Source organism: Malaclemys terrapin, chromosome 7, assembly GCF_027887155.1.
Source record: "Malaclemys terrapin pileata isolate rMalTer1 chromosome 7, rMalTer1.hap1, whole genome shotgun sequence".
In the NCBI taxonomy this organism is placed as follows: domain Eukaryota; kingdom Metazoa; phylum Chordata; order Testudines; family Emydidae; genus Malaclemys; species Malaclemys terrapin.
The window spans coordinates 114,092,834-114,370,444 of NC_071511.1; the positions used below are offsets into that span (position 1 = coordinate 114,092,834).

At 40.9% G+C, this 277,611-nt stretch overlaps 1 protein-coding gene across 3 annotated transcripts; it reads left to right on the forward strand.

The window, feature by feature from the left end:
• The first annotated feature begins 28,968 nt into the window (after window positions 1-28,968).
• Window positions 28,969-211,936, forward strand: GFRA1 (GDNF family receptor alpha 1). Of its 3 annotated transcripts, none has more exons than XM_054035432.1 (10): window positions 28,969-29,674; window positions 29,923-30,180; window positions 31,143-31,445; window positions 32,748-32,831; window positions 146,058-146,397; window positions 174,897-175,006; window positions 181,768-181,902; window positions 185,607-185,785; window positions 208,791-208,844; window positions 210,182-211,936. In XM_054035432.1, the coding sequence occupies exons 2-10, from the start codon at window positions 30,141-30,143 to the stop codon at window positions 210,341-210,343; spliced, it is 1,407 nt and encodes a 468-aa protein (XP_053891407.1). In that variant the 5' UTR covers window positions 28,969-29,674; window positions 29,923-30,140; the 3' UTR covers window positions 210,344-211,936. The 3 variants fall into 3 exon arrangements, with proteins under 3 accessions (XP_053891407.1, XP_053891408.1, XP_053891409.1); XM_054035433.1 differs by having other exon boundaries at window positions 28,969-29,399; XM_054035434.1 differs by lacking the exon at window positions 28,969-29,674 and having other exon boundaries at window positions 29,696-30,180; window positions 31,161-31,445.
• The last annotated feature ends 65,675 nt before the right edge of the window (window positions 211,937-277,611 follow it).

Sequence of the window (277,611 nt, forward strand, 5' to 3'; positions counted from 1 at the left end):
ACACAACAAGTATCAGATAGTAAAACAGATCTCTCATCAATGGTGATGGCCTATAAAAGGATGATTGACTAAAATAGATATATCACAGGGTTTCCGGCCCCAGCAAATGACATAGGTCCAGTTTCCCTGTGCCAGAACCAGTGTTCCCACTTTGGGCAATTAAGAGGGCAGGGCACCACTTGGGGCTATGAAGGGTCAGAGAGAGAGAGAGACCTGATGAAGCAGAACTGCCTGTGTGAGAATCAGGTGGGAGCTGCTGGAGACCAGGGGACTGGAGGACCTGGCACAGAGTTACTGGGGAGTTGGAGCAAACTGAGGCAGGTGCACTTGTTGTGCTGCAGCCTGCTGAAAGTGGGTGCTGCAGGGCAGTGGTTCTCAAACATATTTGATTGCGCCACCCTTCTTTGTGTCTAGTAGTTTACGCATCCCCTTCCCCCAGGCACCTGGCCAGCAGCCACCGCTCAGTTCGCAAGGCAGAGCAGAGAGCAGCAGCTGCTGGCTGGGCACCCAGCTCTGAAGGCAGCGCCGCCACCAGCAGCAGCCCAGATGAGAACCACAACCTGCATTGGCTCCCTGATTTTCTGCTGCAGCACAGGTTAAAGCATGGTCTAATCATATACCCCTCTTCATCCCCTATACTATGGGCTGCAAGGTGGGATGCGTAGGAGTCAGTGCTCCAGCTTTAAACCCATTGGAGGTTCCCCTTCTCTTGGATGATCCCCAGCAGGGACCTTGCGAGTAGGTTCTGCTTTCTTTGTGTTGTCTGAGCAGGGAAAAGGACTAGAACATGGCAGACAATCTGTCCCAAGGTTTTAACTGTTGCCCAGGGACCTATTTTAATATTATGTTTGGACTGCAGGGTGAAAAGCTTAGGCACAACTTGTATGCAGCATATCCTACATCTGCAGAAATACCTTACAAACATGAAATACTGGTGTTCTTCATTTAGCTTTGTCTTAGAAAAGTTAGAAGTACAATTTTAAAATCATTTTCTTCCAAACAAATCCATTGATTGAGCAGCCAGTTCAGTACCACTGTCAAATACAAATACAGGACTGATTCTGCTTGCATTCATGTCCGTGATTTCCCCCAACTCCCCTCACCCTCATTTTCTTGAATAGAAGCAGGATTGGGCCCATGGTAAATTCTGTGGAAATAAGTACAGTCATATCAGACTCCATCTTGTGGCTGTGAATGGTAATTTCAGGATGCTCTTTATGCCCAACACCCACATGTTTGTTTTTAATGTTTAAATTAGTGCTGCCAAATCAGCAAAATAATGTTTTGTCCAAATGATTGGTTAATTCAACTATTGCTACTGCGGTTGTTAAGAGTGAAAAATATTTATACTTCCCGTAACATTTTGTGATTTTACTTTGAAGTAATTGGACCAGATTATTGTGCAGATTTATATCCTGTGTAATCTCAGTGATTTATGTAAATGTCAGTGAAGAACTTGGCTCATTGTTTTTCCAGACTGAAAGTGTTCAGTATTTCAAAACTGAAGTAAATAAAATGACATCACTACCTAATAAATTGTTAGTTATTGCAGACAAACAAATCTACAGTAGATCTCTGAATTTAAGCAAGCAGATTAATATTAAATAATAGCACTAGGAAATGACTTTCTTACCCCCAGACAATGTTAGCTTCACTGGAGGATTAGTTATAGCCTTTTGCATTTTGTTAGGAATGTAAACAACTTTTCAACAGATGTCCCTTATAAAGGAAGCCAGCTATTAGCATTGTGATATCTGTTTGAGTCTCACATCCAAGATTTTGTGTAATTCCATCTGGAAAGTCTTCATTGGATCCCATCCCTAGGGATTATAAAGTGAAGATTTTAAAAAAATCTAAGCCTTCTATTGTCTTTTAGTCATAATCGTACAGCACCTGCTTTATTTGGTGATTGGTAATTGTGCTGTGTAAAAGGTCTTTACACTGTATGTCTGCAATGCTTTTGTAATTTAAAAGGTAGCTCGCCTGTCTTCTTTGCTAGACTTTTCCCTTAAAACTTTTTAAATCTAACCTTCCTAATAATTTGGATATTTGACAACTGAGGCCTTCCTTTTGAAACATTTATCAGAGGTCTAAAATTTTTTGGCATGACTATAGTAACATATTGTAATGAAGGAAAAATATGACTAATCTGTCATGTAGTAAAAAACTAGCAAAACAAAAACCACTTTGCTGCAACACTAAACCAGACTTGATTAGTTGTTAGTCTGGAAGACTACAGTTTGGTTTTAGTACAAAGCAGATAGGACTCAGTTGTTTGAGGAAGCTATCAGCTATCCATTTTCACAATGGAGAGAGGTAAACAGTGGGGTCCCATCCCCTAAGGAGCTGCACTGGGAGCTGTGCTGTTCAACATATTTATTAATGATCTGGAAAAGAGAGTGAACAGTGAAGTGGATGATACAAAGTTATTTAAGATAGTTAAATCCAGAAATGACTGCAAAGAGTTAGAGGGGGCTCTCCCAAAACTGGGTGGAAGGACGACAAAAGGGCAGATGAAATTCAACCCTCCCCCACCAAACCCTCCTATAATGATGGGTTCTAAATTAGCTGTTGCTGCTTAAGAAAGAGCTCTTGGAGTCGTCATGGAGAGTTCTCTGAAAACTTCAACTCAATGCACAGCAGCGGTCAAAAAGGCTAAACAATGTTAGGAACTATTAAGAAAGGGCCAGAAAATATAATGCCACTATATAAATCCATTGTGCACCCAGATCTTGAATATTGTGTCCAGTTCGGGTTGCTCTACCTCAAAAAAATATAGTGGAACTGGAAAAAGTTCATAGAAGGGCAACAAAGATGAGCAAGGGTATGGAACAATTACCATACAAGGACAGACTAAAAAGATGAGGACAATTCATCTTAGAAAAGACTCAGTTAAGGAAGATATGATACAGTTCTATATACAATCATTAATGTTATGGACAAAGTGAATGGAGAAGTGGTGTTTACCCTTTCCCACAATTCAAAAACCAGGGGTCACCCAATGAAATTTATAGTCAGCAGGTTTAATGCAAACAAGAGGAAGTATTTCTTGCACACAACACAATATTTAACATGTGGTACACACAGCCATGGGATGTTGTGAAGGCCAAAGTTATAACTGGTTTTGAAAAAGTACTAGATTAGATTCATGGAGGATAAGTCTATCAAGGGCTGTTAGCCAAGATGGTCAGGGATGTAATCTCATACTCGGGGCAGCGTAAACTGCTGACTGCCAGTAGCCAGGACAGGAAGACGGGGTGGATCTCTAAAGAATTGCCCTGTTTTGTACACTCCCCCTTAAGTTCTGGTACTATCTGCTGTCAGAGATAGGATATGGAGCTGGATGGACCATTGGTATGGCTGTTTTTATCCTCAGGGCTAGAGAAGAAGGCACCCAGAAAGCTGAAGTGTACCATTTTGAAACTTAAGTTCTTTGTAGTATATGGTAGTCATAAAGAGGTGGGTACACCATTTGTTTTGTGGTTTGTTTTTTATTAGCATAGATACTATTATTGTGGGGTCTGCCCCTGTAAGATATTGAGAGCTCTTAAATCCCATTTAAATCAATGGGAGTTAAGGATACTCGGCACTTTACAGGATTGGGCCCTTTGTTATGAGGTGTAATCTTGCATTAAAATAGACCTAAGGAAAATATTCATTTTGTTTAATGACTCAAATTGAGCAACTTCAAATATTTTACCATATCCTTTATAACCCCATTCCATTTCTTTGATCCCTCTTTACCTGTCTGTTGCATGTTACTCTGTTTTTATCCCCAGAAGCCTGCCTCCTTTTTCAGCACCTATTGGTTATATAAACCTGCCTTACTTTATATAAAATATAAATCCTGGTGGGTCTCAAAATATGTATTTAAAGTTAATTCATCAAGATAAAAATCATTTTATGCTTTCAGTATTTAAATTGACAGTAGCTTTTATAGAATATTACTAGATCAGTATCTGTCATTGTCTTCTCTAAGGCAGTGGGTCTTAAACTTGTTTGTTCGTGGACCAATTGAAAATTGCTGAGGGTCTTGGCGGACCACTTAATGATCTTTCCAAATGTTGTTTGTACTGTTAGCTAACTATTGTAAAGCGCTTTGGATAAAAGCACTATATAAAAAAACCTTAATAATAATTAATGTTTTTTGTTCTACAAATAAAAGCACACAACTCATATTTTAATATCAGTAATCTTACTTGCTAATGCGATGGATGTGCCCTCTCTCTCCCGCTGCGACAACCCCCGAGCTGGGGCTGGGAAGGAAGAGGTCTCTTCCCCCACCACAGCAGCCACAGAGCTGGGGCTGGGAAGGAGGGGGTCTCTCCCCGGCAGCCGCAGCCCTGGAGCTGGGGAAAGTCGCCTCTTTCTCTAGCTGCCACAGCTCTGCACATCCCAAATTCTCCCCACTCCCTCTTCTCACCCCACTGCCCCCTCCCACCTACTCCCTATTCCCCCCAAGGCCACCACCTCACCTTACATGTGCATCTTCTACAGGGTCCAGGCACCTAATTAGTGGAGCCATGTCTGCGTGGCTCCACTAATTAGGTGGGTGGCCCTTCATTCTCTCATGTGCGGCCACCTGAATGGAGCTTGTGGACCACAGGTGGTTCACAGACCACAGTTTGAGAACCTCTGCTCTAAGGTATTTCAGAAGATTTTCAAATGTTTTATCATAGTTCATAAAGCCAAACTTCTTTCTAATACTGCAAATGAACGAACAATATGATACATATTAGATGGTTAAAGAAAATAAATAAAACAACAAAATTTTCACAGTCATAACAGAAGTGGTATTCAGAACTAATTTAGTTATTTTTTAAACCCTTCCCATAATTTCCATTCAAGCGAAAGGAGTTATTTGGCATGATGAAAACAACTTGAATGCAAAAACCAAGAGTTTCCTATTTTTTTTTATAATAATATTTGTGTCCGTACTGAAGGCTTTCATCAAATTAATCTCATATCCTAGTATGCCATATTCCCCGGTAAAAACTTGCCAATTGATTTATAACTTCTTAAGTAACAAATTTAACTTCAATATTTACAGCATTCAATATATTTCTTTCTATAAGTGTAGAAAAGCACAAATACTGTAGAACTAAGATAATGTTTAATGGTCAACTAAAATAAAACAAGCACGTTTTTTAATGGCAATGGATGAGTCAACCTCTGAATTTAGTAATATGTCTTTCCTCTATGGAAGACCTAGTAGCTTAATACAAAGGATCTGAGTTATTTGTCTAGGAGCTGTTCTTTCCCCCCAGCTCCCTTAAAAAGAATCTGAATAGCTCTTAGAAAACTTATCTAGCCTTCCTGAGGAAGATGGTTAAGGCCTTAACCAATCTGTTAATTGCAAAAGCTAATCCGGGAAACAACAGGAGAATCCTGAAGTCTACATAAACAGTGCCCTTTCCCTTTTGATATGGCTCCTTTTCGGGTGCAGGAGACCTTACTCAGAGTAGATTTGAGAGTGGTCACTCATGCTATCAAAATCTCCCTGTCTATTGATGGAGATACTGTTTCTGTGATTCCATCTGTTTAAAAAAAGTGATTGCAATTAAAAGAGAGCCTGCAAGCTGTACCCAAACATATATCCCACCTATGCTTCTAAGGGATTACTCCTTTTTTTATGATGCAATTTTCAAAGGCTTGCATGGGCACAAATAACTTTTTGCATGCTCCATCTGGGGCTCAATGCGAAGGCAAAGCAATAAAAAAAATTCATTTTGAGCAAAATATCACAGCGAGAATAAACTGGAATTATAAAATGTTCTGGATACATAAACAATTACTTACTTTGTGTCCCAACTGCTGCTTTTCAGAAGCATCAGCATGTCCACTCTCTGTTTGTGTGAAGTGTGTGTAAATAATTTTTCTAGTTTATCTTTTTAAAGATTATTGAAAGAAAGTAACAAAGTGAATTTTAATGAATAGCAAAGCAAATATATTGCTTTCTTGTGAAATCATTACACCTCTCTCTATCTGAAAGTTAAATCACACAGTTTCATATTCTTTGTCTGTTTTTTTTATACCTCAACTTTATTATCTCTGTATTATAAAGTAGGTATACACATTATTTTCATAGAAGTTTTATGTCAATGATTTTTTAATCAGATCATCTAAATTCTTTTATTTTAGTCAGTCACGTTTCAGTGATAACTGTTTTTGCAACTAGTTGATGAAATGATTAATAAGACTGCACTTTAAATTTAAAGACAACTGTTGTGTTTTAAATGCCATTGGGTTTCCCAGAACTGTACAAATAAAAAACAAACAAAAAAACTCTGTCTCTTTCTAGAGAGACATCAGAACGAAAGGGCAAATCCTACATACGTGCACATGATTAACTTTACCTATGTGAGTAGTCTAATTAAAGACATGGCTTGATTATGCTGATTGTGCCAGGTTACGAAGAGTTTGGGTGGGACAATCTGTGCAGAATTATATCATTGCTCTTCAAGGTAATTCCAGCCTCAGTGCACAAGAAGCTTCCCCTTCCCCAGTAACTGACCGGAATGTTATATATTCTTCTCGGTATTTGTGCCTGTGATCAAATGCAATGTCTGGACTGTCCGTACTCCCCTGGATGAGAGTGTTTATGGCATCTCAGCACTTTTTGGGTAGGGAGGTTAATAAAGTGCATAACCTCCCCAGCTTCACTGTTGTCAATTCGCTGTAGAATTTATATTCTGGCAAAATCATTAGTTAGCAGTTTGACAGGTCCAATAGGAGTTACTTCTATATCTGAACTCGCACTGTCATGTGTTCTTTACTTAGTTTGAGATGGATGTAGGCATTGCCCAGAGATTCCCTGCTTATTTGTTGGCAGACCTAAAGTTTCAAAAGTACCTTCCAGGATATATTCACCAATGTTTTGATTTAAGTAAAATTTGAGACAGTAAAGAATATTATATGGGAAGCCTTAACAGCCTTCTATAATCATGCCACCGTGCGGTGCGGCTGCCAGACATGCTGCTCTGAGCGGCATGGTAAGGGGGCGGGAAGCAGGGGGTTGGATAAGGGGCAGGGGGTCCCGGGAGGGGGCGGTCAGGGGACAAGGAGCAGGGGGCGGTTGGATGGGGTGGAGGTTCTGTGGGGGGGCCGTCAGGGGATGGGGACCCGGGGGGTTGGATAGGCATGGGAGTCCTGGGGGGCCTGTCAGGGGTAGGAGTGTGGATAGGGTTTGGGCAGTCAGGGGACAGGGAGCAGTGGGGGGTTGGATAGGGGGTGGGGTCCCGGGGGAGCGGTTAGGGGCAGGAGGTCCTGGGAGGGGGCGGTCAGGGGACAAGGAGCAGGGGGGTTGGATGTGTGGAGGGTTCTGAGGGGGGCAGTCAGGGGGCGGGAAGTGGGAGGGGGCTGGGGCCAGGCTGTTTGGGGAGGCACAGCCTTCCCTACCCAGCCCTCCATACAGTTTCGCAACACCAATGTGGCCCTCGGGCCAAAAAGTTTGCCCACCCTTGGACTAGATGGAAAACATAGATTAATGGGAATGTACTTATTACCTCCAATTCTCCTGCATTTTGGACAATGTCTCCCTCATTTCTTAATCCAGAAAACATAGAAAGTTCTAACTATTTGAACTTCATTCCATTTAGTAAAACTTCCCGACAAAACCTATGTTAAAATGGAGTTAAGGTTGAGAGTATATATAAAACCAATGAATTTACCTGGAAATTCTCAAAGATTATTCAGTATAACATATACTCTATTTTCCTTCAAAATTACAGCACTTTAAGTCCTGATTAAATTTTCTGAGCACCTCTGCTTTACGTGCAAAACCTTTACAATGGCATCTTCCAACTGACCCATCATCACAATCTAAATTAGGTGATTCTCAAAGCCCATGACTGTTCCAGGTAGCATGACGATTCCTTCCCACAAAGCTCAAGTCTGTCGGCATCCATTTAGTCAAACAATGTCCATTTTGACTGCTCACTTACAGCATTTTGAAAACATCCTGGAAAATTCAAACACAGAAGCAGCCAGGGCCTATTATGCTGCCCGATATTGTCTCATTGTTTTCCTGTACTCCCCATCAGTCTGTATCCATCTGTTGTCACCCCTTGTCTTGTACTTAGATTGTGTTTGTGCCAAGGATTGTTCTGTTTTGTTTTGTTTGTACAGTGCCTAGCACAATTGGATCTTGATCCATGGCTGGGGCTCCTAGGTGATACAATAATATAAATAAAAAAGCAGCACCAGAATCTGTAGGTCAAAACTTTAACCACTGAAATCTGATATTTGGTGCTTGGAGTCATATCTCAGTCTTTAATCAATTAAACATCATCAGTCTTTCAGAGCATCTAAGCTAATGGTTTATAATTTAGAACTGATGGTAGAAAGTTTTGAAACATTGTCACCTATCAAGTAGCTCATCAAGCAAGAGCAGAACAGTAAAAACTCAAAAAACTTTAATTGATGGTTAAATACTTCAGCAGTAGATTGAGGGAGAGAAAGAAGGAAACCAGAGAGAAAAATCAAGAATAATGCTAAGTTGCTCAGAATGACATTTTCTAAGTCTACCAGTATTTTACTAACTGAAAAAAAAGTAATGTTCAGGTGGATTTGCTCAGCAGAAGGACAATTCATTCAGACAAAATGCAGCACAAGAGAGCTGCAACTGCTGAGGAATTCCAGTAACACATTTAATGATACCTGATCTTATTACCAAGTGACTCAGATTCTTCAGCTTTTATAAAATCCATTTTACAGCAGTTAAAAACAGATTGGGATTTGCCCAGCTCTTGGTTTTTTGACTCCTACCCAAAAAGAAAAGTGTAGAAAGTGATTCTAATTTACCTCAACTTAGCCAAGGAAGTTGTGATTCTCTCTGGTGACATATGTGGGTTAACGTGCTCTCTTGTAACAGAAAAATCTGCTGTGACATGGTCTAATTCTGTGCCTAGCACAGTGACACTCAGACCTCAATGGTTCAGGAGCCAAATTAGCGACCAACATTACCCAGAAGAGCCACAGTACTGTGAATTCAGTGTTTCATTTTCTATTTTTATATATATATGAATTATTCTCACAGCAAAATGACTGACCAGGTATTATTATTGTATCAACTACAATTGGTTAATAACATAGTAAACACATTCTGATTGGCTAATAATTAAATCACAGTGATTTAGTGTCATGTGCTGCAAAGAGTCGCAGGAGACACATTAAAGAGCCACATTTGCAAGCCTCAGGGCTTGTCTATACTTACGGCTAAATCGGCACTACTGAGATAGATGCAGTGGTATCGATTTAGCGGGTCTGGTGAAAACAAGCTAAGTCAATGGCAGAGCACTGTCCCGCCAACTTCTGTACTCCACCTCCCCGAGAAGCGTAAGGTAAGTCGGCAGGAGAGCATCTCCCATCGACAGTGTGGTGTAGATACCGCTGTAAGTCAACCTAAGTTACGTTCACTTCACCTACGTAACTTATGTAAGTGAGGTAGCGTAACTTAGGTCGACTTACTCAGACTGAGGGCTGATCTACATTAAAGCTGTATTACTGGCCTAGCACGTGATGACTATATGGACAACCAGCAGCTAATACTTTGTCACTGGCAGGTGTTAATTGTAGCAGTCTGTACTGTAGCAGTACCAACAAAGAAGAAGAGTGTTTGTGTATGGCGGGGGAGCGTACTCTACTCCAAATAGATAACACAAACTCCTAAAATCGCAGAAGAGGACCAGTACTTCTGTTAGTCTCAAAGGTGCCACAGGACCCTCTGTTGCTTTTTACAGATTCAGACTAACACGGCTACCCCTCTGATAGAAGAGGACCAGTAACTCACAGTTTCTAGTCTGTGATTTAAAGATTACTTTGTGGTGCTCCCCAAATTTGTGAGGCACTTCATCACTACCTGCCCTTAGCCTGAAGAAGCCTTTTCTGTGTTTGCTGTGGGTCAGCTCCCTGAAATCAACAGCTTCTGGTAGCACAAGTACTACCTGCCAGGCCTCTGCAGGTCTCAATATCTCTGTGTAGGTGGTGCTAGGCACACACCAATCCTCAAGTCCTTGGAGCATTATTTGTAGTATCTTTCCCCTTATCCCGTGGGTCCCAAAGGAAAGTACACATCAGCATGTAAGTTTCAGCTCAGGATCAGCACTTTGCTTAACATCATAGTATGTAAATATCTTAATAATAAACCTATTCTTGTTTTCACTATAAAAGAGTTAAGATTCAAGAAATAGTGAGTAAGAATATTGGAAACAAATGGTTACATATAAACATATAAAACAAAATCATAACACACTTTCTGGAGACTAACCTTAACTATCAGGTTAACCTCCTGCCGAAAGAAGTTTATCTCACCCAAAGTTCTCTGCAGAATTTTCAACCAAGGCTGGCTGAGACCCCATTTTCATGAATGCAAACATGCTGTCCTTTATTTTGTAGGTACAGGATAACAGGGTGTCTTCTTTGCCTTCTAGAAATACCTCCAAAGTTCATTATCTTTATTCATGGACAGGATAACCCCCGTGGCTTGTTTTTTCCTGTGTGCTCTTCCTGTTGACTTCATATCTCTTCAACTTTTACTTCATATGTAAATGGACATGAATTGTGTTAGCTTACAATGCTTAATTTACATCTCAATAGAGAGATACATGTTTCTTAACTCCTGTCTGGAGGAACCAGTCTGAGACATGTCACCTTTTGGTGACCTGTTTTCACTTTACATGCTTAAGAACATATTTTTTTTAGTATAGATACGACTCCTTACATAGTATCTGTATATTTCACAATGATATTGATGATGAGTGTGACAGCAGCTTTCATTTGAGACCTCAGATGACATTCTTTGGTGAACCAGAATCAGGAAATTCCTGTAACCCCACCACACTCTGTTGTCAATTGGCAATAAGAAGCTCTTGGGTCACATATATAAAAATATTATTTCTGATCCTAGGGCTCAAAACAAAAGTCTTTCTTTTTTATTTTTGGATGACTCACTGGGTAACTGAATATTGGCCATCTACTCTCCTCTTGTAGCTGTCACCCTGGCCATTAATGAAATCAAGATACACAGTCTCAACTTATTTCTATATTGCTTCTTCAATTCTCCAGCAGGTGGTCTTAGAAATGGGGCAGCTTATTTCCTCCCCACCTAGATAGCAGTACCAAGCATGTCAGTTTGAGGGCATGCCTTTTCTCACGCAATTTGGGAAGATGGAGTTCTAAGGTCATTCCTGAAGCATGCGTTACTGCATGATAATATATTACTGTTCAGCCTGTTTTCTCCTAAAATGTCTTGTCAGAGAAATTAAATACCAGATTAATAAATCAGGTCAGATCTACTCTGTATATGTTTCCTCCAGTCCTGTCTTGCCACATTCAGATCACTGGTTTTGCAGTGAAAAAATGCCCTAAATTATACATAGAAAATGAGAGATTCTCCAAACCTGCAAGTCCTCAATAAATCCTCAGGTCATATTTGTATTGGGCTAACTAATCAGCTACTGATACTAACAGTAATAGTGCTCTGTCAATATTTCTTTTTTCTTCATGATGTTGCCTCCACATAGTCCAACATGCCTAGCCATGGAAACTTTTAAAGCAATAATTGTCAATTATGTGGTGTACGTAACTTCCTAGAGCCCCACGTCCCATAGATGGATGTTGTGAAACCCCCGTCCTATGCAACTACTGAATTCCTTTGTTTGTCACCTGGAGTAGTAATGGAACAAACCTATCTCTTTCCCCCCATCATATTAGATTCACAAGTCTCACTGTAAGTTGCTTTTTAAAAGTTTCATTAAGTTTAGGCTGAAAAGTTTCTGATTTATTATTTTACTTTAATGATTTTTTAAAATTCGTTTGGGGAATTTAGAAGTTGACTCTCTTTCCCCATGATGTTCTTCAGTTCATATAGGCATGAAAAATTCCCTTTGTGCTTGGGAGGGAGGGAACTCAGCTTTATTATTTATTATGAACAATTATATTTCTGTAGTGCCAAGTTGGGGCACCATTGTGCTAAGCGCTATACAGGCATAGAAAATGACAGTCCCTCCTCCCAAAGAGTAAAGAGAGTATACAGTAGGTCAATAAAACAAACGAGTTCAGGGTGGGTAAGAGTGACAAAAATAGAGGGTAGGCAATTCATAGCCAGTAAAAAGCAGTAATTACAGCTTGCCACCTCCCTACCTGTTATCAAGTTGTAGTATACTATATGCATTATAGAAGAGATCAGTTTTGCAAAGGAACTTGAAGGAGGATAAGGTGGTAGCCTTACGGATTTTGACTAGGAGGTTTTCATGTGCATGGAATGGCAGCATGGGGGACAGTGCAGAGAAGTGGCCAAGTGGGCAATCAGGGCTGACATCGTTGGCAAATTGAAGGCCATCTGATGCTCAGAAAGCTGGTGATGCTAAATGGTAAGGCTTCAAAGGCAAAAGCAAGAAATTTGTGTTTGGTGCAGTGGTGGATACAGCCCGTGGAGGGATACAAAGAGGAATGTGACGTTGTCAGAGTGACAAGTCAGGAAGATGATCCTGACAGGAGGATTTAAGGGGGTAGAGATGAGGTTGCAATGTGTTTGGCATCAAGGCAGAGAGGAAGAGTAAAAAAATGTTAGGTAAGTGATTCAGAAGCTGAAGTCCCGTTGAAAGTAAGTGGGCTTCGGGTCCTAAGGCACTTGAGTACTTTTAAAAAAATTTTCCACAGAGATTATTCTAGTTAAGGTATAAGATGATGAGGGTCTGAAAAAGAGCTTTGGTTGTCTGGACAGACCGAAAAGGCTGAATTTTTGAAATATGGGGGTAGACATGGCCTAAGTGTATACTTCTAGAAAGGGCTGAGTTGATGATTATACCCAGATTATGGGCCTGTGTGATTGGGAGGATGATGGTGGTTGAGAAATTGAGAAGAGGGGAAGGCACAGCAGGGGAGATTAAAAGTTCAGTTCTGGATGTATTGAGCTCAAGTTGTCAGCTGGACATTCAGAAAGAGAGGTCCGAAAGATAGGCTAAGATGTGGAAATGGATGGAGGAAGGCAGGTCTTCACTAGAGAGAGATTTTCAAAATTGTCAGTACAAAAATGACATTTGAAGTCTTCGATAAGAGGACTTAGCGATACAGTGTAGAGAAAGAAGAGCAGAGGGCCAAAGACTGAACCTTTGGGGACATCCACTGAAAGAGAGAGAGGAAGAGGAGGACCCACCAAATGAAGGCAGTCATGTCTGCAAGGCCTTCTCACCAAGAGCCCCAAAGGCTCCAGAAGACTGTTTTATAATCACCTCCTGCAAAATGCTAGTGTAGCTCAAGAGTCTGGGAGATCTCCTAAAAAGGGTAACTTCAGGCATATGTAGTATGGCTGCCAAGACTCTTGGTTACAAAGTATGATGCGAAATCCCAGGATGAAGGGGGTTCATCCTCTTGTAAAGAATCCCTATAAAGAGCTGTCAAAGTGGATTCCACTTTGGAATATATTGTCTCCACAGTATCACAATGACCCTCCCTTCCTCTTCTCTACTTCTGATCCCAGCTGTAAGTAGATTTGGGAGGCAGGGAGGGGTAGGATATTTATGCCATTTGTTTGTGGACCACAAGGCTTGAGGGGATTTTATATGTACTGTAACTGCCAACTACTGCTTAAGAAGGTTCCAATGCTAATTATACAGCGGACCTTTGTTGAGACAGAACATGAGTTACTGTTGGTAAGTAATCCCTTTTTATACAAGTTAAGGAGTTGTTTTGTTTGAATCATATTCTTACATTTCCTTCCTTCTGAGGTATCATTGATGATCTGTGCTACTCAGAGCACTTAAAATCACAATTTAAAAAAAAAACATGTCTATTGTGACAAAGTTCCTCCTCTATCTTGGTGGGTCCTGTGCTTATTGGCGGATTTTCTTGTCTCAGAGATTCACCATGTGGGTTGGGGAACAGCCTAGAGACCTTCCCCTCTGGAAGAACCCACAGTCCAGGTCAGTTAGGAGGTTTGGGGGGAACCCTGGCCCATCCTCTACTCTAGGTTCCAGCCCAGGGCCCTGTGGACTGCAGCTGTCTATAGTGCCTCCTGTAACAGTTGCATGACAGCTACAACTCCCTGGGCTACTTCCCCATGGCCTCCTCCAAACACCTTCCTTATGGTGTCTGATAACACTTGTGCACCTCAATCCTCCAACAGCACATCCACTCAACTCCTTGCACCTTTTGTTCCTAGCTCCTCACACTCACACCACAAACTGAAGTGAGCTCCTTTTAAAACCCAGGTGCCCTGATTAGCCTGCCTTAATTGATTCTAGCAGCTTCTTCTTAATTGGCTCCAGGTGTTCTAATTAGCCTGCCTGCCTTAACTGGTTCTAGTAGGTTCCTGATTACTCTAGTGCAGCCCCTGCTCTGGTCATTCAGGGAACAGAAAACTACTCATCCAGTGACCAGTATATTTGCTCTCTACCAGACTCCTGTACCCCACTGGTCTGGGTCTGTCATACTATGTACTGGTAAATGTGAAGAACATATATTTAGTTTGGTTTTGTGAGCTCTAATAAAACTTGAATTTCTTGCTAGTGTTACAAAAGATTCCTTTTCTGTGTAACCAACCAGTTTACAGAATGCAAGATGATCTGTGGGCACAGATACAACAATGTTCCACTTATGTTTTTACTCAGATGTCCAACACGTATAGTGCTTCAGACTTTCCTTCCATTATGTAGGAAATATGAATGATAGATATGTATGCACATCTGCAAGAGAACAAGTTCTTGTACATGCCACTCAGCAGTTGATTTTACATTTGTATTTCACTTTTGTATCTGAAGTATGCTGAACTTTACTAACTATAAGCGAGATTCATTCTTGGTGTAACTCCAAAGACTGAAGTAACACTGGGGTGAGTTTTTGCCCTGTAGATAAAGATATATAATAGTTTTTTAAGCGATGAACTATAAAAAATGAGGCACAGAGTGCCAGTTTAGTGTTCAGGAGACTGATTTGTCTTTCAGAGTTTTGGCATGTTTTTCCATTTCACATTAATGTGCTTATTAGTTCTTTGCAGGAAATCAATTCAGTACCAAAAGCTCATTAGTCTGAATATACATTTCTTAATTAACGTGTGGTTAGTTCTCGTAACTCTAGTGAAACTTTTCAAACTTTGAATGTGTCTGGGCAGTAGGATAATAATTTTTTTTTTTTTATTTGAAAACATAAGGTGAAAAGTTAACACTTCCTCTGTCTCTTTCCCTAGGTGGCTCCGCTACCTAACTGCAGGCTTGTTTGCCATCAACTGGCCCCACAGAGCAATGCAATCAGCAACAGTTGCAGGGAATCTGCTGCCAGATGCCCCCTCGTACAGAAATGGGATCAAGACTCTGGTATGACTGGTGGGCTACTGCAAGGAGGGTGATTGTTGAGAATGGTTTAGGTCAGGTAGTTCCTGGCAGAGCACCCCTACAGTAGAACATCAGAGTTAGGTTGTTCGTCATAATTGTGAAATGTATGTAACGCTGAACAAAATGTCATGGTTGTTCTTTCAAAAGTTTACAACTGAACATTGACTTAATACAGCTTTGAAACTTTACTATGCAGAAGAAAAATACTGTCTTTTAACCATCTTAATTTAAATGAAACAAGCACAGAAACAGTTTCCTTACCTTGTCAAATCTTTTTTTAAAATTTTCCTTCATTTTTAGTAGTTTACGTTTAACACTATATAGTGCAATATTTGCTTTTTTTTTTGTCTCTGTTGCTGCCTGATGGCGTGTTTGCGGTTCCAAATGATATCTGTGATTGACCAGTCAGTTTGTAACTCTGGTGTTCGCAACTTTGAGGTTCTACTCTATTTGTATGGTGGAGGTGGAGAGGAGAAAGGATTGGAGGGAAGGCTCCTAAAAAGCATTCTGATTAGGAGGGAAAGTTGCTGAGCAGAGAAGTTTCTGAGTGGGGAGCAGAAGCTCAACAGGACCTAGGTAGGGAAATAAAACAGCAGGGCTGGAAGTACACCAGGCAGCCCATGAGGCAGTTGTTAGAAGGCTGGGAAGGAAAGGAACAGAACTATTGTTTTTCCAGTAAATTGTTTGTAGCTCGGCTCCCTCCTTCCCCTTCCTTCTGCCCCTTTGGATACATGGAACCTCCCAGTTGAATAGTTTCCCTTCACTAGTCTCACTGAGCTCCTGCTCCACTGCTCTTTGGTCCCTGGCCTTGCCAAAATCTGGATCCTCTTCCTGAAAGAGAAGGTGCTAGGCAGCAAATCCCCTCCATCTGCTGCTTATCACCTTACTCAGAACTGCCAGATCCCACTTCCTATCACACAGTACGAGTTCCTTGGGTGTCATAGCTTTGCAGCCAAGAAGTGGAGCCACCTAAGGGAGAGAAAAAAGGTAAAAATAAAATACTTTGCCTTTTTTTTTTTTTAAACTTTCAGGAATTAACTAAAAAACCTACAATGATTGTTCTACTGTCCAGGAAACTCCCCTGAGTTTGAAGAATTTCATTAGGAAATAAAGCCACACTTGACGATAGTACCTTACTTAAGAGCACTATAAAGAGAATTTTCATGTTTCTCTTGACCAATATGCAGTTCTGCTCTACTCCACTATACATCTATATTAAATTGCTATTTTTCTGATTCATGATCAGGGTGTATAGCTCAAATAAAGCATGAAAAAAAAACAATTTTTTCTATTGACTAATAATACTTATATAGGTATTATAGATGTGCAATATTATGATTAATACAGCTCAGCCTAATTTTGTAGCCATTCCACACACAACTCCTATTGATATCTGTGGATTTTGCCCGCATATAACCATTTGCAATAAGGAGCCCACTTATTTCTGTATTTTGTTTCCTCTCTTTCATGTTCTCTAGTCCTTAGATTTAAAATTGCTTTTCTTTGAGGTTGTATTTGTTTAAATTTCAATTAAGCTACAGAGTGTCATATTTTAGAAGAAGTAACTAGAAACCATTTATATTAGATGTGAACCTGTCATCTGACTTTCCTTTTTTCAAACTTTGTGGAATTCAGTGCTCTTGAAAGTTGCTGTGCTGAGACTCCTCTGTCCACAGAATAGGTACAAGACAGACAATGATCACACAAGTTTCTACATACTGCTCCTCAAATGTGCCACAACCTTCATTTAGCAGCACCAACTATGAGAGGGTTGTAGCAAGTCTCTGTGAGAAACCTATTCTGGGCCTCTGTGCTAAAACCACCAAGATTGTCAGTTGATGCCAGTGATGTTTTGCAGTGGGTACTACACTGAGATTACCAACACTTATATATGACATAAACAAACAGCCATCAAATGGAAAACCTTTTGGCTACCAAAAGCCTGAGCTAGATTCAGACTTGCAGCCTAGAGGTGAATGTCTGATTTTCTATTATTGACCTCTTTTGACATTCCATTGTCCTCTGCTCTAGGATTTACGTCTGACAGACACAAATTAAAATGGTTAGTTAGGACTAATTCCAAAGAAGTAGAAGATACTTGAGGGAGCCTTTTATCTGCCTGTGATTTGTTCAGATTTTGTTAGTAAACATTTGTCATCTGTGACATTCACATAACAGGTACATCCCAGGTGGAAGTTCCTTGTTCTGTCTAAAAGGCAGAGACTCTTCCTCTGTAGAAGAGTTATAACCCCCGCCCCCTACAGAGTATAAGGATTGAATAGTTAGTTTTATTTTGATTTTTAAAAACCCCTCTCAATAATTTAAAATGACCGTTAACCTTTCAAACAGTCACAGTTTCAACTTTTCACTAGTATAATCATGTCTGTATTGTAAATGGGCTATTATAGCTGTCTGAAAAAGTATTGTTTGATGTCTGTAAGCACAGTCAGTAATCAATAGCTTGAAATTTGTGCCATTTAAATCCTTTACGATTTGGCACATCATTTTTTATTTCATTCAATCTGCTTACTGTAGAATAAAAAGAGTTTTGAACCATTGCCACAAAGCACATTTATGTGTGAAACAATGTTCATTTATATAGTGGCAAGTATATCATGTTGACATTTATTTTCAGTATTAATTGTACTTATTGATTGTTTTGTACAAATTGTAAATTTATTCAAAATATCAGTCGATGACAATATTTTGATAGTGATGCGCAACTATAGAAAATTATCACAGTTGCACAAAAAGCATGGTCCTGTTAAATATTTTAAGAGAAATTATAAAATCTATAATTAATAAACTAAAATACCCTTTGCAGATGTTTTGACAAGGATAAATGGAATGGTAAATCATTGTAGCATTGCTGTCAGTGTCACTGTTGTTGAGGTTGAGAAGGCTATCGCACATAAATTCCTATCTTGTGGAACTATTGACTAGAAAGAAATAGGACGCTGCATTCTGGGTGATATATGCCCCCATAGGAAAAGTCTTTTGCATTGGAATCTTGCTTGCAGATCATATTCCACATGCACCTACACATTAAAGACAAAGTTTAGTCAACTTTCTTATGTCTGTGCACAGCTTCACTAGAATGTTGATGTTGTCTGTTGAAAATTCCACTCAACTTAATATATATAGTGCTAACAGAACGTTGGGAGAGCTTTAGTTTATCAACAGAAACTGTGCATGCACAAAATAATGATTTTTTTAAATCCCTTTTCACTCTCTGAACTTGAAAATGGCTGAACCATTTTTGGTCACACTTTTTAAAAAATGTCTTCAGACCGAGCACAAATATGACAAATTTCAGCCCCAAAAGTAAAAGTTTGAAAAAGTTTAAACATCTGGAAATGGAAAAAAATTGAATTAATATAGAAATCTAATAGAATTAGAATGAAAATACTTGGGGAATCTTGAGCTTATAGGCTTAACATTATAGGCTTAGTTACACATTCCACCAAAAAAGTACGGTATATGTGTTCACTTTCAGATATGGCTGTGATAGTGTACTCTAATAGACACATTTTCCACACTTTTCTTTCTTTTTTCCCCCTGCATCCTAGGTCTTCAAACACATTCCCACCACAATGGAACATTTTCCTCAATAGTGTCTTATCTCCTACTGATTCCTTCCTTTCAGTTAATAGCAACCAAAAGATGCTGGAACCTGCATCCTATTGGCATTTCAGAGAGCCTTGTATGTCATTTCATAGGATACCTAATATGAAGAATAAGTCTATCAGTGTTTCTTCCTTACAAACCATTTATTATTATTTTATTTTAATATTAAAGTAACACCTACAAGCTCCAACCAAGATCATGGCCTTCCTATGTTAGGCACTGTGCATGCACATAGTAAGAGAAATTAACAGCCTCAAAGGGCTTACAATTGAAATGAGCAAGACAGACAAATAATAGGAGAAAGAAAGCAGTAATATCTCCGATTTACAAAGGAGGAACCTAATCCATGGAGATTTAAATACAAGGAGTCCAGTAGAATAAAAGCAAACTCCTCCAATACTGTATTTTGAAAAGCTCCTTTTGGACAAGAGACGCTAAGACAGAGTTTTGTATAAGCCACTTTGGTTGTCTGTTTGGAGGCTCAAGCCTGACTGTTCCTGTCTGTTTTTTCTGTTTCTTAGACACTTTTTGAGGAAGAAAAAAACTACTTAAATGTGGTGTTTTGATACTTGATAATACCCCTTACTTTGCTTCAGTCAGTCTGACCAATCTTGCCCAAGATTACACAGATTACAAAATAACCATGTTCAGAAAAAGATATTGTTCAAATTGCTTTATATGTTAGCAGCTTTGTGGGCTCTCCTGCTTGCATTCCCTGCTAGACATCTATCAGGAGTTGACTTTTTTTTTTTTTTTTTTTTTTTAAGGTTTGCTCCAACTTGCTAAGAATGGTGACCAATCAGATAGTTAGCCAAGTCAAACTTGGAAAGGCCTGTACTTCAGAGTGGTGAGTACTTTGCTGCAGCTTTAAATTTAATATGAAAATCTATATTTTATCTTGATATTTGTTTTTCCTTTTGTCTCATCAGCCATAGTTTCTTGTGCTTTCTTCATGATCGCAGTTATTGTCTGAAATTCAGGAATGTTACAGCTTACTAGAGACCAGGGCTGGCTGCAGGCACCAGCATTCCAAGCAGGTGCTTGGGGCAGCAATCTGCTAGGGGTGGCAGTCCGTGTGTTTTTGCTGCCCCAAGCAGCGCGCCGAATTGCCGCCGTGGACGACGGGGGCAGTCCGCGTGCCGTTAGGGCGGCACGCACGTTTCGGCGGCGGCGGCAATTCGGCGGCAGCTTCTGTGTTCAGCTGCCCGTAGCGGCAATTCGGCGCGCTGCTGAGGGTGGCAAAAACAGTAGAGCCGGCCCTGCTAGAGACTTCCTGTTCTTTCTCACTTGGAGCTAGTAGATTCCTAACCTTTTAGTTTATGCAACTATAAACAATGCAGCCCAATTGGCCCTGTCTACACTACAGAACTTGCTGTGTTCTGAAACATGATCTTTAAAAAAATACATGTGGGGTTCCAGTTTGGAAGAGTCAGAAAATTAATTTTCAAGGCTTGGTAATGTGTTTGTGAACCTTGATTATTATTCTTATTTAACATTCATATTATAGTAGTGCCCAGAGGCCCCAGTCAGGATCAGGGCCCTGTTGTGTTAGGTGCTCTACAAACACCAAAAAATACACAGTCCCTACTCTGAAGAGCTTGTAGTCTGTTAGTAGAAGTATGTTAGCTGTATATTAAACAATTGTTCAGAATCAGAGGTGATGGGTCATGTGGTATAAATGTAGACTCAGACTCCCTTATTAGACTAGATTTAAAGCCATTACCCATGTGTAAAGAAATCTCAGTTGGTATAACTTACACAAACAGGAGTCAAAAGAAGGTGTAAATTTAAATAAAAGAGTGTGCCTATTTTATTTTATGCTTTCTTAAATGCTCCAATCAGTTGCTTCTTTCTGTGCTCCTTTATTTTGACTACTGGGTGTGTAAATTACAAACTCTCTTACATTCAGTTAGATTCACTGGGCGAAGTTTAGAGATTATATGCATGGGGATGTGTGGGTGTATATTGCATGGTGGTAATTTGGTATAAAACTACCTAAAGAAAAGAGGGAGTCTCAGGCTTGATCTACACTTAAAAGTTACACCACTACAGCTGTGGTGGTTAGACGTGCAATTTGATTTTTTTTTAAACCAAGTTAGTTATTCTAGCATAAGCCCTAATGTGGATGCAGTTATTTTTATATGGTTAATTCTATGCATCCACACTAGGAGAGTTTTGCTGGTTTAACTATACTGATATGGCTAAACCAGAAAAAACTTTGTAATGTAGAGAAGGCCTTAGCTGTGTAAAGTACATATTGGCGGGAAGGATGGAAAATGTAACGTACATCAATTTTGACTCATTCTAGACTTACACTCACCTCTAAATTTGGTCCACCATGTTTAAAATCCATTTCTGTAGTGTAGATGGGGCCAGTCAGATCTTGTGTCGTCAGAAGGAATGCAAGTCTTCCATAAGTAATGGCAGAGAAAACAAATTATTATATTAATGGCCAATAATTTAGGGGAGAAAACAGGGGACTGTTTTTTAGAGATGTTCCCAATGATTTAAGTTGGTGTACTGAAAATCAGATCCTGGTTCTCTCATTTCCATTGGTAACTAACTAAATCTAAAATGATTAATCAGAAATAGGGTGCAGAAATGTGATCTTGTTTGTATATGAGAAGGCTCTTTCTGCAGTATAAAATTAAGAAATAGAAACAAAATGTACATATTTTAATTAAAAGGTCACTGTCACATAATTTGGGCCCAGCGTTTAGGCTTTGTAAGATGAAAGTCTTTAAGAAAGCCTAATACTGCCATAAATATTTTCATGACTTTAAAAAAAAATTCAGTGAAAACTGTTTTTTTGTTGAGTTTCTTTGCCCGGAAGTGATTCCAGAGTTACCCAGGAAGCTGTACAAATTGATATTCTTCATGTGAATGAATTAACCATCCTGAAGCAAAGGCAGAAATGGTGTAAATTGGCAAAGTTCCATTGATTCCAAAACAGTAAAGGTACTAAGTCAAAGACCATCGAACATAAGAACGGCCAGACTGGCTCAGACCAAAGGTCCATCTAGTCCAGTCTCCTGTCTGCCGACAGTGGCCAATGCCAAGTGCTTCAGAGGGAATGAACAGAACAGATAATCCTCAAGTGAGCCACGCTGATTTGCACCAGCTGAGGACCTTGTCCATTATTGTTAGATATTCATTTCCATTTTAGCTCTTAACCTATTTTAACATTGTACCTTCTTAAAATGTACAAAAAAGTGGTTTTCATCCTTGCTAGCTTTGATATCCCATATTTGCTTTACGAATAACCCTTTATTCCTAACAGTAAAGTAGGCAGATTTTCATTTGTTTGCATCATGATAATTTTAAAATAGCTAGGTAGTCAGTAGGTACTTCAAGAGATTAAACTATCTGTGCACATTAGGAATAAAGTCTCAAATTTGCAGTTTAGGAGATATCCAACTATAACTCCTCAAATGTTCTCTGTATGTGAGATAAATATGTTGATTCCCTTGCCTGTAAGTTTCATTTACATATGAGTCAGTATTTAACATGTCATCATCTATATTGTTCCTCTTGTATGTTTAATTGCTTTACAGCAAGTTTTTGTTTGCTTACTATCACTGTTTGCATTATTCATTTTCATGTATTGTTTTATTGTAGGAGCATGAATTACTTCCAGTAGCCGCTAGGGGGCTCTATCAGTCCACCTTTTGAGATAATAAACAATAGTATGGTAGAGGTAGACTCAGTCTGTCTAAAACATACTTTTTAGCCTATATATTAATGTACTGTATATACTAGCTAAAAATAGTGCAGCTAAGACAGTATGTTTTTAAGATACATGCCTTTATAAATGGCTAGGATTTTTTCACATTTTTTAATTTCTCCGTCAAAGTAAATGCCAGTAGTTGTATATTTTCTTCTGGTTTTTACTACTCCATGTTTCTGAATTCTGTTTCAGTATATTTATCCCATATCCTGTTGAAATTCAAAACCAGCTAATGCATACTAATGGGGTCTATTCTGTCATGTATAAGATCACTGAAGAACACAGCAACTTTTGTAGTTAATTGGATAGATAATATTTAAAGCACAGCATTTCTGATGATTGTAGCTGGCAACTGTGAGCTTGGAAAAACTATTGGGTGAACAAGCTCACTTAAAAGAATAATTCTGTGAATTAATAAACAGTGCAGGCTCGATTAAAGCCTATGGAGGAAAAAAGCACTGAAATGGAGAATCCAGAAGCTTAATCTTCCCTTCTCATACACTCTGAAGGTTTGAGGAGTGTGGGGGGAAGGGTATGGCACTTAATGGTAATACTTTGAATCAGTCTTCCTATCTTTGTGCTCCTTTTGTTCTCTGACACTTGTTGAAAGCACTAAACCCACTTAAATGACAGATTCAGTAAAACTCCATCTTGTTTCCAGGCCACAAAAGCCCTTTCAAGGCTCCATAAACTCCTCGAAATTGATTTTTGGGGGGATTGTGCGGGTTTTTGTTGTTTGAAGGATGGACAGCATTGTTACTTAATCTGGACTTACAAAGGCTAAATGCCTTGGGCCAAATCTTTATGACTTATTCAAGCAACTACTTGTATTGACTTCATGGAATGAGGGTAAATTCAGGACAAGTAAAGCAAACTAAACTCCCTCCTCTTAATGATTTCTGCATCTTCTCTCTTCTTCTCTTTCATACTTTTGGAAGAAAAGAGCCCTTAAAAGTACTGTTTTCTGGATCCTTTCCCACTAGTCTCTTGTTCTCTCACACTCTGTGTCACTCATTAGTTCAGCCTCAGATTCACTCCACCTGTTCTTTCCCAAAAGAATTACATTTAAAAGTTCATGGCATTGTTCTTTTTCCCAACATACTTCCGCTCAGCAGCTCCAGCAGATCCACACTTAATAAAATTTATATTTCTCATGGCTCAATGGCTTTGACTTCAGGATTTTCATTCAAGTTCACTCCGTGAAATGAGTCTATGGCAGGGATGACAAACATATGGCCTGCAGGCTGGATGCAGCCCAGTCAATGTATTAATTCAGCCCTCATGTCAATTTACCATTCCATTGTCATCGTGGACCGCTGCCAGCAATAGCAATTGACACAGTGCTCCAGCACTATAGCTTTTGCACATGGAATCTGGCTGTAAAAGCAAAACTGACTAGTATTTTAGTCAGTTTAATTTTGCAGATGACCCCTTTTTACGTGTTTGGTGTAGAGTGACCATTCACTTACATACGGATGGGTATGCAGAAGGAAAGCCATTAGGATTCCGCATGGAACAAGTACAGAACGTGCCGTTATGTTTGTAACGCTGGCCCATGGATTCCATTTGAAAATGTCATTTGGCCCTCAGCACAAAATGAGTTTGATACCTCTCGCTTACTGAGTGCATCCAGTTTCATGCAATAAGGTGAGTCTAACCTGAAAACTAGAAAGCTAGTAAATTTTGAAGGGTCTCTTTGCCTAGACTCACTTTGAAAGAAAGTTTTCTGAAGCTTCCCTTTTACAGTTGGTTTAGTATGTCAAATAGTCCCCTTATCACTACATTTTATCTTAGTGATAGTTATTGTTGTTTCTTTATAGAAAAAGAAAAGAAAACTATCCTTTTGATGAAAATAGAAAATGTCTATGAAATATAGTTGCTTGGATTAATGTTTTTTAAATTGACATAGATTTGAAAGTTAGCAAACTGAATGAAAAGCTTCACTTTGTTAAAATGATATCAGCCATTACAGACATAGCTTTAAAAGAAACCCTTAATAAGTGAAGTACCAACAGCAATGCCAACCATCAGGGCTGCAATCAGGGTGGAGCGAGTGGGGCAGCTGCCCAGGGCACAAAGCTGTGGGGGTGGGAAAATGGGGCAGAAACAGAGGCGACACCCCCTGACTCACCTCAGCGGAGCACCCAGTCTGTTTGGGTTATGGGGGGCAGCCAAAAAATCTGGGGGGGAGATGTGACCTTGCACCATCCACCCCTCCCACACATGTCGCCTCTGGGTGAAAAAATGACTAAAAAACCCCCACAAATATGCTTGCTCACCCCAGGCACTAAAATGCCTAGTTACAGCTCTGGAAACAATCGACCATCCTTGAGGACCGAGAGGCAGTGGGGCCATCATCATGGAGGCTGAAGTCCACAGTGAGCTTGGTGTCTGCCTTGTTTCTAAGGGGACACCTATTCACATCTTAAAAAACAGCATTATAATTGGCAGTGTTTTAGTCTCCGCAGAGACAGAATAAATGTGGAGTCTGGCTAATTACTGAATTGACATATTGGACTGGATTCTGGTACACCAGTGTAAATTGGGAGTAAGCCTACTAAAGTCACCAGTATAACTGGGAGCAGAATGTAACCAGAGGATTGAATTTCCCCCTCATTTCTAGAGGCAGTCTCTCCAGAGCAATATTTTAGGCATGTTAGGAGAGCCTTGTGCTTTGACTGCCCATGCTATTCCTGTTCTGTAGATAATGGGACATCAGTTTCTAGTGTTTTCATTCTGGTACCTAAGCACTGGGGGGGAATAAGGTGACTTGAAAACATGATTTGTGGCAGCGTATATTTAAACAATACTAATAAGACACAACAGACACTTCATTTCAGTAGGGCTGCATACCGTGAGTGCCTTCTGAGGCATAAGTCCAATGTGCAAGTGACTTTAGGTATCCAAGAAATACAGTACTCTCCTACAAAGGTTCTATAATACCTGCACTGCCTGATAGCTAATAAGAAATGAAAATTAGTTTAAAACTAATGGGGGGCGGGGAGTGATACCCAGAGATTTACTAAGGACAAAATTAAATCAACAATGGTAAATGAGAACTCTAGGTGTAGCAAGAATTCAAAAAAGATTTAATCCTTTCTGTTACAGTGCAGAAATCCTTGTAATTTGCAACTAATTTTCTCATATCCACTGTTGTATCAAAGAGTCCATGTGAAGGGGAGTTAGATATTCAGAAAAAAATTATTTAGCACTGTGGCTTCTGGCTTGGCTTTGTTTTCAAAACATAGAGTTGGGCTGTTAAATCTGTTTGAAGTAATGGAATTTTAATCTTTTTCACCTTTCATGGGATGCTAGTTTTTCAGTGTTCACCAAAAAGATGTGAAAGAAAAGAACAGTACTTACAGAATATCTATAAAACTTTGAATGAACAAATTTCTAACTGGCTTTTGGGGGTTTCATAACCATGTCAATGACATCCTATATCTGACTTCTAACATTATTGTCAAATATAAATTCAATTTCAGCAAGACCCTCTAGAAAAGTATTCCCCGGAGGATCATTGCTCCTCTTATGTGGTTAAGTTACTCAGACCCATATCCACAAAGGCATTTAGGCACTTAACTAACATTGAAATCAATGGGAATTAGGTGTCTAAAGACCTTTGAAGATCTGGGCCTCAGCCTGTAGCTTCATGGTTTAGAACACCATCCAAGGTAAGCGGTCATTAGCTCAGAAGAGCCCTGTTACGTTATTTCTTATATATACACCATGTAATACTGTTACTATATTACTATTATGTAGTATATTTATCAAGTTATTACATTTTTGTGGTGGTTTTGCAAATAGTGAGCCTGATTTTCTTCTCACCTGCACTTATTTTACTCTGGTGTAAAATCTCTTTATTGAAGTTATTCTTGATTTATGCCAACATAAGTGATAGGTGAATCATGGCCACTATGTCGTAAGATATTTATACATATTATGTCATGTGATGATGTCAAATTTGGAAATGAAAAGAATAAACCTCATCATCCAGTCCAATTTGTACTGAAACATTTGCAAGGCCAACTTGCTCCACTGTTTTAATTATCAACTGTTTCAATTATCAACTGTTTCAAAAGCTAGAAACAATCATTTGCTGAATATGATACTGTAAATGTCATTGCTAAGTTAGTGCACTTTAAATATTTTAAGGACTCTGAGATTTAGTGATAAATTAAAATACGAAGGGCTGAGATTTAAAAAAATCATATGTTATGACCATTTGTTCAGTATCATATTATTAATATACCTTTGTAAATTATGCAGAAGTTCATAGATTTTTCCCCTCACCTTGGAATAATATACATTTCTCACCTCTGAAATGTTAATCCTTTGTGACATAACAATTAGTTGCATTGTGACATCACAAAGATTATGAATTCATCTATGGAATAAGCAGCAGGGATGGAAGAGATTCTAGGGACTCAAGATTCCCTTTTCATGCAGATTTGCCTGTTTAAAAAAGAGCGATGGAAGAAAAAAATGGTAAAATTTCCTATTTAAAAATAATTCTGCCTCTGTTATATTTTCTGTATTTCCCAACATATGCCAGTGATTCTGAGCTTAATGTCAAAAAGTATCCTACAAAATTGTTATAAAATGGTCAGCTTGACTCACTTTCTTATAAAAAGAATCAACAAAATTCACCTTAAAGAAAAGAATATTCTTTAGCCACATGGGAAACAAAGCTTGTTGTCAAAAATACGTAGAGAAGTATACTTGTTGTTGGTAGTGGTGTTTTTAATCTCAATTCCAAACAGTGTATAAAAGTGGAGAAATATAAACATTTGAATCAGGTTTTGCTCTATATAAAAACTTGAGAAAATCTGGAAGCTAGCGGTATTTTAGCTTAATTACATTTTTGTTGGGTTTCTGGGGAACTCCATGTAGTAGCAACTGTGGGGAAACCACTAAATAGCTCTCTGTTTGAACCATCTGTCATGAATATGTGACATATGTTTGCTTTGTTTATTCAGGAGCCAAGTGTAAATTGATACACTGAACTAGAATTCTGCTCAAATGGTGGTATATGTGGACCCATCTAATAAACCTGTGTACACACAAATATCTGTAGATCTATGAAGTTTGCTAGTAATTTGCAGTTCTTTGAAAGTGCTGCTGATTGTTTACATACTGTGCTATAACCAAACTAAGCACATTATATACAAGGGGAAGGTGGTGGGTGCAGGGGCGGCTCTATGTATTTTGCCGCCTCAAGCAGGGCAGTCAGGAAGCCTTCGGCGGCATGCCTGCGGGAGGTCCGCCAGTCCCGCGCCTTCAGCGTACCCACCGCCAAATTGCCGCTTGCCGCCCCAGGCACGTGCTTGATGGCGCTGGTGCCTGGAGCCGCCCCTGGGTGGGTGACTTTCCATTCTGTAAGTATCTGAGTTGTATCTGAATGTAGGAGGACCCCAATATAAAAGGGAACTAAGCATTCTGCTCCTCTAAGTAGCCTTTGTACTATAAAGAAGAAAAGTGCATTTTGATCACTTGATGATTGCCTGTTCTGTTCATTCCCTCCAAAACACCTGGCATCAGCCACTGTATAAAGATAGGATACTCGGCTAGATGGATCTTTGGTCTGAGCCAGCAGGGCCGTTCTTGTGTTACGTTTTTGTATGTGGTAATGAAATATTTAGTAGAGGGCCTTCTGGGCGTCGCTCTGGTTTAAAGCCCTATGCTTTAATCCCTTCATTTGCAGGTGGAGACTGCAAAAATAAGCCTGGGCTATATGAACAATCATGGCTTTCATATGGGAAGGTATGAGGTACCTACTCAAGCACGTCTTGCTTTCCTTTGGCAACCTATTTCTCATTCCCCCAGAGCCCAGGGCCCCCGAGGCTGACTGCAGGGGGGAGTTTTCCTCCTGAACAGTGGTGTGGAAAATAAGTTGCACGTTTTAACTTTTGAAGTGGCCAGGGTGGCAGCATATATTTGAGATCGCAGCAGATGCTTGTTTAAGTAGGTCTCCTTGCTGCATGAGTCCTTGTTGTTTGCTTCTTCCCGCAGCCTGTGGAAGAGAAGAGGGTGTGCGCCGCACTTGAAGGCGCTAACCCAAGTCCGGACTCCACGCTGGAGTCACGTCCAAAACTAATAAATTAGTTAGTCTCTAAGGTGCCACAAGTACTCCTGTTCTTCTTTTCACGTCCAAAAGTTTCTTTTTCAGACAGCGGGGGGGCTGATTCGTGAGTGTGCAGAAGGAGGAGGCACCTTTCCGCAACCACCCCTCCCCCCCTTGTGGGGGTGGGGGGAAGGAGTAGGAGGAAGAGGCAGCTTGGGGGTGGGGGAGGAGGTTTCTTCTCATCAAAGCGCAGTTAGGGTTCACCGAGGAACTCCCACCTTGCTGTCAGTAATTCATTACAAGTCAGGCGGAGGGGATCCGGAGCGGAAATTGTCCCGGCAGCTGCGTGTTCCGAACTCCTCCGGATTTACCGTCTCTCGGGCGATACAAAACCAACCCCTGGGGCACAGCGCCTGGCTGGCACCTTTCCGTGTGTCTCGGGAGGCGAGGAGCGCTGGTAGTGACAGACTTGCTGAGGTCAGGGCCGGAGCAGCTGTCCCCGGCTGCTTTGATCATCGGGGGGGCAACAACCCCCCCACCCAGCCAAACTTTCTGCAGAGTCCCCTCCTGGCCATGCACGGGTTTGCCTAACGCCTCTGATGGAGCCGCCTGGCAGCTGCACCTGCCCGGATATTATGACACCCAGCGCCGTGTGAGTGATCAATAACTCCGTCTACTGCCTGCGCCGCCTGATTCAATAGAGGGGGCCCGTTGTGAGCGCATCCTAAAGCCCAGATAACCAGCGCGTCAGCTCTCAAGGCTCCCCAGCCGGGTCCTCTCACACCGCTCCCTCCGCCAAGGGAGAGACAAACACTCACAGCTTGCGGATTTTGGGGGTGGAGGTATATTTCGGGGGGAGAGGCTCCCACTCAGGGTAGCCAGGAGCTGTGTAGACACCATGACTTGGAGGCGGCTGAGGCTCTCTGTGTAAGTGGAAAATCACTTATTTTGTGTTCAGTCCGGAGCAATCTTTGATGGAAGCCAGGCTGCGGGACTGGGGGGGGGGAAATCGCCTGGATTTTTTTTCTCCCCTCCCTGTTTCCGAGTCCCTCCCTGGGAAAAAAAGTGCTGCCCACCCAAGGAGGCAACCGAATCTCCTACTCTGCCTCTGTCTGTCTCACACGCACCGCGCGAGTGTCTCGCTCTCTCCTTGAAGTGACTGCTTGTGTTTTCAGGTTGCTCGGACCTGAAATCTAAGCGAATAATCTCAGCGTTCGCCCAGCTGCTGCAGCTGGTGATGTTATTGGTGAAGAGGAGGAGAGGGGGGTTTCTTTCAATTCGATGGATCTGAAATCAGAGTCTCTGGACCGCCGTTGTTTGGGAATATCTACATGCTGAGCCTCTTTGGGGTGGCGCATCAGCTCATCGGGGTGACCCATCTGAAGAGAACAAGATGTTTCTTGCTACCTTATACTTCGTTTTACCCTTAATGGGTAAGTTGCCGGCGTTTACATTGGCTCTCTTTACAGGGTTTCGTAAAGCAGAACGTTGAGTGTATGGGATCCGATGTCTGGTTTAAGGTGAACGGGGAAGTTGCCAGTAGTTTTGACGGATTTGAATGAGCACAGACCACATTTAAAGCTCTGTGAGATTTAGCTACTGCCTGGATAGCCCGTTGTTAAATTGGGCTCTAGTGAGTTAGAGGAAAACTTTTCAATAGTCGCTTTTCATCTTAATAACACTGTGGGTCGAGGTAGGGAGGGGGGTGTCATCCTGAGAAGAATGATTGATTGCATCGTTTACCTGAACGTGCCTTCCTGCTTGGTGGCGAATATTGTAACAATACATGGTGTGTGTGTAGTGAGGAAGGGAAGGATTTTATTGGCGTTGGGGAGTGGAGAAGGGTGGCTCATATCGTTCGCTATTTCCTTCTCCAGAAAAGCATCCTACGTGTCGAGAAATATGGGAACAAGGGGGAAAACATAACAAACAGCCTTTAAAAAATGACTTCAGTAAAAAGAGCTAGTATCAGTCGGCGAGGAGACTTCTCCGCTCTCGGGTTACGCATGAATGTAATTGAAATCACAGCAAAACCCTTATGGGAAGCCAGGGCGGATATTTAACCCCTCAGTGGAACATGGGAAGGGTTATTAATTAAATGAAGGCTGATGTGAGGAACAGTGACTATTTTACCATGCACATTAACCTCCGTCCTTTCTGTGGACTTCCCGTAAAGACATTTGAAGGCGAGCCTTCCCCTTGAAACCCCATTTATCTTCCCAACATCAGAACAAGCTCCTGGCTTTGCCACGGGCTGAGCCAGCTGGCGAGCGGCTGCCTTTGGAAAGGGGTCGTGCGATCCTGTTGTAAGGAGGTGGGTTCCTCTCCCCAGGTTGGGCTGGCTCGGAGCCCAGTGTCTCAAAAAGAGTTTTTTTGTTGGTTTGTTTCTCTCTAGATGTACTTTTGTCCGCAGAAGTGAGCGGGCTGCCTGGCGGGGACCGTCTGGACTGCGTGCGAGCCAGCGATCAGTGTCTCAAGGAGCAGAGCTGTAGTACTAAATACAGGACACTGAGGCAGTGTGTAGCCGGCAAAGAGAGCAACTTCAGCCGGGCGACAGGCCTGGAGGCGAAAGACGAGTGCAAAAGCGCCATGGAGGCGCTCAAGCAGAAATCTCTTTACAACTGCCGCTGCAAGAGGGGCATGAAGAAGGAGAAAAACTGCCTGCGCATTTACTGGAGCATGTACCAAAGCTTACAGGGTACGTTGCGAAACCCAGAAACAGTCCACTCCCCAAACGCAGGGTGGTTTCCCAGCCCCTCTCAGCCGCAGCTAGCCACCACCGCGCAGACTAAACGGAGGGGCTGACCTCATAATTCACATTGTGCTCTTCAGCTGCAAACTGAGGACCTTTCATCCGACTCAGGAACAGCTGCTGCTGCAGTCTCCCGTTGTTGGGCAATCCACAATAAGGGTTTCCGCCAGAGGACCCATGTTGACCTTTCTAAACCAAAGTCAAAAGATTAGGGCATTAGCAAGTGCCAAAGCTCAGGAACAATCAATTTGTGACCCTAACTGAGGAGTTTAAACACTTGTTAACTAGATCTCACTTCACAGGGACACGGTGGGGAACTAATTAATTAGCTCCTGGGTGTAAGATAAAAGTAGTGTTTATTTTTAAAAAGACCCGTTCTATTTACCAACAGGATACAGCTATGTGAAAGAGGATTTGGTACTTTCATAGCATGCAGAGGAGAGAGTTGCAAATGGCATGCCAGTGTTAAATGATAAGGTTGACTTTATACCCATTAAAGTCCTTGTCCCATTGAGTCTACTTGGAACAGAATCAGGTCCTTAGGTAATATTGCTATGTATCATCGGCCCGGATTTTGCATTGCTGAAGAACCCCAAATGCCTGCTGAATTCAGTGGAAATTTAGGCCCACAAAAAATACAGGATGAGGCCCTAGTTTGTCTCAAACATCCATTCTGAAGGTGCTTCCAGCATTCTATTGCTCCCTGGAAGCCATACAGTATGTATGCATTAGCCAATGAAAATGTCAGTTGGAATATTTTAATGGATTAATATGTCTCTTTGCTCCAACTTTCATAATAAAGTACAGTTGCTACATTATAAATCAGTTTCCTTCCCAACTGTTTTTTATTAAAAACACTTCTGCTCTTTCTCTTCCAATAATGAGTTGATGTGAGTAAGAAACTTCCTTTTCCCCTCCCCCCATCTCTTTTCCCTCTGGCACCTAAAGATAGGCAGTACTTGTGATGTCACAGACTGCCTCTTCTGATTTGTGACTTCATTCCATGCTGGAGGAGGGGAGGGAGTTAATGGCAAGAAATACTTCTCTCTTTCAAGTGTTTTCATCCTCTCCCTTGGGGAGAGAAATTCCCATGAACAATAAATGGGAAGCACCTTGTAATATTAGAGTCGTTTTCTTTTTAACCCAATCTAATTATTTTTAGAATAAAAATAATACCATCATGTGAAGTAACAAAATCTTACCCCAAAATAATGTGTAAAAGAAACCCAAATCTTTTGTTGTCTTTAGGAAATGACTTGCTTGAAGATTCCCCCTATGAACCAGTTAACAGCAGATTATCAGACATATTTAGGCTAGCACCAATCGTATCAGGTAAGCAGATTTAAAATTCTTTAACTGAAACGTGACTACAAGCTACTTCTGTCAAGTTTGGTCTACGTGAGATTTTTTAGTTTATGGAGTAATCCTCTTCTGTAACTACAGAGCAATGTGATTGCTTTCTGGATCTGGGCAAGTCAAGATATGGTTACGGTTCCAAAGTATTTGGAAAAATACTAAAATTGAAGAGGGTAATTCCCCGCACCCCCTTTGTTTTAGCTCTTGTTTTCAGAAATTGACTAATTTACCTGTAGGTGGCAATCTGATTCCCTTTGTTTGTAATTTACAATACAATGCCTTGTTGGAAATGTGGCTATGTAAGTTACCTCCCATTCACATTAAGGGAGATGATGAGAGTGGTCTTATTATTTTATACCTTTGTGTTTAAAGAAGATGTTTTAGGATTAAGAATGGTCTCTTTTGGTTGAATTAACTTAGTTTTTAAAGAGCCTTTCATAGTAGTTTTGCTTTGGAAAAAATCTGCTGTGTAGTTACCTCGAGCATTTTCTTGTACCATTCAGACTATATTGTTTGTGTTTTCAGACTTAAAATATTTTTGGTCCCAAACTAATATAATTTATTGGAACAGTGGATTTTAGACAGTGAGATGTGTTACAGAAAGAAGTCATTTTACTTGTTTCTAGTTTCCAAAATGTCCTGTCAGGATGTGGTCTGTATAAAATACCTCCAATTATGTGGCTTATTGAATGTAGTACAGTATCACATATAATTTATATACAGTATAAACAGTTAATCTTGCAGTTAACTGCATTGTTAAGGAAAACAGCTTTGTTAATCACACTTTGAAAGAGAAAAGGTCTAAGGAACCAGAGCAACAAGAAACTTGGGGTGATATTTTGAAAGACCCTAAGTCCCATTTTCAAAGGTGACTTGGGAAGAATAAAATTTTCAGCAGTGTTTAAGTAAGTTAGGAGCCCAAGTCTCAATGAAAGTGAGTGGATTTTAGGTTCTTAAGTGTCTAAGGGCCAGAATTTTAAAGATATTTAGGTGCCTTAAGATGCAGATACGTACCTACACACTTTTGAAAATCCCACTAGGTATCCAAATTCAGATTTAGGTACCTAAATATATTTAAAAGTCTAGTCCTGAGTTACTTTTGAAAATATGATTAGGTGTCTAAATCACTTAGATGCTTTTGAAAAAAATTGCTCTTGGTCTAGAAAGCTAATGGTAGGAGAGACAGTAGGGACAGGAGACAACAGATGCAAAGCCATTTCATTTTGGCATTCTGGCTGCAAGCCACCTAAACTCTGCTCTTAAAATTTATGGTTGATCTACTTAAGACCAAATTTTGATCTACCTTGAAATTCTTCTGATCTGAACGGAAATGTCTTTTGTTACAATTTTTCTTTTTTCGATACACCGTTTCTTTGCCAAGGTAGTTTTTAAAAATGTGTTAGATTCCTCAGCTGCTCTGCAACAACAAATTATATGCACTGTCCCAACAGCTGTAATGATTCCTACAGCCATCATGTATGATCGTGGTGCATAGGCTGAGTCTGAATCCTTGTGTACTTAAAATTCCCATTATCTCCAGTGGGAGTTTTTGGGTGTGTAAGGATTGCAAAATTAGATCCAGAGAAGTAAACAAAATTTGAGTTGCATTGTCTTCTATTTCATTACATATAGAGGAAAAATACCAATATTTAGTAAACGTTTAAGGAAAAATTAGTAGGAAATATTTGTGGTGTTAAGATTATGATTTCTATTGTATATTATACCTTTTTGAAGCCTTATATAACTTTTTTCATATGTCTGCATTTAACCATGGTAACAGAATTTATACAGGATTCTCAGATCTTGATTGTTTTCTTTTTTTTTCTGATTTGTATTAGCAGAGTTGCCTGTAAGCAAGGTTTTCATATCTCGTCTTCTGCCAAACCTGGTCAGTTTTTATGTGAAATATAATTAGGTTCATATTCACCTTCATCAGGTTTATGTGGCTATCAATTGAAGGCAGAAAAGTTTGGCCCTGTAGCTTTTATAACTTATTTTTGTGTGTTTCTACATGTGCTTGTTACTTAGTGTACAGTCCAGAACAAGCTTTTTAGTCACTTATCAGAAAAAAATTATTATGACTTTATACATTATTTCTATTTTACAAGACATGGACAATAAACAAAAGTTTGGTTGAAAATGAATGGTCAATACACTTTATCCAGCATGTGCATGGCTAAGAAATGGAAGTGAGGTTTTTTTTTTGTTTTTTTTAAGCACTTAACCTAATTGTCAGTATTAGTCTCATATTACATAACCCAGGAATGATTTTAATTTGTCCATTCTGTATTTTGTTTTCGGTAGGCAATTTCCATAGTGTTGTGTTCTCTAAACCACATGGTGTTGTCAAAGATTAAAATATTAAAGTAAAATGAAGAACTTCCTTTAGTAGGGTCTGTTACACTTGGTTTAGTTACTGTATGGTGACATTTTTCAGATTGAATATTATTCAATGTAAAAAACTAAAAAATCCCAATTATTTTTAGTAATCCATTTATTTGTTTATGGACCCAAAGGGTCTCTCATTGAGATGAAATCCACAACAACTAAATTTTGCATTTGTACCTCTAATAAACCTGCAAAGAAGGCCTGCATTCTTCAAAAATAAAAAGGGTAAAGTGGAGAAGTGGGCTCAGTGTTAGTTGCAGTTGAATTAAATTAACTTTTTTCCCCCACAAGTCCCTTCCTTAAAAGGGAGCCTATGACACACCATCCTCCTAACTCCAGGCCTGTGACTCTCCTCGCAATTTAAGGCCAGTACCATCTGACCTTTATAGAGCCAGACCTCAGATTTGTCAGCCATTGTTGTCACAATGTGAGCATGCAGCAGAACCTGAGCCTTGGTGTTGGGATCATGTAGGTTTGTTTTAGTAATCGTATCCAGTTCTGCAGCTTCTCTATTTCAATTGTGAAATGCATGCTAAGATTAGGGTGACCACCTGTCCCTAATTGGATGGGACAGTCCTGAAATGTACATTTCTAGTCCCAGTCATGGGTTGAATGACGCCGGGACAGCATTTGTCCTGGATTCCCTGCGTGCCTGCATGAGGCTCAGGGGCAGTGCCACCCTCTTCCTGGTGTGTGTGTTTGGGGGCGTAGGCACTCAGGTGGGCCTGGGCCCCCTGGCCATGAGGCCTCCACGCTAGGGCAGAAGCCTGGCAGTAGTAAGAGCCACCAAGAGAGCCCGGGCCGCTGCGGGGAGCCCTGGACTCTTCACCTGCCCTGGGCACTGCTCCCCGGGGAACGGGGGCATGGGTCGCGGCTGCTCTTGGGCATCCCAGCCTGCTGCCCAGGGCAGATGAAGGGTCCAGGGCTCTCTGCACAGTGGCCCGAGCCTGGGTGGCTCTGGCTTCCAGGGGGTGGGGCTATTGCGTGTGTCTCGGTTTTGCATTTTGAAAAGGTGGTCACCCTAGCTAAGACACAACTCTGTAAAGTATCCTAAGACCTGGGTGCCTTTTTCAGATAATAGCATGTAGTTCATTAAAATCCGTGGTTTTTGGCAAAACCATAACTGCTTTTGAGAGACAACACCTTTTGGGACATTTATCTCTATTACAACTATAGTGAATATACAAATCAATTGATTAGGTTTTTGGAGATTAGCTTTAAATCCATTAACCTCCATGCTTCGAGTGTGATCTTTCATTAGTATCTCAAATGTTTAACTTATTTAAAATTCAGCGATTTCATCATCAACACAGAACAATTTGGCCTTCAACATGCGATGACGAGTAACCCACCCCTTAAAATGGCATTTGACATTGTTCCTTACAACTGGAAATGTAAACTCAAAAGTAAACATTATAATTTTGTATTCATAAAAGCATAACTACGTATAGTTGAATAAATATTTACAAAAGAGATGATTTCTGAAATGCATCATTCACTTCAGCACAAAATAGAGCGCCATTGAAGCAGAACAAAACACCTAGGGCCATTTCTGTGAAGTGGTGTAAACAGAATACATAATGGCAAATAGAAGAATATTTAATTCTACTCCTTCAGATGACCTAATGTTATACACACAATATTAAACTCGACTCGTGAGTTGAATGGTTAATCAAAAACTCATTACTTTGTTAATATTTGTATATTCTTTCTCATTTATCCATTACTTTTGGAAACATATACTGATTTGCTGCATGAGGCACATTCTACAACAGTGGTTCTTAAACCATTCATGGTCCAGGGAGAATTTGCTGGTGGCTTGTGGAGAATTGGTTGGTCACATTCTTCTGGCTCCTTATTGTTTCCATTTGTTAAATCACATTCAAAGACCCCCTAAAAATAAATAAATACTTTCCTAATGTTGCTTTTTCATATAACTGATTGCTGTAGTTGCAACATGGATGTTACAGAAGTTACAACATGCATTAGAGCAGTGGTTCTCAAACTTCATTGCACCCGCGACCCCCTTCTGACAACAAAAATTACTACATGACCCCTGGAGGAGGCACTGAAGCCTGAGCCCACCCAAGTAGGGGGGCCAAAGCCCGAGCTCCACTGCCCTGGGTGGGCGAGCCGGTTAAAGTTGAAGCCCCAGAGCTTCACCTCTGGGTGGGGGGCCTGTAACCTGAGTCCAGCCATCCAGGACTGAAAATCTTGGGCTTCAGTTTTGGCCCAGGGACCCCAGCAAGTCTAACGCCATCCCTGGTGACCCCATTGAAATGGGGTTGCGACTCACTTTGGGTCCCAACCCACAGTTTGAGAACTGATTCATAGACACCTTCCCTCTAATGCAGTGATCTTTTATAAGACATGGGACCCATTGTGTAAAGGTTTGAGAACTTTCTGTTGTAAAAGATGTCTAGAAGTCTGTACTTTGACAAACATGGTGTTTTTTATAATTTATTATAGTATTTTTTACATAAACTTATAGATTTATAAAAGTGGAATTTAGGAGACAGCATATTATGCTCCAATAAGAATCCTTAAATTCTATATCATCAACATAACATGTAAAGTTTACATGTTTGATTTGCATAGTGAATAAGCTGTAAGTACAAATAAAGCAAATTATTTTCAGTAAGAGATGGTCATCTAATGTATTAAGAAGCATAGGGTTATAAAAATGGGAAGTACTGGAGTTATCGCATTAATTTATGCACATCAGTGAGATAGTTTAATAATCATCTCATGTACACTTGTAACTTGAGAATGTTTAAGTATTTTATAGTGGTAGGTTAGACTCTGGCTCTCCTTCCCCCTGATGGTAGCATAGGGAATCAAACACAGGAGGGACTGGGGTTTGAGCAGAGAAGAGAGAGTGGGTTGGGGGGCATTCTCCCTCCAATCCCATGAGCTTCAGAAGCCCCTTTCAAGATATAGTGTGTGGCTGGGATTCCCAGGTGAGTATGTCAGTGATGAGAGAGGAGAAAATACACTGCAATACACTTCCCTCCGGACCTGGTGGAATTCCATCAGGAAATCCACACACGAGTTAATGCTGCTATGAGCATTAACAGCAATAAAGAGACAAGGTGGGTGATGTAGTAAGAGACTTTCTCTGTTGGATCATATGAACTGGAACCATAAACTCCCTGAACATTAAATCTCACCAAATGAGGGTTAATCCATCCTCATCATCATATCCACTCATTATACTCCACACCCGAACGTAGCCACTTTATGAACTTCATACCCTCATATCTCATGTCTGTACTTTGACCCATCAACCTTTTACCCCCAATCGGGGATAGTGCAGATTATGTATTCCTCATGCCACCCAATCTTAAACCAAATTTTGCACCCTCGATAATCTGTACAGTATTCCCTGATAACCAGAAACTTCTATGCTTAAACTCTGTACCGTTCACTTTTTTTTTAACATCATCTTAATAACATTTCTTATTGAACCAACTTCCGATGGTGAGAGACACAAGCCTTCCAGCTACGCAGAGCTCTTCTTCCTGTCTGAGAAAGGTACTACAGCGGTGTTAACAGGCCACTTCCCCTTGAATGGTCCCTTAGAATTTGTGCTAACTGCTGTTTAGCTGTGACACCTTTAGTGCCTTTCCCTGACCTGAAGATGTCTCTCTCACCAACAGAAGTTGGTCCAGTAAAACATATTACTCATCCACCTTGTCTCTCTAATATCCTGGGACCAACATGGCTACACACTGCATACATTAACAGCAATAACAGACAGACCCATACTCTTCTCCCCATATATTTTTACCCTTCTCAGAGGTGCAGTAGAACACGTGGTTGAAAAGGGTCTGAAGCTATGTGGCTTCCTTAGAAGACCTGCTTCCATCAAAGGAAGAGCAGAGTGGATCTTCATATGAATTTCCTGGTGCATTAAACACAAAAGGAAACAAGTTTAAAGCTTCATAGGGTTTCTATATCTCGCCCTTTCTCCCTCTGTAAGATCAGGATTCCCAGCCTACAGATGGGAGAATTGAGAGGAAGTGCCATCAGGTGAACTCCATAGAAAGTCCAGCATTGCTTTTCCCAATTTTCAAAATCATGACTGATTTCTTCCTTCCCTCCCACCAACATTTTAATATGTTTGAGTCCATTCTCCCTGACCCCACATTTCATGGTAATTCTTGTAACAATGTAAGTTAAGTGTATCCATTGAAGGAAGAAAATGCATCTTACTTGTAATCATTATTGTTTTACACTCTTTCTCTACTAGGCAATCTTCTTTCCTTTTATATAAGCCCCACATTGCATCTTTCTTTCTTTTTTGTCAGAAAAGATGAGTTAGTTTCTGTACCCTAGCCAATGTGACGCTTTCTCCTTTTGGGTTGTGGTGTATGAATTAACGGCTTTTCCTAGTGACTTAATACTGTATGACATACCCAAATCCTACAGCCTAGGGCCTTTAATCCTGGGTCCATTTCTAAATGTGTATGTATGTGTACACACATCAAATATTATATACTTTCTCTTATTTAACATTACCTGGTCTTTTTGAGAAATCTCTATAAGAATATTTGAGATTCATTGTATTTTAAAAATAAGTATGTTTATGGTAAATTTTTATATGTTGGTATGGTAAATATTAATAATTAAGTTTATTGATTTCTCTTGACAGCTTAAAGTACACCTGTTGTCTTTTATACTGTTGCTTTTTTTAATTTTAAAAGATGAGACATTTCATATTAGTTACTTTCACCCAGTTTCAGATACAGTGGATCAGATCTTATTAGGTTAATAGGAGTCTTGCAATTTATTTCTCAGGGAACAGGCATAGTACATCATCATTTTTTAATTGATTATGTTTCCTACTGTAATTTTTTTGGCCTGACTCCTTTTTTGATGTGCATAGAGGTCTTTTGGGTTTTGAGCACCATAAAAATAAGAATGCATTATTAATTATGATTGTACTTGTATGATCACAATACATAATTGTATTTTTATGTGTGAGATGATTTTTGTATTAATCAGAGTAATAGTCCCTGAGCCAGTGTGATGTTGGTTACACTGGTATAAATCTGAACTAACTCTTGTCTCCAGTGAAGTTTTGTGGCTGTTTTCCCTGTCCAAGAAAAAAGCAGGAATCTATTTTAGTGGCATTTAACACAGGAAAAATAGTTTTTTTTAAAAAAAAGCTAATATGAAAATATACAATGTCATTTCTGTCTGCACATTTGCTTTGCAGAGACAAGGTTTGATTCCATTGAGATTGCAAGGTATCGAGGGTGCATAAATACTAGTTGCTGAATCTTTCTTCTCCTTTCTGTAATCAGATTGGACCATATATAAAAGAAAATCATGTTGGTGATTGTTGACACTCTGAAGCTCTTTGAGTTTCCTATTTTGTGTTTTCCCCATAGGATGAATCTGACTCTGACATGGGAATTAAGTACTCTTCTGAAGTGGCAGGCTGGCCAATATAGGGTCTACTCTTATTCCCATTGATCTCCGTAGAAGCAGAAGGGGCTGTCTTGCCCAGTTATTACTCATCCAGTGCTTATGGGGCAGGTAGATTCTTCTCCCTACCAAGAGTCCAGCCTAATGGTGGTGTATTCATGAACCTAATACACCACAGGAGGTAACACAAAGTCCATTAATAATGAGAGGGAACCTCTGGCAACATAGCAGAGAGTCTGTGCAGGTAGACGCAGCATCTTTATGTATGCTGAGGAGGAATGTTTTTTAGGGACTGTTTTTATGGGGCCTCTAAGGAGAACATTTTGGGAGGGCCAGTTGAGAGACAAACATAGCCAGAGGTTAAGCGTACAAGGTGGAAATCCTTGCAAAGTGCCACATCCTCTCTTTTCCATACCCAGGTATAGTAGCTGTTTGCTGGCTTCATAGAAGCAATGGGCCTTACAAAACTTCTTCGGTCCCCTTAATGCTTCACATAAATCTTCCAAGAAAAGCTTGTTTACTCAGCCTTTGTATGGTGGACAAGGCATCACTCTAACATGTTAGTCTATTCTCTTTTGCCCAAAAGATTATCAAATAGTTTCTAAATTGAAATGTCTATTTTATAATCATAAAGTGTCTCTTACTGGTATGTTTTAAATTATATTGGAAAATTCGTACTCTAAATTATTCTTGTCAGCCCAATTCCAACTGAGAATTCTTCATACACTTTTTACACCCTTTTTTTGGTTAAGGGCTGGATTGTCTGGTTTTGCTGAAAGAATGACAGGAGATATTAGATATGGGTTTAATCAGGCTGCAACTTTATTATTAGATGTCTGGGACTAACCCAGCAGATAAAATGTGTAGTGCAGGTGAAACCCCCACAATTAACCGGGGGGGGGGGGGTGAGTGCTTTTACTAGTTCTCCTCCTCCCCTCCCCACCCCATCCCACCCCCCACCCCCACCTTTCCGTTCATGTCCCTTCAGCAGATTCACTGCCGGGAAACTCCAATTCTAGCCAATGCTAGAATGCAATTTTGGGAGGCTTCCACCAGCTCCCCCTTCTCTTCATTGATGTGGGGGAGGGATAGCTCAGTGGTTTGTGCATTGGCCTGCTATACCCAGGGTTGTGAGTTCAATCCTTGAGGGGGCTATTTAGGGATCTGGGGCAAAAAATCTATCTAGGGATTGGTCCTGCTGTGAGCAGGGGTTTAGACTAGATGACCTCCTGAGGTCCTTTCCAACCCTAATATTCTATGTCCTCCAACAATTGCCTTGCTGGGACCTTACCAACCATCCCCCCTCATTGGGGTTAAGGTGGATTATAATGACAGGGGGTTGGCTCAAGCACCACTCCTTAATTCCTTTTCCAAGCCATTAATCCGTTCTTTTGTGCCTTAATTTATGGAGTACCTGCACTGAACATTCGCTATACACTTAAATAAAGAGTTGCGACATATGGCCTACCGCCCATTATGCTATGGATAAACAGAGCCCACCTGAACCTGCTGCGAGGAAGGTGGAAAAAAAAACCCAACTGCACCTGGCCAATATGGTGATAAGCACAGGTGCCAACTTTCCTTGACGCCCGTGGGTGCTCGCGCTCCCCCGCCTCTGCCCTGACTCCGCCCCCTCCCTGCCCCTATTGGACCACTCCCCAAATCCCCGCCCCAACCCTGCCTCTTCCCTGAGCCCCTGCCATGTTCCTCCTCCTCCCCTTCCCTCCCAGCACTTGCTGCGCGAAACAGTTGTTTCATGGCGCAAGTGCTGGGCGGGGGGAGGAAGCAAGACGCGGCGGTGCGCTCAGGGGAGGAGGCGGAGGCAGAGCAGAGGCAGAGGTGATATGGGGCAGGGGGATGGGTCGGGGAGTTGCCAGTGGGTGCAGAGCACCCACCAATTTTTCCCCATGGGTGCTCCAGCCCCGGAGCACCCATGGAGTTGGCGCCTATGGTGGTAAGGAAAAAATTCCTTCCCAGCCCCATTTAATGGGATGGCTAGCGTAATGCCCACAGCAGATATAGCTAAACACCCGGCATATTTCTGACCTAAATAGGGAGGGAGAGTGGGTGTTGCCCAACCTGTTCCAAGTGATGAGAGGAGGGGCCAGGCCCAGGCTGACCTTTTTAATCCCCTCATTCCTAGGTGGTGAGTCATCCACCATGCTGACTGCTTTTCCAGCAGTTTTATGTCTCATCTCCTGCCCCGAAGCCAGAAAGCATTGCCCTCTTCTCCTAGCTGGCCAGCCAGATGACCCTCCACCCCCCAAAGACCTTGCTTAAAGTGCACGGCGGTGATTCTCTCACTTTTATTCATGTTGAATAGTACCTTCCTCCACAAGTAGTCCCACTGATTTCAGTGGTATTATTTGGAGAGTGAGACAGAGGAAGGGACTAGAGGAGTGAGTGAGACAGTCATCCCAAGGTCTCTGCTCACAGAAGCAATTTTAGATTGGCACAGGGCTTCTAGCAGCAAAGACCTCAGCAAGAAGGATGGTGTGGCACAGGGTGTCTGCAAGCTGTGCTCTGTTGTGGGGTCAGGCAAGCAGCCACTGAAGCCCCAAAAGCAGGCAATGCTGGTGGTTGTGGACAGGACATGGCAAGTATGGCAAGGTCAGGAAGGGGAGAGGAGGAATGAGAGAATAAACCACATCTGACAGATTTTAGTCACAATGCTTAATTGACTACTGTAAAGCACTCAGATAATAAGGCGTGAGGGTGGTATAAAAATGAGGGTGCACTGATTAGGTGTATTCTTGTGGCAGCCTCCACCACAGGGCTACTGTGGTGCCCTGGCAGACTTTAAGCTTCGTCCCTTAATGGAACCACAAAGAGGGAATGGGCAATAGGAGCAGCATCTGCAATGCTGTCGCTCTGAGTGGCACAGTGAGGTGCAATTTACAGCAGGTGTTTTAGTTCTCTGTCTTTAATGTTAAAATCATTATAAAATTCATTTTAGAGCACTGTTTTTAAATGTGACTCTTAGGAATTACTTTGACAGTACTAGAAGTATCTGTCAGCTGTTGACAGTAAGTTAAAAATTCTGATGGTAAAGTGCTTGTGTTTTAATGAAGACAAATAAGAATTTTTATATTGTAAGATGGAACTTATTTGTCATAGGATAAGATAATGTATGTTGGGGATTCATCTCAGTTAAGTTTCAGGAAAGAATGTGGTTACAGTATTTCCTTTTAAAATTATGTTTTTGTTTATAAAATAAAGACATTTGCCAGTGTAAACTTGGTAATATATTTTTACATTGGTATGTTGCTAACTTTAAAAAACACTTATTTTGGCATATTCTATCATTTTCTGTGGATGAAACTCATGCAATAACTTAAATCATTGCTGCTGACATACAACAAAATTTGTTAATGAGCTATTTTCTCAATAGTTCTCTAGTTATGACATGTAGTGCATAAAGCAATTTTTACACCTTTCAAGCTATTGTCCTGTACAATGTGTAGTCGAACTACAAATGTAACGAGAGATGCATCACACAGTTTAATGGAACAGAGATAGCTCATCCTATATAGAAATTTGAAGAAATGATGGGTTGTAAAGAGAGGTGCAGATATCAAACAATTTGAATAGAGCCCATAAATAAAGATGAATTTCCACATTCACTAGCTATATGATTTTATCACTGTCTGGTGTCCGTAAAGTACATTTTTCCATTAAAGTCTTGTCATGCAGCTGATGAGGTTCAAAAGTATTCATGCTTCCACTCTCTTCTTTTTAAATTCTATATCATAGGGCCCAGTACTAAAACTCAGGATGGCAAAAACAGAACTTCTCATTTCTCCTCTCCTCTTCCATCCCAATAGATAATTCCACGATTTTGCCTTTTCGCCAGATTCAGAACTTTCATGTCTTTGTTGATGCCTCTTTCTCCCTTATTCCTCTCATTCAGGCTACCGCTAAATTTTGTAATACTATCCCTTCTTCTTTTACAAAATATCCAAAACCTATTCCTTCCTTTCCATCCCTGGTCCAGATCTCATGTCCATGTATTGGTAAACTCCTTTGACTTCATTAATATCCTTCTCTCAGGTCTTCCTGATGCTCATCTTGCTCCCCTTTGATATATCCAAAATGCCTCTGCCATAATTTTCTTTCTTGTGTATGACTCTGAACCGAGGCGATTCATGGAGGATCACGGCCCCCCCAGATATTTTTGGTTGCACTGCCCCCAACCCAGACAGGCTGGGTGACCTGCGGGGCTGGTGTTGCCGCTTACCCCACTGAATGTTCCTCCATGCCCCTTTGGGTTGCACTCCACAATTTGAAAACCTCTCTGTGGTGGTCACGTGCCCCCTCCCCTGAACCTTTAAATTGTGCTTCCTCCTTGCTATCAACGAGGTGTCGTCTCCAAACATCCCACCTCTATTTTCTGTGACCCTATGCTGGTTCCATGTTCACGCTCTATCCCTTTTTGTTTGTTTCTTTTCCCTTTCAAAGCTCTGCACAGCTCTGCCCTTTCTTTCTTATTACTGGTCCCACACAACTCTCCTGTTTGACTCTTTCCCTTCTTATATGCTGCCACTGCACCTGGCATATCCTTTCTTGTCCAATACACTGTGCCAGCCAACCCTTCCTTTCTTTCTTCATAGCTTTCCTCAACTCTACTGTTTTCAGAACCTTCAAGTGATTCTCTATGAGAAGTTTCAACTGCAATTAAAAAACAAAGCAAATGTGATGTGTACAGTTCTACCCAAGCAATCCCATAACTCATTCCTTCCTTCATCGCTATCTCTCTTGTACCTGTTGTATGCGTTCTTTTCCCATGTTTTGTATGTTGTTACTATTCTTTTTTTTTTTTTTTTTTAAAATCAAACACAAAAATATGCTAGAGATCTCAAAAAACAAGTGAGGACTCAGTAAAGTGAGACAAGTGAGGACACAGAGATCTTTCATCAACTTGGACATGAAAGTTGTCCCTTGATCAGTCAATATCTCCTTGGGTAGCCCAACCCAGGCAAAGATCTGTACTAACTCCTTAGCTATTGTCTTGGAAGCTGTGTTGCGTAGGGGGACAGTTTCCGGGTATCGGGTTGCATAGTCTAGTACAACAAGCACATGTTGGTGGCCCCTCGCTGTCTTCTCTAGGGGCCCAACCAGATCCATGGCTATGCATTCAAATGGTACCTCTATTATTGGAAGAGGTATCAAAGGGGACTGCAAGTGTGAGCGAGGGCTATGTAGCTGACACTCTGGACAAGAGGTGCAGTATCGCTGGACATCTTCGTGTACTCCTGGCCAAAAACACCTCCGCAGGATCCATGCCTGGGTTTTCTCTACATCTAGGTGTCCTCCAAATAGGTGACTGTGGGCGAGGCTCAATAGGGCTTTTTGATGTTTTCATGGCACCAGAAGTTGATGCATCTCTTGCTCCTGCGCATTTGCACTACACGGTACAGGAGATCTTTTTTCACTATAAAGTAAGGTCCTGGACCCCGGACCTCCCCATTCACGGGTATCCCATCTATCTCGGCCACCTCTTTCCTGATGTTATTCTATCTAGGGTCCTCCCCGCTTCCCAAGCCCTGCGGCAGCTCCCCGCCCTGAGGCGCGCCCCCCCCCACGGCAGCTCCCCACCTCCACCCTGAGGCACCCCCCCGCAGCAGCTCTCCACCCCCCCCGGCCCAGGGAGCCGTGCGGCAGCTCCCCACCCCAGCTCACCTCTGCTCTGCCCCCTCCCCGAGCACACCGTCGCTACTCCACTTCTCCCGCCTCCCAGGCTTGCGGCGCCAATCAGCTGTTTGGCGCCGCAAGCCTGGGAGGGAGAGAAGCAGAGCAGGGCGGTGTGCTCAGGGGAGGAGGTGGAGCAGAGGTGAGCTGGGGCGGGGAGATCCCCTGCGTGCTGCCCCCCCCCTACTTGCTGCAGGCGGCCCTCTCCGCACTCCCCTGCCCCAGCTCCCTCTGTCGAAATGCCGACAACAACTGGGGCGGTCGAAGATCTGGCTGCCGTGGTCGCCGCCAAAGAAAATGCTGCCCCCCCAAATGCTAGTGCCCTAGGCGACCGCCTAGGTCGCCTAATGAGTTGCACTGGCCCTGGTCCCCACTCCCCACATGTATAACATCTATAATTGTTTCTAATCATTCCCCTATCACAGAGGTTAGGGGGTTTAGTCCCAGGGTTCCCCCCACTCAGGCCAATCCCTTCCTTCTGGGGTCCTCGCTGGTTTTCAGCCCTCCCCCCCGCCCTTCCACCCAGGACTCCCCAGGGGTTTGGCTGCCCAACCTTCCAGGGTTGGGGTCGGGTGCTTGCTTCAAAAGGGGAATTGACCCGACTCGGCCATCGGGTCAATTCCCTGGCTGTCATGCGTCTTTCTACCAGCGTGATCATCTCATCATAGGTGGATGGATCATTCTGGCCTACCCATTTGTGGAGATGTGGTGGCAGTCCTCGTATGTAATGGTCCATGACCAGGGTCTCCAATATCTCCTCCGGGCTGTAACCACTTCCGTGCGAAGTGTACGAGGTCGAATAGCTGGGACCTCGGCAGTTTGTTCTCCTGGTACTTCCACTCATTGAACCTCTGGGCCCATACCGCTGCTGTCACCCCTGATCGTGCTAGGATCTCTGCCTTCAGCTGGGTATAGTCAGTGGCGTCCGTGGCAGGCAAGTCAAAGTAGGCCTTCTGGGCCTCTCCTCACAAAAATGGGGCGAGAATGCTGGCCCACTGCTCCTGGGGCCATGTCTCATGCGGAGCACTCCTTTCGAATGAGAGGAGATATGCCTCTATGTCATCTTCTGACATAATCTTTGACAGACAACCAGTGGCCCTCAAGGTTCGCCTCCCATCAGACCCTCAGGCCTGGGTGGTGAGGATCTTCAGCTGGTCCACTACCTCTCACAAGAGGGCATGATCTTGGGTCGTCTGGTCCATTAATAATTGATTGGTTTCTTGCTGTAGCCGCATAGATTCCTGTTGTGCCATTGCCTGAACCCAGATGGCCTCCTGCTGGGCTGCAGTGGCTTGTACCAGAGCTCTTACCACCTCCTCTATTGTGGTACAAAGCAAGCAAACAAACAAAACAACAAAATCCAAAACCCCAGTGCATTTTTTTAACCTCTTTCTTCCGCTACGCTGTGAATGATAATCCCACTGCTAACACCAGTTGTGACAAAGTTCTGTCCTTGTCTCCGTGCATCCCGTGTTTCCTGAAGGATTTTGCTAGCCTCAGAGGCTCACTGTGACCCTCCACGTAGCCCTTCTTTCTCTAGAGACAAGGGTCACAGTTTACTGCGTCGTTTTCATCATAAGCCAGCAATGGAGGTGAGGAGAAGCAACCCTCCCTTGCACAGTCTCTGTAGTCTCACAGTCTCAGTGATTAATCAGAGAGGGGAGGGGGGAGTCCAGGCCCACCCTCTACTCCAGACTCCAACCCAGGAACCCTAATAGTAGCAGCTATTGTAGCTGACTTTTTCAAAATAGGACACATACAATTCCCTGGGCCACTTACCCACAGCAGCCCCCACTCAATATCTCCACCATTACCTCAGGGCCTCCTTCCTTGCGCCTGATATGGATTTGTACTGCTTAGTTCCTCCAACAGCGCAGCTTCCTCCTATAGCTTCTGACCTGCATGCCTCACTGACTAACTGGAAGGCTTTTAACTAGTTCCAGCCAGCCCTTGATTGGCTTCAGGTGTCCCAATCAACCTAGCTATGTCCACTGCTTTCTAGAAGGATCTTAATTGGCCCCAGGGTGTCTTGATTAACCTAGAGCAACTGCCATTTGGTTACCATGGTACCAGGGCTTTGTTTAGCCTGGGGCTAACATACCTGTTTCTCACTACTTTACTATAGCCATCTGGCCTTGCCCCGTCACAGAGCATAAACTTTAAACTCAATATGACACCACAACAGAGAGTCATAAACAGACACATGGAGACAAGGGGGAAGAGGACAGAAAATGAAAAGGTACAAATAATCAAGCCATGTGGTTACTCAGGCCTAGGGCCATCCTGACAGCTATTTATTTTTGGTGTTGTTGGACTTCCTCCATCATTCCTTATACACAAAATAAAGAAGTGAATTTTTGGGACAGATGACAATGTTGCGTGGAAGGCAGCTACGTGAATGGATTTTGGGAGTCTGTTTGGTGTTCATATAGGCCTTGATTCTGCAAAGACTTATGCACCTGCTTGACTTTGTACACATGAATACTCCCATTTGAAGAATTAAACATGTACCTTGGTATTTGCAGGATTGGGGCATTATAATCTGCCTTCTTTGGTGCATGGCCTGTCTTATTCTGTGTCTGTAAACCACCTAGCCCTTTTGGGTTTAAAATGATTTAAAATGTATAGATAACAAAGTACAGTTTATAGTTAAGTGTTATGCTAGGGACTTGAGTGTCACAGGATTCCAATATATTTTAATGGATTACAGAGAGGGGGAAACAATTTAGTTATTTAGATTAGTGAGCATAAAGATTATGCATTTGGATTTAGAAAATAAAAAAAAAAAATCTAGAAGATGTAAAATTATTTATAAAACATAAATATTATAAGTAGCAAACTAGTATTTGCTAACCCCATTTCATTTAGTAGGGGGATCTTCTTTTCTAGATACATTGTTTTGGAAGAATATTTTTAGGAGAGAAGGATAACTTTGAGATTTTTACAATTTTTGATATTAAAGAAATTTTGAAAGCAATGTTATGAAAGATTTTACTTGCTGTTTTACTAGTAATCCCAATGTATTGTTTAAATATATAGGTTTCAGAGTAGCAGCCGTGTTAGTCTGTATCCGCAAAAAGAACAGGAGTATTTGTGGCACCTTAGAGACAAACAAATTTATTAGAGCATAAGCTTTCATGGACTACAGCCCACTTCTTCAGATGCATTTATGCTCTAATAAATTTGTTAGTCTCTAAGGTGCCACAAGTACTCCTGTTCTTTTTTTAAATATATAGAGATCACCAGTTAGACCATGCAAATAGATTAGGAATCTATTCTGCAAAGGAATAGCTTGCATTATCGTTTAAAAAGCAGATTAAAATGTCTGTTAATATTGTTTAGTGCAGTATAAGAACACAAGTCTTGGTTGTTAATAACAATGGAGATTACTTTATTGAGCAAATTAAAAGCAATTAAATCTTAACCACAAAAGCTTTTGTAGAATAAATACCTGATCAGAAATCCAATCCTGTGGGCCTTATTCACATTCCTATTGCGGGACTACTCACAGGCCTAAGTGCTGCAGGATCTGATCCTGACTACAACATCAAATTGTCATTATTATCGATGATCATTTATATGTACATTGGGATCCAAACAGACAAGTTCTTTCCCCCAAAAGGCTTATTATTTGCCCACACTAGCGAAAATAAGACATGACAGAAGAGCGCAAAGTGTCCCTATTATAAAAAATTCTATTATAAATTGATAAATCTACCTGTCAAATTCTTTAAAGGTCTGCATAGGTAAGGGCTGCATGTATTATTCCCTTATGAAAATTATGGGGGTTTATACATAAATTCATATAGATGTAAAAAATGTGTCACTTCTTTCACTCACAGTCACTTCACTTAATTTTAGTTTTCTAAAGAGTGAAATGGAGACTGGAAAACTTGCAATGTTCTGATGATGCTTAAGACCTGATGAAGTAAACTACTTCGATATTTTGAGAGGTCAAATTGTGTGTGTTTCTAAGCAAGCATTCCCCAAAGCTGATAATGAATGAGATGTCTCTTCCTGGTTTCCAAATTTCCCACCTTCACAGCAGAAAATTAAAGGGGACACTGCAAAGAAGCCCAGCATGTTAAAATGTACTTAATCGTCTCTATAATTTGATGTTAAAATTGTTGGAGGCTTGGGTCTTTTGTGCAATTTTAAAAAGCAGTCTAGTTTGACAGCATTGCAGTGCAATTAGTAGGTGAAGATCTATACACAATTATGCCTAGGCAGAAGGAAAAACAATGTTTTCAAAATGTTGGAAATGTGGACTGATTGCAGTTCTGATTTGGGGAGTCATTTAGCTTTTGTTCCTGTTTTTTAGTCCCTTTCGACTATAAACAAAATATAACTTTATTTCCAATCCACCATGACCGTAAGTCTTGGAACACTACAAGAACAATGGCTGTGAGCAGAAGCATAAATGGGAGGAAATGCCTTCTCTTCAGTTTTCTTAACTTATTCTTCTAGAATTAATGTTATCGTTTATTTAATTTGTTTTTTTGCATTTTTAAGGAAAAATGTGGTCAAGAAAAGTCTCTTTCCAACCCTGGAAACACTATTAAGCTATTTCTTTATAGAACAGGTATGGCAGAAACAGAGCTGAGTAAAACTACAGCATTGCCCTGCCATCATGTCTCACTACAGACCTCAAAGCACAACCCTTAGGAATGGAAGGGTAGTTCAGTCTCCATGTCTATATGGTCCTTGGCTGCTTTGTTGGGACTGACAATATGGGTACTAGTCATAATAGTGATTTCTGAAGCATGGACACCCACCCTCTAAGGCAGGGGTCGGCAACCTTTCAGAAGTGGTGTGCCGAGTCTTCATTTATTCACTCTAATTTAAGGTTTTGCGTGCCAGTAATACATTTTAACATTTTTAGAAGGCCTCCTTCTATAAGTCCATAATATATAACTAAACTATAGTTGTATGTAAAGTAAATAAGTTTTTTAAAATGTTTAGGAAGCTTCATTTAAAATTAAATTAAAATGCAGAGCCCCCTGGACTGGTGATCAGGACCCGGGCCGTGTGAGTGCCACTGAAAATCAGCTCGCATGCCGCCTTTGGCACACATGCCATAGGTTGCCTACCCCTGCTCTAAGCAATGATAACCACCGACTGATTCCATGTAGATTACTACACTTCTATATGATGATTATTTTTGGTTACTGCCTACTTTGACTCTATTTGAACCAGTGACTTAGAGATGAAAGGCTTCATATCTTTCATGATTCATTGTTCATTCTTTGAGCAATCCAGTGCCATGAACAATGCATAATTCTGATACATCTTTTTCATTTATTTACAAAATGTGTGTTATGTGGTCATTTATGTTACAGTGGTAACTGTTAGGGTGTGCGGGGGCGAAGCTGCATGTCACTAATTATGTTCCTCTATAACAAACCAGGAGATGTTTACAATTGTGAAATTGTCAATTTTTGGGTTTCTTTCCATTGTGCTGTGGCAGATTTATAGTATGTAGGTAACTTTCATTAATGATGATTGGGATTAAGCTTGTAAATTTCCTATGCTATCAACAGGAGAGTATTCCTTTTTCTTTTGTTTTAGATCTTAAACTTGATAGATTATGGTAATACTTCAAAGGAAAATGTCAGCATAAAAATCTTGTAAAAATCAATATGTGTCCAAAACCAACAGAACAAAAATTACTCCACTTTTCCTTGTTTCAGAATTAAATTTGTAGTGTTGCAGCTGTAAGTAGTTACAAGTCAGTTTTTTAAAATGAATTTGGGAGATTTAAGCACGTGTATTTAAGCACCTGGACAGAACAAAACAAAAGCCACATCTAAAAGGTAATCAATAAGTGACTATATCTAGGACAGTGACTTGAGGCAAAAGAAATTGATATGGTAAATGGCAATCTTTTCTCCAAAGCTGTACTCACTGGGATCTTCAGAAAACAATCGCACCTTCCTGTAATGCAAGCAGTATGGGGTGAAAACATTATCTGGCCTTGGTATAGTAAACTGAAGTGAATTAAAATGCTGAATTAAAACTGTTATTTACAAGATACAGAAATATTTTATTCCACAAATGTATAAAACAGGTCAAACAGCATTGTCCCCGTTAACAGCTATTTGTGCTAATTGAAAGGCTCAGGATTGCTTTATAAGAATCTGTACTGAAGCATGTAGACTGCTTTAAGTGACTAGTTTCAGTCTGTAACCAGAATAAGAAATATCTATAATGGGCTTAAAGTTCACCAAAAGGAGCTACTTTAAACATTTCCTATTCTGATAGCTGCCATGGGAAGAACTCTTTGTAAGGGATAGCTACAGTCTCTGCATAACGGGTTACACTTCTTTTGTGGCAAAGGGTGTCACTGATAGATGAAGGCGACAATTCATAATGTTCCTCCGAGTACATGCTGCATGTTGAGCAAGATCAGAGACTCACAGAGCATGTCTTACAGAAAGAAGGGTTGTTACTTATCCTTCCTGGTGACTTTCTACATTTTTAAAGGATTTTTCATATTTAAAATATGTTTTAACTCCAGAAATTTTTGGTATTTGAAATTTATTTTACAGATCATCCGTTCCCTAAATCTTCGCTAATTGCAATGGTCTAATTTTTCATTACAGCTTTGTTGTGTGAGATGCTATTAAAAATAGATAATTTCCATGTTTTAGTTCTAAAAATTACTATTTATATTCGGAATCCTTTATCACAAAATGTGAAAAAGAAACTCAGTTGTGTGTGGGTTTTTTTGTGTGTGTTTAAATGTGGTGACTTCTTAAATGTCTCTTACTAGTGTACAGTAAACGCATGTATTTAAACTGTTTGTTTTTAGAGAAGCAAAAGTATTTAAAATACACATCTCTCTGAATCTTCCTGCAGCTACTAAAACAAGGGTCTTGGCCAGCTGCCAAATAAGACCATGTAGTATATATTTAACTAGAGGAGGCAAGCTCTCTGAGGATTTTTTACCACTGTGGGACTCCTGCTGTTCACAGTACTTCTGAGTAGTTTGGAATATCTTTAATTTGTTTGTTTTAACTATTTGAGTTCCAGTTTTCATTAAGGGCTCTATGTGTGCTGGCATTGGATGCAGGTGCAGCCAGCTTCCTTGCATTGGGGGATACACAGCATTTTTATTTGACAGGAGAAGTACAGTACTTTTCCATTTCACATTTTTTATGCAGAAATTAGTATTGTTAGTATTTCTTCAAGGCAGTTTTTCTGTGCTTCTAAAATTAGCACAAAAAGTTGTACTGGTTTGTATAAATTATGACTTGAGGTCATTCTTTTGACAGCTTTGCCCTTAATTGTTTGAAGGTTTCAGTAAGAGATTGGCAGGGCTCTAACTTCCTTTCTTCCTAAGTAGTTCTGTGTTCTGCTCCAGTCAAGCAGATATGGTTACCTTCTGACACCTGTGCACACCAGGCCTGACTATATTCACGATTGGTTATCCTGGTGAAGGCTGTACTGCTGTGGCTAACAAAGGCTTTTGAATCCTTTATAGCTTCATAAACAGGGTCATGAATTTGGCCCATAATGTTTTCAGGAATGACTATGTAGACAAGTTACATGGGTGCATATGCAACTAGAACAACAGCTATTCTTTTCGTAGCTAGCTTGGTCGTATTTATATTTCAAAGTAGTTTTTTTAATAGTAAAGAGCCAAGTCATCCAATATATAATATAGTGCAGTAGCTGTAGTTTATACTGTATTATTTTTGGTCAACACATTTTTATGAAGACATTTGTACCCCTGTAAGGACAAATGTTCTCAAAACAATGTACTGTAACTGGTCCACAAACAAAATCACGTTCTGCTTCATGACATTGATTCTGCTGATTTTTCCCATCAAGTCACAGTGGAACCAGTTTCAAAGGTTAGTTGTTGCAGAGTTTAGAACTAGTTCTCTCTTCCTTCAGTTCCTTCATTTCCACAAACACCAGTGGATGTGGAACCCAATCTGCTTCCTGTGTTGAGCTTTGTGTTAAGATATTTAGGGTTATGTTTTAGCTTAAAGTATTTCTCTAATAGGAAGCTTGTAGTTAGCTTTTTCTATTTTTTGTTAGGACTTTGTCTATTTGGATTGGTCAGGATATAGCCCTTTTTATTCCGGGGCCTTTCTGAGGCTCCTGTGAAATCTGCAGTACTGGCTTTGAGAGACTCCCTCTCTCATGCATTTTACAGGGGCAGATCGCTCTGCAAAGTCAGAGAGGGTTTGGGTATTTTTTGTTTAGAGGAAGAAACTCCCACCCTGAAGCTGTCTATACGTATGGCTGTGTGGAGAGTACATACACTGCGTGCCTCCCTAGCTGGGGTATAAACAGAATTGTAGACAGTGAGGCACTGCTTAGGTGAGCACAGTAAAGACACAGCAGTATGTACCTTACATCGCTCCCTACATGCCCAAGCCATGGTGGCAAGGATGGTGTTCTGTAGGAGGTTGTTAACTTAAAACCGCCTTCATCAAACAAGGACGCTCCACCAGAGAAGTAGATCTTATCATGGAACAAGCTACCCAAAGACCTCAAGAGAATCTGCTTCAGTACGGGGGGTGAGAGTGGGGGGTGGAACCACCTCTGACTTCGTCACCTAACACCTCACACTAGAATCCATATGGAGTATTATTAAACAATTACAAATCATACTCAATGGGACTACATCCTGAAAGAAATCTTTCCTAAGCCCCTTCTGGCCTTCAAACACCCCCCACCCAACCTAACTTTGTTAAGGTCATCATCAAAAGCAAGCTCCCCATTGACTAGAAATACCAACTCAAAGCAGCTCCAGACCTTGCCATAATAACAGATGCAAAACCTGTAGACATATCTCCACTGCTACAATGATCAATACCCCCTGCACCACACCTTTCAATATCCATGGGTCCTACATATGCCTATCACAACATGCGGTATGCCTCATCCAGTGCACTAAATGCCCCAATAATAACTCTGTGAGTGGAAACCAGGCAATCACTATGCTCTCGAATGCTTCCTTGTCCTCAAAGGAAACCTGCACAACACCTTCAAAAGATGAGCCTGGGAGCTTAAATTTATAACGTTATTAAGACCATGCTTTTTAGTGTCTAGCAAAGATACTTGATTTATGGCTTATTACAGCAATTTGTAACCTACTAGCCCCTGTTTTTTTGTTCTGACTGAAGAGGTGTTAAAGGGCCACTTTACCATGAATAGTTTCTTTAGCTGTGACACTGAGGGCAAGTCTACGCTACAAAATTAAGTCTACTTAAGTTATGTTGACGTACAGCCACTGCAGTAATTAAATCAATTTTTCATGTCCACACTACCCTCCTTTTCTCAGCAGTGTGCGTCCTCACCAGGAGCAGTCTACTGATTTAGCTGACAGCTCCAGGCTGACAGCACCCCACAATGCCCCACACTGTCAGCTGCCATGGTCTGACAGTTGGAACAGTCAATGCAGTGTCAGCACTGACACTGCCTTGACCTAACTACATTGACCGAAGCGCTACGCCTATCACACCGGTGGAGTTATTACATTTGGCGGGAACAACATTGTAGTGTAGATGCTTTCAGAGTTATGTTGATGTAACTCTGTAATGTAGACCAGGCCTGAGTAAGTTTCTCAGACCTGAAGAAAAGCTCTGTGTAGCTCACAAGCTTGTCTCTTTCACCAACAGAAGTTTGTCCAACAAACGATATTACCTCACCCACCTTTTGTCTCTAATATCCTGGGACTGACACAGCTACAAGAGCACTGCAGAAAAGAAGGGAAGGCTCTTAGCTATCCTAAAACTCAGGGAACTGAATTAATATCTGGCCAAAGAAAAGTTCTTAATGGTCACCTTGGGAGTTGTTCTATTTTTCTTAGTGGATAATGACTAGGTACATGTTGTGGACCTTGCAGTTCCTGGGATACTTTCCAAACACTGGATGTATCTTTGATTTATCATCATTTACGTCCAGTTTTGTGTTTTTGTTTCTTGGAGTTACGTCAGTTTGGCCACCGAACTGAAAAATCCATTATTTGCCCAGACTATGCTTTATTCTAAACTGCCCATCAATGGAAAAATTACATATACCCTTGTCCCAAATGGTTACATCACTAACCTCAGTGTAGTTGCAGTAACCATTTTTCTAAGGAAAATATTAGTTCTTAAGGACACCTGAAACAGAGGAAAACAAATGATGACTTGCAAGTTTAAATCTGTAGCTTTGCCAAGCAGCCAGAAATAGTTGTGGGGGAGGAGAGGTGTGGGTTCAAGTATTTGTATTTATGTATCAAGTCTTGTTTTTAAAGTGTGTATATGTTTACAAGGCTTTTTTTTTTAAATGCTTGAGTGAAGTCCAGAAAATCTTTTGTGAGATCTGGTCTTTAACTGTATTTCAGTTCTTGGGTGGTGGAAACACTGCAAGAAAATCAAATGTGGTGCCACTCTGGCCTTATAAATTGCTCCTGGAAACAACAACAATCCTTTTATCTAGGGAATTGGAATTTACAGCACTACATCATGACAAAATCTTTGTTATGGACTAAAATGACATAGATGTGAGTTTGGGTTTTATACTTAGCTACAGAAAAGAATGTATAGAACTTATCTCCCATCCTTAAAGAGGGTCTCTTAGGTGCTCTGTAGGCATTCAACTCCCATTAAGTGAATGGAAAGACTCCAATTTACTTCCATAAGGGTTGTCAGGTCACACATGCATATATAATTCCTGTTAATTTCACTGGACCGGATTTTGAAGTCCTTATTCAGGCAATACTACTTGGATCAGAATTGAGCTTTGCCTGAGTAAGAAGTGCAAAAAATATAGTCCATTGGCAGTAGAGTATGTGTGTATGTATGCGTAAACAAATATAACCCTTAACTAAATAACTATCACTAATGTACAACTCATTACATTACCCCAAACTGTGCATAAAGATTCAAGTTACATGTTTAAAATATTTTTTCTTTGATACTTCTCATTTTTATCATTGTAAAACTTGTTTTTCATCATTTTTTTTTTAAATAATTGCTATAAAGCTTTGATAACTTTGAAGTATCTTTCAATAAGCTTTCTGGACCCTGCTTACGTCTAGAACATGCATGCTTTATAAATACCCAAACCACCAATATTTAAATGGCCATGTGTTATCTGGGAAAACTCATGCAGAGAATCAGCAGCTCTAACCATAGGAATCAATCAGAATAGTACTGCAAACGAGGGACCTCTTGTACCTCTACAAGAGCAGAACAGCATGAATTTTAATAACTGCTGAGTGTACTTCTAAGTTAATTACCATTTAGAGTCTAAATAAAATAATTCTCCAGAAAAAATTGGGGATGAAAGAAATTTTAGTGGCATATAAACATATAACTGGAATTATGATCAGCAGTTATATTTGAGTCATAAGTTGGGGGAAAGTGTATCTAAGTGATATGACAGAGTAATAAATGTTTACATGACTATGGCACTGTATAGACATTAAGCAAAAAGACATTGTTTTTCTCTAAGTGAAGTGATGGAAGCATCATTGCTTGAGAAATTTTAAAACTATGCTGGAAAACTTACCAAAAAGTATATTGCAGGAGCAATATTACACTGATGAATAACTGCACTGATTTGATCCCCATTCTGAGTCCAAGTTGATTCATTGGGGAACCAAAGAATACCTCAGAGCATGAGTTCAAGTCCTTTTCTGAATGAAGCTTTGAACTAAGGTGGAGTAATTCTCCTTATGAAGCAGAAAGGGAGATATCCAGAGTACTTTACACAGTATCCAGTGAATCATTTTTTCCCACTGATTGTTATTTTTGAAATCTTCAATCCCTCTAGTGACTCTAGTTGCATTTGGGTGAGTATCAATTGTCCAAATTTTCCAAGCACAAGTGGACCTTTTGTGGGAAAACTGGAACGTGCTTTAGTTTCCTTCATTGATTTTTTTTTTTAACTTTTTTTCCACGTTAATTGTGCCAATCAGTTGAGGTTTCTTATGCTATCTCCATGTGAGTCCAGGTTAAATTTTGAAACCTGAATAAAGCAGCACAATGCCAATTGTATTTTAATCAATAAGCCCATACACAACTCTTTCATAGGGCCTATGTAATCGTTGCTATAGAGTTGCACCAGCTTTGTAATACTCTCATGTATTTCAGTCTTCTCTTTAAGTACCAAAACATTCTTAAGCAATAAACATTGACTCGGTCTCATTGTGTTTAAAAACACAATCCTTCAAAAGTATCTTTTGTTGCTTTTTGGTTTCTTTTAGCCCTACTTTGAGAAAAAATTAACTTTTCCAAGACAGTTGACTTGATTGTTGTGTCGAGTACATTATATTCCATCTTGCCAAATAGTCATGAAATGTGACTGCCGTGGACAAATCAAATCTATTCAGAAGCATAATGTGTAAGAAGGTGACGTGGAAAATATATTGCTTTCAACAATAAAAAATGCCCTTAAAGATTTATAAAATGGCAGTGTTTAACTATTTACTTCCAACTGGCTTTTGACAAAAATGTCCATCTCTTTAAATTAGTGAGGCAGGAGTTTGCAATGTATTGTGTGATGCAACTTACCCCTAAAAAGGTCATGTTTTGACATGGGAAAAAGAAAGGGCAAAGCAAGGGTACACAATTCAGTTGTGTTCCCCTTACTATCCCTATCTTCTTATTTCCGATGTCAGAACCTCTCAATTTTTCTTTCTGTCTGAAATTTTATGATGGTGGTATTTATTATTATAATGTACAAGAGCCTCTCTGAAAGAGAATCATATATGTGTAGGACTGGAAGGGAGCTCAAGGTCTTTCAGTTCAGACCCCTGCTTTCAAGGCAGGACTAAGTATTATCTCTAGACAACCCCAACAGGCTTTTGTCTAACTTGCTCTTAAAAATCTCCAGTGATGGAGATTCTACACGCTCCTTAGGCAGTTTATTCCAGTGTTTAATTACCCTGACGGTTAGGAAGTTTTTTCTAATGTCCAATCTAAACCACTCTTGCTGCAGTTCAAGCCCATTGCTTCTTGTCCTATGTTCAGAGGTTAAAGAGAACAATTTCCTCTCTCTCCATGTAACAGTTTTCAAGTACATAAAGGTAACGCCTTTCCTCAGTCTTCTCTTCTTCAGACTAACAAGCCCAGTTTTTTCATAGGTTATGTTTTCTATATCTTTAAACATTTTTTGTTTCTCTTCTCTGGACTTTGTCCAATTGGTCCACATCTGAAATATGGCACCCAGAACTGGACACAATACTTCAGTTGAGGCCTAATCAACGTGGAGTAGAGCGGAAGAATTACTTCTCGTGTCTTGCTTACAACACTCCCACTAATACATCCAGAATGGTGTGTGGGTTTTTGTTTGGTTTGTTTGTTTTTTGTAACAGTGTTATACTGTTGACTCATATTTAGCTTGTGATCCACTATAACCCCCAGATCCCATTTCTGCAGTACTCCTTCCTAAGCAGTCATTTTGTATGTGTGCAACTGATTGTTCCCTCCTAAGTAGAGGACTTTGCATTCGTCCTTATTGAATTTCATCCTATTTACTTCAGACCATTTCTTCAAATGTCCAGATCATTTTGAATTTTAATCCTATCCCCCAAACTCCCATCTTGGTATCATCCACAATCTTTATAAGTGTACTCTCTATGCCATTATCTAAATCACCAATGGAGATCTTGAACAGAACCGGACCCAGAACTGATCCCTGCCGGAAGGGTTTTTTATAAATGTATTGTCATTAGATATTCTAGTTTCTAGGGTTTCAGAAGCATAATGTGCTTTAGAATATAAATACTAGGAAAGCAAGGAATAGAATATAAATCCACAATGGTAGGACCCCAGTGGAGGGGGAAGGTTTTGAATCTTTCTGCCTACCTGCTGCCATCAGAGGATGTGAATTGAGCCACCCGATACCTCTTTCTCTGAAGAAGAGCTGTGAAAAAGAAGGGAAGCAAGCTCTACAACTCCCATCAAAAGACACTGTTTGGAGACAACCACCTTCTTAGTACCAATAGCAAAAAAACTTCTGAGATCTGTGAGGCGGTCACCTCCTTGTCCCAGAAGAAATCCTGCTGCAGCAATGATAGACCTTCAAGGGTAGGGAGGGTGTAATGCACCTGTGTGGGCAGGTAGCGTTACAAGGGGAAGGAAAAATATGGGACCTGATTTAAGAAGTGGGGATACAAACTGTTTGGACAAGACTTGGATCCAAAACTGTACAGTTTGAGGGTTTGCTTTATCTCTAAAATATTATCTGTAGTATTCTCTGTCCCCTTCTTAATTCACATTTTATTTGCTATTTTGACATCTGTTGCATATTAAGCAGACATCTTCAAAGAGCCATCCACGGTGATGGCTAGATCTTTCCCCCAAGGGTTTAAAACTAATTCATATTCCATCAAAGTGCTACAAGTATTTTAAACTGTTCCTTCCAGTGTGCATGGTATTTGTCTACATGAATATTATTATTATTTGTACTACGATAGTGCCTAGAGGCACCAATCATGTTTGGCATCCAGTTGTGCTAGATGATGTACAGACATATAGTAACACATGGTCACTGCCCTGGAGGCACTGAATTTCATTGAACCTGGTGATGCTCAGTTATTTAGCTTGTTTAGGAATTTTAGAAATTCCTCATTGTCTGCCCTTGTATTGACTAATGTCAAGTTTGTCTCCTCATCAGATTTAACTCGTGTATCTCCAAATTGGAATCCATAATTATTATGGTGAGATTTTATGAGTACTGTGTGACTTTCTTGGGGTGCTTATCTCGGTGTAATTTCCCTAACACCTCCAGCCTGAGCTACCCCAAATGTTCTCCTCTCGGCAATGCTAGCCTCAGTTTGCTGCGAAGATTAATAATAGGTGTACCCTAGTTCCCCAACCCCTTTCGAGCATTCCCCTGTGATATCCAGCCCATCACTGGCTCCTCACAGAAATACCAGGTTTGCTATATATACTAGCTTGCTTGATTCAAGTGAGGATCCGCTATATAACATCGCAGCACTGAGAAGTATTTATTGTGAAAACAATCATAACCTTTGATAATAAACTTAAGATTTAAGAGACACTGAGCAAAGATAATAATGGAATCAGAAAGGTAACATATAAAACAAACTCATAAGTTTAATGTCTAGAAAGCATCATAACTTGGGCTAACTGTCTAAAGCAGTCTGTTCTCACCAAAGCCTTCTCTAGCTAGAAGCACTGTAGGGCAGGTTGGGAACCCATTTTCATGAATGTAATCACTGTCAATTACTTCCTCAGGTTCAGGATAAAGAGGTGTCCTTTTGTCTTCCCTTATCCTCAAAACTCATGGTTGGGCCCTCGAGTTAGGATGACTCCTCTATGGTTTATTCCTTTGTGTGCTGTCTGCATGTTGACTTGGTATGCAAATAGAGCTTCCATTGTGTCGGCTTACAATGCTTAATTTACATGTGGACTGGGTCAGACAGGTATCCTTTGTCCAGCAGAAACCTATTTGTCAACCCTATCTTGATTCAGACTTTAGGAACATATTTTAAATATACATATATAACTTTTTACATAATATCTGTATATACCTTTCACAACAATATTAATAATCAGCATGATTCTGTCTTTCATTTAAGATCTTACATGATATCATTTATGGATAAATATCATGAAAGTGGGATGCTAGGTGTAGTGAGTTTGTCCGGCCTGTTAGGAGTCGCTGTCACAGAACAGTGAACCACTTGCCATTGAGGGGATCTTAGGGTCATGTGCCATGGAGGAGCCCATGGGAGTGCAATGCTTAATTGGCCTTGCCTCGTGACTGCTGTGTATTCACATTTAATAATAACTTTTGAGGAACATTACAAATACTCCTAACACAATCAAATGTGACATGTATACAAATTAAAGCATATTGGTATATTTGGTATGTATATTTGGTACCCAATTCTCTTCACTTGATCACTTCGGTGACAAATGAAATGATTGCCATATATCGTTTGTAAATCTGTGGTAAAATGCTTTGGGATCATTCTGGATGAAATGTGCAATATAAGGGTAAGATCATTATCAGTAAAATGATCAATTTTATTGATAAAGCTACTTTTTGGAGGCTATTTAGGGCTCGTACATGTCAAAACAAATTTGCTGCAGAATCAATCCAGTCAGTACTGCAGGATCCTAGGAACTGTGTCTCGGTATTTAAACTTTAATTGCCTTTGACCCCCAGAGACTCTGACTAGACAGTACTTTTGTGCCAAGCCATCATTAATGGTGCTCATTGACATTCTTTTATATTTTTAAAATTGCACATTAAAATAAAAAACTAACCAGGAGCAAGATACTCTGTGCAGTGAGTATCAGTAGACATACGATTTGAATTCAGGCTTACTAGCTGTAAACATTAACTAGCATCTTTGATATACCTCATGGGCTTTCCATAGGAAATATATAGATGTGATTTAAATTAACCAGTTGACTCATAAATACAACTGATAGAACATTTCTCTTGAAGTTTGAAAAACAAAAAAAGAATTTGCAAAGTAAGCAGTTTCACCCTAGAGGTGATTTGAGACATAACCGCTATACTGGGAAAATATTTCCCTACAGACAATAGATTTTGAACATACTTTGGAATGTCCATTTCTTATTGTGTGTGGGGATAGGAGTGGGGGGGGGGTAAGGAGGAGGCTGCATATTGTGAAGATAAATGTTTTTATTAAATGCATTTTGTTGAGGGCTGTCACACTCCTGGATGTATGATCTAATGAAATGCTCAATGTAGTTTGTTACTCAATAAAATAAACTTAGTATAGTAGTGTGTTTGCTGGGAGATAGCTTAGTCACCAGACTTGCCTGTTGTTTGGACCACTGGTAGTCTGCAGAACACTCCCAGGTAGTCTGTGGCACTGCATCAATCTGTTACACTAGTATAACACCTGTCAGATTTCAAGCAATGACCGACCACCCTTTCTGCTGGTTGGTGTCCTTAGAGCTTGTTTCAGAACTAAACTAAAAAAAAGCACCGTATGCCTGTTTCTTTGATGTAATTTCAACGATTAAATTTGTGGGTGACACAAAAATGCATGGGCAGAGAGTGGTCTTGTAGCCAGGCCACGCTTCAATGACTTCAAGAGATTAGAATAGTGAAGCTGCAAGAAACAAAAGGAGATTAGATTCTAGTAAATGTAAAATTGTACATATCCAGGGCAAAGAAATAAACAGCACAGATATTAAAATGGGAGGACCTGACCAAAGAGACTGTCATCTTAATTCTATCCCAATATATCTTTTTGTGTAAGCAAACAATTCAAACTATTGCAACTATAATCGGGATTGTGATGTTGGAAGGGAAAGCTGAGAAATGTGGACCAATTCTCTCATGGGCACAATATGAAAAAAGTGTGTAAACCACTGCAGTAATATAGTTAGGTAGTTTACAATCCAACTTTCAATATGTCCTTAGAAGGGACTTCAGAGAAAGTAATCGATGTTGCTTTGCTAAACTAAGATAAGTCATCAATGGTTGTTAAGAAGGAGTGAATTTAATATATTTTTATATTCTGGAGCTTTTAATAATACAGCCTAAAGTATTTGTACTTGAATTTGTTATGCCCGAATTAAACTTATAATTGCTTTAAAAGCAATTCAATTTAAAAAGTTTTAAATGGATATAAAATGTAGTGTTAACATAGTACTTCAAATTCCAAATTGAGGTTTCATGTTCTACAGGGTATGAACAAAAAAAAGTACTATATCTAAATATATGTATTTTTAAAACATTTTAGTGGTTAATTGATTGTCTGTAAAGTTTCATCTGAACTATACCAATGAAACAATCATGCCTTTTTAAAAACTTACTGCTTAGAGCTGTATCATTTGTTTTATTTATGTCTATAATCTATTGACAATCAAAGATTTGAAACACCTAAAATTTAAAATGTGATTCGCATGTGTCTTGTTAGTTTGACTTTTTTCTGTTCTTTGTGATGTATTTTGTCAACATTCCTTTGAAGCGCAGAGAGGCTAGCATTTGCAGGCCTTCCGAAGGGCTGTATTTTAAAGATTTGAAAGCGGAAAGCATAGAGTCCTGGCAGACTGGCTCTGCATTTTTGTACTGTAATGAAAACAAGAAATGATTGGGAGTTGATGTTCAGAAAAACACAAATTGGGAGTGATGCTAACAAAATGTCTAGAAAATGATTCATGACAATATCAGATTGAGATGGTGAAAAAAATCTTCAATTGTACATACTACTAGGAGGCAGAATAAGTACAGAAGTAAAGAAAATGGCAAGTAGAGGCTTGTTCCTAATCATAAAAAGTGAAGGGAGACCAAAAGTAGAAGAAATGGCAAAGCTTTACACAGCATGTATCAAAACCAAGAGAATTCAGTGAAGCGAAAGTAGAAGAATACTGTCATAATTGGTTTCCATAAGACAGAAAAGAAAAAAAAGGAGACTTGAAGACCTAGGGAAGTTGCACTTTTCTGCCCAGAATTTTTAAGATTACCAAGAAGAACAGGCCTCTTAGAAAAAAAACTACTTTCGAAAACATGGAAAGTCACAAATACTGGGATTGTAACCAAGCAACCCAGTAAGCAGAAAGCTGACTGGTTTTATTTCGTTTAAAAAAAAATCAATCCTGGGTTCTGTCTTGTTTAATGTCATGCCTGGGGTTATGGTTTGCACTTCTGTAGCACCTTTTATCTTAAATACTTTCATATTCTATGAGTATTAATTAAGCCTTACCCAAATGTGGTAGGGAAGTACCTGACTTTGCCACTCACTTATTATATACACATGAAGAGGTCATACAGCCTCGTTCCCTCAGTTTCCCAAACGGTATCATGTGGATATAAGGGTTAACCCTTTGTAAAAGCTCTTTGAGATCCCCAGATGAAAAGCAAAGCCCACATGCTCAGGGTTTAGCTGATTGCCATATTTGGGGTCGGGAAGGAATTTTCCTCCAGGGCAGATTGGCAGAGGCCCTGGGGGTTTTTCGCCTTCCTCTGCAGCGTGGGGCACAGGTCACTTGCTGGAAGATTCTCTGCACCTTGAAGTCTTTAAACCATGATTTGAGGACAGTGGCTCAGACATAGGTTTGATACAGGAGTGGGTGGGTGAGATTCTGTGGCCTGCGTTGTGCAGGAGGTCAGACTAGATGATCATAATGGTCCCTTCTGACCTTAGTCTATGATTCTCTTTCTGCAGCAATGATGGTGCTGCAGGGGGGAGATTGAGCATGATGAATTTGTTTTTAAAAATGAAATAATCCCCTCCAATCCTACAGTCAAATATTCCAGTTCATATCTTGTTTAAACATGTATTTTATTTCCTTCCCCCCCCCCCCATAACAGGGAGGGCAAAGACCAACAAAAAAGCAAAGGAATGGAAAGGGAGGTGTAAAAAATAAAATGGAGGAAGAGGGGCTGGGAGGGAAAAGGAGAGTGATCTCTGTTTCCTTCCACTAGGAATTAAAGTCCGATCTTTTCAGATTTGTCTGAGGTTCCTCTTCTCCAAAATGTTACCTGCTGTTTAGCTGTCAGGTCAGTCAAGTTGCTGTGTCATGCTTCTGTCCCTGGAGGCAATCTGCTCTTCTCTCTAAGCAATATGAGTTGTTTGGCCACAAGTACGGCTGGAGAGAGAACCAAGCTTTTCAAGCTTTCTGGGAAGTAACTTTAAAGGAGGTAGCCTTAAAATTGTACTGCCTACTTCTACTTCCCAAAATATGTGAGCCAGTGTGGCTCCAGGAGAGCCACCCACATATTTAGTAGCAGTTTGTTTTTAAGGCTTGTGCACTGTAACCTATGTGGGGACCAGTATGACCAAACTGTAATTTTCTGCTGAATCAAGCTTAATTGTAGATAAATAGTAGAGTTTTTAATGCTTTGAAAGATACTTTCTCATTGGCTAGGGTTCAAGGATACACAGAAATCTTTATTCCTAGTCAGGCACAGGCAATCTAAATTGGGGGGGGGGGGGGGGGGGGGGGGGCTTTGGGCCAGGAAGTTGTTAATTGTTCACCCATTCTTAGTTTAAAAGATTTTTTTGTACAAGGAGGTATATTAAAATATTTCCATAAAATACTTTCCTCTAGATACCTCAGTGCTAAAAGAACAATAGACACTTAAAATTTCTTTCCATAAAGGCAGATCCACACTGGGGTTGAAGAATTTTGAAGCTTGATTTCTAAAAAAAATTTTCAAATCCTAAAATGTATTGGCCTCTCGGTGGAAACCTTCTGTGAGAAAGCAGTGTCTTTGTGTTGGGGTTCTCTGCAAAGATTGGGATGGGTGGACAGAATTCTCTTTCCAGGTTGCAAGTACTGATTGAACTGCCTGTGAAGCAGGTGTTAGTGCACCTCCGTTGGGGGGTGTGAAGTGTGGGGGGGGGAGGGGGGGGAGTTGGGTTACACTTGCACTTAATTTGCAGGTCATCTGCCCCTGCTTTGCTGACAAACCTTCTCCGGGCTTCTGCAGATGCACTGCAAGGCACAGCCAATGGTGTACAGGGGTACAGACCCTGCCTCTCTCATGACTTGTGTGTGAATATTGCCTTAGTTTTGCAGAGCAGCTACTTGTTCTGCTGCCTTTCAGACTATAGGGGGAAGTGAGGGCATCACAGAGTGGATTTGAGACTCTGGATCATAACCTCAAACTGCCAGTTCCTTTTCTTCTGTAATTGTGAGGTGAGGTTCAACAGCACTGCACCCTGGATGCTACATGTGTGAAATTATTCTTTCCTTTCTTTCCTTCATAGCCCTTTTTTCTCTTCTTTAAATTAGGTAACTTTCAATGACTCCCTTTTAATGGGACTAGCTTGTTGTAGGAAGCACAGAAATGAGTTTCTTTGTACAACGGGACTGCAGCTGCAGATGACCTTTTTTCTAGGTTATAGTCTATTGTATTTCAACAACTTTCCATTTAATTTGTCTTAGGTGTGTGCTGATAAAATTAACAGTACAGTATCTGTCTCTTTGGGATCAAGTATATTTTTTTAAACAGAAATTGGAAACGAGCTTCTTTGAGAGGATTAGTTTGAAAATGGTTGAACTTTCAAATGAAAAAAACATTATCAATTGCATGAATTTTTCAGAGTATGTAGATTCTGTGTGCCTCCCTGTAAACAAGTTTTATAGACTACACTAATTTTCTCACTAAGATTCCCAGATACTGCAAAATATTCCAATGTATGATATGCATTAGGCTTGGGCTCATATACTATTATTTTGGAATTCCCTTTTTGCTAATAAAGCCAGACACCAAAAGAGGTGTCTTTATTTATTTATTCTTACCTTGACTTGTAGCTTTAATATTCTAGCAATGCATGATATGACTAAACCCCGTGTTAGGTGGGCTATTTGAACGAACATCTTAAGGAACACAGTTTATTTTTTATAAAAAGCAACAAAGAGTCCTGTGGCACCTTATAGACTAACAGACATATTGGAACATAAGCTTTCGTGGGTGAATACCCACTTCATCAGATGAATGTAGTGGAAATTTCACTCTGGAAATTTCCTACCTGCCTCTGGAAATTTCTACTACATTCGTCTGACGAAGTGGGTATTCACCCACGAAAGCTTATGCTCCAATAGGTCTGTTAGTCTATAAGGTGCCACAGGACTCTTTGTTGCTTTTTACAGATCCAGATTAACACGGCTACCCCTCTGATACTTTATTTTTTATGATATGTTCATAGAGTTATTTTGTTCCCTTAATGATTTCTCTAATCAAAGCAATCATTTTTTAGCATTCTCCCCCCACCCCCACCCGTCTTTTTAAAAGTGAATTTATTTGTGGCACATGGTGCTTAATTTACTGAATTTGAGAATGTGTTTCTATCCATCCACAGATCAGTAGAAACATCCTCCCTGATCAAGACATAGCCTGTAAGAATGAGAAGGGGGTGCAGTTTCCATACTAATTCAGTCTTTGGCCTTTCTACTGGGACTATAAATAGGGTGGCAGGATTCTTCTGTGAGGAAGGGTTAGAATAACACACAGATGTAACAAATAATGGTAACTCACTTGGCAGGTGTGATGCAGTAGACTCCACTGTGAATAAAAGTGGGAATAGACCTATGGCAGAGAAAGCTAGGGGTTTGTCTTCACCAGGGGTCGGCAACGTTCGGCACGCGGCTCGCCACGGTAAGCACCCTACCGGGCCGGGCCAGTTTATTTACCTGCTGATGTGGCAGGTTTGGCCGATCGCGGCCCCCCACTCGTCGCGGTTCGCCGTCCCGGGCCAATGGGGGCGGCGGGAAGCCGCGGCCAGCACATCCCTCGGCCTGCACCGCTTCCCGCCGCCCTCATTGGCCCAGGACGGCAAAGCACGGCGAGTGGGGGCCGCGATCGGCCAAACCTGCCGCATCAGCAGGTAAATAAACTGGCCCGGCCTGCTAGGGTGTTTACCCTGGTGAGCCGCGTGCCAAACATTGCCGACCCCTGGTCTACACTTATCTGCGCTGCTGTAGCACTTCCATGTAGACACTACCTATGCCAAAAGGAGGGGTTCTCCTGTTGGTGTAGGTAATCCACCTCCCCAAGAGGCAGTAGTCCAACCATGCACCGGACCATTTAAATGTCTGGTATGTGAGATAGGTGGGCATATACTGTCCCTACCCAGTATTACTTTAACACTTAAAATCCATTCCAGGCCTTGACTACACAGTGCATTAGTCTGCACCAGAGAGGTGTAAATTCTAGTGCGCACTAGTGTGTTGCGCATTAACTGGACCAGGTGGACCTTACAGGCCACATTAAAAGTTTCCTAGTGCATGTTTATGTAGTCCCGTTTCAAACAGTACAATATTAATATGCACTAGGGAACTTTTAGTACATGCCAGCAGGGTCCAATCAGGCCAGTTACTGTGGGGGACACAATTGTACACTTGAGTTTACACCCCTCTGGTGTATGTAGACAAGCCCCCAGTGTCTTGTACAACTCCATGTCCTGAGAAATAAAGCCAGACCCTAGAAGAGGGGATATATTTTCACTTTGTGAGTGTAACTTGTTTGAAGCCGGGTGAAAGCTCTGCCGGGGGCCAACTAGTGGGTTGTGAAGGGAAGTGAGTATTTGCCCAGTAGGAACTGGAGTAAGAAGTGTGTTCACATAAACTATTGATATATAAAACCTCATAATCATAACTTTCAGTCATTACTCACCTGCCCTACACTTTAGCTGGTGATCTAGGGTGAAATCCTTACCCTATTCAAGTCAATGGGAGTTTTGCCATTAACTTCAATGGGATCAGAATTTCACCCCTAGAAATCAACAGTTCCGCATCTCAGAAAAGCGTGAGGGTATCCCTAGAGCATCCAATGGTCTGTGGAAATTTTGGCATTTGCAAAAGACAGAAGTTTGTTAGGTGGCTTTGTCAACAAGTGAGAACTAGTCTAAGGTCTGGTCTATACTACCCGCCTGAATCGGCAGGTAGAAATCGACCTCTCGGGGATCGATTTATCGCGTCCCATCGGGACGCGACAATCGATCCCCGAATCGGCGCTCTAACTCCACCAGCGGAGGTGGTAGTAAGCGCCGCCGACAAAAAGCGGCAGAAGTCGATTTTTCCACCGTCCTCACAACGGGGTAAGTCGGCTGCAATACGTCGAATTCAGCTACGCTATTCACGTAGCTGAATTTGTGTATCTTAAATCGACTCCCCGCTGTAGTGTAGATGTACCCTAAGGAAAAGTCAAATGTTTGCTTTAATGGGACTTGCTTGAACCCCATTAATAAGACAGTTTTATCCCTCTTGGGTTCACTGTTCACTGAGTTCTTTGAAGTCATATTATTCATTGTAGTAAACACTACACCAAACAGTAAATATTTGCAGGAAAGGCTTCTTGTTATATTAAAGGAGCTAGAATGGGAGGAAAAATGTGACTACATTGCTTATAAACTAGTAGCTGCATCCTTGGAGGGTATGTCTTCACTACCTGCCGGATTGGCGGGTAGTAATTGATCCCCGAACGCGCTCCCCGTTGACTCCAGAACTCCACCAAAGCGAGCGGCGGTAGCGGAGTTGACGGGGGAGCCGCAGCCGTCGATCCCACGCCGTGAGGACCCGAGGTAATTGATCTAAGATACTTCAACTTCAGCTACGCTATTCACATAGCTGAAGTTGCGTATCTTAGATCGATCCCCCCCCCCCCCCCGCGCTGTGTAGACCAGTCCTTAGAGTTTACTAGTGCCACGTGCTGATTTACTGACATCTTTAGTACTGTACTATATAGCTATATTATTATCCAGAAACTCAAGTACTATAACAATACTGTGTAGACTAATACAATGTGGTTATGGACTGAGATAGTAAACTATTACACATGGATTTCAAATGCAGTCTGATTGGGTAGTCCGTATCTTTTCACCATTATCTAATGAAACAAAGCAGTAGACAAATGAAGAGGAGCAGACACATTTAACCTATGTGGCTTGTACAGTATGCTAATTATTAATTTAAACACAGGACAGGGGTTGATGGCTGTGCAGAACAGATTAAATCATATTGGCGTAGGAGTCCAATTCTACTTAGAGATATGCAGATGGGACACCTAGTGGAGTGCATCTCTCTGTGGGCAGATTTTATCCATTATTGTTTTGATGAACATCACATTTGTTGATATTTTTATACATAACTAGCAAAATACTTAGCTCACTTATTGGGATAAGTATTAAAAGGGGGAACATTGAAAATGATATAGAAGACTGGAAATTTATCTGAAGTTTACCTGAACATTTTTGGCAAGAATATAGGAATAGGGATAGAGCTGGGGTAGGCAACCTATGGCATGCATGCCGAAGGTGACAAGCAAGCTGATTTTCAGTGGCATTCACACTGCCCAGGTCCTAGCCACTGGTCCGGGGGGCTCTGCATTTTAATTTAATTTTAAATGAAGCTTCTTAAACATTTTAAAAACCTTATTTACTTTACATACAACAATAGTTTAGTTATATATTATAGACTTCAAGAAAGAGACCTTCTAAAAATGTTAAAATGTATTACTGGCACACGAAACCTTAAATTAGAGTGAATAAAAGAAGACTCTGCACACCACTTCTGAAAGATTGCCGACCTCTGGGATAGAGTAAACTTGTCCTCCTGCCTCAAATCCCTGTTTCTAGAGTGAGAGAGTATGTTTTAATACTTCCTTGAAATATATCTATTGTATTTGACCTCACAGAAAGGCCGAGACGCATTATGGCTTCTAGTCTGAGATAGCCCAGTTTTCCCTACATAATTAGAGCTTTCCATTGTGGATCACTGGTTGTTCAATAAAATATAAAAACTCACTAGAACAGCCTTTCTTGAGAGATTGCCAATTTGTCTTGATTTTCATCTGTGCAAAAGCTTCTGATATTTCTCATATTTCCAGTCCTTGCCCCAGACAAACTGAGAAAGTACACGGGCATGCAATTTTTTTTTAATATTCTACAGTAGGCTTCATCGATGTATATTACACATACATTACAACCACCCACTGACATACCAGAAATGTACATACATAGTTCTTAAACATCATGTCCACATTTGGTACTAAATTCTACCTTGTTTGGCAACCTCAAAAGAGTCTCTAAGGATTGACATGCTTCTTGGCAACATCTGCAGAGAGACCATGTCTCTACAGGTCTAGGTTTCCTCTCATTGATATGACAGTATGTGGAAAACTTGCAATGCCACTAATACTTTCAAATTCATCATTCATTTTAAGGGATTGTAAACGCAAAGCCTTGACTAATATTCCAAAACCTGATCTTTGCACTGAGTTACTTTCTTGGTTTTTTTATTGGACCAGTTTTATTGTTAATGACCATTCTTTGGACAACATAATCCTAAATGATTTGCTTGATTGAGATTGATATAGCACTTTATTTAAGAACAAAGTGAAGCATATGGATTGGAGTTTATAAAGTGCCTACTTATAGTAGAGTACAAAGAAGACACTATTTTTAGTTTGTTCTTATGCAAGTTCCTCCTCTTTTTTGGCCTTAGTTGACAGCTCCTGTAGCAAACTTAAACTATATGGTATTTCTGCAGTGTGAGTGGTGATTGTGCTCAAAACCTCAAGTTTTGTGAAATAAATGGTTGATTTTATATATTTGTAGGAGATTATAATCAATGACAACATTTGGTATACACCTTGCTGGTGTGAAAGGGGAGGAAAAAACAAAAGGACCCTCTTCCACTTCTGCACTCGTGAATTTAGTCGGGTAGAATTCCCCTATTGCACAGAATAGTCCGCTGGAGGATATGCCTGGCTAAAAGGAAGGAAACCTACCTTGTTGAAATAGAGTTATGTTCAGCCCCCCGAATGTGTTGTATAGTGTATCTCCAGACTTACTTTTTGAAATCCTGCTCTACTCTGGCAGAATTCCTGTTACACTGAATGAACTGGTCAGTGGCACTGCTTACCTTCATACTAGTGTTCTACCAAATACAGGTGTAGCACAGAGCAAACAATAGTATTTCAGAATACATTTATATTGGATCATTCTGTAACCTGTAAAAAGAAACAAACCAAAATGGAGTTTTGCCTGAATAAACACTGCTGGATTTGATGCATAGCTCTCATAATGCTGTAATGATGATACTGCTGTATATTCAAACAATAAATTACATTAAAGGCTCAATTCTTCTCAGATTGAAGTCAATGGGAATTTTTCTATATACATCAATAGGAGAAGAATTGAGTCTTTGATTAAAAACAAATGGGCCGTATTCTCTGCTGTCTTACACTTTCTGTAGTCATTACACCTTTTTAAAGTGAGTATAAAACACTATCAAATCTGAACAGAATACACAAGTTGCAAGGCCATGGAGAATCAAGCCCAAATGTGTTAAATTCTGATTTCCAAGGGCATTATGGAAAAAGGGTACAGGAGAAATCTACACTCTCTGTAGTATTGACTTGAAGTAGAGGCATTCATGTTTCTCTTCCTATTGTTTTGTAAGCCTTTCTATGGAAAGAGAGATGCCAGGGCATGAAGAACTGGTTGGCCATACTACTGACCTGGATTTCAGAGTCTCATCCTGATCCTATGGAGCCATGATATCCATTTCTGACATTCTCATGAGATTATTCCATAGTGTTACCTAAGTTTGAGTCATGCAGGTGGTGTCACAAAGATTCGGGAAGCTTCTGCGTTAATTACACAAATCAGACAACGAATACATTTTTAATTAAAATATCCATCAATAATAATGCATTTTAAAATTGTTCATTCACTTGAAAACTTGTGCATCTTTCTTTTGAACAGAAGGAAATTTCAATGATTTTGTTGGCGTATAGTAGAGAAAGGAGATATTTATTGTCAGCTATCTATTAATTTTTCTGTTAGCACCCGTAATGCCATTGTTTCCTCCACAGACTTGCTTTGTAAGGCATACATTCCAACGTGCTATAAGTTACATTTAGCTGAAGTCAAACAAATGAGCAAAAGAGAAAAGTTGCTGAGATTGTTCCTTTAATGAAAGAGCTTTTGTGGTGATGTATTTCTTTAGGGAACCTTTCTAGTTGATGTAAGGCATCTAGATGGCTTTAGGTGTAATATATTCTATAAATCAGCAGTAACTACTACCAAGAATATAGATTATATTTTTATGTTAACGTGGTATAAATTCGTATTGTGAAACAATCTTTGTGTGCAAATCACATGACAGATTTATCATTTGAGATGATAAAGCACTTACATTTTATCTGATTTTTGCCAGCACTATCTGAGTACAAAGAATAGATTTAGGTTTATTACAGCTATTACTAATAGCTTGCCACACTTTGTGAGATTTGCTGTAGTATTGATAGGATTTGCCAGTTAGTAACAATGATATGCTGAATAAGTGTAATCATCTTAAAATCCCTGGCTATCAGAAACTTAATAATATATTTTAAAGACTGAATCAGCAAGCAGTCAATTGTCACACATTATTATATGATGACAGTTTTCTTATTGGGAGGCATCAGGATTATGAACTCTAAAGAAAGTTAAAATATGTTTATAAATTATTTACTCTGCTGTTATGTAACATTATGTTTACACAGACAGGTACTGTGTAATAATGCCTGAAACTGTCTGGTCACAGTCTCACTCTTCTGCTTCTGGGTATAAGGTAAAATTACTGGGCTAGGTCCACAGCTGATATCAATTCGTGTAGCTTAACTGAATTAATTGTATAGATTCAGTCTTTGCTTGCAATAGTAAAAATCAAACAAAGAATATCTGTATTTAGCACATACGGTATCAAGGCTACCATAACCAGTAGCTCCTGGTGGAATGCCAGCATATTGTAAAATGAAAATATTTGCAATATTTTATATTAATTCTCACCTAAAATCCAATCAGTTTAACGAATAAGGGCTTAATTCAGAATCTTTCTTAAAGAAGACAAAGGGAAAAAAATAGAAATGTGTTTTACCTCTGTGTGCCATATGGGCCACCCAAATTCCACCACTTCAAATACTGCTATTTGTATGTGCAGATAAGAGTCAGAGATGATTATCTTGGAACTCCTACTCCTTCTCTTGAAGTATCACTCTAATATACAGTTAGAATTTCAGTTTGTGTACTATTCCATTATTTCAAGTTGTATAGCATATACTGTTATGCTGCATAAATTGTACATGGCATTGTTTAGTTGCTAGACCACTTTAAGCTATGATTTTAACATCTGAAGTAAATCAACCAATTGTCAAACAGTTGGTTGCAATTAGTTTGCATACTTCATTCTCATAAGTTAAAATGTTCTAATATTGTCTTTTCTGATACTTTAGGAAAGTCATAATTTATTTCACAGTTATGACCTCCTAGCTATAAAACATATCCCTCTGATGTCATCATAGATGTGAAATATGACTTATTTGCTAGCTAGAGTGTGATTTTTGTTTTTTTGTTTGTTTGTTTTTTTGTATAGCCAATAAATATTGTTTTAGTTTTCTGGTAAAAAGCCTGAATCTTCATGTTTCTGTAAAACTGGCAAAAATTGAGTGAAAAAGAACCTCTGTGTGTGTGTGTATATATATATATATATATAATTTGTGTGTATAAGTTGTTATAGTCATATTTATTCATATGTACTGTGCAATTCTCCAGAGATATTCCTATCTCAATAAATTCCTCAAACTTGAATGCTCAGGGACTTCCATAGTTTCAAAGTTTGAACCTTAGGATGCTCATAGGAGCATCTTGTGTACTCTTGACTTGGTGACATGAGATGGCCTTCTGCAGTTCAAGGTCAGTGCCTTTCCAACATGTACAGAGGAGGACTTCCTGGGGACCATCAGTGTTTCGCAAATTGTCTGTGCCTATCAGCATCTACCTAATCTATGTATTTATGTGCCCTCCCCCCATCACCATAGTATCTGAGTATCTGTTCTAGTTTGTAGCAGAGTTCTTTGTCATCCAGCACCTCTTTCCATGGTATTTTTTTCTTTTACTGTCTTGATGAGTTTCTTGAAGAAATTTATTTGTGGTCAAAGCCCCACCATCACTAATGAAGTAGTGAAGTCCATCTAAAGGTTATGAAATAATGGTGTAGGGACTGAAGTCTTCCAGAGCACAGGGAGCTTGTGCAGCATCAATGCTGAAATGGAGCTGATATACCAACCCAAGCTCACAGTATGTGTGAACTTTACGGTGTAGTGATGGATCTTTATATTAAGTATTAGAATTATGTGGTGCTGTGAAAAGCACCCTAAATTCCCTTCAACAGTGGTGATCAGATTCGACCTCAATGAGCCAAGCTGTGCCACTGATGCCAACCTGTGCAAGTGGAGTGTGAAAAAGTCCACCAAAATACAACTGGAGACTGTAGAAAGTTGACCCATCATTTTGTGTTGTTTGCAATGCAGTAGGTTCTGCTGTTACAGACAGACAGACGTGGTAGGTTTTTTGTTATTTTTGTATGATTGCATCTCTCACTGATACAGTCTAAAATCTTTCATTGATCAGCCTAGCAGAGCTGCAGTTTGAAGGTCATCTGAAAACTCTCTTTGGGGGCTGAGATTTTTCGGTTCATTGGCTGCATCAAAGAATTGGGAAATAAAATAGTTTTGGGATGACCCAAAACAAAATTAAAATTTTTTTTTATACAACCAAAAAGTTGAAAATACTTGTTTGTAGTTAACTAAAAATTTCATTTGAATTGAAATGAAACATTTCATTTTTATTTTCAACCTAGTTCAACAGCAGTGTAACAATGTTGCAAAAAAAGTGAACATCATTCTGGGATGTATTAGCAGGAGTGTTGCAAGCAAGACACGAGGAGTAATACTTCCGCTCTACTCTGTGCTGATTAGGCCTCAGCTTGAGTATTGTGTCCAGTTCTGGGTGCCATATTTCAGGAAAGATGTGGACAAATTGGAGAAAGTCCAGAGAAGAGCAACAAAAATTATTTAAGGTCTAGAAAACATGACCTATGAGGGATGATTGGAAAAAAATGGGTTTGTTTAGTCTGGAAAAGAGAAGAATGAGAGGAAATATGATAAGTTTTCAAATACGCAAAAGGTTACAAGGAAGAGGGAGAAAAATTGTTGTTATTAACGTCTGATTATAGGACAAGAAGCAATGGGCTTAAATTGCAGCAAGGTTTAGGTTGGACATTAGGAAAAACTTCCTAACTGTCAGGGTGGTTAAGCGCTGGAATAAATTGCCCAGGGAAGTTGTGGAGCAGGTTAGACAGACACCTGTCAGGAATGGGCTAGATAATACTTAGTCCTGCCATGAGTGCAGGGGACTGGACTAGATCAGTGGTTCTCAAAGTCAGTCCGCTGCTTGTTCGGGGATTTCCCCTGGTGGGCCCTGTCGGTTTGTTTACCTGCCGCATCCGCAGGTTCAGCCGATTGCGGCTCCCACTGGCCGCGGTTCGCTGCTCCAGGCCAATGGGGGTTGCGGGAAGTGGCGTGAGCCGAGGGATGTGCTGGCTGCCCTTCCCCCAGCCCCCATTGGCCTGGAGCGGCGAACCGCGGCCAGTGGGAGCCACAATTGGCCAATCCTGCAGATGTGGCAGGTAAACAAACCGGCACGGCCCACCAGGGGCTTTCCTGAACATGCGGCGGACTGGCTTTGAGAACTACTGGGCTAGATGACCTCTCGAGGTCCCTTCCAGTCCTATGATTAACCTTTTATAAAATGGAAGTACATTTCAAAATGAAAAGCCATTTGGTTGTTTTGGAAATTCAGGTGGGTATTGTGTGTGTGTGTGTGTGTGTGTGTATGTTTTAAACAGCAGAACAGTTTGGTAAATTTGACATGAATTTGCAAACTGTTTTGTTTGACTGGAAGAAAAGTTCATCCAGCTCTACTGGACAGTGATAAAAATAACAGGTCTGAGCACCCACAACTTCAGCTACAAAATCTACAAAACCACTTTTTTTTTTTTTTTTAAGAGACAAGGCATCCACTGACCTTTTTAGCCACTGAGTCTGTTCTGGTGAGAGCTCTGTGTCTGTAGAGATCTGGTGACTAGATTTGTCCTTTAAAATGAATCGGAGAAGGGAATCAATTATAGAGGTAAGCTCTCAGTGCAACTAAAAAACCTTCAATTAGACAGTAGTGTCAAAAAGTTATGTGAAGGCCAGATAAACATACTATGATGTGCAAACTCATTTTTTTCATTAGTGACCTTTTCTACAGTAGCTCTCAAGCTGAAGGTAAATTGAAGATGACATTGTGCTCTCCCTGACTCAGAGCACTGTATGGAGTTCTCTTATCACTGAGAGAGACACTGTAGTAGCGGGACATGTCACTGTAATCACCTTCCTCTTCCTTTTCCCCAGCTCTGTAAAGAAGCACTTAGAAAGAACTGGCCCACATGATTGCCTAAAGCTATCTTATCCTGCCCAGCTTCAAATCTTAAGGGGCCACCATTTTCTTACATTATTGCCAGAAGAATAACTTTCTGAAAGTTGTACTCCCAAGCATTCTGCTGGTATCAGTATGAACAGAAAACATTAATCTCAGTGGTTCCCATTTACTGTTTCAGTGGACGGGCATGTATTCCAAATTACACACAGCATCACAAAAACCCCATTTGGCATTAACTGGAAACTTTGTTGGCAGTCTCTGCAGAGAAGCCAAAGACTGAATGGCCATAGAGAATGATCTATCCACTTGCCACCTGAGATTGTCCTTTCAGGAAAGACTGATGATGTCTTAATTCATAGTGGAATGGTGGACCGGAGATATTATTTTTTCTGAAGTGTATATGGAAGAAAAGAGAAGAGTTCTTAGTGATTCTTACTATCAACACATGGGAAGCTGAGGTCGAGGAATGTTTGTTTGGGTTGGTTTCCCACATACAATGAGTGAGAGGCAGTTTGCAGATAGTGTGGATGGTGAAGATGGTCTTTGAAACAGGGTCAGAATTTTGGTGGAAATTTACCTGTGAATGTTATAACTTTTTAGTTTATCTTTAAACTTTATTCTTAGAATTTTTGTGTCAAGTTGTGTTTTAATAACTACATAATTTTAACAAGTTTTCTTTGAGTAGGGTTACCATTCGTCCGGATTTACCCGGACATGTCCTCCTTTTGTGTGCTAAAAATAGCGTCCGGGGGGAATTTGTAAAGCACTCACAATGTCCGGGATTAGCAGAGCGAGCGGCTGGGAGGGCTGCAGGGAAGTCCCGGGCTGGACTCAGGAGCAGCTGTAGAGGAGCCGGATCCGCCCTGCATTCTGAGCCGGCAGCTCCCTTGCAGCCCAGTCCAGCAGCACTGTGCAGGGCCAGACCGGGTTTTGTTGTGCAGGGCCAGACCGGGTTTTGTTGTGCTGGGGAGCTCAGCCACGTGTCCGGCTCGGCTGCACAGAGCCCAACACTCTGTTCTGAGCAGCAGGGTAAGGGGGACCGGGGGCAGGAAGGTTCTGGAGGTGGCAGTCAAGAAACGGGGGGGGCTTTTTGGGGGGAGTGGAGAAAGTTTTGGGCAGTCAGGGTACAGGTAGGGGGTAGGGTCCTGGGGGGCAGTTGGGGGGGGGTCTTAGGAGGGGGCAGTTAGGGGACAAGGAACAGGGAGTCTTAGGTAGGGGGTGGGGTTCTGGAGGGCAGTTAGGAGCAGGGGTCCCAGGAGGGGGCAGTCAGGGGACAAGGAGCAGGGGGGGGTGTTTGGGAGTTCTGGGGGGGGCTGTCAGGTGGCAGGGGTGGGGAGATGGATCGGAGCAGTCAGGGGACAGGGAGCAGAGGGGTTTAGATGGGTTGGGAGTTCTGGGGAGGGGGTGGGGAGTGGTTGGATGGGGCGTGGGAGTCCCAGGGGTCTGTCTGGGGGTGGGGGTGTGGATAAGGGTTGGGGCAGTCAGGGGACAAGAGGCAGGGAGGCTTAGATAGGGAGTGGAGTCCTGGGGGGCAGTTAGGGGCAGGGGTCCCAGGAGGGGGCAGTCAGGGGACAAGGAGCAGGGGGGGAGTGTTTGGGAGTTCTGGGGGGGCCTGTCAGGTGGCAGGGGTGGGGAGATGGATCGGAGCAGTCAGGGGACAGGGAGCAGAGGGGTTTAGATGGGTTGGGAGTTCTGGGGAGGGAGTGGGGAGTGGTTGGATGGGGCGTGGGAGTCCCAGGGGTCTGTCTGGGGGTGGGGGTGTGGATAAGGGTTGGGGCAGTCAGGGGACAAGAGGCAGGGAGGCTTAGATAGGGAGTGGAGTCCTGGGGGGCAGTTAGGGGCAGGGGTCCCAGGAGGGGGCAGTCAGGGGACAAGGAACGGGGGGAGGGTTGGGGGTTCTGGGGGGGCGGGAAGTGGGAGGGGCAGGGGCGGGGCTAGGGCGGGGCTCCTCCCGTCCTCTTTTTTTCTTGCTGAAATATGGTAACCCTATCTTTGAGTAACTGATACATATTTAATGCCTTAATTTTGTCATAAGTTTTTATTTTGGACTTCTCTAAAAGTGCAAAACCTCTCCTTTTTTTTTTTTTTAACTTTTTATTTCCCCAATGTCTGTCAGATTTATATTAGACTCCATGGGGGGCGGGGGGGATCCCGAAGCAAGATGCCACCTATGAGAAATTTAAGACAAAGGATTCCTTTTAGTAATTTAGAAGGCCAAATTTATGACATGCAGTATGTCCCAGCACAGAAGAGTATGAGGACGTAAGCAGACTACTTGCATTACAGGTCACAGTGTAGGTGGGAAGAATAGCCATAGCAACTCAGGGCTACTACTTCCCCTTTCACACCGGGCCAGGAGTGGGCAAGCAAGGATGGAGCAGGGGCTGGAATCTTACTTCCACCCTCCTCCCAACATAGCAATGTTGCAACGTGACTGAAATTGAGCTCCTGTTGTGGGGAAAATAAATTGTGCTGGCCAGGTAAAGGCTGATGCAGTCGCCTCCTCCACTGGAGGAAGAGGAAACCAGAGACTAAATTGTGCCTTTCTGAGTCTGCTGTGTAGTCGCACTGCCTTTTTTACTTTAAAGTTCAGGCTAGCTCCACAATCTAGCCCTTAATGGTTAGGTGGAAGTGCTTGTGCACACTGATCATGTAATGATCCAACATTTCCATAGTACTTTTGTAAAACATGAAGGTGCAGATTCAGTGTTAATTTAAAAAATGATAGAAATTGGGCCCTCTATATTAAGGGTTTATGATCCAACATGTCCTGGTTAGTCCAGGTGGTCTTCTCATTCAAAACTCAGTGGAAACATATTCATGAGTCTTTTGTTAGTCTTTAAGTATGTGCTCTGTAGTTCTCTCCCATTAAATATTGCAGCTTTAAAAAAAAAAGATGAAATTAAACTTTTCATGAGATATTACTGGTTGTTAGGTTCTAGATGACAGAATCATCTAGAAATCCGTTTGTGCTATTTATGACAAATTATGAAGCCGCATTGATTGCTATTGGTGTGTGTGGGTTTATCACTTTTGGCTAGGGATAATCCTTCCATGTTTCCACAGTTTTATTTCCCTGACACATACACCCCTTCCCAGCTGCCATAGGCAGCTCAGTAATCACCCTCTAGCCAGTGTGTGGAATATGCTGTTTCTGCGGCTGCTGGTAATGCCTCTCAATCAGCCAACAGACAGGACACACGCAGAGATGTTTGGCGTCCACGTCCCAATTCTCTAGCTAGCAAGCTTGTACCACCTGGTACCCACTGACCCAGAGTTCCCTGCTCGTTCTGGAGCCCAGTGATCCAACAAAGACGCTCTCTGTGGGCCAGATTCATTGCTGATGTAACTCCACTGAAGTCAGTAGAGCTACAAAAAGAGAGAATTTGGCTCTGTGTTTTATACTTCATACTGCTAGCAAAGCAAAACACCCAGTAATATTTGGTATTGCTTTATTGAGATTTTAGTCACAGCTGTAGGCAGAGTTCTCAGCTTGCATGGAAATCTGAGATTTCATGGATTTTTTTGCTTTCAATCTGGCAGCTCCCAGATTACATGGATTTCTCTGCTCTGCCTCTTACTCTTCTCATTGCAGAGGAATCTAGTTTGGAGTGCATAAAAGCTCTGATTACACAGGGACTGCAAGATCTGGCTGGTGGAAGAAGGCGGTTTCTGTTCTCACAGGAGCTCCTCACCCCTCATGATGATTTTTTTTTTTATTGAAAGTTTGGTATTAGTTTACTTAGAAAATGTACATGTGAATTCCCCTTTTCATGATGCCAAAGCATCTGTTTTGACCATGCCAGAGATGTTTCTCCATTATTCCATTAAGTAGTAGGCAATCAGTGTGGCTTTCATATTTAACTGTGTTTATGTAAATACCCCCAGCGGCTTCTGTGATGCATGAATATAAACAATAATAATCTAGAAGTTCTGCAATTTAACATTCTTCCATCAGCTTTCCCTCTCAAAATCACCAGTGATATTTCTCAAATGTTTCATTCTGTGGACTACTGGCAGTCCATGGATCATAATTAGAAACTGATATACTCAGTACAGGTACCATTTTATGCTTATTTTGCAAGTGGTATCACATGTTGAACACTTTTACCCACTGTCCCATATTCTCTATTTAGGACCTTGAGAAATACATGACTGTATGACCATTTTGGGGCAATTTCCTATATTACAGAAAGGTGGTTGTAATAAATATCCTAAATTGCCAGTATGGTTGACTTGGGTGCATATATCATGACCAAAGTCTGTGTTCATCCAAAACTGTATTTGCATTAAGATAACTTAGCAATCAGCATATAATCAAAAAAAGACCAGATAAGCACCTAATATGCAGTAATCTGAATTACTGAATTCATATTTCCAAGTAGATATGTATGTAAGTATCTTTCTCTGTCAGGTTTCAGAGTAGCCTCTCAGAGTTGGTAAGACAACTCCCACCTGTTTATGCTCTCTGTATGTGTGTATATATATCTCCTCAATATATTTTCCATTCTATATGCATCCGAAGAAGTGGGCTGTAGTCCACGAAAGCTTATGCTCTAATAAATTTGTTAGTCTCTAAGGTGCCACAAGTACTCCTGTTCTTCTTTTTTCTCTGTCAGGTTTATAATACAGGTCAAAGTAAAACAGATAATGATGATTGCAAGACTTTTGCAGTACTTACAGATGTAACATTCTCTTTGAGGCAAATCCAGTTCTTCCTTCCCCTCGTGTGGAGGCACTGAAAGCCTGTAACACAACCTAACTGACATGGTTCTGTTGAAGAGGAAGGGGGAGGAGGGGCGGGTGCAGAATCCATTCCAGGGGAGTTGTCCAAAATACAATCCCGTGGCAAAGCCCATACCTATGTGGTCAATGGGAAGTGATGATGATGTCTTCATACAGTGGCGAACGACAGACTAGAATGATAGAAACAATTATTTCAAGGTCTCAAGAGAATGATTTTAGTTATGTTTGTGTCATACTTGATTTGGAAGGAGGATTTCTCAATTTTTCTAAAAATGTACAATTTTGTCTGGAATGTTGTAGCTACATGTCACTTGCTATGGATGGATTTGTCTGATTTCATGTCAAATCAGTGCTTATCCACAGAAATCTAATTTTGTTGGGGTTTTTTACACAGAAGGCTATATGCTGGTGAGTGTCAGCTGGCATCTCTGCCTCCACATCTGTATCTATTTCAGTCCTCTCAGAGGACAAGGACATAAATTTGATGTTTGTTTTTTCTTTTTTCTTTTCTGGATCTAGATGATGGTCATAGTGACAGGCTGACTGACAGGATATGAGAGGTCAGATTTAGGGCCAAAATTAGTTCTATAGATGAGTCAAACTTCATTGAATATATAGCTGTACAGGAAAGGGCTGAATTTGGGCCTTGGAAGTCTGGATGGATGACTTCTGAGTAGAGATGAAGGAAATTGGTTTGACTGAAAAAAGAACTGACTTGCAAAAAATATTAATGTGGGTTCAGTTCAAGTGCAAAAAAGTTGAAATAGCTTTTTGTCAGATTACTAATACAACAAAAAGTCTCTTCTTGTCATAAACCTGGCCCAACTAGAAGTAGAATGTTCCAGAAATCTCAGAAGACAGTTCTTTATGAAAAACTTCTCAAGCACCCAAAAGTGGAGTATCCTTGGATGACAGCCATCAGCTCTGTTCCGTACATTTGATATAGAAATAGACTTCATGTTCATCTCTAAAAGCATAGACCTTTATCAGTAGTGTTAAAGGAGAATCTTTCACTGTCAGTTATAGATATGCTTATAGCTTCTAATAAAACAGCCACTACACTCAAGAAAACCTCTAATTCTACTCTAGCAGGTCTGACTCTGATTCAGTATCAGGCAGTGACTTTTTGCTTTTCTCTGATTTGTCTCTTCCCTCTCCATGGAACATGGATGTGAGAGATTGGGAGCTGTAATTTGTTTTAACTTTAGGGACCAATACAAATCCCATTTAAATTACTAGGATTCCTGCCATTTATTTTAATCTGAATTGGATTGGGCCTTTATCAGTAGTGACTAGGAATAATCAAACTAATGTAAATTAATCCTGTACTGAAACCAAAAACAGCTTTTGCTGGCTCATGTACTGAAATCTCAGCACTGTTTATCCTTTGAATCCTTAAAGAAGAGACACACATGATGGGAGAGTCTGTAGACCTAGGAAAACAGCACAGCAGTGGTTTACACTTGGTTCTCTTTGGAAGAGAATATTTGCCGGAATAAGGGTTAGAATCTCTGGTGGTTGGTTTTTTTTTTAATGAAGCTTTAATTCCATAATAACTGATGGTATTTGCCTTGGAAGGCTTCCTACACATGCTTAAGAAGCAGGTAAATGGATTTTGAATCCCTGCAAAACATATGCCAAAACAAAAGCAGGGTATTCCTTAAAGGAGAAAAGTAGCCACACGATGCACCATATTGAAAAATGTATGTGTAAACTCAACCATCTCTGACCCCCAGGTGGAATCCCTTCAAACTAGTTTCACTTGGAGATCTAGAAGTTCTAAACCTAATTCTTAAATACAAAAGCAAAACATCTAGGCATTTTTTCCCAACCACTAATGATGTCAAAATGTAGTAATTTATTAGCTTTCATGAAAATGAGGGCTACTTATCTAATTCATAAATCATAATAGTTCTCTGGTGCAGTAGCAAAAACAAAATGACTTTAATGTAAATTAAATCATTACACAAACCAAAGTAATTGCAGAATATGTAGCAATTAATTTATTTATTAACCATATTTTTTTTAAAATCAATGAACTGCTGGACATTTACTCCTCAATTCTTGAAACAGTTCTCAGAAGTAGCTAAATGACTGCCATTATCTTGAATGGGAGCCACATGGCTAAAATCTATAGGGAGTGCTTTGAAAATTTGAGGGTTAGTCCTTTCTTCTGCTTGTTTCCTTCCAATTACTTTAAAATGTTTTCATGTATTTGGAGGACTTCAGAAGACAGACATTGTGTAGTTAAAACACTACAATTTAGCACTTGTATAAGTTACCATTTCCCACAGAGAAAAAGGTTATAGTTAAAAATGCATTGTTTATTTGATGTTGCAAGATTTAAGACTTCTGCTTGTTCACAGTGTAACCATTGAAAACTTTATTGCGTGTTGTCAAAAAGTCATTTTAATTTAATTTTTGAAACTTGAATCTAAATGTGAGAGTATGCTTCCTTTATCATTATACATACTTATTTGAACAGCATATGGTGAAAATATATAAGGCTTTCCAATGCAAAAGAATAGAACAGGAACACTAGGCTTTTATGGTGATTGTACCTATATGGGGGCTTTATAAGCTTACAATTTGAATCATTTATAGATGCACACTCAACACAGTTCTAACGTAACTAGCACTGTGTGGGTTTTTTGCTGACTAAATGATAGGCAAAGCAATTTTCAACAAATGTCTCCCAGTAGGCTGTCATCATAGAAGCCTTGTAATATTGCTTTTCAACCTTAGTACTGGCAGCTATCCAGAAATTATTACATTTATACCAAACTGCTTTGCACCAGGCACTTGCCCTTTTACTGACTGTATGGGAACAGAATGAACTTTTAAGGTTTACCTTTCTTCCCTCCAATTGTTTTTGTTGCAAGATTTTTTTTTAATCTGTTTTTGCTCCATGCTTGCTGGAACATAAAAATCGGTCAAACACTAACCAGATGCCTTTCTCATAACTTTTGGAATTATTTTAATTTGATTGTGTAGGGAGAAATTTTGAAAGGAACAAATGGGAGATAGATGCCTGCTTCCATTTGTTCCTTTGAAAATCTCCACTAGTTACAGTTAGTTTCAGAGTTTGAGTATTACACAAATAAACTGTACTTTGTAATATTTAAGTTGTATGTTTAATTTAAATATGTTTGATTTAAAAGCCATGTTTAAACTGTATTGGGTGGATTTCAAGTGATTGTGTGGTGACTTCTATAAAAACTCTTTTATGTTTGTTACTTAATAAATGCATTCAGTTAACATCTGTTACTATATCACTGAAGCTTTTAAAAAGTTAAGTAGAAATGACTCAAGGATGTAGGGTTTGGAGCCGTATTACATTTAAGCTATATTTCGTGGTTAGGGCCAACTCAGAAATAAATTTGGGTTCAGACTTGCTGTCACTAAAATATCACAAGCTTTTAGTGTCTCATTTAGAGCCCATTTAAAAGGGAAATGGAAAACCAGTTCATTACAAATTTAGATCCAACTTGGAACCCAAACCCCAAGAAATCAAAAGAATTTTGGAATTGAGGATCCCATTTTAGCCAATTTCTAAGTACAATTGTACTTTTTCTTTTTTTATTAAGTAGAAAAGCTTTTTTAAATCATATAATGAGACTATTTGACTAGATTCTGTAACCTTCCTTTTTTTCATCATCATACATTGTGCTCAGTATTTTGAAGATTGGGTTTATATATGTAGTGTGTAGTAACGGACATATTTAGAAATACATAGTACTTGATGTTCATTTTCTGTCCTCACGTAATGAAAGTGAAATTGTAAATTCTTTTGAAAACTTGCAGGAGTCAAAAATCTAAGCACTGTTCACAAATATCCACAAATTCTGCCCTATGCAAGGTATTTGAAGACAAGTAATGCTAGATATATCTTTTTTTACAGAAAGCCAGCTGCCTGGTCAGTGCCCCAGTGAATTAATTTTCTTTGTTTGTGCAAGTCTTCTTTGAAATTAACAGTAAATGGAAGAATTTGCCTTTCCATGGATTTTGAAGCTTTATTTATGTTGTGGTTTAAGTGGTAGTCCTCAGACATGAAAATAATGTTTTAGCTTAAGAATTAGTTTTTTCAAACTATTGCCATGTTGCTTCACCTACTCTCAGGCAGCCTGATTTCAAGCCTTCCCTTCTACCATCAATGAGTTTTGGGAGGCAATGTTGTCCAGTGGATAGGACACTGGACTGGGAATCAAGAAACCTGGATTGTGTTCCAAGCACTGCCACTAACCTGGTATGTGATTTAAATTACCTAGATTAAAAGTGCTACATATGAGTTGCTATTATTTTTAAAGAGCTATTGGAGCAGGAGAACTGGACCTTGGGTCCCCCACCTCCCAGGTGAGTGCCTTAAGCACCAAGCTATAGAATTATTCTCACTTTCTCATTCAGTCACCCACTCGCATGCATGCGTTCTCTCTCTCTCACTCCCCACTGACCCTTTCAGCTTTTATCTGAAGTGTAACAGCTTCAGCAGGGAGATTAAGGGATCCCCACACCACAGTATCCCATATCTCAGTGCTTAGACACTCTGCTGAGAAGTGGGAGACCCCCTATTCAAATCCTTTCCCCTCCTCCTCAGATAGAGGGGGGGAAATTGAACCTCGGTTTCCCACATCCCAGATGTGTGAGCTACTCACTGGGCTAAAAGTTATAAGGTGGGCACCACCTTCTCCTCAACTGTTTCGTTTTGAATAAAGCAGGTGGCAAGCAAAAGCTTGGGAACCTAACCTGTCTGACTCCAGGAGAGAGGTTCCTGGTTGTGGATCACAAGCAGAGCTAGGCGTCTCCTTACAGCCTGGAGTTAGGTGCCAAATTTTGTGAGAGGGATGGGGCTTAGGACACACTGCTGTCATTGGCATCTCCCATTGGCTAACTTAGGTGGGTCCCCACCTAGTATGCTGACTTTTGGGGCTCACATTCTTAGGTACCTGTCTCTTCCCATTTATGGTATAGGGAACCTAGGCACCCAACTCAAGCTTTGTGGATCCCAGTGTTGTTCCTGTGGGTTTTTTGGGCATCTAAAAGTTAGTCACCATGACACTGAGCATTGCAATGCCAAAGTCCCTTTGTGGATCGAGGCCTAAGAGATTTTATGGGCAGCCAAACTCTTCAAAGGTAACCTTATAACAGAGATTTATGACACAAAAGAAGGGAAGTATTTCTTAATGTAAATAAGAGAAAATTACGTTTCTAGAGTTAGAGTTTTTGGCTCCTATATATAACAAAATAGTAGTGTTGTTTGAAGAGTTTCACTAATTTCCCCCCTTTATATGAAACAGGCTAATCTTCATGTTCAGTTCCTATGCATTATTTCTATCCTCTGTAGGACATAGTTAGCCAAGTATGGCTGGGAAACAAGGCAAAGTTACAACAATAAGAGTTTCACATAGACTATTAACTTAAAACTTCCAAGAGGCTTTATTAGTTGCAGGGAGAAGGGTCAGGTCTCTTTGTGGATATATCTCATGCTGGCTTTTAGCCTAACAGCTTTAAGGGACATTAGCTTGGAACTGAGCAATATAAGCAGAAACACGTCTGTTGCTGCTGCTTGGTGGGAGCTCACAGGTGCTTGTAATAAATTGGTTATAAATTGTTTCATTAGTTTGCAAAAAGCAGATTTCTTAGAATACTGTACCTTCATTTGCCAGAAATACTTACTTTGTTTTAAACTCTATATATGAGTGAAAATGCTAATAGAAGTTTGCTTACAATTAATTAAGATAAGGATATATGGCACTTACAATCAATATTTTTCCATTTGCATGCTGAATACAAAAGATAATTGGAGAGGAAACAATATGCATTCAATGCATCTATTTTTTTTTTTAAAGTGGCACATTTCCCCAAAAAATAGATATCAGCCTTCAAGAATTATATAATATCATAGACTCATGAGTAAAACTAATCAGATATGCCACATGCCCTCATTTTGTAAGTGCAATAGCTCATTTGGCTGTTAGCAAAGCCTTGCTTACTGATGCATCAATAACTAGAAACTGTCACTGTCTATATATGAAATAACACTTTTTTCTTTCTTGCTATTTTGTTCCTTGGGGAAAAAAATCACATATCACATTTCATCTGTAGTGGAGTACAAACATATTTGGACACATCAAGATGGCTATAGACAATTTTTTAAACATCAGAAAGTAACTCCAGAAATGTTAAGGTTGTAATTATGAAAATGTCTTTTTACACAGTAGGCAAATATGAGGGGTGGTTCACCCTAAGGTAACTTTTTGCATTGCACAGAGTATTTTATACTGTGTAATCTGAAATGAATATACGTACGGTTACTACACAATTGAGAATATACATTTTAGAAGCACGAGAAAGGGATTATTTCATTCTAAACAATATATTTATGCATATTACCCTGTTAGAAGAGCCTCAGCAAGCTGTTCACCAGTGAATTTAGCAAACAAGTCTTTCCAAGCTCATAGCTTTCACCCATTAGTCTGGCAATGAGGAGCAAGTTGCAGTTGTGCCAGTGAATGGCTAAGCCTCCAGAAAGCACCAAACCACTCCCAGCACAGAAACAAACAGAGCAGAAAATGTTGTTATATCATCCTATTTTAATATCCTTTTCTTGGCAGATCATCATAGCACAACTGAAAGACTACCTTGTTACAAATAACCTTTTATGGGAAGTTTCAGATAAGAATGAGGCAGCAAGTCATGGAGCTCAGCTGCTGGATTGTGTCCCTAGCTGCAAATGAAGTAACTAGGATAAGTTAATTGTTATCAGCATCCACCTTCACAACAGAACCATATTACACATCATTCATCAAGATGGTTTAATTATTAGAGATCAAGCTGACATAGAGCGTGGCTGGCTTGTGCATCTTTCTACTCAAACCCCAATTAATACATTCATTTTTTGTGGGTCATTGGAAGGAATAACTTAATGCGATGAAGATTAATTTAACGTATTATTTACTTTAACAAAAATAAGGGGCAAATAAATTCAGTGATCATAAGAAAAGGCACTAGAGAGCCTCTGCTAGAAACTGAAGTTATCCACAGATGAGAGAGAGTTTGGACATTGGCAATATAAGCCTCCCTCCCAGTGTCCTGTTTATGCGTCACCTCTGTGACACAGAGGCCTACTGGTGCCAGCTGGCAAAGGGTTCGCTGTTCTGACAGCAGCTCATAACAGGCCCGACAATCTCACTAGCACCCTGCTTTCATGGTATTTAGCCATAAATGTTTTCATGTAAGGTCTTAAAAGCCAGGATCACAGTGACTGTTAATATTGTTGTGAAATATATCTACCTATATATCTAAAAAATCATATTTGTGTGATGAAAATATGTTCCTAAAGTCTGAATCAATCCAGGGTCGACAAACATGTTTCTGCCAAAGGATGTATATTTACCTGTCTGTCTCAGATCAAAAGTAAATAAAGCATTGTAAGCCAACACAATGGGAAGCCGCATTTACATATGAAGTCAACAGGGAGACAAGACACCAGAGGTTCAATCACACAGGATTGTCCTGTCTCTGGGGGCAAACAATCAACTTTGTGTAAACTATAAGGAGAGTGCAAAAACACACTGCTTCATCCTGCCCCTGAGACAGTAAATGGACAGTGCATTTACATTCATGTTGGGGAAGAGTCAACATGGTTTTTGTAAAGGGAAATCATGCCTCACCGATCTACTAGAAATCTTTGAAGGGGTCAACAAGCATGTGGGCAAGGGTGATCCAGTGGAAATAGTGTACTTAGATGTTCAGAAAGTCTTTGACAACATCCCTCTCCAAAGGCTCTTAAGCAAAGTAAGCTGTCATGGGATAAGAGGGAAGGTCCTCTCATGGATTGGTAACTGGTTAAAAGATAAGAAATGAAGGGTAGGAATAAATGATCAGTCTTCAGAATGCAGAGAGGTAAATAATGGTGTCCCCTAGTGGTCTGTACTGGGCCTAGTCCTATTCAACATATTCATAAATGATCTGGAAAAAGGGGTAAACAATGAGGTGGCAAAATTTTCAGATGATACAAAACTACTCAAGATAGTTAAGTCCCAGGCAGACTGCAAAGAGCTACAAAAAGATCTCTCAGAACTGGGTGACTGGGCAACAAAATGGCAGATGAAAATCAATGTTGATAAATGCAAAGTAATGCACATTGGAAAACATAACCCCAACTATACATATAAAATGATGTGGTCTAAATTAGCTGTTACCACTCAAGAAAGAGATCCTGAAGTCATTGTGGATAGTTCTCTGAAAACATCCACGCAGTGTGCAGCAGCAGTCAAAAAAGCTAACAATGTTGGGAATCATTAAGAAAGGGATAGATAATAAGACAGAAAATGTCATAGTGCCTCTCTATAAATCCACGGTACACCCACATCTTGAATATTGCATGATGATCTGGTCACCCCATCTCAAAAAAGATATATTGGAATCGGAAAAGATACAGAAATGGATAACAAAAATGATTAGGGGCATAGATCAGCTTCCATATGAGGTTAGGTTAATAAGACTGGGACTTCTCAGCTTGGAAAAGAGGTGAATAAAGGGCAATATTATAGAGGTCTATAAAAACTTGACTGGTGTGGAGAAAGTGAATAAGGAAGTGCCATTTACTCTTTCTCATAACACAAGAACTAGGGATCACCCAATGAAATTAATAGACTGCAGGTTTAAAACAAACAAAAGGAAGTATTTCTTCACGCAACACACAGTCAACCTGTGAAACTCTTTGCCAGAGGATGTTGTGAAGGCCAAGACTATAACAGGGTTCAAAAAAGAACTAGATAAGTTCATGGATGATAGGTCCATCTATGGCTATTAGCCAGGATGCGCAGGGATGCAAAACCATGCTCTGAAGTGTCCTTAACCTCTGTTTTCCAGAAGCTGGGAATGGGTGACACAGGATGGGTCACTTGATGATTACTTGTTCTGTTCATCCCCTCTGAAGCCCCTGGCATTGGCTACTGTTGGAAGACAGGATACTGGCCTAGATGGATGACCATTGGTCTGACCCAGTATGACCATTCTTATGTAAAACAGAGGATCTCAACCAGTCTTGGTTGAAATGCTTCAAAACAAGTCTTCCTCTCGCTGGAGGGAGGGAAATAACAAGGTAACCTACAGTCCTGGGAACCCTGAAAACCGTTACAACCATTTGTACAACTGAAATGGTAGCTTATTTTCCGCAGGTATCCATTCCTTGAATTTTCTGCGTAGACTGCCAACAGAGGTGCCATCTTATTATTATTTGTTTTAATGATTTTGTATATTACGACTGCATCTAGAGGCCCCAGGATTCCAGGCACTTTACAAAACACAGACTGTACCTTCTCCCAAGATTTTACAGTTGAAAAAGACAAGTCAGCCCAAGAGAGGAGTACTATCTGAATTTCACAGGTGAAGAACTGAAAGGTTAAGCAATTTGCCCAAGGTCACACATGGAATCCATGGCAGAGCCACGGTTTGAACTTGGGCCTCCTGAGTACTGGTGTTGTGCATTAACCATTAGACATAAGGCTTTTTAATTGTTCTGAGGCTGGAATTCCCAAGTAGATTCTTGCAGTTGCAATGCTTTTGTCTGTCACTTATGTCTTATGGGATGACTCTGTGGACAACTAGTACTGGGTAATATGTTCGCCCTTTCTGATGACATAAATGGCTGCAAAGTGAGACCTAAGATACTGTTATACTCTAGGTTAGGATTTTTAGATGGAGCTCATAGGTCCAAACACAATGGCATTTTCTTCTAAATTCACCATCTCATGCAGAGGCTAGTGAGTATGCAGTTTTCTAAAATTGGTGTAATTCAAAGGGGGATTTTAGTCCGTCAGTACACACTATGAACTATGTATTTTTGGAGCCATGAAATGATGTGAAGAATCTTATAAATCAGAGGCAAAAAGCTCTTCAAGAAGAGTTGAATCTGTAGAACTGAAGATAGGAGTGCAAGTCTAAAACTACAAATGTTAATACCTGTTGTTTTTGCAGTATTTTCAGAAAGTATAGGACCATTGTGAAAAGAAGTTCTAACAACACTGATGGTTCTTAGACTGGGCCTTAGTGCTGTTGTTTGCAGACTTTTCCCCAGGGATCTCTAGTCCTACAGCTCCCACTATGTATGAGCAAGAGTGAGTGGAAGTTCTGATTAAAGCGATGCTATCAACTTAAAAACCACACTTCTCTCTGAAAATGTGTTACTATTGTTACAAGTAACACCCAAGATAACTATAATTGAAAGAGATTAGAGGAAAAACAATTTCTCTTGGTTTTTCCGTTTGTTGACAGCATTTTTACATAGTGTTTTTCACTGTTTCCCCTATCGTCAGTTTCTCCTTTTGTTGTGTGGGTCTTTCACACAGCAGTGGGGAGAAGAACATTCCATAAAAATATTGGCATATGATTGTAAAATCACTGGCAGGGTGATTCAGGGCCAAGTGTAGCACCTGAATCTACTTTTCACTTATTTTGAAGTTGTCTCTGCCTCTTAAGTACCATTATATATGTAAAAGGCTCTTAACCAAAGTTCTGACAAAATGGAGAGATTTAATCCAACATTAATCCAACATCCAAAGCAGTGGACATATTATTCCTTGACTTTAGCAAAGCTTTTGATACAGTCTCCCACAGTATTCTTGCCGGCAAGTTAAAGAAGTATGGTGTGGATGAATGGACTATAAGGTGGATAGAAAGCTGGCTACATCACCGGGTTCAACAGGTAGTGATCAATGGATCCATGTCTAGTTGGCAGTTGGTAACAAGCGGAGAGCCCCAAGGGTCGGTCCTGGGGCCAGTTTTGTTCAATATCTTCATTAATGATCTGGAGGATGGCTTGGACTGCACCCTCAGCAAGTTTGCAGATGACACTAAACTGGGAGGAGCGGTAGATATGCTGGGTAGGGATAGGATACAGAGGGACTTAGACAAATTAGAGGATTGGGCCAAAAGAAACCTGATGAGGTTCAACAAGGACAAGTGCAGAGTCCGGCACTTAGGACAGAAGAATCCCATGAACTGCTACAGACTAGGGACCGAGTGGCTAGGCAGCAGTTCTGCAGAAAAGGACCTATGGGTTACAGTGCACGAGAAACTGGATATGAGTCAACAGTGTGCCCTTGTTGCCAAGAAGGCTAACGGCATTTTGGGCTGTATAAGTAGGAGCATTGCCAGGAGATCGAGGGCCGTGCCCCTCTATTCGGCATTGGTGAGGCCTCATCTGGAGTACTGTGTCCAGTTTTGGGCCCCACGCTACAAGAAGGATGTGGAAAAATTGGAAAGAGTCCAGCAGAGGGCAACAAAAATGATTAGGAGGCTGGAGCACATGACTTATGAGGAGAGGCTGAGGGAAGTGGGATTGGTTAGTCTGCAGAAGAGAAGAATGAGGGGGGATTTGATAGCTGCTTTCAACTACCTGAAAGGGGGTTCCAAAGAGAATGGATCTAGACTGTTCTCAGTGGCACTGGATGACAGAACAAGGAGTAACGGTCTCAAGTTGCAGTGGGGGAGGTTTAGGTTGGAGATTAGGAAAAACTTTTTCACGAGGAGGGTGGTGAAGCTCTAGAATCGGTTCCCTAGGGAGGTGGTGGAATCTCCTTCCTTAGAGGTTTTTAAGGTCAGGCTTGACAAAGCACTGGCTGGGATGATTTAGTTGGGGATTGGTCCCGCTTTGAGCAGGGGGTTGGACTAGATGACCTCCTGAGGTCCTTTCCAACCCTGAGATTCTATGATTCTTTTAAACCTGTCAGCATCCTTCAGACCTTTATCAATGACCTGCCCATGGGCTGTGGTTGAAGTAGACAGGATGGTGCCTGAGTGTTTCCATTCTTTTCTCCAAGAGAGATCCAGGAGGATGATCCTGGCTAATTGCTCGTTAATTCTCTCCCTGTCTCACTTTCACAGTGTTCCTCAAGGATATATTCAGTCAGTCTATTCAATGTGGACACAAAGCTGCTGGTGAGACAGTGAGACTTAGACTGTATCATCATTATGCAGATGACATAAAGCTCTACTCTTGAATCAAAAACAGATGGTGCAGTGTCTTTGCTTTCCTAGTGTCTAGCCAAGATCAGAACTAGAATGACAATTAGATGATTGAGGTTGATAGAGATGATGCAGGTTGTCTGGGGGAATGGCATAGTGTCCTTCCCATTGGCGGAGGACAAGAGGACAATTTAGGAATGCTTTTCAATACAAGAATGTATTCAGATTGTTAAGGATTGTTAAGTGACATCAGTTGCCAGAAGCACCTTTTTCATCTGTCTGATTAGGTGATTATGATCATTTCTCTCTGATATGGATTATTTATGCCTCTGATTTTATCATTGCAATGTAGCGTACATGGGGCTACTCTTAAAGGCTATTTAGAAACTACAGCTAGTATAGAATGTGACTGTTCACATTCCTTGGTGTTATTAGCTTCAGGGAGTATATTACACCAATTCTTCAAAGAGTGCACTGGCTCCCTATTCGCTCATGTGCCATTCAAGCTGCTGATACTGATTTATAAAGCCCTGCTTGGGAGACAACATGTCTCATCATATACTGCTATGGAAGTTTAGTTACCTGGGGCCCTTTTTGCTGACAGTCCCTAGATTCGAATATCTTGGGACTGAAAAAAATGCAGCTAGCTACAAACTACCATTGAAAGATTTGGTTTTAATATATAAAGTACCTGCTATCACTGGAAAGAGGATGGTTCTTCTACATGAAGTGCTGGAGTGAAACAGTAGTTCAAAGCAGAGATCGAAAAATCTTCCCTCACTTCTATGCTCCCCAGCCCCATTCAACCCCTTCACCTGCTCCAAATTCCTACTTGCCCCAGGCAAGCAGGCATGTGGGATTTTGAAACCCCAATTCAGAGAGCAGCTGCTTCTGATGTTACGGGGGGGGGGGGGGGGAGGCACTTGGGTGGATTCCGGCCTCCGGGGGTCATCCGGTTATCTCTAGTCTGCGCATTCTTCGGCCAATCGAGACTGAAGTTGTAATCCTTAGGCTGGTACTTCTCTGACCATTCATTCTTTATTTAAATTAATTTATCCTTTATCTAAATCAAGCATCCATTCACATACATCCTCTATTTTAACATCCATTTATCACTTATTACTTTACTATTTCTTAACTTCCAGTAACTCTCAGGATGTTGCAAATCTACTTAAACTTTAACATACATAGCAAACAGGTTAAAAGCTGTGTTCTGTTTGGAAGAACAATTACAGTTGTTTTTGAGAAGAGACTTTTGGTCTCAAGATGTGTTAACACAATTAGTAGTTTGGCCTTGCATGTTTCTTACAGAGAGGGAAAGCCACAGAAACAGAAAAACAAGAGGCCTAAACTGTGGGGAGTTCAATTGAATTCAACCTTATTCCTCGTGTCTCTTGGCCTCAGACTGGTTATACACATACACTTTATGGTTCTAATACAAAAATTCCCTGATATGGTCCAACACTGTTGATTGGAAAGGAACTGATATGAATGATGCCATGGACTTTTTTATATAACCTAATTCAGAATGTTTGGATGCATGAAAGGGTGTGGACATAAACTGCTTTGGACCCATCTTCCTGGATGGTTCCAGGACTCTTGGTGCCAAGACTTGCACTCCCATACATGGGGATCTTCACGGGCGATTTTTCTTCTCCTCCAGCTGGAGGCATAAATATGAGAGTGGGGGTAAAGAAGAGCTGCATCAGGGTTCTGTTGTTCACAGTCAGTAAACATTTGTGAGCGGTAAGAAAATACATCTTCTGCTATTTGCTATTCAACATGAAATGAAAATACCTCTGACACACAGGCAAGAAGATATTATTACAACAATGGTAATGTTGAAACAAATTTTATGAATTATTGATATATATTAGAACTTGACAAAGCTTTCCACTGATAGGGTTAAAAACAGAAATCCATGTAGCTATACCAGTCTATGCCACGTGAGGATCTGGCCCAGAGGGCTTCTCCCAGTGAAACCCATAAAGGCTGGCTAGAGCATCCAGAACTGGATGGCCATTCAGGGCAATGGACGGGTTGAGCACTGTGGTTGGATAGCTTTGCAGAGACAGTAGCTCACGTGGGCATTCATGATAGATAAACCTGTCTGACGACCCCATTGTATTACAGGGTAAAGGGGGTTAATGACTGGGCTCACCTGAACTAGTCCACGTTCACTATTGAGAATAATTAGTATTGTGTGATTCTAGTCCTTTGTGTCCCTATACTCTCAGCACAGTCATGCTGACAGGAGGATGGAGAAAAAAAATCAAGGTGCAAGAGTGCATACAGACTCCATGCTGTAGCAGCTACTAAAGGGTTAATGGGGAACCACACTGCCTTCTCAGCTGGGGGCTGATTGGTAGTACTGCAATAGCAGGGAAGATAAAAAGGCTGCAGGGCGGAAGAAAGAGGTGGCTGCCAGAGAGGCTCAGAAACCACTGAGTACGGGAGCCTTCATCAGTGGATGTGCAGGAAGCCACCCAGGAAGGTAGACCTCCGGAAGAAGAGGATCACAAAAGTAAGTCTGGGAAACAACCTACAGGAGAGTCAAGATAGGAAGCAGTAAGGGATTAGGAAAAACCGGTTCCAACTACTTCCCACAGGGTTCCTTGGACTGGAACCCACAGGAGTGGGTGGACTTGGGTTCCCCTACCAGCCCCAGCAGTTGGGTTAATAAAGCCTGAAGAACAAAGGACCCTGAACCCCAAGATGCTGGAGACTGTCGACCCTTTATTCAAGTTACCAGCCTCCTGACCTAACAGTCTCTCGCCTCTCGAGAGAGGGAAGAGACTGTTAACGATCCAGCCGGAAGGCTGGAGTCACAGGAACAAACTACCAGACATAGCATTGAACAGCGATTGGCTAAACAAAGAGGAAATTGAGGCAGATTTGCCCTAACACCCAAGTCAATCACATGGGGGTGTCAGCAGCTGAAAGCAGCCCTGGCACAAGGCCATATTGACACCAGGAAAAATGCATTTTTTATGATGATAGCTATCTCATGTGAGCTGTTGTAAATCCCTGATATAGATAAGGGATTAGGGGGGAGGGATAGCTCAGTGGTTTGAGCATTGGCCCCCTAAACCCAGGGTTGTGAGTTCAATCCTTGAGAGGGGCCATTTAGGGAACTGGGGTAAAAATCTGTGGGGATTGGTCCTGCTTTGAGCAGGGGGTTGGACTAGATGATCTCCTGAGGTCCCTTCTAACCCTGAGATTCTGTGATAAGGGAATTGGTAGTGAGGTAAAATTACCTCTTGCCTTGTCTACACTCAGATTCTGCTATGAGATGGCTTTTTTCAGTATTAAAAACTCTTTTCATGGATCAGAGAGGGAGTTGTTTTGCCTATAGGGCTGAACACAGTAGTGTCTTAGCTGGGATTATTGAAAGTGGAGTTTCAGATGTGTAGTTTTGCTGTTGTTGCCATTGCATATTTGGATATTTGTTGTTGCTATTGTAGATTTGTAGATTTTGTGAATAAAATAGGAAAAAAAATACTGAGTCCGTGTGACCAAATTTTCTTCCAGCAGGAACATGACCCACTGTCATGCCCCCAATGTCTAGTACTGTTTAGCAAAGGGGCAACAATATAATACTATAATCATTTTTCTCTGCTGTGAACCCTACAGAAACCAGTTTGAAACCTTGTTGAATTTGTCCCTTTATATTTCTTTGTTTCTAATGTTGACTGATGCAGTCTAATAACCTTACACTAGTGCATTATAATTCAACCCACAGAGGTTCATAAGAATCTATCACATGCTGTTAAAGTGGCTGAATAATGAAGGGTTGATGTTTAATAGTCATAATCACTTCATTGTGCTTTTCTTTTCATTCTATTTGTCTACTTGCATTAGTGTTTGAGCATTGATAAGGATGCAGATGTTTGGGTTATAATATTTGTAATGTCACAAGTTTTGGGGGATATATCTATGGAACTGTGGAATAACAAAATAAGAACATCTGTTTAAAGGGCAATATACATTACTAGTTTTTATTTATTTCCTTGGCTTTGTTGTACAAATAAGTTTTTTGTTTTGTTTTGTTTTTGTGTCCAGTGTACCTGAATGTATTTGGAAATGTCTTATTACAATATAGCAAATTGAGTGGTGTGAGTTTTCTTTTGGAAGTGCCATTGCTTTTCCTGAACGTTCACCTCCGCCCACTGCTTTAAAAGCTTTGGGCTAAGACATTATTGCCTGAACCGATCAGATGTTTGATCTAAAAGAACTACTGAATACCTACAGTGGGTTACGATAATGAATATGCATTCCTTCCTGTTCAATGAAAGGAATGCACTGAATACAGTGTTATAGCAACTAATGGTTCATGTGAGAGACAGATATTATACAGTATTAAAGTTTCATGTCATGGGCCTAATCGTGCAGTCCACATATGTTTCATGTGTCTTCATTTCTTTGGAAATGGCACCTACTCTGTAGCATCCTCCAGATGTGCCAGGTACAAGAGACAATCCTCAGATTGGATGCATACGTAGCCAAGAGCCTGTGTTGTTCAGACAGGCAGACTCATCTGCTGGTTAGATCATGGGATTATGCATCAGAAAACTTGGATTCAGGTTCTGGCTGTACCACTGACATTTTTTTTTTTAATTTACCTCTTTGTCTCAATTTCCCATCTGTACAATGAGGATAGTATTACTTGAGCATCTAACTGAATCACAGGGGTACTGCAAGTAGGGTGACCAGACAGCAAATGTGAAAAATCGGGACAGGGATAGGGGGTAATAGGAGCCTATATAAGAAAAAGACCCAAAAATCGGGACTGTGCCTATAAAATCAGGACATCTGGTCACCCTAACTGCAAGAATTAATGTTTATAAAGTGCATGGAACATATACATCACTATATAAATGCTTATTATTATTTTATTGTGTGTTATATTATGCATGGGGCTAAAATAGATTGATTGAAATCAGTTATTTAAATCACAAATTTTAATAATGTAAATCCACAAGCAGGAGACCTTGATTTAAATAATAGATTTTAATCTTGGTTTGCATTTGTACTTTTTAGTTATTTTCCTAAAGAAAGGTTGATTCTCGTAGATTGGTAACCATTAAAACATGTTGACTTGCAACTAAATATAGCCTGTACATGAAATTTGGTACTTCTTTTTGCTAACCAGGAAGATGCAATATATCTATACAAATTTATGTAAACAATTATATAGCTTAACATACACATTCATATTTTTAATTTTCACATTTTTTAAAGTTAGAAAATGGTGAATGATGCATTTCATAACTACTAGATGATTAATTTTTTGTTTGGATTAGTGTTAATCTCCATTCAATTAAATTAACAAAATTCAATTAAATATTCAATTAAAATAAACAAAAATAGCTTTTTAAAATTGTTTTTATTAGTTAAATAAAATTATCTTAAATGTGCAGGATATCGAAGAAATAAAAAGTAAGTTTTTTAAAACATGTTTTGCATTTAAAACTAACTGCTTTAACAAAGGTGGTAGTATCTGTACTTAGTGAGTTGAACTGATAGTTTCGGCCATCATATCCTTCAAGATTTTAGAACTAGTAGATTTCATCCTCTCACACTTCATTTCGATTAATAGATTGCAAGAGGAAAACATAGCCTGCTTTTTTTTTCAACTCCCAATTTGCTTCTCAACTTTGATTGAACTAGTTATTGAACTGAACTAATTAAATAAACTGAAAGGAATAAAATATTTTTCCTGCACCTGTAGAAGAGACTATTGCTGTCAAAAGTTGATTTAGCACTTCTTCACTTCCACCAGTTTAGTGGTTTCATTTAAAAAAAAAACTTTGGCTGAAAACATGCACAGCCTGAATATAGATCTTTATTTTATTTAAGTGATTTTAATAGATTATAGTAAGTTTAGACCTTAACATACTTTGTGATCATTTCAAGTTTAATTTTAAATGTTCTAATCTTATTTTAAATTAAATAAAAGAAAATTATATTTAATTTAAAATAAGATCAGATTTAAATTATGAAATGTTTTTAAATCATTGATTTTTATCCACCCTGTATGGAACTGTACATGTGACTAGTTCTGGTAGACTCTCTACTTAATGTACTTTGCAATTTACACATGCTATCACAGTGACGGATGTGTAGTAATGTTGCTTATTGAACTACTGGAAGGTGGCTCAGATACGTTGGTGATGAGTGAGGCATGAGAAGCTATATAGACTAGATTAGAATCTCTTGCAAATATGCTGGTCTTTACATTATAAGCAAAGAAAAGTTATATTGAGGTGTGTTATCTAAGGATTGATCTGAATCAGATCTGCCTATGAATCCCCAGGCCATTAGCACAGGAATATCTCGTCAATACAAATACAAAATAGCAGAAAGAAAAATCTCAAACACCTTCATGCAATCTACCCAATATAGAAGACACTTAAATTCTGATACAGCTTCCTAGAAAAAGGCAGTAAGGAACAGAAAATCAAACAGTCTCTGTCTAGCTCTTTAGTGTAATATGACATTCTAACATTTCTTTTCTCATAAAGCTCTCTCTGGAGGATGGGAGCATGCTTGGGGTTTTCTTTGCCATTCTTCCTGATCTATATTGAAGAACAATTTGGGAAGCTGACATGTAGTTTGTTTTTTTGTTAATAGGTCATTTGAAGTCTAAGGATAGTGTTTTATATTAAAGGTTGAAGAATGCAGCTGCTGATTTAATGGATGCTTCTTGGTAAAATTGGTATTGTACCTGTTTCGGCAGAGTCCCACATTTTACTTCTGGTATCCTAATCATACATTTTATTAAAGCAAATATCACAATGGGGAGAAGCAGATTGTCAGAATAATTATTTGCCGTTAAAATTGAGAGTTTCTAGATTATATTAGTGCTAAAATTTTCTGCATATTGAATTTCATTTGGCATTTGGGTCACCAGCATGAGGTATCAGGCAGGCAGAGATGTGCGATTGCATGGGGAGAAGGTCGAGGGTTCAGATCTGGTTGAGACTTGTCATCAGCATAGAAGTGGTGTTGGATGACGTGAGAGCAAGTGAGCTCACAGAGAGTGGAACTGGGGAGAAGAAGCTGGTGAAATTATGCACCAGCGGAGTGATGGAGATCAAGAAGAGAACAATGACCTAGTTGAATCCTAGGAAGGACAGCAGTGCCAGGAAGAATGAGTCATCACCTGTTGCAGATGCAGCAGAGTGATTAAATGGGATGAGTACAGAGAATTAGATGTTATATTTTTCCAGGAAAAGAGCAATGCTGATTTTACAAAGAATATTGTCAATTGAATGTAAGGATCAAAACCTTGATTGAAACTGATTTCAGGAGAGAGCTGGAGTTGAGGTAGTAGGAATAGCATGCTGAAGGAGTTTGGAGAAAAAAAGTGTGCTATAACTGAAAAGACAAGTTAGGACAAAGGAGTATTTTTTTTTAAGGTAGCAGACCTTACTCCTGATGCATTCAATTCCAATACCAGTTTCAGATTTGAGGAGAAGGTCCTTTAATTATTAGTGGAGCCAAACTGGAACACAGAACCATATCTGTTGTTGCAGTTCTCAGCTTCTTAGACATTGTCTCAGTTCCCGTTACAGATTTAGTAGTTTTGACCCTATGTCTAGAATCCTTCTTCAGCTTCAAACTATGTATACTTTATTGTCTTCAGATGAATAAAAAAGGGATATCAGCTGATGCTATCAACAAACAGATAAATAACATTTTAGATTAGCATATCAACACTCAGACATTACATAACAAATATAACTGTCATCCAATGTTGCAGTTTAAATAAAACAAACTCAAACTGTTCTATAATGCCATTTAGTGACATTGAGGGGGCATGATTTTCAAACATGACTAGGGACTTTAGGACTAAATTTCTAGGTGCCCAACTGGAAACACCCTAAATGGGTCTGATTTTTAGAAGGCAGGTGTTCAGCACTTTCTGAAAATCAGCCTCCTTTAGTGTGTGTCAAATGGAAAACCCTTTAAAATTGAAGCACATAAAATGAATAGTTGTTTTTGAAAACCTTGGTCAAGCTTCCAAAGTCATAAATGTAACTATTACAGCATTTCTCCATGATAAGTTGTTTGTGTATATGTTTGCTTGTGCTCAGAGTTATCCTGTTCATATACTATTTGCTCATATTGCTTCCCTCTGAATCATAGTGTTTTTCTAATACATCATGAACTGTCACCTATTCTTTGCAGGAATTACTTGATTAGAGTCCTTAGAGAGAAATATGCACATGTCACTTTAAATTGATTAGAGGAGGACATATCTAGAGTAAGCATTTAAATGTTCAGGTTTCTCTTATATCATAAAATACCCTGGAGGACTTTTGAACGTGTAAGATAAATCCATAATTCTCTCAAAGACATTAAATATTATTTTTAGCTTTAAACATTGGGAGAGAAATCATTTTAAAAGCTTATTAAAATGTTATATGAATATATTTTAAAATATAATTTATATGATCACTGAGGCATAACCTTTAAAAGGAATAATTCACAGCCGTGACTAGTCACTTTTGATAATCTATAGTGCTATGCAGTGTTGGTGTTCTACTGAGAGATTAACACTTCTGGCCCAAGGAATAAAACTGAAAAATCTAATTCATTTGTTTGCCTATTCACAGTGACAGATATTTTCTTAAATTAAAACCTATTAGTCTGAGTTCAGAATCTTAAAATGTAATTGGTTCTAGCTCATTTTAGTCTTATAAAACATTATGATATATAATGTATTGCAGCCTCAAAAGCAGACTATTGATTTTCAGCAACAGTTTTGCTATCACAGACAGAGAAGAATGTTTCTAACAAATATTAAGGAGAAGAATGGTTCGAAAAGGCTGTTTGGAAGATGCAGGAAATTAACTAGCTTTTGCCTGTTAGTAATTGGATATTATATTTTTTCTTGAGAGTATATGACGTTTAAGAGGTCCTTGGTTGCAAATTAAGGTTACACAGTTAAAATAAAACTAAGTAACAAATGTTAATGCTGCTTCAACAATACTAATTCAGACTTTTGCACATACTATCTCTTTTATGGTACATTTAACTACAAATGATAACGTGTTAAGATGTAATGTTTACCAGAAAAAGTAGGAATATGTCTGGAATATATGAAGTACAACATCATTAATCCTGCTGGAAGTTTAACTTTTGCATTTTCTCTCCATTTTCTGTTAAGTGCCCAACCCTAAAACTCTATTAATGTTTGTTATTGTTGTTTTGCATTTAGTTGCTATGTTGAGGGTGGTGGGTAATGTACTGAGTGTAGAAATATCTGAGTTACTTGTGCAGTATTTACGAGAAATACATAGGTGTCTCCATCCATACAGTTGGCAAGGGAGGCAACTAGAGAACCAGTTCCCATTAGGACACTGGAGGAAAGGATCGCTTTGGGAACTGCAGCAATAGGGAGAAGGCTCAAGGCATGCCAGAGAGAAAAGGAGTGGTCGGGGACCCATTTCTATATCATCTAGTTACAAATCTCTTGGACTGCGGAGGCTTCTGCCTAGGAAAAAAGCTGAACTGAAGAGAAGCTATGTCTTCACGGTGGTGTGACGGGGGAGGGGGAGGATAGGGAGTGTGTTTTTACAGTGAGATAAAACATGCCAGTTTGTATCTCAGTGTAAAATCCAGTGGAGAGGAGTGTCTGTAGTTTTTACTGTGATGTAGTTAGGCAAGGTTAAATCCATTTGAGGGGATATTGTGTTGGCCTCATCTAGGTACATCACATTAAAAACTGCCTGAGGTTTGTCTCTGCTAGGGATTTAACAGCAGAGTAGCTAACGTGTTAATTATCCTATTGTAACACACACACACACACACAGACACCCCAGATGCACACTGCTTTTTGTCAAGGAAGACATAGGCCGAATGTGTGAAAGAATAATCTCATATTTAAAAAGACATGGCTGGTGGGAGAAAGTAAGGGGCCCAGAAGGCACGGCTAGTGGATGAGAGGCTCAAGGTAATTAAAACAGTTGTCAGGCTGCTTCTTGTCTTGTCTTTAGAAAGTGTGCATCTCCCCACATTGCACATGCATGCACAGTGAGTCTCTCTGGACATAGGTGCCGACTTCCCCTCTTTCACATGGACACTTGACCCCCAGCCTCCTCTCCACTCCTTCCATGAGGCCCCACCCCTGTCCCGCCTCTTCCCACCCCTTCCCCGCCCCCATTCCAACTCCTTCCCCAAATCCCTGCCCCGGCCCCACCTCTTCCCTGCCTCCTCCCCTGAGCACACCACGTTCCTGCTCCTCCCCCTTTCCTTCCCAGAACATGCTAACGGTGCCAAACAGCTATTTGGTGGTGGCCAGGTGGGAAATGCTGGGAGCTAGGCAGAGGAGAAGAGATGCGGCACGCTCAGGAGGGAAGGAGCAGGGGGGCTAAAGGGGGAGGGGAGCTTGGCTGCCAGTAGATGCAGGGCACTCACTAATTTTTCCCCGTGGGTGCTCCAGCTCTGGACCACCCACGAAGTCGGCGCCTATGTCTCTGGACAGTAATTTTAGATATTTCAAGTGGGACATAGGACATAGGAATTCCCATTCCAGATGAGGGATCTGGGATCAGACCTATGGTCTAGTCCAATATCCTCTCTCTGACAATGTCCATTTCCTGAATAGGACCTATAATATTTAGTATGTTCATTTATGGCCTAAAGAAAAAAGTACAAAAATGATATTAATCAAGTTTTCCATTAACACCAAAATCAGAATGACAACCAATATAAAGGCTAAATGACTTGAAGAAATAAAAACAGGAGGTAACTTACAAAAGGTTAGGATTCAATTCTAATAATTGTAAAAAGAGGCAGTAAACCACATAGATATACACTGGAAGGCAGTTTTATAGGAAGCAACAAGTCAGAGATAGCGAGAGATCAGGGATCAATAGTAAAGATGAGTTTGCAGTGCAATACTGTTGCTTTGAAAAAACAGGCAGTACTCTTCTGGGAATTACATTCAGAAATATATCATGTAAAAACCAACAGTTCCAATCTCCCCTATGTGGAATTTCAACTTGCAGAATTTCCTTAGTTTTTATATGGTGGGGTACCCTTGTGTTTTGCCATCCCAAAGGTGAATTCTGAGACATGTAGGAGGTGAGGTGCATCCACGCTGATACTGCTGGCCTCCCCTCTGCCAAGCAGCCCCACCAGCTCTTGGACAAGCCATTCTTCTAGAGGCTCCCCTTAGAGCTGCCCTTTCACGGTGCAATGGGGGAAGCAGTGCCCCTTCTAAGTACTTGTTGGAAGAATTTCAGTGGGGCTGAGGAAAAGGGGAACATTCCACAAAGATGTAACTCCCCTTCCAGAGGTACAGACCCACCCTCATGCACACACTTTTGGAGGAAAGGATGGGCCCCTTAAATCCTAGTTTCAGAGTAGCAGCCATGTTAGTCTGTATCCGCAAAAAGAACAGGAGTACTTGTGGCACCTTAGAGACTAACAAATTTATTAGAGCATAAGCTTTCTTAGGCTACTGCTTGGGCTACTTCTTTGGATGCATATAGAGTGGAACATATATTGAGGAGATATATATATATATATACACACATACAGAGAGCATGAACAGGTGGGAGTTGTCTTACCAATTCTGAGAGGCCAATTAAGTAAGAGAAAAAAATTTTTTGAAGTGATAATCAAGCTAGCCCAGTACAGACAGTTTGATAAGAAGTGGAGATAGATTCAATGTTTGTAATGGCTCAGCCATTCCCAGTCCTTATTCAATCCTGAGTTGATTATATCTAGTTTGCATATCAATTCCAGCTCAGCAGTCTCTCGTTGGAGTCTGTTTTTGAAGTTTTTCTGTTGTAAGATAGCCACCCGCAGGTCTGTCATTGAATGGCCAGACAGGTTAAAGTGGGCCTGGTGGCTGAACTTTGTGACTTTGTCCTCACCCACAACTATTTCACATTTGGGGACAATATATACCTTCAAGTCAGCGGCACTGCTTATGCCACAAGTACTCCTGTTCTTAAATCCTAGTCTGCTGTAAACAGCCCTCTAAAAACCATCGTGTATCTGGAATATTTTTGAACAACTGTAATCCCAGCACTTAAAACATTAAATAACTAGAGAAAATAAGAGATGATACAAGAATTGGACAATAAAACAAAAAAATCTGTGGGTCAAATTTATCATTGGGATAAATGAATTGCAACTCGTTTCCGTCAGTGGAGCTGTACCTGTTTATGTCAGATGTGAATTTGGCCCTAAATGAGCCTGGTTAGGCAGCTCAGGAAAATACAAAATGTGGTGCATGATCACAACATATAAATGACTTCAAACATATAATGTGAATAATCCCATTTCCGTATTGACAGTGATTTGCCATTAAAAAGACAGTATATGCCAATAGTAGAACAGTTTGGTATCAGGTATACAACCATTCCTTCCTATTTTTGTATGAAGAAATGTCTTATCTGACATACATCTGAGAGGTAACTTTTAGCAGATGTTGACCCTTTTTATGGGGACCTCTATACACAAAAAGTAGTGGCCCAAAAGTGAAGTTTGAAAAAGTTGAGGCTGTGGGTCACTATACATTCCCTAACAGAGGAACTGAGTATCAGAATAATTTTGACTAAGGGAGGTGGTTAGGTCCTCGAAGAGCAAGCTTGGCTAAGATATTACTGGGACTGATGAACAGAGTAGTCCTGCAAAAGATGTTTCCAGTCTTTTAATCCTTCCTTTGTCAGATACTCGGAAACACTTCATATTAGAGCAGGCTCCCTGGATCATGCTAAACAGCAAGAAATCTATAAAAGTAGGTTTCCATAGTACACACTGCAAATAACAATGCATGACATTGGGTAAAATGCCAAGGGTGTACTTAAGGACTGGATTCTGCTAATATTAATAAATCATTCAAAATGTGGGGTTTTCTTGTCCCTTTTCATGTCCGCTAAAACCTTTTGATTTAATTATAGCAAAGTATTTAATAAAGGAACAAGTTTGTCTATACATAATTACTCTAGTAAGTAACAAAAAGGAAACCAAATATTTTAATCTGTTTTCTGAATCTGACATGGCATCCAAAGTCATTTTGAAATCAAGAAGCAAAGGAGACAAAAACAGATGTTATATATTTTGTGTTAAGAACAAAAGCCAAAACTTTTAAACTGGACCATAACGGTAATTAAAAATGCTATTGGATCTTATCATTATTCTGCCTTTCTTTTCCTCACTCCCCACCTCTCATAGATGTTATTTCTGAGTGAAGTCTCTGATCAAATGCTTTACGTGGAATCCTCTTCCTTTTATTAAAACAAAACAAAACAAAAAAAAAACTATATTATTTGTGAGTCTGGTCTAATGTGCTTACATCAGAAATAAATGTATAATTAACCCCTTTTCATGATAAATTACCATTAATTTTTTAGGATTAGTGGAAAGTAGCATAACATAGGGCAGATTTAGCATTCACGGTAACCATCACATGGGACCTTTAACACTCTTACAGGATTAGAGCTCAAACTAGCTACGGGAATAAAAGGAAACAAGAAGACTTTTTATCAATACATTAGAAGCAAGAGGAAGACCAAAGACAGGGTAGGCCCACTGCTTAGTGAAGAGGGAGAAACAGTAACAGGAAACTTGGAAATGGCAGAGATGCTTAATGACTTCTTTGTTTCGGTCTTCACCGAGAAGTCTGAAGGAATGCCTAACATAGTGAATGCTAATGGGAAGGGGGTAGGTTTAGCGGATAAAATAAAAAAAGAACAAGTTAAACATCACTTAGAAAAGTTAGATGCCTGCAAGTCACCCGGGCCTGATGAAATGCATCCTAGAATACTCAAGGAGCTAATAGAGGAGGTATCTGAGCCTCTAGCTATTATCTTTGGAAAGTCATGGGAGACGGGAGAGATTCCAGAAGACTGGAAAAGGGCAAATATAGTGCCCATCTATAAAAAGGGAAATAAAAACAACCCAGGTAACTACAGACCAGTTAGTTTAACTTCTGTGCCAGGGAAGATAATGGAGCAAGTAATTAAGGAAATCGTCTGCCAACACTTGGAAGGTGGTAAGGTGATAGGGAATAGCCAGCATGGATTTGTGAAGAACAAATCATGTCAAACCAATCTGATAGCTTTCTTTGATAGGATAACGAGCCTTGTGGATAAGGGTGAAGCGGTGGATGTGGTATACCTAGACTTTAGTAAGGCATTTGATACGGTCTCGCATGATATTCTTATCGATAAACTAGGCAAATACAAATTAGATGGGGCTACTATAAGGTGGGTGCATAACTGGCTGGATAATCGTACTCAGAGAGTTGTTATTAATGGTTCCCAATCCTGCTGGAAAGGCGTAACGAGCGGGGTACCGCAGGGGTCTGTTTTGGGACCGGCTCTGTTCAATATCTTCATCAACGACTTAGATATTGGCATAGAAAGTACGCTTATTAAGTTTGCGGATGATACCAAACTGGGAGGGATTGCATCTACTTTGGAGGACAGGGTCATAATTCAAAATGATCTGGACAAATTGGAGAAATGGTCTGAGTTAAACAGGATGAAGTTTAACAAAGACAAATGCAAAGTCCTCCACTTAGGAAGGAAAAATCAGTTTCACACATACAGAATGGGAAAAGACTGTCTAGGAAGGAGTACGGCAGAAAGGGATCTAGGGGTTATAGTGGACCACAAGCTAAATATGAGTCAACAGTGTGATGCTGTTGCAAAAAAAGCAAACATGATTCTGGGATGCATTAACAGGTGTGTTGTGAGCAAGACACGAGAAGTCATTCTTCCGCTCTACTCTGCTCTGGTTAGGCCTCAGCTGGAGTATTGTGTCCAGTTCTGGGCGCCGCATTTTAAAAAAGATGTGGAGAAACTGGAAAGGGTCCAAAGAAGAGCAACAAGAATGATTAAAGGTCTTGAGAACATGACCTATGAAGGAAGGCTGAAAGAATTGGGTTTGTTTAGTTTGGAAAAGAGAAGACTGAGAGGGGACATGATAGCAGTTTTCAGGTATATAAAAGGGTGTCATAAGGAGGAGGGAGAGAACTTGTTCACCTTAGCCTCTAAGGATAGAACCAGAAACAATGGGTTTAAACTGCAGCAAGGGAGGTCTAGGTTGGACATTAGGAAAAAGTTCCTAACTGTCAGGGTGGTTAAACACTGGAACAAATTGCCTAGGGAGGTTGTGGAATCTCCGTCTCTGGAGATATTTAAGAGTAGGTTAGATAAATGTCTATTAGGGATGGTCTAGGCAGTATTTGGTCCTGCCATGCGGGCAGGGGACTGGACTCGATGACCTCTCGAGGTCCCTTCCAGTCCTATAATCTATGAATCTATGAATCTATGAATTAGTGCAGGCAGTGATTCATCCTGTTACCATGCACACACAAATAGCGTATAGCATCGGACCATCAAAGAGGCTTTCCTAATGATCAGCTTTTACAAGTGAGCATGGAAAGATTAGAATATAAATATTAGTAAGATGGCTTTAGGGTTCTTGAGGGAACAAGATAAAATGCACTCTTCCCTCCAGCGAATAGTTGGATTTGAATGAAATTTTGCATATTGTTTGAGATACCATATTTAGGAAGATAATTAATTAAAAGACCTGGTGTCTGAGAAAGTGGGGTAGGGTCTGTTTTCCTCCCCCACCCCACCCCACCCTTTTGTGAAGACATTACATGTATTGCTCTAAAATCTTGATTTTCTTTCCAAACTGGGCATTCTTCCTTTATGTAAGAAAATGCCTGGGGCTCTGTTATGGGTTTTAAAAGAAATAGCCATTTGAGGGTGAGGAAAAGGAGTCAAACTTGAGAGGCAGTGGCTGACAGCCACTGTGCCTCTATGGTACTGGCAATTAGGTCAAATTTAGTTGGGTATTTTAAATGTAGATTTGGTCCCTACATTTAGACACTCGGGAACAAGGAAGAAGAATTCTTTTGGTTAAAGACTTCTGAATTAAAACTGAAAATAATAATACTTTTTTAAGATTATTTTAATAATCCTATTAACAATGGTAATTTCCCTCCTGGACTTTCTTTTGTGTTTCTGTAATTATTACTTGGCTTTTAAGTTATGATGAGAAAAGTCTTAATTTCTAATAAGGAATGAATTTATCACATTAATCTGTGTTTTGAGTTTGGGCTTTTTTGTTTTTGTTGTTTTTCATACCAGAACATGATTTCACGAGACCAAAATACACGAGAGAAGAGTCCAGAATTAGATTAATAGAAATTAAAAGGTAGAGATGGAATGAACCTTTTAGAGACACTGTGCTTTCTCCATCCCTTTCTAAGTACAGGATATAAATATTAGATGAATAAGTATTAGAAAGCAAGATTTTTCAATCAGTTCATCCCACTAACACTTACTGTAGCATTGGTAGTATAATCCATAACCTGTAATACTGTATTTCAACTCTGCTGTATTCAGTTAAGGCTGTTAGGTCCTGACCCATGTTGGGGGCAGCATAGAGCTGCATTTCCTGAGTATTAGTCCAATGAGGCATCACGCAAGGGGGGAAGTGTACCCACTGCTACACCCATTAAAATGCTGAATGTTCTTTTTTCCACAGCTGGTCAGTTCTGCTGGTTACTTCAGAGATTGTTTGAGTCAGGGGCATGGCTCTTCTCTGACTGAAAATCAGTATTGTCTGGAATATCAATGTATGTGTCTATGTGGGTTGTGCCATCTGTCTCCCCCCACACACTTTTTTCTTTCTATAAAGCCCAGTCTATGCACGGTATATACAGTGTAGTATTCAACTGTACTCAAAAATGCATATGTATGTGGGTTTGACCCATTCACGTGGTTAACCATGTACTTGAACACATCAATTGTGGTATTGTAACAAATCCTGAGTAAGAGGCTGCATGTAATTGCACTTCCCCAAGAGCAGACCAATGACAAGATTCTGACTCTGAGTCACTATCTGGTCTCTGGTATCCCCATGCTCCAAGAGAAGAGTGATCTCAGCCCTATACCTGGCCCAATTTACTTCCCCGCTCCATGTTGTTCTGCTGTACTGTCTGCCATATTATGGGGGCAGAGCCAAGGTTCTACCCACTTCTGTCCCCTAGCCTCTGTACCCCTACACAAAAACCTGCTGATTGTACATTCTCTGCTGTTGGTGGCACTTGACAATCTGTGAGCAATGGGTCAAAGACCACAATCTTGATCTTCACATGCCAGGATGAAGAACATCAATCTTAATGACACACATGGTTAATAAACATACTGCTATAGAAAGTAATTAAACAGTTCCAGTTGCTCAGTAGCTCTTAAAATCCTGCTAAAATATATGAATAAGCAATGTGACTCTGTACTTAAGTAAAAAGAAAATCAGCAACTTTAAAATTCAGTAAAAGAAACTTATAGGAAATGAGACATACAGGACTAGATCCTGATCTTAAAGTATCCAGAGTAACTTCGCTGATGTCAATGGAATCATTCTAGACTTCCTTCTTTGTGATGGAGATTAGAATGTGACCCACAGAGTTAGAATTTTTTGTTTTGTTTTGCATTATCCAGAATAAGTGTGTTTACTCAGGGCGGGGGGCGGGGGAGAGAGTCTGTAATGTATGCTGGATGTGAAAACTAGCCTGTTTCTGCATAATATATCAGAGAAATTGTTCAAGAATAATGTATCCATAGATAGTTTGCCATTATAATGTTTTCAAGGTCAGTTTCATCTTGCGTTCTCAGCTGTATAAGTGCCAGTTGCACCAGGGCATCTTTAACTTGTGCACTCAGTTTGGTTTATTTTCAATTTTTGAATTCATAAACAGATAAAATTTGCCAATTTGGAACAGATCCATCCCATTTTGCATATTACCCTTCTTCTTTTGGACTTCTACACTTCTATTATATTTCAAACAAGTATCTGATCATGGGGCAATAAGTCTGAATGGGAAATATGAATTGACTGCAAATTGGGACAAGCGGAGTTCCACTAAATGGAAACTAAATTATTCAGTGTCTGTGCTCTCTTTCAGTAAAACCATAGTACTATGACTCCTTAAATACAAACTCTCCAAATCCTGCATGTGGTAAAATCTAAAAGTATATAAATGTGAGTCCAGTATATTTTAAGCTATTCATTCAAGAGAATGCTAATGCTTTTTCTTCTATCAGATTACAAATTTTAGCACCAATTCTGCAAACCTTTCTTCACATACAGAACACGTGCATAAAGTTTAACACATGCATATGGTTTTGTAGGATCAAGGCCCTTGTTTTCACCCCTATTAGCGTTGGTGAAATGCCGGACGTATAATGTTGCTAAAGCTGTTTAGTGTCACGGGGCCATTGGTGTGCTCCTCTATGAAAATGCATTGTACTGCTAAATGCTTCTCTTTGAGTAGAAATTGTTCATCATTAATAATCTGTTTAATGGATTATTAGTGCCAGAGTAGACTGGCATCTGCACTTTGGACATGATGTACCTGATTGTGCTAGCAAACTATAACAACACGTGTCAACTACTGTAATTATCATATTGTCACTGTTTTCTACAGATGTAAAGATACATAATTCAAGCTGACAAGCCCAAAGATTTTATTGGAATGACCTATGATACACTAACATCTCATTAATATACAGCCAAATGCACAATATCAATTAACTATAAGATATAACCTCAGGGCTTCTTACCATTAGTAGCAGTTAAAAATTAATAATGCAAGAGAAGTTTTTATTATTTGATTTTCCCACAGTGTGAAAACTAAAAACTTCAAATTATGAAACCTTTTTTGTAAAAGTGTGTGTTTTAAAAATAATTCGTTCCTTTTGTGTTTTTGATTTTACATTATTGTAGAGAGTATGAGTGAATAGCATTTAAAATGAAGCCATTGTTTATTCACAAATCAAATAAGCTACCGACAGCTGCCCTAGTGGCTTCCTCATTCAGTTAAATTAATGCCTAGGCCTTGGGGGGAACAGTCTTCTGGGGAGAATGTGGGCATTTATTTTCGATTTCCATTCAATGTTGGGTCTTTTAATGTCAAATCCTATTTAATCTGCTCATGTTTTGTTGAACTGTGTGCAAATTTATTCTATGGACAGAATTCATACTATCAAAGTAACATACTTGAAAAATAAAGTCTTTGCATCTCTGTGGAGCTAGCAGAGCACAATTCTGTCTTTATTTTAATTTAAGATCATCTACATAACACAGAGAATAACTTCTGTTACATAATACTGTGTAATTTTTAACCAAGCCTGAATCTTTTGACCTTTGGACTCAGTCCAAGGCCCATCTATTTAATCAGGATTTTCCTGAGTCCTAAAAGTGCTCCAACAGAACAGTGTTAGATGCAGCACAAGAATCTAAAGGGATGGTGTCAATAGGGTTCATTTTTTTCCTTTTTGGGGTGCTAGGAAATGTTCAAATATCTTTTTTGATGCTGTTATATTTGTTATGATTTGAAAAAATAACTAGAAGCCTACTCGCATGTGGCAGAACATGTAAAATTGAAGATAGGGAGAAGAACACTACTATTGAAATCCATCTAGGAAGAAGCCCAGTGCACCTTTTAGCTGCTGGTGCTGTCCCTTGCTCATCTTGGGTCACTGTCTTTTGTAATAGCCTAGTAAATGATAACTTTGAAGCTCCATCCCTTCTCTCTCTAGCTGCTAGAAGGGAGAAGGATATTTTTCTCTTTTCTCCAAAGTATCTTATGAGCTTCAAGGGGAAGTGTCTCTGCTAACATTAATTCTACCATTCCTCCTAGAACTTTCTGGCTGCAATGAGGGGTTAAAGTCTCCTCTGCTACCTAGCATTAGCCTCCACTTTACCTCCTGACCGTTGCAAGGAGAGAGCACAGATCTTTGCTATTCTACTTCTCCCCTAACTCCATGTTCTGGTGAATTCCCACTGAATAACCCAGTCTTTGCCTGTGCTTGCTGCTAATAGTGTTCAAAAATAGCAGCCGCATGATTGACATGATTTTTTAGAAGTATGACTGCTGCCCCACTTGGTTCTCAATAGCAGCGATGAAAGGGACTGAAACATTGACAGTTTTATTGTTTTGCAAAACTATGAGCAGCAGATGAGGTACTGAAGTGTTTCTCTACAGACTCAGCAAGGCAATAAATATTCCATTGGTTTACTTTCAGCTCACATTTGAAAGGATAGCTTTGCAAACATAAGAGTTAGAAACCATGTCCACATTCTTTTCAATCCTGAATGCCTAAAGTTAGGCTTCTAAATTAATATGTAGGCACCTAAATCAAAGTGGCATGGTTTTTCAGAGCACTCACTGCTACTGTTGATTTCAGGAGGAGGTAGGATTGCTGAACATTTCCGAAAATTATACCACGTCTATTTAGGAGACTAACCTTAAACAGCCAAGTTTAAAATTTTACCCTTTATATATAATACGTGTGTGTGTGTTTGTGTGTGTGTTTCCCAATAAAAGCTTAAACTCTGTAGAAATCAAGGGCTCCCTGTCACCTTTACACTCATCGAGAAAGCAGTCAGCATCCCAGAATGGATTTGTTGGAGTGCTTATTAGTCTTGTTTGTTTTTTAAATATTGTAAATGTGCCCTTATATTGGTGACAGGTGCACCATGTAAGTAATAAATAAATATTGGCAATAAGAAAAGGCAGAGTTAATATTTTAAGATTTTTGTTCATATAAATTGCTAAATTTGAGCGTTTTATGAATCATATAGCACAGTTCTGATATTCTGCACGTGAACTCAGCATTTTGAAATTTTTTTAAGATTCTGCTTTGACTTTTAGGTTCTTATTTGCCCACATTGTATAAAGACTTTTTTTTTTACTAAATAATTAGAGTGAATTTCTATACCTAATGAAGTCAATGGGAGTTTTGCCATTCTGACTTCAATGGAGCCAGAAATTCACCCTTGTAGGGTATATTTTAGAAAAATGTCATTCTTTGTCTTTCAACACAGATGTTTGAATCTGCAAATCAATGACTGTAGTAAGGGTGACACAGTAACTTTTGTACCAGTTTCTGAGCTTATTCTGATCCTCATATGCTGCACACTGATGTAAATTAGGAATAACACCATTCAAGTCTTTAGAGTGATAGCAGTGGAAATCAAGTATAAGTAAACTCAGAATCAAGCCTTCTCTCTTTATCTGAGTTATTTACAATAAATCAAGCTTTTTTTTTTTAGATTAAAATGAACACTTTCTCTTCTAAATGTTTTTCCATGTTTCTGTTCATTTACTTTGAATTAACTATATATATCTACAAATAATGATTTCATTTCTATTCTCTGTTACACAAAATACACATTGAAATCCCTGGAATTGCATTTAAGTGAGAGCTTTATTTGTCCAAATATTATCCCAATTAATTGTGCATTATCTTCTACTTATTAATACTGCATACTTTTACACACACCGTTCACTGTCTCCCATATCTCTTCTCTGCACCTTATTTCAAGGGACATTACTCTTTTAGTCACAAAGTTACATATATGCTACATAAATTTGGTGTTGCTCTCTTCTGACTGTTGAAAATTATTACATCAAAATATAGAATCATGGAGCACAGATTGTAGAAAGAGTTAATTACACCAAAGGAACAAATCCCACCTCATCTTAAATTTCCTGCATGTATAATTATTTTGTGCCCTCCCCCCCCCCGGGGGGGCTCTTTATTACACATGGTGCCCCACATTTGGGCCTGGGCAGGCTGAGACATACGCTGCACTCCTTTGCCCACATTCTGGCCCTTTGGTCATGCTTGCTCTGAAGGAGACCACAATCTTCTATGGCTTTAGATGTTGATCCTTGAGATCTGTTTCCTTCAACAGTGCCAGCCAGTAATATTTACCATCTTACATTAAACAATAGTAGACTTTTTTGATTTTATTTTTTTTACAGAGCAGAGAGACAATAAAAAACACAAGCTGGTTACACTTCAGGGTCTTGCTGCATTTCCCATTAAAGTCAGTGGGAGTCTTTCCATTGACTTTAATGAAAGTTGGATCAGTCCCGAAATACATAAGAATGGACGTTGCAACAAGTTCTCTCAAATCATCCTCGACTTTCATTACATAGGAATGAAGTAGAATGGTCTGACATCATGGTAAATGCAAATGACTCAGTCTGCCTTAACGTGTCACAACTGCAGTATCTCTGGGAATGACATTTATCCAAAGAGAACATGTAATGGGCCCCTTTCCCAGTTTGGACTGGATTATGACAGTTGTATTGCAGTCCCGTATATGGATGATAAAAAACACCTTATCTCAGAGGAGCATTGGAGAGCACCTTTGCTGCTGCTGTGTGCACACAGGAGGTGTGTGGTCTGCTCTGTGGGCCAGTGAGTGAGAGCGCATAGGTCCACCCTCCCTTTCGCACTTTTGACGTTCTGCTTCCTAGTAGGAATGAGCAGTCCCCATGCCCTCTAGAATGTAGGAAGTGCCTCAGTGAGAGGTCCCTACACCACCATGTAAGGAATGGAGGAGGGAAGAGGCTTCTTGCATAGCCTCTGTGCCCATGCAGGGGCGCCTCACAATCTGGCCTTTTATCAACTTGCTGTAGGATAACTGATATTTAAACCCCAAAAGGAGAGTTGATTACAAAAGAAGTCAAAATTTACATTAGCTCTTGTTCCAAACACTCTTCTTCCAAACACACACATGTATAATTTCATGTTGCCTAATGTATTGATTTCCTTTAAAAAAATATCTCTTTGGTATCCATCTTCCCACTCATTATCCCTCTTATCCACCTGTTTAAACACAGTACCAGGGTCCTTAAGCTTGATGCGTAGAAAACAAATCCTTTGAACATTTTTTAATTAACCCCCTCAAAATAGACTGAACGGAATAAGCAAAATTTCTTGCATACATTTCCATTAACTGCTGTTTTGTATCCCCAAAGATCTAAGCAATGCTTGTCTAGGAGCAGACTCAATTAGCATTTTAATCTGTGTTTCACTCAGATAGTTTGGCCATCTATTTAAGAGCATAGTCTTTTGTCCTCAGATGAATAGAGAATTAAAAATCCAATATAATAATGCCAAGTAAAATTTAAATTGGACAGGTTAGGTAATGTGTGATAAGTATGGCTATCATGTAACTCTGCTCTTGATTGGATGAAAACTCAGACTCAAAGATGGCCACCCAGCTTTGCACAGCAATAAGTGGAAGTGCATTCTTGCCTCAAAGCTGGAGACAACGCAGTTATAGATGTATTGTGTGGCCTCAGAGGCAAAGGTGGAAGTTCAGAGTGCGATACCACACCTGAGGAAGATGGTAATGATTGTGTTCACTGAAGTAGTAGTTAAGGATGAAGGTAGGATTCCTGAATAGTGAGTTCCTATTTGGATCTCCTGTCTGAGGAATATAGAGTGAGAGAAGGACAAACCCTTAAATGGGCAGAATAGAAACACACAGGCTGTCTCCTTGGGGAAACAAGATTAGATTCAGTGTAGCTAATACAGCTTCATGTAGAAATAGATGAAGATAAGGAAAGTATTTTTTTATTTAGTTGTGTCTGTATATCTTCTTGAGAACATATGGATCAGACCAAAGGTCCATCTAGCCCAGTATCCTGTCTTCCAACAGTGGCCAATGTCAGGTGTCCCAGAGGAAATGAACAGAAAGGGGTAATCATCAAGTGAACCATTCCTTGTTGGCCATTCCCAGCTTCTGGCAAACAGCGGCTAGGGACACCATCCCTACCCATCCTGGATAAAAGCCATTGATGGACCTATCCTCCATGAATTTATCCAGTTCTTTTTTGAACCCTGTGATAGTCTTGGTCTTCACATCATCCTCTGGCAAGGAGTTCCACAGGTTGACTGTGACTTGTGTGAAAAAATATTTCCTGTATGTGGTGTGGCTCTGGCTATTAGCCACAATTAACAAAGGTCCATTATTATTTTTCTACAATTTCTCACGTCTTGTTCACAACTCAGCTGCAATTATTTGACAATCATCCCATGAGTCAAGTGGGGCCTTATTTATAACTGTACTCTCTCTGTCATTATCCAAATCATTTATGAAGATATTTAATAGAACTGGATGCAGGACAGATCCCTGCAAGATCCCATCACTATGTGCATCCAGCTTTACTGTGAACCACGGATAACTACTCTCTGAGTATGGTTTTCCAAGCAGTTGTGCACCTACCCTATGGTAGGTTAATCTAAGCTATATTTCCCTAGTTTGCTTATGAGAAGGTCATGTGAGACAGTATCAAAAGCCTTATTAGTGTCGAGATATATCACATCTGCTTCCCCTCTATCCACAAGACTTGTTACCTTGTCAAAGAAGGATATTAGGTTGGTTTGACATGATTTGTTCTTGATAAATCCATGTTGACTGTTCATATCACCTTATTATCTTCGAGGTGCTTACAAATTGATTCTTTGATTATTTACTCCATTATCTTCCTTGGTACAGAAGTTAAGTTGATGGGTCTATAATTCCCTGGGTTGTCCTTATTCCCCTTTTTATAGATAGGTACTATATTTTCCCTTTTCCAGTCCTCTGGGATCTCTTCCATCCTTCATGAGTTCTCAGAGATAATCACTGTATGTGTATACAAAGTATTTATCTAGTTTTATTATGTATCTACAGTAGACATAATTTTCAACGTTCATCTGAGACACCACAGATTTTTTTCCTATGTCCAGTAAGGGGAAATAACTATCATTCCTAGGAAATCATTGTGCAGTATCTGTTGATTAATTTTTCTTTTTTAATAGTGATCTGTATATTTCACCGCTGTGTTCTATATACAATTATTAATCTGATCCTTTTTTGCTTCAATCTGTTAATCTTTGGTCTCCCATTTTGTAATTTTAAAGAACAGTAATTAAGTAAAGATGAAAGAAGTATACTATATAATTCTACAGGTTAAAGGAAATAACCTAAATTCCCGAGTTTCATATTCAGACAAAATGACTTGTATAGTTGTAGTGGAATACCATTTTAACTATCCCTCTAAAAAGTGAATCCACTACCATTCTTTTATTGCAGTCAGCTGTTGAGTTGGCAAGTAAAATATGATAATACCTGCTGCTGCTTTAGGTATTGGCAAAATTCAGTCAATTAATTGTACATGCAGTTTTAAAAAAACTGATTACAATATGTTTTGATAGGTGTGTCCTATTAAATCTTACAATGAATAAAAATGTATAGTACACAATGTGACCTAACATAGCCCAAAGCAGTACAGCACATGCAGTATGCATGCAGTTATGCAGGTTGAGAAATAATGTCTATATTTGTTTGTACATTGTCTGCAGTTCTTTTTCATCTCTACTGTAATACTCATGTTTATAACAGTGATGATCCAAAATGCTTTACTAACACTGTTATAAACTGTAGTGATTTGGTCCAATCTAAGAGGCAGCTAAGTTTCGGGTGGGGTGTTTTGTGTGTGTGTGTGTGTGTGTGTGTGTGTGTGTGTGTGTGTGTTTTAAGGTAACAGATTTCAGTGTGTATGAGCACACATGAACAGAAAAGGCCCAGTCTTGAGCGCTTCACTGAGTCAAAAGCAACAGAGTTTTCTGTATCACCTTTAAGACTAACAGATGTATTGGTATTCACCCACGAAAGCTTATGCTCCAATACATCTGTTAGTCTTAAAGGTGCCACAGGACTCTCTGTTGCTTTTTGCAGATCCAGACTAACACGGCTACCCCTCTGATACTTGTCACTGAGGGTAGGTCTACACTACCCGGTAGTTCGGCGGCAAGCAAATCAAACTTCTGGGTTCAACTTATCGCGTCTTGTCTGGACGAGATAAGTCGAACCCGGAAGTGCTCACCGTCGACTGTGGTACTCCAGCTCAGCGAGAGGAGTACCGCGAAGTCGACGGGGGAGCCTGCCTGCTGCGTCTGGACCGAGGTAGGTTCGAACTAAGGTACTTCGAACTTCAGCTACGTTATTCACGTAGCTGAAGTTGTGTACCTTAATTTGAATTGGGGAGTTAGTGTAGACCTGCCCTGAGTCAAAACTCCCATTGACTTTGAATGACTCCATTGGAACTTGTCTCTGAATAAAGACCAGAGGATTGGGCACTGCATATTTTGCAAGACATTTGAAAGCAAAGGCTGTCTTTTATTGGTGAAGTACTTTTCACTCATCATATAATTTCAACCCCTGTCTTCTCCCATTGCTGCTGTTTTCCAGGAGCATGATCAGCCATCAACAACTACAATGGGGCATGATTAGCAATATAAGAAGCCTGTAAAAGAAATATTTTGAAGTGTTTTGAGTGACTCTTTGGCTGACTATAGGCAATTGTACTAACAGTTCTAGAACTGATACTGATTCTTTGTGTTTTGGCTGATGTTCGCTTTGGTTTTGTTCTTGTGACCATCTCCTCTGTCTGAGGCAACTGATTCTTGAGGCCATATACATCCAGCATGCAGGTTATCTATATTCTGGATTTTCTTTCCAAGATAAAATCCACAGCCACTATGTAAACAATTTTACATTGTGATTTCAGAGCACTTCAGTTTATTTCCTTTTTTTTTTTTTTTTTTTAAGCAAAACTCCTTAATGATATTTAAACCTGGGTGCCAGATGTGTAGGTTAAGTATACACATCCCTTGGGAAATTAGCAGTAGTTTCATTTATAGCATACACTGTATTAAATTGCTATTCTCATTCTCTGCATTCCCCTCCCCATCGTCTCTTATCCTCCTTTATGTACTCCTCATTATTAGTGACCACAATGTTTTGGTGTTCACACTCTAATGAAGTAACGTAAGGACAACATTATCAATTTACTTGATTTTGCAACTGAACAGTGTAAAGTCACTACAAATAACCTTATACAGCCACTTTATTATAGAGCTGCAACAGCCAATCTATAGTAAGGTTGAGTCTCTCATCCCAATGTATACCCAGTTTTGTGTAGATGCATGTGTGCTGTCACGCGCGCGCACACACACACACACACAAACACACACCCTTAACAACAATAAAATACTCATTAGCAGTCTTTTTAGCTTCAGGCGTATGTTTGGTATATGGTAGCAGATTTTTTTTTTTTTTACTTTCCACAATGCTGCCTGTCCCAGAAACCTCTCTTCTTCCTTATCTGAACTGTTATGCTATGTCTTGTCTTGCATTTGTTTTGTCTGCCTTCATTTTGGGAGGGTGGGGGCAAGGAACTTAGTTTACCCTGTGTTTGTAAAGGGCTGTGTAAACATATCGTGTGTTTGTGTGAATTTTATTCATAAAAATCAGTTGTTTGTTGTCCTAGAGTCCAAGGTTTTCTTTCTTTTCTTACCAGCCCAGAATTACGATGTTTGTATAACCTGGAAAAGTATTATCAGCCAAATTGTGTTAAACATGGTCAACTTGGAAAGAAGAATGCTTTGAGATTTTAAAACAAAACATAAACATACAAAACAAAATATTCAGTATATACTTAAGAAAATGAAGAAAATCATTCAACCCTGTAACATAATTTGAATTTACTCCTAATGACCTGTAATTTCCTTCTTCTGAAATGTGCCCCCATTACATTAATCAAATTGACATTGCCATGATATATTATCCTCATTAGAATGGTGATTCTTTTGTTGCAGTTAGTTAACAATTCAGTATCCACACAGTCTAACCAGTGACAACACTATACAGAAAATTATAATTCTGTTTTTTGTTTCAGGTGAGCCAGGAATGCCTTTGATAGAATCTGGCGTTAATATAATGCTATATTGCATTAATAGTTAAACAGAGCATATTTTTAATAAGATAATATATAATAGAGAATATATAATAGGACATATTTTAGATATATTGAATAGATCTAGATCAAACATTAATTTCTTTTATTGTCTAGAGTTTGTTTTCAGCTATAATGCTGGAAGCTGATTTGAATAAAGCATTTTCTCTCCCTTTTTTGCTTTTTCCTGTGGGCCAGATTCATAAACCAACGCTGGTCTTTAACAGCCATTAGATTTTACCAACTCAATAAAGCTTGATAGCTCTGGTCCAGTAAGTAATTCAAGTATGTATCCAGCATGATTATTGTGCCACGTGATGGCAGTACCATTTTACATTTAAGCAGCCAGGTTTTAAATATTTAACAGGGCATTAGAGGAACTATTGTTGAATCCAAAAAATTAACTTGTATATTGCTTTTGGCGCTCTAGATTTCTCCCAGTTGTTATCCCGTTTCTGTGACCAAGATCATGCTGTAGTAAATATGTTATAGGAAACTAACAAAAGTTAGGGGAAACCCATAGTATCAGACTTTGATTATGTATTTATCCAAGTTTATTTGTCTGTACATAAAATCCATATGGTGCTGAAATGCGGAATTCTGGTTCTTTTAATCATCTAGAGACTTACACATACATTTGGAGCATAGGAATATAAAAGTGTTATACTGGATCAGGCCAGCATTCCATCTAGTCCATTATCCCATTTCTGAGAGTGGCCAATACCAGATGCTTCAGATGACATTGCAGTCCTTTTTACCCCCATTAAACTTAATTGTGACAGAGTAGGTGTGTCCCCTGCCTGGTGTCTAGCACAATTAATCTGTCTTTGCCAAGGATGGGAAGCAAGAAAGGAATTGGTAATTAAAGGCTAAATCCTGACTCCTGCTGAAAGGCTCAGTACCTGAAGGTTCTTTCTGGCAGCTAGGGAGGATGGACTCCTCCCTCTGTTTAGATTCATGGATAACAGGAATTTGTGTGCAGAAAGTGGATACAGACATTCCCAATATAGCTCTATGTGATGGTTAAAAAGCTATCGAATTCCTGTTCTGTGCTGGAAGAGCCAATACGAAGAAGGAAGGAGGGCATTAAATGAGCTAGATTTTGATCTCCTTGACTAAAGCGGTAGAGTTACTCTGGATTTATACCAGGTAAATTGCAAGCAGACTTTAGTCTCCTGTATCTTCAGATTGCTGTGATAAGAGTTTTAATGTCTTCCCAAGAAGCTGATACAACTTTTAGACAACGGCAATAAACGTGAACCATTTTCTATTCTATGGCACTGGAGCACTTAATACGATTCCTCCTAAAGTTGTTTTGTTACCTCATTTTTCAGAGACATGAAGATTGTTCACACATGAATTCATCATGTTTATTAAAGTCGTGCACAGGGGCCACCAGAAATTCGGACTCCTTTGTGCTCAGCAATGTAGAAACATAGAATAAGAGACAGGCCCTTCCCCAATTATTTTATAGTCCAAATAGACAAGACGACAGGGTAGGGGAAAGGGATAGAACATACAGGCAGAGTGAACAATGTGAGGGACGCAAATATTACGTTAGTCTCACATTGTTTTGTTGTTTAAATCCTTACGTTAGTAGAGACTTGATTTTTCCTTGTAATGTCTACAGTAAACATGTTTAATCAAGGAAATATAAATGGCAAGAGAAGACAAGCATGCTTGATGCTGATAGAAAGCCTGTTTGGAGAAATTGTTCAGGAACAGTTCATCCATGTGAAAATATGATCCTTGTAAGACTGCCAAGGTCAGTGAGGCCTGTGGTGATCTGATGAGTAAGTGCTGGTTATGCCTGGAGGCACCTTTAGTTTCTGAACCCAATTCTTCAAAAAATTTAAAACATTTACACAGAAGAGAATGTTTGTCATTAGCCCATTGAGGCGATTTGCTTCTTGTTTTTTTCTGTTTTCTTGGTGCCCTTTTCAACATCTATATACCCCTTTGTGTACCTGTCAGATTTTCTAAATATGTGCAGATGTCAGAAGTGACGGTGTTGGTTTTCATTATATCACTCAGGAAACAACGCAACCATTCACACTGTCTTGTGGGAAGTAAACCGATGCGCACACAGGAATAGGTCCAACACTTTTGTTTTAATGGCAAAGCTTTAGCAGTTGGCTTCACACTCCATAACAGTTAATACACCACTGATGGATATCCCACCAGGTTACAGCTGTGTGGCTGCCTTAAGGGGACATACCATTCTCATGTCTCACTGAAATTATGTGATAGCTTAAGATACTCGTATACCTATGTAAAAACAGACCAGAATACTGAATGAGATGACTCTTGGGCTGTTATAAAGATCAATCTTTTCACTGCTGGTCCTCCGCCATGCCCTCTGAGTTGTCATCACCCATTAACATTATGTAAATCACTGAAACATTAGGAGCAAATAAAAGGTACCTGCTGTTCTGCCAAACATACCAGCTGCACTCAAACAGTTAATAAAGAATATATTTTGCACTGCAAGTTCTCATAAAATTTCAGTCTTATTTAGTACAAATGTGTCTTCATTCTGTAGTATACCTTGAAGTTTGAATTTGCACACAGTTTAACATGCCTTTCAGCATTCAAGTTTTCTTTGATCCCTTGCTTATTAAAAAATGCAAATCTAAATTGTATCTTATTAATGTATTTCTTTGTGGTAAAGCTGTGGGGGGTTAAAATCCCAGCTTCACTAATATATTTGGTGCAAAGTGCAATGAAAGCTAGACTTTCTGCGGGCCATATTTTCTAATCAACTGTTATGAAAGATTTTTATTGTTTCTATTTCTTGCTCTCATGGAATTCATGCAGATAAAGAGTAATGACATCTTTGTTATATATAAACTATTTTCAGCCATGGGTAGAGATCCTTTTTAATTTGCTGTAATTTCTGAAAAATGACAGTGAGGAATCTTAGAAGAAAATTCAGAAAACCTATTTCTAAATATGAGAGAGATTTTCTGGATGGTGGTTTTCCTGTCAGTGGTAATTTTTTTGTCATAAACAGAGAGGCTGTAATAATAAACAGTGGTCATTCATTTGTCCAGTTATATACAGTAGTTTTTAGATGCAGTTTGCTCCCTTTCACAACTGGCCAAAAATCCTCTTTAAAAATACTGATACATTTACAGCTATTAAAATGCTCCTGACATTTCCTTTTACACAACACTAGTCCTGTAACTCTATCTACCCCTGCCTTGGTAAAACCTTTCTCTGCATGTTTAATGTTTCCTTTTCTAGAATTGCATGTTCCTGAGTTGCATCTTATGAATCCATTTAAATTGTTAAAATTTTTTATAATGCTCTATACAATTTTTGGATAACAAATGCACTGTACTTGTGGCGTTATTAAACATGAGGTCAGTTAGAGTTTGTTGGGTTAAATACCAAGGTTCTTAATTATCATAATACATCTCAACTAGGGTACATTCTACAGTTCGTGTCAGTTTTTACAGAGAAATTCCAGCAGCTAATGAAAGCTAGAGCTTTTGAGAAATATTTTACATGTGAACCACAATCAGAAAAAGTCATCTTTTCGCTCTTTCACAAAGAGGCAAACATTCTCGTGGAACTAACAGTCTAGGGAACTACTTTTTAAACTAAGGTGTCTCATGATAGTACTTTCAGTGCTGTTGGCTTCAGTTCTAGGATATGCAAGCTCCTATCCTAACTCAGCTGTAGGTTACCATTTGCTGTGCTGCACAGAAGCAAGGATGCCATCACCTATTCTCTTTCCCCCTACCCCCTTCTCCTCTTGCTACCTCAGAATCCCCTGAGATTGCTTCATTTACAAGAAGCACATTGGTCTCAGTGGGAGGGTACCTCATGCAGATAATAGAGGGCCTTTGCTACAGGGTTGGGACAAATGATGGGATAGGTGTGTTAGGTTGGTGGTTAGTCATACACTACAATAAGGGTGGGCCTTGAGGTCTTCTGTGTGTAAGGACAGTTTCATCACAGTGTGGAGCTCTGAACTTCTGGAAATGTGGGAGGACTTTACAAGGCCCTATGGTTGCCTTAAGTGCCCTTGGTTAATTTTCATGGGAGAATGGCTGGTTGTGTGTTTGGTCAAACATAAAACAGAACCCAGTATATTCAGGGCCTGGTTTACCTGAATGCTCCAGCTGCTCTGCACCACTCCAGTGACACAAAGTAGCTGTAAATCTGGTTTAATTGACTAGTTAATCTGGGTTTAGGGTTGTGCCTCACCAAAGATGCACAAAGCAAGCAAAGCCTACAGTGAATCTGGCCCTTCAGGCCATGAGTATTAATTGCTCAATGGCCATGACATCACCAATAGGTTTCACATATTCTTGGAAACAAACAAGAAGACCCACTGCTAATTTTAAAGAACCTGCTCTGATGAAAGAGGTCATCAAAACATGTTCAGCAAAACTGTCAAATGGCAGCTTGTCGTGTCATCCTTTGGCACATAGCATATGGTTTGATATAACATGATGGGCACAATGAAACATCTAATATTAAAGATTTAAATTCATGACATTGTTGAATTTAAAATAAATTAAATTGTAGGTCTTTTTTCTGATGGGTTAAAAATGTTCTGTATAAAATGTTATATTCTAGTGCTGACATAGAGTGATTGACATAGGGCCTGTCTATTTAAAGGATTTATTACTGGTGTAATTACACAAATACAATTTACTGGATTAAGTCAGACCCATGTAGGCCTCACTGCATCAGTGCAGCTCATCTACATTAGGGGTTTGCGCAGGTTTAACTACATCAGTGTACATTTATGTAGTTAAATAGTTACAGTTAAAACCCATGTCTCTACTAATGTAAGGATTTACATTGGTGCAAACCTTCAAAAATGTTCGGCAAGTAGATGATGATTCTTTGCTAGCACTTTAATCTTTGCTAATGCTTTATTTAGATACATCTGTACCTACTCCCCCTCCAACGGGATTTTTTCAAGGCAGAGTTGTCTTGTAGTTTTAAAAGAATAGAGACACATGCCTGGGTTACTCTTAATCTCAACTGTTCCTTGGCTTAACTTTTTATAAAATGGACATAATATTTAGGCATCTTTATTAAAGCATTTTAAATCCTCAGATGCAAGACACTATAGTAATATAAAGCATCAAATTTATAGTAAAATGGAGATTTTAAGAAATAATTTTATTATAATTTTTTGAGTGTAATAGCCTCATTCTGTGAGTAGTAAACATGATCCTTAAAATTTGAACTCTAATGCCCCCATCCTGCAAACACGTATGCACATACTGAACTTAAAGCACCTGAGTAGTCCCATGGACTTCAAATGGACAAATAATGTGCATAAAAATGGGTATGTGCATAAGTCTTTGCAGGATCAGGTCTAATATGAGGTTTACCTTTCCTATATGCTGCTCTTTCCTAAGAGATCTGGTCTTTGAATATATTGTTCACACGGTTCAGAGAACTACAGTTTCAGATAAATAACTTTGAACTTTTCAGCTGCAGGCAAATTTTCACTTTCAATTACATATTTGTGTGATGGTTCATCATACACAAACACAGATAGATCACTGTATTATTTTCAAACATCTCCAAAAAAAAAAAAAAAAAAAACCTATCACCAAGAGTCCCAATCCTTCAACTAATCTGCATAGTGAGAACTCTGCACCTGCATGGACCCATATTGATGACTATGGTGCTCTGCATGTGTGCAGACGTCTGCTCTCATAGATCAATTTACAGGACCAGAGCCTAGTGTGTTCATTTTTTTAACAATTCAATTAGACTTGTAAAATTAGTATCCATTTCCAATATATGGGTCTGAACCAAAGCCCCCTCTTCTATTATGGAAAGCATGAAGTACCCCAGAATCTTGTCCTATATGAAAAAAATCATTTACATTTTATTTTGCTCAGCATTTGAACCAATTAAAGTCCCAAATTATGAAAGGTTATCCTGGGGTAAAGCCTTAAAAATATCAGTGTGTCAAAAATTCAGGCAAGTTGGGTCTTTACATAATCTCTTCAACAGCTCCACTGGGACATGAAGTCATGAATTGCATTCATTGTATGCAACTGAAAAATAGGACTGTTTTGCTTTAATCTTTACTATTTTTACAGTTGTTTCATCCTTCTTGTAAAGTAGTGAATGGGTGCACCCCATTTGGCTTAAAGTAACAGATCTATCTACAGTTAATTTGTGGATAAATATGGGTTTCTGCTATTGATGTTTCTTGATCCACACAAAGTGGTTATATTAATACTGAAACATTATTAATCAATAGTTAGGTCTTTAAAAATACATCAGTAAGACTAGCCAATAACCTTTAAGTATATATCAAAGGCCACAGAGCAATTTGACGTACTTGCGTGGTCCATTAGAGAGTACCAGACATTTTAATTAATTTTTTTTTTTTAGCAATAGTGAAACTTACAAAGCAAATTGAAATGCCTTATTTTGGCATCAAGAAATATACAAGTCTAGTTGTCTTACTAATAGAGGCCCTGATTCAGGAAAACATATAAACACTTTAATTCAGGAAAGCAGGATGAACTTAAGCCATAAAAAATATATCATCTGAATAGTTTAAAGAGAGAGGCCAGATTCTACTCTCAATTATGCAGGCAAACTGTAAAGATAGAATAACTCTCCTGAAATACATAGTGGTGATTTGGCTTCATACCACTCTCATTAAGTCCATTGGCTTCAGCAGAGTTACTCTGTATTCACACCACTGTAGCAAAGTTAAATCTGGCCTATAATATATAATTTACTTGTAAATTCTCACAAAATTATTCTGTATTCAAAAAGTAAGTGATGTAATTTTGGGGAGGGTACACTATGTTTTTCATATGTAACAAAATAGTTGAATCCATACTTTAAGTGCAAAACTCACCTTGACCTAATTGTGCAGTCCCTACTGATTCTTCAACAACACATGTATTGTTGTTTTTCTCTTCCCAAAAACGCTATATCGTTTTTGTTATTTAAGAAGTGTTTGTTGTGGAGCCCGATTCAATAAGGTAAGTTTTTCTTTTGTTACTCTTACATTCGGGGGCTCATGGTCCTTTTACAATGGAGTATTTCTGTTTAGGATAAATAGATGCTGTGTGAAACCGAGTATTTTTGTTTTAATTTACAGCCAGATGAGAAATCTTATATTTTGTACAAAAGGATAAATAGTGTATTTGAGACTGACATACCAGTCTTCATGTGAATGTCTATACTTGAGTGGGCTTTTTTCCCTCTGGCTTCTGTCCCTTGGACCTTATCCAACATAAGCAATCTACTGAAAATAGTGTGAGGTGTAACTCATTGTCATTCAATGTAAGTGAAATTTTTAGGTGAACATTAGTCACTGTTTCAGACATGTTAGCTTGAAGTGGAAGCAGTCAATTATAGACTTAGAGGTTTTATGGCTACATTATTACCATCATACTATTAGGTTTTCAGCAGTAGCATTCTGTTTGATCGATCTTTGCCAAGACATTGATGGATAACTTTGTTCTTCAGATGTCAAATATGTGGAGCTTCTATATTTTATGTATTTACTGACACACTAACCTACCGTGGAAACCTCTCCTCTCTATAGTATTTTGCTTTAATAGATTATCATGATTCATATTGTTTAAGGTCTCTTTTTTTGCTTTTAATGGCATTCTTAATCTCACTTTTTCCTCATGTTGTTGAAATGCAGGTGAAACCATACTATTTTATTGAATTTTCACTTAAAGAATGTGTGGAAAGCATCTTTGGTTTACCAAGACCTTGTAGAACAGTAGTTGGTGTTATTAATGGTGGAAATACACATACTGTGCCATGGTATAGAATGGATTTGGACAGTTGGATTTTTTTTTTTTTGGTATATTGGTAGGGTGCACTTTTTACACCTCTAGTACTAACACTAATTTTAAAATCCAAGGTTTAATTTGGGTCCCAAGTGCTTAAATTTGCAGCTGTTTTTTTTTTAACTAAATATATGAAGATTATATGTGTATTCAAGAATGAAGTTCTCAGTACTGAAGCCTAGCATTTAGAAAGGTACAGATAGAACAGACTTTAATTTCTTTTGCAAGGGGAATATGTGAATACTATGACGTAATATATTTGTAAAACATTATAATAGTGAACTTTTATTGTCATTAGACATTCTACTAGTAGGAAAACATACCTAAATTGCTAGTAATCTTATATTTAGCAACAGCATACCTCCAGCTGGGATCCCAGCTGGGACACAGTAGATATCAGCTCAGCTGAATTCTCATAAGCTGAGCATGGTCAATATTTTAACGGACTTCCAGAGAAAGCCTTGTTGTTTCAAGAAAGTATTTTTGGGTTTCACCAGTTTTTCAATAGTCCCTCTAAATCAGCACTGAACCCGAGTGCCCAGTATGATGGGCACTATGTTGGTGGTGGTATCACTCAGACGAGGCGTAATAATTGAAGTCCAGGCAACCTGTGATTATTAGAGCCTCAGTAGCACTTTTCACCTGAATGGGCGTGTAGGCTCACGGTCCTGAAAAAAATTCCAAATTGAATAATAATAATGTGGTAACTAAATTCTTCCTGTAGTTTAGATTGGCGAATTGTTCACTTCCCCTCCTAAAATCTCTTGGCCAGTGTTGCTAGTGCTGTGAAGTTGCAATTCTCCACTCCAAAAGTGGCTGCATTTCTGTGGTGTGTGAAATAGGATATATAAATTATTGTTATTTTACTTGTTGAGTTTCACTCATCACCAATTAAGCGGATATTTATTTTAATTTTGTGCCCGTAAACTAAACTAATTAACTTCAGTTTATTATTATATTAAAGTTGCCTAACATGTCCCATTATTTTTTTATGACTGTTTTTATGTATAAACCACTGACGGTCCTTTACTCTTGTTCCTTGAAGACAAGGACTCTGGTCAGGAGCAGGGCCGACGAGAGTGGGGGGAAGCCAGTACAAATTACCGGGGCCCGGTGGTCCGGAAGGGGACCCGGGGCCCAGGACCCAGCTTCCCCCCCTCAATGAGACTTAAGCACGTGCAGAATTGGGGCCAAAAGCCCTGATCCAAAGTCCACTGAAGTCAATGGGAGTAAAAGTATTGTCTGCAATAGACTTTAGATCAGGCCTTAAATAGACACATACAGCTGAGGCATGAGGGATGGGATACAACACCAAGTCAGCTACTGAGTATGAAATTAGCACGTTAGATTCCTGATTGTTTGTTTCTATCACCTATTTTGTTAACGGTTGTCTGAGGGAAGGGTGATGTTTTATAAATCTAGGAGAAGTATGTTTTAAGAAGGGACTTTGAGAGGTGGTAATTTAGGGTTACCATATTTCAACAATCAAAAAAGAGGATGGGAGGAGCCCCGCCCTAGCCCCGCCCCTGTCCTAGCCCCGCCCCCGTCCTGTCCTAGCCCCGCCCCTGCCCCTTCCACTCCCTCCCACTTCCTGCCCCCTCAGAACCCCCAACCCTCCCCCCCACTCCTTGTCCCCTGACTGCCCCCCAGGACTCCACCCCCTCCCTAAGCCCCCCTGCCTCTTGTCCCCTGACTGCCCCCTCCTGAGACCTTCCCCACATCCTAACTGGCCCCCTAGGACCCTGTCCCCTGACTGCCCCAACCCTTATCCACACCCCCACCCCCTGACAGCCGCCCCCAGAACTCCTGACCCATCTAAACCCCTCTGCTCCCTGTCCCCTGACTGCCCCCTCCTGGGACCCCTGCTCCTAACTGCCCTCCAGAACCCCATGCCCTACCTAAGCCTCCCTGTTCCTTATCCCCTAACTGCCCCTTCCTAAGACCCCCTCCCCAACTGCCCCCCAGGACCCTACCTCCTACCTGTACCCTGACTGCCCAAAACCTTATCCAACCCCCCCAGAAAGCCCCTCCCAACCCCCCCCCGCTCCTTGTCCCCTGACTGCCCCCTCCTGGGACCCCTGCTCCTAACTGCCCTCCAGAACCCCACCCCCTACCTAAGCCTCCCTGATCCTTATCCCCTAACTGCCCCCTCCTGGGACCCCTGCTCCTAACTGCCCTCCAGAACCCCACCCCCTACCTAAGCCTCCCTGTTCCTTATCCCCTAACTGCCCCTTCCTAAGACCCCCCCAACTGCCCCCCAGGACCCTACCCCCTACCTGTACCCTGACTGCCCAAAACCTTACACCCCCAACCCACAGACAGCCCCCCCCGAACTCCTGAGCCATCCAACCCTCCCCCTGCTCCCTGTCTCTTGACTACCCCCTCCAGAACCTCCCTGCCGCTTCTCTGACCCCCCCGGCCCCCTTACTGTGCTGCAGAGCAGCGCGCTCGGCAGCGGGGGAGGGGAGCAGGCTCGGAGCTCCAGATGAACGGCCTGCCATCTGTGAATGCAGGGAGGGGGAGGGAGGGAGAGGAGGGGAGTGGTGTCAAGTTTCAGGAGAGAGGAGGGGGGGAAGTGCAGGAAAGGCTCTGGCTCTGGCTGCCGGAGCCCGGGCTGCTCTGTAAGCCGTGCGCACGCTCTGCATGGCGGGGGGAGGAGGGGAAGTCCGGACATTGACAAATTCCCCCCGGACACTATTTTTAACTCGAAAAAGCCGGACATGTCCGGGGGAATCCGGACGAATGGTAACCCTAGGTTATTGCATACCAGATCGCGGTCAGGAAGGGCAGTCTTTGGGCATCGTGTGCTGCAGGGAAGAGGGCTGAGAGCTGGAGAAGGTTACAAAGGGAGCAGGTGGTCATGCATCTTTTGTGGAGCAAAGAGAGGAGCAAAAGGAGGCTAGAGCAGAGATACAGGCAAGCACATGGTTTAATTGATTTGAAACTAGCTTAGCAACTGCAGGTTAATGAAAAACAGGGAAAAATATACAGATGGGTAATGTGCACCATATATCCCTCCCTCCCCTTCAATTCTATTTTTATTCTATACTGTTCTGTCTTCAGCATGTGCACAATAGAGCAGTGGCCATTGTTATTTCAACACTAAGTCATAAGCACAATATCATTCAAGTAACTTACTATGTTCAAAAGTCTCTTCTTTCCCTGTCTTCCACTAAATACACCTGCATCAGTGCACCCTTTTTGCTTGACCACCAGCTTTTAAAGTCCCAATACAAAGTAACTAAAACTTACTCTAGCTCACTGAAGCTGATCAGTGAGAAATCTATGAATAGACAAAAGTAACCAATATCATTAACCTCAGTGGATAATTTACAATACATTACACTGCATTTATTTATATTCAACAGGATTGTATTGGACAAATTAGCAGTGAAAAGAACAACAGCTGGTGGTAGATTAATGGAATGCAAATCTGATTGTTCAGTAAATAGGACAGATAACTGCCACAATTTAGCAATAGGAAAAGGGGGATAATGCAGTGTCTCTATTGCTGCTATGGTATTTGCTGCTTTCCATGACTCTATTGCTCTCACTGCTGCCATGATTGCAATCTTAGCCCCACCTCTACTGCTGCTGTCATGATTACAGCATCTGCTCCTGTCTCTGCTGATGCTGCTAGAATTGTGATTTTAGTCTCTCTTCTTCCCTTTACTGATATTCCTTTTGTCATGACTACTGCTGCATGTTCCTCTACCTGACAAACTGAAGAAGAATTTTTGGGAAGGTAGGGCTTTCCTGTGGGTAGTGAGGGAAAGGGGATTTCTTCTTCCTCCGTGTTTAATATTTTTCATGTTTCTCTTTTTTTCATCACTTTGGCTGTTATTGTCAGGTTTGATTCTCACTCACTTCCTCAAGCCTCCTTCCTCTGATTTTTTTTTCTTCCAAAATGAATAATAGCACAAAGTAAGTATAATAGCGTTCCTTTTAAAGACTTTCCTACTTTGAGTATTTGCCCCAGTTAGAGATCTCAGCAGTGAGTAATGGCATAGGTGAACTGATGCAAACCCCTAACGTGGACATGCAAAGCTTCTATAAACCACTGTTGGACTGGTGGCGGTTTATCCCAATGTCAAGCTGGGGTAAACTTCCCTGGTGCAAATCGAGGCTTATTGAGTTTTGCCTGTCTGCGGTAGGATAACATGTACAGCTATGCCAGTGGCTGGCCATCAACAGGTGTAATCCCAAGCCCAATTCAAAACAAGAGAATAAACGAGAATGATCAAACAGAAATGCCATTTATAGTATTTTTCTTTTGAGTTTCCTCCATACCCTAACCAAGCCCTCTCCCTTCATCCTTTACTTTCTTCCCTTGTATCTAAATGATGAATCTAAATGCTGCCGATCTCTTGGGGCTTTATTCACACTAAAGATTCCCACACAGCTGAAGAGCCCAGGGAAGTTCTGTGATTTTGCCTGACTCCAGACCTGCGCAGGCTGCTTCCTGTTCCTCTCCCTTGGAAGCAACTGCATAACAGCCCTTCCCTTCTCTGGTGGAGATTGTGGGCCAGATCATGGCCCTTGGCTCCATCTCTTCTGTGCCACTTTGGTGGTGTAAGAGGAACTGAGAGCTGACCTAAGAGGTCAGTCAGGAACAATATGTGGTCTCTTTTCCAGGTGTTTGAGGCATTATGACTCAGGGCTTGGCTGGAGATGGCTGTGCTCTGGTCACGCCTGGCTGGGTGAGCAGGTGCCCAAGAGGCTCATTTTAGCTGGCAACCCTTTAGAGCAACTTAGAGCAACCCTTAGCCTGAATGTCAATTCAGTACCCCCATCACCACCACAAAGTTAAGTCCCTGATTTAGAAGAGTGCAAAGGAGACTTCAAACCATCTTTCCACCTCCATCCCAGGTCCTGCACTGAATGCAGTTTGATCAGTTCCAGGGATCTGGCCCTGTGATTCCACCCACCTCATTACCCTAGGGAAGTGCTGATTATACTCCGTGCCATACGGAAGTGCTAATAGGAGATTGGGTGGTTAATCCACAATTGATTGGCAGGCAGCTAGGGAGAAACTGAATGTCTAGCTCATATTTCTTACAGACTGTATCTCAGTCAACAGCTTTCTATGAGTCTAGACTTGCTCTCAGAGAGCTGAGACAGGCCACTCTCCCTTGAATGGTTCAGCAATTCCCTTGAATGGTCCCTTTGAACATAACTACTTATACTAAACAATCTGTTCCAATTTGTAGTTAGCTGTGATGCTCAGAGTACTTTCCCAGACCTGAGGAAGAGCTGTGTGTGGCTCAAAAGCTTGTATCTCTCACTAACAGAAGTTGGTCCAGTAAAAGATATTACCTCACCCACCTTGTGTCTCTAATATCCCGGGACCGACATGGCTCAAACTACACTGCATACATCTGGAACTGTCAGTCAGTAAGGGGCCCTCCTCTGATCACCTATCATGCTCATTTCCTCCTCACTTCAGCACAGTCATCAGATGGGGAGGGGGGAGGAGAAGTGCCTTCCCAATCATTGTGGTAGGTTCCTAGACCTCTACTGCTCACTTCTCTGCTCCCAAGCAGCACTTCTTCCCACATATCAGGTTCAATTTCTACCCACCCTGTTTCATTATCAGGCAACCGTTCCCTGAATCGGTCAGCTAGTGTGTAGTTGAGGTACTTGCATTCTAACACTTAATGTTGAGATATTAAAAAAATAGGACCCCTAAGTTAGGCTCGTAGGGAGGGATTTTCAAAAGCACCTAATTGAGTTAGGAGCCTAAGTTCCATTGGGAACTTTTCAAAAGCCCACCCTTGAACTTTAAAGGAACTTTTGAAGTAACTTGGGGACTTTGTACCCCTTCCATTTAATTTAATTATTTATAAATATTTTTATTAAGGCAAAGTTGCAATAAAATGCTAACATACTACATCATACATTACTTACTATTATTTATTCAGGATCAGGTTAATAGTCAAAGAACCTAGCTAAAGATTTGGGCTTGCTGGCTGGGGAGCCCTCCTCCCCGGAGAGTGCTAAAATGACCAAAATTCTAAGTAGCTATCCTCTTTTTGGCTCTTTTCTTGTGTACATACTTGGTGAGAAAGCTTTTCCATTACAAGGACAGGCATATTGTATTACAGTACAATTCCACAGGAGGAGAAGTCACATTTTTGATAAAGTGCAATACAAAGTCTTGCTGGTAACCATAAAAAAAAAAAGTTATCATTCTGTTTAAAATGTAGCTCCTTTACTGGAGCATGAAGTAAGCAGGTCGGGGGATCTCTAAGAAGCTGGCATTGGGACATAAGATGAATCTCTTTAATAATTTCTTGTCAAAATCATCTAATTCCTGAAATCAGTGGCAATTGCTGGATGCTCAGCATTTTTGAAAAGCAAGCCACCCACTTTGGTAACCAAATATGGACTTAGGAACTGTTTTTGAAAGTTTTAGCTTGTGTTCTCCATTTGTTGTATAAAATTGGAGGACTTCTAGCAGGACCGGCTCCAAGGTTTTTGCCGCCCCAAGCGGCGGGGAAAAAAAAAATAGCCGCGATCGCAATTGCAATCGGCGGCACTCCGGTGGCAGCTCCACCGCGCCGCTTTCTTCTTCGGCGGGAATTCGGTGGGAGGTGCTTCCCTCCGAGAGGGACCCGCTGCCAAACAGCCCGACATGCCACCCCTTCCCCTTGGCCACCCCAAGCACCTGCTTGCTGGGCTGGTGCCTGGAGCCGGCCCTGACTTCTAGACCTTGCCTGTTGCAGCAGGTAGAATTCATCCTTTGGACTTCAGCTTCTCCCTCCATTTTGATATGCACACTTTGCTTCCACTCTGTGAATATAGTTTTTTTCTTTTGCGTGAAAATTAATAAGTGTTTTTATTTATTGATATTTGCCCAACATTTGTAGGTATTCACTTTCCATGTGAAACTTTTCACACAGCTCTTGATACATGTTAACAGCTTTGTTGTATAATGAAAATGAAAACAAAGCAAAACTAAAAACAAATGTCAGTTTTGCCAACAAGCCATCCTTGGAATGTCATTGCGGCATTAAAAATATCTGTTTGGAAATTTCAAAATATTACAGCTCAGAGCTGGCCCTGTAGTTGCATATTAGAGCAAATATGGTTCTGAAACTGAACTGAATACAAAAAGTCAAAGAACAGTAGGATAGTATCTGGCATAGTCACATAAGACATAATTAGATTATTAGAATAGTCTGTCTTAAGATGTCTATTACTAAATTGAAATCCAATTATAGTTTTATGGCATTACTGAAAAATGTTTGGATATTTTGCTTGTCTTTGTGAAAGATCATTTCCTTTTAGTATCTGCTCTACTCATATCAGACTTATTTTTCCAAACAAATTTGACCTTAGTTATCTTGGAATCAGCCTTATGTTAAATAAAACATATTTTAATTTTTCATATCAACTACTAAGTATGTTTCTTAGCATTTGAAAGACCACATGAGAAAATAATTTACAAAATAATCCTTTAAATTATAAACATTTGTATATATAATATATTAATGCCATCTTAATAAAATAAAAACATTACTCTGTTTCACTGGTGTAAATCTGGTAAAACTCAGTTGAGCTCAGTGGATCAGTACTATGGATTTATGCCACTGTAAGTGAGAGAAGAATTTGATCCCCGATGTTCATATATAGTGAACATTAAGCTAGTGTGTCTAGAAAAATTGGGGGCCAAATTCTGCTCTCAGTTGAAGTCCATGGAGTTATTCCAGATTTACCCTGAGAGCAGGTCTAGCCCCTACTTTTCAGTAATTGGTACCACTACAGATATAAAGCGGTTGTTAGTGTGCAAAGAGAAGGGCTTAGGAATTTCCTGCATTCCTGCCGTGAGGATTCGAATGCTAAGTTTAAATAATGCATGAACCTAAGATTTGTATAATTGATCATTGTATGATTTATACAGAGTAATTAGAATTAGGTTGAGAGAGAATTTTCAAAAGCCAGTTTCCTGGTAGCCAAAGCCATTAAATAACAGTAAGCTGCCAAAACAAAAATTAGGTGGGAACGTAGCCACAAAGTTCAGAGTGTCTATCCTATATCTGATTTATAACAATCCTCATTGCATCAACATTTACAGTACCTTCTTATTTGTAACCATAAGGACTGCTTGACTAAATCTAAAGATTATTTTTCATGTGATTGTTTAAAACCTAATCAAACATAATTGAAAAACTGCAGAGATTTAATGTATAACAAAAGTAAAAGGTGCAGAAGGTTGAAAAGGTTAATTAAAAATATAATGATTGCATTTACTCAGAACTATTAATTACCTCACATTGATGGTCATGTGACTTGGAAACCATTGACTATAGATATAAATTTTCAGTGCTGTAACATGGTCTGTGTTTTTTTTAAAATGCATACCTGTAACAGGAAAGGATAGGAATGGTCCATATTTGATTTTGGAACCCGTTTTTATTAGGGTTTATTTTTTTAAAGTATTAGCAAAGATTTAGCCCCATATATAGAAGAGCCTATTCAAGTGTTTACAGCAAAAAAATTCCCACTGAAGCGAATGGAAGCTTTGATTGAAAAAGGATTGCAGGATTTGGCTCTTTGATATTTCTAGTCTTCCAGTTTTTCCCCAGAGGAGGTTTACTTACAGCTTAATGCTTAATGGGGTTGTAGGTATGGGAGAAAAAAGGGCAGTAGAAAATTCATCATTATGTAATATAATCTCTCTGAAACAGTGTATATGATCAACAAAGTGAATTCTCAAGTGTCAACAAGCACATTTACATGTAATTTTTACTACGTCACTGGAAAAAGCAAAAAGAAGCTCGAAGGATCAATTGCAAGGGTCACAACCTTGTATTATCTGATTTGCTGTAATATTCATGCATGCTTTATTAGAATGGAACATAAACTTGAAAACTAGGGAGATCAAAAAGGATTGCAATACTAGAGCAAAGAGCTGGAAGCTTTTTCCTGTTTTATTTTGCTGGGGCAGCACTTTAGAGGGAGCCCATTATAAGAGGGAGAACAGTAGTTATGTTAACATGGTAATTAATCAAGGCTGAGGAAAAGAGGAAACAAGTTGTGAATTCAATTCTGCAGTAATAAAAAGAAATGCTGAAAGTTACCCTGTAAATTGGCAAGGCTTGGGTTACCCGTCTCGCACTGTGTCTTGTGAACTTTGTGTGCAGTAAATCTCTTATCATGCAGATGATGTACGTTGTAATATTTTCACATTTTATTCTATATAGCTGCATGTACAATTTCAGTCTTAGTTCTGTCCACTTAGTATCAGACTAAATCAAAACATATAGTGAATGGAATAGCTGGGCAGCATATGCAATAACATAAGGTCATTCTGAATAGTTCAGGGGAAATTAATTAGAAGAGCTCAGCTGAAGCCTTGGTCAGAGCATTCCACACCACAAAACCAGCCTTTAATTCAGTACAGTGCATGAATTGTATATGGAATGACCGGAGATCTCTTCTCCAGAGGGATTTATTTTGTATAAGGTCCTTCTGATGCATAATTCATTCCAGATGCTAGTGTTGTGTTACACACTAGGAGGAACTTCACATCCTAAATCCCTCTAGGTTAGGGTTGAAATCATTGGTGCAATATGTGAGAAACCATGACTGGATCAGTTAACAGCTTCTGCAAGTTTCTTTGTTTAGCAGCTTCTGACTCTGGGCAGGTCTACACTACAGAATTACTTTGGTGTAACTACGTTGCTGAGGAGTGCGAAAAATCCACACCCCATGTGATGTAGTTATACTGACCTAAGTGCCAGTGTACACAGCTTTATGTTGGCAGGAGAGCTTCTCTCACTTACACAGGTACCGCCTTTCGTGGACGTGGCTTAACTATGCTGACGGGAGAGCTCTCTCCCATCAGCATAAAGCGTCTTCATTAAAGCGCTGCAGCTATACCGATGCAGCGTTTTAAGTGTAGAGTTGCCCTTTATCGTATCTCTTCCTCTCTGTATAAGGGGGAAGAGGTAAAACGGAATAATGGGCCAAATTCTTCTTTTAGTTAGACTGTTGTAAATCCAGACTGATTTCTAGTGAATCTAACGGATTTAACCAAGCTTTACTCTGGTCTGACTAAAGTCAAAATTTGGTGGAAAACCTGTATTCTTCAATAGTGCAAGGAGAATTATGTTTCCATAATGTTTCATTCTGTTCATAGCAGGGACTAAACGGTGATCGTGCTCTAATGCAAATATGAATAAAGGCTTTATGGGCTTGATCCCGAATCATTCCGGATAGTGGGAATATTTGCATTGACTTTAATGGGAGTACAATCAAGACCTAAATGAGCACAGGTAACTTTTAAGCATTCACTATGTTGGGATTCCTCCCTAGGCCTTTTCCACTTGGCATATCCAGTATACCTCATCCGGTTCTGGGAGAACACTTTATCCAGTTCTCTGTAATCCAAAAAATCAGTTTGCACTCGTCGCTGAGATTCTTTATTGACATACAGTCAAACTACACTTGAGTTCATCAGGTTCAAATGTAGGGGGTGGGTACAGGGTACCCGTCCAAAGTACAAAATCATTAATCAGCTTATATACACATTCTAAAACAAAATGCCACCTGCGCCTTTGACTGCACATCATGTCCTGCACTCTGTGATTGGCTCATTAGTTTTTGTAGCCAAGCCCCCTTCTAGATCATGAGCTGTTCATGTGTTGCATTACATTGTAGCCACAGATGCAAGCTATCACATATTGCTTACCATCCTGTATCCCTTTTTTCTACTAGCTATATCTTTTACATATTTACAGGGCTACAAAGCTATTGTAAATTCATGCCTTGTTCATTATTCAGGGCCACAGACATGAAACAGACTTAAAAACTATATTCAACTTCATTGTGCAGTAATAAGTCTCCAGACCCTGGTTCCCTCTGCTTCCTTATTCTCCAGATTGCAGGGTAAAACAAAGGGGGCATTATGTAGAGTATGGGCATATCTGGTGTTGCCAAGTCTTACAGTTTTAACATGAGTCTGGTGACATTTGGTGCTTTTCTTAAAGCACAGCTCCTAGAGACAAGTGAGCGTGTGAGAATCTCAGCCTTAATTTTTTTAAAGGTAAGTTTCTAGCCCTCAAGGTTGTAGAAAAAGCATGAAAATGTGACCTGTGTGTGTATTTAAAGGCTGAGAAAGAAGAAGACAAATAGAATCCCAAAATTATAATATCTCATGATTTTTAAAGCAAGTCTCATGATTTTTGGAGACTTGACCCATTACTTCTGTACACTTGGGATTGGCAGTACATTATGTCTGAATAGATGGTGGTTTATTTGCAACCTTTGCATGCCACTGACAAATGTACCCTCACACTTGCTTTTTTGCTCTTATTCCTTCTACAAAATATGAGTAAATTGGTGACTGCGGCAGGATCGGATTCTGCTCCTTTACTTATCCTGCTAGACAGTTTCATCCTTTGGCTTTTACATACAGCACTGTGCCACTCTTCTATGCAGGAACAAGCCCAGAGTAGTCACCAATAACATTTCACAATGTTCCCTTTCACCTAATTAACATTTACTGCAAAGATTGCAGTATTCCCTGTGCTAAGTACACTGAATAGCCTCATAATGCTTACTTGCAAAGAGCAATTGTAATTTTAATGGCAACCACTGTAAATTGCTGTTTATGTACTATAAGAAAATTAATATCTAAGTGTCCATTTTGTTTATTCTAAAATTAATTTTGACACTTAGGTTATCTGTTCTTTGCAAAACACATCTATCAAAGGCAGGGAAATGATCTCAAATGTCCTTTGAGTTTGGTGGCAAAAATTTTAACAGGGGCTCCCAGGCTCTACGGCGCGCTTCTGCCAGCACATCACTGAATTAATGGACTTTAGTCAACACCTTCCTGGACAACCACAAAGCTTCACTAGATGCAGACTGAAAACTAGATGCAAGAAGGATGAAAGACTGACAATATAGGAAAAGGGAAGGATTTTCTGGCCCGAGTCTGTGATACCTGTAATAATGATAAAGAAAGTAAGATGTAAACTATTTGTCTTTTGAACCTAAAATGTAACACATAGTTAATATCTGATAAGAGTTAGATTACTGCTTGTCTTCATAATTTGCATTTCACAAAACAGAGGCTAGCTGAAATTGTGGCCTTAAATGTTACTACCATGCAAATAAACTGCAAGAAATTTTACAGTAAGTACTGTGCTAACTGTTTGTAGTTGCCAAAGGAGTTAAGGATAATTACACGATACTTTCACAATGTAAAATAAAACATAGGTAGGCTCAGTTTGTAAATTTTAAATTAAATATACATGATTTAAAGGCTCAGGAAAATCTGGCATTCATGAGCATGTTTGATTTATATGTTCATATTCAATACAAACACTGATTCTGATTGCATACCACTTTTACGCTAATGTAAGTATTAATTTAAAAAAAGTTGACTACGTATAATATTGTGATAAATATACTGTAGCTGGGTTCACAAGTAGCAAAATAGAAAGGACAAAAGGCAAGTGGCAAAATTCAGGCTGTTGAAGCCTTAAAGTAAAAAAGTGAATCTCTGTGCTATATTGAGAGGTGACACACAGAGTAGTGTAAGTTACAGGTTGGACATAAAATGTATAATGCGTATGAGTGAGTGTAAATATCACAGTAGTTTTCTGAACAATTTATACCCAGTGCAACTTTCACTTGGCATAACTTTCACAACCGTTTTATTATCACTGTGTTTGGCTTATGTACTTTAAGAAAATCATTAAAAATATCACCTTTGATTTTGTCCCCCAAGGTGCTAATCTTTAAAGCACTTTTTAATTCCATAACAGCATTTATCATGTTTTGGACCCTTTACTAAAATAATATACATGATTGTAAACACAATAGAGCAGTATGTTCACATCTTTATCTTGCTTATTTTTAAATAATTCTTTAGACTGTAGTGAATTATGTTTGTGTTGGCATATATCAGTTCAGAACTCATCCACAGATTCATACCAATTGCTTATCCTAGGATATCCTTGTTTAAACAGTTCAGTATAACATTTGCCTTCCAGGCACAAATAAGCATGTAATTACTCTGTAATCACATTGTAATTAGTATGTACTATGCATATATTGCATAATTATATGCCCTACAGATTATGTGGTAATTATACTTGGATTTAGCATATAATTCTATATGCTGTATCACAGAGAAAAAATTTTGAGTTTGGAGTAAAGGTTATAATTATATGCTGATGTAGTACAACATTAACATTATTATAATGTTAAGATTATCCAAAAAACAAACGTTTGAAAGTGATGAAAATCGTTGTTATAGTTTGACATGCAACCTGAACTCCGTGGTGCTGGCTACTGTCTCCTCAATGGCAATACTGGCATATTTTGGTTTAGTATCTCTTCCAAGGATTCTGGAATAATTAAAATTATGTCCTTTTAATTAAAATATTATATATTCTATGGACCTGTCACAACTTGCTTCATCTGCATATGGAATTAGCTTTTCAAAAAACTGAGCTCTTGCTATTTATATACTTGTATGGCTTCATCCCCATAGTATCTGAGCACCTTAAAAACATTAGTTTGTCTTCACATATCTGTCAGATCGGGAGCTATGTTATCCCCATTTTACAGATGGGGGAAGTGAGAGAGAAAAAGATTTAGGTGACATGCCCAAGGTCTCACTGTAAGTCGGTCAGAAAGTTGGGAATCAGCTTCAGATCTCCTAAGACCCAGTCCAGTATCAAACAAAAAACCTCCCTTCCTCTCTAAACTAAGTATATGTGGTCTGGTGTAATATGACTTGAGTGATAAGGCCTGATTCTAATTTCACTTGCACTAGATCAACACTCTTGTGTTTCCAGTGAGTGTAAGTCAGATCAGAATCAGGCTAGTGATGCTGAAGGCCAATTTTCAGTCCAGTGGTATAAATCCAGAATAACTCCAATGAAATCACTGCAGTTCTGGATTTACACTACTATAAGGGAGATCTGAAGTTGGTCTGTATCGTGTATTATGTTTTGACCATACTATCTCTCATCTAGATCTAGTGTTTAAACTTCAGACATTGAATGAATGTAAGACCTGATTGGTCCCTCTGGTTTATAGTGGAATGTTGTATCTGTATAGGTTTTGCATTTTATGAGGAGGATAACACACAAACAATGATGATCTATTTACTACACAGGAAAGTGGGATGAAGAAAGGCTTGGAATGTGCAATGTAAAATTATTCTACTGTGACTAGAATATATACCTGGACTGAAAATAGATCTAGTGTTTGCTACTTTTGTGTTGGCTCAGGCTTCAGAGATGTAGGTATGGGAGATGGTAGTGTAATGTCTTGTTTATTTGTATCATACTGCCACTGAGTGACTGGCCCTATAAAGGCTGATGAGTCTCAGCCTCACTTGTGCCACAGTCAACGCTCGTCCCCCGGTGGGTGGAAATGAAGAGGGTCATGTGACCCAATCATGCATTTGGAGTACAAAAGGCTCTGAGAGAAGAGAGATTTCAGCAGCAGCCTGGAGAAGGCTGCTGTGGGCTTCAGGAGCAGGAAGGCTCCTCTTCCAAAGTAGAATGAAAGCAAATTCCACAATCCCAGAATTTGGCTAGTTCTACCTCGGAGTAGCTTGAAAGACTCCAAGCAGTAGGACGTGTGAGGGGCTTGATGAAGAAGGAAACGATCAATATATGAACTTTTGAGTATTTTATTCTGGAACTATGTATGGTAATAAACCAGTCCAAGCTATTGCCTACAAGAAAGCCTTTGTGAATTACTGAGGAGCCTTGACACTGAGGCAGAGATGCTGCAGGCCATCCCATGCTCTGGAGGCAGCGACCCTATTACAATTTAAGAACTTGTCACATTATTTTGCTGTTCATGCTTGCAATTGAAATGATGCATAATGGGGAGTTGTGACTGTGTTTCTTAAATCTACAGTGCTGGGTGGGTCCTGACTATTTATGGCAGTTAAAATTATTTGTCTACCCTTAACTCCAATTTTCTTCATTGTTGAATGGTTGGGTTTTTTAAAACTTTAATATTCAGATAAATTTTACTAAATTTGCATAATGTATAATTCCTTAGAACTTTCACAGTTACCTTATTGAAGTTTTCAGTCTGTGCATTTCCATAGCTTTGTATCCTTGTGTTAGCCTGTGTCTTTAACACTGACTGTAATCACCATAGACTTTGTAAGGTTCAGGGTGCACCTATGGTCCTTTTAAGATTATCTTGCTAGTTCTGTAGAGGTGAGCATGAAGCTTACAAGGTGTGTAGGATGGGCTTACAGAGCTCATAAGCGTTTGACTGCACATGCTAACCTTTCAAGTTCTGTGGACTATGTACCTTGTAAACTCTGTATTAGTAACCATGTAGTCTGTAAATTCTGCAGAATGAGCATATAAACTTTTTAAGGGTTGGGCAGTATGGTTGGTGGTGTGGTTATTGAATGGTAGTTATAGAGTTTTTGGAGAAATGACTAAAAAGTAACCTGAGTTTTAATGTGTTCTTTCACAGTGGACAGTTTTTTCCATGTTGCAACTCCATTGATTTTAATGGCGTTACACCAGGGATTAATTAGCCCAACATGATTTTACTGTATTTGTTTTACAAGGAAGATAAAGTGCAATGCTTCTGACTTTAGTCATCCTTCATTTTCCACCATTATAATTTTAACATATGCTCGTGCACTTTCTCTCTCATTAAATTATGAGCCAAAGAAACATAAGAGGTGGACACATTTTCTGGCAGCTAAGATTTCTTAGCTGACAAATATATGCTCAAAGTCTCATTAACTGTGAAATAGATACAAACATTGTAACACAATATAAACCCAATATATTTCTTATTTTTTACAGTGGAGCCAGCACTTTCAAAGGGGAACAACTGTTTGGATGCAGCAAAAGCCTGTAACCTAAATGATACCTGCAAGAGATTCAGATCTGCTTATATAACCCCCTGCACCAGCAGTACGTCTAATGAAATCTGCAACAAGCGGAAGTGTCATAAGGCTCTCCGGCTATTTTTTGACAAAGTTCCCCCAAAGCACAGCTACGGGATGCTCTTCTGCTCCTGTCGAGACATAGCGTGTACAGAAAGGAGACGGCAGACTATTGTTCCTGTGTGTTCCTATGAAGACAAGGAGAAACCAAACTGCTTGAATTTACAAGATTCCTGCAAGAAGAATTACATCTGCAGGTAAGATAGCACATGGCAGTGAAGTGATTAATGAGGTAGCAGGGAGAACCTTTGGAGCTGCTGAAATTGCCAAGACTCCAAATCAGAATTTCCTCCAGGGAACAGGACAGTCGGGGGCGGGGAGAGGGAACTTGACATCTTCAACTGAACAACAGAAGTCTGCATCTGGTTACAGTATCTGTTTTCTCAGAAACTGTAACTACTCACTACATGATGGAATGATCTTTTACCCCCCTAGGAAAGATATAAAAACAGAAATCTCTTTCCTACAAAATTTTGTTGGAAACCTTTCCTTTCCGTGTCTTCATGAAATGATGACTTAGAATATTTTTTCATAGCTGACAAGCTGCAAGAGATGATGGGAAATTTTAATAATATTTGAACACTCTAACATTGCTTATGAATAGTAGTGTAACTGTTAGTGCAGGGGTGGGCAAAGTTTTTGACCTGAGGGCCACATCTGCATGGGGGAATTGCATGCAGGGCCATGAATGGGGCAGGGGGTTGGGGTGTGGGAGGGAGTGCGGGGTATGGGAGGGGGTGCAATGTGCAGGAAGGGCTCAGGGCAAGGGGTTGGGGCACAGGGGGGGTGCAAGGTGCGGCGGGGGTTCAGGGCAGGGGCTTGGGGTCCTGGCTCCGGCCCGGCACTGCTTACCTGGAGTGGCTCCGGTGTGGGGGCTCAGAGCTCCCTGCCTGCCCTGGCCCTGTGTCGTGCCGCTCTCGGAAGCGGCCAGCACTACGTCCCTGTGGCCCCTGGGGAAAGGTGGGGGGCACAGGACTCCGCGCGCTGCCCTCACCTGCAGGTACTTCCCCCGAAGCTCCCATTGGCTGCAGTTTCACATTCCCGGCCAATGGGAGCTGCGGGGGACGGTCCCTGCAGGCGAGGGCAGCGCGCGGCGCCCACTGTGCCCCCCCTCTCCCAGGGGCTACAGGGACGTGGTGCCGGCCACTTCCAGGAGCGGCGCGGGGCCACAGGGGTGGCAATCCTGCGGGCCGCATCCAAAGCCCTGATAGGCCAGATCCGGTCCGTAGGCCGTAGTTTGCCCACCCCTGTGTTAGTGGATAACAGCCATAGCCAGGACCTTATTCACTTCCCTAGCATGTAGATTGCTCATAGGGTTTTTCTACACAGGGTGGGAATCCTTCCTCTCAGGGTGTGGATCTGTTCCTGCTGCAGTAGGCTTGGGACTGTTTTGTTCCCCCTCAGTATCCCCACAGATATCTGTGTTTGACTGATGTATTGGTAGTTGTTGATCCACTGGTCCCACTCCCAGCCCTCTTCCTCCTCTGTGTACCTGGGCAGTGGGTGTCCCCAGAGGACATCGCTTTGCAGGGCAGAAGGGGTCCTCATGCCTTGAGCAAGCTCCCTGCACTGGTTCTGCTGCACACAGGGCCTTCTGTGCCTCTAGGAAACCTCTTACTCCCAGTTACATTCTGTATGTTTATATCAGAAAGCCATTGTACTAATGCCGTATTTTAAAAGCTATACACTAGATTCTCATTAATTGCCAGTGGGTAGATCCCAATGTGTATTGCCCAAATGTTGTGAATTAGCAATGAAAACAAACATTTTAAGAAGTCCAGGATTCTGCAGTCAATTATTTGAGAATGTTTCATATGTATTTTAACTGCCCTGGAGTATATTTTGTAGAAATAACTAATATGAATATGAGGCCTCACTATAGTATTCTACTATTAAACCTTTGGGCTGGATCCTAAAGTGTGCCTGAGCTCTGCTCTGTGCACCTGAGAAGGTGAGTGGGCATAAATAGCCTTCTTCCCTCTCTGTCCTTGGGGAGGCACAGGGGCCAGATTGGAATAGCCTTTGGTCTGTTCTAAGTTGTGTCAATTGTAGTTGGAGTCATTGTGGATAGTTCTCTGAAAACATCCACTCAATGTGCAGCGGCAGTCAAAAAAGCTAACAGAATGTTGGGAATCATTAAGAAAGGGATAGATAATAAGACCGAAAAGATCATATTGCCTCTATATAAATCCATGGTACGCCCGCATCCTGAATACTGCTTGTAGATGTGGTCGCCCCATCTCAAAAAAAGACATATTGGATTTGGAAAAGGTTCAGAAAAGGGCAAGAAAAATTATCAGGGATATGGAACGGCTGCCATAAGAGGATTAATAAGATTGGAACTTTTCCACTTGGAAAAGAGATGACGAAGGGGGGATATGATAGACATGACTGGTTTGGAGAAAATAAATAAGGAAGTGCTATTTACTCCTTCTCATAACACAAGAACTAGGGGTCGCCAAATGAAATTAATAGGCAGTGGTTTAAAACAAACAAAAGGAAGTATTTTTTCACACAACACACAGTCAACCTCTGGAACTCCTTGCCAGAGGATGTTGTGAAGGCCAAGACTATAACAGGGTTCAAAAAAGAACTAGCTAAATTCATGAAGGATAGGTCCATCAATGGCTATTAGCCAGTATGGGCAGGGATGGTGTCCCTAGCCTCTGTTTGCCAGAAACTGGGAATGGGTGACAGGGGATAGATCACTTGATGATTACCTGTTCTGTTCATTCCCTCTGGGGCACCTGGCATTGGCCATTGTCGGAAGACAGGATACTGGGTTAGATGGACTTTTGGTCTGGCCAAGTATGGCTGTTCTTATGTTGTAATGCTCCCGACAGGGCCATTCCAGCAGCTCAGTGTCCCCAGAATGCAGCACACACTCTTCATCACGGGAGCAGGGAGTGAGTGGCATAGAGCTAGATACATTAGTTTTTCAACACCCAAGGATTCCTATGCAAGGAAAATCCCCAGCTGCCTGTTAAGGTAGCTTTTGGCCCCTCTACCATGCTACTGGAGCCGAGGTTCTGGACCCTACTGAAAAATGGGGCAAGGCCACTGATTCTGAGAATTATGATCTGTAGGGAGTAATGGACTAAGAAGTAGAGAGGGTTCTCTATTCTAGTTATAATCACTATTTGCATTCAGAAAGTGCATTTTCACCAGGTTCTCAAAATGTTTTTCCAACATTATTTACGCTGATTTTAACCCTGGGTAATAGGGTTATATTATACTCATTATACTGATGGATAAAATAAGGAACAGTTAAATGACTTGCCCCAGATTACATAGTAAATCACCACTGGAACCAGGAATAGAATCCAAGAGTCTTGGCTTTCAGTACTCACCACACAAACACATTGCTTCCTGCTAAGAATATGTACTTAGAATACAGTATGTGGAAGGGGAATGGAAGATTGTATGTGTGAGTGTGGGGCGGAGAATGTAAGTTTCACTGGCCTCTAACATATCCCATTAATGAGAGACTCAAATCCACAGACTTTTTCTAGAGCTCTTGTCACTGTTGAATGGACAGTATCATACTTGAGTAAGCATACAGTGAACCACTTTAAAAGTTCCACCATTTTTGATTGATTCTACAGTTTTCAGTGACATTCAGTACCCATTTAGAGGAAACTAAAACTAGAAATGTTAATGTCTTTCAAAATGGTCTGAGTCTTTATTGGCATCCACTTGTAATTTGCTCCACTGCCTGTATATGTTCTGTTTTACTTCTTAATTTTTAATTTTGCGTTTGCTATTTTGAGAAGCAGAACAATTATTTTTGTTAGGAGGAAATGTCCATCTTATAAATTGATTTGGGTTCGATGAGATTAATGTGGTGACTTAGTCTACCCGCCATATTGCCAGGCAGGATTGATTTTCTTATTATTATTATTTATTACTATTCATAAGCCATCCCTGATAAATGTGATTCAAAGCTTAATCTGATTCCTATCCCCAGGGACTTATTCCACAGCCTCTCTTGGCAGCTACTACCACTGCCCAAACTGTTCTCAGTTATAGGGCCAAGTGCTACCCACACTCAGTCCCTGAGCTGAATATCTCAGAAAGGGTCAGGGAAGAGTTCTCTCTCCAATCCCGTGGCTTGACGCTGTGCACTGCTACTATACCTTACAAGTTTCCGTGCATCCTGTATGTTTAGGCCTATGGATGCAAATAGTCCTAAAACAGCTGGCTTCCTGTCCTTTACTTCAATCCCAAGCCCCTTCCTCCTTGTGTATGGCTTCTCTAGAGTTCCATCCTGCCTACCATACCTCCCAGCAGAACAATGGTATTTCCACGGTATTTTCAGCCAAGGTTCCACTGCATTCAGTGTCTGTGGGGTGGATTTGTCCCATTAAGATTTTCTTAATACTTACACTAGGGTTACCATATTTCCACAATCAAAAAATAGGACACTGGGGAGGGGGGGAGCCCCGCTCTAGCCCTGCCCCCACCCCCCCACCCCCATCCACTCCCTCCCACTTCCCACCCACTGACTGCCCCCATCCAACCCCCCCACTCCTTGTCCCCTGACTGCCCCCTCCTGAAACCCCACCCCCACCCTAACTGCCCCCTTAGGACCCTACCCCTTACCTGTACCCTGACTGCCCAAAACCTTATCCACACCCCCACCCCCAGACAGACCCCCCCCCCGAACTCCTGACCCATCCACCCCTGCTCCCTGTCTCTTGACTGCCCCCTCCAGAACCTCCCTGGCCCCTTACCGTGCCGCTCGGAACAGAGTGCTGCGGAGCGGCGCGCTGGGCAGCAGGGGAGGGTGAGCAGGGGGAGGAGCTCCAGACTGCTGGAGGCCGGCGATCTGCAAATGCAGGGAAGGGGAAGGAGGGAGAGAGAGGAGGGGAGTGATTTCAAGATGCAGGGGAGAGGAGGGGGAAGCGGAGGAGGGGCTCTGGCTGCCAGAGCCATGCGAGTGGCAGGATCCGGCCAGCTGCCCTGTCAGCCGCGCATGCTGTGCATGGGATGGGGGAAGTCCGGACAGTTACAAATTCCCCCCGGACGCTATTTTTAACTCAAAAAAGCCGGACATGTCCGGGAGAATCCGGACGAATGGTAACCCTAACTTACACTAAATATGCCCTGCTGCAGCCTAAGTGCTGCCATTAATTCTTCTGTGTTTGTTGTCAGCTCTGGTCAAATGTCGTCTCAGCAGCTAAGTTGTTTAATAGCATTTTATTTCATCAGATTTCATTAATCTGATTTTATGCCTTTTCTATTACATCACTGCACAAACCAGCTTGGTAAAATTGCAATTACCATTGCCCAAAGCTACAACCAGCACTAGAATGAAAATTGATTTCTTAGCAGGTTTCCTATTGCATTCCTTTTCATACAAACTTCAGTTCAGAAAGTTTGGGCTCTCTTCTGGCTCAGGGACCCACTGTTTTGTGGGTGTGGGTATGCAGAGGTACAGCACTAGTGTGGAGTGCACTGGTGGCATTGTGGGAGCATACCAAAGTGCAGCAGCACTTCTATCTCCTTTCTGGAGGTACAACGTGTCTCCTCCCTTCCCAGTTGCAGATGATCAGCTGGTGAAGACAGTCATGCTTGACCCACCCTCCCAGGGGTTGTGGAGACTGATACTGACATTGCATCATTCCCTGACCATGTACTCATGGAGAGCAATACCCAATCTTATGGCTGCTCCATATGTAAGCGGTGGAGATGTGACTGGTTGCATCACAGAAACCCCCTTGAGAGCTGCCACCCGATGTGCCAAGGCTACCTCTGCTCCTGTTTTCCCTGCCAGCTTAGTTTTCCCTGCCAGTTTCCCCTCCAGCACCCTGTCTTGCTGAACCAGACACTTCTGTCTGCTCCAACGAAGACCCAGGGTCTGAATTACTTGCCCCAAAGATGCAGGGTTACCTGAAAACAGTTCACAGAAGTGTGCTTGTTTTTAGTACTCATATGCCCAACTCCCAATGGGATCTAAACCCAAATAAATCCGATTTACCCTGTATAAAGCTTATGCAGGGTAAACTCATAAATTGTTCGCCCTCTATAACACTGATAGAGAGAGATGCACATTTGTTTCCTCCCCCAGGTATTAATACATACTCTGAATTAATTAATAAGTAAAAAGTGATTTTATTAAATACAGAAAATAGGATTTAAGTGGTTCCAAGTAGTAACTGACAGAACAAAGTAAGTCACCAAGCAAAATAAAATAAAATACGCAAATCTATGTCTAATCAAACTGAATACAGATAATCTCACCCTTAGAGATGCTTCAGTAAGTTTTTTTTTCCTCGGACTGGACACCTTCCAGGCCTGGGCACAATTCTTCCTCTGGTACAGCTCTTGATCCAGCTTAGGTGGTAGCTAGGGGATTCTTCATGAAGACTCTTCTGCTCTCTCCTTTGTTCTGTTCCACCCCTTTATATATATATTTTGCATAAGGCAGGAACCCTTTGTCCCTCTGGGTTTACACACACACACACACACACACACACACACACACACACACACACACACACACACACACACACACACACACGAAAAGCACCAGGTTAAAGATGGATTTCAGTTCAGGTGACATCATTACCCACTTGCCAGCACACACATATACGGGAAGACTCACAGATAAAACACAGCCATCTGCAGACAATGGTCCTGGTTAATGGGAGTCATCAAGATTCCAAACCACCATTGATGGCCCACACTTTGCATAATTACAACAGGCCCTCAGAGTTATATTTTATATTTCTAGTTTTAGATACAAGAGTGGTACATTTATACAAATAGGATGATCACCCTCCGTAGATTATAAGCTTTGTAATGATACCTTACACGAGACCTTTTGCATGAAGCATATCCCAGTTACATTGCATTCACTTATCATATTTTTATAAAACCATATAGACTGCACAACGTCACAAAGTACTCTTCTATCCCTCCTCCTCTGGCCCCTCTATACAGAGCCAGCCATAACTGTCCCCTAGTCTACTGACATGGTAGTAGTAGGCTTTTTCACATACCTTCACTATTTTTTCCTCTCCAAGGAGACAGGGAAGAAAGGCAACAGCTCCCCAGTGCTATAATGTTGAGATCCAGAAATAACCTGTCCATTTACTGGTACCAGAGCCTAAATTAAAATAATTTAAACTTGTGGCCTTTAGGCACTTCTTTCTGACTCCAAGGTTTTTTTGTTTTATTTTATTTTGAAGATAAAAGGAAAAAATAAATGAAGTAATACTTACAAACACATATTTTAACTACGGATAAATCGTCATTTGCAAAGTGTTGGTTATTTGCATGTATATCAAACATATTTAAGCACTTTCAGTGTTATTCAGGACACTGGGGCATACTTTTCTCAAAGGCCTCCTAAAATGCTCTCATACTGTTTACATGGACACCATTTGTGAATACAAAAGTTTGGGCCTGCAAACACTGATGCACAAAATATCTAGTTACTATACACAAATATCTATTTACATGTTTAGTTTTGGACATCTTTGAAAATTTTACCCTAGCTATGCAGAACACTGATTCTGTTGTAAAAACAGGGTAAGCACAGGAAAACAACAGGGCCAAACTACAGATACTGTCAACCCATTACTGAGATGATAGATCAATTAACTTTATGTACATTTCTGAACAACAAAGAAGAAAATTATCAGCTAGACAACATAAACTTTTGAACCATGGAAAGTGGGCCAGAAATGTCAGTAAATGCAAATAAGTTCTGGTTTATGTACAGAGTCCTAATTTTCAGTAAATGGCCATGATGTCTTAAAAAAAAATTAATCAGGATGTTGAATAGTTTGTTTTTGTTATCACCTACCTCACTGCTACCTCTCCTTGCACTACAGCTCATGTACAAGTTTGAAACCCAGTCTTTCAGGCATGCATTAAAAATGCTAATGCTAAAAATGAGCGTTGCCAATTTCTTCTTATTCATGTTGATAAATCTTTTAAAGAGAGTCATCATGTTGTCTGAAGCTCTCTAAAACAGTGTGTGGTCCTGGCATAGTTAAAACATCAAAGGAACCCCATTTTATGATCGCTTGAGCCACAAATTGAAACTATTATGTCTTAGGACATCATTTTGCTTTAGATAAGAATGACCATACTGGGTCAGACCAAGGGTTCATCCAGCCCAGTATTCTGTCATCTGACAGTGGCCAATGCCAGGTGTCCAGAGGGAATGAATAGAACAGGTAACCAGCAAGTGATCCATCCCATGTTGCCCATTCCCTGCTTCTGGCAAACAGAGGCTAGGGACACCAACCCTGCCCATCCTGGCTAATAGCCTTTGATGGTAGGATTGCCAGGTGTCCGGTTTTCAACTGGAACACCCAGTTGAAAAGGGACCCTGGCGGCTCCGGTCAGCACTGCTGACCGGGCAGCTAAAAGTGCAGTCGACGGTGCTGCGGTCTAAAGCAGGCTAATCCCTACCTCTCCTGGCACTGCGCTGTGCCCCGACCTGCTGCGCCGCTGACCAGGAGCAGCCTGAGGTAAGCCTGCGCCCCAACCCCCTGCTCCAGCCCTGAGTCCCCCCAAACTCAGAGCCCCCTCCTGCATCCCAACTCCCTCATCCCTTGGCCCACCCCAGAGCCTGCATCCCCAGCTGGACCCTCACCCCCCGCCACCCCAAAACCCAGCCCAGAGCTCCCTCCCACACCCTGAAGCCCTCAGCGAGGGGCCTGTGACAGATTGGATCACAGAAACCTCATTGGGAGCTGCCACCCGATGTACCAAGACTACCTCTGCTCCTCTTTTCCCTGCCAGCTCAGGACTCCAGCACCCTGTCTTTGTTGGAGCAGATGGGATTGTCTGGCTCAGCAAGACAGGGTGCTGGAGTCCTGAGCTGGCAGGGAAAACAGGAGCAGGGGTAGTCTTGGTACATCGGGTGGCAGCTCCCAAGGGGGTTTCTGTGATCCAACCCGTCGCAGGGCCCTCATCCCCGGCCTCACCCCAGAGCCCGCACCCCCAGCCCAGAGTCCGTACCACCTCCTGCACCTCAACCCCCTGCCTCAACCCACAGCACCCTCTCGCACTCTGAATCCCTCGGCCCCACTGCCCCTCCTGCACCCCAGCCCCATCCCAGAGACCTCACCCACTCCCGCACCCCAGCCCCTTGCCCTAGCCCAATGAAAGTGAGTGAGGGTGGGGGAGAGCGAGCCACTGAGAGAGGGGGAATGTAGTGAACAGGGGCAGGGACTCGGGGAGGGGGTGGGGCGAGGGTGTTCAGTTTTGTGTGATTAGAAAGTTGGCAAGCCTAATTGATGGACCTATCCTCCATGAATTTATCTAGGTCTAGCTGAAGGACAATATGCCACATTTCTATTGCAGTTACAATCTACAGTATCTCAAGACATTGTTTTCTTTATATAATGAAACTGTCTCTGTTACTTGGGCCTTTTGAATAATATAGGTTTTGATTAGGTGCACCTTCCAAATCCTCCCAACTCATTAATAAGGTTCTAAGCAGAGTACAAGTGAATTGGACACATAATTTATTAAAAGAACAGAAAAGGAGCACAATATTAATCCATTCATACCGTCCAATAAAGATCAGAAGAGAATGGGGAATACAGTAGAACAAAATAAGTCAATTCTTGTTAAAATAAGAATGTAATTAAAGAATATAAGTTTCTTATCCTCTACAGCTACCATACTCAAAATGGTAGAAGAAAGCAGTTTGGTTGATTTTTAATTGGAAGCAGCCAAAAAATAATACTTGACTAGTTTCAGAATCTACATGCTTTTTTCCCCCCCTTTAGCTAAACTAAATGAATTATACATCATATTTAAAGATCAGGTTTTGCAGTATTGTAATTAGCACCTCAGTGATGATTAGGACCATTTGGTGTTATAAAAAATAAAATAGCCAAGTAATTTATGTGCCCATGCAGCATCTAATTTAAACAGTATTTTTTCCCAATATTCATTGCATATTGTGTACTGTTTTAGTGACTATAAACAAAATGTTCCATTGCATATCTATGGATTGGTCCCTTCACATACAGTATAGGAAAAACTTTTTCTCTCTGAACTCATCTGTGTGGAACAGCTTCAGAATATGCAATACAAAATATGCAGAGAATAGAAATATTTCGTAAATGTACAGTATATCTACACCATGTCCATGCACAGTAAATACCTTACAGCTTTCATATATTTGGTGCACCATATATTAATGGTGCGTGATGCTCAGCCGTCTCCTCCCCGTTGTAGATGAACACACCTGCACGCGTGTACCAATGTCTTCAGTTGCAGGTCACAGATTCTGTGGTGTACAAGCATAAGTCTTAACATTTTGGTTCCAACAACCCATTCATGCAAATTAAATTTTGCATGTGACAGCTCTGTGATCTGTACACACAAGTATACAAATTTTAACTGCAGATGTGCAAGTGTGTGTTTGTGTGCGCGTTCGCATGCATAAAACTGTGCACACAAAATGGAGTCTGGAATCACTAAAAATAAGATGTTATATTTCTTAGAAGTCTGAAAAAGTTAACACAAACTGTAATGATTATTTGTAAGTCTTTTCCAGACTTTAAAAGTATTATTTACCCAATAAAGGAACTACTACACCTATACCCCAGCTTCTACAAGACATGCAAAACTGCAAGTGCGTTTTGCATGAGCTTTTTGAAAATGTGGGCTTTAATATGTAAAGTTACATTTAGGGTCTGTTTCTCTATTACTTGGCATTCAGAACTCCCATTCCAGTAAGCTGAACAATCTCAGTGCGTATGAAAGGCAGGATCAGACATTTAGTGAACTAAGAAATTTCCCCTCATGAATATGGCCTGCATTGTCTTCTAGTGGCTTCTTAAGCACTGTGGAGATGTTGTGGGTAGAAGTTATTAGTGAATCTTTAGTTCCATCCCAAGGCTGCCCAGAGGGGGAGCAAGTGGGGCAATTTGCCCCGGGCCCCACAGGGGCCCCCACAAGAGTTTTCAGGGTCCTTCTTCCCCTCTGGGTCTTCGGCTGCAATTTGGCAGCGGGGGGGTCCTTCCATCCTGCCCCTTTTATTCTCCTGCTGCCAGGGTAATGGAGTCTAGCAGCGTGAGAGTTCTTAGGGTACAGCTTTAATGAGAATCAGGGATGTGTGCTCTGGTGGATTTTGACAGCTTCAGGGGAGGGAGAAAAGGGTGCTTATTCTTTCCTCATATTTTCTGGGCTTTTTCTTTCCTCTTCCCTTTGTAGATTTCCCCATAACTATTAAGCAGCCTCATATCTCACCGTAGCTATCTCTCTGCCACCTTATTCATTCTCTCATATTCAGTCCTCCCCCAGCTGCACGCCACTTCCTGTATTTTCTTTTCACCCTCCCCCAGAGCCCTGCCAAGTCCAGTCCACACTTATAGTGCAGGGGAGGAGAGCAGAAGCATGGATGCCAGCATCCCATTTGGGCTAGTATCCCATGCTGGTGTGGGTGCAGCTGGTTCACAAGGCTGACCAAATGCCCACAGTCTCAGACTCCATATGAATCTAACTCTGTGTGGGAGGGCTGGCTTACGAGGGTGCTCATTGGGAGTTTTCATGGAGGACAAGGTAGCAGCATCTACGATTCCAGGATTGTCACTGTGAAGTCTAGAAAGTCAGAGTCAGTGTGAAGCAATGGAAACAGCTCACTAACACGGCTAGAGAGGTCTTTTTGTTTCGAATATCACCAGGTTGAATCATCACTGGATTTTGTGGTCTGTTACCATCCGGTTTTGAAGTTCTCAGCCATTTTTGGCTTTTTTACACGCACTGCTTTACAAACTACACCCGGGTGACAGCAGAGGCATTCAGCTACTAGTTATTGTATTACAGACCCGGGGTGGTCTCTGCAATGCATATATATCAATTTTTCACTCACAGCTGGCAGGCAGCTGTTTCAGGTGGTTATTCTGCTTTGGGTTTTGCAAACCAGGACCCTACAGTAGATTTTGTAAAACTGTCTGGGACCAGCCCTGAAAAAAGGGACATTCCTGATTATCCTACAGAGTTACCCTACTTAATAAATAAAAAAACCCACATTGTTTTTGGGGGAGCAGAAGCTAGTATGTTTTGTGGGGGAAATAAAGTTGGTTACCAGAAATTTTTTTTGCTAGCCTGGCAAAAAGTGCTAATGCAGGTTCTGCAAAATAAGCAAAAACCCACTAAATTAATGTGAAGTTAAGACTGAGCTATTTAACAGTGCAAAAGTCAGGAAACAGTCGAGGTAAGGTTACCACCGTAATGTCAATTTTACCCCCTTGCATGTATTCATTATAGCAAGGTCTTTCATGAGCAGCCTAAAATAGGCTTAGCATTACTTTGTTTTTAGTAAACATAGTGTGTTTTACATTTCTTGCTTTTGAACATCATTCTTGCAAACCTCAAAACTAATCGACCAATTTTCAGTTGTTCTCTCATTTTTATATAATTCAACATAGACCTAAACAATCCTTTCTTAAAGCATGTCCAGAAATCCCTGTGGAATTTAACAACAAAACATCCAGCAAAACAAAACATCCTCCCTCCCTAAGTGCACAGAACTGTTTTTGAGGTGCTAAGATCTGGCTAACCATTCCTCATTTATGCTTTCTATGTTCTGCTCAAGAGGGTTTTGAAGATTAGAAGCCTGTTGGATGATTGACAGTCTAGTGTGATGGAGCCCTTCTAAGCAGCAAGCAAGAATACAGTAATTAGAGAAATAGCTTAGATCTATCTTGCCGGCAAAACGTTCATATAACTCCTTGCTTTGTAACCAGGAGATCCTCTCTCAGATTCATTTCATGCTTTAAGAAGCAGCAACTAGATAGTATCGTCTCATTGAGGTCCTTTGTCAAACAATTCTGAAAATTTCAGAGCAAAATACTGTTCAGCCAAGTAGAACTTTTCAGGGGTTCCTGAAACCCTCAGTAACCAAGGGATATTAGTGTAGGTCTCCTCTCCCTTTATTATAAAAAATAAAAGGTATATGTCTTAGCATGGCCAAAGAACTATTCGATTTCTGCCAACTTCTGTTTTGTAAGATATAGCTTTGGTGATGTCTCTGATACTGCTCAAGTCCTGCTATTACTTTTAGATTATTTTTCAGTATAAAAGCTAACAGTAGCATTCAGTATTCATTATTACCTGTCTACAATGTTCCCCACAAAATGGAGAGACTGAACTAAGTGGACAAACATACAGTGATCATCAAATGATTTGGGATACAAAAGATTATACTTGGTATCCCTAGTATGTCACTGTGTCTGAAAAGGTCACTTTTTTGTTTAAATCGGTGATGCAAGAATACTGCCTTTTTATTACTTCCACGTGGAGTAAAATAGGGATGTAGACTGTAGGTTAGAATCTTAATTAAAGAAAGTGGAGTTACAACAGTTTGAATTTGACCCATTTTATTTTGTTTCCTTATCACAGTAGGAACATTAAACTGCTTTTTAATGTTACATACTGCGACATCAGCTTATCCAAGCTTAGTCAGAAATACCAGACTACTGCCCTAAACCTGTAAAGCTTAACTTTAAGCAACACCAGCTATTACAACAAGGATGAATTTGATGCAACTCCAATGAAATCAGTGGAGTCGGAGGTGAAAGTAAGCCAGTACACCCCGGTATGCTGTACCGGCAAGAGCCGGTGTGCCATACCGAGGCGGCTCGGCTTCCCCAGGTGGCAATTTAAAGGGCCTGGGGCTCCCAGCAGCGGCTGGAGCCCCAGGCCCTTTAAATTGCTGCCAGAGCCACGCTGCTGAAGCCCTGGGGTAGCGGCAGCGGGGCTTCAGGGGTTATTTAAAGGGCCGGGGCTCCCGCTGCCTCTACCGCCCTGGGCCCTTTAAATAGCTGCCAGAGCCCCGCCACCGCTACCCCAGGGCTCTGGGGGCTATTTAATGGGCCTGGGTGGTAGAATCAGGGGAGTCCTGGGCCCTTTAAATAGCCCCCAGAGCCCTGCTGCTGGAGCCCTGGGGTAGCAGCGGCAGCCGGGGGCTCCGGCAGTGATTTAAAGGGCCCGGGGCGGTAGCAGCCGCCGAGCCCTGGGCCCTTTAAACTGCTGACGGAGCCCCTGGCTACCACTACTACTCCAGGGGAGAGGAGGAGGGCACTTACTGGGACAGGGCGGGCCGGATCTGGCTCTGACCCCCCCCCATCCCTGCCCCTTCCGTCCGAGGCCCTGCCCCTTCCGGGGGCCAGACCTGGCCCCAACCGAGCCCCGTACCAGTAAGTCCCTATTTCTACTTTCACCCCTGAATGGAGTTCTACCCAAGGTGAATTTGGCCATTATGTAGGCAAATCTGTAGGCAGTGTTAAGTAAAAGAATGTCAACTGATTCTACTATTACACTATATTGGACTTAGTAAAGGTTATTTATATCACTTTACATCAGACCACACTGAGAATATTTCTAATTGCAGCTCATATTTTAAAACAGCTCAATGACAACGTAAGCACTGAAACTAGTAGATGATTATCTCTTTCTCATCAGAGCACTTTGACATGCACTTGCATATTTGTGAATTTTAGATATTTTAACTTCGCTTTCATTAATTTTAAATATTGCCATCTTTGTGTTCCTGCTTCTGTTGAATAGAATCCAGATTTGAAGTAAGGTACTGATATCTACAGAGAATACAAGGCATAGTTAGACTTAAGCTAGTTATGTGTGATTCTTTGATTTTGTTCTAGCTCTGAAATAAGTGACGTGGAGAAAGTTTCATGGTGTATGTTCACTGTTCAGTATAGATTTACTGTATCATCTGACTGTGACCCTACCTAGGATTAATATATGATCTTACATTCATATATTCTTGGCCATAGTTGCCATTATGGATATTTTCAGCTGAGACAAAATATTAGCAAGTCTTGCATATCAACATTTTGATCTTGGTAAAAATGCTGTACTTTCAAATCTCTACTTTTAAGTATTTTCTCATAGTAATGGGTAGAAATAATACAAACACTAGCATAGTATGGATAGATGGCAAATGCCTTGAAACCTAGACTTTGTTGATGATATTGAGCAACACCCGTGCAAAGCTACAAAGATAGACACCGTTGCAAAAACAGCAGGACAAGTATGGCTCAAAATCAGTTATCCCAAAAATTCCTTGAAACCTGGACATTGAACAGTAACATCATACTCAAAGGCAAAAACATCAAAAAAGTAGAACAGTTCCTTTACCTGGGCAGCACCAAACTAGCCAATGGAGACCTCAAGAAAGATGTGACATCAAGGTTAGGAAAGGCATCCACAACATTCACTAAGCTCAACAATGTATGGAAATCAATAATCTAGAGAACCAAAACAAAATGGAGAATTTTCAACTCCAACATAATCTCAGTGCTAACATACATCTGAGAGAGCTGGAGATCTATTAAAATGTTAGAAAAATAAGTGCCTACAAAATAAATGCCTGTGTAAGTGTGACGGGTCCCCGGGGTGCAACACAGACCACTGAGCTCACCAAACCCATCAACCTGGGTTGCCTTTCACACTGTTGTGATGCTGATGTCAAGCTACAAGCCTCTGACAGGCACTGCACTCACACAGACATCCACAGCCAGGGACACACCCAACTGAGTTGTATGAATGATCCCACAGCCACTCGTTAACAATCAATGGGGAGACTCCAGCCAATTCCCCCCATCTCCTCAATCTTTCACCCCTGAACTGAACCGTCTTGCACTGGTCAGAAGCCTGACCAGTGTAAGTTCGTTACCTAGTTCGCCACTTCATCAAAGGAAAGTGGACATGCAGCAGCCTTTGTTAATCTAAGCTAAGATTTCCCGAGTACTTTAGACAAACTCACTGGCAAGCATAAAGCATTAAAATAAGCTTATTAACTACAGAAAGATAGATTTTAAGTAAATATAAGTGGTAGACATAAAGGTCAGAGAGAGTTATCTTAAGAAAATAAAAAGTAAACACTCATTGTAAATCTTAAACTTTTAGCCTAAGCCAGAGTTGAATCAAACCGCTTTTCTCAGCCTGACAGATGGTACAAGCATGTTACAGTTCTTCTATACACCGGGTGGGACTAGCTTCCAGCCTGGGACCAAACTTCCCTAATTCGAAGTTTTTGTCCTCCAGACATTCATCCAGGTGTTGAGTTGCGGAAAAAGAGAGACCAAATGACGTTACTTTCTCTCTTTTTATACCTCTTCCAACTGCTAGAAAGATTCTTTCTGTGGTGTGGGGGTCAATCAGTCCCTATTGGTCAAGCGGTCTCCATAGTGTATATGCCTTCTTCGAGAAGTCTCTGGGATAGTGGATTCGGTGTTGATTAGCCATTAACGACCATCTGGCTATTGATGGTTACTCTTTTGTTGTAACTGAAAGGCTGGTTGTAGGTGTTCCTAACTTCATAACATATTTCAGTAACACATACAGCAATACTTCATATACAGCAATAGTACGTGCAATCCAACAGGTTATTGTTGTTCAACAGATCATGACTTACAAAATGATACCTCACAAGACATACTTTGTACAAAACATATCATATCACAGTGGTGAGTATGGGGCTTTCAGGGTGCTCCTTTGAGGTACAGAGTGTCACAATAAGATTCTGGGCATTAGACAGAGATACTTCATTGCCAATGAAGCAATCAGAGAAATTGCCAACGAGCAACTTGTCTCCACTAGAATTAGAAGGAAGCATCGGGCATATATGGGGCATGTACTCTGGATGCCAACACACATACTCCTGCATGACACTGTCAAGTGGAAACCAACTGGTTTGAGGAAATGAGGGAGCCCAAGAGAAACCTTAAGAACCACCCTTGGCAGGAGGACAGAACAATCTATCTCAAGTCCAAAGCAGATGGAAGCAACAGCTAAATACAGAGAGGGATGGAAGAGACTGGTTTCTGGTCTGTATGCCGACATTGGTGCGAGAAGTATATTGTAATAATATATGGGTACAAAATACAATGATTATTTCTTTTATCACATTAAACACTCGTGTATCTGTTAAAAGCAAGTAAAACATTTTGAGTGACAGCAATTCTGAGTTAGCTAGTTTAGTAGTTACAGATGTTTAGTTCTGGCTGTTTGGCTCACCCATTGGCTTCTGGGAAAGTGGGACCCACAAAGGTGACAATAACCAACCTTTATGCCCCTGTGATCCTTGGACTGATAGTTGTTGGATCAGTCCTGAAGAACATCCTGGAGCAGCTTCAGGACTAGTTCAAGGTGTACTAGTTTCCCACAGTCCCACAGGGATAGCCAGAGTGCAGGAGCACTCTGGCCACCCTCCCTTTTCCCCAGTCACACCTGCTATGCCAAAAGAGGGTGACAGAACCATGTATGGCAGTCCAGTGATATCAGGGATTTCCATATAGCAAAGGTCTCCTTAGTTGGCTAGTTATGCCAGCTTTAAGGCCTGTGCACCACCAGAGTGGCACAAAACAGCCTTAACAGAGCTGAGGATCTACCCCACTATGTTTTCACCAATAGATTTCTTGGTAGACAGAAGTACAGAGACCATAAATAGGTTTTAAGAGGGTTTGCACAGTCTCCAAACCATATAATAGTTTCCTGTGAGTCAGCTGCATTGCATTATAATTGACTCTAGTGTTTACAGATGATATTGCCACAGTCTTCTCTCCCAGGTGCTTTGATATTGCATCCATTCAGTGCTCACTTGTGATGCAGCTTTAGATAAATACGTAAGGTCCAGTGGTATACCCAAAGTACTGCAATTGCATCAATATCCCCGGGTACTTTTTGAAAAAGACAATGGCTTCCCTAGGTTCCCAGCCTGTAATTCAAAGACACTCCTGGCTGCCCATCTAATAGAGAGAACGGCTCCATCCATAATGGGCTAGTTTTTTATTAAGTAACATTCTTTCAGGAGACACTCTGAAAAGTAGACATCCTTAAACATGAGGTAGTCATTTATATTACAAGTCACAAATTAAATAGCATAAAGAAATGAAATGAAAATATACAAAAGCTGCTTTATTAAAAGGTATCTAGTGGATTTGTTCATGTTATTGGAAAGCTTTGTTGCAGAGACAGGCTCTAAAATTTACAAGGACCCTTTGTCAGGAAACATAGCCTGAATGCAGTGGGAGACTTGAGAATGCTGCTTATTTTCAGTGCTTTCATTTCAGATGTTGTACCCTTTTGCTTCAGTCAATTTTCAAATGACTATGTTTTCGCCTTAACTATAAAGGTGAAAGAAAAATAACCTTTGCAACCTATAGTTAAAGTTCAACTCATAATTTTGTAGAAGATTCTCAAGCAAGTGTTTCATTTGCAGTTGGGGAAACAGAAACACATTATATGTGTTTAAAGTCAATGCAAGGAAACAGAACTCCACAACACATATTTAATATAGGTTTGATTTCCTGTGGAATGCTTTCCAGATGTTCTGTCAAACAGGCCTCTAGAAGATATGGTCTGGGGTAATTTTTTGAAAACAGAAAGAAAATTCTGTTCTGTGTCACTGTATCAGAAAATTACTGTTCTAATGCTTTATTACTTTATCCTGTGTCCATAATTTGAACCATATTTTTGAAAATTGTTTTATTACACAGAAAGGCCAGTAGTATAAAATATTTATATTACCCTATTGCAAATAAATCAGATTGATTTAGACTCGCATCTGAGAGTGGTAGTTTCTCTTAAGACCCAGTGGAGACACAGTTACCTTAAATAAAAATTGCACTAATACATGATCTTATGGTACTCAGGGGTTTAAACTAACACTGACAATCATTGGATTACAGTTCTGGTGAGTTCTTTTGTCTCGTTGTACCAGGCATTGAGAATAAGGATATGTTGTGTCCCAAGTGATTAACCCATGCAAGAGAAGAGGAAATAAAGAAAAATTTCCCCTGCCGCCGAATGCTCAGAGGAGGAGCGCTGCCGCCTAGGGCAGCAAAAACCCTGGCACCGCTCCTGATTCGAAGCTGAAAGCCCTGACCAGTCAATAGTGAGTTCTATTAGGGGTGCAAAACTGGCAGGCATTTTGAGCACCAGTCAGAAGATCCAACTCAGCCCTGTAGGGAGAAGATAAGGCTGCCAGCAGTAACCCAGAATGAATCTGTGGGTTGGATCTCAATACACTTTCCTGTCATTTTACAGGTTAATTGGACCTTACTGGTGTGAAGTAGTTATATGTTAAGGTATCTGTAAAGTCCTCAGTCCCAAGAAGGAAAATAAGTAATTTTTTTTACATAGCATTGGGTTATAGTTAAGGGGATAGGGAAGTTTGCTACTTGCCTAAAAGACTGCTGCCTTACTCTTGTTATTCTAACAAGAATTAGAATTGCTTAGAATTAAGTAAGATATTTGTGTGAATATCTATATTTTTGAGACACAAAGTATGGTCTTGTGCCCTGACAAGTAAAGCACCAGTCAGCCCTGCAGAGAGAAGCTAGAGCTGCCCGGGTAACCCAGACTGAATCGGTGGGTTGGCGCTCAATATGTAATTCATAGACTGTAATTTTGTAGTCAGTGGGACTGAGACTGGGAAAACACGATAAAGGAGGAATCGTAGACTAGGGGCCAAATGTCTTCATGAATTGTATTATATCATTGAAACAAAGACCCCGTGTTAGCCTAACTGCAACAGTAATTGTCAGTTTTTCTTATTTGAAATTGAGTATGTGCTCAATATTGTTGATGCTGAAACCATTGGACTGGAGTGGGGGGCACTGAAGCCTGAGGGGTCTGACTGCTCTGGGGCCCCGCCACCTCCCGGCATGCAGCTGAAGCTGAAGAAGTCACAGAGGTCTCTTAAAGTCACAGAATCTGTGACCCCATGACAAAATCATATCCTTAGTTATAAGTTACACACATACAAAACCTGAGAGACTGTGCACTGGCCAATGCCATATCCATACTCACATATCCAAAGATTTCATAGTTGGGTGGATCTTTCAACAGGTGGTCATCGATAGAGGGTTTCTGCTGGGACCTTCCCAGTGAGGTCTTCCCACTCTAGCCCAATCAGGGGACCTCTTTTATCATATTGTTCTGACCCCACATCTATCATATTGTTCTGACCCCACCTTATGCATATGCATGAGGGTTCCAACCCTCCTTTTCCTTATCTGTACTTCCACACCCCATAAACTTTGGGGTGCCCTGATTTTCATTGGTTGTTCTCTTAGTTCCCTTTTTCCTTATTAGCATCTTATTAACATTTATGTCAACCTGTTTCCAAGGTAAACTGTGTTCAGAACAGAACTTGTTGTTATGTTACAATCAGGTGTCTTGCGTTCTTGACTTTCTAGATGGGTACATTACAACACACTTACTGAAACATCACCTATTGGCCCATTTTTCCCATAATTTTGTGACTTTATTGACGCAGGGTTATTCTTAGGTTACCCATTTATGTCTAGCTTCCTTAAGCATAGTGTGGCTAAGTTGAAATCTTAGAGGCCTCAGCCTGTAGGACTTGCATTACAGCCATTCTTTACTCATATACCTAATACACACTCATCGCTCCTAAATACTTGTCAATCTTATACTCCTATAGTCCTATCCTACTTATCTATTCATCGCACATTGATTATATATAACATAACATATGAGTTCACCATGACAATAACTCACCTCAGTGATCAAATGAACTAAGTGGCTACATGTTGCACAGTGCCACAGATGAGGCCACTTTATTTGCTTCCTACTAGAGAGGAATGGTATATTTCAGCTTGGCTTTTCTAGTTTGATTTGACTGAAATCACTGTATCCACATGTTCATGTACTTAGCCTGAAATTTTCCAGCATCTGAGGTATGCTATTCTGCTGTTTGAATGTTAATGCAGCACATCCCTTAAAGTGACTGTGTTGTGTCTGCCAATGGTGTCTAGACATTAGAGCAGGTTTGACTAATTAGTGTAGTCACCCAGATGGCTCGACTGGTGTCTGTGCACTCTGTACATTTGTGCAACTGAGACAGAAATGGAAACGTAATCCATAGGCAGTATCTCTGCTGAATCCAAATGGCATCCTATCGAGTATCCTTGCTAAGCTTGTCACATCTGGAAATCGCTCTTTACCTCATTTACTGACCAAACTTATGGACTTTGGGGAAATATTATCTACTTGCTGTAACAAGTGAATAAATCATGTTTTTAGCAGTGTCCACTCAGATCCACCACAGACTCCTGCATGGTCTCATGCACGTAAGCAGTTTTGAAATTCTGTCCAAAGGAGGGCAGTGGTACACTCCCAGTTTGCAAAACAAAAGACACTCAGTGGAGATAGGCATCTGTGGTGTGGTTCACGAAAGCCCCATTTTTAGGTACCTCCGCAATCCACAAAAGTCCTACTTGGCTGCCACCTAACCTTGTGTGTGCAGGTGCCGAAGTATTTTGCAATAAAAGTTTTCTAGGTGCCTATATTTCTGCCTCTCTGCATGCCTACTGCTGCCTCCCTCTGAGTGCCTATCTCCTGCCAAAGGATTAGAGCAGGGATAGGCAACCTATGGCACGCGAGCTGATTTTCAGTGGCACTCACACTGCCCGCGTCCTGGCCACCAGTCTGGAGGGCTCTGCATTTTAATTTAATTTTAAATGAAGTTTCTTAAACATTTTAAAAACCTTATTTACTTTACATACAATAGTTTAGTTATATATCATAGACTTATAGAAAGAGACCTTCTAAAAACGTTAAAATGTATTACTGGCACACAAAACCTTTAAATCAGAGTGAATAAATGAAGACTCGGCACACCACTTCTGAAAGGTCGCCGACCCCTGGATTAGAGCAATTCACAAACCAGGGATGGTAGGTATTCAGCCACTTAAGTCACATGTGGGGGCTTGATTTGATAGCCATACTCAGAGGCTGCCTACTGGATCAGGTTCCTCAGTCCAGTTCATACACAACAGCTGGGCAGGGAGGACAGCATCCCTTATAACTCTTAGCCTAGTAGATTGCTCATCCAGGATGTGGGAGACCCGTGGTTCAAGGTCCCCCTCCTGAGGGAAAGAAGGGATTTGAACAGGGATCATCCGTCTCTTAGATGAGTGCCCTAACCACTCGGCTATGGAATATTCTGATGTAGGTCTGCCTCAATCTCTCTTATTGAAGTTGTTTCACTTCAGTTAAATATAATTAAATATCAGTTGGGCCTGTGAAAAAGCTAGAATTACTCTATAGCCCAGTGGTTAGGGAACTCACACGAGAGGTTTCAAATCTCTTCTCTCCCTCAGGAGGAGGGGACTTGTACCAGGAGTCACTCACATCTTGAGTGAGTATTGTATCTACTATACTAAAGGTTATAAGGGAGGTCTTCCTCCTCCGTTGTTTTGTTTCAGGCCCCACACACAATTTAGATAGCCAAACACCTCTCTTCCCCCAATTCATGGTTCGGAAGCAGAGATAGACATGTCCCTGCAGCCCGGACTTAGGTGCTGAACTCTGAGAAGAGGTAGGTCTTAGCACACACAACCTCTGGTTGGTATCTTCCATTGGCTAGCACAGACAATTGTTCCTATGATTTTTCCAAAGCACCTAAAAGTAGGGCATTCAGCTTCGCAATATTTAAATCCATTTGCTGATCCCACCCCAGATACTTTTGAAAATCCCAATAGGTGCCTATCTGCATCTTTAGGCACCTAGGACCAGATTTTGAAGGGACCAGGTAAAAGGTATCTATGGCTCTTATTCAGGAAAGCATTTAATACTTATTTAGCTTTAAACTTAATTTTAAGTCTGTTCTTAAGTGTTCGTCTGAATTAGGGATGCTTTCCTGAATCAGGGCCTATATCCCATCGCTTCTTAATACAGTGAGTTACAGAAGAAACTGAAAATAGATGATAGCAACTAAATATGTGTGTTAGTAAAGTACACACTAATCTTTTGTACTCACAGGTACCAAATAAATTACTCTGTTTGTGGAGATATGAATTGCTAATTTGCCACCAGAGTCTGGGTTGTAGTGTTTAATCCCATATCATTTTAAAGTCTCAGTATTTCCCTTAAAACAGCATCACAATTGGTACAGTTTATGCGCTTTCTTCTTGTGTGAACGTACTCCTGATAATGCCTAACATTATCATTTACAGATGTAAGCGTTAAAGCATGAGAGAGGAAGGTTTTGTAGTTTTGGAAGTTGGACTGGGACTCAGGAGCTCTGTGTTTCATTCTCTGCAACAGACACTGTGTATGGCTTTAGACATGGCAGTGAATTTCTCAGTTCCGCATTTGTACAGTGAGATAATACTTCCTTTCCCCACTCTTTGTTTTGTTTACTTCAAAAGTAAATTCTTTGTGGAGGAAGGGCAGTCTCTTGCTTTGTGTATGTACAGTGCCTAGCATAATTAGACTATAGTCTGGGTTAGGGTCTCTAGGCGCTACTGTAGGAAAAATACATCAGCTGCAACAAAGAATTTTCCTATGCTAAGTGAAAATAATTCACCAGCTTTAAAACTAAATTGATAAATTTACAGTGCCAGGAAGTGTTCCTTGCTCTCTTTTACTATACAGCACCAAGCACCATGATGGACATTTACTAAATGCTGAATAATAATTAATAATTAAGTCCTTTGGAATCTTAATAGTATCCCATTTTGGTCAATTCCTCCTATTCAGATGTCTGTTTTGGTCAAAGCACAAATAATCAGATAAAGGTCTCCTTTAGGATGTCCCTCCCCCACAAAAAAGCATAGAAAATCATGTTAGTTAATGGAGAATTGAAAAAGTTTATTCCTCATCCATATAATACACTAAAGGGAAAAACTGAGAAAACATTAATATCTTCTAAGTCGGTCTGTGAAACACATCTGAATGTATATACACTCAAGGTTAGAGCCTTCCATTTTGGTCACGAAGACTCTCCCTTTTTCTTCACAACCTCTCCATACATCTCTTTGAGCAACCAGCTAGTGCCATGTCTTTCTTCAGTTCCTACTTCCACGAGACTTCATGGTCTCTTCTCCAAATCTCTCTCCTTTTGGGGATGAAACTCTGCTCCCATTTAAGTCAATGGAAAAGCTTTCATTAACTTCAGTGGGGCACAATTTCCCATCCCATCCCATCTCCTAGAACTGGAAGGGACCTTGAAAGGTCATCGAGTCCAGCCCCCTGCCTTCACTAGCAGGACCAAGTACTGATTTTGCCCCAGATTCCCAAGTGGCCCCCTCAAGGATTGAACTCACAACCCTGGGTTTAGCAGGCCAAAGCTCAAACCACTGAGCTATCCCTCCCCCCCATTTCACCTCAGGTTTATTCCATCTGGGATTTTTTCCCCTATATCATTCCTCCAAACTCTTTGGGTGACATCCTGGTCCCAGTGAAGTCAATGGGAGTTTTCCCCCGAGTTTAAAAACTGCTAGACAATAGCTGTGCCTCTAACCACCACTACCCATTGCCATACTTCTTTCTTACTGCCACTTATGATTATCCCTGCTTTATTACAGAGAGTATTGCTTCTGATTATCAGGTTTTTCTGCAACTATACACCTTTTGAATATTTTAAGTAGTCACATCAACAGAGTTTTAAGAACTTTTCAAATGGTTCATTTCCATAAGTGTATTTCTAACCCACAAATTTCAAGTGCCTTGGACCTTCTTTCATCAGTGATCTATTCACCTGTAGGCTGAGGTTCGCCTCCAAATAATGAAATACACAGAGAAGTTTTACATAACTCACTGAATACTGCGAAAAACTTACTGCTTTTAAATGTACAGTATTCATTTTATAAATGGCATACATATCCACAATTGTGCAAACAATGCCATAGTTCAATTAACCAGCCTTAAAAAGAGACGAAGTGGCAACTGCCTCAGATAATTTCAAAACATCAAAGAGCTTTTTAAAAATACTCCAGAAAGAAATGTATAAAGGTGTAATTAATATTGCCTAAAGCAACAGGGCATGCTAATATGAGGTGAGTCCATGTCACAGAATTTGTTTTTATGTACAAGACTGATTTAAAAAAAATCCTTGGGGTCTTTTTTTTTTTTTTGAACAATATTTCAAAGCTTATTCATTTAACCCTCAGAATATTTGAAAGATCAAGATCATAAAAGAAAAATTGAACTTGTGTTCTTTCTGTATTTTTGGCTGCTCCAAATATTTTTACTAGTGCTATTACTTGTACCACGTTTGGGGGATTTTTTTGTTCAAATGACTGGTACCTGTTCTGAGCAGATTTGCATAGGATTTATCAATAGGATCATTTTTATTTTATTTGGTTAGTAATATGCACAATATTTAAGGTACACTTTTCAGAAGATCTGCAGTTTACTTTGAGGAGATTTCATTTGGCTACAATAGGACCATTTAATTTTTTTTTTCCACAAAAAGGAGAGATTATTTTCCTTCCTTGGAAGGTGATTTTTTTGGTGGCACGCTCAATTCCTTTTTTATGCCAAAGGAGAGGAAAAAATCATTATTATGGCCATGCACATGGAGGATTTGTGATTTGGACACTGGAAATGAATTCATTGTTTTGAATATAGTTGTGTTATATATTTTATATTACACATGTGATTGTCTATATACACTATACATATATACACACACATCCTGCGTGAATATAATCATGTAAACTAAAACACAAACACTCACTACAAATGCTACTCGCTATTCAAATTATCAAAATACTCAGTTAGATACTAGAGAATGAGCAAGATGCTTAACCAAATAGTGTCCCTACTCAAAAACTGGTTAGAACTGCCACATTGAAGGAATATGAAATTAACATAATATTCAGAGTAACTGTTGTCAAACGTCTTTTGTATTATCCCACTGCTTATTATCAGCATCTCTAAAAGGGTTGTCATCCCTGCCTAAAGGAGTTTTAATACCATGTACTATGCTTTAGGCAGGGCTTTGGTTATCACTGACTAGGTAATTTTTGTATCCCAGTTTATTTAAAGAGCTGTATCACTGGTTTGGGCTGGCTGGTGACCATGTTGTCAGCTGTGTCACAGTGATCAGAACATTTTGGGCCAGATCCTCAATTTAGTGTATATCAGCATTGATCAGCTGAAATTAATGGAGCTACAATAATTTACCCCAGTTGAGGATCTGACCTCCTGTTTTTATTTCACACATCACAGGACTTTTCTTTCCACCGTAGACTCAGGTTTAAATAATCTGTAAATTTAGAGCCTCTAAATCTGTGTCAAAGCTAAGATCATAAGTAAAACAAGTTTGGTGGCCTAAGCTTAGGCTGGGTCTACACTACCCGCCTGAATCGGTGGGTAGAAATCGACCTCTTGGGGATCGATTTATCGCGTCCCGTTGGGACGCGACAATCGATCCCCGAATCGACGCTCTTACTCCACCAGCGGAGGTGGGAGTAAGCGCCGTCGACGGGAAGCCACAGAGGTCGATTTTGCCGCCGTCCCTACAGCGGGGTAAGTCGGCTGCGATACGTCGAATTCAGCTACGCTATTCGCGTAGCTGAATTTGCATATCTTAAATCGACACCACCCCCCCCCGTAGTGTAGATGTAGCCTTAGTTTCCATTGGAAAGTAATCCACATCCGTATTTGATACAATTAGTTGTCTGTTCAAGAGCATTTAAGAACTAAGGTAGCATGGAAACTCAATTACTTTTTATCTCTAGAGAGAGACAGAAAGATCCTGCAGGTCAGGGAGAACATTTATTGGCAATCTAGTGCAGTGGTGCTTGAACCACAGCTGTCTGAACTATAATTGGCCTATGAAAACTTAGACATGCGATGCTACTAGATTGTTAACTTTCATTACCACAAATATTCTCCAGAAATTAACACAGAATTCAAGCTGTCTGCACTAGGGATCAGTTGAGCACTTCTGAGCCTCCTTCATGGTTTACTACAACAAATACATTCTTTAAACAGGCTGTACAGTAAATGACCAGTGTTGTTACATCCAAGGGGTTAGTTATGGGAGCTTAAAAGCATTTGGCAATGAGGGAGCATGTTAAGTGAGTTCTGGAGGCAGGCACCTTGTAGTCCAAGGGAAAATGGGACAATTCTAAACATTGTGGCACCTGCCAAAAATGTATTGAGGATTTTCAAGACACTAATCTGTGCTCCTGCAGCTCAAAAAAAAAGCCTTTGTTTGCGGGTTTTGCCTACTTACATAAATAATGACATTTAAATCTGTGGAGCTCTTTGAACACCCAGATACTACACATGGAACAATTTTTGTTCCCTGCCCACATTGTGAAGATTTTGTGCCACACAGACTCAGTATGCTTTCTTTACATGCAAGAGTTTAGTCTATGTCCTTGAAACATAATTTATAAAAATCTTCTTATATGTAATAATCTAAAAAACTCCCAGTGGACTATCCTTCCCCTCCCAGATTCCATTTTCCCAGACATCTCAAACATGCTCTCTCAGCCCTGGTCTACACTGTGTGTGTGTGGGGGGAATCGATCTAAGTTACGCAACTTCAGCTACACGAATAACGTAGCTGAAGTCGATGTACTTAGATCGACTTACGGTGGTGTCTTCACTGCGGTGAGTCGACTGCTGCCACTCCTCCGTTGACTCTGCTTGTGCCTCTCGCGGCGCTGGAGTACAGGAGTTAGTTTAACTAATCCTCAAATGTTTCTGTGAATGACTATAAGCAAAGGACCATTACCCCCATTTCACAGATGAGAAAACTGAGGCAAAGAGGTTAAATAGTTTTCATTTATATAACATCCTGGGTGTGCATGTCCATTCATAGGCAAATAAAAGTATTCCTGCCCTGATTACCCTACAATTTCAAGTAAATCACCAAAACAACAACTATGAGGACAGGCCAAGGTAGGTAAGGGAATGCCAACATGGAGACTGGAAGATGTAACTTGCCTAGGGCCATGGTGGGATCTTGATCCTGCTCCATTAAAGTCTATGGGAGTTTTGCCTTGGACCTCAGTGGGAGCAGTATCAGGCCTTTGAAGTGCTGAGATTAAACTCAGGAGTTCCTGGCTCTCAGCCTTTTTCTTGAATCTCTAAAATAAGTTATAATAATAGTCTGCATACATATCGCACTTTTTCATTCGTAGATCTCATCGCACTTTTCAAAGGTGGGTAGGTACTAATGTTCCCATTTTGGAGATGGAGTAATGGCAAAGTGAGGGTCTCATAGTAGTTCAGTACCAGGTCTAGGAACTGAACTCGGGTTTCCTTACTTTAAGCCCTCAGCTCAATCCAGTCGTCTTCTGCTAAGTGCACATTTTACAAGGTCAAAATGTTTTCTCCAGTACTGTAGCTCCAGGGGACTATGTATGCTATACTATCTGGTAAGGCCTGCTTCCCCTGGTTTAGCCAGCCTGTTCTGCGGGCTAATACAGAACTGGGGCAGGCCCAGGATCACATTACATGACAACCCCTTGTGTGACTCCTTGGGCATAAATGTATAGTTCTGCATAATCAATAAACCACTTGTTCTAGCAGATATTCTGTTCTTTTAATACAGATTTTCTTCCAGATGTCATACTCCTGCTCTCTGATCAGAGTTCAGAATCACAAAACGTGAACTCTTTAATGATGGCTTCTCTTGTTTGCCTGTGCTTGGTGGGAAATGCAGAGCACTCATTTTGATATAAAGTGTATATTTCTGTGTGCAGTGTCCTTCGCTGACTGCATACCTTAACACTTCTCAGATATGCACTCCAAAAGCAGACAGGGATGTATTTAAAAAGAGAGTCTTGCCAGTTTAAATGTGTATTATGTATGTATTTAAGAAGATGAAATATTGACAAAAAAAGAAGAGTGCAAAAGGTAAGGCTGCCTGGAGGCTTGATTTTTAAAGATATGCATTTTTTTTCTTACCATGTTGCAGATCTCGCCTTGCAGATTTTTTCACAAACTGCCAGCCTGAGTCACGGTCTATTAGTAGCTGTCTGAAGGAAAACTATGCTGACTGCCTCCTCGCTTACTCGGGGCTTATTGGTAAGAGCTTTGCGGGGAGTGGGTGCTCTCTGAGTGTTGCTTGCAAATGGAACAAAAGAGTGACATCTTGAAGGCCTGCTGAAAACAAAAAATAAAGTTAATGCTCTGGGCCATATTGCGCCATGAGATTGTGGGCAGAATTCTCCTAATTAAATCAATGGCCCTTTGTTTTCTGGAGTAAATTGAGCTGTACAATAGCAAGAAGAAGAAGGGCAGAGTATGAGGGAAAGAAAATGGGCTTGACTGTGAAGAAAATCGGTATGGAAGCAAGTAGAAGTAAAGCTTGAAAACAAAGGGATTGATATTGGACAGGCCCATTGAGTAAAAGGTGAATAGAGTAAAAAGAGTAGGTGATACTAAAATTTGCTAGTGTTTGCTGTTATCAGAAAAGCAGGTGGTATTGACATTTAGGGAACGCTTACCATGAATTGAAAAATGAGACCGCAATAGACCAAATCAGTCTCATTTCACTTCCATCAGCTGTAGTTTTAATGATCTTCCTATGGCCCTTCAAACTGTTTTCTGAGATGCCTGTCCATGGAGGTGAACTTATCTCCTGAAATCCTCTCCTTCTCCAATAATTCGTTTTGCTCGCTGCCACCTGCCTGACTCTCAACCAGGGGATGCTTATATGAAAGTCAAATTTCATATCCCACCCATGCTGTTTGATTCCTGATTGGGAGAACTCATCTCGGGGAAGGGAACTTTCCACAGAAATGTCATGGCTGGACAATAAAGAAAAAAGGGAGCATTAAGACTGTGAAACAAACAAATCACAAAAATGGTCACTAGGTAAGGGTGTTGTTCTTTTTTCAAGCTCACAGCCTGCACCTGCCATGATGCATTCATAGCCCCTTTTGTTAGGAGTGAAAGCCCCAGCCGAGCCCCTGAAGCATATCCTGCTGTTAAATAAATGTCTTCTGAAATATCATCCAGAACAAAACATGTACAGAATGGTCTGATCTTGCTGGAAAATGAAATTAAAAGCAAGTCCTCAAAATGAATAAGGTAAATTATACATGGTGACTACTAAGAAAAGACATGGTAGTTTTAAAGACCACAGTCCAAGATTTAACAGAAAAAATAATATATAGAAAGCAAGACACAGGAGCAGTGACTGATAAAAATTCATTTGACTCGTGAACAAAGAACTGAGTAGCGAAGAAATCAGATTCAAAGTCAATGAAATTAAGGGTGGTAGCTGCTGGCAAGGAGTAACTCTTGTACTAATGGATAACTCTGGATAAGAGCTGTTGGCAGATTGTTACTGGGCCTAGTGACTTTTGTAGAGGATTTTATTGGATCCATTTTGCAATTTAACCTTAAGGATGACCCAGTTCATGTAGAAAGGTGCTTTTATGTTCCTATAGGCAATGATATTGCACAAATAGTATAACACTGCATAAACACTTTCTGACACCAGGGACGTGGAATGGGTCCCTAAGGAAGTGAAATCAAAAGGAGATCTAACTTCTGAAGGGGGAAATAAACATTTTTCTTCTCTCCTAACAGCCCCCAGACACATGCATGAAGATAGGAGCTGACTAGTGTTACAACAGTTTACACTTCTCAACTGTAGTTCAGATAAACAAAGGAATGTACTAAAACAACCCTTCCTTGTTGTGGAACAAGAAGATCCTGATTCTGAGCTCAGTCAGACCAGTGTAGATCTGGAGTAAATTCATTAGCTTCAATAGAGAAACTCCAAATTTACAGCAGTCTAGATGAGACCAGAATCAGGGCCAGAGTCACCCTACTGACTGTTTAAAATATATGGGAAGCAGAAAAATTTTGGTTAACTCTTTGTAGCAAGCTATTCCAGGTTCATTAATCTAAATACCAGGCATCTCCAGCTGGCATGACTAAGAGAAAATACTGTTCATTAAAATAGAATGCTCTTTCATTTAGTTACTTCATAAGAGGTTGCATACAATTCTGAAGAGATGGCAGCAAGATTTTGTAACCGCTGCACTGTTTGTTTCGGGAACATGAAGGTTCTCTGAGGAATGGACAGTGGATCTGCCTCTGCTCTCACATACACTAATGTAAACTAGAGGCAACTCCACTGAAGTCAGTGGAATTAGAAGTAGAAGAAAACTGGTATAAATGAGAGTAGAGTCATGCCCATTGGCCGTAGGTGAGATGTTATACCAGTTAAATGGAAAATAGGTTGCATGGAGGGGTGGTTTTGGATTGTACTGGTATGATATACACAGTTTGAAAGTATATTTGTAGGAAGGGATTTTTGGTTTTGTGTGTGAGCTAATGAAAATCAATGAATACAGGTTTTGGTTGTTTTTTAAATGATAACCTGTAAAGAAAAAAGACATGGTTATTTGGTGTAGAAAAAGGTTGGCGATACAAAGATGTGAAACCCAGCACATTGGTCATTCCTAAGTTAAGCACACTGGTCCCGTCTCTGCTCCCGCACTGATTTCATACAAGTGTAACTCTACTTAATTCAATATAATGTTTTCCATTAATTTTCTGAAGCTTTTTCCTTTATTTGTTTTCCACATCCTGTCCTTTTAATTTCCCTATATCGCCCTGAAATTCCATAGGATTTTATGTTAGTGAACTAGGATTGCAGGATCAAACACTGTACTGTTAGGGATACCCAGAGCTATGAGCCACTCCGTTACCTCTCTCAATATGTTCCTAGCTGTCTTACATATGAATCACTTAAAACCAGTTTCAGTGCTAGAAGTGTGAATCTCAGTTACCCAATAAACTGTGTGTAAATCCTGCCAACTACACCACTGTAACATGCTGCTTATGAGCCACTTGGGCTAGCTCTCTGTCTCAGCAAGAATGAATTTTGTTGGCAGTTGCACTTTGTATCAGTTCCTGCCACACCAATCTGTCTTCCTCACGAGCAAACTCCTCAAGGCTCTCCTTGCCCCAGCCTTCCCTAGCAGGTTAGTCAGTAAACTCCAGCCCCCAAACTCCTCAGAGATGTTTCTCTGCAGTGTATGGCACCTATCACTGTGTATTCACAGAAGATACTAAGACGGCTGCTCTGTTAAAAAGTCAGTATATCACAGCTTATTCATTTACTGGGGTAAATAGCCCCTACTGTTCAAACACAGCACAGAATTGGTTTATAGTAAAACTAAAACAAATTTATTAACAAAACAGAATTGATTACGTGATACCAAGTAAAAGAGCTAAGTGTAGAGATCGTTACAAGCAAATAAAAGTGGAAACACGCATTTAAAAGTCAAAAACTTAATCTATCAAGATACAGTCTTTGTTCAAGATGGCCTCTCTCACCCACAGTCTACTTTCCAGCTTTTCACTTGCTGGGTTGGCCAGGACCCATCACAGAAATCAAATCACTTGGTTTCTTTGTCTCTTTAAGGTGAAGGACAAAGCGGGGGTGTGGAAGGGGTCTCTGTCTGTTTCTTATATCCCAAAAGGGATTTCTTTGTTGTACAAGTCAGGAAGCCCTCTTGGGAATTCAGTCTCCTGTGATTCCCTGGGGTACAGGAGCCATGTTAATTCTCTGTCTCTCAAGTTCAGGAACAGGATAAATAACCCCGGCTCGTTTACCTGGATAGCTTTGTTTACTGCTAATATTTAAAAAGAGGTTAAACCCATATTCCATTGTCTAGGGCAGGCGGACCTATGTATCACCTTAACCTAGGCTAGGCTGTCTTTTCTTAAACATGTTTTAGTAACATCTTACAGAGGGAATTTATAACTTCATACATAAGGTTAACACATGCATTTTACAATTATATTAATAACCAGCATGTTGTTAGCTTTCAGATGATCCCTCACAAGGCATATTTTGTGCAGATATTATTGCAGTAGTGTGTAGAGTGTGAATACAGGGGTGCCTAGAGTCACAAGCACATAATTCTGGATCTTGTTAAGAAATAAAAAGAAAAATAAATTAATGGAGATATCCCATCTCCTAGAACTGGAAGGGACCTTGCAAGATCATTGAGTCCAGCCCCCTGCCTTCACTAGCAGGACCAAGTACTGATTTTGCCCCAGATCCCTAAGCGGGCCCCTCAAGGATTGAGCTCACAACCCTGGGTTTAGCAGGCCAATGCTCAAACCACTGAACTATTCCTCCCCCCAGTTATAATTAGCTGATCTTTAAACTGGGGCCCAATGACTTCTGTCATTCTGCATTCTTGCTGAGCTTGTGTTTCTTCTCTTTCTTCTACTTTGCTGACAGTCCTGTTGTAAAGCATATGTACTTAGTAATTTTAACAGTCTCTGCTAGGCCTGGGTTAATTCCTGTAGTCAAATTCCACATGTTCAGGATCACACCTTGGTTGGAGGAACTTACCGGTAGTTAAACTTTTTTTCATTCTTAAAAGATATTCTGATTCGAGCTGGGAGAGGTTCAGGTCAGTTTTGCCTCTGCCTAATGCATGCCTTCGATGCCTGCTCCAGAGAACATGATACAGCATTTGGAAATAGTGACCACAACAGAGCTATTATGACCTATTTTACTCCCAACTGCCATGATTACCCTGCTCGGTTAATGTCCTTCAGCAGAATTTTCAAGAGGCCATCTTAAAACAAACAAAAAATTCCACACACAGGGGATAAAGAAATCCACCCAGGAAACCAAATATATCATCTACTTGGGTTCACATCTGCCCCCAGGTTTGAATGACAGACTTATTTTCTACTAGCTGCTCTTTCAGCCGCTCAATTTTTTCCTGTGTATACAGTTTGTGCTGTATGTACACCTTCCTCATCCTGTCTTTCCTATAGTCACTGACCCTGACCACAGTTTGGCACCTTTTACACTTTCACCCTCTGTTTAGACCCACTTTTATGGCCTTATTACCTCTTCTTCTTGAGAGTCTTACCTTAGCGGCCTTCCAGCTTCCTTCATACCCTATTGCTTTCTAATTCTTTATCAAGTATTTTTATCATCAGTTTTTCTGATACTCGTCTATTTTCTTTCCATTAAAAGACTCTGGTTTTTCATTTTCTCTCTACATTACTTTCTTCTTTCCAGATCATAAATATCACATAGTTGAAACAGTGGGCTGAAATCATCAAAGGAATAATGGGTAGATATTTTTCATTGCTTTATTTTAATTTAATAACATTCTTATTCTTATTTATCTACTGTTATATTTTCATAAATAGTACAAGTGATATTTGCTGATTTTGCTATATTCCCCACTTGCATTTCATAAACAATTTGAACTGTTCTTCTTACACATATGCTGCTCTTCTGTAGACATTGGGTAATTATCACTACAACTTCTAGTTAAAAATTGAGAGTGGATAAAGTGATTGCACTCTACTTCAAAAAGATCTCAAAACAATATATATATATATATATATATATATAATTTTGGTGATTCTTGTCATTTGCAGCTAACTTCAGTTCTGCATAACTTTCGGCATTTCTTTAAGACAGCTCATAATGTTTGTTTTTCTTTGTCTTCCATTTCATTCGTGAAACAATTTAAACATTCCCGTCAACGCCTGAAAGGTGCTCCCATAGTGCAGCATTTTCTATTGCTACACGTTGATGTGGTATTTGGCAGCCCCTTTTTTGGTGAGGATTATAAATTCTAGGCTGTATGGACCCAGTTGGCCCCTCCAGTCTGCACTGTGGGTCTCTAATATGACTCTTCATCCATTCCACATGCCCAGCTACCACTGACAATATATTTGCTCTAGTGTGGAGCAGAGGGAAGTTTGCCCTGAATCTCCAGGCTACTGGGTGAGAGATGTAGGTCCCTAAATACGTACTTAGCCAATGGCTGCCCTCATTAGTGCAATTCTGGACTAATTCCATTGACTTCTTGGGTTGGAATCAATGGAGTTATTTCAGATTTGTACCAAGTTAACTAAAAGCTGAAGGGGAATATAAACTTTGAAAAATACTTGAAGAATGAGCCATTTAAAAATAATTAAGGGGATGATTGGTCAACCCTTACCCAAGTTTGTGAACGCTTAATTAGACTAGGAATGACTTCGATGAGACTACTCATTTGACTAAGTGTTCACTAAAATGAATAAGGGCTGCATAATCTAGATCAATTGAGGGCATTCTCAGTGTTTCCTTTAGGACAGGTAATGCATGTGTAGTGCTTTGCAATTGTCTTTTTATTGAATTTCCTCTTGTTGATTTCAGACCAATTTTCCAATTTGTCAAGGTCATTTTGAATTCTGATCCTGTGTCCAAAGTACTAGCTACCCCGACCAGTTTGGTATCATCCTCAGATTTTATAAACATACTCTCCACTACGTTATCCAAGTCATTAATGGCATTGACACTAAAAGCAAAGTTATTTGTAAATTGAAAGCTACAGGAAATAAATTCTAGCTAGTTATGAAGATTAATTTTATTGTTTCTGTGTTCCTCTCCTGCCACACTGTGGGCAGAACCTTTCAGAACAGTGGAGTCCTGGTGTTAGCACCCCGTTGAGATGTATGGGGCAGTTCAGAACTTTCATAGCTATTGTTTCAGGCTATCTGCAAACTCATGTGGACATCTCAGCATCATTTACACTACAGCCAAGTTTTCACATATTTCTTCACAACCATAACAGCTAGAACCCTTTTTTTAAAAAAAATGAAAACTGAAATTCTGCACTCAACACATGACTCTGAGAACTGGGGTCTTAGACACCAGGCCTATAGTGTTTATGCCTTAATCCATCCCTGTTTCTGTCTTCCACTAGATGTTGTTTGTCACTTCTTGGGGAAGTATGTATAAGGGTAGGACATTACAAAGATTACTGATGGTACAGTGTGTTGCTCTTTGTTAAAAGGCACAGTTATGACACCAAACTACATAGACTCCAACAGTCTCAGCGTTGCCCCATGGTGTGACTGCAGCAACAGTGGTAACGACATAGAAGAATGCTTGAAATTTCTGAATTTCTTCCAGGACAATACATGCCTTAGTGAGTACAATATTATAAAATGTCTTCAAACATATATTTGTTCATGTTGCAATGTGCTGTATTGGGTTGTTTCACCTAGTTTTTAAGTACAATGTGATACTGCAAGGCCACTTCTATGCATTTTGATAGATTGGATATGTAGTAGGTATAGAAACTAGAACTAAAAGTAGCAGACCAAATCTACCTGATATGCCATTCACGGCCAAGCTTGTAAACATGAGAAACTGTGGGAGATAATTCCAAATAACAGTGGTACATAATGTGGAAAAATTCTTTTACCCACAGATTATATTTTGGGTGGCCATCAGGGAAAGTCTCTACCAGAAAATTGCAAGATCTCAGTGGGTTGTGTATAATGTGAGAAATAGGCTATGAAGGGTTTCATATAGATATATATGAATTGGGATTTTATTATCAATAGTTTCTCAGATTCTTGAAATTTGGTCACAAATTTCACTCAAATTATCTTGTTCACAACGAGATCCTGATACAGCAATTTCACTGAGTTTGTTACATTATGGTTTTAATAGCCCAACTTACTTCCAGTTGAGGGTCTCTGAGAAGTCAGTTTTGGTAGGCTTCCTTTCACCAGCAGCCTTATAACTCAATGACAGGGAGCATACACCAGAATTTGAATGTCAGAGAAAGTGTTTATTGCTGATGTAGGGCAATACAACATTTAAGGTAGTCAGAAGAGTGATACATCACACAAACTTGGTCACCACTTAAAAAAAAACAACCCAGAAAGTTATATTAGCAGTGGGTCTGAGGTAGCGCATTCTCTAGTTGGGGATAGGGGAGTTACAGTGAAATTCCATCACTGGGCTATCAAAGACCTTGCACTTCTCTAAGATGTTTCTAAGAATCTTGCAGTGGTTTGTAAGGTATGTGTAGCTACATGCCGCTGTGAAAAGCTCCAAAAGCTCCCCACTGCCAGAACCTTTCCCCGCCTGTCTTACCCCTGCCAGAGCCTTTCACCACTGCTTGCTTCTTTCAGTGCAGTGGGGAAAGGCTCTGGAGATGGGAAGGCAGCAGAACACTACACTGCTAAAAATAGCAGTGTGGACAGGTGAGGCTCTCTTTGAACATGTGAAGAGCTGTGTACGATATATACCCTTGTGTTCAGATGTGTAGGGCACTGTACTCTACTCACTTAAGCAGTGCCTCATTGTATATGCTGTTATTTATACCTGTTCTAGCTGGGCAGGCAGTGTTAGTACTCTCCACACCATCAAAGATGTTGACTGCCCTAAGACCATTTTTATCTTTTGCCTCTACCCAGCAGTCTCTCAACATGCAATACTTCCATTAAGCATCAGGAGTTCTGTGTGCAGAACGATGACAGGATTGAGCCCTATTTGTTAAAAGCCTTGGAAGGATTGCTACACAGGAAAGGTTAATGTAGATCATTGGTTAAGCAATCAGTTCTGAGTGGGATTCTAAATGAGACAGAGGACCTGTATAGCATCCATTCTTTCTCCAAACTGCCTCTCATACATATAACATTTCATATTTTGCTAATTTGTAAATGTGTTCATTAGTCATTACTATCATGTTAAAAGTTCCTTTTAGACTTTAAGTGTACACCAATCCCTTTGTCTCTGCTGGAATAAAAAGTTTAATGACTATAAAGCAGAGACATTAAAGGTCTCTGTGAGAAAAATTATACTTGCCCTCGCAGGGAAACCTCTTTTTCATGAAAAAATTAAAATTAAAGGTGTTCCTGGTTTAGTAGCATTTCACAGAGGGAGAAAAAGTGTTCTCGTGTCTTTTCATAAATGGCCTTTCAACATGGGGGAAAAAAACATTTGTTTCAGAACAAAGACTAAAAAAATCAGTTTTAATTTTTAAGTATAGGGTTATTTACATGTATTCTGCTGTTGGAAAATGAAGAATTATAGGTCCCGATCCTTCAAACACACATGCATAACTGTATGAATGTGAGTAGTCCTGCTGAAGTAAAAAGAAATACTCACACGTGTTAAATAAAGTGCATGTGTGTTTGCGGAATCTGGGCCTTACGTGAAAATGGCCAGTCTTTAAAAAGCCAGGAGCCCAAATTTCTAAGGCCTAAATGATAGTACGTTGTAAAATCCCAACCAGTGTTCCTTTAATTCTGTTATAACTCCCTGTGGCACCTTGTAAAAAAGGTTGTCCTATTTCAAATCCTAAAGTCCTTTATTAAACTTTATTTTTATTCATATTTTAAATATTCTTATAATACACACGGTGTTGCTTATTCTGCACACTATGGCCTTGATCCTGCCTACATTTGTGCACTGGATAATCCCACTGAATTCCGTGGGACTTACGTTATCCAGGGGTGTAAGTGTTTTGGAGGATTTGGACATACATACTAGATGGTGGAGTAGAGGGGAAGCACTGGCAAGCCAGGGGCAAAAGTGAGTTAATACAGATGATTGAAACGGTCGGCCATCTACTAGAGCAGTTCAGCGTTTGCTGTGACATCTTATTATGTTTGTCTGCTGTGTTATAGTTGTAAAATTCATGCACATTGTTACAAAAATATAGATACACAGAAGGAGGAAAAAAGAAAAGAGAGAGTTATAAGGGTAATTTTATTTTAAAAACTAGAGGATGCCTCCATATTCTCCTGTAGCTTCTCCTACAGCACACTATTTAATTTACATAATTATTTGGTCTCCTATGGCATTTACTCTGTGAAAAATACTGCAGCTTACCTTGTTTAAGAGAGAATGCTGGACAGGAAAATCCTTTCATACTGTTCTCACTTTGCCCCCCCCATCAGTCCAACCGATTGTAATGCCTTTTTTATTAATCAATTTCTGTTTGTTGGAATGCTAAGATCAAATTCTAGAATAAACTGCATCTTTCTAAGATGAGGGGTAAATGTAAATTATTTTATAGTGAGATGGGTGCCAGTGAAGAGTATTGTTAATAACTTCCCCATTCAAGTCCCATGTGAAATTGTTTGCTTTTTTATACAGTGAGTGTGGAATAAAAAATCCCTAAATCCATGCTGAATCCCCAAAGACCTGATTAAAAACTGTTTTTCTATTCATTTGTATAAAAAACCCACAACCAATTTACCCTTGCCATAAACACACTCTTTAATCCCATGAAATTGATAAGCTTTTTAACCTTTATATTCTAAACTTTTAGTTTAAGCACACTTCTCTCACTTTGTTTTGTAGATTTTGTCTGGAAACTGGAAGGGAAAGATCATCTTAGTTAAACAGTCCCTTGTTTCTGGGCACATTGGTTTTAAAAGCAAGCTGTGGAAATAAGTCAATATATTGCCTGCTATTTGTTTGGCTTGTTACATAATATAATTTATCAGAATTAGGACACAATATTCATATTGTACCTTAAGTCTCACCAGTTAAGTTTTTTGAAGCTTTTGAATGGCATGCTAATTTGCTCACAGAAGATTTAGGGTTTTGAGCTTCCATAAAGAATGTCTGAAAATATTTCAGGGAGAATTTAGCAATAGATAAACCTGTGGCCCCAAAATTCACATTTCTTGCATGTATTCAAAATACATTGAAACTAGCTTTTCAATATAAAAAACGTGAGTTTGGACAAATAAGGACAAGATTTTTCCTGGGAGAGCATTTTTGGAGTTATTTCTGTTCTATGGCATCAAGGTATTTTTAATGCCAATTCTGTTGTTTGTGGCATTGGTTTATATGCAGAATTTTCTCTATATTTGTTTTCTACAGAAAATGCAATTCAGGCCTTCGGCAATGGTACAGATGTGACTGCGTGGCAGCCAATCCTACCAGTACAAACCACCACAGCAACAACTACGACAGCTTCCAGATTTAAAAACATGGGCTCAGAGAGCACCAACAATGAAATACCCACCCACAATGATTTACCAGCATGTGCAAATCTGCAGGTAAGATTGCTTCATAAGTGCTACACTGAGACAGCAATATAAATGTGCGAAATGGAAAAAAGGAAATTGTTATTGATATAGATATCCAGATAGACTTGAATTAATCTGTATTCTGCTCTGTTGATTCTAATGTTGAGGTTGTTTACCCCATATTTTGTAATATGTTAGACACTCTTATTTTAAATAAGAAACATAAATAAGAATAGGTTGTACTGGTACAGTAACCCAGGAACAGGACATAGTTATTTAGTGGAACCACAGCTTTGAATATGGAATTGGCATTCCTGCTACCCAGCCAATATAGACCAAATAGAGATGATGCACTCAATCATTCAAATTCAAAAGTTACACTGAGTGTGAACTAGTGTACCTTGCATCATCTTCTTGGCCCTTCATCAGGTTAGTTACACTGCCTTAGACTCATTTAGACTAAGTGAATGTGAACATAAGCGTGTACGTTGGTATAACTGACATGGGAAAGGGGAAAACGATATAAATCACACATACTCCCCTCTGAATTGGGCCCAGTGTCCTGCTTCAGTTAGTCAATTCATGGTGTGGCATTGATTCTGAATTTTAAAGAGGCTAATCACTTGCCCAAGGCCATAAATGCAGCTATCAGAAAATTACAGAATTTGGGCAGGAAAGAACCACAAAATTTTGGCGGGGGAGAACATGAGGTGAAAGAAAATTTAAACTGAAAACATCTCTAGGCCAGAGGATTTTAGAAATCCTGTATTATAAAGATTTCTGGTTGTTTAAAGATACTGACTTTGCTCAAGGACAGATCTGCTTGGCCCACTTTTAAAAATTAAATTAAATTAGTTTTGTCTTCACAGTGGGACAATAGCCATGTGACACAAACGAACTGCTTTCAGCTTTGTTATGAAAGTTCCTATCTGACATGAATTTGGTTTTACACTGGACAGCCAAACTATGAATCATAGGGCTAGAAGGGACCTCAAGGATCAAGTCTACCACCTCCCTTCCCCACTCCCAAAATGCAGGATTTGTGTCTAAACCATCCAAGAACTAACAGTCATTGTTTCCCTATGAGATAACTTTTATATTTTTCTTACTTATAAATTGTTTGTTTGTTGTATTCTTACTGTCAGAAAATATCAGTGTCCACATTTATTTCCAGGGACAATTTATATATCTCAAGATTTTCCCAGCCTTTATTCTGCTTCCTCACTTTTCCTATACCAGTTCCCCAACACCAACTCCTTTTAGTTTCTCCCTTTACTTGGCATATCAAGTGGGCAAACTTCATATAAACCTAATACATTTCAGAGGTGTCATTTACTTGGAAGATATATTGGGGTTAATGATGGTGAGAATTACTTTTCTCTTCTTTTTTTTAACTGTGATTTTGCATATCTGTATTTTCATTATTAGTCAAGCTCTGTAAGTTATTGCTAATTAACAAGGGACATATTTACATAGGCATTAGCCACTTGATTTGAAAAAAAATATTCATGTTAAAAAAGAAATACAACTATTAAAAAATTCTTGTGTTTAAAAACAAAAAATTAATGGCGAAAACATTAATTCACTTCATATTATATTTAATAAGTTGCATCAATGAGTATTTCTTCTTTAGAGCAGGGATCATGTCTATATTCCCTGTTTGTACTGCCCCTAGCAGATCAGGGCCTCTCAGTGCTACCAAAGTACACAAAATAAATATTGGATTGGAAATGGCAGACTATCACAAATCCCATTGATTTCAGTTGGAGTTCTGAATGCTCAACACCTTTGAAAATCAAGCCATTTTTCCAGGTAACTGAATTAGCCTCCACTGTCTTCCCTCCCTCCCTGCCCCAGTCCTCTAGCATTTTAAAAGTCACATTATCATCTCAGTCAGTCAGCACTGTTTGGGGCAATATCTTTACAAGTACCACTGATATGGGTAGGTCAGGAGTGACATAGGCGTAAATGTCTCTGCAGAGAACAGTCAACCTTACAGAACTGATCTGCTAGTGTTTAGAATTTAGCTATATCCATTTTCAGAAGTACCTGAAGTTATCTGAGCCAAATAGCTTTATCTTTTATGAGATGTAACATTCCAGTATCAGCACCTTCCTTGCCTCATAACTGAAACCAAACGTTTAATAATGGAAAGTTTAAACCAATCGAATGAGGTTACCCTGTTGTTTTTTATTGAACATACGTTTGTCAGACAATGTGGTGCTACTTTGAATATGAGACTTAAAGTTAAACTCTAAAATATTATAAAGGAACCAAGCTAGTGGAGACATTTCGACAAGCTGTATTGTTCGTATGATCACCTCCCATGAGAAGTGTTCCTTTGTAATATTTTCAGAACCTGCACTAGCACTACTGAGAGCACTCTAAGGGGCTTTGTTATAGTCTTAGTGCTGGAGATCGAAGACTCTTAAAAAAAGAGAATACAGCATAAAAATTATGAAAAGAAGAATTAAAGGTAAAAGTATCAATACAACAAGACAATTACATTTTAAGAGAAAATGAAAATGATCATTCAGATGATGTTAAGTCTTCAGATCATGGTAGGTACAGGGCTGGTTTTTTTTCATACAACACAAAGGGGGGTGGGGTGAGGAATGAATTGATTAGTATAAAATGTCATAGAAATGACTAAGTACTAACCTCCTGAGGTTGTAAAATATAGGGCATTAGGTAGCCTGCCAAACTGCCATGTCAGAAATAATTGGCAATCATATTAGTAACAAGAATGACACTGGCTGAGCTATTGTCGGTACATTTTTTCTGACTTCTTCAATGTCATATGGAAAAGACATTAATGGTTTCATCAATTTGTATGATCTCTGGTTTACACACATTTTCGAGGTGCTAGAAATGCTGGGGATGTTTAAACAAAATATATACTTGCTGTTTATCTAAAGTCAATATTTACTTCAAATATTTGTTGGAGGTTTAAAATAATTTTTTGCTATAGTGATATCATTTTAAAATTGTTCTTCATGTAAAATTACCACTTATAGAGACTCTCCAGGTTCTTCAATTATAATATTCTTGTAATTTCTTTTTCAAGTTGAAATGCTGAAATGTTGACTTCTGATGGAGGCTTTTGCTTTAGGTTTTCTGCTAGTTTGCAAGTGAATTACTTTATTAGCATAATATACTCTATTATATCCCAAAATTATCTCAGTACTTCATGTTTATCAGGTGGACGCATGACTTCAACAATACTTATAAGCACTTCAATATACCCTGCTTCTAGGGAAGTTCCCCAATGCCTGCAAAAAATAAAAAAATAAAGTGGCCAGTGGCTAGATCTATATAAAATGCTCAGCACTTCATAATTGCTGCTCAGCGCTCAAGGGATCAGGCCATAAAATATTGTATACAAAACGCACATGAAAAGGAGAGAAAAGAAAAATGTGAGTATTAGTAGCTTGAGCCTTGTGTGGACGAACTGGTTTCAAATAATACTTTAAAAAGCTTTCTCGTGGCTTTTCTCCATGTTTAGTTTTCTTTCACTGCCATCTTTGGCACCTAGTCTAGTTCTTCTGCATAATCTGTTTCCAGTACTGGGTGTGATCAGTTAGCAAATGTGAAAAATCGGGCCAGGCGCAGAAGAATAATAGGCACCTACATAAGACAAAGCCCAGAATATTGGAATTGTCCCTATAAAATCAGGACATCTGGTCACCCTAGCAGCATTCCATCCAAAAATGGACCTCTCATTCCAGCCCAGCATATCTCCATTGGCTGTGCGTCTGCTCAAGATTTAGTATTAAATCCCGCTCCCCAGTGTCTTTGGATGTATAGAGGGCCAAGGTGAGGCCAATAACGAAGTTTGGCAGGACAACCACATAGAAATAAATGGTCATAGTAATATGATATTTAAATGATATATGAATTATTTGTATACATTTGATCTATGATATCAGTAAATACAGAACAAGAAGAATTAATGACTCTTGTGGCGAGAGGTGGAATGTTTTAGTAAATATGTTGTAACTGAAGATTGTGTTAATTTAATCGAAATTGCTGTGTTTTCACCAAAGTTTTGCACAACAAACGCCAGCTACTTACCAGTCAGTTGCACAGTTTCCCTTAGGGCATTCATTATAAAGGCCTTGATCCTTCAAGCCCTTGTACAGCATGCTGAAGGGAGTGTAAGATTTTTGTGCTCCTGTTCAAATGTGGACAGTGGATGCAAATATAATTCAATACAAAGCATGGCCCTTCAGACCGAGGGCAAATAACTCTGGGGCTCCTTGTGCACTTGTTCTTGTACTCTCAAAAGCACATATTAAAAAAAGGCAGAAGGAAATGGGAATATTTCAGTAATGTCAACTTCAAGCGTTCAAAGATTGTCAGAAACAAACCATCCTGATATTTGCTTAAAATAATGAAATAAAAAAAATAATTTGAGGTGCTTTTTTATTTGCCTTCTGGTTTTTGAGTCTTGAAAATGTGACTCAAGTGTATTTTAAAGTTTTTCTCCTCAGCAAATGAGGGTTGCAAGCAACTTTTTTTTTAAATGAAAGCTGAGATTTTCATGTATTCCCGTGACTCCAGGAGCTGAGGCTTTAAGAAAGTCACCAAATATTGCAAGACTTATGATAAAAAGTTTGAGGAGACTGAGGCCAATGCCCAATTTACATGATGCGAATCAAGCACTTAACTGTACTCCTTACTCAGAGGCTGGAGTGTTGCAGGTGCTCAGCCCCAATCAGTTTCTGTCCAGTGCTTGCGGGCAGAATCCTGTCTATAATTATTTAATGTTTGCAAGTACATAAATGTTAAATAATATTTCTGTAAAGTAGGCATTGGTAGAGGGTTAAAAGCTATAGTGTAGTGCTCTGAATACCAAGCCGTAACCGGTGTGCAGCTTCATGGATTGGTAATTGGGTGGTGGGTGAACATAAATAGGAAGCACAGTGAGCATGTAGGTGTTTTGTTGATGTGGGAACAGTACAAATGCTGAGGCTGTGCTCTGAATAAAGACACACTGAACTTTATTCCTCTGTGCTGAAGTACTTGCTACTTTGTCTGACTGCTACCCTCACCTTCCAGCCCTTCTACACGGTCTCCTATTTTTTCTGCTTCTTTGCCATTCTGCAAAGAACAAGCAAGGGGTGAGGATGTCTGTTCAAATGCCCTTCCAGCTCCATCCCTCATGAAAACACTTTTTTGGCTCTCTTCTTCCAGACATTATAACCATTCAGAAAGTTCTAGACTGTGGCAAAAGATTAACAGGATGGTAATGGTCCCATTGCTCTGCCAGAATAAATTGTAAGAAAAACATTTAGAATATCGATTAAATGTTTCATACTAGAAGATTTAAATTTACCTCCTGTATTTCCAGGATTAGCCGACATAATGGGGTCAGCCTGCTGGCACAAATGATTTATAGAACACGTATTGGCAGCTTTTCTTCTCAAAAGGAGCATCTTTTAATTTGGCTCAGCAGCAATTATATTTTACCTAAAGAAGCCCTGTGTGCTTTTCATTTTAATATTAGTATCTGACAGCCAAAGATAATCTAAAATTTCATCGTCAGTCTTCTAATTTGGACAGCATTGATCTGAATTCTGTGTTTTCCCAATAAAGTGGCTGATTTCCTACTTCCAACACCATTGACCTCAGTGAAGTTTCTTCTGATTTACCTCAGTGTAAACAGAAGAATCAGAACTCAGAAGTTTTCCCCAATAGTTAAAATAGGCCCTATTTAGTTTTACAGTTGCTTACTATAGTGGTCTTACATCTTCCTCTGAAGCACCTGGTGCTTGCCACTAGCTAAGACAGGAAATTAGACTAGATGGACCTTGTCATACTGCATCAGACACAATTTTCATGTTCCTAGGTGTGAAACCAGGTACATTGATACTTGAGACTAAATAATGCATCATGATTTCCAAAAAAGAAGGTAGTTTAGCATAGACTTGCTCTTAACTGTAGCAGCCACAATTGGTTTCAGAAGTAAACAAAATAGACCATCTTAGCATAACTGTGTTGAAGTCAGCATAATCAATCCATGCATGAATTTGGCCTCATGAGGCTGGTGGATAAATATTGATTTCTCAGTATGCAATTTACTTTGCCCCGGTCTATTGATTTCAGTGGACCAATTTACACCAGCTGAGGATCTAGCTTGATATCACTCTGCATAGGAATTGATGTAATAGACGTATGTTTGTGTGTCCATGTCAGGATGATATTTAAAGGGGTGCTGGTTTTGCCAATAATGGTGCTGTATATTCTTATCTGGGAGTTCTATATCATGAGATAATGGCAGTTGATGGGGCTCACGTGACAAACGCAATTTGTTCCCAGTTTCCCCTCTCCAGACTAATCTGCTGTGTTTTAAGAGAGGGCCCATGAACATATACCATTACCATTTTTACAGCAGTATTTAGATATATATCTAGAGCCTTTGCTGGTTTAAACTGGCACAGCTCCGTTGACTTCAATGGAACTACACTGGTTTACCTCAGCTGAGGATCAGTGCCCTAGACACACAGAGCTATTTTGAAAATCTGCCCCCTATATTTAATTATTAGTTATAACATGCATGAAACATTTAAAATTATATACTGAAAGTCAGGTTCAAGGAACTTCTGTTATAGAAAGAAATTGAGATGGTCGATTTTGCATGCTTCAATCACAATTTAAATTATGTTTTTGTGAATAGTATGCTTTTCATTGCACCCAAATATGGTACATATATATTATTGGAGTGCATAATAGTTCAGAGTTATTTCATCAGCAATAAAAGATTTTACAATTCATTTTTTTTAAAAGTTGTAATAGTCTCAGCATCTTTAGTATATTATAATAATACAGCCTTTTATAGCTGACTGTAAAACTTCAGATTACAGTTTTAGGAATCAGGCAATTTTGTTTTATAGTTTAATAATTGTTCAAATGTGAGGTTCCTAAAAAACAATTTAATGACTTATAAAAATACCATTTTACCAAAATCTACTGCACACCTTTAAAGAATACTGAAATTTCAACTGCTAGATATGGACAGATTATAGTTTCTATTCTCAGAAAGCAAATTACTCCTACTAAAAACAGATGTAACATTTGCAGCGTTCCCTTAAGCCACAGTTGTTTCACTGTTTTACAACAAAGTCTCCTCTTATAGGAATAATTGCAGAAATACGAAGCACAAGACTAACTGTGGATCAGAAAATCAGAACATTTCCGATTGTGCCAAATGTGCCTATGCATAATTAGTGCTATTGCTTTATAAGGTGGTTCATCATATTAAGGGTACTCTTAATAATAGGTGACTTCATTTCTGTCTTCACATTCAAATCCATCATATTCTTCCCCTTTAAAATAGATCACTTACTATAACATGCAAAAAATGGCCTTAAAGATGGTGCACAGTATTATAATTTAATTTTAGGGCATAACTACAAGTAATAAAAATTCTAGTGTATCATCCTGTAATAGAAGACATATTATCATTATACTACGAACTGCAATTCTAATATCTTAGTATAAAGAACATTATTTGCTAAATATTTTAACATTGGTTACAAGGTGTTGGACATGATTCCAGACTCACTTACACCAATGTAAATCAGAACTAATTCCAGTGAACTCAGTGCAGTTACTACATCAATGTAAAACTAGTTCAGGCAAAAGGAGAACAATTATCTAGGTTTCTAGTGGGATGGGGACCCTGAATAAAATCCTGGTCCCATTGAAGTCATTATTATTTGTATTACAGTAGTGCCCAGGGGCCCAGGTCATGGGCGAGGGCCCCATTGTGCTGGGCAGTGTAACCAACAGAACAAAAAGATAGTCCTTGCACCAAAAGTGCTAAGTAAACTCCAGTTGACTTCAGTGGGGCTAGGCTTTCACCCTAAGTATTATTTGTTCAATAAACCACTTTGTGTGCCACATACATAATAAATAATATTTTACCACAATGAACTAAGTTAATTTAATATACTCCCACAGCAAGCATATCAAATAGAGAGAGAAACACACACACACATATCCACAAAGTAAGGAAAGTGGATTCCTCAGGAGATTGGTACAGTAATTGGATATAGAGTCATTCACCTCTAAGACTTAAGTATGAAAATGACCAGCTTGGTAGTTACTAGAGCTGGTTGAAATTTTACAAAGTATTTTTCCACCAAAAAAACCCTGCCTTTTTTTAAGAAATGATTTTTATGTGAAAAACTGACTTTTTTTCTAATTTTTCATTACATTTTTTATTGAATAGTAAAGTGATTTTTTTAAATTATTTTTAAATCAAGGGTTATCAGAATGGTTATTAAAGTTTTTTGTTTGCTGACTGTTTATTACGAATAGTTTCATTAAACATTTTGATAATTATTTTGACTTATTAATTACAAAAAAAATTGCAAGTAAACCAAATTAAGTGTTTATTTGGAACCCTGCATTATTATAATTAATATTTATTGTTTATATTGTCGTAGCTTCTCCAAGCCACAGCCCCATTGTGGTAGGCAGTGTACAAATATAGCGCAGGGAGACCCTTTCCCAAAGAACTTACAGTCTGAGACCTCAAGCCTGCAAAGACCTAAGCCCGTGCTTAATTTTGTGCACTGTGAGCCGTCCATTGATGTCTAACTTTAGACACCAAATTTGGCTATTTCTGTTGTTGGCTGAATCAATGTTAAGAATATTATGGAGTTGAAAAGTCCTCCATTCAGGTATATGATGTTTTGTATTTCATAATTTTTTTTTCTAGAAAAATGGGACAAATGACCTAATCTTACCCTCTCAACTGAAAATTGGTTTAGGATACAGCAAATATAAACATGCATCTTCATCACCTGTTCTCCACATACTCTAAAACAAATCCTAATGAGCTTCTAATGGCTTTGATTACCTAAACTGACAGATTCTGCAAAGTGATGGAAGTTTCAACAGTGCTTAGCATCTCTATCATATTTCATCCTGGTCCCATGACCACATTTCCCCCTCCAGCACGAAGTTTGTAATCTATCTTCTGGAGCACTAAATGTCTTCATCATACTGGCAGCCACAATGTGCCAAGTACTAGAATGCCAGCCCTGAACAGTAATGTCCCTTTTTAAAGTGCTCTCTTATGCTATTGAAAAGATCCTCCCTTTTGAATAAAATGGAAGCAGAACAAATCTCGACAGTAGTCATGGGAAAAATTACACTCTCAAGAAACAATAACCTGGATGAATTCTGTCTCTGTCTACGTGATATCATTGCTTACCCATTAATCTCTCCTTCCAATGACATGTACATCACCTCTCGATTCCAGATATTCCGTAACTCCCTTTAATCACTAGTCCCTTTTCTACTCATCCTCTATCTTTCTATCTCTTCCTCTGTTCCTCTCTTCTCCTTTCTTGCAGCTCTCTTACTTTACCTTTGCGTATCCACTTAAGAAATCCTCCAGATCACACTGTTAAGAAATTCACTCCAGTGTTGAGGCTGAGTACAACGCTCTCTGCACGCATGCCCCAAAATAGGAGCTGTGTGTAAGGGCAGGTCGCTTGCTGAGTGGAAGCAGTGCTGTGCCTGTGTAACACAGGAAGGGTCTCCACACCAGCGCTGGCTAGGCTGACCTGGAGAACTAATCTCCGTAGGTCCAAACCTGCGCTGTTACACTGGTGTAGATTTGGACTAACTCCATTATTACAGTGATGTAAATTCTCTTCAGGTGTACTTTATAACAGAATGTTATTGTTTATATACATGGCATTTTTTTATCAGTCATTGCACCTATACTTACCTTATTATAAAATAAACTTTAGAAAACAAAAGCCCTTGGTATTATACAAAGGATAAGATGAACATTCTTTCATTAAACACAATAACAACATGGGAATAGTTTCCTTCCCACAACCAGCAGTAAATGAAAGAAATAGAGTGGAATCCATAAATGACTAAAATAGAATAAAAACTTAAAAACAGTCATTCTAAACTATACATTGAAATTATTGTATCTGTAAAGGTAGCATAGGTAGAAGAGCGAAATACATACTTCTTTCATACATGCCTATATCTTCATAGTAGTTGAGCCAGGTTTATAGGAGAGAAAATGAAACACAGCTTTTTAACCAAATTGGCTAAGATACACACTTAATAAAAAGCATTAATGCTAACAAAGATGTGAATATAAATATGTTTTTATTCTGCATTTAACCTGTCTGCTCATTTTACCTATAGTCTTCAGTGCACATTTACAATCAAATACTGGAAATAAATCAAATCTCTGTTATTCCCTACTGACCTTTTCTCCCATGACTTCTAATCAGCTGCCTCACTTGAATAATAGATCTCTGCACTACCCTTAAACCATTCTACTCAACCACTTTTTTCAATCTATTATTCAGTTCTGTCACCCATTTTAGTCCCTCACCTTCAAAATCAATGGGAGTTTGAAGTGTTGTTTATTTTATTCTTTACTTTGGAGAATAAGATCCTAAATATTTCATACAGGATCCTGGTACTAATCAGTGGATTGGCCTCAACCATTCTTCCTCATGTTAAACCCTCCTGTGTGCTTAGCTTGCTCTGTGAGCCACAAATAAACAGACTGTTGTGCTGAATGCAGGATTTTTTTTTCATAGGTTCACACAGCATGTATATCCTGAAGAATTATAGGATTATCCTTCCCGATAGGTTTTTGAAAACAGAATGAGGTAGTCAGGGCACTAATTTACTAAGTGCTGTATTTTACTGTGTATTTCTTCTGTCAGAGAGTTGTTACTTTTTCAGAAGGTTCAATTTGGTGCTAATGGCCAGAAATTCCAAGTTAGAGGTTCAGAGCTACGCACACATACACTTGTGTGTGCCTAATTGAGGCACACCAATCTTTGATGTATATGTGTGACTCAGGTATGTCCATATGGTGAGTTTGATGCCTAGATGACCATGTGCCATGACAAATACCTGATTTGTGCAAGCAAGTTGAGTAATTGGGCTTATAAACTAAGCATGCACAGATGAATGCAATACAGTTACAAGCATCTAACTCTGAAAACCTAACCCTAAATTTGTGTCTTTAATTTGTGTATACATGCAAAAATTTACAATAATCATATGCTAAACAAATGTAATTGTTCATTGTACTCTTTACTATTGGCTGCCTCCCACCAAAATGTGATGGCATAAAAAAAAAAGTTGAAAAAGTTGAATGTGTATACATTAATTTCTTTAGGGTCTTTTGGAATTAAATGTTCTATATAAATGTAAAATCTTATTTGTGCACTCGAATCATGTACACCCTTAATTGTCCAATTTTGCATACATTTGCAGGGGAATTGTGTGTGCAAGAAGCTGTGTGCACAAAACTGTAGATGCAAATTTAGAGGGCATTTTTGAAAATTTAGTGGTTTTTTTTATACAGATATGAACTCTGATCAGCCAGTGGTATACTTGTCCCTGTAGCAGAATCATGTTCTTATCAGGAGTCATCTGGCCCATAAATAATTGTAATGAAGATTTTTGTTTGTGATTAGATGTGAGGATATACTCATGATTATTGCAGATGAGGAATGAAGGTCATTATTTATAAATAGACACAAGTGAACTGGTTCAGTTAAAATCAGCTCCACTCTATACCCAGAATGTGAGTTTAATGAGGATAGTATACGGCTCAGGGATTGATAATGGGCTAGATCCTTTCTTGCTGGGTGGTCTGTGAGAGATGAACTTCGCTCCCTGGCAACTGAATTTGTGGTCAAGACCAGGATTCTTAAGTATGCCAATGCCTAACTTTTAGGCACCTAGACAATCACAAGAACAACACCGCGATCCACAAAGCCTCGGCTAGGCGTGTAGGCTCCCTCTATGCTGAATGGTGAGAGAGAGGCACCTGAGAATGTGGATCCATAAACTCAACACAATAGGCAGGAAACCGCCTACGCTAGCCAATGGGAGAAGCCGGAGAAGATAGGCACTCCCCCCACCTAATTTGTGTGCAGTGCCCAATCCAGTAGGCATGCTCAGATTTCACCTAGATCTACACAAAATGGTTGGGGAAGTGCCTCCCTTATAACCGGTAGCCCAGTGGTTAGTGCACTCACCTGGAATATCAGAGCCCTCTGGGTCTTTTCCCTACTGTGCCTGATATGAAAAAGAGATTTGAGCTGGCCTCTGTCACCTCTCAGCTGAGTGTCCTAACCACTGGGCTAGAGTCATCTCTCTTGCACATTTCATATTTAATTATTCAATTATAATTAAAACACTCTGACTAGGAGAGATTGAGGATTCAATATTTCAGAATATTTCATAAACTAGTGATTAGGGCACTCACCTGAGAGGTGGCAGATCCCTGCTGAAATCCCATCACCTTATCAGGAGGAATGGGGATTTGAGCCAGTCTCCCACATGCTGGGTGAGTGCTCTAACCATTGGGCTAAACATTATAAGGAAGAGGGTCCTCCTTTCCCACAGCTGATTTGTGTGAGTTAGGCAGCCTCTGAGCACACCTGGATTGGGTCCCTTCCACGAATTAGGCATTGTCTTTCCCTGGTCCATGGATTGCTCTGGGTCTTAGGTAGGAGATAGGTGCATGGGCACCTAAAGGAAGGCAGCATTTTGCATGCTGAGAGGCAGAAACAGTTAGGAAACTTTTACTGCAAAAATGTAGGCACTGAGTAAGTTTAGGTGCCTAAAGAGGTAGCCGGCAGCCGGGCAGGAATTCTGTGGATTGCAGTGGCACCTAAAACTGGGATTTAGGTGCCTCACCCCCAGATTTAGTACCTGAGTACCTTTGTGGATCCAGGCCCAAGTGTCCACACTACAAAAAACACTACTACACTTAGTAGTGCTTTTTTGGTAGTCTCAACAAAGAGGCCAAGGACTAAGCAGAGTACAGAGATTTGAACTACCAGCTGCTCCCTCCAGCTCTGGATCGAGATAGTTGTGCTGACTGTGATGTACTTGACTCATGACTAAATTGAAGAGTCATAGAAGATTAGGGTTGGAAGAGACCTCAGGTGGTCATCTAGTCCAACCCCTTGCTCAAGGCAGGACCAACCCCAACTAAATCATCCCAGCCAGGTCTTTGTCAAGCCAGGCCTTTCTCCACAGCTGTCAGTCAAACATTTACACACACATACACACACACACACGTGCATATTCACCTAAAAAAACATAAATAAATGCCTTACAGTGAATTTTTTAGAAGATACAGAAGTATTCGTATAGCTCCTGCACATTCAGGAAAACATTTGCCCCAACAATCCTTTAAACAAGGTCCTCTTCAGGTAGTCCACTCGAGTCTACACTGCAGCATGTATGTGCTAGTAGAACCTCATAATTTCTCTGCAGGCCCCCCAGCCCCAAAGATGTTAAAATTTGGTGTATATTGCACCTTCAAAGATTTACCTCCTGGAGGCCACCAAGGAATTACAAAATCTCTGAGCACATGAGATCTTTCCTGTCTTGCCAGAGCAGCGAATCTCAAAGAGAAAGAAAGCTGGAAAGAAACATCTGAAACACTATGGGATTTTATAATCATATGCTCATAAATCTTTGGCCTCTCTGATGAGACTCACTGCCAGAGGTGACCATTAGTGCCATTTTTATACATGGAACCTATGCAAAATATTAGGATTTGTCTATTTATAATACTTACATTTTTCTGCATTACATTATTCTGCTTGAATATAAGCTTTCCATCATTTCTGTGGATGATTTGGGCGATGAAACAAAACAGAATTATTTCCTGTGAACATAATTTTGCATAATCTGATAATTATTTGTGTAATCTGATTATCATGGACTCATAATTTTCCAAAATGTGATGCATAATTGCTAAGAATTTAAAATGCCCATTCATTTTGTTTGTATGCATACACGTGTGTGTGCAGTGAGCATTTTATTTGTGGCAAAAAGTTACCTATGTTGTATAGCACTTTTTTCCCCACAGCAAATTTGAGTAATTATTCATAGCAGATACAAGTAGATGTTAGAAAGTTACAGGTTTTATCCTGCTCCCATATAAGTCAATGTAAAAACTCCTATTGACTTGCATGGTGCAAGATCAAACTCATAAAGAATATGGGAAATAGAAAATTTGGGTATGATTGTGCAAACTCCTACTCTGACAGATATTTCCCACTCACTCAAATAGCTCCATTGACTTCAGTGAGGCTGTTTGTATGAGAGAGGATTGTTCCTGTGTAATACTGGAGACAGACCAAGTCCTTGGGGTGAAATCCTGGCCCACTAAAGTGAATAGAAGTGTTGCCATTCACTTCCGTGGGGCCAGGTTTTCATCACTGTCTCAGGGCTCAGTCCTACTCCCATTCAAGTAAAATCATCAAAGTCCTATTGACTCCAGTGGGGGTAGGATGATGCATATATATGAATATAAGGCCACTTCACTGCCTGGCATTAGTATTAAATTACAAGCTCCATGCTGCAGGCATCCATTTTATAGTTTGTTACAAAGCTGACAGGGCAGCTCAAGGGACAGTTTAACAAATGGAGGGCAGTTGATAGGACTTATTGGACTGATTTAACTTTTTTTTTTGTCCTCACTTAAATCCTTTGGAACATGAGTGTATGGTAGAAAATAAAATGTTCACAAGGAATATTAGCATGATATTAGTTTTACTTTCAAGAATTAAAGTGATCTAGGAATTTAATAACCCAGAATACCAATGGTAAGTATGTATGTCTCACCGGAAAATGATGGGGAAAGATTCACTGAAGGTAGCATTATTCTAATGAAAATAAAAATAAATTATTACAGGTAGCGCTGGTAGCCTAACACTTCCCATTTATAAGAGCCTGTTTTCAATGGCTTATAACTTTACTAAAACCTTACCTGTTTGGGCTGAAATTTTCTATGCTGGATTTTTGCTTCTGGCTGATTTCTTTTAATGTCTATTGCCTTCTCATTGTCAGAAAATGCAGGTTATTCCTGTTAAAGTCTCACCTGCATCAGCTTTATTTCATTCTTTAAAAAGTTAATGTTCCTTCCTCCTATATAATGAGCGATTTTATTCTGAATGGTATTTTTAATGCTAAAAATTAGTTTAAGTACCTAGCAAGTGCGACTTGTACACTAAGGCCCCAACTCCGTAATTGTCTGTGCCTAATTGCAGACTTAGGGCCTTTAAAACACTTTTTTCTCCATACAGCTTTAATAAAAAAAAGTATTTCTATGTCACCTCATGGGAGTGGATTGTTTGGGACCATAAATGCAAAATTCAACAGTTGTTCTAAATCATAGTTGCTCAAGATTGAATTATTTTTATAAAGCAATGTCTAAATCATGTTGGTGATTTAATAAAACTTCCCAACAGGGATAGTCACAGAAGTACAGATGTAGCAAAACAAATATACTTGCATTCAGGTGTGTACGCATTCATAGTTGCCAATTTTACTATATAGATAATCTTATCTTAGTATCTGCAGTTTTCCCAGTTACTTCCCTATACTTACTATAGGAAATATCGTGAAAGCTTCCATTTAATTATCTAAGGTTTTCTTCGAGGGAATTGTCAGGTTTTTAAAGTTGACCACTATATTCTGTGTGTGCGCACATGCTCACAGTATGTACACAAGCACATATACACAGATTTACTATATGGTTAATAAATGCGAAAATCATCAACAATTTAGTCTGTTAAAAAAGACTCGGTCAGTAGGTTCTCTAGACAAATGTTTATGACAATTCTTTTCCCCTTAGCATTTCTGATGGAATGTAGTGCTCAAGAAAGAAGCACTAATATCCATTGCTTAAGCCAGGCATCATTCTGGAGAACAGCGTCTTGCACAAGCACCACAACAGCTGCTCGGGTCTGTCCACAGACAGATGTTCAAACAAGCCAGCTTGCTTGGTTGCAGAAATGCAAGTTGCCTTTCCTCTGGTCCTGCTTCTGGAGTGTGGAGGCAACTCGTGGTCTCGTTTTCCCACTCTGCCTTCCCCCTCCATTGGCAGCGTGGGGCTGTGTACATATCATATAGCCAGCCTTAGCAGGCAACTGGCTTGCTTCCCCACCCAGCTCTCAGTGCAGCTGAATCCTGACCTGCTATGACACTCCTAGGCTTTTCTTAAGCAGAGACTCCCAATAGTGAACAATCATGTCAAACTGTGCTGAGATTTTGTGATAAATGTGAATGGGAACTTGCTTGTGATTAGCGCATTTAACGTGTAACCTCTCACGGGATATGTGGATTTACTGAAAGCAGGAGTATCACTAGTGCTTAGACATGTGGGGTGAAATCCTGGCCCCCAGTAAAGTCAATGGGTTCAGGATTTCAACCGTGGAGTTTCTTTATTTTAAAGTTAAAATACGACTGTGGCTTTTAAACAGGAGTTTAATCGCTTTATATTCACTTTTGTTTTCTTTAACTGAATTACAGTGCACAATATCTAGATGCTACTTATAAGTGGTATATAAGTCGCTGAGTTGGTGGCAGTAGAGAATCACTGGGAAGATGGATTTTAATAATAAAATCCCAAAGTACTAGATTTTGGATTACATGGTGTTCAGTGTTATAGCTGAGGGGAAAGAAAATCCAAGGAGCCTAAGTTGTTAGGATATTAGGCTAGCAAAAGTTATTTGGCCTATGCTTTTTAGTATTCTCTTTTCTTCTCTGCCTTTCATAATGCAAAAATGTTTCCTTGAGGCATATCCATAAAAAGGCAATAGTAGGAACCTTGCACAATATCCCCTAAAAATAGGAAACAAGAATCTAGGGCTATATGAAGTCATTTACCTCAAATAAATGAGTGAGTGAAAAGGAAAGCAAACCCAGAACTAGTTACTATACCACCATGTAAGGTTAGATATTCAGAAGATCCTAGGTCAGTCATTTTTGGCAGACTATCTGTGTATTACATTCTGTACTGTGTTCACTCAAAAACTAACTGCTTGAAAAGCAGTTTGAAGATCTGTGTATCTGGCCATGCATAGTCAGGAAGGATTTGTTTTCCACAGACTCCTGAGACAGATATCTATCATCTGGTTGCACAGCTCTTAGTTGCCTTACTCCTAAAACTCGAGCACACAAATTTCATTCAAAAACAAACAGCAGGATGCCCTGTGCAGAGGGGGAAAGGGAACTTTGCAGGTAATCTGCCTTCCCTGGGCTTTATGAATATTCTGTGCCCTGATAAGAGAGGGTTAGAGAAATGAGCCAGGTTTCAGCTGCCTATTGGCATTGGAATGCACGCACATATAAGAAGACTTACTACGTATTTTGTAAGATAAACTTACTATGTATTTTGTTCCTAGCATTGAAGACGGATACCAGAAATGTTTTGGTAATATCTACCGTTAAAATGTACTTACTGTACCAAATGAGATGATACTGTTAGGCAAAATGACCACACATAAATTCATGCTCCAAAGTAGTATCTTTGGGGCTGATTCAGAAAAAAAAAGTCTGGCTTCTTCATGGTGAGAATCTACAAAGCATAAATAGCATTACACCAGGCTGTGAGGCACAGAATTCAGAATTATTGTATGCTGAGTTAGATCCTTATTTTAGTATACTCTGCCTCTGACATGCACTTTGCTTATTTTCCCGGCTAAACGTAATTTATATTGCAGCATACTGTTGTACCACTGTACTAAAAAGAAAATACTATTGACAAGTGTGATAGATGCAGCTAGCACTTAGTGAGTGCAGAAGAGTTAAACTGATTGCATTTTTACACTCTGTGTTTTTTCTGTTTATTGTTTGTGTCCTGCTGTTAGGAAAACAGGTTGGTTGCATAGTAAATCTCTAATCAACACTAGAAAAGAACAAAAAGAACACATCATGTCATTTGTTATGAATATTTCAGGAGTCGGGTCAGCCAGAGGGTGTTTGGGGAGATTTTTTTCTTCTCTTTTTTTTTTTTTTAAACCTTGTTAATATGCTTATAGCTAGCCAAGAATTTGAAAGGATGGCAAAGCCACACCCATTAAAATGACCTGAAAACAAGCATGAAATATATGTCTCTGTCTTAGTTATAGCTATATTGCTTATCACCATAGTCCCTAAGCAATGAGGCCTGTAAAGTACATATTCCCTCATGAAACCTGAAGACCAAACTATCAGAGAAGTACTGGTGTGCAGGATCATCTGCTCATTCTGTGCCTCTTACTCTTCAGGCTGAGTACGCCATTGCTCCCTTCTTTTCCCAAATTAAAACTCACTTTGGTTTGGAACAGTCCACAAGTGGACCTCTAGCGCACGTTGAATAACCTATGTGAACATTACACTGTATGTGAAACAAAATCACTGTCCTACAAGCCATAAAACCGGTGGCCTCCCAAGCTCAGACCCATGGGCTTGGGTGGGCTTGAGAGCCCAAGCCGCAACATCCACACTATTGTTTTCAGTGTGCTAGCTCAAGCTGAGCTAGCGCAGGTCTCCCAGCTGTAATGTGGACATAGGCTATGTAGCAGTACCGCGTGCCTTCCAGGGAAACAGTTATTTGCTCTGCTTGCTCTGGTTCTCCTTCCTCTCCAGGAAGAGCATCTGTCAGCTCTCTGCTGGGCCTGGGCTGGGAAGCTTTCTGTACCAGCCAGGACATTGGTCTCAGGACATTGGCTTGGGCACGGTCCCTTATGGGGGGCGGAGGGAGTTGTTTAAAACCCTGAGACTGCCCAAGCTAAACTAAGACTCCTGATAGATGTGCAGTGTAATGAAAATTTCATCAGAGTTCATGACTGTTCAAATTCTTAAATATGAATCTTTGCTTTTCTACCATAGTAACTAGGTTATTTACAAAATGAGGGGGCACGTTTTACAAAACATAAAAGGGTAACTCAGCACAAGACTGATGACAAAAGACAAAACTGAGGCAGCTTCTTAAGACTGGCCAGATTTCTGAGTCCAACCAAACAGGAATTTCCTGCAAAGCCACAGTTATCGGTCAACCCATCTCAAACCTTCTTAACCATTCCTTGCTGGATGGGCTTTCAGAACTGTAGTTAAACAAAGTTACTGCTTGTTTTTATAGTAACAAAAGGAAAAGGTGTATAATAATTTGGAGGTTTTTTAGGTCAGTCAATCTATTACCTGTAACTATCATTCTACATTCAGCAGTAGATTACAGCTGAGTGTATGAATCGTTAGGAGATTTGATTTTAGCCAGTAACACAGATCCCAGACCTCTTTTCTTTAGAATTATTTTAAAACTTCTTTTCCATCGATTTTTTTACAAGCCCAATTCTGCTCTCATTTCAGACAGTAAAAAAAAATTCTCTTGAATGTTCTTATGGCAGGCTCAGGCCCTATGTGAAGCCTGAAAATAAGTCTAATTTTGAAATATGCAGGAGAACCTCAGAGTTATAAATCCCTCGGGAATGGAGGTTGTTCGTAACTCTGAAATGTTCATAACTCATAAAATGTTCTTTCAAAAGTTGACAACTGAACATTGACTTAATACAGCTTTGAAACTTTACTATGCAGAAGAAAAATGCTGCTTTTAAACCATCTTAATTTAAATAAAACAAGCACAGAAACAATTTCCTACCTTGTCAAATCCTGTTTTAAACATTCCTTTTATTTATTTTTTAATAGTTTACATTTAACACAGCACTGTACTGTTTTGTTTTGTTGTTTTTTTTTGTCTCTGCTGCCTGATTGCGTACTTCTGATCCAAATAGGGTGTGTGGATGACTGATCAGTTCGGAACTCTGGTGTTAGTAACTCTGAAGTTCTACTGTAGTCTTATTAGTCAGTTGTGTGTTTTATTTTATCTTTACTCTGACTGAAAAATCTTAATACCTTAGGGACAAACCCTGTTCCTGTGTACCAGGCCTGGAATTACACTGTCCTGAGGAGATCTTTGAGGCTGGGGATGACATTTACAGTAGCCTGTGTAAGACAGAGCTGTGTTCCCCCAAAGCCTCCTGCATCTTGAGGTGCAGAATTTCCCCTGCCAGAACTGCACTCTGCAGCATGCAAGGGGTGCAAACCTCTTTATCTTGTACATCTCTACCTCGATATAACGCTGTCCTCGGGAGCCAAAAAATCTTACCGTGTTATAGGTGAAACTGCATTATATTGAACTTGCTTTGATCCACTGGAATCCACAGCTCCGCCCCCCCCCCTCCCCCGGAGCACTGCTTTACTGCATTATATCCGAATTCGTGTTATATCAGGTCGCGTTATATCAAGGTAGAGGTATATAAGATTTTGGGATATTTTATAGATGAACAGATAATGGGGCTCCACATCATTTCTCATTTTTGTGTGTGAGTGCATGTGCGTCAAGACCATCAGTAGGTCTGAGTCCTGACTTGGCCCCCCAAGTAAAGCACTCCTTTCCTGTGAAGCATTGCACCATCTGTTTTGCTGTGTTCTCTTCTCTTTGTGTCTAGGAGTGGGGCAGGAAGGATTTTCCCGTTAGGATGTAATTATTGATATAAGCTTCCCATAGTGTACTCTTCTGCCTACAGGTTCTTTCCCTGCCCCCTTCACCCCCAAAATTACTTGTGATTTAGTGATACACTATTGTATTTTAGTAGTGCAGCCTATGCCAGCATTTCCATTATAACCATTTTTTCAGGTTTATAACTCAGCAGTAAAAATCTACTCTTCCAATTTGAAACTTGGCAGATAAAGCCTGGAAGCTAATTTTTTTCTTGCAAACCCACCCTCCCTCACTACAAAAAATAAAGAAGGTGTAGTGTTGTTTTATTTTTGAATTACAGACATTATCCCTTACACTCTGATGGGAGAAAAGGCCACTTTATTATTAAAATTACTTTTTTAAAATCCAAAAGAAGAAGGAACTTCTGTTCTACTTGAAGCAGGTGAATAAATGTATTGATTGTTGTTAAAATGCTCCTCATTAAATATATAGGTAACTCTTCCCAATTTAAAGCTAGTGAATGATGATCAAAATTATTGAAAAGCTTTTGTTGTTGATTTGGGATTCTACCTGATAATTGTTGATTTCACCCTAAAAACAGTTTTTTTCTAAAATGCAAATATACTTTCTGTGCTGCACTGGTTATGTTTCTTTTCGAGATCAATGTAGTGGAAGAGGAACATGACCTTGTTCTCTCTTTTCATTTTTGAGAGCTATATTAAGTCTTAAGAAAAGATAAAATTTAATCCTTGCTATAGAGCAGAAGCTAATTAGAAATAGTAGTGTCCTAAATGGTACAGTATTCTGTAACCCAGGCCAGGCATAGCTACTAGGAAATACACATGGACAGTAGACAGAAGCTTGTATAAGGACTTGGGTGTCTAGCACATAGCAAGGAGGTAGAAAACATCAACGAAGGCCTTCTATAATTTGTACTGTAAAATCCAAAGATCCCATCCTATGTTCTTTGGATCTCCACTTTCCCATTTGACTCAGTGGAAGGATGTGGTGAAAAAGAAATGCAGGATTAGGCTCCACTTTGGTTTCTCCATGCTTTTCATGTTTCCCGTTGCGGCAAGCCAGTGAGGACTGAAATCAGCATTGTTGTCACCAGAGAAAGTCATTTCTAATCTGCCCAATTAGCACTCAAAATTCACTGCCAGAGTTTTATTTTTTTCAGCTAGAGGCTAGACTCACAAAAGGAATTAGGTGCCTACCTGCCACTTTTGGTGCCTGAATCCCACTGGGATTCACAAGAACCTCAGCTGCTGCTGCTGAACCCTCCACGTGCCAAAACTTGCTTAGCACTGAAATTTTTGAGGTAAAAGTTCGGTAGGTGCCTGTGTTTCTGCCTCTGCACATATGCACTGGAGCCCCACACCTAAGCCCCAGAACAATGCATGGACTGGGGATCATCTCCCTAACTTCCCTGTGGGACCCGACTCAGTAACCATGCTCAGAACTCACCTACTGAATTGGGCCCCTACAGACAAGCTAACAGAAAATGAGACGCAGGATGACATCCCTCATAACTTTTAGCCTGATGGTTAGGATACACACCTGAGATGTTGGAGACCTCTGATTCCAGTCCCCCCTCTGCCTGAGGGGGGAAAAAGGGGATTTGAACAGGGATCTGCAACCTCACAAGTGAGTGCCCTAACCACTGGGTCATGGGATATTCTGATGAGGTGCCCCCTCAGGTTCTCTTTTTGAAGCATTTCCACTGTAGATAAATAATGGGGGGGGGAATTGAGGCAGGGAAACGAGAGAGAGAGAGAGAGAAAGAGGGAGAATGACGATATAATTTGGTGGTTGGAGCCTGTGAGGTGGGGCACCTGGTATCTAGTCTCCCTGATCCTCTGACTTCAGTTTGATTTATAGGTACATTCGTTAAAGGAAGTAAATATTGTTCTGTTTGCATAATCTGGTAACTTTCCAGAACAGACTTTGTGGCTGTAGCACGACACAGAAATTAATATATTTTTATTTTAAAATATTTTTATTGGTCATCTTAACATCTGGATAAAATTCTAACTATTAGCAGAAGTAAAACACTTTGAAATATGGTGTATATTTTCCTAACTGTTAAGAATACACTGGTCAAAGTCCATATTTTCTAGTTAAGATGCACTAGTGTTAATTAATATTTACTGAAAGCATAATCATATTCCATTTTTTTCTACCAGGACTATATGTGTCTTTTACATAGACCCTTGATTACTGACTTGATTTATATGTAGGCATTTCTATGGCACTCATCACAGTAATAGCTGAATGCCTTATGCCCTTATTCTTACTGGCTTTTTCAAAATGTGTATTTTAAATTCACAGTGGGGATTAAAACTGAAAGGGCTTGTCTACACGGGGACTTAATGCGCTGTAAATCTGCAGTGCACTAGTTTGCCATGCACTAACTGGCAATGTGGACCCAGCTACTGCCCATTAGAAGTTCCTTTGTGTGTTTTGATGAACTACCATTTGAAATATAATGGCTAGCTACCGTTCTGTAGAGTCACACCCCAGCTTGCCATCCACTAAGGCTCTATGAAGACAAGCCCTGAGATTATATTGTTACTTCAAGACCATTATTTTACTATTTGCTCTTCATTCCTACTCATTTATTATAGAGGCATGTTAATATGAAACCGAACAATCAAGAAGAGCTTATTCAAACAGAAATATCCATATTATGTGTATAAATATACATCTATACTGCGTAACTTTTGCATTTGTCTCTAGGCACAGAAGCGGAAATCCAATGAATCTGTAGACACAGAACTCTGTCTTAATGAGGTAAGAATGTGGATCCTGTTACAGTAGCACTTTATTTTTCATAATACAAATATCAATCTGAAATGTAATAATCCAGGACCCAATCCTGGACTCTTTCCTCAGACAAAATTCCCATCAATATCGTCATGGCTGGGTACCAAGTTATCATAATAAAGGGAGTTTTGCCTGAGTCAAGAGCTCGGGATTGGGCCCAAAGTGTTTGCTACCCTGGTACCATGCATTGGTGAGATAATTACATTTTAATTCCCACATAGTTGTTGGGATTCCCTCTGAGACCTCTTTCCACTCGGCTTCCCAAGAACTGATTTTGCAGGTCAAATAGTAATTAGTGTTTCACCTAGGAAGTGTAATTAGCTAGTAATCTGCAGGAACATGTAATCATATGGCATTTACCAAGTCCCAGAAATACAGCAGATTTCATTTTATGGCTGACAGAATACTGATTTAGGATAAATGAAATGACAGTTATATAATACATTAGAAGCTGGATTGACAGCCCCTGGAGACTTGGAACCTTTCCCTATGCTGTTCCACCAGCCTGCTTCAAACCTGACCGATAAGGACCATCCCTAGAGGTGGAAGATTGACTCTCATGGAAACTAAACTAAGCTGTAACCTTTCTGCTGGCCCAGGGGTTAAAGAATACTCCTTGTGTACTGTCCCGTGTGTACCTGCACATGACCTGCCAATATGCCCCTAATATTATCCTGTTATTTTACTGTGTGTAATGTACAGCTGCATAAGATATTGCTTTATTGTATGTAGCATTAGTGCACGAAAACACAGGGCATATAACAATCCAGCAACTGGGAAAAGAAACTAAATGGACATTGCTCCTGTTGCTAGGCCAACCCATAAGCCCACTCTGATGATGGTTCCAGTCTTATCTATAGGAATCCAGCAATACTTTGTTTTCAAACAATCCTTGCTGTTGGCTACACAAGACAGACTTCACAGCAAGTCCTGCATCTGCTTTTTAAAAATGAATTTCCATGTTGAACACAGATCTCTTTAAAATATTGCTTGATTTTAGAAGGTTAGATCTTCCAATTAGGTTCGCTCTCAAAGTATGTCATTTTTTATTTATTCTTTTTTTCCCCCACCTGATTACTTTGATGGTGTCCCTTACAAGTGTTTTGATAGTTACTATCAAATTGTATTTTAATACCACTGTCATTTTGATATCCTGTTTTATCCTTCTCATATACTTAAATTCATAATGGTGAAATACATGCAATTGGAGGGGGAGAAACTGACAGGATGAATTTTACATCTAAATATATTAAAGTATAATGAAAATGCTTAACAGTGACCAAGGAAAGTGTTGTCTCTTGCAGAATGCTATTGGGAAGGACAACACAATCAGAGTCTCCACCAGTCACATATCGTCAGAGAATTCATCTGCTCTTCCTACAAGCTTCAGTTTAAGCACACTGCTGATATTGATGACAATTGCACTCTCAATCCCTTTGTTCTTAAGTTCATCAGAAACCTTGTAGCTGCATTACAAAAGGACACGTTAAAAATAAAAATTCTGTTCCCCGTCCTCTGTTGTTTATCTGAAATTCCAGTTCTAGGAGCTGAGTTGAAGCACTCTGCTAAAACAGTTTCATTCAACTGGAATTTTTCTTTTTTTTTTTTTTTTTTTTTTTTAAAGCTTCTCGTGATATTTAGGGGCTTTGTGAGATACTTGATGCAGTGGTACATTCCGAACCCAAAAGGCTTTTGGGAATGCAGTGTTTTAAGGAGACAGTATGTAAATTTGCCTGTAAAGCAATCTGTTTGGATTTTTTATTATTATTTCAATTCTGGCCTTTTACCTGAAAAGGAAGATGTCAGTTTTCTTAAGATCCTATTTATCTCATTTAATGATTCTGATTTTAAAATTAAATGAACATCAGACTAACGAGGATACAAGGCTTTTGTCACATGGTGAATGTTCTCCCAGAGACTTCATGAAATGTCTTCATTTGATAGATTGCTACTGATGTTTAACTCTTTCAATGTATTAGCATTCTCCTCTTTAAATGTTTATGTAATGTAAGTGGTTCTGCATTCCTTGCTGAGAAACCATTATAAGTCACATACAGGTGTAACGTACATCTTTTAGTTAAAATCTCATAAAAAACAGTGTGTGATAAACTTTTACTTTTACCAGTACTTCTAAATTTTAATTACATTTAGCCTTAACAAGGGGTGAAAATTCCTTAAATTAACAAGAAGCAATCATTGTGAACACTTCATAATGCTAAATTTATTTAAATTTACAAGGATATACATAATAGAAACAAATTTTGCTAAAGAGTTTCAATTGTACAATTGTTGGTCTTCTATACTTCTATTGTAATAATACAGTCTAGTTATTTTACTGTTGGTTTAATAAAAATGGCATACAATTTATTTCATCTACTAAAACAGCATTATCTGCTTATATTTACATAGTATATCAACTCTAAAAGTTAAAGGCGCTTTATGCCTTAGCTCTCTGATCACACCAGTATAGACTGAAAGTAGGACATAAAACAGAAATGTGAAATTTAAATTGTGTATCATTTCTTATACTGCTAAAATCAACACCTAAAGGGATCATTGCTTCAGTTATGGATACAGTCATGCAAACCTCATCTATGTAAGTAGTTATTACTCACACTAGTACTCCCACTCCAGCCCATGGGACTGCTGGGGTTTGCAAAATTGGACCCATAAATGGTTTAATGGCAGTATTGCCAGTGCACATGATTTAAACACTTTTGTTTTCATTTGGTGACACCAACATCCTGTGCTGAATCATGATGATTTTCTGCAGTATCTGGAAGGGATTTTTTTAAAGCTTTAAATGTCATCAGATAGGCAGCATGTCTCCTAAGGGCTGTCTATATACCTGACTATAGTGGCTTGGTGACTGTTACAAGCAGTTATGTCTAAATGATCAACTGTAATCTGTTTTTGTTTTTATTGAAAGTAAATGATCACTTTGCTAGGCGTAGAGATCATCACTCTGAATTTATAGTTTTACACTGAAACCTACATGATGTGTTCAGGTTTGGTTGAAATGTCCAGATCAGATATTTGCAATAAAAATACAAACTAGAGATCATTGACTTCAGTGCTGCTAGCAATGTGAAAAATATACATCTCACTAACCAATTGTTAAACTATTGGCTGATCCATATTTGGGATTTTTTCTTTTTACCAAGCTAATAAAAGCAGTGCAAAAAATTCTAAAAATTACTTTTGTAGTCTTGGTTATAGTCACATACCATACGATTCAAAGCATTCTCTGACAAACATCTAGAGTACTGTGTTCCACTAAACACAGCAAATTAGACAACATTACTCCTTAATTCTGCACTGATAAAAAAACTTCAAATTATTTTCAAAGGCATCAGAGCTGCTTTTGGAGAAGAAATATATAGTCTATCATTACTACAAAATCCCCTGTGGTTGCTGTTGCTTTTCTTCTAAAAGCTAATCAAATTATTGAAAAATAGTGGCAACAAGAAAAAAGATAATTAGATCCAAGATTTAAAAATTAATTATTTTATGTCAAAAAGAGTTGGAAGTATAATCTATTGAAATGCTAATGCATACAGAATTAAAATTGGAAAGTTCGACATTACCCAGTTAAAAATATTTTCAAAACAAATCCATAAACATTAAAATGGTTAAACCCTTCTTTGATCAACAAAGTTTTCTTTACAATATCATTTATATTCAGCCCATTAGATGTTAAATAATATCTGGAGCTTTAATAATCTGATAGTACAGTGCATACATTTTTTGAAGATTTTATACATTTGTTTTTACTACAACATCTCTATATTATACTGATTATTATAGCTCTGAACCAGTGTGATCCAGAGTAAAAGCAATTGATCACTTAACACTGTAAACAACAACTCTCATTAGCATCTGATAACAAAAGGAATTGTTATCTGGCTTAACAAGAGTCATGTGTATAACACAGAAATAGACTACATTTTGTAAAGCTGGCCATGTCGACCCCATGCAAGAAATAGCACTCTTGTTTTTTTCCTGGATAAATTGAAAGCACACTGGATTCTTAATTTAAAAAAAAATTGCTTATTAAACAAACCAGAGGAAAAAATTACGAGTCTGACGCTTCAGAGAGGAGGTTCTTACAGACATCACCATGCAAATATTGGTGGATTTTTAGCAGTTGGATGTGGTGCTGACTATGTCAATTTAGGACGGTGACCTTGTCAACACAGTCATTTGCTACAGTACTAAAGTAAGCAAATCGTTTCATTTTTTTCTTTCCCTTTACAGCTACTATAATTGCATGTACTGAGTGCTAGGCAAACACGCGAAGACTGGATTTCATACATTCATTCAGTGCATTTCTATTTCCAGTATATCTGCGGCAGTGCAAGCAGCCATCGAAATATAGGATGCACCTATTGATGACAGCTAGGCTTTAAATTGGAAATGCAATCAGCTCTGTTGTTTTTAAGTAAGCTATATGTTTAAATTAAATCATGAGTTAAAATAAAGATACACAAGCCATCCTTTTTCATTTAACATAATGAAACAGGTAGTTTCATTAGAATGATTAGAAACACATCTCCACGTTTCATGTTAAATATATCCAATAGTCTTTTGTTTCTTTTTAAAAAAACCCAGCATGTTGAAGAGCTAATGCACAATGTGTTGATATATGGTCAGCATTTTGCACTATTTAACATATGTCTGACTTTCCCAAGTTATTAATATACAAAAGAGACAAGGTTATGAGCTGCAGTAGATACTTTCAGTTACTAGTTAAAAAAAAAACATAAAATCTATGGAGGGAAATTTCACTCTGTCAGGTACAGAGGTTCCGCAGAAGGCCCTCTGCACCGCTTTGGTCATAAACTAAGGGTCTGGTCTAAAAAAATTGCTGAAAGGTCCCCTTAAGTTCCATTAAAGTCAGTGATCGTGGAGGGCACTCAGCACCTTGCAAGACTGTGTCCATGATGCTTCATTGGCACATGGGTCCTCTTCCCTTGAGGAAAATTCACCGATATTGTGTCATTAGGACGAGGCAGGAGATCTTCATAATTTGTAAAGCATTTTATAGGCTCTATCTGGAGAATTATTTCCAGTAATTTTTTTATTCAATGACATCCTGATAAGACCCCTCCTTTTTGAAAATGAGTCCGTTCATAACTTGAGGACTGTTGCATTCTGAATCAATGAACTAAGAATATGAATTGAGAACTGGTTAAAAGACAGGGAACAAAGGGTAGGAATAAATGGTACATTTTCAGAATGGAGAGGGGTAACTAATGGTGTTCCCCAAGGGTCTGTCCTATGACCAATCCTATTCAACTTATTCATAAATGATCTGGAGAAAGGGGTGAACAGTGAGGTGGCAAAGTTTGCAGATGCTACCAAACCGCTCAAGATAGTTAGGACCAAAGCAGACTGTGAAGAACTTCAAAAAGATCTCACAAAACTAAGTGATTGGGCAACAAAATGGCAAATGAAATTTAATGTGGATAAATGTAAAGTAATGCACATTGGAAAAAATAACCCCAACAATACATACAATATGATGGGGGGCTAATTTAGCTACAACAAATCAGGAAAAAGATTTTGGAGTCATCGTGGATAGTTCTCTGAAGACGTCCACGCAGTGTGCAGAGGCGGTCAAAAAAGCAAACAGGATGTTAGGAATCATTAAAAAGGGGATAGAGAATAAAACGGTGAATATATTTTTGCCCAATCACTTAGTTTTGTGAGATCTTTCTGAAGTTCTTGAATACTGCGTACAAATGTGGTCTCCTCATCTCAAAAAAGATATACTGGCACTAGAAAAGGTTCAGAGAAGGGCAACTAAAATGATTAGGGGTTTGGAACGGGTCCCATATGAGGAGAGATTAAAGAGGCTAGGACTTTTCAGCTTGGAAAAGAGGAGACTAAGTGGGGATATGATAGAGGTATATAAAATCATGAGTGATGTGGAGAAAGTAAATAAGGAAAAGTTATTTACTTATTCCCATAATACAAGAACTAGGGGCCACCAAATGAAATTAATGGGCAGCAGGTTTAAAACAAATAAAAGGAAGTTCTTCACACAGCGCACAGTCAACTTCTGGAACTCCTTGCCTGAGGAGGTTGTGAAGGGTAGGACTATAACAGCATTTAAAAGAGAACTGGATAAATTCATGGAGGTTAAGTCCATTAATGGCTATTAGCCAGGATGGGTAAGGAATGGTGTCCCAAGCCACTGTTTGTCAGAGGGTGGAGATGGATGGCAGGAGAGAGATCACTTGATCATTACTTGTTAGGTTCACTCCCTCTGGGGCACCTGGCATTGGCCACTGTCAGTAGACCGGATACTGGGCTAGATGGACCTTTGGTCTGACCCAGTATGGCCATTCTTATGAAAAACCACCATGCCTGATAGGAAAATACTATTATATTAGTTCATGCTCATTTTGCCTTTGCCCCTCCCTGTTTCTCTTTAGAAGTATTGCTATTTTTCCTCAAACTTGTGGTGTGTCCTACTGCCCATAAAATTGTATGGGACATGGCCAATATTATGGAGTGTAAACACCAGGAAGTAGAGTATGCCTTGAGTACATGCTCAGGGTAACAGCAGACCAGGTCTAGAGTTGATTGAATTAAAAGTGACATATCCAGGGAGGAAAGGTAGATATAATCAGTAAGGGAGAAGAATGATGCTTAAAACACTTGCTGAGGAAAGTCAGTCATGTGATAGGCCTATCTCATGCTGCCCGTTGGAATTCTTTATTGCTGACAGAGCAGAACACTAGAAAGTAGGTGGATTGAGCCAGGGAATGTTATTCTGGGGAATAGCTCCTTTTAAGATGGGTAGCAAAAGCTGGGCAAGTGAGAGGAGCTAATCTAGCATGTATTATTTCTTTATTATAAACTATCCAAGCCAAACAGTTCTGCTTTATTTGGCTGTTCATAAAATGCAACTATTTTGCTTTACTACATTGGTGGATCTAACCCACTGAATAATACACTTTTACTTACAAGAGCCCTGAATTAAAAACTGAAGCAGGATCCTCTGTGATGTGCCCCAGATTCCAATGGCTTTATACATACCCTCCACTTCGCATCACATGAACCCAAAGAGAAATGTGTTTGCTTCCAATGAAATTGGCAGGAAAATTAATCCAAAGATTTCTCATCTTTAAATATATGCTCTGTCTTACCAGCTCAGTTCCTTCTGTGACGTTTCACTTTTTGGCCATTTCAGGCTCTCTTGAGTTCGGAAGGTCATTCTGCCCTCTTCCCCCATTACATTTTTTCTCTAAAGATTTGCCTCAGCATTTTCTTTGAGTATATCCTTTCCCTTGTGAAATGTAAACTTGGGAGCAAGATGTTCCATGTCTCTATTGAACCTTTTCATGCAAGAACACTCAAGTTTTTCTCCCTAGCTTCCTGGGAAACAGTCACCTCTACCAGAAGAGTCAGTGGTTTGTCTAAGCCTCTTGGCACTGTTCGTTTTGAGTAGAACATCTTAAAATAAAAAGAGGAATTTCTGTCCTGCAGGAAATTTTGAGATTTTAAAATTTGGATTCATCCCGAATTAGGAAAATAGTTAAAATTTTGGAATTTTTAGGAAGTGAAATAGTTTGTTTTAACCATATAGAAATATTTCATTTCAATAAAGTTGCTCTTATCCACCATTTTGATAAAATCAAAATGTTTCATTTTTTATTTTAATATTGTCATCAAAACATTTTGACTATTATAATTTAAATATAAATATAACGACAGTTATAATTAAATGTTTCGACCTTATCAAAATGAAACATTATGATAATTTCCAGTAGAAAATTTCTACAAAATCAATACATTCCCATGAAATGTTTCAATTTTGTAAAATCAGCCTTTTCTGATGACAAAAGTTGTATCAGAAAAATTTGAACTATCGCTCTAGTTTTGAGGATAAGGGTTGGGGTTTTTTTAACTACATTCTTCAGCTTAGTATAGTATCTGTCCATCACCCAACTTAATTCCCTGTCTTTACTTGGCTAATTTTGTCTTTAGGGAAAGTTTATTCTTCATAGATTATATATTAAAAGTGTTGACCTTGGTAACCATCAGGCCAAATCCTTATGCGGTGTTTTTTAATAGCTTGCCCGGGTAAAATGTCATTAATGAAAACCTTAGAAAGAACTACTCAGGTTTGGCCAAAAGAGAGTTTGTAACTTAAAGGGAAAAAAGAGCAGGGGGTCAACCAATTTCTCAATGGCATTTATCAACATCGATTGTGGTGTCTAGCGTAATGTGATACCATTCAGCCAATGTCTTAGCTCCTAAGGGTATGTCGACACTTCAATAAAGACCTGTGGCCTGGCCACAGCTGGTCCATGTCAGCTGACCCAGGTCCCTGGGCTCAGGCTATGTGGCTAAAAATTGCAGTGTAGACGTTCGGGCTCAGGCTGCAGCCCTGGCTCTGAAACACCTCGAAAGGGTTTCAGCTCCAGCCTGAGCCCAGACTTCTACACTGTTCCTTTTAGGCCTGCAACCCCCACTAGCCCAAGTCAATTGCATTGTGCTCAGTGCCACCGTTTTTTTTTTTTTTTTTATTGCAGTGTAGGTCTCTGTGCCCATTTGACCAGAGCAGCTACAACTTCTGCTGTTTTCCTTTGCCCAGGTTTCAGTAGCTGAATTTTGTCATTGAGTCACTTGGTGTTAATTACTGACTAGATAAAGCAGCCAAACCTGATACCCACTTGAGCACAGCTTTTGTCTAGTTTCCCTTTCTTAATAACTCCAAAATACCTGAATTTTTCTACACTGCCTTCTAATCTCCTAGAATGGAATTGGCAGAACTAGGAAGAAACTGAGTCATGTATTTAACTGTAACTGGATTTCTTCAAGTCACTCCCACCAAGGTGTCTCACTAATCCACCCTTCTCCCTATAGACCTGCATCCTGTGAATCCCTGAGCATCTCCTGCAACTTGCTGAGCTCCTTCAATTCCTACACAAGTGAATGGGAGTTGAAGGGACTGAGCACTTGACAGAATCAGGCCGTATTTATCTTCAGGCCCTCTCCAAGCTGGTGGATTTAGGAGCTGACATGGTAGATTAATGTAGGTAATTAGAGATGGTATCTTGGCATTACACTACTGTCCATGTTTGCTGGCTTGTGTTCAGTTGTTTTGAATGTGAGCACTAATGATACACAGGTCTGTATGGCTCTGTGATCAAACATGCTAGACAGCTGAAGAAGTCATTCAAAGATCTGCAGTTATAAGTACAATAAATAGCCAATTTTATTCTTGTAGTTCAGCTCCTATTGTGTACATTAGTTTTGGTTGAATCCTTTGTTTACTCTTAATTTTCACCTCTTTTTAGTGGGTGACGCCTGAGATTTTTTGGCTAATCTGTTAGAGGGTAAAGAAGGGCTTAAAAGGATTTAATAATGGGATACAGAGCTGTTCACCTCTGCTGCTGGTTTCAATCAGTTCAGTTCCTAGTGGACATCTGGCCATGTTACATAAACAGGCAGTTGTCAGAGGTCTCACTTGAGAAGCTATAACCTGAATGGGCCACAGAGCCTGAATTAACATGTCACCCCTAGATGCAATAGTAGTACAGTAACAGCCTAAAGGTGGGATAACTAGCATTGCCACAGCCTGTGCTGTACTGTACCTGTTCTGTGCCTTTACAAAAGACTTTAACCTCCAGGGCTACCAAGCCAGCCCTAAATGAACTTACAAACATGCTCGCATACTGTTTTCCAAAAATTCAAACTGACAAATAAGCCCATCCAAGCTTGCAGTCTCATTGGCACTCACCCATTATGCTCATGATACAGAGCAAGCTTATTAACCTGATGTTTAGTTTGCCCGTCACGCTCGCCCTTCATTGTGAACCTTAAAAAAATAAATCTACTGAGCCACAGGGAAATGTAGACTTCTTCAAGCACAGGAGCCTGCTGAAACTGTAAAGCAATTTTCGGAACAAAATTGAAGGGTTGGGCTTTTATCCTGGGTGTCTGAGTGAGCGAGAAGGAGTGAGGAGTAGTCTCAAAGCCCTGATGCAAGATCTCAGAAAGACACAAAAGTGATGGCTGATGATCACAATGTTTAATTTAACTACAAATACTGCAAACTGTCAGGGGCCAAGAAAAATGTTAATACCCTGAAGCCATAGGCTGGTAGAAAAAGAGACCCAAATCCTGCTTGTTTGACTCTTGTCTGTAGCCCCAGTGAGACAACTGACCCCTTGAGACCAGTTTGGGAACTACTCCCATGAGTATGGCAAGCAGGAGTTAGTGGCTAGGGAGCCAACCGTTTCCAATGGCATGAAAAGAGGGGAAAGGGATTATTTTTTTCACATCTGATTGCTAGGGTGCTATGTTCCCTCTACACAATATTAGGTTATACACCTTATCCCTAACTAAACTAATCTGAGAAGACACCCCCCCACACACACCCCACGTGCTAGAGATGAATTCTGTCACGCAACGTGCAGTTGAATATGTGTGCATCTTTCAGGGGTCTAGAATCCTGTTTTATCTGTTCTATCATCTGTTTATCACCATCTTCCTGCCCTGCATAAAAAGCTTCATGGGTAACAAAGTAATGAAAACCATGGTCCTAAACAGCACATTGCCATTTCTTGTTAGGCTGACAGTTCTCTGTAGTAATCAGGCATATATATACAACATGTCTTAGCTTTCCCATGGACGCTGCATTGTTTCTGGCTAAGAAGGAAGCAGACTAAAGCCAAACAGTGGAAGAAATGGCTTCAGAGCACTATGACATGGAAGACAATGTTTGCCAATTTGCCTTTGTTCTCCCCCCCCCCCCCCCCAAATGGTTATCGCCACTGAGTTTGCTTAATGGCGTTTATACAATGTTATGTGTATCATCAACTTGGTATTGACATAATTAGCTGTGATTAATCCTCATGCTGGGAAGCCGAGTGAGTGTTTCTTGTAGCTGAGGGTATGTCTAAGTTTGTTTTATTTTTGTATAATACAAGTTGACAAGAACTACAGCAGAGGGTAAATAGAATGAAGTTTGGATTTAAAGTATTTTTATTATTTGAGGCTGATAAAGGGATTGAGTGGGGATGGGAGGAGGGATGCAAGCTGAGGTAACTGGCAGCATTCGGAGCTAGAAGGATTGATTTTTACTGTGAATATTGTCTATACATTGAGAACAGCCCAGGTTATATTTTCCATTCCCTTCCGCCTCTCCCCCCCCCAAAAAACCCCATCCATTTATCCCTACTTCCCTTTTTGGGGAAGATCCTTCTACAAATATTTACCTTGTTATCTTGTGTAAATTCTCTATATGTTGTCTTATGGATTTCTGTACGTCGCACTGTAGGTTATTATGTGTCAGGTCCTCTCACAGTCAGTCTGCCAGGTAATTTGTTGTGTAAAAAACAAAAACACCAAATCAACCCCACTGTTCCTGTTGACTTGAGCTAAGGACATTGCTGTTTGGACTGTCTGGACTTTGGAAGTAACTTCGTGATGTTTGGATTTTTCTGTTAGCATAATGCTCACGCATGACTATTGTACATAGGCGAAAGAAAATCCCACCCAATAAACATTGGTCTCACTTTTTATTAAAAAAAAAGCCTGTTTTTGTGGTTTTGTACGGGTCATTTGTTTTGGCATGGCTGACTCCCGAGAGGGACTATTTTGACTCTCTAAAAGAAAAGCATTACGGGTTTTTTTTTTATTCCTCTTGTTCTACATTTGACTAGGTCTAGGAGACAATATAATACAAGATTTACCCTTTAAAAGTCAGTGCATTTCCTGGCACAGAAGTCATCTGTGATATTGATATCTCTCTGGTTTTTGACCCTGATGGTTGGGGTTAAACATCAGTCAACAAATTATCATGTCAACATCTTAAAATAAAATAAAACAAGCCACGTCTTAAAATAAAATAAAAAATTTGCAGCGGAGGCTAAAAAAATCATTGAATCATAGGACCAGTTGTAACACTTAGTAGAATCATACCCAATTATGACAGGCTGAACTGGTTAAAAAAAAAAACATCTCTCTATTGGCAGTATTTTAGATAGGACTTCAAAAGAGAGTTATCTCTTGGTCCCTACATTCATAAACAAGAAGGGATTTAAATGAAAGTTATAAATGGGCAGGGGAGGAGTTTGCAGTCTGTTGGTGAGGATGTTTTTTGGAAGGTATCTAGATAGTCTAGTCGTTTCTGGGCAAAGACAGAGGCCTGCATACTGCCAGCTAAGAATAATGATAAGGAATGAGAATGGAGAGGGAAAAAGTGGAAGGATGCTCTAACTTGGATGTAGGGAGTTCTTCTGTTTCTTGGAGACTTGGTCTCCAACGTGCTACAAAACCAGTAGGGGATTCTTAGAGGCCTGTGACTTGGATGTATAAAAGTGTCCCTCCTCGCCCTCCACACACACAAAATGCCTAATCCAAGCTATCTACCAGTCCTGACTCTTGCATAGGTTTTGGCAAGGAAAGCCTTTCTGCATTATAGGCTGCTTCATATTTGGTTCAGTTTCATGCTCAGAGAGAAGAGTGCTATTTCCAAAACCAATTTTTGGTAAAAATAAACCCAGTTTTTTTGGCAATATGCATGCATAGTTGGACCTGAAAATTAAGTACAACCCCATCCAGCATGGCCATAAATTTTTAACTATATTAATTACAGAAAATTACACAGCCTCAATCAGGAATGAACTAAAATAGGGCAGGAGTGGGGGAGGAATCCAATGTTATTGAAGAAAGCTTCTTTTGTGTTAGCATGCTACAGGTTCTGTTTGACGTGAAAGTATAATTCACAAAACCTTTCATAAAAACACATTTATGCTTTCTACCATTACGAAATAAAGGCCGGTAGTCAATTGCTTTTGAAGCAACTGGGATACAATCTTCTGAACAGCTAAATAAAAACCACCATAAGTGGGGTTGGCTAAACAGGAGATATTTATTCCCAGGTTTGCAAGTGCAGCACTTTACTCTTGCTTTCAGAAGGGAATTTAAAAAAATGCTAAAAAGAGTGAGATAGAAAAGTATGCCACAGAGTGAGAAAAAGGAAACTTTTGTCTCCAAGTTAATGCAAGCTTTTCCTAGTGTCATTGGTTGTAACTCTATTACTAACCTAATTGATTTATACTAATCACCTCTTTTTTGAATGCTGAAATCGGGTATCAACTACTAGGACCTAGTTTACATCTGAGTCCAAAATTATTTGTGCACATACAAGCTCTCTGATTTTTGGATGTTTTAACTGTTGAAAAATGCACAATGCCTTAGGCTTTTAGTATTAATAAAAATTGAGATGACTTAAGAATTTAGAGTAGGTTATTAGGAATTGATTTTGCCATAATCCTTTATCATGAAGATATGAACACTGATTGACTTCTAAAGAAGGCAGGTGTCTCCTCTCAGATCCTCACTGTTACTTCAGTATTCTGATCTCCCTACCTACAGGAAGGCCCCAGTGAGAGCTCTATGGGTGTGAGGAGAACAGAATTTGGGTACTGATGCCCACTGGCCCTCAAAGCACATGCTCTGAAAAGAAAGTTGGCTTCTTAAAGCCACAGGGTCATGTTTGCTCACTTATTCATCATCAGTGGGCCTGCATGGGTGTAAGATATGGAATAATTTGTCCCTCACCCTTTAACAACCTTAGAATTAGCACATGGGGCTATAGAATCATATCACAGAGACATCAGTTTTAGAATTAATTTGTCTCTTCAATCATGTAAAATGTAAAAAAAAAAAAAAAAAGTAAGTTCTACAGTGAATAGGAAGACTTTTTTCCTAACAGACCTAATATTATTTTATCATTCTTTGATTTCATGAAACAACATTTTAACATTAGCACATATACTGCCCTATTTTTTAGATCTCAAATTATACAATCAGAAGACCAGCTCAGTGCATTCTTCCTCCTCATTGTCTTCAAATGCCACCAGTTGGTACAACCCTGGTGGGCATTGGAGGCATCCAGATGCTAATCTAGGGAAGATGCTCTTCCAGGTATACATCTGGCACCAGGAACAGTTGTCCTGTCAGTTTTGGAGCTGCTTATGTATCTGACATGTGATTAGGCTACAGATAGACTGTCTGTGCTGTATTATTCTCTTGGATGATCTTTTACCTTGACATCAAAATATTCATCGCTGCTAAAAAGAAGAGAAAGAGAGAGGAGTTAAAAAAGGAACATATACTATAGTCCTTAAAATGCATCTGTTTTCTGGCACATCAAGTATTGTTTTGAGATTAGTTCCCAAAGGGAGATTATAATTATTTTTTTTCCAATAGTGACTATCAATGAGACATGCATGTACTCATTTCCAACACATCAGTGAGTTCATTAAACACGGTGCAAACTAGCATAGAAGAGTAGAACTGAAACAATATTCTTCTGCTGTTGAACCCAAAACTTGTATACTTGGATTTTTTGTGATTATAGAGGCCACCTACACTTGAAAATAACCTCACATTCAACACCCAATGATATTAATGTCACTTGAGTTCATGTCTTAAGGTCAAAAACGTTAATCAGAGCTGCTATCATTAGCTCAGTTTCCTTTTCTATTAAGCGATTATGATCACTTATTAATGAGTCGTGAAGTTTTAATAATTTTTCACTAGTATGAAATTAAACATTAGTTATGACGCACACTGTATGGATGGTTTGATTCACAATGTAAATTTTGCCTGATGTTGCTTTAAAAAAAATCCCCAGAAAATAATTAACTAGTTACAAATGAGCATTTGAAATGGCCTTTTTCATCATATTTATACACAATACAAAGACAAAGCAGGTCATTTTGTCTCATCTCTAGACTCGTTGCACCTCTGGATCTTGTGACTTCTTCATCTAAAAAGGTACCCATCAAGCCTGCTTACTAAACAGGAGATAGAAGAAAATATCACAGCTTTTGTTTTTCCTTATTTTGATTGTTATAGCATTGGACCAGCAAGGTTAAAAAGCACGAGCCAGGCTCTTTGAGCTAATGTGGAAGAGAAGCCGCACAGCAATTCATATTGCCAAAAAGTAATGTCTGAATTCTGGGTTGGATTTTCCTTAGCTTGCTATTATTCATGGACACAACTAAACCAATGCCAGACACACAGCTCAGATTTGGCTAAGGCTTTTATTGGTTAACTGACTTTTTACATGCAACAACCAGACCTCTTTAAGAAGAGGACCAGAATATAAGAAGAATTTACAGGAGCATAATAATAGGTAGGTAAATCAGGACATCAGAAATATCAGGAGGGTATGTTAAAGAAAGCTAAGTTAGCCCTGCAGTAATAACAGCTTCTTGGTATTCTGCTCCCCTTACACCCACACTGGTTTACTCACATAAGCGATATGTTTGATGAGGAGACCACATCTGATTAGACCCATTACAGAATTAAATACTCCATGTTGCACAGAAGCCAAATGGTCTTGAGTACCCAATTGAAGGAAGAGAATAAACTGAGTCCAGATGGAGTCACTGTTAACTTGTATGGTACCCACCTACAGCACAGCTTGCAGGTCTTAAAACAAATGGTAAATCTTTTTAGGTGCCTTTCTGCATTGATAACAAAGAGACGACATGGAACGGAGGCTCTTTATGTTGCTTGTTTTCAAAGACCTGGCCGAGGAGCTCTCTGGCCCATTAATGATGATTTTCCAATATATCTCGGGCCACTGGGAAGTTTCAGAGGAAGAAAGCAAATGTTGTGCCAATGGCTTTAACAGGATAAATGGGTTGACCTGGGTAATTATAGGCCTATCAACCAGATGCTGATCCTGAGCAAAATAATGGAATGGCTGACACAGAACTGGATTAATAACAAATGAAAGACGGGTGAGTAATTAATGCCAATCAACACAAGTTTATGGAAAATAGATCTCGCCAAACTAACAATATCTTTATGTCAAGTATCAGCGGGGTAGCCGTGTTAGTCTGAATCTGTAAAAAGCAACAGAGGGTCCTGTGGCACCTTTAAGACTAACAGAGGTATTGGAACATAAGCTTTCGTGGGTGAATGCCCACTTCATCAGACGCAAGATCTATTTTCATCAGATCCATCTTTATGGATGAAATTACAAATTTGAATAATAAAGGTAATAGGGCAAATCTAATATACATAGACTACTTCTTCGAGTGCTGGCACATGTCAATTCCATTCTAGGTGTGTGCGTGCCTACGTTCACAGTTGTCGGAGACTTTTGCCTTAGCGGTATCCATAGGGTTGGCTGTGGCGCCCTCTGGAGTGCCGTGCTCATGTGATGGTATATCAGGCGCCACCAGCTGTATGCCCTCTCGGTTCCTTCTTACGGCCCGTGGTGGTTGGTCGGAGCGCCTCTCTCTCTTGCCTCGCAAGTGGTCAGCGGTATCTCTCCCTTTTGACTTTGTGTTTCATCTACAAATAGTTTTGTTTATTGTAGATTAGTTAGTAAGTAGCTGTTAAGTACTGTAGTTAGTCAGTTAGGGTCCCGGCGGGGACTATGCCCAAGGCGGGGCATGCCCTGGTCTCCGGGTTTTAAGCCCTGCTCAGACTGCAACAGGCATATACCTATTAGTGACCCACATGGTAGCTGTCTGAAGTGCCTGGGGGAATCCCACATTAAAGAGAAGTGTTGCATCTGTAAACATATTGCCTCAGCAGAGCCTTCTTGTCTCACCACGAATGGTCAGTCCATCTCGAGGTGGTCAGCAGGATCTTCCAAAAGTGGGGCTCTCCCCAGGTGAACTTGTTCACAACTCATCAGAACAGGAAATGTCACCTGTTCTGCTCATTTCAGGGGATCGACAGAGGCTTCTTGCCAGACGCCTTCCTACTCCTGTGGTCAGGGGCTCTGATGTATGCTTTCTCACTGGTGCCGTTGCTTCACAGAGTCCTCATGAAGATCAAGCAGGACAAGGACAAGGTTGGCCTGAGAGCCCAGCTTGGCCTCACCAACACTGGTTCGGCACGCTAACGGACCTGTTGGTGATGACCCCGATGCAGCTGCCCCTCTGGCCTGATCTCCTGGCCCAGAATCACAGAAGGCTCCTGCACCTGAATCTAGCAGTGCTGTTCCTAACAACTTGGTTGCTGCATGGTTAACTGCTAAAGAGCAGGCGTGCTCGGCCCACATCCAGCAGGTCCTACTGGGTAGTAGAAAGCCCACCACTAGAGCAACCTACCTGGCCAAATGGAAATGATTCATGTTCTGGGCCTTGGCCCAAGAGGTTAGGACTAAGCAGACCTCGCTGCAGTCGATCATGGACTACCTTATGCATTTCAAGCACCAGGACTTCTCCCTTTCATCAATTACAGTCCACTTGGCCATATCAACCTTTCACCTTCCGCTCCAGGGCAGGTCGGTCTTCGCTCATAACATGATGGTCTAGTTCTTGAAAGGTCTGGAGTGACTCTACCCCCAAGTTCAGGACCCGGTCCCTCCATGGGACCTGAATTTGGTGCTCGTGTGGCTCATGAAAGCCCCATTCAAGCCTTTGCCATCCTGTTCCCTCGGTTTGTGCTCCTGGAAGGTGTCATTCCTGGTGGCGATAACTTCTGCCCGACGGGTCTCCAAGATTAGGGCACTTACCTCGGAACCACTCTATATGGTGTTCTTGAAGGACTAGGTCTAGCTGTGGCCTCATCTGGCTTTCCTACCCAAGGTGGTTTCGTAATTTCACATGAGTCAGGACATATTTTTGCCAGTCTTCTTCCCAAAGCCTGATAAGTCTGAGGAGGAACATAGGTTGCACTTCCTGGATGACAGGAGAGCACTAGCCTTCTACATCAAGAGGACCAAGCCATTTTGCAAGTCAACACAGTTGTTTGTCACAGTGGCAAATAGGATGAAAGGTTGTCTAGTGTCCACCCAGAGAACCCTATCTTGGGTCACCACCTGCATCCAATTTTGCTATGATCAGGTGAAGGTGCCTCCACTGGCGATTATAACCGTCCACTCAACTTGAGCGCAAGCCTCGTTGGAGGCCTTCCTGGCCCATGTGCTAATTCCAGATATCTGCAGGGCTGCCACCTAGTTGTTCATTCACATCTCACTATGCGCTTACCGAGCAAGCCCGAGCTGATGTTGGCTTCGGTAGAGCGGTATTAAAAGTTGCACGTCTGTGAACTCTGAGCCCACCCCCAGGGATACTGCTTGTGAGTCACCTAGAATGGAATCAACATGAGCAAGCACTCAAAGAAGAAAAAATGGCTACCTACTTTTCATAACTGTTGTTCTTCAAGATGTGTTGGTCATATCCATTCCATTACCTGCCCTCCTGCCCCTCTGTCGGAGTTGCTGGCAAGAAGCAACTGAGACAGCGTAGGGCTGGCGGTGCCTGATATACCGAGGCATGAGTGCAGCACTCCAGAGGGTGCCACAGCCGATCCTACAGATGCTGCTAAGGCAAAAATTTCTGACAACTGTACACTTGGGTATTCATGCACCTAGAATGGAATGGACATGAGCAACACATTGCAAAGAACAAGAGTTACAAAAGGTAGGTAACCATTTTTTCTATAAAGCATTTGATTTGGTACAGCCTGTCATTTTGATTAAGAAACTAGAATGATACAAAATCAATGTGGCACAAATTAAATGGATTAAAACTAGCTAACAAATGTAATTGTAAATGGGGAATCATTGTTGAACGGGTGGGTTTCTCTTGGGATCCTGCAAAGATCGGTTCTTGGCTGTACACCAGGGGCAGTCAATGGGCAAAACATGGACCAAATCCTGACTGCCAGACTCTTTTGAACAGACCCCAAAATCTTTTTATTTACTTATTATTATCATTATTGATTTATTATTATTATTTTCTCTGGAGTCTGGACCTTGACCAAGAAATTTGGACCCTGACCAAAAACAATTGACTACCCCTGCTCTATACTATTTCACATTTTTATCAATGATCTGGAAGAAAACATAAATTCATTACTGATAACGTTTGCAGATGTCACAAAGACTGGGGGAATGGTAAATAATGAAGAGGACAGGTTACTCTCATAGAGCAATCTTGATCATTTGGTAACTTGGATGCACACATGCAATATGTGTTTCAATACAACCAAGTATAAAGTCATACATCTGAGAACAAGGAAGGTACGCCATACTTTCAGGATGCGGGACTCTATCCTGGGAAGCAGTGACTCTGAAAAAGATTTGGGAGTTATGGTGGATAATCAGCTGAACATGAGCTCCTAGTGTAACACTGTAGCCAAAAAGACTATTATAATGCTTGGATGGACAAACAGGAACATAAGAATGGCCCTACTGGGTCAGACCAAAGGTCCATCTAGCCCAGTATCCTGTCTTCCGACAGTGGCCAGTGCCAGGTGCCCCAGAGGGAATGAACAGAACAGGTCATCATCAAGTGATCCATATAAAAACAGATTGAATAGATTTCCTCTCCATTGAAATATTTATTTTAAAAGAGATGAATGTCTGGCCGTGGATCATTATGACTAATAATACATTGTATTCATTGTCATTCATCCTTTGGTTAATATACCTATTTCAGCAAAATATTTTTTTTAAGCTTAATAGAAATTGTTTAGTTGGTCCCGACCCAGAAAGTCAGATCTAAAGCTTACATTTTTTAAAGTTTGGGAGACTTCCAGTAGGAGGTTCTGGTTTAGTTCTCTCTTTTTAAAAATAAGTAAATAAAATTACATTAAAAACCTTATAGTTTTAAGCCATGCACTTATCCTGGAAAGCAGCATTACTCAGCTGGTCGAAGGTACTTTGAAAAATGCATCTACATTTTGCAAGCATCCAATATCCCACCCAAAAAGCTTTGTTAAAAGAAGGTTACATTTGCCAGTGTAGCCTATGAAATGAAAGAGCGCTTCAAAGCAAACTGCTCTCTGGGTAGCTAGGCAGCACCATCTGCTATCAGAGCAATAGAATGCTGTTGCAAAAAAGCAAACATGATTCTGGGATGCATTAACAGGTGTGTTGTGAGCAAGACACGAGAAGTCATTCTTCCGCTCTACTCTGCGCTGGTTAGGCCTCAACTGGAGTGTTGTGTCCAGTTCTGGGCACTGCATTTCAAGAAAGATGTGGAGAAAGTGGAGAGGGTCCAGAGAAGAGCAACAAGAATGATTAAGCGTTTTGAGAACATGACCTGTGAAGGAAGGCTGAAAGAATTGGGTTTGTTTAGTTTGAAAATGAGAAAACCGAGAGGGAACATGATAGCCGTTTACAGGTATCTAAAAGGGTGTCATAAGGAGGAGGGAGAAAACTTGTTCACCTTAGTCTCTAAGGATAGAACAAGAAGCAATGGGCTTAAACTACAGCAAGGGAGGTTTAGGTTGGACATTAGGAAAAAGTTCCTAACTGTCAGATTGGTTAAACACTGGAATAAACTGCCTAGGGAGGTTGTGGAATCTCCATCTCTGGAGATATTTAAGAATAGGTTAGATAAATGTCTATCCAGGATGGTCTAGACAGTATTTGGTCCTGCCATGAGGGCAGGGGACTGGACTTGATGACCTCTCGAGGTCCCTTCCAGTCCTAGAATCTATGAATCTATGAATGCTCTCATAGCAGTAGGGGCAGCATGCCTTTAATGGCCAGCAGCTGGTCGCAAGCCCCACATGGAGGACACACAGGAGCAACTGGTGAGAGGAGGAAGGCGGAGGGGGCAGAGTCTTCCCCTTTCGGCACACAGAAGAAGGTCACGTATGAGTAGCGAGGTTACATTACCTCTGCATTTGGCATAGTTAACGACCACTGCTGGAATACCATGTCCAGTTCTGGTGTCCACAATTCATGAAGGCTGTTGATCAATTGAAGAGAGATCAGAAAAGAACCATGAGAATGATTAAAGAATTGAAAAAACTTTACAGTGAGAAACACAAGGAGCTCAATCTCTTTAGCTTATCAGAGAGATGGTTAAGTGGTGACTTGATCACAGTCTATAAAGGCAGGATCCATGAAGGGACTTAGGCATTGTAATGCTGAGTGCCCCAGCGCCTAACTTTTAGGCACCTAGAAAATCAGAGCAAGCCACAAAGCTGAGTTAGGCACTTAGGCTCCTTATACAGTGAATGAGGAGAGAGAGGCACCTAAGAACGTAAGCCACAAAAGCAAGCACGCTAGGTGATAAGCCACTTAAGCTAGCCAATGGGAGATGCTAACCAGAGTGGTGTGCGCTCAGCCCCACACCTCTCTCGGAGATAGGTGCCTATGTCTGCTTAGCAAGCCATGAATGGGAACCTACCACCTGGTGAGAGGCAGCTTAGGTGTGTAAGCAGCTTTTTGAAGGAATGAGTTAGGCACCCGCCTACCTTCATGTACAAAATGTCAGCAGTGGAGTAGCCCCCTTATAACTTATAGCCCAGTGGTTAGAGCTCTCACCTGAGTCTCCCACCTCCCAGGCCCTAAACACATTCCCAGTCACCCTCTCCCTGGCCCAATGGCTGTTCCACTGTGGATCAAGACTTAAACAGTCATTGGGCCAGAGAATGAGCAAGAGCAAACCTGAATGAGTCTGTAGCCGAGTGGTTACGGTATGGAGATGGGAGATCCTGGGTCCCATTCCCCCTGCTCCAATCACTCTCATTATTTATCCAGTTTCAACAGGCAAGTCTGAGGGAACCCTCACATGCACCTTTACCATAGCTCATTGGTTAGCACATGCTACTCAGTGGTGTGCTGTCTGTTCAAATACTTTTTCCTCCTGTCGGTAGAGAGGGGGGAATTGAACCTGGGCCTCCAACAGCCCAAGCTAGTGTTCTAACCACTAGCTGAAAGTTCTCAGGGGAGCACCACCACTATCTCCTTGCCTTCTCAGGATTGGTGCCTGCCCGTGACTTAGGCAGCCGAATGTCTGTCTCTTCCTTGTTCATGGATCGGTCTGGGGCTTAGGCATGAGATAAGTACCTAGAGGGAGGCAGCAGTGTACATACCCAGAGGCAGAAGTTTAGGTTCCTCGAGAACCATTATCCTGAAAAATTTAGATGCTTGTGGGGTTTTGTGTCTCACAGTGCAGCCAATACTGGCACGTAGGCATCTAAGTCTGGGGTTTAGGTGCTTAAGAACTTTCGTGGATCCCACCTTAAATACTTACATAGGAATTTGATAAGAGAAAGTTCTTCAGTCTAGCAGACAAAGGTATAACAAGATTCAGTGGTTGGCAGTTGAAGGTAGACAATTTTAGACTAGCACATATTTTTAGCAGTAAGGTAATTAACCATTGGAATAATTTATCAAGGTTTGTGGTGGATTCTCCATCACTGACAATTTTTAAATCAAGAGCGGATGTTTTTCTAAAATATCTGAACTGGAATTAATTCAGGGAAGTCCTATGGCCTGTGTTTTGCAGGAGCTGGAACTAGATGGCCACAACGATCACTTTTGGGCTTATAATCGAATTATGCATTTTTTAAAGTGCCCAATATCGCAATTTTGTGGCTTCTGCTTCAAGTCTAAGCACTGCACTTGGCTGGGTTTTCCTGGATGTTGAAAAGCAAGAACCAAATACCACTCTTCAGCCATGTAGCAGATATAGAAATTCTTGGAAGAACAGGGAAAATCTATGACGTTTACTGCAGTTCTGCAGAATGCCTCATGCTGGCTGGGTTCAGTACAAAATAATGTTAACACTACAATGGATCAGTCCGGGACAATTCTCCAAAGAGCAACCCACCATCAAGAGACAAGAGGCCTGATTCAAAGCTGGGTTATTCCAGTCCTAAGCCGGTAGCGCACCACTGAAAATAGCAATAATTCTATGGTGCTCACTTTCCATTTGAAAAAGCAAATGCCCGGCATGAAGGAATGCCTTGCATAGCAAAAAAAAAAAAAAAGGATTAACTTCCAAATCCTTCAGTAATAGTTGTGGGACAGTAACATGAAGTTCCAATCCAAAGTATACATTCCCATTGTAACACTGTAAAGCTGTGACCAGTTGTAACATTGTGGTATATGAGTGACCCTCTGTCCCTTGCTGGATGCAGTGTTGTTGTAGTTGTGTTGGTCCTAGATTATTAGGTGGGCACAGTAATATCTTTTGCTAGAGCAGCGTCTGTTGGTGCAAGAGAGACAAGCTTTAGAGCTTGCACAGCAAAAGATATTACCGCACCCTCCTTGTTTCTCAGCTGTTAAGGAATCACATTCTTTGACAGTTTCCTATTAAAAAAGCACTGTTATCATTCCATAGTGGAGAAGTTGCAGTCCTCACCAGCAGTTACTGGGAGCCTGGCCTGCAGTGATTTACACTAATCTAAGCAAGATTATTAAAACATAAATTCATATCGCTTGTCTTCATCTCACTGGGCTTGACTCTCACTATGTTCATTACACGGTAATGTGAGGTTATATAATCTAAGTTTTATAACTCTCTGAGGACACTCTGGGTCAAAAATGAGCCTGAGATTCCAAGGCACATGAGAAATATCATTTTTATTTGAAGAAACAACAAAGTGCAGTGAGAGTTATGGCCAGGACAAGTCATAATAACCAAGCCTCTACCAAAGGTAATTTTATTTTAATTGCATCTGAAATTGATGACGAATTAACCAGAAGAAAGGCCAGTCATTATTTCACGTGGAGTGGCATGGTCCATCTGAATAGCGTCTTGGGCCTATGCACTATATAACATTGCTGTGCAAGATGTCTTGTATTTAAGAATGCCAGTTAATTTATAATACACAGTAATGCCCGTAATCAGAAGCACTGCATGAAGATTACACAATGTGAAGAACAAGTGGGTGATCTGAGCATTAAGGATCACCTCTTTCCTGGTTCACTGAGTAGTACCAGGAATGTTTAGCTAGTGTGACTGGTGTTTTGCATATATTACAATAGAGGTTCCTCACTGCAGGAGTGAGGTGCATGAAAATGATCAGCACAGAGGGAACTACAGTGCATGACATGTCTGTGTTGCTTTAAGATATTCAGGGACAAACAGCTAGAATATTTCTTTGTGTACCTGAGCAACTCAGAAAGGTCTGGGCACCAACAAATGTGGGCCAAATGCTGTTCCCAGCACGCAGGTGACTTACTACCCGTGCAGAGGCCCATGAGCACAGAGCCCATGCACCAGTTAAATCTCACTTAAGCTCTCAGCCCTTCACTGGCCATGTGCACAAGGTTGGATTTCAACCAGTCTGAGTAGCTAGGCTGTAAACTGGGGCAATCTGTTGGGGCTCATGGGAGCTGGTTCCTTCATGCACAGAGTAGCTACTCAGTGCCTGCTTTGGCAGGTGAGGGAGGGCATTGGCGAACTCACGGCTTCAGCACGAAGCTCCGGAAGAGCAGTAAACAGAGCAGCCCTGTAGTGACAGCCTGTCCTTCCCACCAACCAGCCTACACCATGGAACACAGGCAGGGCTGGCTCCAGCTTTTTTGCTGCCCCAAGCGGCGAAGCGGGGAAGAAAAAAAAAAGATAAATCCGTGATCGGCAGCAGCTCTACCACGCCGCTTCATTTTTTGGCAGCAATTCAACGGCGGGTCTTTCGCTCCAAGAGGGAGTGAGGGACCCGCCGCCAAATTGCCACCGAAGACCCTGACGTGCCGCCCCTTTCCATTGGCCACCCCAAGCACCTGCTTCCAGGGGCGGCTCTATGTATTTTGCCGCCCCAAGCACGGTGGTCAGGGAGCCTTTGGCGGCATGCCTGCGGGAGATCCACTGGTATCGTGGATTCGGCGTACCCGCCGCTGAATTACTGCCGAAGCCCACGGGACTGGCGGACTTCCTGCAGGCACGCCATCAAAGGCTGCCTGACTCTGACACGCTGGTGCCTGGAGCCGGCCCTGAACACAGACCCAAGCACAGCAAGTGGGGACCCATAAGCCTCTTCCCTATCTCATACAATGGAACACCTCTGGTTCCAATGGAGCGAAAGCTCTCCCAGCCTGGGGAATGGGGCGGGGTTGAGGGGTTTACAGGAGTGCTATACATCAGCACTTAATGGATTGGGGGCAGGAGGAATGAGGCAGGGACATTTTTCTGATGGAGACTAGCTATCTACCCATATGCATATGATTATCAGTAGCTGGTGAGCTGGGTAGTTCGATCGCCCAACCAAATATCAAAAGACCAAATCCGGGGCTGATTTAACAGTTTGCTTTTTGCAAAGTCAGTTTTAATGTTTCCTCTGTGTAAATTAGTTTGGATCTTTCACTCGGCAACTAGATGAGAGGAAAAATATCTGTTTTTTTTTTAAGTAGTAAAATGTAATTGTAAAACCAAATTTTAAAAAATTGTTTTAAAAAAATGACAAGATGAAGCTAATGGCTTCTCACTAGCTGCTCTGAAAAGCTCTTGTATTTTAATTCTCATCCATAGCCATTTTGAAACACTTTCAATCCATTAGAACTGCTTGAACATGATGCACAAAAGGTATATTTGCTACACATCAGCACATTTGCACAGCAAAACAATAGGTAAATATGGTCTGATCAAAAGCAGTTATAATAGTCCAAAGGGTTCCAAAATAAAATACTCATTACTGAATCACTTCCAACCATACCCCCAAAAGGCCTGCTCCTAATACATCTTATCAACTGATACTCACAGCCTGATATATTAAAGAGGTGTTATCCAACAAGAAAGGCAATTCTGAGGTTAAGCATAATGAAGCAGATTACAAATCAATAGACTGTCACCCCATTTTAGGATTGGGAAATGCACACAGTGATATTCAGGGAAATACATTAGCACAGAGCTTAGAATGGTAAAGTACCTGTAAAATAAAGTGAGCTGTAGTCGTCCCTGATGTAAGCCGGTGTAGCTCCACTGATTTCAGTGGCGTTAAGCACTATGCACACCTAGGGCATTGTATAAATAATAAATATGTATAACTTGCCTCAAAAAAACCCTAACTTTAACGTTAGATTAGAAAGTTTACACACATACACCCCACATCCGCTTTATGATGGATTAGACGATAAACGTAGAAAATCCATAGTGAATGATAAACCATAGCCAGCGAACATTTCTATTCAAGTTTTGCCTCCCTTCCCTATTCCAACTCTGCAGCTGGTTTAGTAATAAACAGTACAGCTCTGCTTCAAAAGATGTTGTAATCAAAAGATTATACTTCAAACACCTGGGGAAAAGAAGACAGCATTTCACTCAGTTTCAAACTGTAAACAGTAAAGTCTGCTCAGCTCAGTAGCGATTTAAAGTCCAAGTCATTTTACACCAAAATATGCCAGTCTTCTCCCCCTCCCCCTGCTGCCTCACCCCACTGCAAATTAACATTTTATTGTATTAACAAGAGGCACAAGAATATAAAGAGATGTGCAGGTGGAATAAAGCTGCCAGTAAAAGCAGACACCAGAGGGACAACTCTTTAGTGAGGACTTGCAAAAGACCAGGTTACAAACTGTTTTAGATATATGCAGTTCAGCTCCATGTTAGTCCAGCTTTCTGTACAATAAAAACTCATCTGTGACTCAGTAATTGTGACCATATTTTCACATTAGGCTAACAATTCATGTAGCCATGAGTCGAGCTATAACATACATTGTAATAATTGGTGCCGTATTCAAACAAGATTATTTGAAAACTAGATTTTGCTCCTCCCATCCTAACTCCTTTTTTACAAAATAGAGGGGCTCTGTACGTGAACCCTCATGCTGAAGAGTCATGGTTTGGCTACATGGCGCTCGACAGGTGTGTCATTGCTAAAGCACACTAACATGCTGTGCAGAAATTGGGCTGTGTACAAGCCGCTGGTGAGCTTTAACGTAGTGTGGTTTGCAAGCGCATTAAGTGACAGTGCATTAGGGACCCTTTAGTACACACCAACAGAGGCTACAAAGATCAATTAATGCTCAGCGTGTTAGTGCACGTTAGAAAGCACAAGCTCACTGAGCATATGCCCCCACTGTATAGATGAGCCCTAAGTGGCCACAGACAACTCTCAGCGTTATCAGCTCTTGCGGATGTCAGGAGCAGCTGCCAGTCAAGTTTGTCTCGTGCCTATGTATTATGCTATGGGATTTTTAGGCCCCCAACACCTGCTGCCCTGCCTAGCTACGAGCATAACACTTGCCTCCTCAGAAGGTTTCTGTCCCCGCTATTGCCTAGGCAAAGTGTAAAGGACTCCTCATGGCATCATTCTCAGTGCGGACCCATCACACAACAAAAATAATGAACCTCCCTTGTAAGGCAAAACCTCGCCAGACATGAGCCTGTCAATAGACCTGGCTCTTGCTTTACTGCATGCCCTTGAGGGATCCCATTGAACTCAGTGTGAACAGGCTGTACAAGGGGCGAGTCAGAACACAATTTGGTTCCTGAGTCATGTGTAACGCTGCAAGAAAGCAAATGCTTCCGTCAATGGCCAGTCACCTTCCACCGCGACAGTCTCCAGCTGAAACCCCAAGTCAAGCCCTTTTACCCCAGCAGTTTGCTTTCAGTTGGAAGTGTCTCAACAATACTCTACAGGGCTGGACCAAGGAAGATACAATGCTAGTGTGGCTCTGTGCCAGAGGCACACATGCTGCCATAAAGAAGCTGGTCAGGGGGGGAATAGCTCAGTGGTTTGAGCATTGGCCTGCTAAACTCTGAGTTCAATTCTTGAGGGGGCCATTTAGGGATCTGGGGCAAACATCTGTCTGGGGATTGGTCCTGCTTTGAGCAGGGGGTTGGACTAGATGACCTCTTGAGGTCCCTTCTAACCCTAATCTTCTCTGAGTTCCCAGAGCAGCTGAGGAATGTTTAATAGCCCGGGCTCTAGAAAGCCTCTAGGAGTGCTCGTGGTCAGTTGGGAACTCATTCAGGCGTTCTCCCACCAACTGCGTCCATTCATGGTACTTAAGGCCCGGCTAAGTACACGTGACTGAGGACTTTACACTCATTAATGTATTTATCCTCCCAACACCCCAGTGAGGTAGGAACGTGCTATTAGCCCTATTTTACAGATGGGGAGCTGAGGCATGCAGAGACTAAATGACTTGCCCATATGCAGGAAGGAATTGGACCCATGTCTTTGAGGTCCCATACTAGTACCCTACCCACCCTTCCTGCCACTGCAATTGTACTCCTGATGCTGCCTGGTCTTCCTCACACCCTTTGCCCAAGTGAAGCAGAGGCTGGGGCAGCAAAAGCGGCTGAGGTTGGGAAGAAGTTGGCACAGAGTGCAAACACGCTGTGCGCTGAAGGGACAGCCAGCTGGAGGGGACAGGTGGGCGGGGGAGACTGAGAGAGACTCACAGAGATGGGTGGGAGGCCTGTTCCAGTGGTCCTGGAGGGGGGGTCGCTAAGGAAGTGGTGGGGGCAGCACATTAAAAAGGGACGGTTGAGCCACTTGCAGAGGCCCAGGGGGTCAGCCCAGTTGCTCAGAATCTAGTCTATGTGTTCTGACTCCTGAGTGTGGCCAATCAGCTCACGCTTATAGTCACCAGGGCAATGCCATGCCTGTCCCACACACTAACACTGAGTGGCAGACATGCTAGCACACTGCCGTGCCGCCTATCATGGATTCCCCACCCACCCCAAGCTGTGCCCATGAGCTACCCAGGCTTTGGGACACAGGTGACAGACATAGGTGAGTGAGCAGGCACTGCAGCGACGTCAAGTGTGGTTTTTGCTCTGTCATTTCATACCATACACCTGGCAAGCAAGAGGTCTTTTAAGAAAATTGCTAAAGGCTCGTTGAGCCTATATTCAGCACATACCAATATGATGGCGCCTGGTTCATGCCTTGATCTTCTGAGTAGTCTCATCACAGTCAGTAAGCATGTTTGCACAAATGGCGCCCCCCCCCGTCCCCCAGCATAGGCAAGTGTCAGGGCCAGCCCTAGGGAAAATGGCACCCTGGGCGAACTTGTATTTTGGCGCCTCTTGACCCTGTGGGCATAGTGCCCCCCCATTGCCCCAGGCCTCTGTGGGTGCCTCTCCATTGCTCCTGGCCCCTCCTGGGCTCCCCACCCCACTTTGTCCCAATCCCTGCACCCTCCTCCTCAACTCCCCTATCCCTGCACTGTGCCCCTTTGCCCCTAACCCCTGTACTCGCCTTCTGTGCCCCTAACCCCTGCATCCCTTCTTGCACCCACATGGGGAAGCTGGCCTGGATGCACAGAGCAGCTGGCATTGCTGCTCGCTTCCCCTTCCAACGCTGCTCCTCGACGATATGGGGGCTGTGAGAGGAGGCGTGACGTCAGGGCTCCCTGCGTCGGGGTCACTTTCCCTACCTGGGCTGTAAGGGGAGGGCAACAACTCCTGATGCTCACCTCACCGCAGAGTCCAGGTGGGGAAAGTGACCTGGCTGCATGGAGCGCTTGGTGCTGCTCCTCATAGACCAGTAGTGGGGCGTGGAGAAAGGCTTGGAGGGGGGGCAGCATCTACGCATCACTGCTTGTTCCCCACCCCCCATATTCCTCCACCAGGCGGAAGCACGGAAAAATCTGGGCACCAGCCGGGAGCCGTTTCTGACGCTACACCATCAGTGCGCACCTCAGCACGGCCATGCAGCAGCCCCTTGATCATGGTGCACCTGGGCAGTTGCCCAGGTGGCCCACCCCTAAGCCCGGCTCTGGAGTGTTGCACCATCTAGAACAAGGTTAGCACCACAACAGTACTATCTTCCCAGGTTGTCTTGGCAGGGAGAAAGGCATGAAGTGCACACAAAAAGCACCAGAATCTAGGTTCCAAAAGTTCATTTTTACCCAGTGAATTTAGGCAAATCACCCACCATAACAGACTGTTCCTTTAGCCAGTCAGTGTTTTTTTTAGCACCACAGTGCCCCACAGCACTATTCAAGATATTGTTTAAGCACATTATAAATGTGCATTTTCTAATGCTGTTTACAAGGCAAACTACACACAACATGCAGAATATACGGTAATCACATTAGTAAGACTATTTGATAACACTGCTTCTGTTACTGGAGAGATTTGTGCTAAAAGTTTACCTACTAACACCCATTCCTAGCACTCCTAGCCTGAACCCCGTCACAGGAGCTCACAGGCATGCTGGAGTCTGTGTGAATTATGGAAAGTAAGAAGGCATCACCCTTTGGTCTCAGCTGAAAAAATTGCTGAGTAGATGTTTGGGCTTGGGCAGGAGCATGAGCTCTGGGGTATTATAAGTGGGGCATTGTCAGCAGATCGAGGGACGTGATCATTCCCCTCTATTCGGCATTGAGGAGGCCTTTATGCAACACTGGTGAGGCCTCATCTGGAGTACTGTGTCCAGTTTTGGGTCCCCCACGACAAGAAGGATGTGGAAAAATTGGAAAGAGTCCAGCGGAGGGCAACAAAAATAATGAGGGGGCTGGAGCACATGATTTATGATGAGAGGCTGAGGGAATTGGGATTGTTTAGTCTGCAGAAGAGGCGAATGAGCGGGGATTTGATAGCTGCATTCAACTACCTGAAAGGGGGTTCCAAAGAGGATGGATCTAGACTGTTCTCAGTGGTAGCAAATGATAGAACAAGGAGTAATGGTCTCAAGTTGCAGTGGGGAAGGTTTAGGTTGGATATTAGGAAAAACTTTTTCACTAGGAGGGTGGTGAAGCATTGGAATGGGTTACCTAGGGAGGTGGTGGAATCTCCTTCCTTAGAGATTTTTAAGGTCAGATTTGACAAAGCCCTGGCTGGGATGATTTAGTTGGGAATTGGTTCTGCTTTGAGCAGGAGGTTGGACTAGATGACCTCCTGAGGTCCCTTCCAACCCTGATATTCTATGATGCTATGATTCTATGACCCTGTGTGGGTCCAGAAATTTTTCAGCCTGGCTCTCAAGCCCTGCAAGCCTGAGTCAGGTGACCCAGCCAGCCGTGGGTTTTCTATCCCTGTGTAGACGTATCCTTTGAATCTCCTGTAACTAAGGGAGTTTTCGGCTTTTCTTCTGTAATTGCAAATTCACTGTGCCTCTATCCTAAATCTCAGAGGGCCATTCGAACTAGTTCGCTTCTGTTCATTTAGTGAAACCATTCCCTGGGAGTAGGTAATTTAAAATCCACCTTTTGACCTTCCAAACACACAAAGGGTTCCAAGAAGTTTAGCTCTCACCGGCAATGAAACAAGATTAAAAGAGGCCAGAGGGCATGTCATGCCAGACCCATTTACTGTTGAAAGTGATGAGGATTACACAAAGTCAGCTGATCTATTAGTTGAGGTGCCTCATGCCCAGTGAGCGCACTGGTGGTGCTGTGAGCAAATCCTTGGCTCAAGATTTGGAAAAGTAATTAGCTGGTTTGGGTGCATCAATTTTGGGGCCTCCAACTTGAGACCTTGTCCTGGTCAGGTCAGGTGCTCAAAACTTTCTGAAAATCATGTCTTCTTTACGGCATCTCAAGATAGGCTCAAAATTATTAGTCATGTTTGAAAATCTTGGACTAGTTCTTTTCGCTTCCACTTTATATGTCTCATGTGGCTCTGTCGTTCTAGGGTTACACATTTAATAAATGAGCAGTGGCATCACTAGGATACACATTTTTCAGAATGCATATTGGCTTCTTCCAAAAAAAAAGCGTGTGTGCAAGTGGGTGTGATAATTTTTCAAACAGTCTATGGAAGGGACTCTGTTGTTGCAGGTCAAATTATGTTTTGAAACATAGCTATGGTAACTGCAGGGAAGTTCTTTTTATTTTGCTAATGCAAGTAAACACAAATTCAGTGTCAAGCCTCATGTAGAATTTATGAGACTTAATTCTGTGTTAAATTTTGCTATTGAGAGAAAAGCAATGTCAAGGAAAGCTTGAAAACACTTTTTAAGGGGTCTATCTTTACTATTGTTTTTGTGCTTAAACTTAATAGTATTCTTCCTGTGAAGTTCATTGGCTCCCCCATTTCCAATCCTCTCCATGACACATATCCTGAAGTATGGATTTTCCTCATTAAGAAAGTGTTTACCAGCATGGCTCAGTCTGTTAACGGCAGAGGTAGTCTCAATACAGCTGGTAGCTATCCTCATAACACATAAGTGTATCCTGCTGAGGACAAAGGACCCATCATGCAGGGCTTCATCTTGATTCAGGCGGCCCCAAATCTCAATCAAGCAAGTTGCTGATGAGCGTAAATGTCAAGAGGTGTTGTCTGTCTAGCTATCAAGCCCCCTCCACCCAATCATCTTGCCATCCAGGCATCAATGTCATGCTGAAGGCAAACCACACATTTTGTAACCTTATGTAGCATAATAAGCTCATAGGCCAATATGCAAACTAAAATATCATAGCTCGTTCAGGTCTAATGTGGTTCGAGAGAGTATAATAAAATTCCAAACATCAGATAAGGAGCCAGCATCTGAACTTCTCCTCCTCCAAAATTTTGTTATTGGGTCTGTTTTCTAAAATATCGCTATAATAACACAACAACAACAATCTCCTTCCTGTGTGTGGCTGTTCTTTCACCAGGTCCATTTGCATTCCTGCTCACCTCTTGTTGGAATGTGTCAGCCCTGCTCAAGTATCTCTGAGTGTGTTGTTTCCTAGTGACTGTAGCCCACAGCGCTTATATTGTATGGGGATAGACACCTGACATTAGATAGAGCTGATACGCTCCTCAGGCTTTGGCTGTGTATCTTACAGACGTACAAAAAACAACGGGGCTGAATCCCAAACACTAGAGGTGCAAAAGGACATCAGTGGAAATTGAGAATCTGGCTAAAATTGTTATTAAACCCTTTATTACCAAGACAGACCCACTACCACCTTGAGCATTTAAATGTTATGCTCCGTTCAACTGTATGTGATCTGTTTATTTTTAAGGAACATAGGGATTGCCATACGAGGCAGATCAAGGGTCCATTTGGTGTAGTATCCTAGTCAGGACCAGTTGCTTTAAAGCAAAGTGCATGAACCCCAAAGTATACATCTATGGAATAACTTGCCTATATGGACAATTTCCGCCTAACCCTTAATAGTTAGAAGAAGTAGGTTTAGGACAACTTTTAATCTGTAAACTCGTTGGGGCCAGACCATGTCGTCTTTGATGTTTAGAAAGTGCCTAGCCCATTGTGTGTACTAACTGAAATAACCAAATAAATAATACAATAACTGATAAATATTAGAGACAGTGCAGTGCTTCCATAAGGTAACTTCATATTTTGTGGCCAAGGGGCTGTCTTATAAATATGTCTCGCTTTTATTATTATTCATTTATATGTCAGCAACATCTAGGAGGGGCAACTAATAGCAAGGCCCCTTTGTGCTAAGCATTGTGCGTCTGCATAGTGAGATACAGGCTTCACCCCAAAGAGTTTACAATTTTACTAGACAAGACAGACAAATGATGGATGAAAGGCAGCACTGCTATCCCCATTTTACAGATGTGGAAACAAAGGTACAACGAGATTAAGGGACTTGCTTCACGTCATACAGGGAGTCTGTGGCAAAGTCAGGGAAATAAATCCAGCTCTCCTGAGTCACATCCAATGTTGTAACCATAGCATAGTCCATCCATAAATCCTTAAACTCTGTACCAAGTAATTCAGCCTTTGATAGGAAAGGGTTACTTACATAGCTGAAGGAAGAGAGCTGTGGAGCCAATTAAATGGGTTCTACCTGCGGTTTCCTTCCCTGCCCCTCAGTTACTTGATGCCCCATGAAATGTACCATCAATTCTAGAAGTAACAGCTCTATTCAGGGAGTCTATACATAGAAATTAAATACAAGCTGGAGGGAGAAGGTTGAGATGATAGAGGAGGTGTTTTGTCCTATTAACGTATTCCAATATATCCTCCTCACCTTTGCCCTGTGCAGCTGTACTAAAGAAGAGAGATAGAACAATCTAATACTACCTCTAGTAACTATCACAGGGAGCAGGTGTTCAGGAGTGAATGTCCCAGAGCCTTAAAGAACAGCTGATAATGGATGAGTTCTGTTAAAAATAAAAGCAGGAAAAACTCAGCTTTTTTCCCCCACTCAGGGAGCTATTCAGACGTTCCTTGATAGGAACAGAGCAACTCAGCTCAGAAGCTGCAAGTGCCATTTATTTAATTTGTGGAGGCGGGAGGGACTAGAAAAGTGCCTAGACGATTTAGGAACGCAACTCAATAAAGTCCTCAGGCACTTTTGAAAACCTCTAGTCGTAACAACGGGAGCAGCAGATGCTGTGTGTCACCTCTCAGAATTGCAGGTCATTCGGGGTGATAGGATGCCTGTACTTGTTCTTTGGCTTTTGAAACAGCTAACAGTTTTTAACGTCTACTGCCTTTAGGTCGAATTCTGCTCTTTCAGTTATGCCACATCAGTGACCTGAATTGAATTCCGGGATAACAGACTAGAATTCAGACCTTTGCCTTCTTAGGAACAGGATGCAGATGAAGAAATTTTGACTGATCTTTGATCATAATTACAAATTCCTACTTTCAGGGTTCCCATAAATTCTCTGGTGACATTTCCTCAGATTACACAGAAGTTGGTCAAACTATTTTTAGGGCTTAGTAATAAATATAATGAATGACTGTGTGACGTTGCACTCCATATGTTTATGGAAATATGCTTATGAATGTAAATATAATGTAACTGGAATATTCTTTATGCAAAAGGTCTCTTGTAAGGTATCATTTCAAAGCTTATAAGCTACTGACTATGTTCATCCTATTTGTATGAATATATCATTCTTGTATCTGAAGCTAGAAATGTGACGTATTACTCTGAACCCCTATTGTAACTAGGCAAAGTGTGGGGCATTAATGGTGGCTTGGAATCTAGATGGCTCCCATCAACTAGGACAATTGGTGGTAAATGGATCTGTTTACTTGTAAGCCTTCCTGTATACCTGTGTGCCAGCCAGTGAGTAATGAAGTCTCACAGGCCATGTGATCATGTCACCTGAACTGGAATCCCTCTTTAACCTGGTGCTTTTCCATTTAGAAGGAGGGATGGGAACCCAGAGAGAGAGAGAGACAAAGGATTTCTGCCTTGTGCCAAAGATATAAAAGGGGGTGGAACAGGACAAAGGGGGTCCCAGTCATGAGAAAGCCCCTAGTTTTCACCTAAGATGCCTGCTGGAACTAACAAGGATTGTACCAGGGGAAAGGATGGGGCCCAGACTAGGAAGGCGTTTACTCTGTGAAAGAAACTTATTGGAACATCTCTGAGGATGAGATTTACCTGTATTCAGTTTCTTAAATGCATTAGGCTTAGACTTGCATGTTTTGTTTTATTTTGCTCGGTAACTTACTTTGTTTTGTCTGTTATTACTTGAAACCACTTAAATCCTACTTAGTATACTTAATAAAATCACTTTTGTTTATTATTAAACCCAGAGTAAGTGATTAATACCTGGGGGAGCAAACAACATTGCATATCTCTCTATCAGTGTTATAGAGGGCAGACAATTTATGAGTTTACCCTGTATACGCTCTATACAGAGTAAAACGGATTTATTTGGCGTTTGAATCCCATTGGGAGCTGGATGTCTGGGTGCTGGGGACAGGAGCACTTCTTAAGCTGTTTTCAGTTAAGTCTGCTGCTTTGGGGGTGTGGTTCAGACCCTGGATCTGTGTTGCAGCAGGCTTGCATGTCTGGCTCAACACGACAGGGTTCTGGAGGCCCAAACTGGCAGAGAAAACAGGCTCAGAGGTAGTCTCAGCACATCAGGTGACAGTCCCAAGGGGCTCTCTGTGACCGAACCTGTTCCAGACTGGTTTGGGGTATTGTTCAGCTACTTATATATTTTTTTAGGCCAAATTCTGCACTAACTTACACCCTGCATAAAACTTATTGGATCCATTTTGCTCTTACCTGCACTGATGTAACTTAGGAGTTACTCCACAGTGAAGCAGAAGGGCTGATACTCTGTATACCCAAGCACAGCTGTAGAAGGGAGGACTGCCCGCCCCTCCCCCGGCAAGCACAACCTGGCCCATGGAGTGGCGTGTTCTAGTAAAAACTACACACACTGAGTTAGAAGCAGAAATTGATTGCAACAGGGAGAGAGTCCTTGACCAATATCCCCTGCTCTTCATGGCGACGAGGAGCTTTTGCCACCTGTAGGTCTGTGAGTGTATGTAACGCCAACAGAACCCAGTCATCGGCGGGAGGGGCCTTGAACCTGGGACCTCTGAAGCTAAATGCATGAGCCTCTACTGAATGAGCTAAAAGTCCCATGGCTCTTAGCGAAAGCTGTAGCAGACTCATTAATTTCTAAGTAGTCTCAGTACCACTGGAGGGGACAGACACCACACCCAGGAGGTGTGTGGGTCATACCTACACATGTTTAAGGAGACTCTGGAAAGCTATGATCCCCTTTCCATCTGCTGTGAAGGGCTCTAGCAACTTAAAAAAGGAAGATACTGGCTTAACCAGGTGGTTGAAGATTACCTTCCCCTCGCCCATGCAGGTGGCTCTACATTATGCCACACTAGGCGAGCAAAAGGGGCAAAAGGATGTAGCCCGATTACACTTGCACTGTGTTGATCCCCAAAGCCTCTGGGGGTTGTTGCAGCCTGGTATAATTTAGAGCAGTATATCAGTGGCAGGAAACCCTCTCCACACAGCTGAGTATCTGACTGTAAGACTTCATTGCTAGTGAGTGAACATGCAGCAAGAGTAGCCTGGTGCCTCTCTATTCCCCTCTGCAAGGAGCTGCAGAGATTGCACTTTCCAACACAAGATAGCAACAGCTTATCACTGCCTCTTCTGATCCCATGTGCAAGCTGGCCCTTGACCTCTGTCTGGTAGATAATGTCCTGGGATGCGGTTTACACTGAAGAAACCTGTTATTTCAGAGTGAAGTTTCACTACAAGTGGAGTGAAGCATCACTGTAAGTGGCGTAAACATCCAGTGACACACACACACAGAAGCCATTCAGGACTTCCACTCTGCCACAACCATTTTCACTATAACTAGCAGCAAGTTCCACCAAGGCATTTTTTGGCAGCAGGGACTAGGCCTGGGCAGGGCCGGCGCTAGCGTTTTTGCCACCCCAAGCACCAAAAAAAAAAAAAAAAAAAAAAAAAAAAAAAAAAAGCCACGATCGGCGGCAATTTGGCGGCAGGTCCTTCGCTCCGAGAGGGAGTGACGGCCCCGCTGCCGAATTGCTGCCGAATGGCCGGACGTGCCGCCCACCCTCTTCATTGGCCGTCCCAGGCACTTGCTTGCTACGCTGGTGCCTGGAGCTGGCCCTGGGCCTGGGGGCCATCCTAGTGGAAATACAAGACTGCTTACCATCCCTTTAGGCCCTGCTCCTTCTGCATCCCCACTAACACATGAATTAGTCAAATCAACTTTCAAACACTCAGAGATTCCTGTTAACGGTGTCAAAGTTTCCATGAGATAGCTGTAAGGGAAGACATCAGGTAATACCAAGCAAACTTCTATATGTCTATACAAAGTCACAAGGGTGTGTAAGAGAGAGGTGAGTGAGTGTGTGTGTGTGTGTGTGTGTGTGTGTGTGTGTGTGTGTGTAAGAGAGAGAGAGAGACAACTCACTGTACCGATAAACTTATGATTTTCTCTGTGCAGGCAGCAGTCTCAGACATCAAAGCTTCAGATTCAGCCGCAAGTGTCAAAAAACCATGAAGCTTTAAGACGCGACCAAGCATCAACACCAAGCCGAAGCTTTTACTCTTGAGACTGCTGACTGAACAGATTAGACTTAAAAACTCTCTAGAACGGCTGGTAGAAAAATAAATGACTAAATGCCTAACATTTGCCCAAACGCATCTTTATTTATCCTGCTGCACGTCTCACATTGGCATTTAAGCTCATCCCATTTTTAATGGAGAACAAAATCAGCTGCATATGAGCTAAGGATAACAAATGTATTCACCAGCCACACAAAGGGTGGGACAAAAAGGTTTGTTTATATTCAAAGAAACAAAGACAGTGAATCTGGGCATTTCCTCTCTTACAGTGAATGATATTGGCCTAAAGCCTCCTGTGTGCATTAAATACTCCTCTTGGGCATGTACCTTTTCCACTCTGTTGAAGTCAAGGAGATTTGCCTGGAGTGCTACTTATGTGTAGTGCTGTAGGGTCTTGAAACACACACACACACACACACACCATTGTGCTAGGCACTGTACATAAATGTAGTGCGAGACAGTTTCTACCCTGAAGAGCCTACAATCTAACTAAGCAAGACAAAGGCTGGGAAAAACAAAGCTTTAGTACCCTGATTTTATGTATAGATGAGGACCAGAAGGATTAGTTAACTAGTCCAAGTCACTTACACAGCTTGAACGCAGATCTCTTTAGTTCCCATCTTGCGCGTTAAACAGAAAACCAGTCTGCCTCCCTTTTGAGCCAATGGGTGCCACACACACAGGAGCGCCACCAGCTTTTTTGCTGCCCTAGGCGGCAGAAGGTCCCGCTCCCAAAATGCCACCCCCGACAGAGGCGGCGGAAGGTCCCGCCCCGAAATACGAATGACGACTGGGGCGGCCGAAGACCCGGCCGCTGCGGTCGCCACCCCTCAAATATTAGCACCCTAGGTGACCGCCTAGGTCACCTAATGGGTTGCGCTGGCCCTGCACACACCTCCCTCCAACGGCAGATTCCATCCATGAATGAACAGCTGAGCAGGCTTTGAGGGATACAATTATGCATCTTGAATCTGGAATACTTTCTTCCCAAGAGGCCCACATTATAGAATTGGGGGGGGCGGGGAAGAGGGAGAGAGGCAAGAGGGTGGTTATTTTTATGCTGTACTCAAAAGTGTGCTAGGTTTACGCAGGCTGCTTCAGAAGGATGCAAGCAGCAAGTGACCATCTTTATTTACTGTGAGTTGTTCCCAAGTGACCCCCTCCAGCAGCCTTTGATATATTTCTGAAGCCATCTCTATCCTGTCTTAGCAGGAAAGTTAGTCAGCAAGCATAGCGTTGAGCTGAGGAGCTGGAAAAGGCAGGCAGCTATAGTGGGACTCAGAGGAAAAAGAAAAATAGAAAGATGCATTTACTGACAACAACTTGTAAAGATGAAATTGCCAAATCTGAGAAGGCAATACAGAAAGAAACCAACGCACAGGCACCTGCCAGACAAGCCATGCACTGCATGGGACTCCACCCACAATTGTGGCTTCCTGAAAAAAAAAAATGGAAGAAGCTATTCTACCGAAAGAGGCATTCTGGGGTGAGACTGAGGGCTAGAGGCATAGCCTGATGCGTGCATACATGGCCTGCTGAGCTGTCTCTGAGGCATCTTCCCCCACCCTCAGCAATCAGATTTATGTTGGCTTTACAAATAGCCTGCCCAGGGTATGAGGCAGCAAGCAGCACAAAAGGTGGCCTAGATTAATGCTGCTTTCACAGCATACGTGCCTGCCCATATTGGCAGCTGTTTACATGCTGGGCTAGAACTGGGCTTGTAGGGCCCTACATGGCTAGCGGAGGTTTGTGTTACAAGATGTTACACAATTGATTTGGTGTTAAGAGACACTGAAGCTACTGGCTTTCCCAGAAGATGACGGTCTCCTGCACATCTCAGGGCCAAATTTGCTCCAGGTGACCTGGTGCATATTGGGGATAACAGCATCAATTTACTTTGAGGCATATTAGAGTAAAATCTTCCCCCTTGGTATTTAGCCCTGACACAAAAGAAGTTGGGAGGGAAAGCAAAAAGGGAGCTAAACGATTGAATGAACATCCCAGATAAGAGTGTTGGCAACCTGCAGAACTCCAACCCTCCTGGCTCTTATTAACACTAAGACCATTTAAGAGGCACCACATTGTTATTCCTGTAGTAGGGCAGCAAACCAAGTTTAGTGACACAGAACAAGTTGTCAATAGGAGGACTTTAATTGGATAAGACGATATGGGAGGGAGGGAGGCGGCCGAGGTGGTTTTGAGTTCTTTTTATGAGCAAAGAATATTTCCACTTTAGCTTGAGAAGGAAAACTTTTTCATGATGTCTTTTATAATAAAATCTATCAAACTACCAAGTATTTAGCTTGGCAATGAAAAAGAGCATCTTGCGTAATTTGTACTACCCCACAGTGCTTTCATTAGGAGCAAAGTTTTGTGCTTACAAGCAGCACTTGGAAAAACACACTCTTACGAGCTTGAAAAAGTTCCCTGCAAGACTTTCTTCCAATGCACCATGTTAATCCCAGTCTCCAAATTGCTTCTTTATCCAAGTGGCCCCACAGCCACCACCCTGGGTGAAATATTAACGGCTTCCCAAACTCCAAACCACAAACGTATTGGCTCTTCAGACAGCAGGAGGGGGAGGGTAATACCTTTTATTACAGAACAATTAATTTGCGTGGCAGGCATGAAAATCTTGAGAGGACACACAAATGTGTCCCATCACACTCACCTCTGTCATCTGTGAGCAAGGTGGGAGAAATATGAAAATACCAACTCTTGCTCAGCAAAACTTGCCTGAGCTTGAACGTAGTTTGGGATTACAAATACCATGCTGGTGAGGAGCCAAGAAACATCACAAATAAGAGAGATGTGACTTTTTGATAAGAGAAATAGACCCAGGGTAACCACGGACTAGAGAACAGATATTTTGATTTTCTGTCAACTATTCTGCTAGTGATACAATCAGAATCCCTCCCCCTTCTTTTTAACCGCGTGAGTGAAATCATTGCTGCTGAAAGGGGCTAGCCTATTTGAACCTTATAGGCTGAATGGAAGGACCTCTTCCCCCCTCCATTCTCCTTCCCTGGGTTCCACCCACAAGAATGACAATGGCCTTCTCCTCACACTGGAGTACTGTGTCCAGTTTTGGGCCCCACACTACAAGAAGGATGTAGAAAAAGAGGAAAAAGTCAGAGGGCAACAAAAATGATGAGGGGGCTGGAGCACATGACTTATGAGGAGAGGCTGAGGGACCTGGGATTGTTTAGTCTGCAGAAGAGAAGAATGAGCGGGGATTTGATAGCTGCTTTCAACTACCTGAAAGGGAGTTCCAAAGAGGATGGATCTAGACTGTTCTCAGTGGTATCTGATGACAGAACAAGGAGTAGTGGTCTAAAGTTGCAGTTGGGGAGGTTTAGGTTGGATATTAGGAAAAACTTTTTCACTGGGAGGGTTGTGAAGCACTGGAATGGGTTACCTAGGGAGGTGGTGGAATCTCCTTCCTTAGAGGTTTTTAAGGTCAGGCTTGACAAAGCCCTGGCTGGGATGATTTAGTTGGGAATTGGTCCTGCTTTGAGCAGGGGGTTGGACTAGATGACCTCCTGAGGTCCCTTCCAACCCTGATATTCTATGATTCTATGATTCAATTGAAAGGTAGTGTCTGGCCGGGGGGCAGGACCGAAGCAGAGCTGGGTGGCGGGGAGGGGCTGGGTGGCGCTCCCTCTCTGGCCCATCCCCCCCCCCGACATTACTCCATGCCCCTCCTAGGAGGGCACACCCCACACTTTGGGGACCTCTGGCCTAGAGGATAGTTTAGTCTCCATAGCCTGGCTGAGACTCCAATGGAGCTGCCAGTTGTGGTGTCCCTCTCACGTTGTGGTCACACTTGCTCTAGAAGCTGTCTAAAAAGGAAGCACGTGGTGGGAAATCTGCAAGGGCAGGAACCCTGGGCTTTGGAATTAACTTGGCAGGAGTTGACTGAGGCAGGAACATGCCAGAAATTTAAGTAAAAGCTCAATAAGACACCTGTGGCAGGGCATTATTTGTGAAACACACAGCGGGGCACAATAATTTTCCCAAGGGCATCTTTTTTGGACCCTGCCTACCTCTGATTCTATGAGAAATGAGTCATTAATTTCCCAAGTGTACAGAGGTTTCCCCAATTTCATCACTGTGGCCTGTATCTTCCCATAGCCTCAGATAATACAACCTCCCGTTTATCTCTGGGCAATGTTCTACCCTTCTTAGAAAGGGCTCTGGACATGCAGCTCTGAAGTTAAAATTGCATGCAACTGATCAGTGTTCGTGGTTAAATGTAATCAAATAAGACATTTTGCCTCTAATTAATTTCAAGAGCATTGTCAAAGATGGCACAGACAATATCAAACTCACAGTGCAAGGCAAAGAGGCAGCACAATGTCGACTTTCCAGCTGTCTGTTTTGATGAGTGAGTAATGATTGTCCCACTCTAGGTTGGGAGGAAGACGGATCACATACAAAAAAGAAGGTGGTATTCTTCATGATTCACCACTAGTGTACAATCTTTCATGTATGTGTTAGATTAACATATTCTCAGATGGCATTTCCCAGAGGGGAGAATCTGTCTCAAGATGTTTTTCAGGCTCTGGTGCACTGTCTGAACAGATAGTTATGAAATTGCCTTGTTAATGCTTACAGTGGAAACGCGTTCTGTTATACGCTACAATGAAAACATGCAAGTTGCCGCATACTTGCGCTCTCAACCTTACAGAGCGGCTTGCTCTGTCAGAAGCAAAACCACTGTACAGAAAATAACTGGGTAACAACAGAGAGCTTTTTGTGTTATGGAAAATCCAATCGGCTCACTATGAAAGTACAGTCCAGCCCACCTCAGCCAAACCGCTTACAGTGCTCTCTACTCACAGCAAGTCAAACTCTGCTCTGCCTGCTCGAAAACGCTCAAACTCTCCCCCTGACCTTATACGCACACCCACACTTACACACACACACACACACGCTCTCTCGCATTTCCTCTCTAAGGCCTGTCGTTCTGCACTCAGTGACATTGAGAGGTTCCTCCCCCAAAGCAATAGCCTACCTCCACATCTGACTGCCGGGCTGGAACAGTGAGACACTCTGATAGCAGAGTGTTCAATGGCATAATTAGGTGTGCAGTTGGACCAAACCACAAACTCTAAGCCCATTTACACTAAGAGCATATGAAAGGGTCTCTGAGTGATGCTGTTTTCCAGGCTTAGCTGCTCAGCGGAAATGTTTTGTCTCTTCCCCCCCCCCCCCCCCGCCGCAAGTGTGTTTGGGTTTAACATCCTCATCAATCAGAGACAATTCTTAGTGTGCAAACACGTCAACATGCAAATACCCCCAAAGTTATTCTTTGTGCTGCAATGCAACTTGGCTTTTTTATTAAAGTCATCTGTTTCTGTTTCCAGAGGTATGGTTCCTTATTCTTTGAGAGCAGCTCGGCGGCCCGAAGTGAATTCCAAAGGACAGGGGCTCATGGCTACAGATTAGTTACATTTTATGAAAAGCAACAAAGAGTCCTGTGGCACCTTATAGACTAACAGACGTATTGGAGCATAAGCTTTCGTGGGTGAATGCCCATTTCGTCAGACGCAGCTTAAAAACCCATGCGTCAGAGTTGTCAGCTATCTAGATAGCAAATTTACTAACAAGCCTTACTGGTACAAGGACTTACATGTGTTGGCAGGAATGTCCAAAATATATAGACAGGGCTATTTTAGGTAGGGCCTGTAAATTAATCTCCATCTTGTAGTAGGGTGACCAGCTGTCCCAATTTTATAGGAACAGTCCCGATATTTGGGATTTTTTCTTATATAGGCTCTTATTACCACCCCCACCCCATCCTGATTTTTCACACTTGCTAGCTGGTCACCCTATCTTGAAGCATTCCCCAGAGCTTTACATTGAAAACATCTGTGAAGATGGTAGTTTATAGCCAGCTGTCTGCCCTAGATCTCCAGTTGGTGATAACACCACCTGTAGGGGAAAAAACCTTAAAGGTAAACTCCCTTATCCCACATGTCAAGTAGTTTTCAAATCTGCTGTTATTTTTAAATAAACAAATTATATATGGAGATATACCTATCTCATAGAACTGGAAGGGACCCTGAAAGGCCATTGTGTCCAGCCCCCTGCCTTTACTAGCAGGACCAAGTACTGATTTTTGCCCCAAATTACTAAATGGCCCCTTCAAGGATTGAACTCACAACCCTGGGTTTAGCAGGCCAATGCTCAAACCACTGAACTATCACTCCCCCCCTGTCTGTTTTTAACAAGTACATATATAAATGGCAGCCAGCTTACCGGGTTCTCCTCAACAGGGCCTATGCATGTAGCAACCACGGGCCTGAGTCATAGTTACAATAAGGGCTGCACTGGCTTCCTAAAGGCATAAAATGGGCAGAAGTAGTCCCCTGAATATTCCCAAACCTGTGCAACGCTGGCTTAAGGGCTCTGCACCAGCTCTGCTCCTGCACCGGGGAAAGACGGGGGGATGGTGAGTGTGTACTGCACTACAGCTAGGCACTTTTTCCCACAGCCAATGAATTGGGGATCTCAGGGCATAACTTAGATCACCCCCACACCCTCCTGCCCCACACTCCTAAAATACAGGGAGCCAATAGATGGTTTAACGCTATATTTGCAGTAACTGAGAATCAGGCCCTCTGTGTGCAGCACCGCTTCCAGGCCCTGCTTCACAAAGTGAGCTTGGTGTTTGACCAGGTTTTCTGGGAACAAAAGAAGCAGCAGTGTGGTTGCCTTGGGCTTAACGATGGTTCTCCTCAGCTTAGCAATTAGCACAGTCACTGAGCGGTTGTACAGGAGACATTGCTGTGATGCACCTTTCTGCAGCGGCACAGGATCAAAGAGCCAGGAAGGGAGCACAGAGCGTGTATCTGCCACATGAGCCTTTAACTCTGCTTTGGTTGATGTTAATAGTTCTGACTTTGGTCATTAACTCGCTTTCTCTCTGAGATTTTTTGCCTCTTGCAACATGTCTGAGAGCTTTCTTCCAGACTAGCAGCAGATGACAGGGAGTCAGGGAAGAGCAGCCTTTGATGGAATCCAGCCAGCATTGTCACACAAAGTATTTCACCAGTGAAAGAAGAGATCTCTCATCATTTCAGTTATTTGTCTCCTGATCACATTTTTTTAGCAGTCTTCTCTGTCCTCCCAGTAGTTTCCCCATCATTACAGTATGGTGACAATATTTACAAACTTGTCACTTGCCTTAGGAATCTAAAAGTATCTACAGTTACATAACCTCTGTATTTTCCATTTTTAAGATGTTTTCTCTGGAAGTACAAAGGAATGGTGCAGGTACTGCAGGAACAATATCTGTTCATCTTAGATTAAATTGGAAGCAAAGTTGGCTGAAAAAAACAGGAAAATATTTTGAGAACTATATGCTCCATTTTTTTTTTGCTAGCAACATTTGAAATATTGGAATGGTTCTGTTGCAAAGGCTTTAAGTTTCACTCCTGTAATACAAGGCTTCCCATCAAGAGCTCTCTCTTGAATTGTTCTGGGCTTTCTGGATATTCGGTAATAAATATAACACACATCTGGTGTATCATCCCCACAGCTAGGGCTAGGGTTGCCAATTTTCTAATCGCACAAAACTGAACACCCCTGCCCTGCCCCCGCCCCACGGCCCCGCCCCTTCTCTAAGGCCTCGCCCCAGCCCCCCTCCTTCCATCGCTCGCTCTTAGGGTGACCAGAAAGCAAATGTGAAAAATCGGGACAGGGGGTGAGGGGTAATAGGAGCTCATATAAAAAAAAGCCCCAAATATCAGGACAGTCCCTATAAAATCGGGACAACTGGTCACCCTACTCACTCTCCCCCACCCTCACTCACTTTCACCAGGCTAGGAGAGGAACTTGGGGTGCGGAAGGGGGTATGTGGATGGGGATGTGGGATTTGGGGTGCAGGAGAGGGCTCTGGGCTGGGGCAAGGGTGGGGTGGGGGAGGTATGGGATGTGGGCTTAGGATTGGGCCAGAAATGAGGGGTTCAGAATGCAGGAGAGGGCGCCGGGCTGGGGCAGGTGGTTGGGGTACAGAAAGATGAGTACTCTGGCGTGGGGACAGGGATGAGGGGTTTGGGGTACAGGAGGGGGCTCAGGGTGTGGCAGGGGGCTGGGGTGTGGGGGTTGCCGGCTCCAGGAGGGCGTTTGGGTGCGGGAGAGGGTGCAGAGTCCCGGCAGTGCTTACTGTAGCTCCCCAGAAGCAGCTATCAGGTCCCTGCAGCCCCTAGGTGCATGCACAGCCAGGGAGGCTCTGTGCGCTGCCCTCGCGCCCGCAGGTACCACCCCCACAGCTCCCATTGGTTGTGGTTCCTGGCCAATGAGAGCTGCGAAGCTGGCATTCAGCACGGGGGCAGTGCACGGAGCCTCCCTGGCCACCCATGCGCCTAGGCAGCCTCTTCCCAGAGCCACGCGGAGTCAGAGGAGGCAGGGAGCCTGCTTTAGCCCCAGGCCCCCGCTGCGCTGCTGACTGGACTTTTAACAGCCCAGTTGGCTGTGCTTACTGGAGCCGCCAGGGTCCCTTTTTGACCAGGCGTTCCGGTCGAAAACCAGACACCTGGCAACCCTAATCAGGGACTCCCAACACGTGGGACTCGCCACCTACTGGGGGACGGCCAGATACCTCTGGATAAGTGCACCTGCATCTCTCTCCACTGTGCCGGCTGCTGGCTCTATTTTCTCTCCCTCTTTTCTAGATGGTGCTGCAGGGCATATCTCCCTGCATATTCTACAGCATGAGGCAGAGAGAAGCAGTGTAGCACTGACAGGGAAGTAGAGGGGGTGAGGGATGAATGAGAATGTATAGCAGTGCTTGCAGCTCCAAAAAAGAAGAGGGAGGTGATTGCGGGGGTTACCCTGATGAGAACAGTCACAGTACGATGCTGGGAGGGAAGGAATGGGCATAGCCAATGGAGAATAGGAAGGAGAGGAGAGAGCAAAGCGCACTGTGGGGGAGTGGGTGTGACCCCAGAACGTTTTAATGATAAAGGGGGTGCAAAGGGTTTATGGGGATTGCTTGGGTCTGACATGTACATTCTAATTCACCAAAGGGTGTCATGTGACGTCTGAAATCAAAGCCACTGTCACAATGGGCATTGATATCACTGTGAAATGTATGTACAGATACTATGTAAGAAGTTATGTGTATATACTGAAAATATGTTCTTAGTCTGGGACTGGATACTAATCACCAGCAAAGGTGAAAAAAGGGTTTTCTGTCAGCTAAAGGCTGTTTAGCCACCTATCTGTTTACATGTAAACTGAGTATTTGCTCATTCACACTGGGTCTTCCATCACCAGTCTGAACTGAATGCAGATGAAGGATTGTAAGAAATTTAGTAAGAAACTACCGGGAAGAGAAAGGTGTGGGGGATGGAAAGCAGAATTCCATAGCTTCAGGTGCACTTCAAAGGTTTGCTTGATTATATTTGGGGGGGCAAAGAAGGCACCTGGGCACCCTTCACCCGAGGAAGTAAAAGGACAGCACTTTTGCTTCATGAAAAAGGGGTTGCAACTAGGCTTGGTTGAAAACACTGGGGAGAATTTTGGGTGAGATACATGTCTTTAGACAAGAGAATAACTGGTGAGTTAACGTTCAGTCTCTGGAAAGCATGTTTTGATCTTGATTTATATGTAACCATTTGTTTCCAATATTCTTACTCACTGACTCTCCAGTCTTTGCTAATAAACATATTCTTGTTTTCACTATAAATATATTAAGTGCTGTGGTGTTAAGCAAAGTGATGGTCCTGAGTTGACGCTTACTCACAAGCTAGTGTGTACTTTTCCTTTGGGAATAAGAGCCTGGTAATTCTGTGAGTGTTCACTCGATAAGGGACTGGACATAGCAGGGAACACTCTGAGGACACCACAGTTGGTGTTTGCCAATCACTACCTGTACAGGGGAGAGTGAGGCCTGCCTAGGCCTGGAAGACAGTTCTTGTGCTGCCAGAAGTGGGTGGTTTCGGGGAGCTGATCCACAGCGGGCACAGACAAGACTGCATCACGATAAGGGCACGTAGTGGTGGGGTGCCTCACAACCCTGGGTACCATCAGCGAGTGTCACAGTGGGTGAACTGAGACGCTAGGACCACTTGCCATAGTGGATAATTATGGAATAACCTACCCATAGGGGGAACTCCTTCCTAATCCAATCATTGGCTTATGTGCTGATGCCTGAGGGTTTATAGCTCTAATTGTTTAATGTAATAGCAGATTTCATGTTATACATAGAAATGTCTAACCGATCTGTAAAATTCTACAATGCTCTGGACTTATATCTTGTGGCAATGAATTCCATAAGGCTAATGTGCATTTCAAATATCAGTTTTAAGTATATTTGCCTTTCAGTTTTATTGACTGTCCTCTTGTTTTTGCATATGGAAGTCTTTCAACGCCTCCAGTAGTTCTCCTCAGCCATTTCCTCACCACATCTATTTCTGCTATCCCTTTTCTGAGACAGGGAAACCAGAACTGAATGCAGTATTCTGGATGAGGGTGTGCCATCAATTTACTGACAGCATCAGAATATGTTCAATATTATTATCTTTCCCAGGCTTTATTATGCATCCTAACATTAAAGACCTGATTAAATTAAGACTGCTTTACACCTCTCAGGCAGTCTAATAGAACTTGGAAGTGAGTGTAACTTTACAGCCTGTTTCTACTGCCAGAGTGGTGTCAAGTGGCTTTATTGTTCATGAGAATTAGGCCCTAAATCTGCATATTCAGCTACTCAGGTCTTTTACCTGAGTGGTGACAGTTAGTTAGAAGCCATTAAGATGTATGAATAGCAGTTCAAATCATTCCTTTCAATGTACATTTCCTTTAATTTTTTCACAGTGAAAATCATCATCTGCCAGGATGCCCATTTACTTAAGCCTGGTTTACACACAGGTTTTGATATAGTATACCTATGTCAGCTGGGGGGAAGGAGGGGTGATTGTTTTGACTGAGATAATTATACCAGTACAATCCTGAGCGTGGCTGTACCTATACCAATATAAAGGCATTGTATTCCGGTATAACTTATTTCCCGTCCCACACAGCAATAAGCTATGCTGGTATCAGCACCTTTAAACCAACATCACTGTGTCCCCACTTGTGTGTCATATCTAGAGCTCTTCAGGAATTTTTTCGTTGGCGAATTCATGAAAACTGAAACTTTTCACCGAACAGAATTGGTTGCAATGACATTTTTTTTTAACTCCAAAACATTTTGGTAAAAAGCTTTGAAGTTGCCACAAGGTTTTATTTTGACATTTTCAAAATGAAAAGTTCCTTTTTGAAATGACTTTTTATTTAGAAACTAAAAATTATAAAAAAATTATATTTCAAAAATACAAATAAAAAAACAGTCATAATCAAAATGAAATCTTTTGATTGACCCAGACCAAGTCACGAGTCATTCACAGTGTCAAGAATAAGGGCTTGTCGTCACATACAATGTAATAGCTGCTCCAGTACAGCTGCGCCCCTGTAATGCGTTAATTAAGACACTCCTACACTGATGAGAGCGCTTCTCCCGTTGACATAGTTAATCCACCTCTCGAGAGAGGCTCTCCTGCCGACATTGTACTGTTTACACAGGAGTTAGGTCGGTATATAGACTGGATTTTCCATACCCCTGAGCGACATAGTTATACCAGTATAGATCTGTAGTGTAGACCTGGCTTAAGGCACAGAGGTCCTCATGCTCAGTCTTGCACACAGATCTTAAGGCCATCTTGCCTCTCTTTGAGGAGCTGTATACTGTTTCTTTAAATGTTTCCGGGTGGGCGGGGTAGGGCTGTTCTAGGCAAAACCTGGCAATTAGCAAGGGGCGAGAAAGTAATTTGAGGGCTAATACTGTTTTCCTTACCCTATTCCTTATACCTATTCCTTACCCTATACCTTATACCTGATTCTTTGTTCAGTGTTGGAAGAAAGTGATTCTTTCAAACAGCCTTTACCATCGCTACATAACACTCCCCTCTTCACATAGCATCTGACAATTAGAAGTCTCATACTTTCCTTGAGGACAACTTGTCACAGAGGATATGGATCCTATCACTTTTTCCTTGTTCTAAGGACAGGTGTCTGCTCTGGTTGGCAGATCTAGAAAATGAATGATTTTCTTTCAGACATGATAGATATGCTCCCTAGCCAAATCTGACCATGTCCTACAGATATCTTCTTTAGAAGATTGACACAAAGCTTGAAAAATGGTGCACATATCCCTTGACAAGCGCAGCCTCTCTGCAAAGCAGTGACATAAAATAGGAAAGAAATTATCTGTGCTGCTTGGCCATTCCATCACTTTATCTTCTGATTGAAAAAGCTTTTAGCAAAATGATTTTGAGGTGAGGAAGGCTTGAGGCAGCGTTAAAGCAAAACAAAACACAGTATTTTGTGAAGTGATTTTTTAACATTATTTTTGGCTTCTGCATTGTTTGTAATTTCCTAGGAGGACTTTTGTTCCTTGACATTTGGCAGACATTGGATGTTTCTCCCATGGTACACTGATGCTGGAATTAACAGCTGTTTGTAACAACTCCTGCTGCCTTTGCTTCAGCTCAAATCAGGGAACAGTGTTTTGTGTTGAATTGCTGATGCAGATGCACCAGGGTAGGGCAAAACAATAGACCAAAGTGTACTGTGCTGTTCAGGGAATCTGGCCAGAGCCCCACAGCATAGTTGGGCTCTACTTCAGCAGGAAACTAATTAGATACAATGGGAGCAGCTTCCTCTTGTCCGCAGTCCTGGAGGCCCCTCTACAATCACCCAGTTCAACTCCAGCGGTGGAGTGTATTACTCTGCCCCTGCAAAAGGTAGCAGTAGTGTTGCCAGGCAGTAAAGTCAAAAGGGAGGCAGTGTCTCCTTCAACATTGGGTAGGGGCCTCCTGGCACAGGGGGTAAGGAGGAACCAGGAGCAGCAGCGAGCTAGTGGAGAGGGCAGGTGCTAATTTGCATTCATTCTGGACCTCCACAGCCCTGAGCACCTAACCACAGCTGCCTGAATGGACAGAATCATAAGCAGCTTCCCTCTGTGGGAATGAGGGCTTCCGTAACCCTTAGCATTTGGCCCATTGCATGTGTTCAGGTCAAAGCCACTAAACATTGGAAACGCAGGAGAATTTTCCTGCCTAATTTTACAATTTTTAATTTTGTTGCTGCTGATGATTTTAAATGATGCCTAAGCCCCTGATCCTGCCACAATCTTTACAGGTGAAGCTCCAGGGGGATCAGGGGCTGCAGGTGGACAGGGGTCCATAAAGCATAGCTGCACCACACCATCACAGTGAACCCTGACACAGGCTACAAAAGCCTTTCCATCACAAGAATGACATTCACAACATTGACACCTCCTTCCACACAACTACCCCCCAACAACCCTCCTACCCTCTCAAAAATCGAAAAAGGAAATTAATGACATTGAAAAGGTCAAAGCCGAAACCCCTATCCCAAGCCGAGTTGTTACCCTCAAAAGGGTGAGGTGCTAGACATGAAATCCACAAGGGTCCCGCTATTGCTTCTTATACGGGAGTTGCACAAATACTAGGGTGATGGCTGGCAAGATGGATCTAGCTAATTATCTAAGACAGTAGACTGAATTAACCAGGGCTAAAAAAATGTATCCCATCTCATGAGCATTTATTATTAATGACCCATCTTTTTCTTATTTCCTTTCTCCTAATGCCTTCCCAGCTATACTACAGACATACACATTATAAATGGGAACATGCACAGCTAGTGTGAAAGTTCATTTTAAACTATATTTAAGTTAATTTCTTATCTTTGTTAAACTAGCCCTACTTTAATTCTAATGGCTTTATATAGACCAGCATGAAGTTCACTCTCTGGATAGCGTTTTTAAATACTTTAATTGTTACGCTGCCACTTGGAACAGAAGATAACATGATTCTTTTCAGCTTTAAGATTCTCCAACAGCTTTCAGTTTAGCATATTAATAAGATATATGTAATGTATGTAGGGTTTGACTCTGCTGCCTTGAATTTATATAGGTAAAAGTGGTAGAAGCATATACTCATTTTACATGAGTGTAACTGGCTACACAAGATGTAAGAGAGTGGAGAATCGGGCCCATTACGTTTTGCATTTTGGAAAATTATTCCTCTTATACAGATTTTTGTTTCCACATTTTTTTTTACTCCCAGTGAAATGCTGAAAATGGGATCCAATCTTATAAGGTGCCCAATGCTTGGTGTCAAGTACTCTCTGTGTCAGATCCAGTGAGCCCCCTCCCTACCCCCCCAGTCATTCACCAGACTTCTGTGAGGGGAATCAGTCTTTGTATCCCTGGGTGTTCTAAGTGTCCCTGGGTCTCAGAAGGCTTCAGCACTCTTTCCTCTCTTGGTCTCTCTGGCACATTTCCTGGGCACCGACTCTCAGTCTGATACCCATTCTCAGAAATGGAGCCTCTCAGCCCACCTGCCTTGGCTCCCCCCTGGGACCAGTGCCAACACCCAAGACACCCCAGTAGCTTAAACGCACCCTCTCCCAGAACTCCACCCCACACCCTGAGCCTTTAATTCTCTGAGGAGGGCATGATAATTGTGAAGCATCTTACACACAGACAGAGATGTACTGCCCAGAGTGTAACACACTTGCTCTTTTACGCTTAACATATACAGCATAAGTATACAGATCATATGAAATAAACCCGATATGCATTTCCCTATCTCCGTTTCCTCACCACTCCAGAACATTCTTTGTGTTGGGGTTAGGGCTGTCTGGATCCACTCAGGTACCTTCTGTTTCAGAGCATGCTTTGTGTGCCAAAACATAGTCTTATCCCCTAGCTCCTGTGACCACCCTTCCTCCTTCCTGGGTGTCGCTCTCCCTCAAGTTCCCCCTAAGAACTCTTAATTAACCCCCTGGTTTGTCACCTGGCTTCTTTTGTTCCATTTTTGGGTAACATTCCACTCGCTCCACTTCCCACTTCTCTTCAGGTAAGAGTCAGAAGCACTGTCTCCCTGCTGAGCAAACCCACTTTGTATCTCCATTGTCCATTCAAAGCAGCATTGTTATTGTTAAGTATTGCCCATTGTCCCTGCTCTGGGGATGACACGCTTTCAGGCTGCTGGCTGTAGTGGATACAGCTACAGAGAGGCATTCAGTAGTTTTCATAATAGCAACTCCATAATATTAACCAGAACTTATGTGCTGTACAGCCCGGTCCCCAAAATCATCATACTGTCATGGGCTTCAATCGGCGCTGAGGGTGCACAGCGTCTGGCAGGATATGCTTAGCTCCTGTCAGGCCTGGGTCTATTGTGTGGAAGGTGAACTATATACTGTATATGCCAAAGCCTCCAGACCGCAAGCTACATCTACGCATAAATTTTGATTGTGATGGCTCACTAACAGGGCTGGGTATATTTACATGGGTAACTGTTTGCATATTCCATTTGTCACCAGCTTGTTTCTCATTCCTTTCCCACACTGTAATGGGGAATATGTACCCTGCTCATTGCAGGAGAGGAAGACGTCAGCAAATCTGGGGGAGACTTATCATAGACCCCTTTCAGTAGCGCCAGCTCTTTCAGAGAGGTTAGATAGGCCTGGAGGAAGGGGTGATCCCTGGAAGTGAGCCTCATTAGGAAACTAGGACTTCAAAATGGAAGTGTTTGGCCTATGAGAGGGGCGCTAGGTTCCAAGGAGGAACATACTTTGTCCAGACCTCTGAGGTAAGGAAACAGGACATAGGGCTGAACTGCACAAAAGGGACAGAGCCTCTTGGCCTGACTCTCCTCTCACATACATTTTACACTCGTGTGCCACCAGTTGTGTCACTCCAGATTTACCCTAGAATGGGCGGCGAATAAGGCCCTTGGAGATGAGGGAGGAAGAGCGTAGCTGTTGGTGTAGCGTCCCTTGAAGAGAGACATTAATTGTGAGTTAACCCCTTGACTGCTTCAGAAATACTTTGTTTCATACCTGGCTGTGTAAATTCTGAAGTGACCAGGGTCGAGGTGATCCTACTGGCACCGCCAATACAAGGATACACATTTGAGGCCTCATTTGGTGACTATTGGATCAAAATCTCCTGGCTTTAACATATTTGAAATTTTGTACAGAAGAACATAGATGTCATGTTTGGCAATTTGCTTTGTGGGGAGGAGATAGAAAAGGAAGCAGCAAAGAGAAAGTCTTATGCACATTTAAAACAGCCTCACCAAAGCACTGCAGTGCTTCCAAAACTTTGGCCTAACAATGCCTCTAGTCTTCCTTGCCTTTTGTTAGTTCATTATCCCCCAGTTCAATATAGACTGTAGGCATATCTGGCCATGAATCATGCCTTTATATGTTTCTAGAGCACTTTTGGTGTCTCCGCATTACAGTAATAATGATCATCACAGTCATTAGAAACCCAGGGAATTCAGACTTAAGGTTACACTTAAAAGAAACCTCCAATATTTCAAAATATGGAAATACACAGTTAGGACACACAAAATTCATTCTTAACATACACCCCATAGCGAACCTCCTAGCTCCCTCTCTTTGTTCCATTCAGATCTACTTTGTAAGGTGTATTTATTTTTTGATCAGGGCCTTTTTCTAAAAGCTTTAGGAAGCCTGCACTACTAGGCTGAGGACATATTGCATGTGGAAAAACCACTGTAACTGTACCAATTATTGGTGTACCACAGAGTTTTCTTTGCTTAATTGACTTCATACATTCACGTCTTCAGTACAAAGTGTGATGCTTCATCACCACACTAATCTTTGCTCTTTTCAAGAAGTGAATGCTATAATTTCCTGATCTGGGCCTAGGAGGTTGGTTTATGCAGATACACACAACTCTGTGTCTAATGACATTTGTGTAATTGGTGGTACATGAAATCATAATGGAAATGATTGCCTTTAGTCTGCCATTTGCCGGATCAGGAATTTATAGACCATGGTACATTTGTTTCTGTGGCCTTTGTATGACCACAAAGCAGACTGGAATTGGCAGAACCCTAGTGTATTATTTAGAGTAAGTCACTGATAACATGAACCTGTTTGTTATGAACAGATAAGCTTCTCAGAAGGTCTGATTTTTCTAGAGATATTTAAAACTGCATTCAGCTTCATGATATTTGAGTACCCATGTCAGAATATTACTACGCGGGCAGCATTAAGGTTGTTTCAATGCCTTAACTATGCATTCCCATATTTTCAAATATTTGTATTTCTTGTAGATTGAACCTCACTGCTGAATTTCCTGGGTTTTCTGATAACTCTCCTATAAGCTTTCTTTTCCCACTGATATGAAATCTTGTCCTTAACTCATCCTAAAGGTTTTTTTAGTTAGTTGTGTGGTTGCTTCTCTTCCCTTCCCCCCCCCCCACAACTTTTAAAACAGTGTTTATGGCATACATTAGCAGGTAGGGAATGCTGGGGCTTGGGGCACAGGGAAACTCAGGAACTTAGAAGCTCCACATTACTCTGACTTTTCCACCTCCATGAATAATCTGGAGTCCACACAAGTTCCATAACTTGATATTTGGTGTCCCTTACAGCTTCCCTTCCTGAGGGCTTTGAAAAATCCGTAGAGTCTGCTGCAGGTTTTAGCAGACTAAGAGGAAATACGGGTCCAATGTGGACTCAGATAAAGTCCAGAGCAGCTGCTGCAGTTTTTGATACAATCTACAGGGAGGCAAGTCTGGGGCTGGGATCAGGACTCATGATATGGAAATCCGCACCCCTTAGCATGCCATCCTCCCCCTGGAGGAATGATGCAGTTACTGGTCCCTTTTAGGGGATGAGGGGGGTTTATGAAAATTCTGCCCCATGCTGGTGGGGGGAGAGGGATAGCTCAGTGGTTTGAGCATTGGCCTGCTAAACCCAGTGTTGTGAGCTCAACCCTTGAGGAGGCCATTTAGGGAACTGGGGTAAAAATCTGTCTGGGGATTGGTCCTGCTTTGAGCAGGGGGTTGGACTAGATGACCTCCTGCAGTCCCTTCCAACCCTGATATTCTATGATGTGCAAAGAGCTGCTCTCTAGTCCCCTGGGAGCATGTGGTGTTTCTATTGCCACCTGATTCTCCCATGCAGAGGGTGTTGTTGTTAACAAACATGTTGCTGCTGCTATCTCCTCTAGGGAAGGCGATGAATAGTTTTCCACCACATGCCATCTGCAGGGGAGGGGCTTTGAAGATAACATTGCTCGGGGAAGGACCTCTGCTGCATAAGGTACAGCCTCCTCTCTCCCTCAACCCCTGTGTGTCGAGCTCTGAATGCTAACAACCACATGAGTACTAGTCACTCGTTATTAATGAAATTTTAGGAGGACCTACAGTATCATATTTGGCCAGGACTGAGCTACTTCACTGGTATATTATTAGGCCTTTGTACTCCCGTGGCCAGAATGAGCCTGTGATGAAAACGCCAATGGATGAAATCACCACGCCTTTGAAGTCAGTGGGAAAACTCTCACTGGCTTCACTGGGACCGGGATATAACCCAGTATATTGTACTTGCTGTTGTACTAAGATGGAGAGGACCAGCTATTTTAATGCGATAGTGAAATGTTTGAAATTTAGCTGGAGATACATGGAAAATCTGCCTGGGGAGCAAATTCACCTTTTATTAAAACAAAGCAAACTTGCCAATACTGCCAGGCTCAACAGAAGCTTGATTAAAGGCAATGGGGAATTTACAAATCCGGGAAAGAGCAGAGCACTGGAAAAATAAAAAGTGCTAGATCAGTTAAAAGTAGCTAAAGAGAAGCCTGAAGGGTCTGAGGCTGGTCATTACAGATGCAAAAGCTGGACTGCCTCAAGGACAGCGGATGTCATGTGGGAATGGCAATAAAGAAATCTTCAGGGAGTCAGTGCAACCCCTGTATCTAATCACACAGCGCACTGGTAACCGTCAAAGTGCATGGAGCACCTTGTCAGAGCAGGGACATTGATGTGGATCCAGGGGCGCTGGGACAATTTGTACAGTGAGAGCCATTGAACCACCCTGTAAAGCCTGTATATAATGGAAACCGTTTCTAGCCAGGGGGTGCAGCAGCACCTATGTGTGTATTCCAGAGTGCCAACAAAAATCCGCGTGTGCATTAATACAGAGCTAAAGCGCGGGAGCTTTGGAATGTGTTAAAACTAACTTAGGCTCTGTCTACAGGGCCCCAGTGTAACTGTGGGACATTCTGCAGTGAACTGAGTTGGTGTAATCCCTGCTCTGCACCTCTACAGCACTGGTGTAAGTACATCATTGTAGCTTTAGCTGTAGTACATGAGCACTCCTAGAGATAAGACTTAGGAAACAATGTTTAAAGATGACTCTGGATGCCTCATTCTCACTGCAGTGACATGGCACTGGCAACACAGGAGGATCTAAAAGTGACATCTTTGAGGCTGATTAGACACCAGGTATGTGCACCTGACTCAGGAACGAGAACAGGACAAGGACACACATCCTGATGTCCTTTCTAGACTTGTCACTGGCACTGATAGTCTGGGTGGCCAGGCCTTAGACAACAGGAAAGAGTCTCTGAGAAGATGGCTCTTTCAGGCAGCTGCCGCACCACACACACAGGCAGCGACCCGGAGCAGTCAGCTTCAACCGGCTGAGTCTGAGAAGCGGCTCCCTGCCTGGGCCCATTTGCCAGGGAGAGTGGACAAACGTGCCAGTGGGGAGGCGCAGCAAGAGGACAGAGTGCCCCCCTCCCCACAAGTAACGCAGGACAGGAAGAGCTCAGCGGCCCCAAGCAAGGCGCCGAGTTCCTGCGTTCCCAGGGGGTGCTACGCCTCAGGCCCCGCCCCCACTCCACCTCTGCCCCTCCCCCGCCTCCTTCTGCTCCCACTTCTCCCACTATTCCCCTCCCCCCAGCACCTCCTGCGCACTGCTGAACGGCAGGCAGTAGGCGCTGGGAGGGTGGGGGAGGCACTGATTGGCAGGGCCCACCGGCAAGCGGGAGGCGCTGGGGTGGGAGGGGAAGGAGCTAAGCCGCAGGGCTGCTGGTGGCTACGGAGTCGGCACTTATGCGTGGGGTGGTCACATGTTCTCTCCCCTTTCGATTGTGCCCCCCAATATGGGGAGGCACAAGTCATCTATAGTGGAAGGGACAAGCTTTTGAGCTTCACAGAGTGCTTCCTCAGGTCTGGGGAAGGTAACCAGAGTGTTCACAAGCTGGGACAGATAATTAACCATAAGGGGTTCACACTTGTCTTAGGAGTTTACTTACAATGAAGCGGGCACTGAACATCTGTGCAGTCATAGGACAAAGGAGGGTAGTAGGCAGTCAGGTGTGTAACAAATCGTTGTAATGAGCCATAAAACCAGTGTCTCTGTTAAGTTTACAGTTTTTAGTGTCCAGCAGAATTATGACTTTAAGTTCCCAGGCTCGTCTATTGAAAGTGATGGGCAGATTTCCTTTGAAGACAAGGACTGAGAGGTCGGATATGCAATGATTGCTTTGTGAAAAGTGTCCGCCCGCAAGTGATAGGATGTTTTTTGTCTTTTATCATTTTTCTGTGTGAGTTAATCACTATGCTGTCCAATGGTCTGGTTTCACCCACATAGTTGTTGGGGCATTTGATGCACCGAATGAGGTACACCATGTGTTGTGATAGGCATGTGTAGGACCCACGGATCTTGAAAGGTGTGTTGTGTGGGGCATAGATCATTGTAGCAGGTTAGATACGTCTGCAGGTTTTGCATCTGTTATGCTGGCAGGGTCTGGTGTTGCTTTGAGTTGTCGTACCCTGGTCTGAGGGGAACTTGCATCTGATCATAAGCTTGGCAAGGTTGGGGGGTTGTTTGAAAGCCAGAATTTGGGCTTTGGGAAAGATTTCTTTTAGGATTTCTCCTTTGTCTTCACTAGGATTTTACTTTGAGTTCGTTAATTTGAGTTAAGAACCCACCTTTTTTTTTCCCCAGTGAAGACAAGGCCCTGGAAGGTTCTGGAATCTCTGGTGCCAGGGGCACTATTCCCATTGCACTAGAAAAAGAAAGCAATGAACTCACAATTATATTTTGCAGTTATTTTGTATATGCAAATATAGCTACATGGGTGAGAGGCAACAAACCCTCTTTGCCTGTCAGAGCCTCCCCTCCCCCCGCCACAATAGAAAAGATTTGTGCTACTTCTTCCCTCCTCCCATCCACCCTTGCCTGTGTCTGGCATGAGCAGTGTGTCAACAGAAGCCTCAGATTCCAATGACTAAATTAAATGGAGTAATCTGATCAGGATGAAATGCCAAATGAGTCACCTCCTTCCGCATCAGTCCTAGTGCCACCTGCCCTGTGCCTCTTTGCTTTCCTGGTCTGCTGCTCAGTGCCTGAGATAACAGGAGATGGACATGATAAGGGAGGAGATAAGGTTAAAACTTTTCTGTGGTTTAGCTAGAGAGACTTTGTAGCACAAGGTGACATTTGTGCGGGATCCGGCTCTTGCTTTTTTTCAGTGGAAACTGCGGTGTGGTGCATTTCCTAAATGTGGAGCAGCTTGCAGGATCGGGGCCTTAGCAGAGAAAATGCAGAAGAAAGAAATGCAGAAGAAATGCAGACTCATTTCCAATGGAGTCACCACTCCCCCTCCCCCACCAGTAACTAATTAAGTTGGGTCCCTATTAGATGTGTATAACATTTTTTTTAATAGCATTGATCAATTTCCTCACTAGGATGAGACATTTATGGAAAGAACAGCAGTTTCTTTCTCACCCATCACAAATATGGCCCCCCACATTTTAAACCATTCCCTCCCTGACACACTTTACAACAGTTAACGTATCACAAGGGACAGTGTAACTATGGGACACCAGGCTTGTCAAAGGTTTTAGTTGTCCAATTATCAGACAAACATAACCACACACAGCTAAACCAATGCAAATAGTTTCTCTGCTCATTCATCCGGTTCACTTGCTTCAGGCTTTGTTCTGCATTCATAAGCAAAACTCTGTTTTCTCTCTCCCTCCCTGCTGTGTTCTTCTTGAACCAAAGCAAAGGCTTTGTAATATCCCCTTGTTCTCATGCAGGGCACCTAGAGATCTGTCCCACTGCTGGATTTTCCTCAGACTCCAGAAAGCAGGAATATCTAGGTATATATCACCCACCCACGGTTTACTCTTAGCATTTGCAAATGCTACATCCTGGGTCCCCAATCCTCCAGTCAGATCTATGTGGGCACAGAGTCACACACCAATGCAGACTGCCACTGAGATGAATGGGACTGAGCATGGGTGTTAGCTATCCATGCAGATTCAGGGTGGCCCTCTCTGCCCAATCTCACTCTCTGGCACTTGGGTGGAGTTAAACCACAGATTATGCCTAGGAGTGGAACAAGGGAGCCATGGAAATGGTGGCGACTCAGTTTTTCAATCAAACTCCATTTGTACATACCCCAGCCTTGCTACATATAGTGAGCTGTGGATATGGAGGCAAAGAGGATTAGGATAGTCCCAGCAGAGTCAGAGCACATTACAGTACATATTTCATACAGTGCTGTGATAGCAGCCTGGTTTTGGAAGCAGGCAGGTATTTCCCCTGCATCCATGAATCTGCTAGTGAACCCGGAGTGCAGAATTATAACTGTGAAGTTCCTGTCTGGCCAGGGAATTGTTACAGTATTATTGCAATTTTTAGGTTTTAACTAAAAGCAATAACCCCTGTGTCTCTTTTAAAGCAACAGCCACCTGTGGCAACATAGATTGTGATAGGGTTTCACTAGTAGGATTCATTCCTTAATTGCCATTTAATATCGTACTCCCTCAGCTCACACCTCGGAGCGGTCCCCCTTAAATACATGCTGGTTGCCTTAGGTAACCAAAGGCCGGATTTTCAGAGGTCTTGAACACCAACAACGCCATTTGCCCTCAAAGGGAGTGGCAGGTGCTCAGCACCTCTGGCAACCAGGCACTAGCCTCAGTAGCTGATGTAGTCAGTGGAAATACGCCCATCCATAGACACAGACACCTTTAAGCCATCTTTGTACTCACCTGATCTTGGGCTGCTCTGGGGTACAGCGAGGCTCCTGGCATAACACAGAGCCCTGGGGCCCTAAGTTCCAGCAGCTTCCATCGGCTTCCCTATAGGCCACAACACTGCCTGGAATCTGTGCTATGGTACATGTTTTGGCCTTGCGCCCCAACACATTCCTCACACCCTCAGCTCACACCTACCGCAGGGCTTGCATGAGGGTCTTCCACAGTGCCTGTGAAACGAGACTCCTTCTCTGGCTGAATATGGGGCTTTTAGGGCTTCCTTATGCTGCTTTGGTGCTTTCACGTGGCATACAGGGGCTGGAGCTTGGGGCCTGAGCTTGTCCGGGAGCTTGCCCATGCGAGCTAAAGGAGACACTATGGCCTCAAGAGAGTAGAAAGCAACAGAGAGTCCTGTGGCACCTTTAAGACTAACAGATGTATTGGGGCATAAGCTTTCATGGGTGAATGCCCACTTCGTCGGATGCATCAACAGAGTAGGTTCTCATACTCTATGTGGACCAACAAGCAAAGGGAGGACATCACACACATTTAGCCAGCATGTTACAAAGGTATTTTCTACAGCATTGATAGGGTGCTACAGGGGCACTATGCAGCAGAGACGCTGGGGATATTATTATTTATTTAGGGTAAAATTGGCATATTTTTAAGGTTGACCGCTCTCTAGGATTTAGTCCCAACAGCAGTTACATTTCTTCATCCTTATGTAACCTGGTGTTATTAACAACTTATTTTTATTGTCCTCTGTGGTGTGCCAAGGTTCATATTCTTTTTTAAGTCATTTGCCAAGAATATATGTTCTCATCAGGTCAGGCAGTGGGTTAAATATATGTTCTCGTCAGGGCAGGCAGCGGGTTAAATATATGTACTAGTAGCGTTGCTTATCTTGCTTGCCTTACCAGGATGTGTATGTCCCAATATAAGCAGATAGGTATATTAGCAGGTTACCTTTAAAACAGAGGCAAAAATCTGCTTTGTTTTGCTAAATCCACCACCAAATGATTTTTGAGGGGGATGCTTTCATGGGAGATAAAAGACTAAAATCAATGATAGGACTGTCTGAAGACTGAAGTTTCATTTTATCTTCAGGAAAAGAAAATCAGGAATCAGCTATTCCATTCGCTCTCTATTAGGTTTGGTTCAAAAATGTCACTTATACACACAGCAGTGATGAAAAGGCTATTTATTTGAAGGCAGACTGTAGTATAAAGATTCTCACTGACCCATTTGTTTATGAAATTAGATAAGCATAAGCAAGGAACCTTGTTTACTGCAATAAAGGATCTTTACGTTATGTGAAACCAAAATTTTGATATGTGGCAAAAAAAACCCAAACCAAACCAAAAAACGAACAAACAAAACTAATTATAAGAAAGTTGCAAGAGGGGATAAAGATAACTTCAAATATGACTACATGCTCAGACATAAGGCTAACCCTATTATTTGCTCAGATAGTACTCAGTGATTTAAATTATTTCAGGGGGAAAGTGCATGTGACAGGTCATAAAGAATAATTCTACACATCCCACATCTGAATCACTTGCAAGATATGTGAGGACTATTTAAATTAACCCACTAAAATACGTGTTGCACCTTTTATTGAGGGTGCATGGTGGAAAATCTGCTTCAAATAAATGGTTGGCAGAGTATATCTAAGAGCTACAGGAAGGATACATTTGAGGTTTCTCTAGATGGGACCGGGTCAGAGATTTCACAGTGTAGGAGAGATTTCTACGATGTTACCAAGGCTGATTTTACTGACTAGTCAATGCTGTGATATCCTTTGCAGAAGCAACAGCTTCTAATAAAGGTTAATTCAAAGACATTACATATTTTCAGCTTAGGAACTACCTAAATCAACAGATATGCAGGCAGCTGGCTGTGATGTATCCCAACCCCTTTTGTATGGGCAACTGAATCCAAAGGGAAACTAATGAGTTTCCAATCAGTTTTTCTTTGCAGCTGGCTTCCTGTACAAGTTTGCTGCAGGGATAATCTGATTAGAATTGTTTTCTTCATAGGTCCTACATCACACCCTTTAAACACAAATCTGGCTTCAGGCAGAAACTAACTGGAATCATGAAATCATAGTCAGTTTCTCTTTGCAGCCTGTGTAAAGAACTTAGATCCTAATTCAGTAAAGCACTTAATCACATGCTTAACTTTAAGTATGTATTTAAATCCCATTGAAGTCAATGAGACATAAGGGTAAGCACATGCTTAGGTGATTTTCTGAATAGGGATGGGATTACTCACATGCTTAGAGATAAGCACATGCTTAAATGCTTAGCTGAAGTGGGGCCCTAACAAAGTTGGAAAATGACTAACAGTGAAGGAATGCACGGAGTACAGAAGGACACAAGGTAGAAAAAGGTTCCAAGTATCAGTTGCTAGGAATAGTATTTGAAACATACTGTCCTCCTAGGCACTGATACACCTATTCAGCTCATCTCTATTAAATAAGATAACTCCTTTGAACTTCAACCAAAAATGTAAGAGTTTAAAACAAGCTACTAAATTCTCTGACATAGAAAAATCTTTGATCAGAATGACCATTTTTATGTTGTGCCAGTGCCCAAAATGTGCAAAGTACTTTCCAGAAAGAGAAGACAACACAGCCTTGCCCCAAAGAGCTTAAACTTTTTTTTGTTTTTTAAAAAAGGTGTGTCTTCTCTTTCAATAGCATATAGGTTTCTAGAATGATTGGGTTCCCAGCAAGTATTCAGCCAGCAGAATTATTAGTTATGCACCAGTAATCATAAAAGTTATAATTCTCCATATGTAGTCGCTATGGTCCTGGGCCTGTTGTGCTAAGCTCCTTACCCCTACTTTATATACACATTTGTTACCAAGCAGTGTTAATAATTATAGTTTATTAGCAGCTTCTAAGGGAAGAGCAGATATATGGAATAAAGAACTCCCTTTTCTCTCCGCTCCTTTCCTTGAGGCTTCGAAATATATGTCCCATGAGTTTCTTCTCTTATAGACTCTGACATTTTTCCTCATAACAAATTTATTCTTTACATTTGCCATCATTACCTCTGAAGCAGAGATCTTCCCTGAATCACTTGAGGTGAGCAGCTTCTAAAAAGCCATATCTGCTGGACAAATGCACCTTGCCTTTCAACAGTTTTCTTTCCTTTTCTGTCCCTGAGCTGTTAATGTAGCGAGGTGAAGTGTTACCTTGTAAAAAAAGAATAGCGACAACAGCATCTGAAGAAGTGAGGTTCTTACCCACGAAACCTTATGCTCCCAATACTTCTGTTAGTCTGAAAGGTGCCACAGGACCCTCTGTTGCTTTTAACAGCAGGAAAGTATTTCTTTTCTCTCACCCTGCATCCATCGATCAGTGTTCTTCTGCTGTCTGTCCTGTGCCATTGCCTCATGTAAAGCCTCCGCAAGTCCACTAAATCTTATCTGATTCTACCTTTTCTCTCCTCAACAGCTATTAATTATCCACTCCTTACTCATCCTCCTGACACATCTGTTCTCATCACTTCTTCATCCTTTGACCCTACTTGGAATCATTACCAGTCTAATGTAGTGTACTTTGTATTCCTTGGACACAGGAAACTAATTGTTTGCATGGATTACTACAGAGCTTCACTGGGAGAATCAAACATTTTCTTAATGCCTTGCTAATTTTCCTCTTAATTTCTTCCATATGACAAACCTTACCATTATAAAGTAGGTTTGCTGAGCCCCATGAAAATGCCATATGAAATATTCTTTGTCCAGTACTTATATTTGTATGTAAGCTGAATGCTTTCTCACCTACACTTGAGAGGTAGAATGGCAGAAATCAGTGGCAAATTTAATAGGACATTAACCATGATATATCATAAACAAGCCTATTTCTATACTTAGGTTTTTGGTAACACCTTAAATTAGGTCTCGCTGGGTATGCTCCTTGTTTTACTTTTTGGCATTTCAGCTTGGACAATGTTAAGCAATGAAGTGATTTGCTCTTTTGTTTATAGTTAGCTTCACTTTCAAATTCTGAATGGCTAGGTTGCAAGGGAATTTTTATTTGTCAGAAAAGCATTTCTACTGATTATTTTAAATGAAAGAAGTATTTCAAATGGTCTCAACTGGTATGTAAGAAAGGACAGTTTGGCTCAATAGAATAAGTTTTGAAAATGCACATAACATTTTGAAATATTTCTTTTAAAAATAGCCTGACAGATTAGGTTCTAAAAGACTGATCCGTGACTCACTGTGGTCAGTCGGAGCCTTTCCATTCATTTAAATGGGCTTTGGATCAGACCCTAAGCATACCACAAGGGCATATGGCCATAAGGACAAAATGAAGCTATTTTAGACCATGAAGTAAAACTCCTGTTGCCCAGCCAATGAATAGGACTGGAAAATACAATATCGGTCCCATAGCAGTATAGACAATCCAGTGATAACTCTTGATCATGGGCATGGAAGCAGGTGTAGAAGCACATTATCACTTTACAGTTAAAATGAGACTGATTCCTTAGAAATAACCTAAAGTAGATTTTGCCTCCATCTCCTAGTTTTTGTTGTTATAGGACTATAACCAAGTTCACTCAGTGCTAGGTACCCCCTTGTGGCCAGACATGGCATAGCCTAGCAGCTCTCTTGCTGGACTAGCGCCCCCTACTGACCATCACGCCAGCATTGTGGCAGTTGCTCTGTCAGTAACTTGGCCTGCCAGCTGGGCTCAGTAACCCTTCCGGTGGGCTTGTAGGCCCCACTTCCTTTGGGCCAGTGGGGCAAACCAGTCCCACCCTCTACTCACTCTGGGTTCCAGCTCGGTGCCCTGAACTGAACAGCTAGGTCTGCTCCTTTATCTATGCTGTAGTTTTGCCTGGGCCACTTCCTACACAGCCTCTTAAGTTCTCCTCTGGGTCCTTCTGCCTCTTAACTACTTATTCAGGGTCTCTCCCAGGCCTCCCCACTTGGATAGTTTTTCCTGATTCTGAGATTTCTGCCTGACATTCTCTCTTTCCAGCCTATGCCCCAGCTGGGCTTTATCACCACTTAAAGCCTGCCTCTCATGCCCATTATTGTAGCCACTTTCTGCTCTTCAGATGGTATTTGCCTGATTCCTCTCAGGTGGGCCTCAGTCTGTAATCAGGCTGACTTAGCCCCAGGCTCTCCAGCCCCCAGGGCACATCCCCCTGTTAAAATGACAAATAAGCTAAACTTTTAATAGCCTGGATATTGATTAGTGGATAGCTGCTGCATCCCTTCTCCCCAGAACACCATGTTAAACTGGTGATGGTTTTGGCTGTGGAAGGCTCAAGTGAGAGAGCACTAGACACACAAGTTTCAGTTCAGGATGGTTCTCTCTCTCTCTCTCTCTCTCTACACACACACACACACACACACACACACAGACACAGACACACACAGTAGCAGCACAATAACCCAATTCTGTCCTTTCTTTTTCTTACTCAGCATACTATGCAGTAATCTCACATGAGCCTGAATCTTGCAAGTTATGTAGGGTTTTGGCAGAACTGTCACTTCCTTTACAATACAATGCTTTTTGGGCTTGCATTCATTATTAAAGAAATATTATTTGTCCTAGGATTAGTCAGTCCCAGTGCAATGCTTGGTGATTAATTTGTAGTGATTTATCTGGGTCATAGATCAGTATGTTATACACAACAAAATTGCATATTTATCTAATCTTGTAGTAGGACAGATCAAGTTATTATGATAACGTGTGTCAGAAAATGAACAGGGTGTGCATTCTCTTTTGGTTGGAAATGAAAATTGTTAGGTAATTCTCTTTGTCGGGTTGCCAAAGGAGAGGTGTTTGTAGATTTTTGAAGTCAATTGCCATGAAAAGCGTTCCCATCTGTCTGACCTTTCGGCTCGAGGCCCAAATCTCACATTAGGATCTCAGAATTCAGGCTCCCGTAGAGTCCCATTGCCTTCTATTTTCTTCCTAAACCCATGGAAGTTCCATTTTCCATGGGTATACAATATATCCTCATATTTTCAAGGTATACAGGGGGTTAAACGAGTGGAATACCTGGTTTATCTTGTTTGTGTTGCTAAGAACTTCTTGCCCTAATCCACACAGATAAATATATTACTAGGTTAGCTTTAAAATAGTGGCAAAAATGTGTTTGGACTGCATTAATGCATGAGTCTGTGCTGGTGGATCCCAGTGTAGAATGAGGACCTAAGTCTGTTTCTTAACCATACAGTTCTTTTATTTGCTGTCTCCTGAAGCCTTAATAAGTCATGCATCGTCAATATCCCCTTTTCTGTCTATGCTATCATGTGCAATGATCCTCTTTCTATAGAACAGAGAATGCAAAATGTGTAATTTATGTCTGATGGATGGGAAAAAGCTAGTGTTCTGAGCTACAGTTCCAGATTATAAGGAAAAATGAAAAAGCAGCAACACGCTCAAATATAAGATCATTTAAATAGTATGGACCATATTCTGCTTTCAGTTACACTGGGACAATCCTGTTTACTTAAATGCAGTTGCATCAGCACAGCAGAGAGCAAAATTTAACCCCTTACTTCCTATGCTTTGAATGTCTGAAAAAACATTAATATCACACATAAAAATATTTTAAAATGGAGCTTCTCCTAAATATTATGAATTCTCCTATAATCAATATCACAATATAGATATTTATGTGTAGCTGAAAGAACACAAACTTTTACTGTATTGAATATTTTAACTCAAGGCATGTTATATGATTTAACAATTCTAGTATGTAAATCACTTTACAGTTCTGTACTTAGTGGAATTAGTCCAAGTTTAGAGGTAATAAGTCTCACCTGATTTTATCAATAGGCTGGGAGGTCATGTTACCTTATTAATAATTTTCTGGTACTCGCATTTATAAGTGCAAGAAGAGTTAAAGAGATGAAACAGAACAGGTAAGAAAACAGAGAGTGAGTGAAGTGACATGAAATGAATTTTCTAAAACTGGAAACATGAACTCAATCCTTTCATTAGTCCTGCATCTGACAAAGTGTATTCTCATATGTTTTAGCCTGAACAGTGTAAAGAGCGTTCAAAACAGATACAATTGCAAAGCAGGAAAGATCACAGTTATGTGGAGGCCTGACAATATGATCTCATCAAGCTAGAACTTGAAATTGCAAGTATCACTTCAGATAAGATCAAAGGAAGTTTCCTGTCTCAATGATGTGACATTATCAGGTTTGAGACTGTAGCAAAGACACATGCACAAATTTGTGAACTAACAAGGCAGATTGAGAACACACTGGTTGGCAGGGTATTTTAGTTTCCTGAATTGCCTTGAGCTGGGCATAATTAGAGCTCATTTTTTGCACATGGCAGAGCCATCCTAAAGACTAAAAGAGCTGGGTTCTCACCGAAGATGGAAAAATGTCCATCTTTTAATTAACATAAGTTCAAACATCTGACCCATGTTTCACAGTGTATAGACAGATTTAGAGTCAAAGTAACCAACCCTTATGGAAAAGTCCTATTAAAGTGAACAAGTGGGGGAGGGATAGCTCAGTGGTTTGAGCATTGGCCTGCTAAACCCAGGGTTGTAAACTCAATCCTTGAGGGGGCCACTTAGGGATCTAGGGCAAAATCAGTATTTGGTCCTGCTAGTGAGGGCAGGGGGCTGGACTTAATGACCTTTCAAGGGCCCTTCCAGTTCTAGGAGATATATCTCCATTAGTTTATTATACCATTGGGTGTGTACAGAAATTAATTTAAAATCCAATCGAATTTAGTAGAGAATTAGATACCTGTTTTAGAACTCTATAGTCTGCTTTAAACATCCTATAGAAAAGTGATCACTTGCTGTTAAAATATTCTATCAAGCTTTTCCTTAAGTAATACAACTGGAAATTTACTGGCAGTACTATCCAGTTGATTTATACTCCATTATTACAAAATGAACATAACGGCCTAGATTCTCTATTCAGTGAAGCAGAGAATTCTATTCTATATAGCTGTTTATACTGCACCCATCACTGTAGTATCTGAGCACCTTGCAATGGTGCTTTAAGCAACATGACTGCACATCTGTTAGGGGTTTGTTCTCTCATCCTCTCCCGAACGGGAGGAGCATGTGCACTGGAGTGATTTGTTTTGGTAGAGTTTTTTTCCAACTAAATAAATATGCCTGTTGGCATGTGTTTATATTAGAGAGGGCAAGATGAAAGAAATGGAGCAGAAAGTGGTGAGGTTTGTGATGGTCCTTAGTTCCTGGGGGATTTCATTACCCCGCCTTGGATCACAGCTGGAGAAGGTTCCATCTCTCACACCGATGAGCTTTATTCTTATTATTGAGAGTTCCATTGTGCCAGAGGAGCAAAGTTGTCAACTGTGGTCCAAGTCCCAGAGCTTTAGATGGTCTTTTAGGTATCCTGGGCCCAGGCCATGGAGTGTTATGAAGACAAGGAC

Bases quoted from the DNA above. Each gene is read 5' to 3' on its own strand.
- GFRA1 (XM_054035432.1), top strand. From the start codon at position 30,141: ATGTTTCTTGCTACCTTATACTTCGTTTTACCCTTAATGG. The intron at 30,181-31,142 runs GTAAGTTGCCGG...GTTTCTCTCTAG, and splicing joins CTTCGTTTTACCCTTAATGG to ATGTACTTTTGTCCGCAGAA. The intron at 175,007-181,767 runs GTAAGAGCTTTG...CTTTGTTAAAAG, and splicing joins CGCTTACTCGGGGCTTATTG to GCACAGTTATGACACCAAAC.